Source organism: Phyllostomus hastatus, unplaced genomic scaffold (assembly GCF_019186645.2).
Source record: "Phyllostomus hastatus isolate PE091 unplaced genomic scaffold, TTU_PhHast_1.1 phas_contig_312, whole genome shotgun sequence".
Taxonomy (NCBI): Eukaryota; Metazoa; Chordata; class Mammalia; order Chiroptera; family Phyllostomidae; genus Phyllostomus; species Phyllostomus hastatus.
The window spans coordinates 3,250,652-3,539,009 of NW_025333849.1; the positions used below are offsets into that span (position 1 = coordinate 3,250,652).

The window sequence follows — 288,358 nt, forward strand, 5'->3', positions numbered from 1 at the left end:
CAGTCTATAACACATAGACCCAGCATAGGGTCTGAGGGCTTGCATTTCTAACAAGTTCTACACTTTGAGAACCCCTGGTGTAGACATATGAACCCCTGAGATATGATATATTTTAAAATAACTATCCCCCAATAACCACATATCATTCAAGAAATGTATTCTGAAACTGGATCGATTGCTTAGTCTCTTTGCATTTCACATTTTCTATGGCTACACCTGCAATTCTCTGCTCAAAGAAAAGAAGTGACCAGTGTAAGCCCCTCTGTCCTTCACTGCTATCTATAAAAACGTGAGAAGGTAGGAGCTGCAGACAAGACACCACTGCACACCTTAACTCTGAGGCTTCCATGAGTTGGGAGGATGGCAGCACCTCCTCCTGCTCTCACTCTGGTTGATGGGTGTGATTGATCACAGGTGTAACAGCAACCTATAAAGGTATTTCTGGGTTAGGAGGATGCATCTGACCACACCTATGGGGTACTACAGATTTTGAACATTTGGCCATGTTGGCTATTGACTGAATTCAGCAGACATTCACTGACCTTTTCAAAGATATTAAATATGACAGAGCTATGACTTAAGGAAATAGACAATTGTCCCTTTAGCAAACCATAGGGAAGATGGTGCTGAGTCTAGCTGTTCCCATCCTTTTGTTGGTAACAAATTACCAAAAAAATTACTAATTCAAACAACATGCACTTATTTTCTCATCATTTTGGAGATGTGAATTTGGTTTCAAGGTGTCAGCAGGGCTGGTTTCTTCTGTGGGAGAATTCATTTCCTTGCCTTTTCCAGCTTGTAGAGGAAAGAATCACTTCAACCTTTGCTTCCAGCATCACACCTGCTTCTGTGACTCTCCTGCCTCCATATTATAAGGACCTTTGGAATTACATTGCATCTATTTGGGTAATCCAGGAAAATCCCCATCTCAAGAACCTCGGCTCAACCACATCTGCAAAACCCTTTGTGCCGCATAAGGTAACATAGTCATAGGTTCTGATGATCAGGATGTGGACATGTTTGGGGGCAATTATTCTGTATACCATGCCCTGGAAGAATGCTGACCCAGTTGGATTGCAGAACCACAGAGCAGATGACCCTAAGATGGGTGCTGAAGGCTGAATGAGGAGCTACACAAAGAGGGTGCTGTAGGCACAGAGAACCTACAAGGATGAGGGGAAGAACTGTAGTGTCAGGAAATGTGGGTGGGGTCTTAACATCCCTTTCTCTTTTACTCCTCCAAATAACCCCATGAAATCCTCTTTCTGGAAGAGAAAACTGAACCTCTGAGATGCTAAATCACCTTCCAGAACTGAATACAGGTCCCTATGATTCCTAAACTTGTGTTATTTTTATGACACCATTATGGTAAACTGCATTGTAATCAGAATGTGGGTGACAAGTGGCATTAGGCTTGAAAGTGGGTTATACACAGACAAGAAAAAAGAGAGAAAGAAAAGGAAAGGAAGAGTATCATAGGCCGTCCTTAGGCTAGGGCCACACAGGGAACTGTCAAAGCCTTGTCTTCAGTGTTCATGTAACTCTGACCAGGGAGCAGTATCACTGCCCCTCGTCCGGCAAGGAGCTCAGGGATGATGAGAAACAAGCAGAACCAGCAGGTGAGGGCCCAGATTTATGTCAATCTAGTTGGCTGACACTGGGTAATGAGGTATTTCTTCCATGCCAAAGATTTGGGACTTCACCCTGGACCATTGCTGCTTCAATGCTTGGCTGTGTGTCAGAGAATGTGAGTATGAGAGGAGCTGGATTAGAATGGGGGGAGAAAGCTGGAAGGCCTAGGAGCAGCTCTAGAATTCATTCTGCATTCATGTCTGATGGTGGGTTTGGAAAAAGGGTCTGGTGTCAGATGGACTGGGAGGGGTAGGAATCAGCATAAGGAGGTCTCCAGGCTCTCACCCTACTGGTCCTAGGAGGGAATTGGGAGACACAGGTTCGTTTTATTTTAAGGATGATACCCATTCTTAGTTTACATTTCTTTTCAAGAGCATAGAGTCCAAGATAAAAAGCAAAAGCTGCCCCCTGCCTTCTGTTTCTTTCCAATTCCACAAGCAAACTTCCCAGATATACTCATATTAAAATACTTTATTCTGTGTCCTTTCAGAAAATTTTCTCTGAAAAACTAGGATTGAGGGGAAAGGCAGGAAGTTTAGCTTGGACCCTTGAGTCTGAGGTGTTATAGAACATCCAGGGGGAGAATGCTGGAGGCAATGGAGAAAAGGGGGTCTAGAACTTAATAGATGGATCTGGGCTAGAGATTTTTTGATATATCCTCAGGAAATTCAATCTCTCGAGGCTTGATATATCAGCAATAGCCATTATAATGATTTCCCCTGGATGTTAGTTTTATAACCATTGTTCCTAAGCACACCTACCACAGGTAACCACATAGTTTTCAACAAGGTATTTGCACATGCTTGAAATTGTTTTAGTTCAAGGATCCTGCTGCCTGGCTTCATTAAAGACTATATCCACCCCAGTTGTGGGGGGAAAATTCTGTCACATTTACTATCTCAGTGTTCAGGAAATAGAATTAGAATTGATTACAAAGAAGTTTTTAGTTGAGTAGATTTCACTACTGGGCACAACCTCTGCCTTCTCAGGCTAAAAAAAATATTACTAGAAAGAAATCAGGGTGAGTTTCATTTCCTTTCATGGTGGGCCAGCTTGTTTGAAACTAACCCTGCACCAAGAGCAACTAGAAAAATTGGACAAAGGCTAAATACAGGTCTTTCTGTTGAAAGCCCAGAGAGCAAAGCCCTACATCTGGTACATTTTCTTCTCAAGACATTTACCTCTCCTGCTGCAGAGGCTGAGAAGCTCAGCGAGGCTATTGGTGGTTCCATTAACTTGGGAACAATTGTCATTCAGAGTTTGCCAGGGAGGAGAGGCCTGCCAGACATCACAACTCTCAGCTGGGTCTCTGAAAGATTACACCCTAAGAGAAAGGGCAAACAGAAGGCAGACCAGCTCTCACAAGGACCAAAACCAGCTTTAAATCAGCAGTTTCTTTTTTGAATAAAGTGGTTTGTCCCTTACTAACTGCCTGCCAGAAGCAAAAATAAATCTCTCTGTACAAGGAGTCCAAAGTCTCAAATTATCTCCACAATTTTTAAACTACAGTGTTTGGCAACCAACCAAAGATAGGCAGACATACAAAAAGACAAGAACTGACCAAATTTAAGGGTAAAAAATTTGAAAACAGACCCACAGAAAGCCCAGCTTTGGGATTATAGATGTGGACATTAAGATAATTATGTTTTGTATTTCATATCTTCAATACATTCAATGAGAAAATGCAGATTTTTTTGGAGAACTGGAAACTATTAAAAACAATCAAATGGAAATTTTAGAATTGAAAACCATACTCACTGAAATTAAGAACTCAATGAATAACTCTTACTTTTGTCCATGAAAGATTACATGCTATAGGAATTGCCATCAGGCCCTAAATATTTAGAAAACTGGGCAAGATATCTGGAACAGTAGTTTCAGGCATTGTACAGGTCGCACAGGAGAAGCTGAAAGGAAAGTGAGCCCTATAATTGCTCTGCCTGGAGTTGAGTTCTGAGGAGTTGTGCAGGACAAGACAGAGAAACCCTATAGGACAAGGAAGTCTTCCTGAGTTGAAGAGACAGACACTGCATTCTGGAATGTTAAGGAGATTGGAAATTGCAGGACAGAATATGGAAGAGGGTGATGTTGCATTGAGCTTTCTGGAAACCTGCAGAAGGATCCCACTGAATCTTTGTCAGAGTACTTGTGCCTATTTGGGGGGAAACTCTAAAACACCAGGGAACAAAATCCCCAGAAATGAGTGGACAGAACAATTCCTGGATTTGGCTAAGGCTGGTAATACTTTGTATTCCCACAGGTCTCATAATGCCTAGGGCATTGGGTTGCAGGTTCACAGGGGCCATGCCAAATAGTAGAGCTAAGTTATCCCCAGAATAAGATTTGTTTTGAAAACCCTATAATTACTCTTAAAATCAAACCTCAAAAGGATCAAATTGATCTGTAAGTAACTACAGCCAGAACAAAGTGTAACACTCTTTAAAATAATATAACAGTATCCAGCACTGTACAAGACTATAAAACAATATTCAGCATTCAATCACAAACTACCAGGCATGTAGAGTAACAAAAAATATAACCCATGACCAGGAGAAAAATCAATCACTTTCAGGCTGAGAAATGGCAGTAATAATGGAATTAATAGACAAAGATACTAAAACAACTATAAAAAAATCTTACAACTCTGCTCAAGCCTGTAAAGGAAAATGTAACCACAATGAGGACAGAAATAGGAGATAAAAAAAAGAAAGAGGTGACTTTGCCTGAGCCCACCTGGAGCCACCGGCTCTCCATGCACCAGCATTCAGTGAGATGGTCGCCTACAGCTTGAGCTGACATGGGCAGAGCAATGGTAGCCAGGCTTGGACTGGTGCTGCTGCTTCTGGCGTTGCTTCTACCCATGCAGATTTATGCAAATCAAATAACTGCTGTAACCCCTCCCACAACAGTTCAACTATCCCAAGTCTAGCAAATTCCACCACCAAGGCAAGTGGTGGTTCTCTGAAGTCAACAGCCAATCTCTTTGTGATCTTGTTCTTCCTTCTATATCTCTATTAAGAGACCCTGGCCAAGAAAAATCTATCCTTCTCCACCTTCTAAACTCAATCCAAATGGCTTCTAGACATCCAATGTGGAAAAGGAAAAATAGGCCTTTATTGAATCTGCTAATTCCACACCTCATTTTATTGACACAGAAAATGAGGACCCTATATTTGATTGGTTTGAAGAGCATATGCAGAGTTTGACTAGATAATGAATGCCAATATTAAATCTGCTGGAGTTTAATGTACAAGATGAAGAGAGACACTCCCAATGTTAGTTCAGAGATGGTGTCCTTAAATGTGGCTTAAGATGTATGGACGCATAAAACTCTACCTTGAAAATGAATCAAGTTTATCTTATCTAGAGATAAGGGATGGAGTTTAGAACAGGGTCAGTTCTATGTGATTTATTAGTGTATGTATGTATGCATGTATGTATGTATGTAGTGTGTTCTATGTGATTCTATGTCAGTTTCATGTGATTTATTAAAGCTATAAGGCTACCAGCCCTGGCTGGTATGGCTCAGTGGGTTGAATGCTGGTCTGCAAACCAAAGGGCCATAGATTCAATTCCCAGTCAGGGCATATGTCTGGGTTGCAGGCCAGGTCAGGTCCCCAGTAGGGGGTGTGCGAGAGGCAACCACACATTGGTGTTTCTCTCCCTCTCTTTCTCCCTCCCTTCCCTTCTCTCTAAAATAAATAAATAAAATCTTTTTTAAAAAATCTGTAAGCCCATCAAACAGGTCATGCAAAAAGCTTTCATGGTTCTAGTTATATGTACATTAGAAGAAACTTCTAGGTGTTCCTGTAAATCTTCAATGTATTGTTTAAAAGTACTAATTTAATGCCATTGTAACTCTAGATAAGGTTTTACATTGTCAAGCTATCACTATTCTCTTGGGAACTAAACTCTTTTCTGTGAGTCCTTGGATTTGACATTGAATTTTACTATTTGTATAGCAATGATGGATTGGAATCTACCCCAAATCCAACCATAATAAAGAAATTTTATGTATCTGCTTATCATCTATTTAACAAGAACACCAGATTCATTTAGCAAAACTAATTCCAAAAAGCAGAAAAACACTGACCTCAACTAATTTCAAAATGTTTTTTTTATTTCTGCATATGTTGAACACTTTTTACAATTTTTAAAAATGATGTGTTTTGAAGGTAAAATAAACAAATCTTAAAATTGAAAAGGCAAATATATGAAAGAACCAAAACTGTAAATCAGGTTTTTGGGAAGTGAAGACTAGAAGCTTACTTACATTAAATTCAAAAAAACATTTACATTCTTTCTATACATACTTAAAAAAAACTATGGATCAGAACAGCCATATTTGGAGCACATTCTACTATTGGTCAATATTTTTAGATAGAACCTGATCCTAAGCCTAATGTGAGCTTGATTCTGGAAAGTAAATTTTTTCACAATTGCCTCAATGCACAGAAAACTTTTTGAAAATAGACATTCCCTAAAGTATTTTGTTTGCATGGTCACACATTGATGCTTAGATCCAGTATCTAATATAGTTACTCTAGACTTGATAACCAAAGTCATTTTTTTCCATCTTTAGAAACCTACCCACAAACACCACATCCAACAGATCTCAAGACACTGTGTATGAGTGAAGATTCCCTTTTATTTCATAACTAAATGTTGTGCATCTGTTTTTGACTATATGTTGTATATGTGTATTTATACTTTGATTCATAATAATTTCTCTTGTTATGGAATTGATTTGCACCAAACACAAACTGTAAGTAAAAAGAAATGGCTGAAAGAGAAATAAAGATCCAAATGAAAGTGTAGAGTTGAAGAATATGCTACCAAAATGAAAAATACACTGGGTGGTGTTAAAAGCAGATCAGATTCTGCAGAAGAAAAGTTCAGTGAATTTGTAGCTATAGCAACAGAAACTACCCAAAATAGAGCACACACACAAAAAAAGAACAGAACTTTAGTGATCTGCAGGACAAGATCAAGTGACCTAACAGACTTGTAATTGGAATCCCAGAAAGAAAGGAAGGGAAGAAAAATATTTGAAGAAGTAACACTTTAAAATTTTTAACTTTGAGAGAAATTGCAAACCCAGATATTCATGAAGCTCAACCAACCCCAAATAAAAGGAAACCATACCAAATTACAACATAATCAAATTTCTGGAAACCAAAGATAAAGAGAAATCTTATAAAGTGGCTAGAGAAGAAAAGGTAGAATACAAGAACAAAGGTAAGGATGACAATAGACCATGCAGGCCAGAAGACAATAAAACAGTATTTTTAAGTGCTGTAAGAAAAAAAAGTCAGCCCAGAATTTTATACTCAGTGAGAATATATCTGGAAAATTCCAGGCATTATGACAGTCCTGGGAAGTCTCCAGCAGAGGGTCCCTTGGCTCCTTTTTACTGGTGTATCTCATTATTCTGGAACCAGGATCCTCACCAAAAGATCTTGCCTTGGGTCCATCTCCATCTTCCTTTCTTCAGTCCATTCCTGTGTTTCCTAGCCAGTGTCTTTCCCCTCCTGTGTTTGATCCTACAATTCATGTTTTAGCAGTATTTTTTAAGGTTTGACCTATTTCTAACAGTTACAGTATCAACACTTGCTTTAACAAATAAACCTTAAGACTTCTGTGCCTTAACATACTAGCAGTTTCTGTTTCATTCTGCTGGAGATGTTTGCCCAACATGGGTGTTCCTGGTCTGTGGATGGTGTTTCTCCCAGCAGTAACTTGGGGATCTAGGCTTCTTCTGTCTCACAGCTTCTCCACCCTCTGGAGCCTCAGGATCCTCCATGTGTAGGTGGTGGGAGGATGTTATGACGTGAATTGTGTCCCTTGTGACATTTTATTTTTCTGCCCAGCCTTTAGTCTACCCTAATGAATGTTCCATGTTATAATGAACACAATATGTGTAATGTTGCTGTCAGGCAAGTATCAATGTTAATTTAGTCAAGTTGGTCAATAGTATTGTTCACTTGTTCAATATCCTTACTAATTTTTTTGGTCAATTTGTACTGTCATTCACTCTCAGAGATTAAATATTTTAAGGAGTTAACTTCTTTTAATTATAAATTGTCCTTCATTACCTCTGTTAACATTGCCTGTGATGAAATCTACTTTGATATCATTATAGCCACTCTAGATTTTGTTTGATTGAAGTTTGCACTGTGTACCTTTTCCATTTAAAATTTTTTAGTTTATCTTTGTTTTTTCACATTTTTTATTGTTGTTCAAGTACAGTTGTCTCCATTTTCTCCCCACCACTCTCCCCCAACCCCAGCCATCCCCACCTCCCACCCTTGATCCTACCCCCCTTTGGTTTTGTCCATGTGTCCTTTATACACGTTCCTGACAAACCTTCCCTGCTTCCCCTACATTATCCCTCCCCCTCTCCCCTCTGGTTACTGTCAGTTTGTCCTTAATTTCACTGTCTCTGGTTATATTTTGCTTGCTTGTTTTGTTAATTGGGTTCTTTAAGTTGAGTTGTAATTGACATATAACATATTAGTTTCAGGTGTACAGCATAATTTGATATATGCATATATTACAAAATGATCACCACAATTAATCTAGTTAATATCCCTCCCCACTTATAGTTACAAATTTTTTTCTTTTGATTGGAATTTTTAAGATCTATTCTCTTAGCAACTTTTAGATATAAAACACAGGACCTGGCTGGTGTGGCTCAGTAGATTTGGCCAGCCTCTGAACCAAAGGATCACTGGTTCAATTCCCAGTCAGGGCACAAGCCTGGGTTGTGGACTGGGTCCTCAATAGGGGATGTGCAAGAGGCAACCATACATTGATGTCTCCTTCTCTCTTTCGCCCTCTCTTCCCCTCTGTCTAAAAATAAATAAAATCTTTAAAAAAACAAAAAGATATAAAACACAGTTTTATCAGCTAGTCACCATGCTGTACATTACATACCCAGGACTTATTTTATAACTGGAAGTCGGTACCTTTTGACCCCCTTCACCCACCCCCACCCACTGTCTCTACCAACAATGATCTGTTCTCTCATTGAATTAGGAGTTTTTATTTGTTTTGCTTTTATAGATTCCACATATAAGTGAGATCATACTGTTTTGTCTTTCTCTACCTCACTTACTTCACTTAGCATAATGCCCACAATCTAAAGAATGCTGCAAGCAGAAGCTGGAAGAAAAGGGAAAGGATTCTCCTTGGCCTTCAGAGGGAGTATGCCCTTACCCACACCTTGATCTTGGACTTTCAGCCTCCTGAACTGAGGGACTAGATCTCTGTTGTTCTAAGTCACCTCATCTGCAGCGCTTTGTTACTGCAGCCCTAGGAAATTCACAGGGGCAGAATGGCCCTGTTCTAGAATCCTTCTTTTCAGTGCTGTTAGATATCAGAAATATAAAGTTCTCCCTAGGAAATATAAAGTTCTCAGTAGGGGGTGGAAGTACAGATTGTCAGTCTTGCTCTCAAAGATCTTAAAGACCTGGTGGCAGAGATTAAAAAACAAATAAACACATAATACATAAATAAACACTTCCTTCTCTGTGAGTTCTGCCCACCAGCATGGCTGGCTGGAAAAAAACAGACAGGCTGGAGCTCAGCTGTTGCTCCAAGAGAGCCCAGCAGAGGACAGGCGGCCCATTTGGTCATCACACACCCACCCTGTGCTCATTTATAGGCCTGGTGACTGGTAGGCCTCCTAGGAGTTTCTGTTGGGTGAGCTGAGAGTCTGAGCTCAGCCAGGGATATGGACCACTTTCATAGGCCCTTCTTCCTCTCCTCAGAAGATTTCACTCACCCACTTAGTGGTCCCAGGGCCACTGCAGGTCAATCACTCCCTCTAGGAAGGTGCTTACACCCAAGGGCTCCCTCCCAAAATCTACGACTCATTCATTCCCCAGGGGAGAAGCTGAGGTTCAAGGCAGAGAGGAAAGGAGGGAAGGAGGGATTCACTCTGAGTCTTTTCTCCAGTCCAAGCACTTCCTCTTTCCAGCCCATCCTGGGAAGATTCCTGGAATCACTCAAAAATCTCAAACCCAAGGCTGAGCCTGTACAAGACAGAACTGGAGTCTGTGAGCATGTGACAGGAGGCAGCCAGGGACCCCAGGCAGTAAGGGAGAGCTTCCACATACCTGGCTTCAGTGGCCAGTCTCCCTGGCCTGCTGCGTGACTCTGGGCCTGGAAGCCCCTTATACAAGAAAACTGTCTGCGGAAAGGGGGCTGTGAAGTGGAAGGAGGCCATGTCAACATCTACCTAGAATCACTGATAGCGTCTCTGCACCCAGTTTTCCAAGGCTGCTCTGAAATACACATCTGAGCACCAGCATCTGCTTCCAGACCTCTCAGGCCTTCACTCTATACCTCTTTTTCTGAGTATTAGTATATATGGGTTTTATCCCTGCCATTTCCACCAGAGCTGGGTCCCCACAGATCTTCTACTATATGGTTTGAGTCTTTTAAATAATTTATTTATTTATTTCTTAGAGAAGGGGGAAGGGAGGGAGAGAAACATCGATGTGAGAGAGAAACATGAATTGGTTGCCTCTCATATGTGCCCTGACCAGGAACCGAACACACAACCCAGACATGTGCCCTGATCAGGAATCAAACCAGAGACCTTTCGCTTTGGGGGATGATGACAAACCAACTGACCCACACTGGTCAGGGCTAGAGTTTGGATCTTGACTGTGCTCTTACTAACTGCCCCAGGCAATTTCTTTAATGCTTCCAAGCTTCAGTGTCCTCATCAGAATGGTGAGGCAGTACTATCTAATGCCACAGGGCTTCCGCGTGTACCACCAGATACTCATTCAAACAGTAGCAAGAATTTTCTGTGCACCTAGAAGCATCTGGGTAGTGTTGGTTGTAGGTCCTTGCTTTTCATTACTGTGTATATTTTGTGCCAATATCCCTTTCTGGCCTGAATATTTCTGTTGAGAAATCAGCTAAAAATCTTATGGAAGTTCCCTTGTAGGTAACTAACTGTCTTTCTCTTGCTGCTTTTAAGATACTCTCTGTCTTTAACCTTTTCCATTTTAATTATGATGTGTCTTGGTCCTGGCTTCTTTGTGTCCATCTGGTTTGAGACTCTCTGTGCTTCCTGGACTGGTGTTTTCTTTTCCTTTACCAGGTTAGTGAAGTTTTCCGTCGTTATTTCTTCAGATAGGTTTTTAATCCTTTGCTCTCTCTCTTTTTCTTCTCATACCCCTATCATGTAGATGTTTTTTATGTTTGTTCTCCCAAAAGTCCCTTAAACCACTCTCACTTTTCAAAATATTTTTTCTTTTTTCTGCTCTGATTGGGCATTCTCTGCTACCTTCTCTTTCAAATTTTTGATTTGTTGCTCTGCTTCATCTAGCCTGTTATTGATTCCTTCTGGCACATTCTTCATTTTAGATACTGTATTCTTCATTTCTGACTGGTTCATTTTTTTGTGGTTTCTTTTTGTGTGTGTGTTTAGTGTTTCTTTGTTTAAGTTCTCACTGAATTTACCCATTCTTTCCCTAAGTTCCTGGAGTATCCTTATAATCATTGTTTTGAGCTCTGTATCTGATAGCTTTCTTGCCTTCATTTCATTTAGTTCTATTTCTGGGGACTTATCCTATTCTTTCATTTGGAGCATCTTGCATTGTTTTTCCATTTTGGCTGTCTCTCTGTATTTGTTTATGTGTGTTAGGTAGACCTGCTATGCCTCCTAGTCTTGGTATGGTGACTTTATGTAGTAGGTATCTTGTGAGGTTCAGTGGCACAGTCTCCCTGATCACCTGAGCTAGGTGCTCCAGCAATGTCCTTTGTGTGGGTTTTGTGAACCCTCCTATTATAGTTGAATCTTGATTGCTGTTGGCACATTTGTAGGTGTGGTTAACCCCTGGGCTGGCTGAGTATGAGGATCAACTTCAATCAGTGTACAAGCTGCTGAGTGGGGGCTGACCCAAGAATCAGAATTTCCCCCAGCAGGGTCTGATGGCTGCCAAGATCTCCCTTTGAGTGTGCCACTTGGGGAGCTAATTGTGCTGTGTTCTGATGTGTTCTGAATCCTGCCACTGGGTGCTGGTTAATGTCAGGTTTTACCTGTAACTGGCCCTGTGCTGTCTGTCTGAAGCTATGAAACTATCTAAAGCTTATGGCTGCCTCTGTGGATCTTGGATGTACATGGGAGGGGCCAGAGAGAACAAGCAGTGCACCAAGGCTGGCTGGCTTCCACCAGCACTGCAGGGTTGGGTTGTAAATAAAAGGCTGAAGACACCTTGCAATCCTCCTCTGCTTGCTGTCTGTTAGGCTCAGTCACTGAAAGAGCCTCTGGTGGTAAGCAAATTGCATTAGTTAGGTTGTCAGTGAGCCACCAGGCATTCAGGGTTGTCACCAGGGCAAGTGGTAGTGCAGTGCCTGTTGATATAAAATCAAACTCAGTGCCAATGTTGGAATGAAGTCACTCAGAAAAAGTCTCAGGGTACACCAAAATCAGCCACCACCATGGACCTTTATGGTGGGACAGGCTCTCAGGGAGTTGTCAGCATGAGGCCAGCAGTTTATTAGGCCCAAAGAGACCAAGAGTTAGCTATGGGAAGGGAGGGCTCTCCACAGGAATGGTGGTGCTGGTCAAGCCTGTGAGGGAAAAATGGTATGGACCCTGCACTAACTCCACAAAACTCACTCTCTCCCCAAGCCTGACCAGACCTCCTGGAGAGCTATCCAAGAGAGACTGCCCAAGGGCCCAGGCTGGCTATAGCCAGCTGACTCCTATGCAAGTCAAAAGCTTGGCAGGGCAGGGCCACTGAGAGTCAGGAGGGTGGGTCTAGTGCATTCCCCCAGGCTGATGCAGTATGGATAGGAGTGCTTGACCCAGGAAAGATGGTGTCTATGGGTGGTGTAGGAAAGGGACTCTGCACAGGGACCCTGGCAGCTGTCCCTTCAGCTGTCTCCTCAGAGCCACACAACCCAGTCTGTCTGCACACAACTGCAGGCTGCTTCCATCCACCCTCCCTCTGTTGGAGCCCAGGGTGAGTGGCTGTGAATGAGATTTTTTTTCTGCTGGTCTTTTAAGACAGCACCTGGGTTTCTAGCAGACTTCTGTCTCTCCACGGTGACAGAATACTGATTTTCACTGCCAGCTGTTATGTGGGGCTGTGGTCCTTTAGCCTCCATGATGTCTTGTCTTGCCCCCAGAACTATAAATTTTCAAGAACAACACAGTTTCCTTGCTGCAGTCTCCCTCAGGCACTTCCCTCACCCACCCAGCACACCTCACATCTCACACTGCCCAGGTCAGTTCCTGGGGGTGGCGGTGGCCAGTCTCAGAAGTCCCCAGCCTTGTGTACCCATCACAGTGTTCCAGGCTGGCCAATGGCTGGCTGGCTACCACTGGCAGCCAGGTTCACTTCGCTGCCTATTAGGAAGCATGTGGGCATTGAGTTAGGCCCTTATGTTGGATAGTCTCTTTGGCACAGGCTTGGGACCCTGCTGTCTCACTCTGTTGCAGGGCTCCTTCCAAGGGGTCATATTCAGCTAGATTTGGGTGGCCCCCTGCCAGAGGCTGGCCCATGTCTCCCACCCCCAGGAGCTCAGGGCTCTTTCCATAGCAAGCACATCGAGATAGCTACATGGCCAGGGCATGGTTTGGAGCCTTCTTGGTGCTTCATTTGTTCACTTTATTTGTTCACATTCACTGGATGGGTGAAGCCCCCTGTCAGTCACTGCTGTGCCAGTCACTTCCTCCAACCACGAGCTAAGAGTACAATTGCGGAACAAGAAAAGCAAGTGGCAGAGGGAAATTAGGCTGTGGATCACAGTGCTGGGGCAGGCCCCCTCACACAGGTCCACCAGCAGTATCTGTAAGGGTGAGGTGATCTCTGCTGGGAGGCATCTGTCACCCTGTGGCTCAGAGGGTACTCTGTGCAGGTTTCCAAACTCCAGGGGTCAATTCTCTTTAACAAACACAATTCCATTTAGAGCACTGGCTGAGGGCTTTGTGAATATCCTTCAAATATTTATTCTCCTTTCTTAGCTGAAGAAACTGAAGCACAAAGAAGGCCGGTGCCCCTGATCATGAGGGCAAGCACCGATCTAAGCTGTCCCACTTGCTCTACCTCTATAATCGTGCTGTTTCCATATGAACCACCTGGGCTATTATTGATCTGAGGTTTTTTCTTTTAAATGAACATGTTTTTCTTAATAAATAAATGCATTTAAAATGTACCCGCATTTTAAGTAATAAAAAAAAAAACAACAACCCAGCATCACTTACCAAAGATGGGAAGTAGTTAACTATTAAGATGAATCCAGTTACAACAACACTGTCTGCATCCGTGGTCACTGCTGCCTGCCTGGCTGCCTGCCAGCCATGGGGCTGAGACAGGACTTGTCCACTGAGAGTGGCCAGCCCATGAGCACAGTGAAGCCACCCCAGTGGCAAATGGAGACAGGACTTAATCAGAAAGATAAAAAAAAAAATAACAATCCACACTGTGATGCAATGTGTTAGTGCTATGTTCACTCCAGCTGTTCACAGTCTGTAATTCACTCTGATAGAGATTAGCCAAGGTCTGCCACTCATCCACAGGCCACCCTGCTTTCCCTCAAATGTTTTGGGCATGAGAAGAGGACAGTGAGAGCTAGAGCAGAGCCAGCTGGGTATCAAAGCCACACTGACCAGGGCCCAGGCCCAGCCAGCAGGAAGGAAGGTCCCGTCACACAAGCCACATTGGGCACGTGGTGGGAGTCTAGATCCAGATGTAGTAGGCAGAGAATGGGACCCACAACTTAAGTGTGTCATTGGGAGGGAGGGGAGGAGAGGCCTCCTGTGGGCAGCGTATTTGGCATGAGAATAGGGCTGGGGGTGAGAGGCTAAAACCTGGCTGCAGAGCAAACACTAGATGTGGTAGCAGAGCAGGGCCCCAGCGCATCAGACCTGGAGTCTGAGAGTGAGGTTAACTTCCATTTGCTATTTTGTCCTCTATCCCAGAGCCCAGGAGAGTTAACTGGGATGGGGAGGGGTGGTATAAAGAGGAGCTGGACATTACTCCTCCCCCCATGTCCGTGTCCACCACTGGCCAGCTCTGTAGCCTCAAGAATGCTAGGGACAGCCATCCCTCTCTCGATGGAGGCTTCCTTGGGTTTACTCTTACTCATAGCAAGATGGCAGTTGCAAGACATGAGGACACAGGACAGTTAGAATTAACCCTCTTGTTCTCCACCCCAGACAAGGAAGCACCACATAGGTCCTGCCCATGCTGCGGCCAGCTTCCTGCCAAAGGGGCCTCCTCAGACAGCAGCAGGCACACACATTGGGGATAAAGGTGCATCATAGTCCTTCAGCAGGGAGACTTCCAGCTTTGCCCTGGGTCATGGTAGAGAGCAAAGGTCCCTAAAGTGGTGTCCTGTTCTCTTGTATTTTCCCTGCTGAGGCTGAAGTCAGGTTTTGCCCACACATAGCCCTTACTAAATTACTTTCTGTTGTGGCAAAACAAATCACTATAAGTGTAGTGACTTAAAACAGCATACACTTGTTATCTCAGGCTATCTGTGGGTCTGGAGTTCAGGCAGGGCTTAGCTGGGTGCTCTGCTCTGGATCTCACAGACTGGCAGTCAGGGCTGGGCTGTGGTCTTATCTGGAGGCCCAGTGGAGGATGGGCTCACTTCGAGGGTCACTCAGATTGTCAGTAGAATCTGTTTCCTTGCTCTCTACTCCTGAAGGCTACCTGTGGTCCTGGCCCTGTGGACCAATTCAACAGCAACCCATTAGGTCCTGGCCCTGTGGATTAATTCAACAGCAACCCATTAGGGACCTTAATTACATTAGCTCCACCCCCCCCCCCCCCCCCGAGTTAAGGTAACTGGATCAGGGCAGTGATAACCTATCACAGGATAGGACAGCCCACATTCCAGGGGAGGGAATTCCTGGGGATGGCTAGGGGGCTGGGGTAATACAGGGCATGTACACCAGGAGGCAGTCATAGAATTTGGCCTGCCACACTTTCCTCACTCAAAACTCCCAGACATAAATTTTGCTCTAATCTGCAACAGCAAGTCACTAGATTTCTAAGGTAGATTTTTTAACATGAAGTATGTGCATAGGATATGTTGTCCTCCCTTGTTTCAACATGTAGCTTATCATCAGGAAAGGGGCATACAGAATGTTCTAGAACAATGATAACAGTTTCTACAGCCCCATTTTGATCTATGAGAACAGAAGGAAGCAAATAATTGGCAGGACTGCTGTGGGTTGTATACTGCACAACCAGGAGCGCCCTGCACATGACAGTTAATGTCAACCCTGTGAGTTATATGGTGACAACAGAGGTCTCCAGACCTTTTCCAGGGTCTCTGATAGCTGCCTCTAGGCACCAGGAGGGTCTGCAATTATACCTCCCTGGCTGAGAGCAAGCTGCTGTGGGCACCATAGAATGCAAAACTATTTGGGAACAACCTTGTTTCTGGGATAAGCCTTTCAGCCTCAAAGTGGTTGGTGTCCAGACTTCCTAGGACTTTGACACCCCCTCTGAACTCAGTGTTCCAGAGGGCTTCCCAGCCCTGGCAAATGGTGCTCTTCTGCCTCCTTGTGCTGACCTGCCATACTAGGACAGACACTTCCTCAGCTGCCTCCTCCCCTGCCTTTTCCTGACTCCTCTTTGGGTTCTCAGAGCGGCCTGTCTTCCCCAAAGCCACCACCTTATGTCACCCTCTGTTGTGGGAAGTCAGCTGCTCTCCTAGACAGCTGGGATGGGCCTGGGTTGGGGCCAGCATGGGGGCCATCCTGTGGAAGGGCCTGTGTACCCTGGCTCCTCTGCCCTCCCACTAGGGATGCCCTGCCTGCTGTTTGCTCTGGTAGGAGCAGGCCCTGCACCCCAGGGATCTCCCTGGTCAATAGTCAGTGAGGTGTGTCCACACCTATGGCATCTTTGGCTGCTCTTCCGTACCCAGCCCAGGCACTGGGAGCAGGAACGCCTGGGAGAGGCAAGTGGTGAGGAGCCCATGTTTGGACACAGTAAGTGTGGTGGACCTGTGGACACTGGCTAGAACTAAACTTTGGCCACTAAAGCTACCAGTCTGAACCTCAGAAGCAATAAGGGTTGGAGAGAAAATGGGGGAGGACCCCAAAAGGCCACAGTGTTTCTATGGAGGGAGGGCTGCCTCAAACCCTGGCTCTGCCACTTGGGCAAATTAGGTTGCCTCTCTTCCCTTGCTTGTAAATTAAGGGCCAAGTGTTCTCTTCCTAGACCTGAGATGAAATGAGATACTTATAAGGGAGAGGCACAATGTGTGCACAGGTTATGTGCTCCTCGGGCAGCTCCTGGGACTATTATGGGTTTAGTAGTACATGTGGAGCCAATAAATGAACTGAGAGACTCCTCAGCAGTAGGAAACTTCCCCATGGACCTTTGGCTGGCACTAAAACTATCCAAACATTTAACAACAGACACACGTAGCCAGCTCACTACTAGAATGTTACCCTCCAGAAGCAGTGAGTGCCTGTCTGTGCCTGCCACCCATCTACCGGCTCATCCTACAGCTTTCCTGTCATTTGTAAGCACATCTGTCTCACTTCTGGAGAACAGATGAAATACCTTTTATTCTTTGTGTCCTCGCATCCTGCAGGTGTTTGGTACATAAAGGGGAAGAAAGTCCTTTCCCACCCCATAAGGGTGGGTTTTCCTTTCAAAGAGGAAAAGAGGGTCCTAGCGAGCCTGGTTGGGACTCAATTTGGCCAGCAGAGGGCGCAAGAGCCTTTGAGGCTGCAGAAGAGGGTGAGGTATCCAATAAGCAAGCTTTCCTGAAAACACTTTTAGTAATGCATTTGTAATAGCTATTTTTCTGTCGTATTCTTTCCCTTTGCTTATTCCTTGCAACGTTTATCCCTTGGCAGCTGCAAAGGCCTGTAGAGGCTCAGGGCTTGGGAAACTCCCAGAAAATCAAGGCCATGGCCCTCTGGTCCATCCACATTTCACCAGCTGGAGAGGATTTAGATGGAATTGAGAGGAAATGGGAAGGACTGGACCAGAGGGAGTACACACATCCATGGTGGCCTTCACCCTCTGGGGATTGCTGGCCAGATCACTGGGCTATCAGCAGCCCTCAGAGTCTATTAGGGCTGCCATTTAAAGGAGTGAACACCCTGTCACTGGGGTGTGCAAGGAGCTGGAAAGTGGAGTGAGTAATCTGTACTCCAAGAACTATTGTGGGATTAAATGAGATGACAGTAAAGCATCCAGCCCAGGGTATAGGTATATTAGTATCAGAAGATATTACATTGTTGAGAATTCAGGCATGGGAGTAAGAAATGTACCAGATGATTTGTTTCTAAAGCCCCAATACTATGAAAAAAAACTTTAATATTTTTAGATAATGCTTCTGATATGTGAGTGGATACATTTATACAATTAAAAAAAGTAAGTCTAGATCAGGAAACTATAGCCCACTGACTATTTTATATTCCTGTAAACTGAGAATGGTTTTTATATTTTTAAATGGTTAAAATAAATCAAAATCAGACTTTTTCATGACGTGAAAATTATATGAAATTCAAGTTATACTGTATATAAATGAAGTTTGATGGGAACATAGCCACACTCATCATTTACCTACCACCTACGGCTGCTTTCACACTAACAGCAGAGTGGCATTGCTGCAACAGAACTGTATGGCTGGCAGAACCTAAACTGTTTAATTATCTGGCCCTTTACAGAAAAAATTTTGTGACTCCTGATCTAGTATCTTAAAATTGGTAAGGAGGATTCACCTTATCCATTCCCTGTCATCTTTTCATATGGGGAAACTGAGGCTTGATCAGGGAATGGGGTTTGCTCGAGGCCTGTAGCAGGAAAGAACCTGAAGCCAGAGGTCCTGGGCTCATTGTTGAATCCCCTGTGTGCTGTGCATGGCATTTGGGCATTTATGAGCAGGACCTCTGAGCCCGTTCTGGCACCCTGGCACAAGAGGGTGCAGAAAGCACAGGTGTGGTGGGGGGGAGGAGGGCAGGAAAGCTTAGTAACTCTGGATGGGGCACCAGGCTCCTGGCTCATTCCTCTTGCTCAGACCAGCAGGAGAGAGGAGGGCTGGCCTGGAGCCCAGGAACCAGAGGTCAGCCCTGGCCTGGCTTCTGAGGAGATTGGGCAGCTGTGGCCTCTTTCTGTTTCTCAGGTGGAGAAGGAACTTCTGTGCCAGGTGGAGAGATACCAGTGTGAGTCCCTGCTGGAACAGGCAATGTGATCTGGCCTCCCACCTGCTTCTAGAAGACATCCTAGAGGAGGTGTAGTGCCCCCCCTTCACCTGGCTGGGAGGCAGGGCTAGGATGTCTTGCTTAAATGGGGCTTGGCACCCCCCCCCCCTCCCAGGGTGCCCTCCTGGGAGGGATCCCTGGCCCAAGTAAACAGGTCATCAAATCCTTCAAGGGATCTTCATTTAACACCTGGGGGAGCGGAGTGACAGTAAGTTCGGGGCCTCCTCTTTATTATTAGGGAAAAGACCGTGGCTTGGCCCTTTTTCTGACAGAAGGAAATTGGGAAAGGGAGAGGAGAACAGTAAGGAAGGAGAGTGAGAGCAAAAGAATGTGATGCTGGTAGAGAAGGGAGAGTTAATAAAAGAAGAAAGGGATTAAATGGAGGCAGGGAAGAGGGAAGGGAGAGAGCAAAGGAGTAAGGAAAAAGAAAAAAGAAGAAAAGGAAAATCTCTAGCCATTTTCACGCTTGTCTAGTCTTTGCGGCTGCAGAGACACGGCCCTCCTGAGGGGGCCTTCTCTTTGCATCGCGAAGGCAGTCCCCCGCGTCTTCAGGTTCGAGGAGCTCCGGGGAGAGCTGGCGACCCGGCACCTGTTGGAATGGAGTCATCCATATAACACTCACTCTCTCCAGAAGGCCAGAACGCTTCGAGCCAGGGCGGGAGTCAGACCCAGCGTCCCGACCTTGGCACCCTCGTCTCTGATGCACAGCCCCCACAGCTCAGGCAGGACAAGTCCGGAAAGGTTCGCGCGCGCTGCATAGAAGAGCCCACGCCGAGGCGCCGGCGGCCATAAGTTCCTTGCCCCGGGTGTGGCCTCCAGGACTCAGATCCAACGTAGCATTGACGGCCACGGTGGGGCCCGCGGAGCCGTGAGCACGAAATGGAGCCCGGCCCCTCCCAGGGAGGGGCCCTGGGGCTGCGCTGTGTCCCGCATAATTGCCCTGGCTCCCCCGAGGCACCGAGAACCGATTTTTAATGGGTCAAAGCAGTTATTGCCTACCTAAGGATATTTTAAAAAGCACACTTCTAAATAAAATAACATTTTAAAAAGTTAACAATTCCAAAAGGAAAAAAAAAAAACCTACTGGAAGAGGGAGAATTTGAACAGGCGAGGGAGGGGTGTGTCTTAAGACGCAGTCCCAAAACGCGATTCGAGCCCCGAGGTCACAGGAGTTTGAAATGATTCAAAACGAAAAGTCTACAGTTGACTCCAAACTTTCGTGCGGGAAGGCGTCGCAGACACCCGCTTTTACAACGGGAAGGCTACGGAGCGGTCCCGGGGAGCTTTGGCCTGCGAATGTGAGGAGTGGGTAGTTTTATAACCCAGAGAATTCCTGTTTTGCAAGCAAGACAAGTGTCTCCAATCTTAGTCGCAGGCTCTCAAGCAAGAACGGGGTGCGGGGTGCGGGCCGCGAGCCGGACAGCGCCCTCCGGGTCGGGTCAAGGCGGCTCCCGCCGCGCAAGGCTGGCGGAGACCGACCCGGGGGCCGGCCCTGGAGCCACTGTCTCCACCGCCGGCCTGCCTGGGCCGGAGGCAATCAGAGCCGAGGGCTAACGGAAAGAAAGGGAGAGGAGGACAAGCCTCGTTCCAGACGCTGATGCCGCCGCGGGGCGCGGGAGTGCAAGGGGGCCGGGTTGGCAGCGCCCGTCGGGCTCGGCTTCCCGGTCCATCCACTGGTGGTGGTGGAGGTGGTGGGACTCCCCGCAGGCAGCTGCTGGAGGGTTGGGGTTGGAGGTGAGCCCGTCGATGCTGAGGAAACCGCCCCTCCATTCCCGCCCCGGCTGCATTTTGGCGAGTAAAATACAAACCTGAGGCAACTAGGAGAGGAGGCTCTGGGAAACGGCGAGGGTCGGCGCGGGGACTGGAAGCAGCCAGAACCCTGCAGGCCGTGCAGAAGCGCCCAGGTCCAGGCCTCCACCTTGCCCCGCCTGCCTCCTGCCAGACTCAAATTCCCTGACCGTACCGGGGCTCAGGCTCCTCCGCATCCGCCCCCCACCCCACCGCCACGGTAGACTTCAGAACCTACTCGGCGGTGCTGGAGGAAGTGCAAGGCTGCCTGGAAGAGGGGAGGGTCTGGCACCTGCACCCCGGTAGGGAGAGGTGGGATCAGGGAGGGAGGTACCCCCTCCCTGTCGTCACCTTCTCTTTGAGGCTCTAGGGGAGAAGCTGAGAAACGGTGGAAACGAGCCCACCCGGCGTCCGGGCGGCGCCGGGCCTCCTGCTGCCCGAAGCCCCCCGTGGCTGGCAGCAAGAAAGGGTGGTTGGCCTCGGGCGCTGAAGTCACCTTTTCCACAGCGCCCGCTGCTAGCGGACGGTTTCCGGGATTTTCGCAGCGGCGGCAGGAGGCCCGGGGGGTCGCAGGCGTGGGGCGGGGTGGCTTTGCCTCTGGGATGAGTCTGCTTGGCTGGGATCGCCTGGGGCTCCGAGGCCGCCCGGACGGGGGGCTTCCCTTCTTTGGGCCTCTATTCTCGGCGGAATAGACCCCACTCTAAGAAAAGCCTACGCCAGCGCCAACGCGGCAATTCCCGGAGAAAAGGAGGCTGTCTGTGCGCATTTTTTCGTCCCAAAGGGGTTTGTTTCTTTGCGGGTGGGTCTGCTTTGGGAATGGCGCTGCGGAGAGACCGCGTCCGGAGGAGGTGATCGGAGGCCTATCCGCCGAGGGGGGGTGCCTGAGGGGCTGACAAGGTGGAGGCCGGGCTCTCTCAGTCCTAGGGGCCTGCCAAGGCCTGCCGGGCATTCCACCAGAGAACCCCGGGGCCTCATTCCCTGGGGCCGCCCCTGCACTCAGGATTCTCCTGGCCACCGGGAAGCCTCTGCGCCTGTGAAATGGAGTTGGGGGCTGGACTACGCTAGTCTTCGGATTCTCCCAAATGTAGAGGTGAGGCCTCGATTTTAAAAGTGACCTAACCCTAAATCTGAGTTACCGCAGGGACAAAATCGGTTTGGTAAGGGCTGATCGATGTGATCCCCAAGCCCTCTGATCTGGGACCTAAGCTGTCTCTTTGCCAGATCTGAGCCCCTGCATAGGGGCAGAGATGTTTCAGAGCTGGCAGCTTCAGGCAGTGGTCCAAATAAGAAGTGAAGGGATGGAGAGGAGTGTTTGGGCCTGACCCTCCAATGATGCTACCATCCTCAGGCGATTTCCTTGGGAAGATGTGTAAGCGAGAAGAGAAGGAGATATTGGGTAGGGTCTCCTGGGTGCAGTGGGCCGGGGTGGGGGGGGGGTGTGAAAAAAAAAAAAAACGAGTACCGTACTATATTTACAAGAAGGAAGAGAAAACCAACTCTACTCACTGTGGTCCTTGGGCCATTGCCTTCCCTCTGCTGGGCCTCAGTTTCCCCATCTGAGAAAGTAGGTTATAGAGGGTGACAAAAACACAGCATCCATCTAGGGAGGGTTCTCTGTGCCCACATGTGTAGAGGGGTCCCAGCTTGGCTACGCAGAGCTTTTCTGTTTGCCTGGCAGCTTCTGAACCAACCAAGACTGGCTCTGTCCTCTGTTTCCCTACCTCTCACTGGTAGGGAGACCTGCCTTCTGAGGGACACCATCACTCTTAGTGGGGTCCCACACCATCTCCTTCTGAAAAGCCCAGTGACTCACAGTACCACCCATGGGTGGAGCACCTAGAGGCCACCTTTCTGTGCTGATGACTGTGAGATTCAGGAAGGGGCAGCCCCAGTGAAAGTCTCTTAATGACTGTGCGGAGAGGCAGTTGGACTCTTGGGGTTCTAGTCTTGCCAGAGCCTCTGGTAAGATAGTCTCTTTGTCCCTATGGACAAAGAATCTTAGTCATTTCCTAATCCACACAAAGTCTGGGGCAGGTGCTAGGACCTGGGGCCAGACTGAGGATCTCCCTGCCAGCAGCTGGAGCTACAGAAACTGCATCACCTTGAGGTGTGGCAGGCCTTGGGTATGATAGGCTCTATTTCCCTCGAAGTGACCACTGAAGCCCCAGGCCAAGCTCACACAAGAAGTGACCCAGGACCCCAGGTGTGCAACTCCTCAGGGATGGCAGGCACCCTCCCTTAGCCTCCAGGAGCCCCATCCCCATCCACCTTCCCCTGACCCTCCTTGCCCTGATGAATGAACTATGTATCTCTCTCCAACAGACCCTGTGGGGGTCAGCATGTGCAGGACCCCCACTGAGTCCTCACAACCTGACTGGAGCTAAGTGTCAGCATCTCCTTCAGACAGGTCAGGACACTGAGGCCCAGAACAGGGCAGTGGCCTGTCCTGAGTTGCAGGGGCAAAGAGAGAAGCTTAGAGGAGAGGTGAGGTTTCAGGGGTTCTCCCCATGGGTAGAGCTTATATTCCTGCAATGATGAGAAGCAGCTTGAGTAGGCTACAGCCTTCCTCAACCTTAATAAGCGTCCAATGCTGAGAGAAGGTGGAATGTAGCCTTTCCTTTTCCTCTTCTCCATCCCTTCCTCTGTCTATGGGGATACAACCCATCCCACAGTTCCCTGGGATTTCCAAGGACAATGTGTCCAGGAACCACTGGGCCATATAAGCAGATTGAGGCTGCAGAAAGTTTTCCTCTCAGGGCAGCTGCGGGAGGGAAGGAGGGAAATGAAGTCGTGCCTGATAAACTGATGCGGGAGTATACAGGTACAGCCTCTGCTCTACCAGTTGCACCCCTGCCCACAGCGTCACCTTTGCCAGTAGGCGCCCTGACCAGGAGGTTGCACACCACCTCCGCTTTCCCAGCCAAGCCATGTGGCTTTTGCCTCTTTTCCTCCCGACCTCCCCTGGCTGCTTTAACCCTAGCCCAGGCTGCTCCCCTTCCTAGCTGTCCCCTCTCTTTCTTTAATGCCCCCTCTTTCTGCCCTGGCTTTGCCTCTGTGCCCGCCGGCACGTCACGGGCCGGTTGGCTCCAGCGCCTCTGTTGGTCTCTCTTTGCGCACGGCTGGACGTCCCTGGCACCCTCACATCTCAGTCTCGCATCTTGGGTGGCCCTTGCTGTCTCGCTTTGGCCCCTCTCTCACCTCTCTTGATCCCTTTGCTCCCTTCTTTGGGGGTCTCCTCTCCCGATCTCTCCCGCTCTCTCCTTCCAGGGTGTGCGCTCCGCTGGGTCTTCCTTGGTCTGGGTCCGCAGGCCCTTCTCCAGGCCCCCTCCCTCCCGCCTCCCGCTCTTCTCTGGCCCTCCCCCGGGCTCAGCGTAGGGTGGGGTGGGGTGGGGTGGGGTGGGGGTCGGCGGGCGGCGCTGGGCGGGGCGGCAGGGCGGGGCGGGGCGGTGACGCGGAGCCGGCCGCGCTAGAGGCAACGCGGCGCGGGGCGGGGGCGCAGTCCGGGGTCCGACCGGCCGAGCCCTGCGCGCCCCGCCCGCGCCCTGTGCCTCCGCCCGGCCGGCCAGCGGGGGAGGGGGCATGAGCCGGCACCCGCGCGCCCCCGGGAGCTGCGGGCCGGCCTAGAGCCCGGTGCGGGCCCTGCGCCCGAGCCACCGCTGCCTCTGAGCTGCGGGAGCCGCGATGCAGCGGCCCGGGGAACCAGGCGCTGCGCGCTTCGGGCCGCCCGAGGGCTGCGTCGACCACAGGCCCCACCGCTACCGCAGCTTCATGATAGAGGAGATCCTCACTGAGCCACCAGGGCCCAAGGGCGCCGCACCCGCCGCCGCCGCTGCCGCCGCGGGCGAGCTTCTCAAGTTCGGCGTCCAGGCACTGCTGGCCGCACGGCCCTTCCACAGCCACCTGGGTACGTGCGGGGCGTCGGGTGCCTGCGGCAGGGAGGGAGGGGGCAAGCCTCGCCGTTGTTAGCACGCACCTCTGGGAGCGTGGACTCCGGGTCGTTCCCTCTGGGCCCGGCCGGGCAGCGGAGAGGCAGGAGCCGGACGTTTCTAGAACCAGGCCTCGTGCCCCGGCCGGGCGGGCGGGGAGGGTGTTTGCTCTCTCCTTCCCTGCTACCCTGCGGCCTCCAGCCCCGCGCACCGAGCCGTGTTCCCAACGCGGGCATAGGTCTAGACTGCTAACCTCAGACTTCGAGTCAGAACGATCTCAGGCCGCGGGTGCATGGGCCTTCGCCGCAAAGGACTAGCCGGGAATGGCCGGGGTTGCCTGGTACTGCCCTAGGCAGGGAATCGGACCTTGGAGAAGAGCCCTGCATCTCCGAGTACTACGCAGGGGGCGGACTCAGGCCCAAGCCGCCCCGAAGCCTCCCGGAGCCCTTGGTTTCAGGCGGGCAACACACTGGCCTGTACTGCAGCAGACACCCCTTAGCCTTGCCTGGGAACAAGAGGCCTGGCTGTGAGCCGCTGCCCGACTGGCCCTTCTGCTTCCAGGTCTGCTGCGCCTCCGTGGAGCTTGAGCTGCTTACTGGGGCCTTTTCTGGTTCTCCGGACTCTCTTCCTTCCTTGGTGGGGCCTGCCTTGCCCGGCTCGTGCCCTCTCCATCGCACCCCGTGTTCTTCCGGCCTTTCCCCAGTTCTCTTCACCCTACATCCACCTCTCGTGGCCTCTCTCAGTGGGGTGGGCTTGCCTTCCCTGTCCCGTTTTCCCTCTGGGTCCCTCCGGCTCCCTTATCACACTGTTGAACCTCGGCCACCCCTCGCTGACTCCATGGGACAGCACCTGCCCGGCAATGAGATGATTGTGGCGAAGGGAGGCCTCCTTGTTCTAGAGGGACCCCGGTTCATCCAGCCACCTTCCTGGGCTCCGGTTACCCTCCAGCCTGTGCTCTGAACTCCCGTGGGGCAGCAGGGCCGGTTTATTCGTTTTAAATCCAACTTTGATGCAGCCTCACCGCTGCGTGTTGCCTCCGGCTGCCCTGTGGTTAATAATTCGTTTAAAGCGGGCAAAAAAAAATCATTTATAAGTAATGGAAATGGAAACATCTTTACAGGGTAAAGACTGCACAGAGAAAACAGGAAGAAGGATTTTGGGATTTGTGGGGTGCTTGGACATTTTTGGGAAGGGCTCAAACCTCCCCCTTGCTGTGGACCCACTGCCTGCCCATGGCCATTGTGCCCACGCTTGAGAATAGACCCTGCTTACTCCATCGATCCTCTTTTCCTGAACACAGCAATGCCGATTTGACTGGGCAAATGCTCATCTTCCTATCCCGCTGCCTTTTTTTCTTGGTTTCCGCTTTCAGTGAAACACACTGTGTGCACCTCGTAGGAGAATCCCGAAATCTCAAAGGTGGTATAGGCCAGAGGAACACCCACGCAGAGTCCGAGGTGGGGTAGGGCCCCATTCCGAGACTGAGGGACACTGGCTTTGGAGCCGCTCACCCTAGGCGTGGCTTAAATCTTAGGCTTTGCAGCTAGGGAGGAGAATTTTGTGCTGGGTGATGCTGGCTGGGCGCTAGCCCTTGGCCGACAGCAGGGGATGCTGGGGGTGTCTCCCCCCAGGAGGAGCAGGACCTGAGCTCATCTGGCCCCCTATTCTTCACCCCCCACCCCCAGCGGTATTGAAGGCCGAGCAAGCGGCGGTGTTTAAGTTCCCGCTGACGCCACTTGGCTGTTCCGGGCTGGGCTCGGCGCTCCTGGCCACTGGGCCTGGGCTACCCAGCGTTGCAGGCACACCACACCTGCCTCTGGAGCTGCAGCTCCGTGGGAAGCTAGAGGCACCCGGCACCGGGGAGCCGGGCACCAAGGCCAAGAAGGGGCGTCGGAGCCGCACCGTGTTTACGGAGCTGCAGCTGATGGGCCTAGAGAAACGCTTCGAGAAGCAGAAGTACCTCTCCACCCCGGACAGGTAGCGTGGGGCCAGGCCTACCTAGCTCAGCGGGCAGTTGGGAGGGGTGCTGCTCGCCCTGCTGAGGGTGCACCCTGCTTTTTCCAGAATAGATCTCGCGGAGTCGCTGGGCCTGAGCCAGTTGCAAGTGAAGACTTGGTACCAGAATCGGAGGATGAAGTGGAAGAAAATAGTGAGTGTTTGGTGGCTTCTTCGCTTTTGCTCCTGGTTGCCGCCAAGCCCCTGAGCTCTTCAGGAGCTGCTTCCCGCCCTGCCCCACCCCCAAGCCTTTCGGGCCTGCTGCCTAAAGGGAGCCTCTCTGCTCTCTCTGTCCCTCTGGGTGCCCTCGCTCAACCTACATTTCTTTGTGCCCCACTGCACCCTCCACTTCCTGGCAGTCTTGAACCCCTGGCCTGGCCTCAGGTTGGTTTTCCCCAGCCGCGCTCAAATGGTCGCCATTTCCCTGGGTTAGGCGTGACCTCAGATGGCCTGTTGGCCCTTCAGGTTCTGCCCAGCACAGGGCATAGGGTACTGTGTCCCTGCTCACCCGTGCTGGTGTCCTTGCGCAGGTGTTGCAAGGCGGTGGCCTGGAGTCCCCCACCAAGCCCAAAGGGCGGCCCAAGAAGAACTCCATCCCCACCAGCGAGCAGCTCACTGAGCAGGAACGAGCCAAGGAGGCTGAGAAGCCAGCGGAGCCGCCTGGCGAGGCCAGCGACAAGGGCCGTGAGGACTGAGTGTGCAGTCCGGGGACCCCCTCAGTCTGGGAGAAACCTCGAGCCGGACCTTTTGCCTCCACTCTGTTTTGTAAACGTTTTATTATTACCTTGAATGTGGACAGTTAGGGGCCAAACAAGGAAGGACACAGACCCTGAAGCCAACCCAGGCCCCAGTGCGCCGGTAGCCTGGAGACTCACCCCAGCGGCCGAAAGTCGCCTGTGCCCAGAGCTCCGCACACCAGGCGCACCATGCACATTCACGCCCCTCTCCTTACCGCACCCCACCCGCCTCGGACGTCCCTCGGCCAGGAGACCTCAGGCACACACCAGCTTCTGAACATCTGGGACCCTGTGGCCACACAGGCCACCATGGCCAGAGACCCTGTATGGACAACCTGGCAGCTCAGCCCTGAAGCAGGGTACCTAACGTTGTTGGGGCCCCTACCCCTTTCTTGCGAAGACAGTGATTTTTTTCCCAATAAAATATTTTATGACACAACAGGTCTAAATTAGGGGTTTCTGAATACTCATGGAGGTGGGGTGGAGTTGAGAGAGATATCAGTGGCTTCTGAAATATTCTTTCCTGGATCACGTAGAAGCGACCCCTGACCTGCGTCACTGGGCCCACGCTGAGCACGGATGGCTGTGGCTCTGGCTGCAGGATCCTCAGAATTGCTTCCCTTTGGGCTGCAGGGTTAGTCTGAACTGCTCAGCCCAGAGCGCTCGGGTGTAGCAGCTAGGCTTTATAGGGGTCGGGTCGGTCAAAAGAACGGGAGCCCCAGGCTACCTCGGGGCTCACTCAGGAAGTGGCAGGGCCTGATAGCCTCTTCGGTTTGTTGTTCGGTGTCCTAACACTTTAAGGACCGATTGTGGTGCTCTTGGCCAGCCCTTCCTGAGGCCAATGGGGACCCGAGGACTTGAGGTTCGCACTGAGGACACCACCAGCGGCAGCTCCAGCCCATAAGCGACAGCCTCCGAGTTTTCACATTTTCCCAAGGCATACTCTGGGCAGCAGTGCCTGGCGGGAGAGTCTGGGGCAGTGAGGGTTGCTGCCTCGGGCTGAGGACTACAAGCTGCCGGAGCTCCAGCGAGGGCATGGTTTCCAGGGGCACATCTTCGTTGGGGCCTGGCCCTGAGTGACCCCTCCTTGCGGTAAGGCTTCAGATATCTTATTTTGGGTCTAAGCTGGCCTGGGACTCGTGTGTGGGTTGGGTCCTTGCTTTTCCTAAGATAATGGCCACAGTATGGGTTTGGGAGATGACCACTTTCCTGTTTAAAGCTGGGGGAGAAACCCCAACAAATTGGCCCTGTAGAGTTCCAAGCAGGATAAGGATTTGAAACCAGGTCCTTACAGGTGGCAAATACTCAGAAAAGAAGAACATCATGTTCAGATGCAGACTTTGCATTTCAGAAGAATGTAAGAACTATGGCCCCTACCTGTAGTGGCTGTGGCTTCCCTTTCTAATCATGGCTTGACTTACCCTTCCTGAAACCTGCACTTGAATTGCTGGTGCCCAAGCACCTCAGAGTTTGACTTAAAACCAGGTGGAGTGAAAACCAGCATGCTTCCTGCTGCCCTGGGTCCACTCAATATAGTGGTCCTCAGTCCTCAGGGAATCTTCCTGCTCAAGGCCCAGGCTAGCCAAGTAAGGCACACTGCTGCACTTAATCCTCTCTACTGTAAACAGGAGGGAAGTGAAGGTCCTAGAAGTTCTGTCTGGGCTGCACCTAGGGGACTGAGATTCCAGCTACAGCCTTTGTCAACCATGCAGGGTAGTAGAAGGAAGGAGGGTAAAAAAGGAGAGAGGAGGAATTCTGACCCACATTCCATGCAGACCTTCCAAGTCTCAGGTTTTACTAAATCTGAGGAAAGTGACCTTATGCAGATTACCCTGTGGTTTTACTGGTTTTCCCCCACAGAACTTCCTCACTGAACTGGACTAATCAGCTGCCAAGGACAAGGGCTTTAAGAGGGGCACGTCAAGCGAATCCCACAACAGAGCATAGGGGCTGCAATGTTCCATCGAGTACAGCCTGCCAGGCACAGATAGGAAACCTGAGGCAGGCACGGTTGTCCCCACACCAGCTGATCAGTGAGGGAGTTGGGCCCTCCACGAAAGGGCCTAGATTCTGGTGCTGGCGGAGTGGCAGAAATTTCTGTCACTGCCTACACTGCTGAACTCTGGGAACAGGGGACGAGGCAACCACTGGCAGACCAAGCCCATGAGACTCGACAGACGCTCTGACCCGATGCCAGGAGAGTGAAGGCTCAGAGGTAAACAATGTGCCACCGATGCCAAATTCCAAAACGAGGACCGCAGCCCTCACAGTCGCAACTCTAGGTATAGGATTGTCTCCCATCCACAGAGGTGAAGCGTTGCACCCGGCCTGAGTGTTACCTACCCCGGCCACCCTGCTCTGGCCACCCAAGCCACCAGCACATAAGGCCTCATTCCCGTCCTCCAGCAACCTCTCCCCTTAATCCAGGACCCGGGTTTAGGGGAGAGAAAGTCCCCTTGCCCCCTCTCCCCTCCTCCCACCGCTCACCTCTCTTCTACCCAATGTCCTGGGAAAGGAAACCCGGAGACTGCTCGAGTAAGCGAATGAGTTCACTGCAGCGCCTTGCCTCCAGAGCCCTGGGCCAGTGGCCTGTGGGGGTGTGGGGTGTGGGTGCGGGCTTGGGTGCTTTGCAAAAGTCTTGGACTTGGGGGCAGTGGAGGGCACGCAGGGGTGGCCAGGACCCTCCCGACGTTAAGAGTCCCGGCAGCAAGTGTGCTGAGCACCAGGATTAGCCTGGCAGCAGCGCCACGAACACGCGCAAAGTTTACACTTGGGGAAGGGGAGGAGGAGCCTTAGGGGAGATTTTAGGGGAGGATTGACTGGAGGGAGGGGATGGGGGATTGCATCCTGACCCGGTGCCCTCGAACCTGACCGAGGCAATGAAGTGGAAGCCTAGTTCTGGTGCCCTTTGGCTCGAGCCGGCACTCGGGAAGGTTTGGAGAGAGGCGGGCAGGAAGCGGTGGGCCTGGGATCTGAAGTTCATCTCAGTCTCCGACTTGCTACTGGTTCCACCGGGAGTGAGTACAGACAGAATGTGACAAGCGCAGCCAGATGCAGGGGCGGGGGGCGGGAGGGGCATCCCTCCCCCTACCTTCCCACTTTGTAAAAAATAAAGGTTGCTTTGGTTTCCCTTCCCCTGGTCTGGATTCTCCTGGAAGGTCAATGGTGGGAACCCATAAGGTGGGAGGAGAGAACCGTGGCCCCAGGGTACATTCATCGCATCTCCTGGGGCAGAGGGAGCTCTCTTACAAGCCTCTCAACCTGGCACCCTCCTGGAGCTCCAGGTTCTGGGGAGAAACTTGGCACCTCTTCCATTTTCGTTTGCCCGGCTGCCTGATTTTGTTTCTGCACTGGAGAGGAACCCCTGATCCAAAATGATATCCTTGATTGAGTTTCCTTGTCCGGAGAGAGGACCAGTTGATCCCCTGAGCCTCTGCCCTCAAGGCCTCTCCATGCCCAGGTTTCCAGGGGCCAAAGCCAGGCTAAGGAGGACCAGACACCCACCGGCCCTGCAGCTCAGCCTGGCCCAGGCTCTGGAGAGTTGAAGGAAACTTCTCAAACCACCTCTCCAGCTCCACTTTAAGGGTGTAAGGGAGGTGTAGATTCTCACTCCCTGCTGGTGGGCGGGCCAAAAAAGTGACTACAGTGACAAGGCCTTGCAAACTGAGTCAACCTTGCTCTGGGCCAAGCTCTCCACACTCAATGCAGGAGAAGGTGGGTCCACCTTCTGTTTGAAGTAAGTCCTGATGGAGGCACCTGACCTGGCAGGACCTTCCATTCTGACCGCTGCCTGACTTTGCAATAGACCTCTCACTTGTGTGACTTCAAAAGTTCCCCTTGTCCCAGTGTCCCGGTAATCCCAGTGTTCTCACACTGTATTACTGAGTATCACCAGCTTTAAGACCACATCTCCCGGTTTCTTAAATTTTGGTTCATGTGACAGTTTGTGAGGGAGGTCCCAGGCATTGTGGGTCCTGTGCCTGCAACATGTGACTATCCCTGAGGGAGGTGTTCCAGGCTGGACAAAGGTGGTCCTTTGCCACTCAGGCACCAAGCCTAGATGGAGAAAGCCAAGAAGTCTGCAAGGGAGACAGGATCATCCTCTAGGTGCAGAAAGACAAAGGGCAGCAGCATGGAGGGAACTTGGCTGGCCCACCTGTGAGGCAGTGGTCAACTGGGATGGTACTGTGGAACGCTGGAGGGGGTCCTTCCAGAGGCAACTGTGACCTCCAGGAAGTTTTAGGGACATCTTAGCCTACTGAGTTCCCTGATAGTTTCATTTTTATGTAAACTCAGCCGTGATCCATAATAAACATGTATGTCCAAATAGGCCAAAAAGAGATAGATAAGCATTGGGTCAGGGCTTTTCACTGGCAATGTTTTTAATTTTTTTCTTTTTTGTACTTCAGGGAATAATGATGTCCGACATCAGTGGCATCACAGACTCTAATATCAATCAAACATTTACTGGGACCATTCATTCACTTAACAAACACTTACTGAGTGTGGCAGGCAGTTCACAGTGCTGAGACACAGTCCCTGCCTTGTCTCCTTGATCCAATAATGGCCAGTAAGGTAGGTGCCCCACTCCCATTTCTCAGATGAAAATAAAACTCAGAGATGTGAGGCAACTTGCCTAGGAACACACAACTATTAATTAAAGAATTTGGATCTGATTTCTGCTCTAGGAGTCTCCACTGCCCCTTACCCAATAGCCTCAAGGTTCAGTTTGGGGTGTGGTGTCCCAGATGTCTCAGGGTTCCCCAGGGCCTCTTCCTGTCTGTAATCCATTTGTTCACCAAGTATTTATTAAATACCTTCTTTGTGCCAGGCACTGTGCTAAGCATGGGGGACACAGCCTCTGATCCAAGGTGCTCATGTTGGAGGTGAGGAGGCTTAGACAGATAGCAAAGAAGCCACAGTTAAATCCAAATGATGATTTCAGGAATCGACAAATGCCATGTAGAAAATAAAGCAGGTGATAGACAATGAGTGAATGGGGGCTTTAGTCAGGGTGCTCAGGAAGGGTCTTTTAGGAATTGATGCTTCAATTGAGACCTGAATGACTAGAAGAGTGTGTACCAGGTAGCTGGCAATGCATATGCAAAGGCCCTGAGGCAGTTAGGAGCTTGGCCTTAAATGTTTGAGGGGAATTTCAGAGTGAAGGGAGCAGTGTGGAGGGATAGGCAAGGGCAGAGGGTAAAGAGGTGAGACAGTGGACCTAAGCACTGTCTGGAAGGCAGTGGGGAGGAGGCTGCATCCTGGATGGAGCCCCAGGCAGACACCTCCACCAGCCCAGCCCCTCTGGATTTGGTGTGCACTGCCAGAGCCCTGGCAGCTCAGCCTCCAACAGGCAATTTGCTTCCCCCTCCCTTTTCATAAGGATGCAATTTTCTTTGTGCTTTAAGGACATTAGAAATGCCTTTGACTGACGAACCATGCGAAATGCATTAGCAAGGGCCAAGATACTAGAGGTCGTGCCTGCTGAGGAAGGGGCAGGTGGAGGTGGAACAGGCCCTGGGGGTTGTGGGGCCTGGGTGGGGGTGGCTATGGGTTGGGGGTTAGAAAGACAGAAACCCAAAAAGAGGAGAGAGAGAGAAAAGAGGAAGGAGAGAGAGGGTGAGAGGGAGAGAAGGAGAGAGAGAGAGAAAGAGAAGAAGAGAGAGGCATAAGGGGCTGGAGTCTGCAGAAGTGAAGAGACAGAAGACAAAGGGGCTGGAAGGAGAGGAAGGTGGAAAAAGGCAGGACTGGAGGGAAGTGATTGCAGAAATAGGCTTCTTTCTGGGGCACACTCTTCCCCAGACAATCATGTGACCTTGGGTAGGAGTGAGTATTGCCTGGTCGATGATGGGGGAGAATGGAAGCAGTCTAGGGTGCATTTGCCCATTACTCACTCATGTTTCAGCCTCTCAAAACACCAAAAACCCCTTTTCCTCAGGACCCTTGCATATTGTGTTCCCAGGCCTGTGGTGTCCTTCCTTGCACTCCTCTGCTGCCCCATCCTTCCTCCTTCTCCATCCTGGGCTACCACATCATTCCCAGGGCTGTCTACTTTGACTGCTTTTGCCTTGCTGCTGGCATTCATCTCTGCTATGATGCCCTGTGCATTTGCCTCAGGTCTGTCTTGGGGCATGGCTGTCTCCATTGGTCCTGGTCCAGCCCGAGGCCTCCAGCAGCAGCTCCTCTTCTCCACCTGGCATTTTCCTTTGCAACAAGGAACACTTGACTTGCAGACTCCTAGCTTCTGCTGTGTCCAGTGCCTATTGCAAATGCTCAGAAAACTTCCAGAGTTGGGAGGGTTCTTAATTGGGTTCTTTTTCTTCCAGGGTCTATGCAGGGTTCTTCCATCCTGACTTAATAGAGGCTGGTTGTGGGCACAGTGGGGTCTGGAGGGGTTTGGGCTGGACCTGGAGTCAGGTGCCTTCCAGGGTGCCTCATGGGGATGTAGTCCCCAGGTTTTTTTTTTCTCTTTTCATACTATTTATAGTATTTTTTTTAGAGAGTGGGATAGGGAGGAGGAGTGGAGGGGGAGAGAGAGAGAGAGAGAGAGAGAGAGAGAGAGAGAGAGAGAGAGAGAGAGATTGAGAGAGAGAGAGAGAGAGAGAGAGAGAGAGAGAGAGAGAGAGAGAGAGAGAGAGAGGGAGAATGTTCCAACCAACTGAGCCTGAGCCACAACAGTCAGGGCAATCCCCAAGTCTTAGAGCGCCACCACAACCCAGCGCCTTCCCTGAGATTTTAAGTGTGCCAACACCAGCTTTGCCATTTACAGAACATGAAAGCCAGGTGCTGGCTGCCTTGGTTAATCCTCCTCAGCTGACTACAGAGTCCACTTCTCAGAAGAGGAAACTAAAGCAGAGAAGAGGGGTGACTTGCCCATGTTCATCCAGGTAAAGCTGAGGTGTAAATTCAGGCCATAGCAACTTTCTGTCCTGGCTCTGTATCCTCAAGCCTGAGTAGATCCCCACAAAGGAGGTGGGAATAGTAGGGGTAGCTTGACTCAGGGGTTAAGATACTGGGATCTAAGTCAGGCTACGCTGCCTGAGGTTCAAATCCCAACTTCATCACTCGTTGGCTGTATGACCTCTGGCTAGTTACCTGTCCTCTCTGTACTTCAGTTTCCCTCTCTTTAAATTAAGGACTATTAACAAAACTCTCACGTCATCTTTGTAATTCCTGACTGCTTAGCAAGCAGGATTTCCTCATGAGGATTTTTAGAGTTAGTATGATTTACCACCATGTACAGTTTTTAAAGAGGTCATCAGTGGATAGATCTCTGGCCATGTTTCCCACTGATATGGCTCTCCTGGGAGGGTAACAACCCTGCTTATCCTGCTATCTTTGCCCCATCGTTCCTGGACCCTGCATATCTTTCCACTCCTGTCCCTTCATTCCTGGACACTGCCTGGGACATGTGGTGAGTACACAAGAAGCACCTGTGGGCCTCACAAGTGAAAACCATTACAGGAAGGGAGATCCTCAGTCAATACCCCACTCCCACCTGTGTGCCGAAGGTGTGTATGAAGATATCCTACAACAATAGCCTGTCCTTCCCTCCAGCAGGTTCTAGAATGAAGTTCTTTCTTCTCCTAGTGCCTTGTGGTGGTAGACTGAGGCTGGGACAGAATGATTGGCAGGTCTTTGTCAGACTGGGTATGGGCCTAGGATGGTTTCCACTCACTGAAGTGTGGGACTCGGGGCTGTGTCATTTCTACCTTGCTCTTCAATAGCTCCCATCCCCCTAGCCAACCCAGTACACAATCCCCCAAACTACCAATTCACCCTCTCCTGGTACCACCCTCTGCCTGGCATTTCCTGCCAATCCTGTGGGTTGTCCCAAGTCCAGACCCTCTCACCATCCAGAATGATGGCCCATTCCCCTGCCTGAGGCATCGTATCTGCTCTTCTTTGGTTGGCCATCCTCAGATATTTTTCAGGCACAGCCTCTCCAGAGGTTCTTCTGACTTCATCACTGTTTGGGTTGGGTATCTATGGATGCTTTCATGTTCATTGAGCCTGCCCAGGACCTGGACACTCACACATCCCCTTCAGGCTGTGTCACACAATGTCGGGCCTGCAATGAATGGATGAATGAATGAATGAATGAATGAATGAGTGAATGAGTGAATGATGAACCAGGACAACTTCTACCTGTAAGTGCTGGCTTCTCAGTGGCTGAGGACTTCTGCTACAAGGCCACCATTGTAGGGAGTCACACCCCATGCTCCCAATGAGCAACCCCCAACCAGTGGCTGCCAGGGAGTAGGTGGGCAAGCACAACACTTCACTACCAATTGATCCCAAGGGGAACTTACTAGACACTACACCCTTTGTCTCGTGTGTGGTGTTTTGTCCTCTGTAATGAGTGCATAGGGTGAACTCCATAAAGGTCATTAGGAGAAATAACAACAGAGCAGCTCCACTCACAGCTCTGAGTTATTGGGGATATGGTAGGATTTTATATGGACAAGAGAATAGCTATTAAATGAAGCTCAAGATTATTGGACAAAATGGATATTTTCTGACGACCCTTTCCAACTCACAGCTGATGGAATCCTCTGGAGCTATGTATCCACCTTCAAGCAGCTGGTGGCTTTGCTTCTACTGTGCAATAGCCACCCTAGTTTGTGAAAAGAAGGAGGATGGGGAAGGAAGGAAGCAGAGGACAGAATGAAGAAGAAAAGTTTTGTCTGTGTGACAAAACTTTTATCATGTTTTGTCTGTGTGATGCCAACTACTGCTGCTGAGAAAATTCTAGTTATCTGCCTGCACTTCCTGCTTGTCAAGGAGACCTTTAGAATTGCATGAAACAAATGAGTAAGAGCCCTTCTAAAGAAGGGGCAGTTTCTTTGCCTGTAGCCATAACCCTGCCCAGTGGCATAAGTGCAACCCATGGGGAGGGAGGGAGAATGCAGAAGCCACACCACAGGGTCTGTGGGAGAAATCCCAGGCCTAGGTGCTTTGAGCATGCACCATTCACTCACTCATTGAGTACTCACATACTCATTCCCTCATTTGATACTGCAATGAAAAGTTACTTGCACCCATGTTTATGGCATCATTATTCGGAACAACCAAAAGGTGGAAACAATCCAAGTTGTCTATCAATTGGTGAGTGGATAAACAAAATGTGGCCCATACATACAATGGATTATTTTCAGCCTTAAAAAAGGGAAATTTTGTTTTTTGGCAAGATGGTGGAGGGGTGAATGGAAGCCACACTAGCTTCCTCCCAGGACCAAGCTGGAATTACAACTAAATTGTGGAGAAATCACCCAGAATAAACAACTGAACAATAGTGAGAAAGAAGCCTTATAATCTTGCACAGACAGAAGAATCAGTTTCAGCACAACCTGACTGGTAAGGAGTATGGTGGAGACTTGAGAAGGGTGTCTGGGTGCCCACAGACAGCAGTGCCAGAGGGATAATTAAGCAGCTTTTTGTTCTCCCTGGGAAGAGTGGGGTCTAATCCCCAAGCCAGGATATCCAGACTAGAGCACCAGAGCCAAAAAAGTACACAGATAATAACCAGTGGTGAAGAGCGGCAGGGTTGCTCTCTGCCAGAGAGAGATGGCTAGAGATGCAAAGGGCTGTTTAAAAGCCAACTCACAAATTTTTATTTGGAGCCACTTACCCTGGGTTCCGGAGAAGGTGGGGGCAGAGTGGGCTAGAGACACCTGAGGAGAGACTGGAAACAGAAGCTCTGGGGAAAGAACTGAGAGAGTAGACACCAGGATCCTGGTGCTGAGTCATCCCTCATACAGCAACAGCCATAATGCTGAGGTAGACCACTCCCCTCCAAGTGGCAGCAGCCTGAGGGGAAACAATAACCCCAGCTCCAGGAGGGATTCTACCCCATCCTATGGAGCTTAAGCCTGACTGCTGAGTATAGAGTGACTAGATTAACAACTGACGGAGACAGCCAGAGACAGTAGATTCCTGGGAGTCTTTTTTTTAAATTTAGGATTTTAAATTTATTTTTAGAGAGGGAAGGGGAGAGATGGAGAAAAACAATGTGTGGTTGCTTCTCATATGCCCCCTACTGGGAACCTGGCCTGCAACCCAGGCATGTGCCCTGACTGGCAATCGAATCAGCGACCCTTTGGTTTGCAGGCTGGTGCTCAATCCACTGAGCCACTCCAGCCAGCACAGTTCCCTGGAAGTCTTGAACAGGCTGCCCAAGTTCAAACAGCTTCAACATCTGACATTGCCAGAGAAAGATCCAGAAAGAAAAAACAGTGGTGAACACTAGAGTCTCCAAGGCGAAATCCACTGTGGTCTTCTCCATGATTTGCAGTATTTTCTTCCCTGTATAGATTTTTAACATTCATTTTTTGTCCACCAGTTTTGTGCATATTCTGCCTTATTCATTTCCTGTTTTATTCATGATGTAAATTTTACTTTCTCTCTTCCCATTGCTCTGACTCACAATTCTTACTAGTGCTCCTCCCTCTATTCTCTCAAAATCATTTTTGTTTCAGAAGGTCATCTCATATTCATTCTCCTTTCCTATAATAGTCCTAATCTCTTTACACCTTTATTAATACTGGTTCACTTGCTGTTGATAGTGGGATTTGGGAGAGGGAGTTATTTTTGTGAGTGTGAGTTTGTTTCCTGGGCTTTGTTGTTTTGTTCTGGCAGCACCTGCACAACAGCACACAAGAAGTGGTGACCAGAGTGAACCTCAGTCAACCAGGTGGGGGGAAGGACCCACCAAGAAACAACCCAAAAACAATTTTAAAAAAAACAATTACATCTAGAAAGCCAACAGAAATGGCATAAAGGGCATCCCAAGAGCATCAAGTTCAGGAGATCGAGGAGACTGTACCACTGGATCTCACAAGTCTCCTACCATAGAAGATTACACCACAAAGTCAGGGAGTCAAAACAGATCAATTTAAGAAGCAGAAGCAAACAAGAAGTCTCACAAATAATAGGGAGACAAAGAATAACCCCCAATTTAAAAGAAAGGACTAATTCTCAGAAAGAATGCTAAAAGAAATAGAGGCAAGTAAACTATCAGATATTGGGTTCAAACAATGGTTATAAGGAAGCTCAATGAGCTCACTGAGAGTTACCAAAAACTACAGGAAGCTATGAGGAACTCACTGCAAACTATATCAGCATGAAAAAGGAAATAGAAACAATCAACAAGAGCCAAGAAGAAATGAAGAATACAATTTCTGAATTTAAGAACAGAATAGAAGGAATCAAAACCAGGCTAGATGAAGCCGAGGATAAAATCAGCAAGCTGGAGGGCAAGGCAGATAACAAACCTCTCAGAAAGAGCAAGAAAAGAAAAAAAGATCCAAAAAGAATGAAGAAATATTAAGGGAACTGCAGGATATCATGAAATGTAATAATATCTGTATAATAGGGGTACCAGAAGGAAAAGAAGAGGAACAAGGGATAGAAAACCTGTTTGAAAAAGTAATGATGGAAAACTTTCCTAATTTGATGAGAGAAAAAGTCTCATAAGTCCAGGAAAGAAAGAGGGTCCTAATCAAGAGTAACCCAGAGAGGTCCACTCCATGACCCTTCATAAATAAAATGACAGGAGTTTCCCAGACAAAAGGAGGCTAAAAAAATACACCTCCATCAAACCAACATTGCAAGATACACTAAAGTGACTGCTTTAAAAAGATGAAGAAAAAAAGTGAATAAGAGAGAGAGAGGAACACAGGCACAAAGAGGGTAAAAGGGTAATGACTAAGTACTTATTAATGATAACCTTAAAGGTAAATGGATTAAATGTTCTAATCAAAAGACACAGATTAGCTGAATGGATGAGAAAACATGACCCACACACACACTGCCTACAAGAGACCCACCTTAGAACAAAACACCTACATACACTGCCAGCGAAGTGTTGGAAAAAATATTATAAGGAAATGGACAAGAAAAACAAAAAGCTGGGTAGCAGTACTGATACCAGACAATATAGACTTCAAAACAAAGGCCATAAAAAGACACACGGAAGGACACTTCATAATATTCAAGGGGAGAATCCATCAAGAAGACATAAATATTGTAAACATATATGTACCCAACATAGGCGTACCAAAATATATAAGAAAAATCTTGGAGGACTTCAAGAGAGATATTGACAGCAAATCAATTATAGTAGGGGATGTAAACACCCCACCAGCAACAACACATAGATCTTTTAAACAAAATATTAACAAGGATATTGTGGAACTGAATGATGCATTAGACCAAAAAGACTTAACTGATATATATGGAAACTTTCATCCCGAGGAAGCAAAATACACATTCTATTCAAATGTACATGGAATATTTTCAAAGATAGACCACATGATAGGTCACAAAACAAGCCTCAACAAATTCAAGAAAATTGAAATCATATCAAATATTTTCTCAACCACTATGGCATGAAACTAGAAACCAACCTCAAGGAAAAAACTCCAAGACATTCAGATTCATGGAGACTGAATATCATGCTATCTAATAATTAATGTTAATAATGAGATTAAAGAGGAAATCAAAAAGTTTCTGGAAACAAATGAAAATGAACAAACAGCAGTCCAACACCTATGGGACACAATGAAGGCAGTCCTGGGAGGGAAGTTCAAAGCAATACAAGGCCTACCTAAAAAAGTTTAGGCCTATCTAAAAAAGATAGAAACATTTCAAATAAACAACTTAACCCTACATCTACAAGAACTGGAGGAACAACAACAAACAAAGCTCAGAGCAAGTAGAAGGAACACAATAATCAATTAAATGAAATGGAGGTTAAAAGCACAATTCACAGCATCAATAAATCCAGGAGCTGGTTCACTGAAAAGATAAACAGAATTGAGAAGACTTTAAACAGATTAATCAGGACACAAAGGGAGAGGATTGAAATAAATAAAATCAGAAATGAAAGAGGAGAAATTACAACTGATACCATAGAAATTCAAAGGATTGTAAGAAATTACTGTTAACAATTATATGTGAAGAGGTTTGAAAACCAGGGTGAAATGGACAAATTTCTAGAAAAATGTAATCTTCCAAAACTTAATGAAGAAGCAGAAAGCATGAACAGACCAATAACAGCAGATGAAATTGAAGCAGTAATCAAAAAACTCCCAGAACACAAAAGCCCTGGACAGGAAGGTTTCACAGGACAATTTTACAAAACATTTAAGGAAGAACAAACTCCTATCTTTCTGAGACTATTCCAAAAATTCCAAGAAGAGGGAAGACTCCAAGACACTTTTTTGAAGCCAGCATCCTCCTAATCCCCAAAACCAGATAAATACACAACAAAGAAAGAAAACTACAGGCCTATATTGCTGATGAACATAGACACTAAAATCCTCAACAAAATATTGGCAAACCACATCTAGCAATACATCAAAATGATCATATACCATGATCAAGTGGGATATATCCCAAAGATGCAAGGATGGTACAATATTCACAAATCAATAAATGTAATACATCACATAAAAAAAGAAAAGACAAAAATCACATGATCATATCAATAGATGTGGGGAAAGCATTTGATAAGGTACAGCACCATTTATGACAAAAACACTCAGCAAAGTGGGAGTAGAGGAAGTATACCTCAACATAATAAAGGCCATATATGAGAAGCCTACAGCCACAACATACTCAGTGGACAAAACCTAAAAGCTTTTCCCCTAAGACCAGGGAACAAGACAAGGATGTCTTCTTTCACTACTTCTATTCAACATAGTATTGGAAGTCTTAGCCATGGCGATTATCCAAGGGAAAAGAAAAAGGCATCCATATTGGAAAGGAGGAAGTCAAAATGTCATTGTTTGCAGATGACTTGATAGTGTATATAGAAAATCCTATAGACTCCACCAAAAAGCTGCTCTACCTAATAAGTGAATTTGGCAAAGCAGCAGGATACAAAGTCATATTTAGAAATCAAAGGAATTTTTGCACAGTGACAATGATGTATCAGAAACAGAAATCAGGGGGGAAATCCCATTTGATATAGCAACAAGAAAAATAAAGTACTTAAGAATAAACCTAACCTAGGAGGTAAAAGACCTGTACTCAGAAAAACTACACAACACTGAAGAAATAAATTAAGGAAGACACAAACAAATGGAACCATATATCATATTCCTGGATTGGAAGAATTAACATCATCAAAATGTCCATACTGCCCAAAGCAATTTATAGATTCAATGCAATACCTATTAAAATACCAATGACATATTTCACAGATATAGAACAAACATTTCAAAAATTTATATGGAACCAAAAATGACCCTGAAAGCTGCAGTAATTTTGGGAAAGAAGAACAAAGTAGGAGGGATCACAATGCCTGCTATCAAACTATATTACAAGGCCACGGTAATCAGAACAGTCTGGTACTGGTGTAAGAACAGATACATGTACCAATGGAATAGAATAGAGAGCCCAGAAATAAACCCAAATGTCTATGGTCAATTAATATTTGACAAAGTGGGAAGAAGAATAAAATGGAGTAAAAACAGCCTCTTCAACAAGTGGTGTTGGCAGAGCTGGACAGCTACATGCAAGAAAATGAAACTCAACTGCCAACTTATACCATACGTAGAAATAAACTCAAGGTGGACAAAAGACTTAAATGTATGTCATGACACAATAGACATCCTAGAGGAGAACATAGGTAGGAAAACCTCAGATATTCCATGCAGCAATATTTTCACTGATATGTCCCCTAGATCAAAGGGCATAAAGGAAAGAATAAACAAATGGGACTTCATCAAAATAAACAGCTTCTACATGGCTAAAGGAAATATCAGCAAAATGAAAAGAAAACCAATATTATGGGAAAATATATTTACCAACGATACCTCAGGCAAGGGCTTGGTATCCAAAATATATAAAAAACTCACACATCTTCACTCCAGGAAGACGAACAACCCAATTATAAAACAGGTAAAGGGCTTGAACAGATACTTCTCCAAGGAGGACATACAGAGGGCCCATAGATATGTGAAAGGATGTTCAACACCAATAGCTATCAGAGAGATGCAAATTAAAACCATAATCAAATACCACTTCACATTGATTAGAATGGCCATCATTAACAAATCAACAAACAACAAGTGCTGGTGAGGCTGTGGAGAAAAGGGAACCTTAGCACTCTGTTGGTGAGAGTGCAGACTGGTACAGCCACTGTGGGAAACAGTATGGAATTCCCTGAAAACACTAAAAATTAAACTGCCTTTTGACCCAGCAACTCCACTGCTGGGATTATACCCTAAGAACCCTGAAACACCAATTCAAAAGAACCTATCACACCAATATTCATTGCAGCACAATTTAAAATAGCCAAGAATTGGAAGAAACCCAAGTGTCCATCAGTAAATTATTGGATCAAAAACTTGTGGTACATTTACACAATGGAATACTATGCAGCAGAAAGAAATAAGTAATTCCTACCCTTTGCGACATCAGGGATGGAACTGGAGAGCATTGTGCTGAGTGAAATAAGCTAGGTGGTGAAACACAAATACCATATGATCTCACCTGTAAGTGAAACCTACTCACAAAACAAACAAGCAAGCAAAATATAACCAGAGACATTGAAATAAACAACAAACTGACAGTAACCAGAGGGGGGTGAGGAGGGGGGTAGCTGGGGAAAGATGGTGAAGGGTCATCAAGGAGCATGTATAAAGGACCCATGGACAAAGCCAAAGGGTGGTGGGATTGAGGATGGGAAGTATGGGTGGGTGGGCTGAGGGCAGGTGGTGGGGGGAAAATGGAGGCAACTGTATGTGAACAACAATAAAAAAAAAAAAGGAAATTCTGACACATTCTACAACAATGATTAACCTTGAAGACATTATGTTAAGTGAAAGAAGTCAGTCCGAAAAAGACAAATATTGTATCATTCCACTTATATAAGGCTTTTAGAATAGCTAAACACGTATAGACAGAAAGTAGAATGGTGGTTGCTAGGGGCTGGGCAAGGAGAAAATGGGGAGGTAATGTTTAATGAGAACAGTTTTCTAAAAGGAAAAGCATTATAGGAATGGGTGGTGATGATGGCTCTATAACAATGTGAAATGTATCTAATTCCACTGAACTCTATACTTAAAAATGAGTAATGATAAATTTTATGTTATATGTATTTTAGCACAATAAAAATTGTTAAAAATACATATGTTCTCACTTTATTCACTGAATATTCATATATACAATACATACAGTCACAAGAGTACACCTAGTACCCTCACTGTAGACTATAAATATCATTTCTACTAAAAGGAATCAGAGATCCATAAAGGAATGGCTGGTCTATGTCTGGGGTAGGAAATATATAAATTGAGCCTGGATCTTTTTGTCATCATTGGCAGCAAGGAAGTGACAAGGACTAATGGGTGCAGTGCCCAGAAAGCAAGGGCCACTAAAAGGGCCTCTCATGGCTAAACATGGGACAATTTGACCAACTATAATAACCACAATGGATTGAAACATTTCAACTATTTGAAAACTGGAGATTTTATGATACCAAGAAAAAGTCATTACACTCACGCACCACTTAACAACTGGGATATGTTCTGAGAAATGTGTTATTAGGCAATTTCATTATCGGTGATCATGGAGTATATTTACACAAACCTAGACAGTCTAGCCTACTATGCACCTAGTACAGCCTATTGCTCATGGTTACAAAGCTGTATGGCCCGTTACTGTACAAAATAATATGAGATTAAATTAAGCACAGGAAAAAAATGGTGTGATCAAGAAACACAGTAAACAGGAGATATATGAATCTGTTGCCTGCACAATATGCTACTGTTTCACAGCAAATTATTTTTTAAAAGTTGTAAGAGTGCACTCTAAAAATAATGGTAAAAACTGTAGCATGGTAAATACATAAACCAATAACAGAGTCATTTATTATCATTATTAAGTGTTATGTACTGTACATAATCATATGTGCTATCCTTTTCTATGACTGGCAGCACAGTAGGTTTGTTTATACCACTATCACCACAAACATGTGAGTAATACATTGAGCTATGGCTAAAGCATCACTAGATGATAGGGATGTTTTGTATCTTCCATATAATGGACCACTGCCATCTATGCAGTCATTGTTGACAGAAACATCATTACTCAGCACATCACTGTGGTTGCATGTGTACAATGCTAGGTGTTATGGACTGAACCTGTGCCCCAACCCCAATTTATATGTTGAAACCCTAACCTCCAAAGTTATGGGTTGGTGAAGAGCTGGGACAGGCTGGGGGCTTCATTCTTCATGGAGCCCCATGTGCTCTCTTTTCTCCAGGAGGCTAGTGCCCACAAAGAGGTGCTTTCTCCCAATGTCAGCTGGCAAGGATGCCTCAGAGGAGTTGAGTTTTTCATCATGGGAGGTGTACAATGCAAAGGGGCTGTACATAGAAGGACTGCTGTAGCAGGTACATCTACATCTGAAGGCACTTCTAGCCCTTAGAGTCAGAGTTTGTCTTTCCAATCCATAAACAAGGAAACTGAAGCTAGATGAGTGGACAAGACCCAGGGTGTCATTTTTAGACCCCCTAATGCAAGGCCATCCTCCTTGTCTGTGGTGCTGTGCTGGTGACTGAAGTATGGAAAGTGAGGAGGACTTAGGCTCTGACCTAGGCAATACCATTTACTGCTTGGGTGCAAGCATGAACTCGGTATCCCTGTGTAAGGGAATGCTGAATTTTAGTGGGCACAGGGAAAAGAGTCCCATGCATGTTCCTGCCCTTTCCCTGCTGGTCCTTGTCTACAGGACAAGCCACAGTTCACTGCCATCTTCACTACAAAGTGCTATTTGTGAGTTTTTAAAAAACACACTCCCTTTGAGTGACTCACACATTTAAAATTATTTTAATATATTTTACACATTTGTGTATAAATGGGGCCATGTGTTTCTTTTTATTAAAGGTGTCTTATTTAGGCTGGTCATCATATGATCAGGAGGTTCTCTATGAGGCTGGGGTATCTATAGGGACCCAGAATGGTAAACAGTGTGGAGGGCAGCTCTGCTACATGGGATTCGGGTGGTGCTTGTGCCCAGTGGTTCTCTCTGGAGTGCTGCAGACCTCAGGGCATGAGCATGTACATTGCTGGCCTTCTGTACACAGCAGCATAAGATGTCCACCTGGGGACCCCAGGACCTGCAGTAAGGCCCCAGGGAAAGGGCTGGTCAGGTGAGAAATGTTGTCAGGTCCTGTGTACACACAGGAGTGGACCAGGCAGCCAAGTTTTGACCCTGTGGGGCCAACTTAACTTACTGCATTTTTGAGAACCTTCGAAGAGTCAGTTTAGCACTCCAGAGATGCAAAGGTGAATGAGAGCCAGCCCTGCCTCCATCAGCTCATGCTGATGGAAAGGTAGACAGGTGAATGAACCCCACCTTCCTTCTTGCTCTCATTAAGGCCCTTGGATCCTTCTGGCTCTCTTCATACCACTTCTGCTTCAAACCTCTAGTCACACTGGTCTCTGAGCCCTTTCCCCAACACCTGCCCCAGGGACTTTGCCTGAGCTGTTCCTTCTACCAGGAGTGCTGCCCCTGCAGACAAGTAAATAGACAGCTAACTCCCTCTGCCTCTCAGAAGCTGTCTTCTCTATAAGGCCCTCCACCCTTCCCTCACTCACATTATAGCTTTCAGTCAAGCACCCCAGCTCACTTCCTCCCTTCCCTGTTCCAGTGTTCTCTCTGTGGGACACATTATCCATTGTTTTTATTTCCTCTCGTTTATGACTGTCCCCCTTCTAGAATGAAATCTCCAAGCACTTGTGTCCTCAGCTTCGAGGACAATGCCTAGCACAAAGGCAGGTGTCTGATAAATACTTGGGGCTGACTGGACAAATGTGTTGATTGACTGAATCTCATCACTTGGTGGATATATTGCCCATGTTTTGTTTGAGAACTCCTGGGCCACAAATGTGCACAGATTCACCTCAGGTAGAAATTGCCAACAGCTCTCCAGAGCAGGCACCCTCATCTCTGCACGTGGTACTGTGAGTCTCTTTCATGCTACCTGTTCTGTGGCTGTAGTGGTGGCTCAGTGGGATTTTAATTTGCATTTAGTGGCTTTTCCTAAGTTTACTGCCATGTGTATATGCTCTTTGTAAAATGCTTACTCAAGACTTCTCTCCGGTTTATTGGGGCTATCTGGTTTCCTTTTTCTTATTAAATTGTAGAAGTCTGTACATATTCTGGATAAATGCTTTTGTCACTGCATGGGTTGCAAAGAGAACCTGGTCCCTGTGGCATGACCAGTGCCCATCATGCCCCACCTTCCAATCTGCTGGGAGCTGGTGTGCACTACTAGGCCATTCCTCAGACTGCCCCAGGGAAGGGGCTCCAAAATAACAGGGGAAAAATAGAAATGTGCCTCTCTGATTTGCTTTTATAAGCCCTCCTCTTTTTGTCATCTTTTTGCCATTATCTTAATGATGGTTTTTGTCAACACATCATCTTACAAATGTAGTTGAAAAGTTCCCTTTTTAGAAATTGTGCTAAGGGTCTCCCATCCCAGGCCACCCTCACCCTACCCTAGCCAGCTGCATCTTGACACTTTGCTGGAATGCTCACTTGACCACTTGTTTGGGGGAACTCCTGCTTTCCTTCAGATTTGATTTAGAGGCTGCCTCCAGTAGTGTGGAGATGCTCTTCAGAGGCTGAAAGGAAGCCTCCTTGGTGTTCTCACAGGTCATTCTGTTGCACCATTGTTTGTCCAATTATCTGTTTCCCCAGCTGATTGGGGACCTAGGAGGGCAGGGCCAGTGCTATCTTGGACACTCAGGACCCAACACCTGGACACAGTAGGTCCAGTGCACAGTAGGTGCTCAGTGCATAATATTTGAGTGCTGAATGAAACAGTGAGTCTGAGCCTTGGAGCTGTGTCCTCACCTTGCAGCACAGACTCCAGAGTAAGGGCACTCTGGTCATCACATCCTCAGCCTCATACTTGTCCTACCTGCAGACCTGATCCACCTTGGTTTGACTCATGTTTCTCTTTACAGCTATTTGCTTTTGGAGTGTTCGGTGGATCTTTTAATTTATTTAAAAAGCAAGAATTTCTTACTTCTATATTTCAGAAATTTGTAATATCTTTTTAAAAATAAACTTTATATTTAAAGTAGTTTTGGGTTCTCAACAAAATTGAGGGGAAGATACAAAGATTTCCAACATACCTTCTCCCCAACCCCATGCACAGCCTTCCCCACTATAAATACCCCCCACCACAGTGATCCATCTGTTACAATTGATGAACTTACATTAATACATAATTATCACCCAGAGTTCATAGTTTACCTTAGAATCCTTTTGGTGTTGTACATCCTATGAGTTTGGACAAATGTATATTGACATGTATTCATCACTAGAGTATCACACAGAGTATTTTCACTGCCCTAAAAATCCACTGCCTAGTCATCTCTCTCTTCTCCCTTAATCCCTGAATCCACTGATCTTTTCACCTTCTCCATAGTTTTGCCTTTTCCAGAATGTCATATAGTTGGAATCATATAGCATGTAGCCTTTTCAGACCATCTTCTTTCACTTAGTGATATACATTTGAGATTCTTCCATGTGTTTTCATGGCTTCATAGCCCTTTTTTAAAAATCCTCACCCAAAGATGTTTATTATTTTTAGAGAGTGGGGAAGGGAGAGAGCAGGGAGGGAGAAATATTGATGTGAGAGAGAAACTTCTATCAGTTTCCTCCCATATGCTAACCAACCACATCCTGACCAGGGATGGAACCTGCAACCTAGGCATGTGTTCTGACTGGGAATCAAACCCAAGACCTTTTGGTAAACAGAACAATGCTCTGACCAACTGAGCCACACTGGCCAGGGCTTTTTTTAGTGCTTAATAATATTTCATTGTCTGGATGTACCACAGTTTATTTACCCAGTCACCTACTGAAGGATATCTTAGTTGCCTCCAAGTTTTGGTAGTGATGAATAAAACTGCTATAAACATTGTTTGGAGGGTTTTGTGTGGATGTAACTTTTCAATTCAATTCCTTTGGGTTAATATTAAGGAGTGTGATTGCTGGATCATTATAGTAGAAATGTGTTTAGTTCTAACCCCCAGGACCTCAGAATGTGACAGTATTTGGTGACCTAAAGAGGTAATTAAGGTAAAATGAGGTAATCAGAGTGAGCTTTAAGCCAATGTGGCTGGTGTCCTTATAAGAACAAGATACAGACCCACACACAGGGATGAACATGTGAACATAAGGAGAGAGGCCTCAGGGAAAACCAATCCTGCTGATACCTTGATCTCAAACTTCTAGCCTTCAGGAATGTGAGAAAATAAATTTGTTGCTGGAGCTGCCCAATTTGTGTATTTGTTATGCAGCCTGAGCTGACTGAAACCCAGGGCTCCCTTCTAGTGCTTTGTGTCAAGAGGCAGCATGATCAATGGTCATTTTCTGACCTTCCGCAACAGGTGGCCTCAACCCCTTCCTGAACTACCATCCCAATTCCATGACCCCTCTTGCCTAGTTCTCTCCCGTCCCAGTGCCTTATCCTCTCAGAATCCTCTTCCACCCCCTAGTCTGTCATGCAGGGCTCCTTGGGGGTCTACCTTTAACCCCTACTCCTCTCTTTCAAAACTACAAATATGTGCTGTCCAGTCCTGTCCCTGGTTCAATCTGCCAGACCTGATTTCTTCCTGGGATGTCCAAAAAGCAGCTCAGACTCATCATCTTCTTCTTCTAACCTTTCCTCCTCCAAGCCCGAGTCTCATCAAATTATCATCCACTGCCACTGCCTTCACCTGAGTTGCTATCACTTTTATAGAGATCCTGGCCTTCTGGAAGGTTTCCCCACAGCTCTCTTTTTACCTTCAGTCTGTTTCCTAAATGCTATTGGTAAAATCTCCTTTGTTCCCTGATCCTGCTTAGGAGCCTTTGGAGGTTCTGGTGGCCTTAAGCCTCCAGCTACTTCCTTATACCCCCACATGCTCTCTGTACTCACTGGCTTTGTTTTAGCCCCAGATCTATACATTATCCCACTCCAGGGCCTTTGAACAGGCCACACCTCTGACTGAAATGTTCTCCCCATTTCTTGCCTAGTTAGTTCCTCTGTATCCTTCCAAGTATTACTTGAAAGTCTTTTCTTTCAAGAGCCTCCATCAGCCACTGCCATTCATAGACACACCTTCCTGTCTGTATCCTCAAGGCACTGACTTATCAACACTGTTATAAGTTGACTCGTTACGTCGTAAGTTGTTTGGTGGCACTTCCCCACACAGTGTGCAGCGGCCATACTTCTATCACAATCCCAGAGATTGGCACAGAGCCTGGTGCACAGTAGGTGCTCAGGAAGGACCTGGGAGGCTGGTGAGGAAATGAGACTTCAACAATGAGGACTGGGTGAGAAGAGCAGGGTGGAGATGCCCAGGGTGGGGTGAGAACGAGTAGTGGCTGAAATTTATGCAGAAACTCTGGGGTACTGAAAGTTTCCCTGCTCTTTCTCCTGGTCTCCCCTCCTCCTCCCTGTGCCTGCTCTATACCTCTCCTTTCTCCACCTTCCAAGAATCCTGATAGGAGGCCCAGACTTTCCACCATAGACTTGCAGCATCTGAATGCCCCCCCCTCCCCCGCCAATGGTTTGGCCATTGTTCTCACAACCATGTCGGTATTGAACAAACAGATGTTTATAGTTAATCCTTAATTTTGCCATCAAAAAATATACAATCTTGGGTAGAAACTGAAGAGGAAAGAATTTTTTAATTTACAGTGTCTCCCTACCGTCCCACTCCTGAAATTTGAAATTGCTGAACAGCCTCCAAATTCAATATTCCAAGTCAAACAAATCTATGTGTTCTCCAAAAGGAAGTATTGAATGTCTGACCAAGATGGAGCAGGACAGGAAAGTCAGAAGGGTGGGGGGAAGCCACCCATTCCACCAGCCACGTGCTGTTTCCCAGAATGCCTCTTTCTTGCTGTTTGTTACTTCTTTCTTCTTATCATCTTTTAATGACCAGCATGCCTCTGTGAGTTGGCCTTCCGTAAGAGCTGCTGGGTCCCAGATGGTTGTCAGATGAACCAGATCCTGGCTTGTCATTTGCCATCAGAGCTGGACCTAAGGCCCAGTGAGCCTGTGCCCTCCTGCGGGGACAGAATCAGGAGGAGATTCATGACAATACTGTGGTGGATCAGGTTTGTCTTAGGGAAGGATGACTTCAAAAGTGTCAAGAAGTCTTGATGCAGGAGACCCTGGATCTGGGTGGGCTTGGAGCAAAAGCAGGAAGTCACCCAGCAAAGTCAGGACCAACATGTGTGAGGGGCCTGGGGATCAGGGCAGGGAAGAGGAGGGGTGTGCTTGCAGAAAGTAAGGAGGAGCTGAATGATGAGGTCACATTTTGAAATTCTACCCCAGAGTCTCCCCCACTCCTCAGCTGAAATTCACCTACCTCATCCTTCCCTCCCTGCCTCTACCCCCACTTCTGCAGTCTACTTTTTGGAATTCTTGGGCATAAGTTTCTGTGAGGGGACTAAGTAGTTTTTTCTGTTTCTTCTCCATCCTTTCCAAGGTTTACTGACTAGGTGACACAAACTGAACTCCTAGATGCTGTCCCTCCCCTCCACTTGGCAATTGACGCTTCTGTTGTTCAGTCCTATTTCTGGTCAGGTGTAGAGCTCCCAGCCATGGCTTTGACCTTACTGTCCATGAGCCAGCCACCCTTGCATTGAATTGTGTAGGTGGCAATGTTTGCCTCATAGAGAGTCTTGCAGAAGTTGGGCAGCCTCTGTTTTACAAATGGGAAGTTGGAATTAAGCCACCTGACACAGCACAGACTCTCCTGATTGAAAGTGACAGAAACCAATCCTCACTGCTTTGAAAACATAGAAAGGAATTGTTGGAAAAAAAAATAAAGAAAGGAATCATTGGCTCACATCACTGAGAAGCTCAGGAGCTTGGAGATCCAGAAAAGGGAACAAATGCTCTCAGCGGGTGTCCCTCCTCTATATCCTCCAGCTACCCCCCACCCTCTTTGCTGGCCCCTGTTGTACTGGGGGAAAGCTGGTAGGGGGACTCTAGGCTGTCCTCCCAGCCCAGAAGCCACCTTATGGGAAGAAATCTCACTTTTCAATAGCCCAAATAAAGGAGGGACTGACTGTCCTGGGGTCCTGTGCTCATCCCTATAGCAGTCACCATGGTGGGGTGGGGGGGCCAGGCTATGTGCTCATCCCATATCTCAGGGCCTGGTTAGCCCTGGTAATCACAAGAACTGAGGGAGGAGTCCCAAGGAAAATCATTGGATAGGCCTGAAGAAGGTGAGTGGAAGGAGGGGGACCACTAACAGTTTCTTCTACAGCTTCCAGGTCACACTGCTCACAGTAGGGGTGCTAAGATTTCAGGTTTTCATGCTGCCTCTTTTGAATGACTCCCACATTCCTTGTGGGAATCACCAGGAGTTCACTCTTGACTTCGACTTTGGAATGGAGGAGTAGCCAGCAGGTCTTGTGAGGAATTCACACTGATCGTATAGGATCATCACTCACTGTGTGCCCCCACAGGTCTTGGACAAGGAGGTAACACATTTGTCTTCTACCAGAAGGTGGTTATCAGGGCTATGCTACAGTGGTGGAGCTTTGCTAACAAAATATTTTTTGAAGTCCTGAGGTTGCATCTCACTTATTTAAAATTCAATCATCAAATATTTGCTGGGTACCACTGTGGATGCAAAATGTGTGCTAGGTTGGGGTGCAGCAGAGAATCAGTGACCAACTGAGGGCAAAGAAGCCTATAGAGTTGTCTCTTTCACTATTCTAAGAGTTCAGAGGTGGAAACATCAGCCTGTGCCATGAGTTGCATGGGTTAAAGCATTTGCTCCTTTTTTCTACAAACATAATTCCTCCAATATGTCTTGATTGAGCGTCATGACAAGAGTTAGGCATTAGGCCCAGGTCCTATTGGGTTTGAAATCAGAGGACATCCTCATGAGTGGAAGCACCTGGACTTTCAAGCTGAGCCATGCTGCCCAGATCCCCTTTTTCATGTTGGGCCACTCCCCTGTTAGTATTCCCAGTGTGGGCATACAAGCTCTGTCATGCATGGCCCTATTTAGAAAAGGCTGGAACATTCACATGCAGCTCTACTAAAGGCTGGAATAGTGTTGGCCAGAAGAACTTTCTCTGATGATGCAATATAGCTGGTGCCACACACCTGTCTCCCTTGGCTCAGCTGCCCAAATACAGTTGTGGGAGGGCCAGATGTGACAAAAGTCACCCAAGCCAGGAGCCACTACCACAACACACCAGGGACTTACCAGCCTGTGGCCCAAGCCCATGACTGCTCATCTTAGTTCTGGTGTCCATTCCTCTTGCAAATTTGACCAAAGGTCACATGTCAGGTGCAGATGCTTTATTAGTGGGTCTCCTTAGGCTGCAGTGTCAGATTTGGGAGACAAGACTGATGAGGGGTTGAGGCCAGCCTTGGGGTCACTGTGTGGCCTTGCAGAGGGACATGGACAGATTATCTAGAAAAATGGCTACTTCACAGAGTGGCTGGGTGTGGTGAGGATAGGCGAGGCTTATGCCCATGGAAATGGGTGGGAGCACCAGTGCCCTGAGATGAAGAGAAGCTGCCTGCCTTGGCTCTGTTCCCCGAGGTCTGCTGGGGGCCTGGTGAGCTCCACTGGGGACGTGGGGATTAGAAACCCCTGTGGTTCTCTCATTGGTATTACCATGTGCAGTGATGGCTCAAGGGATGGAGACCTCAAGGGCATCTTGTGTGTAAGGACATAGTAGAATCTGTCTATCTCCACCTGGCATAGGCCCAGGGACATAGTAGGAGTCTAGTCCAGACCCCTCATGTACAAAGATAAACTAGTGCACATCCAAAGGTACCCCTCCTCACACTGTGATCTCAAAACCCCTCTCCCCATCACCTGCCCCCCCCATCCCTGTTGTGTGGGCAACAGCCTGGCCTCCCTCACATACTCCCACAATGGACCTAATTACCATGAAACCTAATTCTTCCAGGCTGGTACTGTACTCTGGTCTGTGGAGACTCCTGAGTGTTTTCGTTGGCTCTCTTCTGGGAAGAGGATCAGGGAAGAGAAAAGCAGAGAAGTGCTGGGGACTGTGAGGGGCCCCGCCTGCCACTCCTCTCAGTAAACCCTTCTAGTACTCAGCTCTGGGGCTGGATCATCCTCTGCTGTGGGGCCACAGGGCCCTGCAGAGTTTCCTCCTTCCACCAGCACCTACCAGATGCCAGAAGCAACCTGTCCCCCAGTCTCTGTGTAGTCTAGTGTCCCCTGGGGCAAACACTATCCCAGCATGGAGGGGTTAGGGGAGACAGACCCAGCACAGACTCAAAGGAGAGTAGCATATGCCAAAGGACCAGGTGACCAGATCAAGAAGAATGACCTCTCATCTGATGGGAGGTAGGGACTGGCCAGGTGGGAGAGGTGGGCAGAGAGCTGCTCAGTACGTCTGGGAGGGGAGAAGGGGGATGAGGCAAGAGCAAGAAGACTGCTCACAAACATGTCTGTGGGCTTGGATCTCCATGGTGGTGTGTGTACAGCTCAGGGGCTGAGTGCAAACAGAACTACTGCACTTATTTATCTTTAATTCTCATTGCTTTTAGAGAGAGAAGAAGAAGAGAGAGAGAGAGAGAACCCTCGATGAGGGAAATGTTGATCAGTTGCCTCCCATATGTGCCCCAGTATGGGATCAAACCTGGAATTTGCCAGGTTTCAACCAGGGATGTGCCCTCATGGGAACTGAACCCACAGCCTCTCGATTTATGGTATGACACTCCAACCAATTGAGCCACACTGGCAGGGCAGAAACTACTGCACTTTTTAATCTAAAGATGGGAGAAAGAAAGCATGGCTCCCAAGAAAGGCTGCTTTCCTCTATGTCACTGTCATGCAGTTCCAGGCATCAGGGATTCCACATCTAGAAGGATGAGGGACTGCAGTCCTCTGTTTTGAGGGTGTCACAACACCATGACTTGGTTAATGATGTGTGAGTGGGGTTTTGGGTAGTGCTCTTTAGCATCAATAGAGACACCAGGTCAGTCTCCTAAAGGCCAGGCAAATCCCACAACTCAGGGCAGCACCCCACCCTGGGTTGGTGGTGTGCACTAGCTCGTTACCCTCATACCAGCCCGGGGGAGCAGTGTGGTCATCAACATCTGCCATACACATGGGAAACTGAGGCACAGAGTGGCAACAACTGGCATAGAGTCTGAAGGCTCCTTAGTGACAGCAGAATAGGCAAACCATTCCCACATAAGTAAACCTTCATACAGGGCCCCCTCCATCCCTTTCCTGACTGCTTACTGTGCAAAAGGAGTTGAAGAGGACTGCACTAAGTGAAGTGTCTATCAGGGAGCAGGTCTGATTTGGTCCTTAGGAAGGTCAAGGATGGGGGAGGTCTAGGGAGGGAGCAGTGAGCTCAGTGGGGTGGGGCTGAGTCAGGGGCTGTGGGTGGGTAGATGGATGTGGTCCTCATAGAAGTTTCCAAAAGGTGGGGTTGGGGTGGTGGAAGGAAGCCCAGTCCTGAGCCCTGTGGTGTAGCCTCCTTGGTGCCACCTTTCACAGAGGACGAGAGAGAGCCAGGCATCATCATCCACTCATGGCCATGGAATTCTCCCTGCTAAGGACCCAGGCCTTTGGGAACTGCTATGTGAAGGCTGCTCTTGAGAACCCAGCCCTCTGGGGTCTCCATTTGTTGGTGGGCAGAAGCTATGGGCTCCTCTGATAAGTCAAGGAGCATAAGGCTGGGAAGTAGACAGTGACTGCTCTGGCTCTGGGGTTGTGCTGCCTGCCAACCTGTTGGATAGTGCAGGGAACAGAGGCTTTTGTGCTTGTGGCAGCCCAGGCTGTCTCCTGGAATTGCCTACCTATATAACATATTCCCTGGCTTCCATCACCATCTGACACGTGATTGTGCCATCTTGGGTAGTGGGAAGCTGAGCATCTCCACTGGACTTCTGCCTCTGCCTTGGGAGTTCCTATCACAGTCACAATATACACATATACTCATACACACTTGCTTACACTCACACACATCTCTCAAATACAAATTACTCCAATATGACCTCATCTTAGTTGATTATCTCTGCAATACCCTTATTTCCAAATAAGGTCACCTTCTGAGGTACCATGGATTGGGACTTCAATGTATGCATTTGGAGGGGACACAATTCCACCCATAACAGCCCTCCAGTGTGAACATCAGTCCTGCGACTGCAGCCCTGGCTGGTTGTGGGCAGCTAGGGGAGCAGGGGTGCAAACTTGGTGGGAAATGCCCCCCAGGAAGTAGAGTAGCTCCTTCATCTACCAGCTGAGTTGGGGGTGTGGCCTTAGGGAGAAAAACAGAGACAAGGCTGTCTGTGTGTGTGTTTGTGGGTGGGGGGGAGTGCTGTTTACATATGTACCTTCTGTAATGGCCCTCTGAACTGTTGAAGACCCAGTCTGTGGGACAGGGATGGTATGGAGTGGTTAGCTGGCTCTGATTTTTCACCCACATGTTAATTTTGATTGTGGGCCACACAAAACTGTTTCTAAAAAATTCTCATTAAAAATAGCTTCGAACCTTTAAAAATAGGACCTACCTGAGAGGCAGTGTGAGGAACCAGTGGACTAATGGATGGAAACACTCAGCAGAGCTTCTATTATTAGCTCCTGGCCACACTGGTCTCTGAGGCAGCTCCAGACCCTCAACCTTGACTGAGCAGAGGTGATCAGATCTTCCAACCCTACCCAGGCAAGCCCTTGCCACCAGCCCAACCTGGCCTGACGTGGACGAACAGAGGGGATGGGCAGGCCCCACACCCACTTGGGGCTCCTGTCCCTCTGAACAGGTGTGAAAGCCCCAAGCCCTCCTGCCTTCACACTGCCTTTTCCGGCCCTGCTAGCCCCACTGCCAGGCCAGCCTACCCTCAGGCCTTGGCAGCCCCTCGAAGTCTCCAGCTGGGTGGATGATGGATGGGGCCCCGTCAGCGCTTGCCTGAGAGTGGATTTTGTGTGTGTTTGACATTTATTTACTGTCCATATAAACACTAACACCTATGAAGCATGCTCCCCGTGTGATAGCTTGGCTGAGGCAGCTCTTAAATACATAAATTATGCACACCTCACTAATGAACGCCTGACAGCCGGGAAGTTCTATTTACCGTTGCCCAAGTTTCCATATAAAACCCAGGCACCAGTGAGCTAGGATTTGTGCACCATCACAGTCCTGCCTGTTCAGACTCCGACTTGTTTCTTTCTTCTTTTTAAAAAATCTTTCCTCCATCTTCTTTTTTATTTCCCCTTTTAAAGATTTGACATAAAACTGAAGTCTATGTGTATGTAACTTCATTGCCTGGAGCACATGGGGGGAGCTGGCCCATCTGGCCCGAGCTTTGCTGACAGGCGTGTGCATGAACAATATGTGGTTTGACAAATTTCAAGGCAGGCTTATGGAAAAATAACAGTGTAGCCGTCGCAGTGAATGCCCGTCCACCTGTGGGCGCAAGCAGCGGTGCCAGGCTGCATGAGTCAGGGTGCCTGGCAGGGGATTAGGAGACCCATGTAAATCACCATATCCACGTCCTTTGACATAGCAGCATCACTGCTCCAAGCCTGGACTCCAGTGCTGGGGGGGCAGTCATCCTCAGGGGCGCCTTGGGACCTCACAGCAAGGTGTTCCTCTGGCCAGCGATCTCTGGGGGCTCAATCTTCTCATCTGAGAAAAGGGTGCATGTGGTGGGGCACTTGCTCCAGCTGAGCTCCAGCAGCAGAACTGGCCTGTGAGTCTGGTGGGGACGTGGGGGTCCAGCATCCAAGTAGTTTTGCCCTGAAGACCCCCAGCCACCTCAGTGCATCCCAGAGTTGCCATATGCTGTGAAGCCTCAGAGGAGTTTCCTACCCTCTCTGTGCCTGGGTTTTCCTACCTGAAAGGTGGAGGTAGTGACAGCACATCCCTCTCTGGGCACTGTGAGGGTTTCAGCACCATGCTCTCCAACCACTTGGCTAGACCTAGAGTAGCTGGAATATCTGTAAGGGGTTTTTGTGGGCTTCCTGAGGGGCCAGGCTCTTTGCCAGGAAGGAAACACCAGAGGACAGGGCTTGAGATATGACTGGCCTTTGTGGGGACCTTGTGTGCATGTAGAGAGGGGTGCCCTGGGGTGCTGACGAGGGCTGACCCTGTCTTTATGGGACAGTGTCTGCCATCATGGGCCTTCCCTGTTGTTAGGAAGGGAGACATAGGAAGGGCCCCCAGTGGGTGAGGAACAATACAGGTGAAGCTTCAGAGCCTGAGTGGCCTTGACTTCGGTGCCTGTGAGTTTGTGGTCAGGAACGTGGGGGAGCCTATAGCTCGACACTTGCCTGCGGGTTAGTTTGCAGCCAATGCTCAGAGGGCACATAAGCTGCCAAGGTCACAGAGCAAGTTGGTGGTGGAGTGGGACAGGAAACGGGCTGCCCAGCCCTGCTCTGAGGAGCCTGGACTTCTGTGACACTGGCTCACAAGGTCACATGCCGGCACCTTTATTAAATTCATATTTCTACCTCCATTCTGCACAAATATCTCTATTTACCATCAAGTTCAGCCGTATTTATTTTCTAAAGTAGTTCTGTTTAAATAAGGACTTTCTCTCTTAAATTCATCGGCTCTAATTTCCTGTGGACTCCAGGCCTCTATGGAGCTGACATTAATCATTTACATGACTGCAGGTTCTGTGGCTGCGAGGTCTTAGCAGGCAGCACTCTGGGCTCTGCCTTGACTTTCCCTAACTATTTCAGTTAGGGCAGGGGAATTAGGCACTGGACCTCCCCATCCTGTCCAGCTCCTTACTTTGCCTGTAACACACTAAGGTGACCAGAGGTGGAGTGTGGCCAGGAGGAATGGGATAGGATGGTGGGGCCAGCTCACCAGCATGGGGCTTCCACTTATAGCCAGCTGTCTGGACATAATACTGGCTCCACTGGAGATGCTCTTTAAACTTCAGTTTGCTTATCTATGAAATGGGACATTACATCTCTCCTGCCTACTGGGGACTGAGTTAATACTGAGGGTGGCTGTGGGCTCTGACTTCTATGTTATTGATATTTGGTGCTGTTTGGTGGCCAAGAGGACCCAGACACAGGGCTGGCCCACAGAAGATGCTCCATGGGAATCATTTGTACCACCTGCCCAATGGTCTTCTCTCAACAAGACTTCCCAAAGTGCATGTTCTGGCCTTGGTCTCCCTAAGGGAGAGGGTGGGTGCATGAATGCCAGGGCTCCTGTACTGCCTGCTGGGGGCTGAGCTGGAACCCTCTGAATTCTTAGAATGGCCTTTGGCCAGTCCTACTTCAGTGCGTGTATATGGGGCTGCTCATGTATTTCTTTCCCATTAGGAACCTCTGTGCAATGATACCAAGCTGGTGTGGGCTGTGACAACCAGGGAAGCTTTGCTGCCAGCATTAGCAGGGACATGAACTGGAAGCTGATAGGATGAGGAGTAGCCCAAGTGCAAGGTTTGGAAAGGGACAGTAACTCAACCAGTTCCAGGGGATCTTTAAACCTGGACTGATGGTAATAATGTCACTACAGCTGAATGATGGCTCATAGTGTGCTGGGCACCTGCCATTGGATTCTCTCAACATTCATAAATAGCCTATTGCACAGATGAGGAAATTGAGGCACAGACTAGGCAAGCAACTTGCTCAAGGTTGCACAGGTGGTGAGTAGGGGAGCTGGGATTATACAGCACCCTGACCTTGGTCCCAGGTAGCTAGCTCTGCTTCTCTGGGCTGCAAAGAACCCTTAGCTGAGGATGCCTTGGGAAAAGGGTCTCAGAGCTCTGCTCTGAGGTAAGACTTCAGGGGTCCTCCCTTAAATCTCTCCACAGCAGTAAGGACAGGAACAGGGACAACAGTCCAAGGTGATCATATCTAAGGGAACTGGGAATTGTGGAGAGGAAACCAGGTGCTATTTCTAGAAGTAGTTACTGTGGATTCTGGCTACTGAAAATTGCCTGTGTTCACTAGAAAAGCTAAATAATTTCTGAAAGTCAGGGGTCTGATCCAACACTGAGGTCCAGAGTAGGGATAGAAGTTGACCCACACTCCCAGAGCACTCTCCCTCACCTCCTGCTCACCATCCTGAAGCTTCTCTTTAAGGAATGAAGGGCAGCAGCTATGGCTCCATATATACTCCATTTCCCTGGTCACAGCCTCCAAAGGTGAGTGAAGATCTGTATCAGTTAATATTGTGTGACAGCCACCCTAAAACTTAGTATTTCCAACAACAATAATTTAATTGCTTCAGATTCTACAATTTGGGTGGAGCTGGGCAGGGACTGCTCATTCTTATTCCTTGTGGTGTCAGGTAGCCAACTCAATAGCTCCCTGGTGGTCCCACTTACAGACCTGGCACCTGGCTGGAGGCTGGGTCTCCATCTCTACCACTTTCAGTGGGGCATGACTTCTCATCTTGCTGGGGTCCAGGGAGGCTGCCAATTCTAGTGGCCTGGAAAGTCAGAATACTTTGAGAGGGAATGTCCCAGGAAGTGGTCCTGGGAGCTTCGAGGCCCTGAAAGACCCAGCCTGCAGACAACAAGGTCCCTCTTACCACCTTCCATTGGTCCAAGCGAGTCACTAGGCCAGTCCATACGTGAAGGGAGGGAAAAGGACTCCTCCCTCCAGGGAGGAGAAGATATGGATGAGGACAAAGGAGCAGAAAGTTCATGTGGCCCCAGGCCACATAGAAAGTCCTGCTGATGACAGGGTGGGGAAAGCCTTTCACAGAGGGTGGGAACAAGTCAGGTCTGAGTCTTTAGGGGCTAGTGGGGCAGGGGACAGGCTGAGTGGGGAGAAGCAGAGGGATAGCTGTGGACTGAGTTCTGCCCCAGCCCCCAATCTACAAGTTGAAGCCCCCATCTCCAGTTTGTCTGTGTTAGAAATGGGGCAGTGAGGAGGTGATTCAAGTTAAATAAGGTTGTAAGGGTGGGGCCCTAATCCTGTAAGACTGGTGTCCTTATAAGAAGAGGAAGAGACACAAGAATACAGCTCTCTCTTTGCCCTCTGAAAACACGGCAAGAAGGCTGCTATCTGCAACCTGGAAATGAACTGTCACCAGAACCTGAGCATATGGGTGCCTTGATCTCCGATGCCCAGCCTGTGGTAATTTGTTATGTTGCCCAAGATAAGGATCAAGAAGATGAGTTCTGTGTGGATCTCCTTCCTTGATAAGTGTCATCCCTGACACCGTTGTGTGAAAGATGTTTGTTGGTTTGTGGTACCCGCAGTGTGTGGGAAACCGCCCTCCTCCTCTTTGCCCTCTATATTCCTGCCCCAGGACTGTAGAAAGTGACCTGGTCCCACACTGTCAGTGGGTTACTTCCAGTCACAGTGGCTGGGCAGGTGGTTGAGTTCCTGGAAGGATCATGTGGCCTGACCCTGAGAGTCCTTGTCCTGACAGTTAAGAGAGCACCTGAGTACAGAGTTCCAGCAGAGAAGCAGTGTGTTATTTTCAGAGCCTGAGGGAAGAGAAATTGAGTCTTGATCCTGCCATTTGAACCCTGTGTCCAAATAAGCCTCTAACCACCCCATCTCTAACACAGCCTTAGTGACTGATCTGGTTTGCTCCATTGTCACCAGCTTCTGTTCAGGGTATCCTCACAATATGCCCTTTATTCAGTGAATATCACCTATGTTTATCTGAAGAACAGCCACATCTATAACATAGACACTGCTGTGGTCTTCATTTAAACCTAGGGTTAACATGACAAAGTGCCATCAGTTGGGGGTTTAAACAAGTTATTTATCCTCTCCCAGTTCTGGAGGCTGGAGTTCTGAGATCAAGATGTTGCACAGCTCCATGCCCTCTGAAGGGTCTAGGGGAGGCTCCTTTTATCCTCTCCCAGCTTCCAGGGGCTCCAGGTATATCTGGGCTTGTGGCTGCATCACCCTAATCTCTGCCTCTATCTTTATGTGGTCTCTCCTCTTGTATGCCTCTGTGTCTGCATCTCCTTTTCTTATAACAACACTAGTCATTGAGTTTGGGGCACACCCTACTCCAAGACAAGTATGATCTCCCTTACTAATCATGTCTACAAAGATTCTATTTCCAAATAGGGTCATGTTCTTGGATTCTAAGTGGATATACTTTTTTAGGAACACTATTGCATCCACTATGAAGATTGACCCCAGAAGTGGCTCTCCAGCTGCATCATTGGGCAACACACCTGGCATTCAAACTGGTCCTATGGACAGCCTGCCCCCAACTCCCCTCTGTCCAAGGAACTTCCCTCTTCCACTCTTGGGGTTACTGAAAACCAAATGGCTGGTGGGTACTCTACTCTTCACTCCATGTTTGTGCTTGCCTGTCCCTGGAGTTGTGGAAGTGGCATCAGGCAGTACTGGCAGACACTGAAGGGTCAGCTGCCTCTCAGGAACCTAGTGGCAGAGTGGGCAGGTCCATGGGGACACCTTGCTCTCAAGCCAGAGTGGAATCCTATAGCACCGGGTTTTTCTTTTTTTAAAAAAAATGACAAGTGAATATTATATATATTTAAGGTGTATAACATGATGTTTTGATATATGTATACATTATGAAATGACTACCACAATCAACCTAATTAACATTCTATCACCTTACATAGTTACCTTTTTATGTTGTTGTTGGTGGTGGTGAGAGTGTTTAAGATCTACCTTCCTGGTAATTTCAAATATACATTACAGCATTGTTAACTATAGTCACCATGCTGTACAGCAGGTGCAAAAACTAGTTCATTTTATAAGTGAACTTTTGTACCGTCAGTCTTTTCTCTTCTCTTAAATTATTCGGTTGGGACAGCAATCAAGTACATGAATAAAATCTCCTGCATGCTTTTTGTAAAAAATGTAAAAGCTCAAAAGTTAAGATTCACAGTTACATGGATAGCCAACCCTCCCAATCTGCCATACCACCTCCACAGGGGTCCACCTTTGCCTATTTGAAGCACATCTTTTCAGATATTAAAACATGCCTGGTTTTATCTGCATGTGTACCTGTAGAAAACATATAGTATTGTTTTATGGGGTTTAACTTTTTTGTTGAAATTTTCAAATAAACAAAACATGTGCCCATTTCAAAGCCTCATCCATCTCCTCTCAAGACCATTATGCCCCTGTCCCAAAGGATTATTTCAAGCAAATCCCAGGCATCACTGTCTCATTTGTAAGCATCTCCCTGAGGTAAGGCTCCTTCTTCCTTTAACACCATTCCATCAGCACACTTAACAAAATCAGCAGTTATTCCTTAATAACATCTAATGCCTCATCAGTCTTCACATTTCCCCGATTGTTTCAAAAATGTCTTCCTGGGATGGGTTTGTTTGACTCGGGATTTATGGGGCTGTCAAAGTCTCCCCAGGATCATGTTTTTGCACTTCACTGTGCAGGTCGTTTCCTCCACTTCCGCATGTGTCTTGGGGACCTGTCCTGTCCAAACCTGCAGAAAGCCTCTGAGGGCTTCCTAATTTATTTAGTCACACCTCTATTGACGAAGACACATTTAGGCTGGTCTGGGGTTTTGCTACAAAAACATGGCTGCAATTAACATTCTTGTCCTGCTCTTTCTGTACCCTCTGAGTGTTTTCTGGGGATAATGGCTGGCTCTTGGGCATCTCACTTTCCCTCTCTGAGCCTCGATTTCTCTTTAGTTAGGAGCAGGAATGTCTGAGTTCTGTTGGACTCCCTGAGGTCATACACCTGAGCCTTCATTTTTCTCTGTGGAGGGAGAGAAGGTGCTTTGCATCCAAGAGACAGGGTCTCAGAGACAAGAATCTGCATATCCAACTGGGCTCCCTTCTGTGGCCTGGACTGTTTGCTGTCTGGCCTCACCCAGTCTTGCTTGGTAGACTCCTCCAGGAGGGCAGACTATGGAGACAGAGGAGGTGCTGACTGATGAGACCTCAGGGTCTATACTGGTTTCTGTGGCTGCCATGGGAAAGCTACAAATCTAGGGGCTTAAAACAGAAATGTGTCTTCCCCCAGGTCTGGAGGCCAGATTTTGAAATAGTGCTGTCAGCAAGGCAGTGCTCTCCCAGAGGAAGTGCTCTCAGGAAGGTCCATACTGCCTCTTCCAGCTTGTGGTGTCCCCAGAGCCCACCCATGTGGCTGCTTGGCCCCCAGAAACAGTTTAAATCATTACTGTCTGTGCCCTCCCAGGCTGTTAGGAGTGCATCTCTCTGACAATTCACCTTCTTTTAAAGTTTCCCATCCCTGATTAGGTCAGGTCTACCCAGGACTGACTGATTGATAATTACAATTGCAGTCAGGGGAGAAGGCCTCTGGGGTGGACCCTGGCCCATCTCAGGATCCTGTCCACAACACTGGACAATGAAACCGTCCAGTGGAGGTTTTTCTCTGTGGAGGGAGAGAAGGTGCTTTGCATCCAAGAGACAGGGTCTCAGAGACAAGAATCTGTATATTCTTGCAGCTGAGGGGAGAGCTGAGGGGAGCTGAGAGGAGAAGAGCTGAGGGGAGAAGATGGGGGAGTCAGGGAAAGAGGCAACATTGCCTGTGCCAGAGAAGTCACAGAAAGAGGGCAGCAAGAGCATCTCCCAAACATCCACAGATATGCTCTGAGAGTTGACTTCACTCACAGCCAGGTTCAGAGGAGTGAGACCAATTGCAGAAGAACTCACAGCACCCACCCCCCACTTTTCCTCCCCTCAGGTATGCTCAGACTGGGCAACTGGGGGCCAGGAAGGAAATCCACCCTGGCTCCTGGGGAGGAGAGATGGTTTTTTATCATCTCTTGGTGATTGCAGAGGACCCAACTGAGAATGCTGAGACCCAGTGAAATGATGGAGTCCCCATGTGGAAGGGGGCTGGATGACTAGTAATCACATGACTGAGGGAAGGAAACCTCAGCAGGGACATGAGGAGGGTCCCAAAAGCCCCTGGAGAAGAGTCCTGAGGGGCCAGTAGAGGAGAAGTCCTTAGGACAGGGAACAGAGCACCTGCACCTGAGCATGGGAAGTGTCCTCTCCCGTTCTCTTTGGGAGCCAGTCCCACCCCTACAGGGGGTAAGGTATATTGCAAGAATAAGATGACCAAGAATGACCAGAGGAGATTAAGGAAACTGACCAGGATTTCCTGGGCTGGTGGGATAGCAACAGGAGACTTCAAAGTTGCTTCAGAAATGGGGTAACTGAGGTTCAGGGAGGGCCTACACAGCTGCTGCTTTGATCTCACAAGATGACAGGCTCCCACTTCCTTGGGAATCCCATGGAGCCAACACCATACTCCTTTAGAAAATGCCCACAAGGTTCTGCATCCAACTCAGGGCTGACAGAGCCCTGGAAACAGACAGCCCTGCTGTTCAGTGTCATGCACCTATTTGTAACCATGAACTGGCAGCTTATGGCCTAAGGCTCTGGAAGTTTCTGTGACTGTTGAGTCCTTGGCCTCTTGGAGACCTTGCCACCTGCAGGACAGGATTACACCCAAGGCCCCTGGAGTGCAAAGGGGTATTCTGAGTTGCTACATTGTCTCCAAAAGCCCACTGCCTGCCTGAAGTGGGAAACTGGCACCTCTCCAGGAGTTCCCCTCATTTGCCCCCACCCACCACATTCTTTCCCTGTGACATCACCTGACTCAGGCAGGTGGCAGCCCAAAGCCCCTTTGGCAGGCAGACAAAGGGCAGGGATTAGGCCTGAATGACAGGCCCGACAGCAACACAGTGCGTTGGGTGAATCCTTGCTGGGACTGCCTCTGCCCCCAATGAGTGAGAAGGCCCTAGCTCCAGACACTGTAATAGCTGGGCATCTGTCATCACCCCTTCTTAGGGTGGCTCCCTGGTCTATGGTATACTCACACCATCCTGTGCCCAATGGCCTTATTTCTCTGACTGTCATGCAAAAGTCACCTAACTGGAGACAGGCAAGACTAGAGTCCAAACCTTAGGCTCTAACCCTGAGTACACACCATCCTGGCATCAATCTGGTGTCCCTGATTTCTTCTGGAAGTCCCCTAAGCAGGCACTGCCATTCTTCATTTGCAGATGAGCAAACTGAGGTAGCCCGGCTGTTAGGTGCTCATGATGTCTATTGAATAGATTAGGATGTAATTTCGAAGTAGGCAGGCAGCAGCTTTGGTTAGGGAAGAGTTTGGAATGTGCCACTGGGTAATGCTCCCAAATGTATCCATTTAGCCATGGAGGATGTGTCTTCTTGAGGGGACTAGGTCACAGCAGGGAAGCCCAGGTGGCCCTTTCAGCATCTGAATCTTGCCTGTGATGGGGAGAGAAGTTTCCCCGACTCCAGTGGTCTAGGGGGAAAAGTCAGCCTCTGAGACCCGATGCCACACATGAAGGGCCTCAAAGCTCACCTGTGATACAGGGATGCTCCTGCCCATCTCTGCCCTGGCCCAAGAGCTTCCTGAGCCTGTGCCCCTCTGTGGTAGAAATGGCAGTGGCTTGTGGACCCCGGTTCCTGAGGCAAATGCATGCTTGGCAAAGTGACACCTTCCTGCTGTGGCCCATTCCTTTTGCTGCTTCTCTTCTCTCTATGTGTTCTTCATTCCCCCCAACCTCCACTCCTTCTTTTTCTCCTCTTTCCTATTCCCTCTCCATATACTCCCAGAGCTAGTTTTCTGAAATGACCCCAGTCTTGTACTCAGAATCCCTCATGCCTGAACAGCATTCCTGGTTTGCTTCACTGTATATGGTGAAGCTCCCTTGTGGATCTCCAGGGGCCTCAAGTTAGTTTGACCCATGAGGAGTGGTTGAGCTTGGGCCCAGGAGTAGGCATGGTAGGCACAGGCATGTCTTTCCAGGAGCCATACTCTAGCTTGAGCTAGTTCTGCCCCACATAGTCAGCGTGACCCCTGCTCCTTTCCCACTGAGGCTTGGCCTAACTCTAATCTGTCTACCCCCCTACCTCTCTGCTTAGCTGGCAGATGAGACAGAAGGGAGTGTGGTAGAGCCGTGGAATACCTGGGGTGGTACCTTTCAGGCATGTTGCTAGCCTCTCTCCTACTGGGTACCAGGGACAAAGAGGCCGTATTACCAGTGATGAACATCCTTTGTGTGGTCCCAGCAATTATGGCAGGGACTTTAATGCCCTTGGGGCTGCTGACTGGGCATGATTCCCAGTTGCCTTCTGCCCTGGAGGGCCATGAGGGGAGGCTGGAGGGGGCCAGAGAATCTTGTGGCTTGACTGCCTTGAGGGCGATACGTGCCCAGCCCCATGGCCCCTTGATCTCATTAGCAGTCTTCCCAATGCATGTAGAGGACACAGAAACAGGTCACTCTAGTGTGCAGAGATGGCAGTAATAAATACCCACCCCAGGGGCCACTAAGTTCCTCCTACCAAGATGTGGAGTCTAGTTCTCGGCCTTTTGGTTTAGCTGCCTGGGACTTGCTTGTGGCAGCAGATGTCCCACTTATAAAAACTCTAGGGCCATAGTCTCAAGGAGTTCAGTTCTGCCAGCAAAAAGGATGAGGTTGGAGGTGAGTTTATCTTAGAGCCTTTGATGAGAATGCAGCTGGACAGCACTTCAATTTTAGCCCTGTGAGACAGTGGATGGAGGACTCAGCCAAGCTGGATGCTGGACTTCCACACTGCAGAAGTGAGCTGATGAATGGGTGCTGTTTTAAGCCAGTAAGTGTGGGGTGATTCTTTATGCAGCATAGAAAGTGGGTACGGAGATTGTCCTAAACAAGCCGTTCCCAGCCAAACTGCCAGCTGACCACACATGTCTCCATGGTTCAGCCAAGATCAGTAGAAATTGAGAGAACTAGATGGCCAGTAGACCCATGAGCAAAAATAAACACTTGTAGATTTGGACTGTCAAGTTCTGAGTACTTGGTTACACAAAAGGAGCTAACTGATACGGCTTGTCAACACCTACAAGCCAGGAAGAAAGGCTGGAGAGACACAGTACAGGGAGCTCTGAGGACTTTGAGAGTGGTAGGGCTGGGTTTTGGAAGATTCGGGGGTGTGCCTGAGTTGAGCAGGTAATGAGGGAAGAAAAGGAGGAGGGGAGGGAGAGAGGGAGGAAAGGAGTAAGGGAAGGTAGGAGGAAGAAAAGGAGAGGAAGGAAGGGTATTTCTGGCAGAGGGATAGTGTATAGAGGACAGGTTTTCAGGATCAGGGGTGAGGGAGATGAGGCTGCTGGGTGGGCAGGGGCAGGACCTCAAGGGCCTTGGATGATTTGTCCTGAGGGCAGCAGTTTTTGAAGCACAAGAACAAAGCCATCCTAGAAGTTTGGCCATTGGTGTGAAGTTGTAGGGGACACAGTGGGATGAGGGAACAGTCAGAAGACTTGGGGTACTCTCCCTGAGAACCTTCTCTCCAGGAACCCTGGGGACATCAGTGGTAAACTGAAGGCAAGTGCTAGGAGCAGCACTTCACTGGGGGTGAAGAGGGAGGGGAGACAGTGACTCTGGGCCCCTCAGAAGGAGAGCTGGGCAACAAGGGCACACCCTGGCTCTCCAGCCTGGGCCATCGGGACCCGTGCTCAGGGTGGGCTGAGCTTCCTTGGAAGGAGTGGGTTGCTTTAGGGATCCTGGTTTATAGGAAAGCCAGTCAAACTCTAGCCAGAACAGTTCAAGCCCAGGTGAGCTATAAAGTAGAATTGTAACATATCACTATTACTCCTAGGCAGTGAGGATCTCACATCCTAGACAGCTTAAATGATAGTTGGTAGACTAAGGCGCAAGGAGGTTGGATAACCTCCCCAATTCAAACAGATGGCCCAGAGGGGTTGGACTGGAGAATGCCTGTCACTGATGGCCAGGTTGAGACTGTTGTGGCTGTCCCTGGAGGTGGCTTTTTATGAAGATGGGGAGTTAGAGCCCACCACCCACCCATCCTCTTCCATCCAGACTCCATCCAGAATGGCAGGAGCTGGGAGTGATGTGATGACTTGGAAGGCATAAGACCACATAAGAAACCAATTTTTGTCTCCACTTATGTAAAATAAAATAAAATAACCCCAAAGCATTTGAAGTTCTGCCGGCCTTGGCTGCCTTCCCTGTGGGCTGGACTGGAACAGGCTCAGACTCAGGTCCCCAGCCTGGCTCTACCCAGTCCTCAGCTCTGCCCCAGGGAACCCAGCTCCAGATCTGGAAACAGGAACACCTGAGAATAGACTTGTACTCTCAGGTTATTAGAGCGACAGACATTTAGAGCCTCAGGAAGTTCTTAGACCTTCAGGATTTCAGGTCCCTCCTTTGTAAGAGAGCCTCTTTCCTGGGGTTCCTAGTGAGTATGTCCTGTTGGCAACAGCCATGTCAGGGCCCTACACCAAGTGGGGAGCATGGTACCCTGAGCAGGTCCTACTTCTGCTCTTTGGACAGAGTTGCCTTTTCCTCTGGGTGCTCTGGGCCCTAACCCTTTGCCCAAGGAGATTCTGTTCTGCCAATTGGCCTTACTGGATTTCTTTGGCTGCTTTGTAGAACCCTGCAGGCCTCCTTCCAGTCTAGGGAAGGTTAGGAGCCCAGGGCTTGTCTTGTGACTTTGGCGGTGCAGGTGGCACCCATGCAGGCAGCTATGATCACAGCTCTTTTTGAGGCACAATTCTCAGCTCTCTGCTGTATGTCTTTGCTTTCTGGCCCTCAGACTTACCCCTCCTCCCCTGCTGTCCCCTTTCTGCCGTGGGCTGAATTGTGTCCCCCAGCACCTCAGAATATGACTGTTCAGAGATGGGGTCTTTATAGAGGTGATTAAGGTAAAATGAGGTCATTGGGGTGTGCCCTAATCCAACATGGATGGTGTCCATAAAAAAGGAGAATATTAGGACACAGACATACATACAGAGGCGTGAACATGTAAAGACACAAAGAGAAGACAGCCATCTACATGCCAAGGAGGGAAGACTCAGAAGAAACCAACCCTGCGGATACCTTGATACAAGACTTCCAGCCTCCAGATTGTGAAAGAATAAATGTCTGTTGTTTAAACCACCCAGGTTGTAATGCTTTATTATTTAGCCCCAGGAAATAATTTGTCTGTGCTATCAGGATTTTGTGGGGATAGAGCTTCCCTGGATGGATGCACTTTTACCCTGATCTTGCCTGAGGAAATTTGATGGATTACACAATGTTTCTAGGCATGGTCCCTCAAACACCTCTCAGGCTCACCTTGTATTGTGAGTTCAGAAGCAGTTTGTCTTTTATTTCTTCCAGGCCAGACATTCTGGAAACTCTCTACTTTCTTTCTGTTCTATTAGCAATCCAACCAGTTCTCTCCCGAGTTCGTGTCCTTCCTGTAACCACTGAACACAGTGCCAATGTCTGCTTTTCTCACCTTTTCTCCTAGAGCTGCTCATTCTAAGTTTTATGTGTCACTGTAATCATGTGGGCCATTGTTTTTCCAATTTCTGATATAGATTTTACCCCACCTCCTGCTCAAGCCCTTCACCACTGCCAGCACCCCAGTGCCACACATTGTAGTTGTTTTCCATTACCTTTCCATTTCTGATACTAACCCAATCCTTAGTATGAGTTAGGATAAGTCAGGTTCTGCTACAAAAACAAATGACTTGATTTTCAAGCTTAACACCCTGAAGGCCATTTCTTACACACACAATCCATCTTGCAAAAGTTGGCTGGGACTCTGCACCCTACAGAAAAAATCAAGGCCCCAGGCTTCTAGCAAATCCACTATCCTGCAGTGACACCTGTGGCCCCAGTGGGGAGTGGAACCTGGCTCTTTGCTTCTGCCTAGTAATGAGACCCTTCGCTCTGCCCACAGACCTTCTGTCAAAACTACTCCTACAGCCCTGCTTGGTTTCAAGGAGCCTGGGAATGCAGAGTGTTTACTGAGCTAAGCCATTTTGTGTGAAAAACCAGAGAGATGTCCACAGATACTGGAGCCTGGAGGACAGTGGGGTGACTGCCTCCCCTCTGCACCTGCTCAGTGTATATCAGGCCTGGGTTGCATTTTTCTCACCCTGTCAGCCCACCTCAGCTTCTGGGCATCACCTCTAGCTATTGGGAGCTTCTGCTCTGGATCTCGTTCAGGACAAAGGCCCCCACTAGGTCTGCTTTCTGAAGCCTGGGCTGCCCACCACTGCTAACTTCACCAGGCTTCCCCCTTAGACTAGGAGACAATAACCTCCATTGGGGCAGAGGCACAAGGCTCTGCCGGGACAGGGTGTGGACCAGTGTTGCACTTCTGGAGAAACTCCCATGGGGCTGGCACTGGGGTCCATTTTTCCCTTCTGCTGCTACTTATAGAGGGACTAGGAACCTGTTCTGCAGAAACAAAGCATCCCTCAGGAGGTGCTCCAGTAACCTAGCCAGGCTCTGATCATGTTCTCACTGCTTCCAGTCTTTGAGGTTGACTATGAGCACCCCTCTGATAGATAAGGACTCAGGAGAGGCTGAGGGGCTGGGGACAGAGCCTGCTCCCTGCTGTCTACCTGGGAGAAGGCACCCCAGCCTGGAGCCCTCCCCCTCCCATTAAGAGGAACCATCCAGTCCCCTCTTCCCTCTCTGTACCTCAGCTTCTCCCTCCCAGATCCAGTGTTGAGTCAGGTCTGCCCTGGTTCTGCCATGAGGGCAGAAGTGGGAACTTTTGAATGGGCCCCTGGAATGCTTGCTGGAGGAGGTAATGATGGGATTAACCAAAGAATGAGGAGATGGGCCACTGTACAGGGATGGGGTAGATGAGACCGAATCCTTAGATGAGGATAGAGCATGGGTAAAGTGCTTCCTGGAAGAGGGACCTGGCATACTAGCACATGGCTCCTCCCACCCATGGCCCTGACAACACCTCCCACCAAGTCCCATAGAACCCCTGGCCACCCCCACCATAGGTGGCCTTTTTGGCCCTAGACTCACCTGCTGTTTGTTCCTTTGCCTCCTGCCCCTGTGGGCCTGGTGCCCTCCACCCAAAGGAGGTTCATACTCCCCTTCCAGCCCTTTGGGCACCTATCAGGACAGAGACTTCAGCCCAGCAGTCCCCCTATTCTGCCCCCCTCTGTAAAGGAGATATGAACCTACCCCTTGCCTCCACAGGCCTCCCCCAGGCTACGGAAACAGCCCATTACACCCGGTGCTGATAATGGCCCCTCAATTGAATTAAGAGAGTTCATGGGAAGCCCAGGCATGGAATCCGTTTCCGTATAAGTCCAAATTTGGGACAGCGGTAGGAGTGGGGGGTGGGGAGTGGACTATGGATCCACCAAAGAAAACACCCATGCATTTGTTTCCAATTCCCCTTCCAGCACGCTCCCTCCTTCCCTGCTTGCCCAAGGACCTTGGGCGTGGGGCCAGATGCTGCGTTTGTAATTCTCTCTTATTAATGGGTAATTTCCCCTCCAGTGGAAGGAGGAAAGAGAAGAGAGCCTTGCTGGGAAAGCAGGCAGCATGAGGCCTTCCCATCTGGAGCCTTTCAGCCCCTTCCCACCAGGATCTCCATGGACAGATGGGGAAACTGAGGCCTAAGCAAGCTGTGGCATGCCCAAACACACCCAATGAGTGGCCAGGGCCCAGCATTGTCTGAGTCTGAGCTGTCAACAGTGCCACCAAACAAGAGGGCATGGTATAGAAGGACCAAGAGGGCCACAAGGCCTGCAAAATCATTTCACTGGTGGGTGAAAAACAGAGTGGAGGCTAGGGTAGATTACTGGCTCACCTCCAGGGGCTTTGGGCAGCTGGCTTGCCTACATTGAGCCTCAGTTTTTCTTTTTTTTTCTTTTTTTTAAGATTTTGTTTATTTATTTTTAGAGAGGGAAGGGAAGGAGAGAGAGAGACAGAGAAAGAGAGAGAGAGAGAGAGACAGACAGAGAGAGAAACATCAATGTGCAATTGCTGGGGGCCGTGGCCTACAACCCAGGTATGGGCCCTGACTGGGAATTGAACCTGCAACACTTTGATTCGCAGCCTGCGCTCCATCCACTGAGCTACACCAGCCAGGGCAAACCTCAGTTTTTCCACCTGCACAAAGATGTGTTTCACAGAGAGGACCTGGGCCTTGTTGGGGTGAATTAGACCACCATGAGGTTCCCACTACTTTAGGACATCAAGGTTTTAGTTCTGGGATATCTTTCCCTGCCTGCTTTCTCACTACCCCTGAACCCTGCTCACAGCTTGCAGAGTATCACCTCCAAAGATGCTTGGGAAATGACCATGGACAGTCTGCATGCAGCCCTTGGGAGAGTGCTGTGTGACAAAAACAGGACCAGGGTCTGGAACTGAAGAGATGGCACCTGAGGTGGGAGCAGGCCAAAGGAAGCTCCATGTTAAAGGCAGGAAGGGCATGGGGTTTCAAGCTCATGTCCTTTCTATCCCTGCCATGTGACTGTTGTGACCATGGGGGTGAGGGAAGGACCAGGCAGAGCCCAGGGCCCTTTCATTCCCTCCCCAGCAAGGGGTAAGGAGTGTGGTCTCCCATCCTGGGCAAGACCATTTTAGAAATGGGCCAAGTTGGTGTGTTCAACCTTTTGCCCAGAGACAAGATTGCCACCTGCCCATCTCTAGTCTGGAATCCCCTTGGGCCCCAGGTAGATATCTGATCAGAGGCACATGGAACATGTCCAGGAAGCTATTAAAACCAGACTCTGGCCCAGTTCAAGTCAACTCCCATGATGGCTGGGTGTGACTCCAGGCAGAGGTAGGCTCAGAGCTCTAAGTGTGGGGTCCCAGGAAGAGCCACACTCACAGCTCAGTGGGATGGTGGGGACCAGCCAGGACACATTGAGGGACACTGAGACCTGCGGCACTGCCCCATAGTGGCTGGCTGTCAGGGAGTAGGCTCCTCCCCACTAGCCTTGATAGACAGAGTGTGACTAACGGGCAAAAAGTGAGGCTAATTGAAAGCTAACATTGAGGGATGTGGAGCTGCATGGTGTTTTCTCAGCAGCTTGCTGAATGGCTGTGTGGCTGGGAGAAGGGCTGTGGTGGTGTCAATCACTCCCCCTGTTTGTCTAACCTTGCCGAGTGTGTTACTCTTTATTAGCAGAACACAGAAAGGAAAGGCGATCTCCCCACAGATGCGGATGTAGGAATGCACCCTCCCAGTAGAGCAGAGGTTGGTGAGAGGGGCCTACAGCTTAAAGAACTCCAGCCCTAGATGCCCTGGAGACCCTGGTGGTCTGCACTCTGCTGAGCACTTACCTGGCTAGGTTCTGGGGAGAGTGCTTTACAGGTTCTCCTTCTGAAGCCCAAAGATGCCCAGATGCTGAGCTCGGATTGGTCAGGTGGCCCACCCATAGTCACAGCCAAGAAAGAGTGGGGGCAATTGAGTTGGAATTGCCACTGATTTCTGCCTCTTACCCAGACTCAGCATTTCCTTCCCAGTGTGGTGAGGCTAACCCTGGCCTGGTTCAGCTGCCTCCTGTGCCATTCTAGATGCATCCCACAGGCCTCTGTGCCTTTGGTCCTTCTCTCCTTGTGCTGTAGCAAGGCCAGCAAACTTTTGTGAAGTGCTTTGTGGGTTATAATCTCTGTCACAAGTACTCTACCTGCTATATAGTAGCATGAAGGTATCCAGAGATGGCTGTAAACAGAGGGGTATGACTGTGTCTTGATAAAACTTTTTTTAAAAAATAAGTTTATAGTGTGTAGTCTCACTTGGTGTGTAGTCTTACCAAGTTCAGTGCAAGATTGATTACAGAAACATGTGTTAGGCCTTCCTGCATCCATGCCCATTTTAGTGTGACTTTCAGCTCCTCCCATGGAAGGGTGGTTATTGTCCTGCCCTGTGAATCTGAGCTAACTAGCCTCACTATTTGTTTGGTCGGCCGAATGAAATGTCAAAAGTGTATTGGATCCAAGTTTCAGAGTCTGGCATGCTGCACCCCTCTCAGCACTGATCACCACGTGCAAACATCTTGTACTAGCCAGCTGGACTGTGACAGTCACATGGAGTAGAGAGTTGTCACCCCAGTTGAGGCTACCTGAGATCAGCTTCCAGCCAGTCAGACACTGGGTATGTGAAATACCAAGATGGGCAGAGCTGCCTGCCCCAACAACACTTTTTTCCCAACATCTAGTTAGTCCAGCCAAGATCAAACTACCCAACTGACTCATAGCATTGTGAGCAATGACGAATGCTTTCTGAGTTATGGAGTGGTTTGTTATACAGCATTAGCTAACTGATATCTCTTCTAATTCATTTCCCTGATTGTGGCCAGATTCACATGTCCCACCAGTTCCTTTATTGGGTAGTCAAATTTCCCTGCATGAGTTACCATTTCCTTGCTCTTGTCACCCTAGGCCAAAGTACCAGACAACTTGGGACAGCTCTGTGACTAAGAGCTCACCAAAATGATTCAAATGGGCCAACCCCAAGCCCATTCACTCTGTCTTGTCTTTCCTGCAGAAACCACAACACAGAGAGATCTGTCTTTCTCCTCTTATAAAAGCACTAGTATAATCATGAGGAACCCACCCTCATGAGCTCATCTAAACTTAATTAGTTCCCAAAGGCTCCAGTATTACATTGTTGGTGTAGTGGTTCCATATATGAATGGGGAGGCACACACAAACATTCATGTCCATAGCAAGTAACAAACTAAGTCCAACAGAATAGTAAAAAGGCTATATACTATGATAAATTGGGCTTTATCCTGGGAATGCAAATTGGTTCAAACATAAAAAAATCAATCCATGTAATAGATCACATTTCTTTTAAAAAACAATTTATTTATTTATTTATTTATTTATTTAGAGAATGGGGAAGGGAGGGAGAAAGAGAAGGAAAGAAACCTCAATATAAGTGGGAAACATCAAATGGCTGACCCTTGTATGCACTCCAACTGGAAACTGAACCCAAAACCCAGGCATTTGCCCTGACCAGGAATCAAACTGGTGACGTTTCACATTGTGGGATTATGCCCAACTGAGTCCTGTGGTCAGGGCTCTTTTTTCCTTTTTATTGAATTTATTGGGGTAACACTGCTTAACAAAATTGTACAGGTTTAAGGTGCACAATTTCATGACACATCATCTGTATTGTGTGTTCATCACCCCAAGTCAAGTCTCCCTCCATCACCATTTATCCTCCCTGTACCCTTCTTCACCTTCCCTCACATCCCTCCCCCTATCAATCACCACACTGTTGTCAGTGTCTCTGAGTTTTTTTCTTTCTCTTTTTTCTTTTTTTTCTCAATCCCTCCACAACATCTTCCACCCAGCCCCTTAACCCCCCTGACAGCTGATAGTCTACCCTTAATCTACGAGTCTGTCTCTGTTTTGCTTATTTATTTTGTTCATTAGGTTCAACCTATGAGTGAAATCACATGATATTTATCTTTCTTTGATGGGCTTATTTCACTTAGCAAGATGCTGTCCAAGTCCATCTATGCTGTCAAGAGGTAAGATTTTTTTTTGTTGTTTATGGCTGAGTAGTATTCTATTATGTAAATGTACCAAGGATTTTTTGTATTGTTCAATACAGTTGTCCCCATTTTCCCCCCCATTACTTTCCCCTGCCTCCACCGATCTGCTGGACACTTGGCTGCCTCCAAATCTTGGCTATTGTAAATAATGCTGCAGTGAACAAAGGGGTGTATATATTCTTTCCAATAAGTGTTTTGTAGTTTTTAAGATATGACTTATTACTGAGTCATAAGGCAGTTTAATTTTTAATTTTTAAAGAAACTTCCCTACTATTTTCCACGGTGGTTGCACCAATCTTCATTCCTATCAACAGCACACAAGGGTTCCCTTTTCTCCATATTCTCACCAACACTTGTTGTTTGTTGATTTATAGATGATGGCCATTCTGACAGGTGTAAGATGATGTCTCATTGTGGTTTTAACTTGCATCTCTCTGATAACTAGCAATGTTGAGCATCTTTTCATATGTCTATTGGCCATCTCTATGTCCTTTTTGGGGAAGTGTCTATTAAAGTCCTTTGCTAATTATAAAAAATGAATTGTTTCTTTTTTTGGTATTGAGTTGTATAAGTTCTTTACAAATTTTGGATATTAACCCCTTATTAGATGTATCATTAGTGAATATGCTCTACCATTCAGTGGGTTCTTTGCATTTTGTTGATGGCTTCCTTTGCTGTGCAAAAACTTTTTAGTTTGATGTAGCCCCATTTGTTTATTTTTCCTTTTGTTGCCCTTGCTTGAGAAGATATATCAGAAAAAATATTGCTAAGAGAAATGTCTGAGATTTTACTGGCTAGGTTTTTTATTGACTATGTTATTACAGTTGTCCCATTTTCCCCCTTCACTCCTGTCCACCCTGCCCACCTCCCACCCACATTCCCCCCTTTAGTTCATGTCCATGTGTCATACTTATAAGTTCTTTTGCTTCTACATTTCCCATACTATTCTTACCCTCCTCATGTCTATTGCCTACCTACCATCTATGTTACTTATTCTATGTACCTTTTTCCCCTCTCTCCTCCTCCCACTCCCCTGTTACTAACCCTCCATGTGATCTCCATTTCTGTGGTTCTGTTCCTATTCTAGTTGTTTGCTTAGTTGGTTTTGTTTTTGTTTGAGGTGTGGTTGTTAATAATTGTGAGTTTGCTGTCATTTTACTGTACATGTTTTTTATCTTCTTTTATCTTCTTAGATAAATCCCTGTAACGTTTCATATAATAAGGGCTTGGTGATGATGAACTCCTTTAACTTGACCTTATCCAAGAAGTGCTTTATCTGCCCTTCCATTCTACATGAAAGCTTTGCTGGATAGAGCAATCTGGGATGTAGGTCCTTGCCTTTCATGACGCGGAATACTTTTTTCCAGTCCCTTCATGCCTGCAAGGTCTCTTTTGAGAAATCAGCTGACAGTCTTATGGGCACTCCTTTGTAACTAACTGTCTCTTCTCTTGCTGCTTTTAAGATCCTTTCCTTATCTTTCATTTTGGCTAATGTAATTATGATGTGCCCTAGTGTGTTCCTCCTTGGGTCCAACTTGTTTGGGACTCTCTGAGCTTCCTGGACTTCCTGGAAGTGTATTTCCTTTGCCAGAATGGGGAAGTCCTCTTTTATTATTTGTTCAAATAAGTTTTCAATTTGTTGCTCTTCCTTTTCCCCTTCTGGTACCCCTATAATTTGGATGTTGGAATGTTTAAAGATGTCCTAGAGGTTCCTAAGCCTTTCCTCCTTTTTTTGAACTCTCATTTCTTCATTCTTTTCTGATTGGATGTTTCTTTCTTCTTTCTGGTCCACTCCATTGATGTGAGTTCCAGTTTCCTTCCCATCACTATTGGTTCCCTGTACATTTTTCTTCATTTCACTTAACATAGCCTTCATTTTTTCATCTAATTACCAGTGATTACCAGTGTTTTGACCTGGGCATCTGATAGGTTGGCTATCTCTTCATTGTTTAGTTGTATTTCTTCTGGAGCTTTGACCTATTCTTTCGTTTTGGCCACTTTTCTGTCTTGACATGCCTGTTACGTAGTGAGGGGCAGAACCTTAGGTATTCTCCACTGTGGGGCAACCCAGTTGCTGGGTTGTGACACTATATGTGGAGTAGGGGTCCAAGAGGGAACAATAGCACTTGCTCTGCTCTCTGCCAAATTTCAGTCACTTCCCTCACTTCCCACAAGCAAATTGGGCCCTTTTGCTGTTGATTCCCAGGTGGGTTGGCTTGTGTCCAGCTTGGGGTATAGACCCCAGTCTTGGGGACTGTAAACCCCAGGAAACTCTGCAGCTGAGCTAACCCTACAGAATCTCAGGCACTGCTCTTGGGAGTGGGGCCAGCCCTTTTCACATCTCTACCCTTCCTACTAGTCCTAATTCAGCTTCCTCTGTAAATCCTTGGTTATAAGACTTCTCTTCAGCTAGTCTTCAGTTGGTTATTCAGGATGTTTGTTCTATAAGTTAGTTGTAATTCCAGTTTGGTCCTGGGAGGGGGTGAGTGCCTACTTCTGACTTACTCTGCTGCCATCTAGAAAGTCCTCTTAATGAAGCAACTTGAACTTTATCACTGGACAGGAAAATCATTTGTTGAGAGAGAACAATAAAGGAAACAGAGGCTCGTGGCTTGACCCAAACACAGGCCTGTGGTTACTCTTTTTTTGAAATTTATTTATTTTAAACAGATTAGAAGGGAATGAGAAAGAGGAGAGAAACATCAATGTGTGGTAGCCTCTGGAATGACCCCTACTGGACACCTGACCTGGCCTGAAACCCAGGCATGTGCACTGACTGGGAATTGAACTGGCAACCTTTTGGTTTCCAGGCTGGTGCTCAATCCACTGAGCCTCACCAACAAGGGCTGTGGTTACTCTTGAGGAAAACAACCTTGGCCCCCAAATGCTTTGTCTACCTAGCAATGAAGTTTTTTCCTGTGGAGTCTTGGCTCTGGTAACTTCAGTGGTGAAAGACTGAAAATATTCCCCCTCTAAGATCAGGGACAAAACAAAAATGCTCACTTTTACCACTACTATGCAACTTTGCACTTGGTCTAGCCAACCAATTAGACAAGAAAAGGAAATAGTCTTTATTCTGTGCGCTTGCTCCTCTTTTTACAAGGACACTAGCCCTCTGTTATTAAGGCCCACACTTATGACCTCATTTAACATAAATTACCTTTTGAAAGGCCCTACTGCCACATGCAGTCAGAACAGGGTTAAGGCTTCAACATAAGAAATTTGGGGAGGGCATAATTCATTTCATAGCAACCAACTTTTGTTTTCATTTATTTTTCTCTATTGTCTGTCTACCCTTTTTCATTGATCCCTGCTTGAAATTTATCTTTTCTTTTTTTTTTCTATTAGCTTTGGTTTGCTCTCTTTTCCTAGCTCCTTAAGGTGTAAACTTAGGTTATTGATTTTTGATCCTTCTTATCTTTTAATATATGCATTTACAGGCCTACCTCAAGAAACAAGAAAAATCTCATATAAAAAAGTAACCCTTTTCCCTAAAGGAACTAGAAAAAGAACAACAAACAAATCCCAAAGTGAGTAGAAGTGAGGAAATAATAAAGATTAGAGCAGAAATAAATGATATAGAGACTAAAAAAAAATACAAAAGATCAATGAAACCAAAAGCTGGATCTTTGAAAATCTAAACAAGACTGAGAAACCTGCAATCAGACTTGAAAGAGAGAAAGAAAGAAAGAAAGAAAGAAAGACCCAAATAAATAAAGTCAGAAATGAAATAGAAGTAAAAACTGACACCAACAAAGGATTGTAAGAAAATATCATGAACAACTATGTGATATGCCAACAAATGGGAAAACCTGGATGAAACGAATAAATTCCTATGAACATACAATCTTCCAAAACTGAATCAGGAAAAATCAGAAAATCTGAACAGACCAATTACAATTAATGATATTAAAGCATTAATAAAAAAAATCTCCCAGAAAACTAAAGTCCTAGACAGGATGGCTTCACAGGCGAATTTTTACCAAACATTAAGAGAAGAACTAACACCTATTCTAAACCTAGTCCAAAAAATTCAAGAGGAGGCAAGACTCTCAAACTCATTTTATGAGGTCAGCATTATCCTAATTTGAAAACCAGATAAAGACACTAACACAAAAGAAAATTATAAGCCAATATCCCCTATTAACATAGATGCAAAAATCCTCAACAAAATACTAGCAAACTGGATCTAGGAATACCTTAAGTAGATCATACACCATGATCAAATGGGATTTATTTTGGGCATGCAAGATTGGTACAATATCTGTGAATCAATAACTGTGATATACTGCATAACAAAAATGAAGAATGAAAGCCACATGATCATATCAATAGATGTAGAAAAAGCAGTTTATAAAGTCCAGCACCCATTTATGATAATTTTCAGCAAAGCAGGCATAGAAGGAACAAACCTAACATAAAGAAAGCCATATATAACAAACACATAGCTAACATTTTACTCAATGGGAAAAACTAAAAATTGAAAATTAAAATCCTTTAAGATGAGAAACAAGATACGGATGCTCACTTTCACCTCTCTTATTCAACATAGTACTGGAAATCCTATCCACAGGTATCAGACAAGAGGAAGAAATAAAAGACATCCAAATTGGAAAGAAGTAAAGCTGTCATTACTTGCAGATAACATAATACTGTGTATAGAGAACACTAAAGATTCCACCAAAACAACTGCTAGTACTGATAAATGAGTTTAGTAAAGCAGCAGGATACAAAATAAATACCCATAAGTAAGTTAAATTTTAACTATTATTTTAAATATATTTTTATTTATTATGCTATCACAGTTGTCCCATTTTTTCTACCCTTTACTGTCCTCCACCTAGCACCACCCCTCCCACCAGCATGCCCCCTCTTAGTTCATGTCCATGGGTCATACATATAAGTTCTTTGGCTTCTCCCATTCCTATACTATTCTCAACCTCCCCCGTCCATTTTGTACCTATCATTTATGCTTCTTATTCTCTGTACCTTCTCCCCCATTCTCCACCCTCCCCCTCCCCACTGATAACCCTCCATGTGATCTCCATTTCTCTGATTCTGTTACTGTTCTAGTTGTTTGCTTAGTGTGCTTTTGTTTTTGTTTTCTTTAGGTTCAGTTGTTGATAGTTGTGAGTTTGTTGTCATTTTACCAGTCATAGTTTTGATCTTCTTTTTCTTAGATAAGTCCCTTTAACATTTCATATAATAAAGGCTTGGTGATAATGAATTCCTTGAACTTTACCTTATCTGGGAAGCACTTTATCTGCCCTTCCATTCTAAATGACAGTTTTTCTGGATAGAGTAATCTTGGATGTAGGTCTTTGTCTTTCATGACTTGGAATACTTCTTTTGAGCCCCTTCTTGCTTGCAAGGTTTCTTTTGAGAAATCAGCTGAAAGTTGTATGGAAACTCCTTGGTAGGTAACTGTATCCTTTTCTCTTACTGCTTTTAAGATTCTCTCCTTGTCTTTAATCTTGGGTAATTCAATTATGATGTGTCTTGGTGTGTGCTTCCTTGGATCCAACTTTGTTGGGACTGTCTGAACTTCCTGGACTTCTTGGAAGTCTATTTCCTTTACCAGATTGGGGAAGTTCTCCTTCATTATATTTTCAAATAAGTTTTCTATTTCTTGCTGTTCCTCTTCTCCTTCTGGCATCCCTATGATTTGGATGTTGGCATGTTTAAAGTTATCCCCAAGGTTCCTAAGCCTCTCCTCATTTTTTTGAATTATTATTTCTTCCCTCTGTTCTGGTTGAACATTTATTTTTCTTCTGCCTCAAGTCATTGATTTGAGTCCCAATTTCCTACCCTTCACTTTGGTTCCCTGTATATTTTTCTTTATTTTACTTTGCACAGCACTCACTTCTTCCTCTATTTTGGGACCATACTCCACCATTTCTGTGAGCATCGTGATTACCAGTGTTTTGAACTCTATATGTGATAGGTTCTTTATGTCTTCATTGTTTAGTTTTATTTTTGGAGATTTTACCTATTCTTTCATTTGGGCCATATTTCTCTGTCTGGGTGCACCTGTTACATTGTAAGGCATGGAGCCTTTGGTATTCACTAGGGTGGGGCAACCCATGTTACTTCATTGTGGCACTGTATGTAGGGGAAGGGTCAGAAAGGGAACAATGCCACTTGCTCAGCTCTCAGCTGACTTTCAGTCACTTTCCCTGCTATCTAGAAGCAAATTGGGTCATTCTGGTGCTGATTTCTGGGTGAGTGGGCTTGTGTACATTCCAGAACCCTGTGGGTCTCGCCAACAAACTCTCCTGTGAGGCTGCAAGTTTTTCCTACTGCCGCAATTCCCACAGGATTTTACAACCAGAGGTTTTGAGGCTTCTTTTTTCCATGCTGGAACCCTAGGTTACAGGGTCTGTCTTGATCCCCACCTGTTCCTCCCGGTTTATCTTCATGCAAATGTGGAACTGCCCAATCTGCCAGCTGCTAGCTTGCCGCATGTTCTCTCTGCCTCTCCTGTGGAGTGAATGAATGTTTATTCTTTAACTCCTTGGTTGTCAGACTCCTATACAGTTCAATTTTCTGGCAGTTCTAGTTTTTTTTTTTTGCTTTTAAATGTGTTGTTGTCCTTTTTTTGATTTTGTGAGGAGGCACAGTGTATCTACCTATGCCTCCATCTTGGCCCGAAGTCCAGGAATCAGTTACATTTTTATATGTGTACACCAATAATGAATTATCAGAAACAGAATCTAAGAAAACAATCCCATTCACAACTGTTTTAAAATAAATAAAATACCTAGTAATAAATTTAACCAAGGATGTAAAAGATCTGTACTTTGAAAACTATTAGGCACTGAAGAAAAAAATTAAAAAATATACAAATAAATTGAAGCATATACTGTGTTCATGGATAGGAAGAATAAATATTATTAAAATATCCATACTACTCAAAGCAAGCTAGGAATTCAACACAATCTCTGTCAAAATACCAATGGAATATTTTGAAGAACTAGGACAAAAAATCCAAAAATTTCTGTGGTACCACAAAAAATCCTGAAGCTTTAGCAATATTGAGGAAGAAGAACAAAGTTGGAGGACTTATGCTGCCTGATACGACACTATACTACAAGGCCATAGTAATCAAAACAGCATGGTACTGGCATAAAACCAGACATATAGATGAATATAACAGAATAGGGAAGACAGAAATAAACCCAAGTTTAATAGTCAATTAATATTTGACAAAGAAAGCAAGAACATAGAATGGAGTAAAGACAGTCTATTGAAAGTGAGGGGAAGTGACTGAAATCGGGCTGGGAACGCAGAAAGTGGCATTGTTCTCTCTCTGACCCCTTCTCCCATACACAGCACCACAAGGTAGTGAAATGGGTCTCCCTGCCCTGGCCAATACCTAAGGCTCCACCACTTGCAATGTAACAGGTGTGCTGAGACAAAGAAATATGACCAACAGAAAGAACATATCAGAACTCCAGAAAAAGAACTAAGCAAGAAGGAGATAGACAATCTATTACACAGGGGTCAAACACAAGGCTGGCGGGCTGAATCCAGCCCTCCACCTTATTTTATCCAGCCTGGCACCTTGTTTCTACCTGGTGGCAGCACCGAGCTCTCGCTTAACTGTTAAGGAGTAGTAACATTATACAGTCCTTAAATTACATTCAGCCCTTTGAAGGCAACTGCAAGGCTGATGTGGTCCCCAGTGAAAATGAGTTTGACACCCCTGACCTATCAGATGCAGAGTTCAAAATACTGGTAATCAGGATGCTCACAGAAGTGAATGTGTACGGTTGCAAAATAAAGGCAGAAGTGAAGGCTATGCAAAGTGAAATAAAATAATATATATAGGAAATCAAAACTCAAATGAACAATTTGGAACAGAAGGAGGAAATAAACATCCAATTGAAAAAGAATGAAGAAACAAGAATTCAAAAAAGAAATTAGGAGATGCTTAGGAACCTCTGGGACCACCTCATTTTTTAAAAATATATTTTACTGATTATGCTATTACAGTTGTCCCATTTCCCCGCCTTCACTCCCCTCCACCCTGCACACCCTCTCCCACCCACATTCCCCCCTTTAGCTCATGTTTATGTGTCATAAGTTCTTTAGCTTCTGCATTTCCCATACTATTTTTACCCTCCTCATGTCTATTGCCTACCTACCATCTATGTTACTTATTCTCTGTACCTTTTCCCCCTCTCTCCTCCTCCCACTCCCCTGTTACTAACCCTCCATGTGCTCTCCATTTCTGTGGTTCTGTTCCTATTCTAGCTGTTTGCTTAGCTGGTTTTTGTTTTTGTTTGAGGTGTGGTTGTTAATAATTGTGAGTTTGCTTTCATTTTACTGTATATGTTTTTTATCTTCTTTTTCTTAGATAAATCTCTGTAACATTTCATATAATAAGGGCTTGGTGATGATGAACTCCTTTAACTTGACCTTATCCAAGAAGTGCTTTATCTGCCCTTCCATTCTACATGAAAGCTTTGCTGGATAGAGCAATCTGGGATGTAGGTCCTTACCTTTCATGACTTGGAATACTTCTTTCCAGCCCATTCTAGCCTACAAAGTCTCTTTTGAGAAATCAGCTGACAGTCTGATGGGAACTCCTTTCTAGGTTACTGTCCCCTTATCTCTTGATGCTTCTAGAATTCTCTCCTTAATTTTAATCTTGGTTAATGGAATTATGATGTGCCTTGGTGTGTTCCTCCTTGGGTCCAATTTGTTTGGGACTCTCTGAGCTTCCTGGACTTCCTGGAAGTCTATTTCCTTTGCCAGATTGGGGAAGTTCTCCTTTATTATTTGTTCAAATAACTTTTCCGCTTGTTGCTCTTCCTCTTCCCCTTCTGGTACCCCTATAATTCGGATGTTGGGACATTTCAAGATGTCCTGGAGATTCCTAAGCCTCTCCTCCTTTTTTTTAACTCTTATTTCTTCATTCTTTTCTGATTATGTTTTTTTCTTCCTTCTGGTCCACTCCATTGATGTGAGTTCCAGTTTCCTTCCCATTACTATTGATTCCCTGTACATTTTCCTTCATTTCATTTAGCGTAGCCTTCATTTTTTCATCTAATTTGCGACCAAAATCAACCAATTCTGTGAGCATCCTGATCACCAGTGTTTTGAACTGTGTGTCTGATAGGTTGGCTATCTCTTAGTCGCTTAAAAATATTGGCTCTGGGGCTTTCATTTTTTCTTCTGTTTGAGTCATCTCTCTCTCTCTTTTTTTTTTTTTTTGGTCTGGTCATGCCTGTTACATATGAGGGATGAAGCCTTAGGTGTTCACCAGGGCGGGGCAACCCAGTTGTTGGGGTATGACACTGTATATGGGGGCGGGGTCTGAGAGGGAATAATGGTGTTTGCTCTGCTCTCTGTCGGATTTCAGTCCCCTCTGCCATTTCCCACAAGCAAACTGGGCCTTTCTGGTGCTGGTTCCCAGGTGGGTGGGCTTGTGTAAGTTCTACAACCTTGTCAGTCTCTCCAACGAACTCTTCTGTGAGGTTTGGAGTCTCTTCCAGCACCTCAACCCCCACAGGTGTTTTCAGTCGGTGCTTTTAGGCTTTATTTCTCAGTGCTGGGTCTCTGGGTTGTGAGATCTATCTCGCTGCCCATTTTCACCTGGTTTCTCTGCACACGAATGTGTGACTGTGGACAGCCAGCTGCCTTGTGCACCTCACTGGGTCTGCTCATTGTTTCCCCATGCCCAGGGTCTGCTAGCCACCACCTGCACATCTGGGGTCTGCCAGCCACCACTTTTCCCACTGCAACCCCTCTCCACAGGCCTCCGACTCCACCCCTCTTAGCACTCTGGATGAATGATTGTCAGACTTCCATACAGTTCAATTTTCTGTCTGTTCCGGTTGTTTTTTTGTTTCTAATTTTTTTTGTCTTTAATTTTGGTTGTGCGAGGAGGCACAGTGTGTCCATCTATGCCTCCATCTTGGCCAGAAGCTCATTGTGGCTTTTATTTGCATTTCCTTGATCATTCATAACACTGAGCACATTTAATGTACCTGTTGGCCATTTGCATATCTTCTTTGGGAAAAAAACTTTTATTCAGGTCCTTTGTCCATGTTTTAATCAAATTGTTTGGGTGTTTTTCTTACTGAATTGTATTAGTTTATTGTATATTTTGTATACATGGTTTGCTAATTATCCCATTCTATAAGCTGTGTTTTCATTTTGTTGATCATTTCTTTTGCTGTGCATGAGCGTTTCAGTTCAATGTATTCTCACTTGTTTATTTTTGCTGCCTTTATTTTAGTGTCAAATCCAAAAAAAATCATTGCCAAGACCAATATCAAGGAGCTTTCCCCTCATGTTTTCTTCTAGAATTTTTAGTTTCAAGTCTTATATTTGGGTCTTCAATCCACTTTGAGTTAATTTTTGTAAGACAAAGGTCCAATTTCATTCTTTGGAATGGAGATATATGGTTTTTCCCATACCATTTATTGAAGACCCTATATCTTTTCCACATTGAGCATTTTTGTCCCCTTGTCAAACATTAATTGGCCATATATGCATGGGTTTACTTCTGGGCTGTTGATTCTGTTCTGTTGGCCCATGTGTCTTTTTATGCCAGCACTATACTGCTTTGTAACATAGTTTGAAATTAAGGAAGTATGATGCTCCAGCTTCTCTCCCCTTTCTTTTCTCAAGATTGCTTTGGCTATTTGAGGTCTTCTGTAGTTCCATACAGATTTTAGAGTATTTTTTCAATTTCTGTAAATAACACCACTTAAATCTTGATAGGGATTCATCAAATATATAGCTGGATTTGAGTAGAATGAACAATTTAACAAATTAACAATGTTAAGTCTTCTGATTCATGAACACAGGATATTTATGTCTTCTATTTCTTTCATCAATGTCTTATAGTTTCTAGTGTACAGATCTTTCACTTCCATGGTTATATTTATCCCAAAATACTTTATTGTTTTTGGTGTTATTGGGAACAGCATTTTTTTCTTTCTTTTTCAGATATTTCATTGTTAGTGTATAGAAATGAAACTGATTTTCATATGTTGATTCTGTATCCTGCAACTTTACTGAATTTATTTATTAAGTCTAACATTATGTAAGTTCAAGATGTACAATGTGATAATTTGATATACGTTTGTTTTTTGCTAGAGCCTTTACTGTTTTCTATATATAAGATCATGTCATCTACATACGGGGACAATTTTGCTTCTTCTCTGATTTAAATCTCTCTCTCTCTCTCTCTTTCTCTGTGTCTCTTCCTACCTGATTGCATTTTTAGTACTATGTTGAATACAAGCAATGGAAGTGGGTACTATAGTCTTGTTTCTGCTCTCACAGGAAGAGATTTCAAACTTTCACCACTGAGCACGTGGTGAAAATTATCTGTGGGCTTGTCAAATTTAGCCTTTAATCTTTCTATTCCCAATTTGTTGACAGTCTTTTTATCATGAAAATATGTTAGATTTTGTCAAATGTTATTTTTCCTAGACCTATTGAGATGATTATATTATTTTTAGTATTTATTTTTTTAATGTGATGTGTCACATTTATTGATTTGCATATGTTGAATCATCCTTGCATCCCAAGGATGAATCCTATTTGATCATTGCGTATGATCTTCTTAATGTGCTTTTGAATCAGTTTGTTAATATTTTGTTGAGAATTTTAAAAAATATTTTATTTATTTATTTTAGAGAGGGAAGAGAGAGAGAGAAAGAGAGAGAGAAACATCAATGTACAGTTGCTGGGGGCCATGGCCCGCAACCCAGGCATGTACCCTGACTGGAAATCGAACCTGCGACACTTTGGTTCGCAGCCTGCACTCAATCCACTGAGCTATGCCAGCCAGGGCTTTTTTTTTTAAGATTTTGAGAATTTTTTATATTTATATTCATCAGAGATACTGGCCTTTAGTTTTCTTGCATTTTTCTTGTCTGGCTTTGATATGAGGGTATGCTGAACTCATTAAATGAGTTTGAAAGTGTTCTTTTTTAATTTTCTGAAGTATGGGCATGAATTCTTGAAATGTTTGGTAGAATACACCAGTGAATCTGTCTAATCCTGGGCATTTTGTTGTTATTGTTGTTGTGAAGTTTTTGCTCCCTGATTAAATCTCCTTACTTGTTATTGGACTGTTCAAATTTTTCTCTGTCTTCATAATTCAGAGTTGGCAAATTGTATATTTCTAAACATTCATTCTTTTCTTCAAAAAAGTTATCTAATTTTTTGGTGTATACTGTTTATAGTAACCCCATAGTCTTTTGCATTTCTGTGGTATCAATGTGATGTCTTTTTTTCATTTATAATTTTATTTGGGTCCTCTTTTTCCCTTGGTTAGTCTAGCTAAAAGCTTGTAAATTTTTACCTTTGCAAAGAACCAACTCAGTTTTGTTAGTCTTTTCCATGTCTCTATTTCATTTGTTTCTGCTCTCTTCTTTATTATTTCCTTCCTTCTGCTAACTTTGGGCTCAGTTTGTTCTTCTTCTAGTTTCCTGATGTATAATGTCAGGCTATTTACTTGAGGTCTTTTTTGTTTTGATGCATACACTTACAAATTTTCCTTTTAGGCTACTTTAGCTCATCCCATAAGTTTGTACAATGTTATGTTTCCATTTTCATATGTCATATTTTTATTTCCCTTTTAATTTCTTCTTTAAAACATTGGTTGTTCAGGAGTGTGTTATTTTCATGTATTTATGAATTTTTCAGCTTTTTCCCTCTTAATTTCTAGTTTTATACCATTGTACTCAGAAAAAAATATTTGATATAATTTCTATCTTTCTGAATTTGTTGAGACTTGTTTTGTGTCCTAACATATGATATATCCTAGAAAGTGTTCTGTGTGTGCTTGAGAAGAATGTGTACTCTGTTGCTGTTGTATGGAATGTTCTGTGTATGCTCTGGTAGTGTTATTTGGACTATAGTTTTGTTCAAATTTGCTGTTTCCTTATTGAGTCTCTATCTAGATGATCTATTCATTGTTGAGAGTGGGGTATTAAAGTCCCCAACTACTATTGTATGGTTGTTTATATTTTAGTCCTTTTAATTCTGTTAGTATTTGCTTTATGTATTTAGGTGCTCTAAAGATGGATGCATAATTTTTACAACCATTATATCTTAATGAATTGACACCTTTATCATTATATAATAACCTTATTTGTCTCTTATGACCATTTTTTAACTTAAAGTCTATTTTGTCTCCTGTAAGTATAGCTACCCCTGCTTGCTTTTGGTTAGCATTTGCTTGTAATATCTTTTTCCATTCCTTCACTTTCAGCCTACATTTGTCCTTAAAGCTAACCTCCTCTCTCTGGATCTCAGTGTCTGCAACTGTAAAAGGAGGGTGTTGGTCTAGTTAAAGTAGCAGGTCAGAGACTTCTGGGCTCAGTGACGGGGGTAGGAAGGACCACTGCATGACCATGACCTTGGTCAAGTGTCCCAAACCTGAGGTGCCTGCCATGGAGCCTGAGGGTGGATGTGAGGTTTCCACCTGCAGTACCCAGTGCACAGGGAACCCAGGTCATGCTTTGGATTTGGGTTATTTTCCCCCTGCAAATGCAATCACACTACTGGTCTGAAAGGCCTGCACTGGTTCCAAAGCACCACGCTACTGCAAAGATCAAATCCACCCCCATAACAATCAAGTGGGAAACTTTCAAAAGTCTCAAGAAACTCTGGACTTGGGTGATACCCTCATGCCTCACTTTGACAGTGTTTCTCAGGTTTGTGCCTTTTGTGAGTAAATTGTGATGACTAGCATTACCTGGGCAAGTGAACTGGGGCCCTCAGCTCCTTGGAACTTGTTGCATGGGCTCATTCTTACTTTTCCTTTTCTGAACTGCTGCCCATGAGGCCCACTCTGATGTGTCGGTGTTGCTTTTTGTCTGGGATTTGTTCATTGAACACACATTGTTTTGTGTCTGAGAGTTTTTAATTTGGATTTTTTACTTTTTCCATTCAGCCCCATATTTTTAAGGCTCATCTGTGCCCCTTATTGTCACCTGGTCCTCTGAGCAATGTGTTCACTGAATGTCACTGTCTACTCCCCTGGTGTCTATAGCTCCTTTTTGTCTCAACAAGACTGTCCTCATATCCCCTATCTGCCCCCTCTGGGGCCTTTGTGAAATAGGAACACTCTTAAAAGTAACAGAGACTCTTAGCATCCTGGCCAGCTCAGAACAAATGCCCAGGGCACAGACTCCAATGTCCTTTAGCTAATGACTCCCAGGTCCCCAAGAAAGTGACACAAATATGGGTCTGGAAATGAAAACCCATGATGTTGGTGTAAAAAAGCACATAATGAGAAAACATAAATATAGGTATACATATACACTCATACTACAATCATACACACATGCATATACAAACATGTATGCAACAAGCACACATACAATACACACATGTATGAACACACACACACACACTGATTGCTTTCTTCACCATCACCATTGTCTTCCCCACCCCACACCCACTGCACACACCTATGCCAGGCATGTCAGCAGCTTCAGCTCTCCAAGTTCCGCCAACAAGTCTGGGAGAATTTATGACCACCTTCCAGACAAAAAAGCTGAGTTATTTTAAGGACTGATGATGCTCGGGGCAGATGGCCCATACTGAGTATTCCATCTAGGAAGATGAGCAGCAGGAACTGGGCATGGACTCTTTAAAGCAATAAGTGGTGGTTTCAGGCTTGTTTGTGGAATTGGAAAAACAAGTACTGAGACACCCATAATGATGCATGGGTCACCGGTCAGCAGTGATCACAGAACACTGTGGATGGCTCGTTGAAATGCGAGAAAAAACATACACAGAGACAGACTAGTTTCTGTGGAGAAGTAGGGATGGAATGGCCACCCCCTCTAGTGGGGAGCATGCCGATTTACCGTCCAAACCTGCTTTTATTGGGCTTGTTTTGCATAAGAATTCAGGTAAAGTACAGTACTCATTACGATGAAGTAAGGAACAATAGATAACAAGGAACTCTGCGGGTCTATTTTGAGTCAGGGTCAAAGAGCTGTAAGACTTTGAGGAACAAACTAACTTCCTCCTTGGACCCTTCTCATTCAACTGAGAGCATTCTAAACAAAGAAGTTTTCACAGTAACTTACATGTTCTTTCTTAGGCCTGATCACCAGGGGGAATCCGCCCTTTTCAGCACAGAGCTGCACCACCCTGCCATTGTTTCAGGCTTAGGTGGAGCAAGGGAACTAAGGCAACCAAGAGATAAGAAGATTTTCTCCCAGACGATAATTCAGGCTATGTCAAAGCCAAGGAGCGAGGGTCCATCACCCTGTTTTCCTGTAGCCCCCAAAGTCCTTCTTTGGAGGGCCTCCCATGTGATCGTGCCTGTCTTAGGTCATTCCCCCCTTGGGGAATCTTACCCATCTTTGGCTAACCGACCAAGCTTTGGGGTTCAGTTATGAATGAAGCAGCAAAAGCAGCACTCCTGCCAGGGAGATAAGCTTTTGTCTCCTTGCTGGCTTACGGTTCCAAAGGCGTTCCCTTAGCCTTAGCCTAGGTGGGGGGTTACAGCTTCTAATACCAGGCAGGGTGGTTCCCAACACCATAACGCACAAAGAAGAGGGTGATTTGAGACCCAGATTGGAGGTCTGAGGTCTGGGTAGAGAGATGTCCCTGGGGAACTGGTCTCTGGAAGGGAGGGAAGTGGACAAAAGCATTTTGGGGAGGCTGGAATCTCAGGAAGCCTGGGAAAGGTGGACACCAGACTCTGCTGACCTCTGCTCCAGGGAATAGGGACAAGGGGTGGGGGTATTCCTAGGTCTGGGGCCCTCAGGAAATCACTTTCAAGTCTGCCTCTGGTTCACTAAAGTAAGTGGTGAAAAAAGACAACCTTTTTAAATTGGATTGTTTGTCTTATAGCCTAAGTGCCCATCAGTAAATGAGTGGATCAAAAACTGTGGTACATTTACACAATGGAATTTTATGCAGCAGAAAGAAAGAAGGAACTCCTACCCTTTGCAACAGCATAGACGGAACTGGAGACTATTATGCTAAGTGAAATAAACCAATCAGAGAAAAACAAATAAACCATATGATCTCACCTATAAGAGGAATGTAATGAACAAAATAAACTAGTGAGCAAAATAGAACCAGAGGCATTGAAACATGGAACAGACTGACAGTGACTGGGATGGGGAGCAGAGAGGGGGATAATGGTAGAAAGAAGGAGAAGGGACTAGTTAAAAAACATGTATGAATGATTCATGGACACAACGGTGTGGGGATTGACTGGGATGGGGGTGGGCTGAGTGGAGGAGGGCAAAGGGGAAAAATTACGATACAATACAAAGTTAAAAAAAGAAAGACAGCCTTTTACATTAAATTGTCTCAATTTTTAATTTGCTTGACATTTGAGCAGTGGAGGTTTACTGAGGGCTCTGGCTCCCTTTCTGGAGCAGCCTGGGGCTGGACAACTCTAGAGCCCAGCAAGCAGGGTACAGCTCTGTAAGGGGCACAGGACCAGAGGTGTCTCAGGAGCCAGAGGTGTCCGTGTGAAAGGGCCTCTGGTGAAGGTACAGATGGCCAGCTCCCCCTCTGCCTCAATAGCCTCCCACTCCTGTATGGAATCCAGGTCTGTATCCTCAGCCCAACCTCCAACTGCCCGCCCTTGGGGAGCTTCAGGGTTGGCATCACATACACAGGCAGACCCCTCCCATCCTACCATGATCACCCAACCCTGCCAGCTCACCTGAAGCACCCCCAGCCTGCTTCTGTCTCCCTATCCAGGCTCCTGCTCCTTCACATGTGCAGTCCTGTGTCCAAGGTTGGGGTCAGTGTGGGAATGGGGCCTACAAACTCATTTGTTCCACAGACACATGCTGAGCCCCATCAGGAGAGCCCCTTACCCTCCAGAGCCATGTCTAGGGTGGGACAGAGAATAATCTGAGAAGTTGATTACATAACATGTGAAGAGGGGAAGTGCTGTGAAGAAAACACAGAGGGGGCTGGTGAGAAAGTGACATTCCAGGACAAATGGTGGGTTGGTGAAGGAGGGGCTAGGCAGTGTCTCAGAGGTCAGAGCAGGTAGGGGACTTGGGGAACCTTTGAGGTGTTGGCCTCTCTCTGAGAGATCCAGGTGGCTGAGGGGAGTGGGCTGAGGGGCCACCCATCATCTAAGGTGGGCTGAGGAGAGGAGGCAAGGGATTGACAGGCAAGGGCTGAGGACATGTGCTGGATGGCAGGTGTAGAGATGGTGGAGGACAACTGTGGCTTATGGCCCAAAGGGGCAGGGCTGCGAGGGGCAAGTCTGGGGGGAAATGATGGACTTTTAATATAGCCCTGTGGCATTTCACAGGGTCCCCAATGCCTCTCCCTGCCGCCGCTCCTGCAGCTCAGCTCCCAGTCCCAAGGCTACAGAGGGGCAGGCATCCAGGTTGTTCCCTGTGGAGACAAGAGTCTGCATGACAAGGAAAGTCCAGGCTATGTGCCAGGGAAGAAGCATTGTGTGTTTCTGAGGAGCCAAAGCCTTTGAAGCAGAAAAAAATTTTAACAATGAAATATTATCTTTCATTAGCGATTCTTAAATGTCAGACATTCCTAGGACCAGGTCTTGGCTGGCGGTCCCTGCTGGGTCTAGATGTCCATCCACTCAGGATAGGGGGTGGTCAGTGAGCTCTAGGTCTGAGAACCAGGGCAGATTCTGGTCTTCACCCAGATAGTTCCAGTCTTCTCTGCTCCTTTTGCTACCTGCCTCTCCCAACCTGTTGCGGGCCCAACTCCTTGGATGTCTCCTCAGTACACATGTGCTCTCTCAGGGGTTGGGCAAGGGGACAGTTGTCTACCTGGTGAGCTACTATGGGAATTATTTGGGATAGGAAGCATGATGCCTGGGGGGTCAGGCAGCATGTTGGGTCCAGCTCTACCCCACTCGTTCCAATTGCCATGAGAACCATGGAAAAGAAGTGGGACCCTCTGGTCTGGACTCTGTGCCCCACTCAGGACCACACTTACAGCACTGCAGTGACAGGGGTATAGGCTCCAGGATGGCACTCCAGTCTTGTCCCTGTGCCTTCTGACTGCACAGCACTGGGCCAGTTGCTGAACCTCTGTGTACATCAGTTTCCAAGCCTATTAAAATGGGGATACAGCAGCCATCCTCTGGTTGTCACATGACTGCAGGGAGCAAGTATGTATCTGAGATGCATGCCAGCTACTGGGGTGATGAGGTGTCCAGAGACAGGCTGATGCATGATGTCTCTGAACCCTCTCAGTTCATCCACACAAGCATCTTCACTTGTGGAAGAGAGATGAAGCCTGGAGTTTGAAGTCCATCATGTGAGGGTTCATGGCAGTGCTGGGCTCTGGTGTCCAGGCCTACAGTGACCCCTTCCCTGTCTGCCTCTCTCCTCAAGGCCCCCAGAACCCATGCCAGCTGTCCCACCCTTCCTGTCCAGCAATGGGGCTGCCCCAAATCCCACATCCTGAACTGACCCTCTCTTCTATGCCCTGCCCCTTACCCAGGGTCCTTGGGATGTCCTTTCTGCCCAAGATGCAGCACCCTTCTTAATCCCCAGATACCCAACCTTACATCCTGCCTTCACCAGCCACACCAATCAGCAAAGCCTCTCTTGACATTACCCTCTGTGCCCTTTACATAGTCCCTCTGTTCCTATCATCTTCATGAGGTCACTTTCCATTTTTCCTTCTAGACTCTTCTTGTATGTCACCACCTCCATGCAGTCAACCTTGATTTTGTCACCTCCCCACCAAAAGACAGTGATCTTTCTTGTGTCCCTCTGTATACTTTGTTCATCCTCCACTGCAACATCCCACCCCAGCCCATGGGTTATGTCCAAGTACCCTCTGAGTCCCAAGTGCTGAGAAGGGAGGGAATGGAGCAATGTGGTGGAGAGTTGTGTGAGAGGAAGGGGGCAGAGTTGGAGGGTGAGAGACAGGAGGAAAGCAAAGGTTTGAGGGGTGGGGTGGGGAGTCAGAAGTTAACTTTGGACAGCGAGAGACAAGGGGAGACAGGCAGTGAGGAAACAATGAGAGTGATAGAGACAGAATCTGACAAGGAGAGGGAGGGGGAGAGAGAGATTGAGAGAGAGAGGGAGAATGAGAGAAAAAGGGAGAGGGAGAGAGACTGAGGGAAATGAGACAAAGAGAGAGAAAGCGGGGAGAGAACTGGAGAAACTAAAGGGGAGGAGAGTGTTAGAGAGGGAAGGGATGGGGGAGGGAGAGGGGAGGGATAGGAGAGGGAGAGGTGCAGGGGGGCAGCCCTGGCGTTTGGGCTGTCTCCGGGGAAGCCTGACCCCACCCCCTGCGCCCCGCTGCTCACCTCCCAGCTGCTCAGGTTTCAGGGCTTGGAGCGCAGGCAGATTCGGTAACAAATGCATGTGCATCGCATTATGAAGAAAGCCTTAAAAAGCCCTCGTTTATCGCTGTTTACGTTACATGATTGAGGGGAGAATTTGCCAAGACCAAAGGTTACTGCTGGGGTTTCTGTGACGATATTACCTCAAACTCAAGCAATTAGGGTCAAGGAATCGTGCGTTGTCTTTTTGAGAGCTTTCTTGAGCATGATGTTTGGGGGTGGACTTCCAGGCCACACAGCATGACCAGAGGAACACGTACATCTTCTGCTTGCACAGATTTTCTGTGAACCTGTCCTGTCACCTGCCTCGCTGGGCCTTGTTTTCCCTTCTGCAGGTAGGGTGGGGTGTGAATGGACTCCTGACTCTAGGTCTCTCAGTTTTTGCTCTCTGAGTATATGCCTTTAGCTTTTCTTTTTCTCTCCAGCCTGTTTGATAAAAATACTTTCTTGAGACAATCGTGAAAATGGCTTTAGCAGTAATTAGTAAACACTCTTTTCTTCCAAGAAGGACACATGTAAGAAATCTGCCCTGCACCCCCTCCCCAACTTCATAGGCTGGATGTGGGGTGGGTGGCTGGGATGTGGGGAAGGGCCTTGTGCCTTCAGATGTGGCCAGGTGTGCCTCAGTGTCCTTATCTGTAAGCAGGGTGATAATAGCATCTGCATGGGACCATGAGGAGGGAATGGAAAGGATGCCAAGCACTTAGCAGTTTCAGGGACACAGGTGACATACATGAGTGTCATTGTCACTGTTGTATCCAGCAATCTTGAGGGACTACCCACTAGAGCCACAGGGGAGAAGGGAGTAGCAGACTCTCAGAGAGGCCAGAAGGGCAGACACTCTGAGAAGGGAGGGCAACTAGAACCTACTCAGGGTGAGGGGTGGGAGTAGGGCTTTCTGCCACTTGTTTCCCATTGTAAATACCAAGGAGCCTTGGAAACCAACCAGCTGAAATCAATAGGTTCTGCCACCTCTTTCCACATTCAGTACATCTCCAGACTACCAGTCAGCAGAGATACCAGCCCCAAGGGGGCACCAAGCTGGACTGATGTTAACCTGGAAGATGGCAGCCAGGCCACAGGGCCCAACTCCACTCTGCCCCTTATTCTCTGTTGGTACCAAGCTGGGTTCCTCATCTGAAGACAGGACTAATCATATCCCTCCCTCAGGGTTGTCGAAAGCTGTAGTAAATTATACAGGGAGCACACCCAGGAGCATAGAATTGACCCTGTGCCAAATGAAGCCCATGAATACTAACTCCAGGGACAGCACCAGACGAAGCCCAGGGGCCTCACAGAGGACAGAACCACCTGGGTTTCCATGATGTCAGGGATGACCCCAAGCAAGTGCTCTATCATTGAAATATTTGGGAAAAAACAGCATCCATGAGGTATCAGTGTGGCTGGGCTTGCCTCCTCTCCCTCCAGAAGGTCTCCTCCCTGCAAAGGCCCCAGTACAGCCCAATGGTTACATTCTTACACTTTACACAATTTCTGGTCCTCACATGGGTCAGTGGCCTGATTCAGCAGCCTGTGAGGAGAGGACAGAGGTCACTGGGAGAGAGGAGTCCTGGTGGCTGTATCCCAGCATGCATCCTCAGAGACTCAGCAATGTGGAAAGTGCCCATCCAGAGTGAGGATCCTATTGGATGGAGGATAGAACCATGAGCCAAACTGCCAGAGCTCAACCTGCCAGAGAGACACACACTGAAAGTCTTAATAATGAGGGTTCACTAGGCCTCCCCAAGCTGACTGCTTGTCATTCCCTCCTCCTGTTATTATGCCATTTTACAGATGAGCAACCTGAGGCTCAGAGGGGATATTGTACCATTCCAGACTTGAATCAACATTCACAGAGTTGCTGGATGGAACTGGGCCTTGTTGTTTCCATCCTGAGCCCCCAGTACCTAGTAAGGAGTAGGGTGCATCCTGGAACAACAGTCAGCACCTTCCTGCCCTCTCCACCTCAGCTCCATCAGACCAGACTTGGGTACAGGATCACTCCAGTCTGCACTATTCCCAACCTCTCTGCTTTGACATTTTCTGCCGCTGTAGATATCACCCAGCAGGCTCCCACTTCCCACCAGGCAATTTCAGATGGACCTAGCAAGTGCTCTTGGGCCCTGCCTGTCGTCAGCTGCTCCTTGATACACTCCCAGCCCAGGACAGCCTTAGAGTTCCCAGCCCCTCCTTGGTCGTTCACTGTAACCCTGTAACTCAAGGAGGCCCAGAGGGACTCCACAACCCATCATACCACTCCACATCCACCTCCAGAGAGACCAGCTAATCCCTTAAGGTCTCTGCTCACCCTCAGCATAAAGCGCCCATTCTTCTCTAGCATGGGGCTGGGGTGGGAAAATATTTTCCGAAGGTCAGTTTTCCAATTATACTTAAAGTTTGAAAGTTCTTTTTTTTTTTTTTTTTGCCTCCCCTCAGTGCAGCCTAGCTCTGTTAATTTCATAAAGATACCATTTAGCTGAGGTAGGTGGGATTCTGGGCATCAGAACAGCTTCCCAACGTCAACAGCTAGCCGTAACTGTAACCACCAACTTCCCATCATTTGTGGAGAAAAAAATGTCTCTTTCCCCAGAAATTATGGCCTGTAGGAATCAGACAACATCCCCTTGCCTGGCAGGATTTTCTTATGTACTTTACTGTAAGCTACATTTGTAAAATCCTGCTCATGGGCTGTTGAGGATGCAGGATGTTGAGGTGAGCACGTCAGTGTGGGGTGTTGCAGTTGAGCTCCCACTTTACTGGACAGTGGCCCCAGGATCTGGCATGTAGCTTCCAGGCTGGGATCCCTGGGATCTGGAGGGATGGATCTCTACTCAGCCCCTTGGGTATGAGTGAGAGCAGGCCAGATAGGACCACCTTGTCTATGTCTTTTGGGTGGAAACAGAATGTGGGTACACAGGCAACAAACCAGTGACTTGGCTCAGATGCTCTTTCCCTCCTCTGCCACAGTTGATACCAAAGGGAACTGGAAATCTAATACATTTCTCTACCCACCTGTCTGTTTCTCACACTTCATTATCCACCCTGACCAGACTATGCCCTTCTCTGGTCAAAGATGGACAGGGCTCCTCCTGGGCATAACATTGCCCATCAAGGGTCCTCAGCCCCTTCTCTCTAAGAAGGAGTGCCAAAGTCTGTCTGAGGATGAAATGAGGGATATGGTAGGGACAGCTTCAGAAACTACTTGAGGGGGAGGGCAGCTGAAGGGAGCAGAAGGGCTGCATCCAATCAAAGAAGGGAGGCCATGCTTTTCCTGGGGTAGGAAGAGGCCAGACTTCAGGGCAGGATGGAGTCCCCTCTGCCCCTGGGCTTTCACCCTCTGTTCCAGGCTGCCCAGGGTACCTTCAGGAGTGAGGAGTCCACAGACCTGGCACAGCCGAGCTGAACTGAGGAGAAGGCAGCCAGCAAGAAGGCAGAAGCATGGAACCCTTTCAGGGCATGGTCAGGCTCCAGCCCAGAGTTGGGGTGTGGGAACATGAGAAGCCTCTGTCCTCTGAGGCCTGGGGAGGATGCAGCACAGGTGCATTGAGGGGCAGGAGTGTAAATGTGGGGTCTGGGTGTACAGATGTGACCCCTTACTATGGGACTGAGAGCCTCACTGGACCTTGGTGGGGGCAAAGGGGAGACTTATGCCCAGCCTGGGAAGGAGGGGACAGTACCTTGTAGCTCCAGCTAATGAGCCTGGTGGCACTAGCAATGACAAATTTCAGGATAAGCTGGCTTTTGATATGAAATACCCCAATATTCCAAGTTTGGCACCTATTTCATATCCATTCTCTTGCCTCCCATCTTTCTCCTCACCCCACATTCCAGTTATCTCTGTGGTTCCCTGCTCTTGTCTCAGGGCCTTTGCACATGTTCTTTCCTCTGCCTAGGACAACCTTGATCCAACAATTGCACAACTGATTCGTTCTCCATTCTTAGGGCCCTGACCATCCATTACTCCAGTTCATTGCTCTGTTTTGTTTTCTTCCCAGCCCTTATTTTATATTACATACTTATTGATTCATCTGCCTCTTATTTGTCTCCCCACAAAGAATGGAGGATTCTGAAGCAAAAACCTGTCTGATAGGTTCACTGCTTTGCCCTCAGTGCCTAGAACAGTGTCTGGTACATAGTAGGTGCTTAATAAAAGACTGGTGATTGAATGAATGAATGAATGGGTGTACGTCATTCCCCATTCCCCATTCCTCCTGGGCCACTGGGCACCTCCATCACTGAGTCCTGAGCTGGGTCCCACAGGGAAGTTTCCCTCATTCCAGAGGGAGGAAGGGGCCCAGCTTGGGGATGATGTTGCTGGAAGTCTTTCTGCCCTACCACTCTGACCAATTACCCTGTCTTGTTTTGCTTACAGGACTGTTCACCATATGAAGCCTGTTTGATCAGCTGTCTCAAAGTGGAACTGGGCTTAGTATATCTGTGGGATGGTGAGGAGGTTCACCTGTCTGGGCATGGGCATGAGGGCTCCAGTGTGGTGATGAGGTCATTAGGACTGTGGGCAAGATAAAGAGCTGGAAATTTATTTTAGGGAGTTATTGAAGGGTCTTTAGCAGATCCTGAGGGTGGGGGACAGAGAGAAATCTGATGGACAAAACATGTCCTCAGCTTCCAGATGGTAAGGACATGTAAGTAGAAGGGTCATTCCTTGTTCAAGGGTTCTAGATGTACAAGATGCAGGGGGTATAGTCCTACCTTCAAAGAGCTAAGTTTCTAGAAAAGGAGATAGAAAGGTAAATAGGATAAATGTTAACTTATTCTCCTATTTATGCATCTAGTCATTCACCCACCATCTCTCCACCCATCCCTACAACAACCCACACATTTATCCATCCACTCATCCATCTAATTACCCATTCATCCATCCATGCAGGGTTGTCCTGCAGGGCTTGGGTCCACTGGCCTCATGAATACACAGACAATTTCTTGCACTCACTCAGCCAAGATGAAAATTGTAAAGGCAGAAAGATAAAGTTTGAGGCTCTGGACCAATTTTCTATTACTGAAGCACTAAATGGGGAGGATGAAAAGAAAGAAGACTTCTGGAGCATCTACATTATAGCATGGACTATGATATGCACTTTAGAGGATCAGTTTTATCTGTTTCTCAAAGCTACCTGATGAGGGAGGGATTATCATCTTTATTTTGCTTACAAGAACGAGAGAGAATAAGTAGCTTACCCAAGTTCACAGAACTAGTAAGTGGCTGAGCCATTACTCCAGATTTAGCTTATTCTGAATTCTTATACCCACGGTGAGAGGAGGGATTCAAAGCAGCCTACATGGATGACTGTGTTAGCCAAGCAGAGTGTTTAAGCCTGCATTAGGATTTTTTTACACCAGTATTAAAAATTAATATAAAGATAATACAAGCACAAGGTTAAACATTTTAAAAAGATGAGAAGTAAGGAGTGGGTTGCAACTTCCAGCTGCAGTCATGATGAAGTATTGAGTGTCAGATTCACCCTATCCCCACAAGTAACTATAAAACTAAACAAAGTATAAAAACCCTTTTCAACATTGAGCATCAGACAAAATAGAGCTGTGATTACTGAGAGAATGAAAACACATGAGGAACTTTCTACATTCTGGCTTTGTGGGTGGGGCCACTCACCAAAGTGTGGCACAGGGATATAGAACCTAAACAGAGAACCCACTGGGAATAGGAAATGACTAGAGCTCAGGACTGCTGAGGTAGATAGAATATTGGGGCAAGGTACTGAAAAAGAGGAAGATGTGCAGAGATGTATCATAATTCTGCATTAGAACCTCAGGTTCTTAGAAGAATATGGAGTTTTAAGTGTACAGGGCAGGACTCTGCCAAGTTTAGCAGTGAAAAACTATTGGGTGGTTGATTTCTAAATGGAGATTCTGAAGGTTGTTTAATGGTCAGAGACATTGGAGGTCTGCCTACTGTAGAGCCATCCTAAAACTCCTAAAGCCAAACTTCAGCAGGATCAAGTTCATCTGCCAGTTTTAACTGCCTGTCAGAAGAACAGTAAAGAGTCTTTAAAGAGAAACAACACCTAGGCTCATAATAGAATAGCATCCATCCACAATGTTTGAAACATGATAAAAAAAACTACGAGACATGCAAAGAAGCAGTAATAGAGGACTCACAATCAGGAGCAAAATGTGAATCAATGTGAACAGACACAGACATAAAACATACTAGATTGGCAGACAGAAACTTCAAATGATTATTATATTATGCTACATTATATATTATAAAATGGTCAAGAATTTAAAGTACATGATGGGGAGAAGAAAAAATAGAATTTTATCAGAAAAACAAAACAATGTAAAAGAATCAACTGGACATTTTAGCGCTGATACATAAAATATTTGCAAAGTGAAATTCTCTAGATGGGTTTAATAACAATTTGGAAACTACAGGAGAAAAGATTAGTAAATTTGAAAGCAATAGAAAGTATTCAACAAAGCATGCAGAGAAAAAAGACCTGAAAAATAAATAAACAGAGCCTCAGGATTGTGTGGAAAAATATCAATTAGTCTAATATATATGCAGTTGAAGTCTTAACAGGAGAGAGAGGTGGGGATTGGGACAGAAAATTATTTGAAGAAATAGTGGCAGAAATTTTTTGAATTTGGATCAAAACTAAAGTCCTACAGATGCAAGAAGTATAATGACACTCAAGTGGCATAAACAGAAAGAAAACCACACCAAGGCTCATCATATTCAAATGGTTAAGAAGCAAAGGTAGGTAGAAAAATCTTAAACTAAGCCAGACAAAAGATATACATATATCTTTGTGTGTGTGTGTGTGTGTGTACACACACACACACACACACAGAAAGATAAAAATACCACTGAATTATCATCAGAAACAAGGCAAAAGACAGTAGAGTTACATCTTTGAAATTCTGAAAGAAAAAAAAAACCTGTCAATCTAGAATTCTATAGACAGCAAAACACGCCTTAAAAATAAATGAAAAATAAAGACATTTTCATACAAACAGAAGCTGAGAGAATTCAACACTAGGAGATTTGAAATGAAGTTCTTTGGACTAAAAAGAAATGATATTAGATGGAACTACATTTATATTTATAAATGAAGAGTGCCAGTAATGGTAAATATGTGGGAAAATATAAAAACAAGAAATATTACTTGACAAATGAAGTTTCTTTATGATGATGAGTGGATTCTTCAGGATAATATAGTTATTCTAAACATTAATGTACCTTGTAACAGAGACTCAAAATGCATAGAAGTAAAAACTGAGAGAACCAAAAAGAAAAATAGACACATTAAAGAATATAGTTGTAGGTTTGACCTTCCTTTTCAAGTAACTGATTAAAAAAATACACAATTCAATTCAGGATATAGGACATCTAAACAACATGATAAACCAAATTAACCTAACTGACATTTACAAAGCACAGTACTGGAGAATATATTCAATACATTTTTAAAGTCAGCAAAGCACATTTTAATTAAGAATCATTGAAATTATACAGCATATGTTCTTTGGCTACTATAGAATTAAGTAGAAATACATAATTGTGGGAGACTGTTCTGCGTGGCATGGGCCCAGCTCCCACCAGGAGATGCACAGGACCCACGCCCACAGATAGGTTTTCCCATGGGGAATCAGGCCTGCAATGTACCTGGGCCACTGTGAATCTTGCTTTTCGCTAAAACTCCCTCACCCTGAATTGAGGACATTTACTGCAAAGCATCTTCCTAAAAACCATGCTAAACCTTCCAAGGATGAGTGTAACTGGTCCAACTACTTTTGCTTTTTCATTTGCAAATATCCATCTTCTGTGATGTGATTAGCAGCACTGGCTCCTTTGTTGTCTGTAAAAAGCAACCACCTAAAGCGAGCCTGTGCATAGGTAATGAGGACCTTCTTGTAATGTGCCCAATAAGACAATAAAAGCTCATTGGAGCAAGGGCTGAGGCTTTTGCTCCCCTTGAGAGAAAAGCCATGCTGTCCCTTTTCCTCTACTGGACTCAGTAGTCTGTGTGAATGTCTCATTTCATCCATAATGACATGGACCCCACAAGCCAGGGTCCGCATCACATAGTTGTAAAGAAGTAAGAAAATCCTCAAAATTTTAAAACCAACACACTTTCAAATAACCCACTGGTCAAAGAGAAAATCACAAGGGAAATAAGAGAATTTATTAAACATTTATAGCTTTAAAGATTTATATTAGCAAAGAAGGGTCTAAAATCAATTATCTAAATATCCACCTTAAAATTTTTGAAAAAGAACAAGTTAAACTCAAAATGGAAAGAAGAAAATAATAAACATAGTAACAGAAATCAATAAAATATAAAATGAACATACACTCAATAAAATAAAAGTTGGTTATTTTAAACAATCAATAAAATTGTAAAAACCCTTAGGTAGGTCAATTAAAGTAAAAAGATAGAAAACACAAATTATCATTACTTTCAATGAAAGAGGAGATGCAATTATAAGTCCTGAAGACAATAAAAGAATAATAAAGGAATAATGTGGACAAATTTATACCAGTAGATTAGATAATCTTGATGAAGTTAACAAATAACTTGAGCCAAAATTATCTTTCTCTATCCCTCTCCCCCCTCACACACACCACACACACACAGAGTAAACATCAAAAGCCCCACACTTAAAAATTTAGAATTTTCCCACAAAGAAAACTCTAGACTTAGTTCACATAATTCTATGTAACTAACAAAATCTCAGTAACAAAACCATTGAAGACCATTATCAAAAAACAAAATTAAAGACCAATATCCTTTAAGAATGTGAACACAAAAAATCCTTAACAAATATTAGCAAACCAATTCCAGAAAAAAATGTGTGTGTGTGTGTGTGTGTGTGTGTGTGTGTGTGTACATGTGCCATGCATGTGTTAATACTAGGAATTCAAGGTTGGTTTAATGTTCAAAAATCAATATAATGTTATGGTTAAAAACTCTAAGCAAAGTGGGAATAGAGGGAACATACCTCAACATAATAAAGGCCATATGTGATAAGCCCATAGCTAACACCATTCTAAATGGAGAAAAGCTGAAAGTGTTTCTTTAAGATTGGGAGCAAGGCAGAGTTGTCCACTTTCACCAATTTTAACATAGTATTGGAAGTCCTAGCCACAGCAATCAGACAAGCAAAATAAATAAAAAGCACCCAAATTAAAAAGGAAGTAAAACTGTCATTATTTGCAGATGATATTATACTATATAGAAATAACCCTAAAGATTCCACCAAAAAACTACTAGAATTTATGATTGCATTAAAAAATAAAATACCACCCTGGCTGGCATAGCTCAGTGGATTGAGCTTGAGCTGTGAATCAAAGTGTCGCAGGTTCGATTCCCAGTCAGGGCACATGCCTGGGTTTCAGGCCATGGCCCCCAGCAACCACACATTGATGTTTCTTTTTTTCTCTCTCTCTCTTTCTCCCTCACTTCCCTCTCTAAAAATAAAATAAATAAAATCCTTTAAAAAAAATAAAATACCTAGGAATGAATTTAAAACCAAGGAGGTAAAAGACCTTCACTCAGAAAATTATGACATTGAAGAAAGAAATTGAAAAATATACAAATACATGTAAGCATATACTATACTCATGGATAGAAAGAATTAACATCATTAAAATGGTTATATGTAGCGAAGCAATCTATAGATTCAATGCAATCCCTATCAAAATACCAATGTCATTTTTTTCACAGAAGTAGAAAAATTTTAAAATTTATAGGGAACCACAAAAGACCCCAAATAGCCACAGCAATCTTGAAAAAGAAGAGCAAAGTTAGAAATATTATGCTTCCTGATATCAAACTATACTACAAGGCTATAGTAACCATAATAGCATGGTACAGGTATAATAACAGACACATAGATCAATGGAACAGAATAGAGATCCCAGAAATAAACCTATGCTTATATGGTCCATTAACATATGACAATGGAGACAAGAGCATAGAATGGGGTAAAGATAGTCTATTCAATAAACAGTGTCAGAAAAATTGGAGAGATACATGCAAAAAAAGAAAAAAGAAAACTAGACCACCTTCTGATATCATATAAAGAATAAACTCAAAATGGTTTAAAGACTTAATTAAATGTAAGATTAGATCATAACAATCCTAGAACAAAACATAGGCAGTAAACTCTCGGACATTGCTCTTAGCAATTGTTTTCGACATATCTCCTTGGACAAAGGAAACAAAAGAAAAAATAAATAAATAGGACTACATCAAACTGAAAAGGTTTTGTACAGCAAAGTAAACCATCAGCCAAACAAAAAGACAACATACCAAATAGAATATATTTGCCAAAGATACATCCAACTAAAAATTAATATCCAAAATTTATAAAGAACTCTTACAACTCAAAACCAAAATAAATAAATAAATAAATAAATAAATAAATAAATAAATAAGTAAATAAGGCAATCCAGCCAGCTTCTGGCCAAGATGGAGGTGTAAGTAGATACACTTTGTGCCCTCGCACAACCAAAAGAAGAACAATAAATTTCAAAAACAAAAAATAACCAGTCTGTCAGAAAAATCAAACTGTGTGGAAGTCCTACAACCAAGGAGTTAAAAAAGAAACATTCATTCAGACTAGTAGGAGGGCAGAGACTGGGAATCTTTGTGGAGAGGACTTGTGGGAAGGCAGTGGCTGGAGGACCAGGTTGGGTGAGCTCTGGGTCAGGCAGGCAAGGGGGTTGCTGGTGAACCAGGCAGTTCCACATTTGCATGCAGATGAACCAGGAGTAACAACTGGGGAGTAAGACAGACCACTCAATCCAGGGTTCCAGCACAGGGAAATAAAGCCTCAAAGCCTCTGAATGTAAAAACCTGTGGGAATTGTGGCAGTGGGCAATACTCCCAGCCTCACAGGAGAGTTCATTGGAGAGAACCATAGGGTCCTAGAATATATACAAACCCGCCCACCCAGCAATCAGCACCAGAAGGGCCCAATTTGCTTATAGGTAGCCAGGACAGTAACTAAAATACAGCTGAGAACTAAGCAAGTGGCATTGTTACCTCTCTGAGCCCTCCCCCACACAAATTGCCACAACACAGGATTACCTCACCCTGGAGAATATCTAAGGTTCCACCCCTTGCAATGTAATAGGCATGTCAAAACAAAAAAAAAATGTGGCCCAAATGAAAGAACAGATCAAAACTCCAAAAACAGAACTAAGCAATGAAGAAATAGCCAACATATCAGATGCAGAGTTCAAAACACTGGTATTCAGGATGCTCACAGCATTGGGTGAGTATGGTCACAAAATGGAGAAAAAAGTGAAGGCTATGCAAAGTGAAATAAAGAAAAATATACAGAAAATCAAAAAGGAATGGAAGGAAACCAGGACTCAACTCAATAATTTGGAACAAAAGGAAGAAATAAGCATCCAACTGGAACAGAATGAAGAAACAAGAATTCAAAAAAAAATGAGGAGAGGCTTAGGAACCTCTAGGAACATTTTCAACATTCTAATATGCAAATCATAGGGGTGCCAAAAGGAGAAGAGGAAGAGCAAGAAATAGAAAACTTATTTGAAGCAATAATGAAGGAAACTTATTTCCTTCAATAATGAAGGAAAACATCCCTAATCTGGCAAAGGAACTAGACATGCAAGTCCAGGAAGCTCAGAGAGTCCCAAAGAAGTTGGACCTAATGAAGCACACACCAAGGAACATCATAATTACATTACCCAAGATTAAAAGGAAGGAGAGAATCTTAAAAGCAACAAGAGAAAAGGAGACAGTTATCTACAAAGGAGTTCCCACAAGACTATCAACTGATTTCTCAAAAGGACCTCACAGGCAAGAAAGGGCTAGAAAGAAATATTCAAAGTCACAAAAGGCAAGGACCTACATCCAAGATTACTCTATCCAGCAAAGCTATCATTTAGAACGGAAGGGCAGATAAAGTGCTTCTCAGATAAGGTCAACTTCAAAGAGTTCATCATCACCAAGCCCTTAGTATATGAAATGTTAAAGGGACTTATCTAAGAAAAAGATCAAAACTATGAACAGTAAAATGACAAACTCACAACTGTCAACAATTGACCCTAAAAAGCAAAAGCAAAGTAAGCAAGCAACTATAACAGAAACAGAATCACAGAAATGGAGATCACATGGAGGGTTATCAGTGGGGGGTGGAAAATGTGGGGGGAACTACAGGGAATAAGAAGCATAATTGGTAGGCATAAAATAGGCAGGGGGAGGTAAAATAGTACAGGAATGGAGAAGTCAAAGAACTTATATGTACAACCCATGGACATGAACTAAGGGGAGTAATGCAGGATGGAGGGGGATGCAGGATGAGTGGGAAGATAAAGAGGAGAAAAAAATTGGACAACTGTAATAGCATAATCAATAAAATGTACTTTAAAAAAGATAAAAGTTCTGGAAATTGTTCTAAGGGCATAAAACAAATGAAGAAACATTATTCAAGGCAATATTCTAAAATTTGGTAAAAACAGTAAGAATCTGTGGCATTTGAGCCATGACTCATTCCTTCTCTCCTTCCCTGCCCTCAGCTTAATAGAAGTTTCCTGGGTGAGTGTGACCAAGAAGATGATGCTTCCTTTCCCTTCAGCACCAAATCAAACCTTATTATATCTCACTGAGAAGGGCAGGCCACCAGCATTTTTAATCCTCTCTAAGTCCCAGTTAAAGAATTCCTGGTGATTGTGGCCAAGTGGTCAGGAGCTCCCTTCCTCTACTAAGTCCTCACCTATAAGACAGAGGTTCTACACTAGCACAGAAGACCAAGAATATAAGGGCCCTAAGCACCCTTGCCCTTGCTTAAGGCAGAGTTGCCACACCAAGAAAAGCAAATCCTAAAGACCAGAGGTTACTGCTCCATCCAGGGCCCAGAATAGTGGATCAGAGACTTTGTCAAGAGAAGAGGCAGCCCATAAGAAAAGAGAGCCCCAAAGAAACTGACATTATTTGAAAAAGAACATGAAGAAGTTTGATCCTAAGTGTGCTCTCAAAAACAATAGCTCCTCTGTATTAAGACAAACAATGTACCTGTTAATGGTGAGATCATACGGTATTTGTCTTTCATTGCCTAGCTTATTTTACTTAGCATAATGCTCTCCAGTTCCATTCATGCTGCCACAAAGGATAGGAACTCCTTCTTTCTCTCTGCTGCATAGAATTCCATTGTGTAGATGTACCATAGTTTTTTTTTTTTGATCCATTTACAACAAAACAAACAAGCAAGCAAAGTATATCCAAAGACATTGAAATTGAGAACAGGCTGACAGTGATCAGAAGGGAAAGGGGAGGGGATAATGGGGGGAAAGGGTGAAGGGTTTACAGGAACAATTATAAAGGACATATTGACAACAACAAGGAGGGTGGAAATCAGGGAGGGAGGTGGGGAGGGCTGGTGTGGTGGGGAGGGAGGGGGGAAAAGGCAGAAAACTGTACTTAAACAACAATAAAAAAGATAAACAAGGTAACCATAGGCCATCTAATTTACCAGAAAGAACCAGGGAAAGAGATAGCTAAGAAGACACCACTTACCCCAACCCAAGGACAAAGTAAACATCAAAGACTGGCCTCAAAATCTACTCTTGTCCAAATGTAATTGTATCACATAGTTGAGAAATGCATGCCCAGGGCACTGTCAAAAACTATAAAGCAATTGCTTGGTAACTGGTGCTGCCTAAAGTATGAAGAGTAATACCAAATGAAGAAGACAGCCCAACAGAGAAGTCAGAAAGAGACTGTCAAGGAGAACCCTGCTGAAACCATTGTCACCCCAGGGTGAGAGTGTATATATTCAAGTCTTTGTCCCTAGAGGAGAAACAGCAATGGCTTCATGCTGTGGGGAAAGTAGACATCACTATAATTCTCTAGCCAAGTCACCAAAAAAACAACAAAACAAAAACAAGCCCCTGGGAGGGGAAGGACAATCCAAAGTTGCTACAATATGTTACCTAAAATGTGTAGTTTTCAACAAGAAGTATGACATGCAAAGAAACAGGAATATTTTTACTAAGGAAAAAAGAAAGTGTTTCCCAGAGGGTCCATATGTCATATTTAACAGACAAAGACTGATTCAAAGTTACCATTATAAATGTTCAAAGAACTAAAGCAAATCATGCTTCAAGAAATTAAGGAACTTCCAGTCAAGATGGTGACATAGGTAAACACAGCTTGCCTCCTTGCACAGCCACATCAAAATTACAGCTAAATTACAGAGCAACCATCATTCACAAATGCCAGAAATTGAGCTAAAAGGAAGTCCTACAACTGCGGAATTAAAGAAGAAACCACATTGAGGTGGTTAGAGGGGTGGAGGCATGGAACAAGTTAGTCCCATGTGTGCTGTATCCATGTGTGCTGGATAAAAATAAGAAGGGATATCTCAGGAGTGAGGTGTCCCAGGCCCACACAAGGCCCCCCTTCCCAGGGTTCCAGTGCCAGGAAGAAAAGTCTCCACAACTTCTGGACATAAAAACCAACAGGTATTGAGATTGTGGGACAGAAACTTCTGGAGTACAAGGCAGTTCCTGTTAAAGGTCCCACACATGGACATATATGGACTCACACTCTTAGAGCTCCAGCACAGGGGCAGCAGACTGAAAGCCACCAGAGACATACAGGGAGAAACTAAACTGTCCAGCATCAAGGTAAGAGTTGAGGGGCAGGTTTCTCCCAGACAGAAGTGCCGGCAGAGGCCACTGTTCCTTTTCTGAGCCCTTCCCCACAGAGATGGCAGGCAGGAACTATATCTGAGACTCTATCAATCTGGCTCACACTGCTTGCCCCACCCTGATGAATCAATGAGGCCCCACCGCACCCAACTTTCAGGCCCACCCAAGCTGTTTCCAGTGTCTTCTCCATATGAATGGCTTATCTTGCCCTTTGCTTCAGATTTTCCAAAATTCTCTCAAACAAGAAGCACCTGGCTTCAGTGGTCCCTGTACCTCTTTCCCCAGGCCCAACACTAGCAGCAGCTGGCCTTGCCTGGACACCTCCAAGCCCAGTACAAATGGTTATCTGCAGATTGCTTTGTAGCTTATGCCAGGTGGCCCTGGACAGAACACATGTGGTGGCTAACTTTGGATGTGTCAACAGCAGTCAAGGCTCAACTACAAGAGGATGATGTACATAGCCCACATAGTGGGCACACCTGGAGTACCTGATGTGGGTGATCAGGGAGGCTGTGCTATTGGACCCTATAGAACACTTACTACATTAGGTAACTCTGCCAAGCCTGGGAGACATAGCGGTTCTATGTAATACACAGAAACAAACACAGAGAATCTGCCAAAATGAGGTGACAAAGAAACATAGCCCAAATGAAAGAACAGAACACAACTCCAAAAAAACAACTAAACAAATGGAGGCAAGCAATCGGATTAATGCAGAGTTCAAAACACTGGTTATAAGAATGCTCAATGAGGGACTTTCAGCCAAGATGGAGGTGTAGGCAGATACACTGTGCCTCTTCCCACAACCAAGAGAAGGACAACAACAAATTTAAAAGCAAAAAAAAAAAAAAAAAAAGAAGGAACAGAATTGCCAGAATATCAAACTGTATGGAAGCCTGAAAACAAGGAGTTAAAGAAGAAACATTCATCCAGACCAGTCAGTAGGGGGGACAGAGATGGGCAGCCTGGCTGGAGAGGACTCCACACAAAGCAGTGGCTGGAGGATGGGGGTGGGCAAGGCAGTAGCTTGCAGGCTGAGTGAGGTGGTAGATGGCAGAGCAGGTGGTCCCACGTTTGCATATGAATAAACCAAGAGGAAAAACTAGAGAGCAAGACAGGCTGTGCAACCCAAGGTTCCAGTACAGGGAAATAAAGCTTCAAAACCTGACTGAAAAAACATGTGGGGGTTGCAGTGGGGGGAGAAACTCCCAGCCTCACAGGACAGTTTGTTGAAGAGACCCACAGGCCACTCAAATGTATACAAAACCACCCACGTGGGAATCAGCACCAGAAGGGCCCAATTTGCTTGTGGGTAGAGGAGAAAGTGATTGAATGCTAGCCAAAAGCCCAGCAAGGGGCATGTTCTCTTTTGGACTCCTTGCCCACATACAATGTCACAACACAGCATCATGGGTTGCCCCGCTGTGGCAAATACCTAAGGCTCTGCCCCTTACTAAGTAACAGGTCCGCCAAGACAAAAAAAAATATGGCCCAAATGAAAAAACAAATCAAAGCTCTTGAAAAAATACAAGTGATGAAGACACAGCCAATCAGATGCACAGTTCAAAACACTGGTATTCAGGATGCTCACAGAAATAGTAGAGTATGGTCACAAAATAGAGGAAAGAATGAAGGCTATGAAAAGTAAATTAAAGGAAAATGTACAGGAAACCAACAGTGATGGGAAGAAAACTGGGACTCAAATCTATGGTTTGGAGCAGGAGGAAGAAATAAACATTCAGCTGGAATAGAATGAAGAAACAAGAATTCAAAAAAAAAAATGAGGAGAGGCTTAGGAACCTCCAGGACCATTTTAAATGTTCCAACATCCAAATCATAAGGGTGCCAGAAGAAGAGGAAGAGCAAGGAATTGAAAACTTATTTGAAAACATAATGAAGGAAAACTTCCCCAATATGGCAAAGGAAATAGACATCCAAGAAGTCCAGGAAGCTCAGAGAGTCCCAAAGAAGTTGGACCCAAGGAAGGACACACCAAGGTGCATCATAATTACATTACCCAAGATTAAATATAAGGGGAAAATCTTAAAGGCAGCAAGAGAAAAGGAGACAGTTACCTGCAAAGGAGTTCCCACAAGACTATCAGCTGATTTCTCAAAAGAGACCTTGCAGGAAAGAGGGGGCTGAAAAGAAGAAGTCAAAGTCGTGAGAGGTAAAGACCTACATCCAAGATTACTCTATCCAGCAAAGCTATCATTTAGAATGGAAGGGCAGATAAAGTGATTCCCAGGTAAGGTCAAGTTAAAGGAGTACAGCATCACCAAACCCTCATTATATGAAATGTTAAAGGGACTTATCTTAAAAAAAGAAGATAAAAAACTATGACCAGTAAAATGACAACAAACTCACAACTATCAACAACTGAACCTAAAACAAAACAAAAGCAGACTAAGCAAGCAACTACAATATGAACAGAATCACAGAAATGGAGATCACTTCGAGGGTTATCAGTGGGGAGGGGCAGGGAGAATGGGGCAAAAGGTACAGGGAATAAGAAGCATAAATAGTAGATACAAAATAGACGGGGGAGGTTAAGAATAGTATGGGAAATGTAGAAGCCAAAGAACTTATATGTACAACCCATGGAAATTAACTAAGGTGGAGGAATGCAGATGGGAGTAGGGGTGCAAAGCGGAGGAGAATAATGGGGGGCAGGAAATAGGACAATTGTAATAGCATAATCAATAAAAATATTTTAATGTTTAAAAAATAAATATTACCAAGATACATTTTGTGAAAGTATATGTAATGTGTAAATTAAAATTATTAAAAATTATTGAAGAGAAAAAAATAAAATAAACACATCTCTAAAAAAAAGAGTGGTCAATGAATTTAGTGAGAACCTCAACAGCAAAAAAATTATCCAATCATAAACAAAGCATACAGTAATTGAAATAAAGAAGAACTTACAGGGAATCAACAGCAGAGTGGATGAAGTGAGAATCAAATCAGCAGATTTGAATATGAGGAAGCAAAAAAACACCCAAACAGAATAGCAAGAAGAAAAAATAAAGAAAACAAGTATAGTGTAAAGAGCCCCTGGGACAACTTCAACTGACCAACATTCACATTATGGGTGTTCCAAAAAGAGAAGTGTGAGAGAGGGAGAGAGAAAAAAAAATTGAAAATCTACTTAAAAAATATATAACATAAAACTTCCCTAACCTGGTGAAGGAAATAGATATACAAGTCTAGGAAGTACAGACAGTCCTAAACAAGATGAACACAAAGAGGCCCACACCAAGACACATCATAATGAAAATTCCAAAAGTTAAAGACAAAGAGAGAATCTTATAGCCAGCAAGAGAAAAAGCAGTTAGTTACCTACAAGGAAACTCCCATAAGACTGTCAGCTGATTTCTCAAAAGAAACATTGCAAGCTAGAAGGGATTAGCAATAAATATTTGAAGTGACAAAAAGCAAGGACCTACAACCAAGATTACTCTACCAAACAAAGCTATCATTTAGTATTGAAGGAGAGAGATAAAGTGCTTCCCAGAGAAGAAGCTAAAGGAGTTCATCACCACCAAACCAGTTATTTTTAAAATTTATTTTAATTGTTGTTCAAGTACAGTTTTCTGTCTTTTACTCCCATCCCAGCCCACCCAAACCAGTATTAAATGAAGTGTTAAAAGGTTTTCTTTAACCTTTAGGTTAGGAGGGGAAAGGGAGAGGAGAAGGAGAAGGAAAAGGAGAAAAGGAGAAAGAAGAAGAAAGAAGAAGGAGGAGGAGGAGAAGGAGAAGAGAGGGAGAGAGAAAAGGAGGAGGAGGGGGGAAGGAGAAAAAGAAGAAGGAGGAGGAGAGGGGAAGAAGGAGAGGAAGAAGGAGGAGGAGAGGGGAAGGAGGAGGAGGGGGGAAGGGGGGGAAGGAGGAGAGGAAGAAGCAGAAGCAGAAGAAGAAGATGAAGAAGAGGGAGAAGAAGAAGAGAAAGAGGAAGAAGAAAAGAATATGAACAATAAAATGGCAATAAGTACGTATCTATCAATAATTGAATCTAAAAAAAATAAGCAGAACAGAAACAGAATCATACATAGAGAGAACATTTTGACAGTTGCCAGATGGAAGGGGGTTGAGAGTATTGGCAGTAAAGTTGAAGGGATTAAGAAGTACAAATTGGTAGTTACAGAATAGTCATGGGGATGCAAAGTACAGCAGAGGGAATATAATAGCCAAAGAACATATATGGACATGGACAATAGTATGGCAATTGCCTAAGGGAGTAGGGTGGAGCTCTGTGGAGTGAGGCAAAGGGGGAAAAATTGGGACAACTGTAATAGCATGAACAATAAAATATAATTAAAAAAGAAGTTAGGGAAGATATGTAGACAATGTTTCATCAAATAGAGACTATCAATAGACATAGAAACTACTAAAATAATCAAATAAAAATTCTGGAATTAAAAGTATAACAATGAAATAAAAATTTTATTAGAGTGGTTCAAATAGTACATTTCAACTAGGAAATAATGGGTGAACTTAAAGACAGATCAATAGACCCTGTTCTTTGTAATTCAAAGAACAGAGGGAAAATAGAATGAAGAAAATTGAGGAGAGCCACAGAGAAATGTGAGACACTTTTAAGCACATGAACATATATATAATGAAAATACTAGAATGAGAGGAGAAAAAGGAATTAATATTAGAAGAAATAATGGTTGAAAACTTTCAATTGGTGAAAAGCATTAATCTATATATCCATAGAGCTCGACAAAGTCCAATTGTGACAAATAGGAAGAAATCTACACCCAGACACATCATAGTAAAGGTGCTGAAAGCCAAAGAGAAAATCTTGACAGCATTGAGAAAATGACTTGTCATGTACAATGGAACCCAAATACAATTATCAGCTGACTTCTTATCAGAAACAGTGGAGGCCAGAAGGCAGCAGTATAATATATTCAAAGTGGTAAAAAAAAAAAAGAAAATGCCCTGAGTGTGGCTCAGTGGCTTGAGAACCGGCCTGTGGACCAAAGTGTTCCTGGTTTGATTCACAGTCAGGGCATATGCCTGGGTTGCAGGCCAGGTCCCCAGTAGTGGGTGTGTGAGAAGCAACCACACATTGATGTTTCTCTCCTTCTCTTTCTCCCTCCCTCCCCCTAAAATAAATAAATAAATACTCTTTTTAAAAAAGGGGGTAAAAGAAAAATAGTTGTGTGTTGCTCAATAACAGGTATACTTTCTTTTTTTAAGATTTTATTTATTTATTTTTAGAGAGAGAAGGGAGGGAGAAAGAGAGTGAGAGAGAAACATCAATGTGCAGTTGCTGTGGGCGGTGGCCTGCAACTCAGGCATGTGCCCTGACTGGGAATGGAACCTGCAATGCTTTGGTTCGCAGACAGGTATACTTTCCAAAAAAGTACATCATTAGTTGATTTCATCATTGTGTGAACATCATAGAGTATACTTACACAAACCTAGATGTTATAGTCTACTACATGCCTACATGCCTAGGCTATATGGTATAGCCTATTGTTTCCAGGCTGTAAGCCTGTATATCATGTTACTGTACTCAATCCTGTAGGTAACTGTAACACAGTGGCAAGTATTTGTGTGTCTAAACACAGTTAAACATGGAAAAAGTATTATAAAAATGTGATATAAAAGATAAAGGGTGTGCTGTTGTACACATTGGGGGAGGCAGGAGAAGGGCTGTGAAGGGAGATTAGATGTCAGGAGGAAGGCAGGAGGAAAGGAGAGAGGGAAGAGAGACAAGGGGAAAGAAAGGGAGAGCAGAGATCAAAAGAGACCTAGAGAGATAAAGCTTGAGATGAGAAATAATAAAAGGAAGAGGGTGAGGGGAGAGGGAGAAAGGGAGGGAGGAGAAACATGACTGGGAAGAAAGAGAAGAGAAAGGAAGGGAAGTAGGTTTGCAAATGAGTATGTGTGTGTGTCATGCAAGGGTAGGTGGGCTTCTGGGATCCACTCCTCCTAGGTCCACTCTGTTTTCTTCCTTGCCAATTTTGGGCCCCAGCTGTGAGCAGGAGCAAAGGCAAATAGGTACATGGTGAGTGGAGAGCATGCTGAGCTTCCTCCTTCCTCGTCTACTTAACACCCCCAGAACTAGCAGTAAATTCAACATTATAGTCAGGTCCAGCCTTTTCTTGCAACATTGCAGACAAGCTTTTGTTTATAATCCATTGTAATCTTATGGGACAGACAAAGATGGAGATTGCCAAAGTGAAGATGAGTGTCCCTATGACCACACACTTCTCAAAGTACCTTTGGCAAATGTTGGACTCTGTCCCCCCAAGTAACTAAAAACAGGCCCCCTGCTATTAATTAGTACTGTATTTCAACCCCATCCCATGAGGGATGTAGGGGTCGGGGAGCTCAGCATCCTCACCTGGAAAAGGCAGTGGGAGCTACCTGCCAAGATGATGAGTAGGACGAAGGCACTCACACTGCACCTAACTCACCCTTATCCTCAGTTTCCCCTTGAAATGGTGCTCTGGGGTATTCTAACCCCCACCCTCCGAGGAACCCAGCCCACACCCCCTGCTGCCCTCTCAGATCTGTCCATTTGGCCAGGCCAGAACCCCCAGGGCCTAAGTTGGACAGCCTGGCCAGGCTATGAATAGCACACAGCCCTTTTCCTTTCCAAATATAAAATGTTTGCTTTCAATCAGGGGCGTCTGGGGAAATGGAAATTATAGGATTGGAGAGTGTCCTTGGGTAAAGAAATACCTCGAATGCCGAAACCTAGCAGGGCCTCTGATTAGGGCTGGAATAATTCTTGCTGTAATATAAACAAGCCTCGCTCAGCTAATGGGGGTTGGGGAGCGGGGCCGGGAAATGGGGGCACATGCTGCTCTTTGTTCTCTCCCCTCCCACATGCTTGTGCAGCATGGTGTGGCCTGAGCTCCAGAGCACTCAGGACACTAAAGCCTAGGCTTCTGGGTGCTGAGTGACCACAGAAAAGACCCTGCCCCTCAAGGCCTCACATTCCTGCCCTAGTAGGTAGGACAGATGGGTTTGTGGGTGTCCAGGCTCTCCGTGAAGAACAGCCAGCCCTGGCTCCTTGGACTTTTCCAGGCTTCAGAGCCCTGGGCCTGCTCTGGGGGCTGATGGGGTACAGGAGAGGAGGTCAGCTGGCCAGACAACCAGGGGAAAAGGGTAGGAGCCTAGGGAAGCTACTGTCAACAAAAGTTTCCCAAATTGTTGATCAGTCGGTCAGCTAACACTTGTTAGTGTCTCTTTGTGGCACCAGAATATGAAGGTGGTAAGGACACTGTCCCCACTCTTGGGGGTACAGAGTCTACTGAAGACATCACACACACACAGAAACCATATGTCCAGCAACCATGTGTCAGAGCAGGTCTAGGATGGAACTTCAGATGCCCCATGATGCCCTGGTCAGGGATGGGCGGGATGGTTCCTCATTGCTTAGGGCTCAGAGCCTAGCTTTGAAGGCTATGACCATGTCTTTGGGGCCCGTGCCATTGGCCTTCTCATGGGCGGAGGTGAGTGGTGGGCTTTCATTCTGTCAGGTGCCCTGGTGCCCTGGTTTTCTCTATTATCCAGAGAAAAAATGTCCTTGAGAACACCAAGACCAGCAGGGTAACAACTGGTACCAAAGCCAATTTTTTTTCTTTTTGCAGAGAACCCTCTTAGGCTAATGATTTTTTTTGACACCCAGTTCTCAGATGTGTATTTATCTCAATTCAGGTGCTCCGCAGGAACCAGGAAGAATATCTTACAAAACAGAGAAATTAGGAAAGTCTAGGAAGCATTTATAAAAACTCAAAAACCACAGAAATATGTAGTCACATAGGTTAAGGTCAAACCACACTTTGATTTTCCCTGAATACATGGCCACATGGGCTTGGGTGGGGCCAGGAAGTGGCAGTGGTCCTGGTTCACTGTGTTTCTGTGGCCAGAGTCTCTCTTCTGTAAAATGGGTTCAATGGCAAATAAAAACCAACTGAGGCAATATTGAGGAAGGATTGTGGGTGCTTAGTGTGTGATGAGGTCTTACCCCAATGAGGCTGGGGGCTTCTTTAGTCCACATGCAAGCCCTGGCCTGTGGTGCTCAGCTCAGTATGCAGCTCTGAGAGAAGTCAGTCCAGCTTGTCTGGAAGTACACTGGAGGCCCAGAGTGTGAGTGTGAGAGGAGGTGACAGTGCTGGCTGGCATCTCTGAAGAGAAGTAAAGGTATGAATGAGGTGAGGGGACAAGGTAGGGTAACTGGATGGCATGGAGGTTTAGCTATTCCCCAAGCCTGAGAGCTGGGCCTGCACTGAGGGGTGGGGTTAGGAATACCAACCATTCTCTCCCACACTTGCACCTCCTGCTGCTGTATCCAAGGATCCAGACTCAGGGCCTGGACACTGTTGGTAGGTCCAGAGCAGGGGGTGGAGGGCAAAAGAATATGGAACAACTTCATGACCTGTCCAGTGCTCCCCACAGGTGGAGACACACCCAGTCAAAGGGGCCAGGGGCTGCTGCTCAACCTCTGCCAAGTGACTGAGTGATGGGGACTCAACGCTTATGATACTGTTCAGCATTTTAAGTGAGTACCTGCTGAAAACTCTGTGAAATGGGACTGGCAGGGCTACCATACATCTTGGGGCCATCAAGAGGAAGCTGTCACCTGCAGCAGGGGCTCCTGGTGGTGAGGGTGGGGGCCCTGCCCAGGAGGGTAGGGAGGGAACAGGCCCCAGGAATGTGATGGCATTGTTCTAGCAGATGGCCCCCACCAGACTGCCCACCCTGGGCCGCCAGCAGTTCTGTATTTATACTACATTAATAATGGTTTAAACGTTCTCATAAATAGATGCTGATTAATTGGCAATCCATTTGCTGAATCCGGGCCTGCCAGACGGTTTCCTGGAGGCCTGTCCACATCCCAATAAACACCATCAGGGAGCAGGGCAGGCGCTAATGTAGCAACCCCATGGCCCCATGCCCCACTGAGAGCAATTTCTCAGGCCTGAAAGGGCCCGACCTGAAGCCCAGCCCTGCCTGGAACTCATGCATAGCAGGGGCCCCTGGTGGTCCCAGGCTGTGGCTGTCACCGCTCACCCCTGAGTTGGTTCTGGTAGACAGTCTGTACTCAATTCCCACCCCAGCAGTGGCCTGGTCCTGGTACCTGGAAAGAAATGGGTTGTCCAGGAGCATGTGCTGCAAGGACAGGGACCATGTCCTGATGTTTCTCCTTCACTCACTCATACATTCAGGCTGCTGTTGGTCATTTCTTCATTTAGTGGAGCTTGCCCATGGACAAGCCCTGAAATAGTAAGGGAAGGATCTTGCAGCCCTTTGATAGGTCCTTGAACTCAGGAGAGCATTTTTGGAGGAGTTCTGTTGAAGGGAGACCTTCAGTGCATATTGAACCAAGGACAGGAACTCTGTGCCCAGCAAGTGGGGCCTTAGCTGAGTGTCACTACCCCGGACAGCCCCCTGAAGAAGTGTTTGCTTCTGCCCTCTCTCAGGTTTCCCAGCTCTACCTCCCCAGACTGCACAGTTCCTCTTCCTGTTCTCATGGCAGACTGTGTGGTACTCACCATGCAAGCTGCAGACCCCTTCTCTGTAGAATGGGTACCACATTGTGCCTTACACACAGGAGCCTCCTTCCTGGTAGAGGGAAGAGGGAGGTACTGGTCTGCTGCCCACAGTGCTATAGCCCCCAGTCTTGTATCATTCTTGGGACCCCACATCACACTCCCTAGCATTTACTAAGCACTATCCTCATCGTGCCACATGTGCCCATTTAACAGATGAAAACACTGAGTCTCTGACAGCCAACAGTCCAAGGTCTCCTGGCTGATAAGTGCCATAGTCAGGACTCAAACACTGAGTCCATTCCAGAGGGCCCTAACTGCTGGGCAATGCTGTCTCATGCTGGACTATTGAAAAAATGAAGTTGGGAGGTATGTATGAATGAATTCTGCCAGCCCAGATCCAGTGAGCACAGGGAGAGGGGGAGGAGCCCCTGTGATTGTGATTGGTTTTTAAAGCTCCTGCAGACCCCAGCCCCAGACGAGGGAGGGGGAGGTCAAAGGTGGCCACTGATGGTTGTCACTCAAGCAAAATAGGCCCGTTTTCATTTTTCACTTGGGCCTAGACCCCTCCAAACAGACAGTGATTAGGCCCTGATTGAGCCTTTCCTCTGCCTGATGACTCCCACATGTGACCTGCTCCCAAATTACATGCAAATGTTCCGCCGACAAGCTGCTGAAAGCCCTGGATGCCTGGCCAGCTCCCGCCGCACAGGCGCCCACTGTGCAGGTGTGTGCAGGGGCCAGGTCAGTGGCCAGACACACCTGTGGGCCACTGCACTCCATAGCACTCTCCCCCCACTGGGATGTGCCAGAGCCTTAGTCTGCTCCTCTGTGGACAGGGCATAATGATAGAGTGAGAAATGCCACCACAACTAGCAATATTACACGTGAGGTTATACATAAGAAACCTGAGTGCCTGGGCTTAGACAATGGGTGATGAGTCATTCCACATCTGTCTCCCAGTCTCATCTATAGAATTGTGACATGAGAATTTCTGCCTCCCAGAGGTGCTGGGGGCAGAATAAATACATATATCTACTTGCTTGGAACAGTGCTGGGCAGTGGCATGCACACTTGTCACTGTCACCATGCTGCCTAGAGACACTGTACAAAAAGAAGGCACTGTGTGGGAACCTACCTGGGGAAACTTGGAGACCATCCACATACATTTCATGTCTTCTTAGATAGGCCAGCAGCTACAGTCATTGGAGACTTTCGCACCAGTCATTCCTGTAGGTGCCCCCCACACCTGTCCCATGAGGTTGGTGACACCCTAAGTCTCATTTTCAGAAAACCTAGAGAGGCCTATAATAGCCACGGCTGATCAATTGTGGGGGTGTCCTGAGGCTCCAGCCCCCATCTGCAATTTCAGAGCTGAGCCCGTGGCCTGTAGATGGAGGGGAGGGATGTTCAAGGGACACTGCTGTGGGTGTTTGAGGTCAGCCCAGGGGCCTCAGCTCAGTCTTAGCCAGCATCCCCCACAGATCATTCAACCTAGCGCCTCACAAAGCAGGACTCCACTCTGCAATTTCCAAGCTCTGTCCAAATGAATTCTGAGATAGGGAGTTCAACCCTATGCCTGGTAGAATACTGCAGCCCTGAGCCAGGTAAAGGATCCTCCTACTGAATGAAGCCACCTCCCTGGTGACCTTAAGTCTATGCTTTAAGGTCTCCCAGTGGGATCTTAGATCTCCCCCTCTCAATCACTCATTCATTTAATCATTCAGTCATTCATTCAGAGAAGTCTGACCTTGTTGTCTCCCCACCCTTGGACATGTTTAATTGTGTGCTAATTCCTCTCTGAGATGATCTAGTTCAAAGGCTGGTCAACTCTCATCTCAGTCCTCTTAGAACATAAGCTTCAGCAGGGCAGTAAACATGCTCATCTCCCTCTCCTGGGTCATAGTCACTGTGAAATGGAGAGAGACAAGAGAGAAAGGAAAGGAAGAAAGAGAGAGAGCAAGAGAGAGAAAGGGAAGGGAGAAATGGTGATGAGGACTGTGCTTTGGATTGGGGAAGTGGGAGTGAGGACAGGGTATAGAGAGTGGCCAGGCCTTTGGAAAAAGAGTGGGAAGGCAGATGGAATGGAGGTGGGGCTTTTGGGTTGAGCCATGGGAAGTGATCAGATCCTTTCTGGGTTTAAACTGAGTGGGAGGAGTGGGGAGGTGGGTGGGGAGGTGGGTGGTGAAAGGCTGTAGAGGGACTGCACACAGGGGCTCACTCTGGACACCCTCAGTGCTCTGGAAGGAGGCTGCACCCACCAGAGGGGATTTCCTTGAATCCCACAAAGATGACCTAAGGCAAGCAGAGGTCTTGGGTGGGCTTTGCGGGGAAGGGAGACATGGACAACTGGGCAGTCTGCCCCTGTATTGGTCTGTCTGTAGGTTTTAGGGTGGGAAGGACTGGACCCTGTTAATGGGGGAAGCAAGTCTGGAGGGAGGGGTGGGGCCCACAAACCTTTGGCTTACTGTGCTGGGGGCTCAGCCCTCATTGCCTCCATCTTTCCTCTGCTGTCAGACCCACAACTGTCCTTCACACAGGGTATTATCCTCAGCCCCACTGGTGAGGAACTGAGGCCCTGAACTGCCAGGAACTTGCCCAGGTTGATGGGTGGGCACTGACACAGGTGGAAACACCTCCCTCCTCCCTCTAACCCTCATGAGTCTCCTCTGTTCTTTGGCAGGAAGCAGCTTACAGCTCAGCCCCTCCCTCAGTGGCAGGTGGGTGGCCCCTCATCAGCCTGATGTGGAAAGTGAAATAACTTCTCTCAATTACCCTTGAATCTGGAAACTTTTTGTGCCTCTGACATTTCCTCCAGCCCAGGAATTAATCAGCCCCTTGGCCATCCCTGCACTGAGGCTGGGACATGGGGGCACCAGGGGCAGTTGTGCCCCAGAAAATTATTTCTCATCGCCAATTATTGCCCATTAGAGCTAATGGTTGCACTTAATCACCACACACTTATCTGGGGTTTTTTAAGCCACTGGAATGGCTCCCCTCTACTCCTCCCCCACTGTGCTCTCTTGAGCCAAGCTCAAGCCATTGCCAGAAATATACTTTTTTTAAACCAAATCCCACATCTGATACCGTTTTGTTTGAAAAATGAGCTGCCCTCCCCTTTCTCATGTCTGCCGGTCCCACAGCCAGTTAAGTTTAGGGACAGAGATGGGACCTCCATGGGGCTCATTCCTAGGACTGCGGGGAGGTGGAAGTAATCCTGCAAGGGGGAGGAGACTTACCCGTTACCGATAAGGAATTGAGTATGGTGAGGGGGGAGAGCAGGGAGTGCCAAAGGTCATACTGAGCGTGGTAGCAAAGCAAGGACCAAAACCCAGGCAGGTGGGAGTGAGGCCCAATGAGGGCCAGAGGGCAGCCCTAGGAGACTGTTAGCACTTGGGATTGAGACAGGTGAGTCAGATGGAGGGGCACTCCCACAGCTGCCACCAGAAGAGGATTAAAGGCATCAGATGGTACCAAAGGTGCTGCTGCCTCACTGCACAGACAAGACCCCTGGCCCAAAGGGTAGTAGATCCATCTGGACTGAAGCACTTGGGCAGCTCCATTCCACAACCTCTTTCCAGAGAAGTGACAGAGCCTCTCTGAACCTTGGTTTCCTAGTCTGAAAAATGAGCCTCTGGTTCTTCAAAGGACAGGGCCACTGTGATGAGTCAGCCATCCCCAGGTGGCTTACCTTCTGGGGAAAGGGTGGCTGAGAGGCAGGTACCAGGGCCTGAGACCACTCCATCTAGCCAGCTGGCTTGTTCTGTGAACCCTTTCTCCAAACCCCATAAATTCAGACCAATCCTTACAAGGTCTACAGAGGTGCATCCACTCAGAGAGTTCTCAAGACCACCTCTTCTCTGGTGACACTGTGAAGGACAAGGCAGGCCAATCACTGCTTCAGTGATCTTGTGGATGGAAAAAATGGACTGATAAACAGGAAAAAATTAAAAAAACAGATCATTCCAAAGCTTCCTATGGAAACCATGTTGGGGTGATACAATGGAACATGATGTGGTATATGTATGTATATGTGAAGATTTTGCAGTAAAATTGGTATAAAAGTTTATATATATCTCAGGTATTCAACATTATAATTCCATGTTTATATATAGTACAGTGTTTATCACTGTAAGTTTAGTTACTATCCATCACAATACAATTGATCCCCTTCACCCATTTTACTCTCCCCACAATTCCCTTACCCTTTGGTAACCACAAATCTGTTCTACAAGTTTGTTTTTGTTTTTGTTTTGCTGTGTTTGTTGGTTTTGTTTTGTTTTAGATTCCACATATAGGTGAACTCATATGGAATTGGTCTCTCTCCATCTGACTTATTTCACTTAGCATGATATCCTCAAGGTTCATTCATTTTATCACAAATGACAAGATTTCATCCCTTTTTATTGCAGAGTAATATTCATGTATATATTCATATATATGAGGTCTGTGCATAAGTTGTCCAGCCATGTAATGTGAAAAATAGAGACACTTATTGAAGAATATACCAGAACCATTGCACATAGGAAGAGGATGTCTCAGTCCCCTTCAAAGTGGGCACCTTGGGACCTTACACAGTTCTCCCAGTTGCCATCAGCTGCCCCATCATATTTTCCTGAATCTCATGAACGGTTTGAAATCTCTTCCCTTTTGAAGGTGATTTACGTTTTGGGAAAAGCTGGAGGTCACAGAGCACCAAATCTGGGTTACAGAGGGGCTGAGTCACCTGGGTGATTTGATGTTTTGCCAAAAAACTCCATGAGACATGATGCATGAGTGGGTGCATTGTCATGACGAAGCTGCTAATCACCAGTTGTCCATAGCTGCAGCCTTCTGAATCATGTGAATCGTTTCTGCTGAGAAATGTTCAAGCTTAATGCAAAATATAATGCCAATTTGTTGTTCTACTCACCTGGTCATTTTGAATGTGATGGCCACACAGTGCACATGCTCACTCAAAGGCATCTACCGCCCCCACTGACTAGTACAATAAAGTTGTCATTGTTCACACATGCACATACCAGTCCACTCTCCTTGGCTGCCAGGTTACACCAATGCTGTACAAACTGTTCTTGTTATATTAACTGTATCTGGACTTTCTCCAGGTAGAATGAATACACACACACACACACACACACACACACACATATCTCACATCTTTTTTATCTATTGATAGACACTTAAGTTGCTCCCATATCTTGGTTAGTGTAAATAGTGCTCTAATAAAAATGGAAGTTTCAAAATATTTTTGAATTTGTGGTTTTTTATTCTTTGGAAATTTGTCCAGAAATGGAATGATTGGATCATGTAGTTCTATTTTTAATTATTTGAGGAATCTCCATACTGTTTTCCATAGTGGCTGCACCATTTTGTATCACTACCAGGAGTGTACGAGGGTCCCCTTTTCTCCACATCCTCACAAAGACTTGTTTTTAATTAATTGATGATAGCCATTCTGGCAGGTGTGAGATGATATCTCATTGTGGCTTTGATTTTCATATCCCTGATGATTATTGCCATTGAGCATCTTTTCATATGTCTGTTGGCCATCAGTATGCCTTCAGAAAAAATCTATTCAGATCATCTGCTCATTTTTAAACAATGTTGTTTGTTTTTATGTTGTTGAGTTGTGTGATTTTGTTATATATTTTGGATATTAATCTTCATTGGACATATAGTTTGCAAATATCTTCTTCTTTTCAGCAGATTGTCAATAGATGCTTTTATTCACTCTGCAGAAGTTTTTTAGTTTGATGCAGTACCATTTATTCAGCTTTGTTTTTGTTTCCCTTGCCTTTGGAATCATATCCAGAAAAAACATTGCTAGGAAAAACATTAAGACTGATGTTAAGTAACTTACCACCTATATTTTCTTTTAGGAACTTTAAGGTTTCAGGTGTTATATTGAAGTCTTTAATCGTTTTTGCATTAATTTTTGTGTGTGGTATAATTTCATTGTGTTCCATGTACCTATTCAGTTTTCCCAGTACCACTTACTGTGGAGACTCTTCTTCTCTCATTGTATGTTGCTGGCCCCTTTGTCATAAATTGTTCATATACAGACAGGTTTATTTGTGGGTTCTCTATTATGTCTCATTTTTCTGTGTGATTGTTTTAAAGCCAGTACAATACTATCTTGATAATTATAACTTTGTAGTATAGTTTGAAGTTGGGGAGTGTGATACCAAGAGTACCTTCAGTCTTTTGTGGTTCCATATGAATTTTAGAATTATTTGTTCTAGTTCTGTGAAAAAATTCATATCAATTGAATAAAATGTGTAGATTGCTTTGGTGTAGTTTGGACATTTTAACAATATTAAGTATTTCAATGCATAAGTACAGTAATCCTTCCATTTATTTGTGTTTTCAATTTTCTTTCAACAGTGTTTTTTTAGTTTTTATTGTATAGGTCTTTCACCTTCTTGGTTAAATTTATTCCTAAGGTATTCTATTCTTTTTGATGCAATTGTAAATGGGATTATTTTCTTAGTTTCTCTTTGTGATAGTTTGACATTTATATATAGAAATTCCACAATTTTCTGTATACTAATTTTATATCCTGCAACTTTACCAAGTTCATATATTAGTTCTAACAGGATTGTGTGTGTGTGTGTGTGTGTGTGTGTGTGTGTGTGCAGGCTTTAGGGTTTTCTAAATATAGTGTCATGTCATCGGCAAATAGAGTTGGCTTTATTTCTTCATTTCCATTTGGGATGCTTTTTGTTATTTTTAATCTTGCCTTATTGCTGTAGCTAGCACTTCCATTACTATGTTGGATAACAGTGATGAAAATTGGTGTCCTTGCATTGTTCCTGATCTTAGAGGGAAACCTTTTAAGCTTTTCAACATTGAGTATAATGTTACCTGTGTGTTTGTCATATATGGCCTTTATACCAACTTTGGTGAGAGTTTTTAATCATAGATGATGTTGTATTGTGTTAAATGCTTTTTCTACAATCATTGAGGTGATGATATGATTTTTATTCTTCATTTTGTTGATGTGAGCTAGCACATTGATGGATTTATGAATGTTAAACTACTATTTTATCTCCAAGACAAATCCCACTTAAATATGGTGTATGATCCTTTTAATATATTGTTGAATTTTGTTTGCTATTATTTTGTTTAGTTTTTTTTCCATCTATGTTCATCAGGGATATTGCTCTTTAATATTCTCTCTGTGTGGTGTCCTTGCTTGGTTTTGGTATCAGGATAATGTTGGCCTCAAAAAAAATAAGATTAGAAGCATTCTCTCTTACTCAGTGCTCCAGGAGAGTTTGAGGATAGATCTTTAATCTTCTTGGAATATTTGTTTTAATTCACCAATGAAGACTTCTTGTCCTGGACTTTTGTTTACTGGGAGTTTTTTGTTTTTAATTATATTTTATTGATTATGCTATTACAGTTTTCCAAACTTTCCCCCTTTGCCCCCCTCCATCCAGCACCCTCTACTCCCTCAGGTAATCCCCACACAATTGTTCATGTCCATTGGTCATGTGTATAAGTTCTTTGGCTACTCCATCTCCTATACTGTACTTTACATCCCCATGGTTATTCTGTACTTACCTATTTTTACTTCTTAATCCCCTCACTTCTTCACCCATTCTATCACACCCCACCTTACACAGACAACTATCAAAATGCTCTCTACATCCATGATTCTGTCTCTGTTCTTGTTTGCTTAGTTTATTTTTAGATTCAATTTTTGATAGATATGTAGTTATTGTCATTTTATTGTTAATAGTTTTGATATTTTTCTTAAATATCAAACATTTCAAATTAACATTTTATACATTATTTATATATTTATATAAATAGATAATTTTTATATATTATTTATATATTTTAACATATTAACATTTCATATAATAATGGTTTGGTGATGATGAACTCCTTTATTTTTTTTCTTCTCTGGGAAACTCTTTATCCATCTTTTGATTATAAATTATAGCTTTCCTGGGTAAAGCAATCTTGGCTGTAGGTGCCTGATTTTCATGACTTTGAATATTTCTTGCCAATCCCTTCTAGCCTGCCAAGTTTCTTTTGAGAAATCAGCTGACAGCCTTATGGGAACTCCCAGGTAGGTAACTAACTGCTTTTCCATTACTGATTCTAAGATTCTTTCTTTATCTTTAACCTTTGGCATTTTAACTGTGATGTTCTTGGAGTGGGCCTCTTTGCATCTATCTTGTTTAGGACTCTCTGTGCTTCCTGGACTTGCATGTCTATTTCATTCAATGAGTTAAGGAAGTTTTCTTTCATTATTATTTTAAAATAGATTTCCAATTTCCTGATCTTCCTCTTCTCCTCCTGGCGCCCCTATGATGCAAATGTTGGTCATTGGAAGTTGTCCTAGAGGTTGCTTACACTGTCCTCATTTTTGTGGATTCTTTTTTCTTCTTGTTGTTCTGATTAGTTGTTCTTTGTTTATTAATGTTCCAAATCATTGATTTGATTCTCACCTTCATCCTCTCTACTGTTGTTGCCATGTAAATTGTTCTTTATTTCAATTAGTGTATCCTTCATTTCTGACTTGATCTTTTTTATGCTGTTGAGGTCCTCACTAGGTTCCTTGAGCATCCTTTTAACCAGTGTTTTGAACTTTGCATCTGATAGATTGCTCATGTCTATTGTGTTTAGTTTATTTGCAGGCATTTTGATCTGTTCTTTCATTTGAGCCATGTTTCTTTGTCTTCTCATTTTGGCAGCCTCCTTGTGTTTGATTCTATGTATCAGGCAGAGCTGCTTTGACTTTCTGTCTTGGTACTGTGGCCTAATGTAGTAGGTGTTCTGTGGGGTCTAATGTCACAGCCTCCCCTATCACTTAATCTCTGTACTCAAGGTCTGCCTTTTGTGTGGGCTGAGTACATCCTACTCTTGTAGTTGAGCCTTCATTGCTGCTGGCAGGTCAATGGGAAGGATTTACCTAGGCAGTCAGCTGCAAGGACTGGCTGGCCATGACCACTGGTCACCAACCTCTGCCCTCAGTGAAGGATCAGCTATACAGGGGTAGTATAGTGGTCCTCTGATGTGGGCTGTAGCTGTCCACTGAGTGCACAGGCTCTGGGGTTTCCTGGGTAGTTCAGGCCAAAGTCAGACCCTATCTAAGGTCTGCCTGGGGCCACTCTGCATGAGCTATAAAGCAATCTAAGATGATTGCTACTTTTGCGGGGCTTGGAGGTTCACAGGGAATGCCAAGCTGTGAATCTATGCTGGTTGCTGCTAGTGCTGATCTTGGGGCAACTTAGAACAGGTATGGAGGCTGTGGGCTTACTGAGGCTGTGTTTGTTTGATAGGATTTAGGAAGTCATGAAATATGAACAAGTTCAGCCATTCATATGGAAAAGTCACAGTTAGCAGTTTGGGTGGGCCCTTAAATTGGGTGGGATGGAGTCTCAGGGGATCTCCAGGACTGAACAAGCAGTGTTAATCAGTTTGATGACATTTCAGATGAGGCACTCACCTGCAGCTCTATATGGGGAGGACTCAGAAAAGGGACCATGGCCTCTGCCCTCCTTTCTGTCTTGGAGAAAACTGTCTCCTAATTCCTGCCTTGATGTTGGACACTTCAGTTCCTCCCTGTATGCCACTAGTGACTACCCAGGTGTTGGAGCTCAGAGGGAGTGAATCTCAGTAAGTCTATATGTGGTTCTTTAAGGAGAACTGCTTAGGATTCCAGAAGTTTCTTCCACTGACTCAGTATCCGCTGGTTTTTGCAGACATAAGTTATGAGGACTTATCTTCCTGGCACAGGAACCCTGGGCTGAGTGGCATGGTATGGGGCTGGGACACCTTGCTCCCAAGATGTCCCTCCAAAATTTTTATCCACCACATGTGGATGTGGGACCAGCCTGTTTTGCATCTCTGCCCCTCCTACCAGTCTGGATGGATGTGGTTTCTTTAATCCCATAGTTATCAGACTCCCATTTAATTTGATTTCTGACAGTTCTGAGTGATGGTTGTTCTATATTTTAGTTGTAGTTTTGATGTGGTTGTGCTAGGAAGCAAGCTGTGTTTACCTGTGCTGCCATATTGATTGGAAGTCTGGGATTTTTTTAAACTACTGATTGTTTTTTTTTCTAGTTATCTGTCTATTCAGATTTACTATTTTTTCATGGTTCAATCTTAGAAGACTGTTTCTAGGAACTGCTCTGTTTCTTTGAGGTTGTCCAATTTGTTGATATATGTAATTGTTCACAAAATTATTTTATAATTTTTTGGATTTTTGTGGTATCAGTTGTAATGTCATCTTTTTCATTTTAGTTTTATTTGTTTGGGCCCTCCCTCATTTTTCCTTGGGGATTGTAGCTAAAGATTTGCTGATTTCATTTATCTTTTCAAAGACCCAGCTCTTTATTTCATTGATCTTTTCTTTTTTTTTAGTTTCTATTTTATTTGTTTCTGTCCTTATATTTATTTTCTTCCTTTCAATAACTTTAGGCTTCATTTGTTCTTCTTGTTATAGGTCCTATGTTAGATTTTTTATTTGAAAATATTCTTCTTTCATGAGATAGGTTTGTAACTCTATGACTATCCCTCTTAGAACTGTGTTCACTACATCCCATAGATTTTGAAATGTTGTATTTCCATTTTCATTTCTCTCAAGATATGTTTTGATCCTGCCTTTAATTTATTCATTGATCTATTGGTTGTCCATAACATGGTGTTTAGTCTCCACATATTTGTAATCTTCCAGTTTTCTTTTTGTGACTTATTTCCAGTTTCAAACCATTGTGGTCTGAAAAGATATTTGATAGGATATTAATTTTCTTAAATTTATTGAGACTTTTTTGTGGCTGAACATTCTATCTATTCTGGAGAATGTTTGATGTGCACTTCAGAATAATGCATATTCTGCTGCTTTTGGATGGTATGTTCTGTATACAAGGTCTGTCCAGAATATCCAACCATTGTTAATATAACAAGAATGGTTTGGGCAACATCGATGTAACCTGGCAGCCAAGGAGAGTGGACTGGTATGTGCATGTGTGAACAATGACAACTTTACTGTACTAGTCAGTGGGGGCGGTAGATGCCTTTGAGTGAGCATGTGCACTGTGTGGCCATCACATTCAAAATGACCAGGTGAGTAGAACAACAAATTGGCATTATATTTTGCATTAAGCTTGAACATTTCTCAGCAGAAACGATTCACATGATTCAGAAGGCTGCAGCTATGGACAACTGGTGATTAGCAGCTTCGTCATGACAATGCACCCACTCATGCATCATGTCTCATGGAGTTTTTTGGCAAAACATCAAATCACCCAGGTGACTCAGCCCCTCTGTAACCCAGATTTGGTGCTCTGTGACCTCCAGCTTTTCCCAAAACGTAAATCACCTTCAAAAAGGGAAGAGATTTCAAACCGTTCATGAGATTCAGGAAAATATGATGGGGCAGCTGATGGCAACTGGGAGAACTGTGTAAGGTCCCAAGGTGCCCACTTTGAAGGGGACTGAGACATCCTCTTCCTATGTGCAATGGTTCTGGTATATTCTTCAATAAGTGTCTCTATTTTTCACATTACATGGCTGGATAACTTATGCACAGACCTCATATATCTGTTTTAGTTCCATATGATATAGTGTGTCATTGATTTTCTGTTTAGATGATTTATTCATGAATAGAAGTGGAGTGTTAAAGTCTGCTACTATTATTCTATTACTGTCAATTTCTCCCTTTACATATGCTTTATGTATTTTGGTTCTCCTATGTTAAGTATATTTATATTTACAAATCTTATATCTTCTTGTTGGATTGACTATCATTATGTAATGCCCTTCTTTGTCTTTTGCTAGTCTTTTTTTTAAAAGTATTTTGTCTGATATGAGTGGAGATACCCTAGCTCTCTTTTCATTCCATTTGCATGAAATATCATACTCAATTCCTTCACTCTTGGTCTGTGTGAACCCTTACTTATGAATTGAGTCTTTTGAAGATAGCATAGAGATTGCTTTTTAAAAAAAAATTCATTCAACCATTCTACATTTTGATTGGAGAATTTAGTTCATTTATATTTAAAGTAAGTATTTTAGGTAAGTACTTAATTGCCATTTTCATTGTTTTCTGGCTGTTTTGTTGTTCCTTTCTTCCTCTGTTTCTCTCTTCCAATGTGGTTTAATAACTTTCTTTAGTGTTATATTTAGATTCCCTTTTAAATTTCCTTTTTTTGTATCAACTATAAATTGTTGCTTTGTGGTTACTTTGAGGTTCACATGTAACATCTTATATATAACAGTGTATTTTAAGTTGACAGCAACTTAAATTTGAACACATTCCTAAGCTTTACATTTTTACATCCCCTGGTTTTATGTTATTAATGTCACATTTTGCCTCTTTTATTTTATGCATTCTTTAACTAATTGTTGTAGTTTTAATTTTACTATTTTTATCTTTTAACCTTTATACTACCTTTATAAGTGATTAATCCACTACATATACTGTATATTTACCCTTACCGGTGAGATTTTTAATTCAATATGTTTCATTCAGGTTAAAGAAGTTCCTTTCACATTTCTTGTATGGTTAGTTTAGTGATGATGAACTCCTTTAGCTTTTGCTTGCCTGCAAAACATTTTTATCTCTCCTTTAAATGTCAATGATAACCTTGCTGGATAGAGCATTCTTGTTTGGAAGATTTTTCCTTTCAGCATTTTAAATATATCAGGTCACTCCCTTCTGGCTGCAAATTTCTTCTAAAACTCTGCTGATAGCTTTATGGAGTTTCCCTTGTATGTAACAATTTGTTTTCTCTTGATGCTTTTAAGATTCTGTCTTTATTTTTAACTTTTGACATTTTAATTATAATGTGTCTTGATGTGGCTCTTTTTGTGTTCATCTTATTTGGGACTGTCTTGGCTTACTGGACCTGGATGTCTGTTTCCTTTCCCAGGTTAGAAAAGTTTTCAGCCATTATTTTTTCAGATAAATGTTCCACTCCTTTCTCTTTCTATCCTCCTTCTGAGACCCTTATAACATGAATGTTATTCTACTATTCCCATAGGGCCCTTTAGCCATTTTCACCTTTTAAAAAATTCTTTTTTGCTTTTAACTGTTCTGGGTGAGTTCTGTTGTTTTGTCTTCCAGTTTGCAGGCTGTTATTTTGCTTCATCCAGTTTGCTGATAAAGTCTTCTAATATTTTTTGGATTAATTATTGTACTCTTCATCTCTGTGACTTATGTTTAAGATTTTCCTATATTTTCTATCTTTCTGTTAAAGTTCTCTGTATTTATCTATTCCTCTCCCAAGACTGGTATTTATGACAGTTACTTTATTTTTTAATATATTTTATTGATTATGCTATTATAGTTGTCCTATTTTCCCCCTTTATTCCCCTCCACCCTGCACATCCCTTCCCACCCACATTCCCTCCCTTTAGGGGAATGGGTCCTACATATACGTTCTTTGGCTTCTACATTTTCTATACTATTCTTAACCTCCCCATCTATTTTCTACCTACCATTTATACTACTTATTCCCTGTACCATTTCTACCCTTCCTCCCCTCCCCTTCCCTACTGATAACCCTCCAGATGATCTCCATTTCTGTGATTCTGTTCCTGTTCTACTTGTTTGCTTAGTTCATTTTTATTTGTTTTGTTTTTTTTAGATTCAGTTGTTGACAGTTGTGAGTTTGTTGTCATTTATAAAGTGTTGATATTCTTTTTCTTAAGTAAGTCCCTTTAACATTCCATATAATAATGCCTTGGTAATGATGAATACCTTGAACTTTACCTTATCTAGGAAGCATTTTATCTGCTCTTCCATTCTAAATGATAGTTTTGCTGGAGAGAGTAATCTTGGATATAGATCCTTGCCTTTCATGACTTTGAATGCTTCTCCCAGCCCCTTCTTGCCTGTAAGGTTTCTTTTCAGAAATCAGCAGATTGTCTTATGGGAACTCCTTGGTAGTTAACTGTTCCCTTTTCTCTTGCTGCTTATCTTTAATCTTGGGTAATGTAATTATGATACACTTTGTTGTGTGCTTCTTTGGGTCCAACTTCTTTGGGACTCTCTGAACTTCCCAGACTTCCTGGACTTCCTGAAAGTCTATTTCCTTTGCCAGATTGGAGAATTATTTTTTCAAATAAGTTTTCCATTTCTTGCTCTTCCTTTTTTCCTTCTGGCACATCTGTGATTCGCATGTTGGAATGTTTAAGATTGTCCCAGAGGTTCCTAACCCTCTCCTTATTTTTTTGAATTCTTATTTCTTAATTCTGTTGAGGTTGAATGTTTATTTCTTCCTTCTGGTCCAAACCATTGGTTTGAGTCCCAGTTTCCTTTCCATCATTGTAGGCTCCCTGTACACTTTCCTTTATTTCACTTTTCATAGCCTTCATTTTTTCCTCTATTTTGTAACCATACTCAACCAATTCTGTGAGCATCCCAATTACCAGTGTTTAGAACTGTGCATCTGATAGGTTAGCTAGCTCTTTGTCCCTTAGTTGTATTTTTTCTGGAACTTTGATTTGTTCTTTCATTTAGCCCATATTTTTTTTTTTTGTCTCAGTGGGCCTGTTACATAGTAGGGGGTGGAGCCTTAGGTTTCACCAGAGCGGGGCAACCCGCATCACTGAGTTGTGGCACTGTATGTTGGAGAGGGGTCCAAGAGGGAACAATGCTGCTTGTTCAGCTCTCTACCAGCTTTCAGTCACTTCCTTCACTACCCACAAGCACAAATTGGGCCCTTCTGATACTGACTCCTGGGTAGATGGTTTTGTGTATGTTCTAGGACCCTGTGGGTCTCTACAGCAAACTCTCCTGTGAGGTTAAGAGTTACTCCCGCTGCCTCAACCCCCACAGGTTCTTATAGTCAAAGGTTTTGAGGCTTTATTTCCCTGTACTGGAACCCTGGGTTGTGTGGCCTGTCTTGCTCCCCAGTTGTTTCTCCCGGTTTATCTGCATGCAAATGTGGGCCTGCCTACTCCTCCAGCCCCCACCTCACAAGGTCTGTAAGCAGCCACCTTGCCTATACAGGTCTTCCAGCCTTTACCTTGCCATGAGTCCTCTCCACCTGGCTGCCTGCCTCCGCCCCTCCTACTAGTCTGGATGAATGTTTCTTTTTTAATTCCTTGGTTGTTATGACAACTACTTTAATTTTTTATCAGGAAGATTTCTTATGTGCATTCATTAGTGTTTGTTTTTGTTGTTGTTGTTGTTGTTCAAGTACAGTTGTCTCCATTTTTATCCCACCATGCCCCCTGCCCCACCCATTCCCACCTCCCACCTTTGAACCTACCCCCTTTGGCTTTGTCCACCCAGGAAGAGGATCATTAGTATTTTTTAATGAGGCTTTATTTTGTTCTTTCATTTGAAGCATATTCCTTGGTTTCTTCATTTTCTTGACTGTCTGTTTCTATGTATTAGGTGAAACAGCTGTTTCTTATTCTTGAATGTATGGTGACTGGAAGACTGTTGGTATGTTTTAATCTGTTACCTCTGCAGTGTCCTGGGGTTGGTATCCTGCCAAGAACTGTCTCTTCATTTTCTTTATTCCTGTGCGACCCAGAAATACAAACCCCACTGGTTATCAGCATCAGGTATTCAAAAGGTGTCTCCTGTGTGAAGGGCATGTACTCTCTGGTGCTGGTGGGGAAGGGACCATGGTAGAGGTGCATTGTGGTTAGCAGAGCTCACCTTCTAGGCATGGTGGGATGGGGGCTATAGTGGAGGGGTACTAGGAAGGCTACTGCCATGGAGGAGTGCTGGCTGGGGTGGGGCCACAGGGTTATGCCAATGTTGGGAGAGTTAACAAGATAGATGGAGAGCGACAAAAGAAATGGTCCCTACCAGTGCTGGGCTAGCAAGGTAGAAGGAGTATAAAAAATGGTGATAGAGATACCCACAGTATCTCTATCCCTGGAGATAGTTTCAACAAACACTTGCACCTCCAGCACACATTCTAAGATTCATCAATGAACCTCTTTCATACGTGGCCCAGGAACTTTTCAAACTGCTGCCTCTGTGCTGAAACTCTGAGTGAGTGAGTCTGTGCACAAGCACTTTAAGTATGGAGTTGGCTCAGTTTCCCTATAGCCCTTTGGTTCTCCAGGATGTAAGCCCTGCTGATAATTTTCAAAACCTGACATTATGAGAGGTCATCTTTCTAGTACAAGTCAGGGCTGGGGTGCCTGAGGTGAAGTTCAAACCCCTCACTCCTCAGGGAGGAACTATGTGTTTGCAATACCCTGTTTGCTTCCTGGTCATTATGCCAGGGGTGTGAGTCATGACATGACCCTCCTACCCATTTAGTGTGACTTTTTCTCTTTGTCCTTAGTTGTGGATCAGCTGTCCTTCCAGTCTTCAGGTCTTTTTCATAGAGTTTTTCTATATTTAGTTGTATAGTATTGGTATGTCTGTGGGAGCAAGTGTGTTCAGAATTTTCCTATGTTGCCATATTGAACCTACTTTTTGTCAGTTTTTAAATATATTCCCCATAATGTGTGTCCAGTTCTGTCTGATGAGACAACTTTGAATCAATGACTTCTGGAGCTGTAAGCACATCCAGCACCCAGACTGTGGTCTCTAAGACCTCGGCCTGGGTAAAGGAACCTGGTTTTTATGATATAGCTCATTCCAAAGTTGGGCCAGGGTTAATACAATACAAACATGCACCACAAATTACAGGATAAAGAAAGTACTAAAACAAAATGATGGTGGCATGTCAAAGGTTACAGGAGCCAGTTTGCTCCCACTGGCTGAATCTGAGATAATTTGAGCACCAAAATAAGCAGAGCAATGATTATGAGGCTTGGAAAAACAGGAATTCATGATCTATACTTATAATAATAGCTAAATAAACAAGGGAGCAGGGAGGGTTCTTTTTAACAGGAGAATGCCAAGGATTCTGTCATCAGCTGGCAAGTGTAGAGGCGGGGCTTGGGTTGAAAATCAGCATTTTTCAGACTGTGTAACAAAGATCATCTCAGGCAGGTAATATCCATGGAAGCTAAATATGGAAAGTTTTATGAGGAGAGGATGTTTGCATGCTCTTGCAGAGTTCTCTCACAGACTGTGATTAGACGCAAGGAGGAAAATTACAGAGCAGAGAAACCAAGCAGCTTGTTAGCAGGTGACAAGATTTACCATCACCACAGAGAGCAGATGGGTCCATGGGCTTATACATGGTGCCCCAAGAAGGACATGTTCATATCCAGCTGGGAAGACACAACCCAAACCCAAACAGGAAGAAATTCAAATACATTCATGTGAGGAACATTCCATTAAATAGAATGCATTTTTAAAAAGGCTACTGCAGTAAAAGACAAAAAGGCCTGAACATAGTTTCAGATTAAAGGGGACCAAAAAGTCATAATGGCCAGGTGCAATGTCTGAACTTGGATCTGATCTGTGGATGAAGGGGAAAGAGATGCTATGAGGGACATTACAAGGTTAGTTGAAAAAATTGGCATATGAATGGCAAATCAGAGAGAAGTATGGTATCAATGTTAAATGTACTAAAGTGAGGATTGAACTGTGCTCATGTAAGAGTGTGCCCTATTCTTAGGAAATACACCTGGAAGTATTTAGGGGCAAAGAGCCCCAATGCTTGTGGCTCACCTTCAAATTGTGTACGTGAGAGAGACAAAAAGAACAAGAGCCAACAATAAAAGTTAACAGTAGGTGAGGATTATGCCAGTATTCTTTCTCCCATTCTCATTCCTGCAACTTTCTGCAAATTTTAAATGGTTTCCAAATAAAAAGTAAAAAAAAAATATGATGTGGGTAAGGTGCAACTTGAAATGGGATTGGGGTGGATGATTTGAGATGGGTATTGGGCAGCAGCCTGAAGTGTGAAAAGAGACAACTGAGAGACAGTGTTTGGTGGGAGGAAGCAGTATTTGAAGGCCCTCTGTGGGGGGAATGGCTAGGTGCACTGGGGCTGGGTAACTCAGTAGTAGGTCATGAGTTGATGTTAGCAGGAACCCAGCAGGTTCAGGTGGGGGGCTTGGAATTGTCTTAGTGCCATAGGTACAATGGGGGCTGATCATAGCCCTGGTGACATTGAGTAAAGAGAGATTTGCTCTTTCATTTATTCAACAAGCATTTTTGGCCCAATTTGCTATCCCAGACAGTGTGGGAAAAGTGATGGGATCGAGGAAGAGGGTTTCTCATGTATTGGCAATGGCCCATGGCAGTGCCAGGAAGATGTTACTATAAAGAAGGGCAAGAGTTTGCCCTAAAGGTAGTTTTGTGGATCCATTTCTGCTCATGTTTCACTAGCCAAGCAGGTCATGTGCCATGCCCAGCTGAGAAGGGAGTGGGGAGTGCCAGGAGTCAGCACTTAGGAGTAGCCCTGAGGACAACCACAGGGAGAAAGGACACTCAATCTGCACAGCTGTCCACTGATAGTGGCTGATAACGTGCAATAAAGGCTTAAAGTGGCATTTTGGGCCAACATTTAATAGGTCTGTGGATAAGCAAGACTTTCTACCCCAAAGTGAGTTTGATGAGCATGTGTGGGAGAAGAACTGTCTGGGGTGTAGACCTGGGGAGGGACATGAGCGTTCCCACTGGAGGCAGCCAAGGTGAGGGGGAGGGTGGAGACTCCAACCCCTGGAGAGTTGGGACCACCAGATCCACAGAAGAGCTGGAGAGAGATGTAATCACTGTCCCCAACCTTCTGCATGGCTGGTCCTGGGGCAGGGGGAGCTGAGAGAGTCCTAGGGTCTGAAGAGCAAAGCAAGAACCATGGATGAGATAGGGCAGGAACAGGGATGGAAAGGGGAAGATGCAGATGCCAGAAGTAAGGAAACAAGGATAGGGACGGTTGTCTACCAGATAATGAGCTCTCTGTCACTCGAGGTATGTAAGCAGGGACAGATTCCCCAAATCTAGGGTAGCTATACAGATAATTCTGGATACCAAGGTCCCTTCTGTTCCCCAAAGCCTAAATTTCTAGCTAAGCATGGTATAGAATAGCCTGGGCTATAAGGAGGACATGTTTGAAGGAAGCAGGATGTGGGGAGGGCAACAAAACTGAGGCAATTAGGGGAAAATAGGGGAAGATCTCAGCACTTTTCACCATCCCCTGCCTCCCCAGGCTCAGTCCCAGATGTCTGCAGTCAGGGTCAGTCCCTCTGCATTCTCCTCCCAGCTCCTATTGGAGACTCTGAGGCATGATGCAGCAGTGAAAATGTGAGCAGAAGAGATAATTGCTGGAACTGTCCATTCTCACATTGTGATGTTCCGTATCTGACTGGCTCATGAGGTCAGGCCATAGTACCACCAAGAGGGTATGAAGCTTCAGTGAGCATGTGGCCAACTGTTTGGCCTGGTAGGAACTCCAGGTGAGTTTGCTCTCTCTCAGACCTCAGCCCTGATTCCAACATCACAAAATGCAAGGAGGAAGAACTAGCCAGTTGTCTGTGGCTAGAACTACACATTTAAGAAGAATAACTGTGTTTGAGTCATTTAGGAGGTTCCTGGAAGAAGCAGAAGACATGGCTGTTCTAGATCCAGACTTCTGAGTGGCCTGGATGACTTGTGTCCTGGTTGCCCCACCAGTCCCTACTATCCCCCAATAGAGACCCCATGCCAGCCATTTCCCACCAGGTTGGGGCTGGTGTTCCCTCTGTGGCCAAAGAGAACCCAGAAGAGAACCCTACTGCCTGGCCTCAACAGTAGGGGGGTGAAGAGATGGTAGCATTTTGGAAACTTAGAGGGTCTACTGTGTAAGTGTTACTGAGCTAGAGGCTTCCTTCATGGACCCCAAGGCATTGGCTTCTCAACCTGCTCTCAGGGTTCAAGACTGTGGTCCAGCAGGACAGATGTTTTTCACACAGATTTCTCCTGCTAAAGACCCTGATGTCTCTTGGGCCTGGGGGATGTGGCACCTCTGTAGGGAGGAACCCATCCATCAGGGAGCTGTCATTGGTCAGGCACAACCTGCACCCCACCCAGAGAGGCCAAAGCGGCATCAACATGGGCCACAAAAGACAGCCAGTTGTGGCCTCAGGTGTGATGGATGGGTGTCACCCTGAGCTATAAGTCCATGTTTATGGGTCACCCAAACAGCAGGTCACTTCCCAGGGACCATCACTCACCCAGGCTACCAGTTATCCCTGACAAGCTCCTGGGTGGTTTTGCTGCTCTCACTCAGGCAGCACACAGAGTTTCAACCTGTCAGGCCCCGGGGTCCTATTCAGCTGCTATCATGTGACAGATGGGACATGGAGCCTCACAAGGGCACACAGCTTTGAAGATCATTGGTTGGCCGCCCTGCCCTGGTGCCTTGAACTCAGCCACCCCAAGTAACATCTGGGCTATCTGCTTATCCTTGAAGACTTGGCAATCAGACTCTGTGGATGTGGACTGAGGGGTCTCCCAAGAGACAAACTAGTGTGTGGTTTAACTCACGTTCTCCTGTTGTCATGGTCTATTAGGGCAGGAAAGCTCAGTGACTGCTTTAAGGAAGTAACCTACTATCTTTCCTTTCCTTTCCTTTCCTTTCCTTTCCTTTCCTTTCCTTTCCTTTCCTTTCCTTTCCTTTCTTTTCCTTTTCCTTCCTTCCTTTTGCCCTCAGTCACCATCTGCTCCTCAACAAACCTTAGTAGTCAGTTGACTGGGGTTTCTGAAGAGGAAAACTGGTGGGTTAAGAGGTCATTCCACTCCATAGCAGACGGATTTTGCTGACTGTGGGAAGAAAGAGTTGTGGAAAGAACATGGGCCTACCTCACTCTGTTTCTCTGGGCAGGTGACTTTTCCTCTCATGAGCCTCAGTTTCTCCCTGTGAAGTGAGGTCACTAACATGCTCACGTGGTGCTGTGGTGGGAGGGTAAGAGATAATGCATATGATGCTGTGTTCCTTAAAGTGAGGTATATTGTGACTGATGGAAAAATGAACACCTGGCCTCACCCACAATCCTCATGAAGTTCCACCTCCAGTGAGAGGGTGGGAAAAGGTAACTGTTCCAAGACCATTGTATAGACCCACATATGCAACTCAAAATGGATCAAGGATCCATGTGTAAGAGATAAAACTATAAAGCTCCTAGAAGAAAATGTAGGAGCAAGCCTTTGTGACCTCGGATTTGACAGCAGTGCCTTAGATATGACACAGAAAGCATGGAAAACAACAACAACAAAAAAACAGCTGAACTAGACTTCATTGAAATCAAAGACCTTTGTGCTTCAAGGACCCCATCAAAAAAGTAAAAAGACAACCACAGAATGGGAGAAAATATTTGCAAGCCATGTATCTGATAAGGGCCATAAATCCAGAATACACAAAGAACTCTCACAACTAAAATTAAAAGGCAGAACATCATTAGTCATGAGGGACAGGCAAATCAAAGCCACAAGGAGAGACCACTTCATACCTACCAGGATGGCTAAACTCAAAAGGACAAATAATGACAAGTATTTGCAAGGATACAGATATTGGAACTCTCATATACTGCTGGTAGGATGGGAAGTGATGCAACTGCTGTGGCAATCTGATGTTTACTCACAGTGTTAAACAGAGTTACCACATGTCCCAGCAGCTCACACCTATTCATATACCTAAGGGAACTGAAAATGTGTGTCATACAAAAACTTGTACAAAAATGTTCATAGCAACATACTTCACAATGGCCCCAAAGTAGAAACCACTCACATGCATATCAGCTGATGAGTTGATAAACAAATTTGGTCTATCCACAAAATGGAATATTACTCAGTCATAAAAGGGAATGAAGCACTAATTAATGGGTAAACCTTAAAAACCTTATTATGTGGAATGAAAGAAGCCAGTCACAAAAGACCATATATTGTATGATTCCATTTATATGTAATGATCAGAATAGAAAAAGCCATAGAGGCAGGAAGAAGATTACTGGATGCCAGGGGCTGGGGTGGGAGGGTGGTAAATTGGGAATAACTGCTATGGGGTATAGGGTCTCCCTTTGGGATGATAAAAATGTTCCAGAATTACTGGTGATGTTTGCACAACTTTAAATATTAAAAGCCACTGTATTGGACACTTAAAAGGGGTAAATTTTATGACATGTGAATTATATCTCAATGCAGCTGTTATATAAAAAATAGCAATTGTCTGAGTTGGCACTGATTGGTGTCTCAAATCTGTTTCTGACATTCTTATTCTGCCCCAAGTTTTCATCAGGCAGGTGAGGGGTTAACAGATTTAATAGAGGAGTAGGGATCCCTGCCATTTGACTCTAAATCTCCTGCAAACCCCTAAAATCTTTGGGAATAACTGCTTGGAATCTTGTAACAGAGAGACCAGCCCTCCTGTGGTTGATAAATAAAGGAAAAAATTGCCCATCAGACCCAAGATGATAAATGGGCTTAGCATGTTTAACTATTTGCAACTGAGACCTTAAAAGCATTGGAATCAATCTCCCAAATACTCATATCCTTTGGCAAAGTAATCCTGCTCTTGAGAAAATTTCTTCTGCAGAAATTATTTTAAGAGCCAAGAGCTGTGTACACGTGGATGGTTCTGGCACATATTTCACCAGGTGACCTGTCTCAAGGTTAGAAGGAGAGCAGTCCTTCCCCAGGTTACAAATGGAGAGTGAGGTGTAGAACAAGGCATCACAGGCTCAGGGTGTCAAAGATAAATGACTTTGCTGGGTCTGACTGTGGTTTCATGATATTTCCATGCTTTGTTCACATTTTGTATCAAACAAGCACCCTGAGAAATCAAAGGATGCCCACAGGTCAGGTGGAAGGTATAGAGTCCAAACCTGAGGATAGGACAGCCGATCAAGTGGGCAATGCCTTCGGACCTGCTGGGGAGACACCTGTACCTGTGTTCACTCCAAGTTTTCCCAGAGGGTAGAGGCCAGCAGAGCTGGGGAGAAATGTGTATCTCAGCTCACAGATTAAGTGCACCTGGATAGCAGGAAACTCTTTGTGTGTTTAGAAGAGAAGCAAGCAACCCAATTAAAAAATGGGCAAAGGACTTGAACAGACACTTCTCCAAGGAGAACATAGAGGATCCAGAGACACATGAAGAGATGCTCAGTATCACTAGCTATCAGAAATATGCAAATTAAAACAACATTGAGACACCACTTCATACTGGTCAGAATGGCCATCATAAACAAAGCAACAAACAGCAAGTGTTGGAGAGGTTGTGGAGAAAAGGGAACCCTCTTGCACTGTTGGTGGGATTGCAGACTGGTACAACCACTATGAAAAACAGTATGGAACTTCCTCAGAAAACTAAAAATGGATCTGCCTTTTGACCTGGCAATTCCACTGCTAGGATTATATCCTAAGAACCCTGAAACACCTATCCAAAATAACCTATGCACCCAATGTTCATAGCAGCACAATTTATAATAGCCAAGTTCTAGAAGCAACTTAGGTGCCCATCAGTAAATGAATGGATCAAAAAACTATGGTACAACTACACAATGGAATTCTATGTAGCAGAAAGAAAGAAGGAGCTCCTACCCTTCGCAACAGCATGGATGGAACTGGAAAACATTATGCTAAATGAAATAAGCCAGGCGGTGAAAGACAAATAGCATATCATCTCAACTTTAATAGGAACCTAATCAACAAAACAAAGAAACAAGCAAAATATAACCAAAGACACTGAAATAGAGAACAGGCTGACAGTGACCATAGGGGAGAGGGGATGGAATTTCAGGGGAGAATGGGAAGGGTTTGCAGGAACAAGTATAAAGGACACATGGACAATAATAACAGGGGGTGGAAATAGGAGAGATGAGGAGGGCTGGCGGGGGTAGGCTGGGATGGGGGTAAAATGGAGAAAACTGTACTTGAACAACAATTAAAAGAAAAAATAATATACAAAAAAGAAGAGAGGGTCTCTCATGCAGAGATCTAGTTGTGCAGGTGCTGGAGGAGGTACTGGTGCCTGTGGGCAGCCCCAGCACATGGCCTCAGCACCTGCAAGATGGTGCTGAGCAGAGATGGAAAGGGACTGTTCCTTTCCTCACCCGCCATCTACTACCAGCACCCCATACCCTAAGGTAGTTTTTGGAATACCAAATGAGGCAGGGGAGGGAAAGGGACAGATGGTGGGGCCAGTGCCCACAGCCAGCACAAAGGTGAGGGGCCAGCTTCTGCTGGGTTTCTAGGCAAAACAGGACCCCAAGCCAGTGTAGACCTATGCCTGCTGGCTGGTATCTTACATGCCACCTTTAGGCTGGGCCAAGGCTTGGGTCACCTACTGTGGCACACCTATTTTCCCATCTATGGATTTGCTTCTTTTTCCTGTAATTAATTTACTTCAAAGGAGACTTACCACCACCATAAAACCCATAAAGGGAACCCTAATTTGGAAAATGGAGACAGTAGGAGCCAAACAGTAATATTAAATCCTAACCAGATCTGCTCTCTGATATGGCTCAGAGCCTGGGCAGACAGGGACTTGCTCCAAGAGTCAGTGGAGGTTCCTGGAGGACAGAAAAGGCGGTACTTCCCACTGTTCTCATGAGGACAATCCATATCTGTGCTCCTAAGCTGATGTGTTATGACCCAGGACCCACCCAGGGCCACCTATTACTGGTAGTGCAGGGGTCGAACCACCTGGCCAAGTCTTTGTTCAAGCATGTGACTTCAGCATCTTCTCAGAATATCAGAGGCTGTAGCTGGAGCTCCCTTTCCTGGGAACATTGCTGGGAACTTTGGGAGGAGAACCTGATGCCTGCAACCTGCTCCTCCTTCATCTACTAGTGTTTTGTCCTTGAAGCTCCTTTGTGTGAGTCTCCACCTACTGCCCCCTGCTATGAGCCAGAGATTACACCCAAATGTCAAAAGCTTTCCCTAAAGCATCTCACAGCTGTCAGGGGCCCCTTTACAGGGCAGGCGGTCCATTAGTGGAGGCAGGTGATTTGTATTGCTGGCTGCTACTATATAAACAGAGGGCTCGGGGAGCTAAAGGGTGGGGACAGCAGGGGTGCACCTGGCACACCTGAGCCAGAGGCAGGGCCTGGGCCCCATCCACAGGGGCATGCCAGGGCCTGTCTTCCCCACATGGGCATTCAACATCTTGGGTGTCTCTGCACACAAGGGAAGAGAGGTGAAGATGCACCCACTGTGCTCTCACCAGACACTCAGGGGCCCAATACCATGCCCCTCCTGCCTCCGGACTTGGTACCTGGTGGTGCCCTGGCCTCTGTGTGGAGCTGGCATAGAGTCTGTTTCAGTTCACTAGGATTCACGTGGCAGACTCTCTGCCAAACCCTCCCCACCACCCCCACCCCACCCCAGCACTTACCACAGGATTCTGATGGTCTGTTTACAAGGCTGTCTTCCGTACCAGACAGAGGGCTCTTGAGGGATTTTAATGACCTCCACCTCCCTTGTCAGTGCTAATCAGTGTTTCCTGAATGAATGGACAAAGGAATAAATGAATTCTTGAGCACCTACCACGTGCCAGGCAGCATGTCAGGGGAAGATTGTGGTCTGTGCTATGGGAGATCCTGGAGGAATACTGAAATCAAGTGGGGAGGAGTATTGCTGAGAAAGGGGCTTTGAACAAAGACCTGAGGAGGTGAGGGAGGGAGCTAAGTGGACAGACATGTGGAGACGAGTTCTTCAGGGAACAGCATGTGCAAGGGCCCTGGGGAAAGACCAGCCTAGCGGGGTGAGAGTTCAAGGAACAGTAAAAAGGCTGGCATGTAGAGTCCAGTAAGGGGTAGGAGTGGATGAGTAGAGGGAGAGAGAGATGGGGGTTAGAGAGAGAGAGGAGTATGACAGGAGCTAGCTGGCCCCCACCCATGCCTCCACTCTCACTGAGAGGATGAAAGAGCTAGACTTTGCAGCAAAGCAGGGCAGAAGAGGGGCAGGCAGTTTCAGCCCAAGATTCATAGTGAAAACTCCAAGGGAAGAGGCATCTGAGAGAAAATATTTTTCCTGAGAAGATGAGAGGTACCTGTCCTGGGTACCACTTCCAGTCTCCCCCATTTCTCCAGTGCACATCCTGCTTTTGGTTGTGGTCCCATGTGCACGTGATGTCTGGAGTAATGTCAGCTACTTGTGCTCATAAGGTACAACATAGGTCCTAGCCCAGCACCCACATGGGGAAAATAGCCATACCCCCTAGGCCTGTGTGAATCTGGCTCCAGCTCACATCACACACCTCTGACACACGTGACTACCCCAAGAAACCCTCCTGAGCCAATGAGCTAGAGCTCCCCATCCCCAGTACATGACCTGTGTTACTTTATTCATAGCTCTTCTCTCTCTCTCCAAAATGACTGTCTCTGTCTAGATATTCCTCTTGGCCTTCCTCATAGGAACATTAGCTCAGAACATGGGGCTTGGGCTTGCTTTGCTCACATATGTGTCTGCTGCCTGGAGCAAAGCCTGTGAAGAGTACATGCCCCCAAATGTTGTTTGGGACATGAATGAGCACTCAGCATGTAGTAACATCCAAAGGCTGCATTATTCTGCAGCTTTAGATTCCATTTCCTCTTTCCCTGCTGGAGTACCAATAGGCTTCATTATGGGTGATGGAACTCAGTGAGGTGACCTGATGGAAGTTGCAAATAGGTAAGTGTGGGCTGGGACCACAGTTGGACCAGCAACCTCAGGATGCACAGGCTAGGTGTGTGGGCACCACCACAGCCATCCTCCTCCAAGTCTCAGGAACCATCCTGGAACCATAGCCATGGGGAGAGGGCTGTGGGCCCTCCACTGGCCCCACCTGCCAGGCCAGAACCAGCACCCCAGCTCCTGATGTATCCTGTGACATTGGTGACTCTCCCAGGGTAAAATCAGTAAACTACAGAACCTCCCATGCACATCATTTCAAACCTCCACATTATGCCTCAACTGCAACAGGAGACATACAGGAATTAACCCGATGGTTTTAAATGTGTGTTTCAATATACACAAATGCAGGAGGCTTGGCCACATTACTCATATATGGAGACACGCAGATGTGTGCATGGTGCAGCAGGTATTAACCCTACGAGAGATGGTATTCAGCTGTAGACTATCAACACCATTGTTACCAATGTGAAATCTGGAAGTAGCAGCTCAGTTATGAGTGTGCACCTGTATGATACAGCCATGATGGGTGCCAGGCAGTGCTGAGTGGAGCCAGGTGGACCCTCAGCACCAGGCATACTCAGGTCTCAGTTTCCTGCAACGGTTGAATAGCACTTAGGAATGCTTTCCAAATGTGGAGTCATTGTCTCTTGTGTCACACTGGTATTGTGTTCCTGAAAAATTCCGAGTATATCAGAGCCATAGAAAAGAAACTTACATTTTTGTGTAAAACAGAGCTGGGGCACTGAGGGGACTCTCACCTGTGAGTGTGTGTAGGACCCTGAAAAGTGTTCTGGCCCATGGACCTGGGCAAAACCCGGCTCTCAGAATCCTGCATGCTTACTACAACCTCCAAATGTCCCCCACAGGTGTTCAGCCTGATCCTGCTCTGGACCCCTTCTCCCCTGGCCTTTCCTTAGCCAAGCTGAGTGGGCAAAGCCCCAGACCCCACTTCTGTGGCCTGCTCAGCTCTAATGACCCTGCTCCCAGGAGGCAGGCCTGGCCTAAGGCTGACTCAGGCAGGAGGGAGTCCCTGGTATCAGGCTGCATGAACCCCAAACTAGCCAGGAGGGCCCCCAGCAGGCCTCTACCATCACCTCTCAGGCTGGTGTCCTCCAGGCCTCACCACTGCTCCACACAGCGAGAGGCTCTCAAGCAGGCTGTGATGGATGGTGGGGCAAGGTCCATTCTGCTCTGCTCCCCTGTCTTACAGACATTCCTGAAGCAGATAAACTGCCTTGAGTGGCCACCCCCACAGCAGCCTGCCAGAGGGGCTCTCTTGAAAGGCAGGAGATGAGGGGCCTCTGTATATAATAAAGGTGAAAGAGTGTCATCCAGACACTTTTATGCTCTTTTTGAGGCTCCAGCTGCCATGCAGCCGGAAGGACCAGGGGCTTTTAGCAAGTGGCCTGAGGAAGTAGCTGGTTCCAGGCCCGAGAGGGAACATGGGGTCAGGAGCTGGGGCTCTTTCCAACCCAGTCAGCCTGAGCTCCAGACTTTGGGACTTGCTAGCCTGCTGTAGGCTGAGTCTTTGGAGGGTACATGGTAAGTGGCTGGGGCTGACAGCTGGGTCAGTGGGAGTGAGGGCACACAGTATCTCACAGGGCCTCTGATTTGAAGAATGTCCCATTTGTCTTCAGGGTACCTAATCAAGCAGTACTATAGCCCACAATACAGAGGTTTAGAGGCATAGGGGGCTCTGCCTATGACTGTAGCATCTGTTGCAGTTTGAGGGTCTGTGGGAGAGGACTGGCACCTGGGAGGTGCTCCCTGAGCTTTCCTTCCATTTCTCCTCCTCACTCATTCTCCCAGGTCTGCAGCGTGGCCAGGACAGAGCCCTCTGACTCATAACAGACTCTCCAACATCTGAGGGCATAAAGTGGGTGGGGGGAGCCAATAGGGAACCCACCCTCTAAGCCCCAGGCCACCTGTGTGTCCACGGCCATGGTGCACAGCATTCAGCATCACAGGCCTGGTGCCATCTCTCCAGCCTATACCCCAGGTCTGCTCATCCCATCTACCATCCTCATTCCTTAAAATACCCCCAGTACATCAGCCTATGACTCTGAAGCTCCAGGCAACCCCCAGCTCTCAAATATAAGGGCTAGGTGATATGCAACAGGCTGCAGGGATGGGAGTGAGTGGACCCACAGAAGGGCGCCCCCAGGCCTAGGGCTCCTGGAGGCCCTACAGGGAAAGCCTGAGGCCTGTGGGAGGCTAATGGACCCAGCACCCCTACAACACTAGTATCAACATTCTCATTTTCCTAGAGGGATAAACTGACCCATAGGATGTAAACAGAGTTGCTCAAGGATTTTGGATTTAAATCATGTGCATCTGGCTCCAGGTATAGAATTCTTTGCATTCCCTCATCTGCCCCTTGGCTGGCACACATGAAGGACCTATAAAATGGATGACTTAAGAAGTAAAGAAGCCCTCCAGAAAGGTCAAATAGAAATTATCTAATATTTGATCAATAGCACTGATATGTCCCTTTCAATGTCAGGTATCAGCCCACATGGAGCTCAAGTTTTTGGAAAAGCAGATGAAGAGAGATTGGTTATGAGCCACACTGAAGAGGAAAAAACAGTCCATTTCTCATCTTTTTCATATCAACCCAAGCCTGGCACTAAGCCCCAGACCCTGGGCTGGACTCAGCATGGGATTTCCTGCTGCAGCGGTGCCTGGCCCCTCTGGTCCCAGTGTGGGGAGGGCACTGGTCCTCTCTTGACCTCTGAGAAGCCCATGGTTTCCCCTGCTTGGTCATCTGGGTGAGGGCACTGGTTTCAGGGTGCCTGCAAGAGTGGATAGGCCATCTATAAGCCTATCTCCTGGACTTTTCTGCCTTCCCTCTTTGCCCCCAAAGACCCCAGGACACCCAACTCTGTATTTTCCATTAGCCTAACTTTTTCCAAATATAGGAGGAAGCTGGGAGGCAGTGGAGGTCCTGCCTAAATGAGATATGCCCATGAAATGGAGCTGGGAAGTGGAGGGTAGTCTTCCCCGGGATGTCAAGGGACCTGTTAGGCATTCCCCTCCTTAAGGAGGAGCAGGACTATGAGACTTGCTCCTCCTTTGTCCTTAAGTCTTGGGAGTGAGGTTCCTCTAGAAGTCCCCAAAGCCATTACCCCATCTTTATCCTGTCCTTTAAAAGAATGGTCCTGGATGCTGAGACCTTTGTTATACCAAGTGGCAGAGGTTCTTTGCCTGATGGCCCAGTGTGTGACCATGGGCAGGTTTTCCCCTCACTCTTTAAAGGTTCTAGACCCATGAAATCCCAAGACCAGGGGCTCCTGGGCTTATTGATCCTCACAGCCTTCTGAGGGAGGGTCAGACATCATAGTTATGTACCTTCCCTGAGGTCTCAAGTCACCAGATGCCTGTCCTCTAGATGCTAAATTAGCAGGTGTCTCTGACCTGTATGCCAGGTCACCAGGTGTCTCCAACCTTTAGGAAACATGTAAGCAAGAGGTGAAGAGTAGCTGTCTTGTTTATTTTAAAATTTTAATGTATGATGCCATACTGGTTCAGATTTCAAAATATGCCCAGACACCCACCCTATTATCTTTCAGGTCTTCCCCAAAGCAGCCTCTGTCCTAGAACTTGTGAGTCCCCTGCCATGTGTGGTCAGGAAGAGCAGGAGAGGGAATGTGTCTACCTGGGAAGGGGGGCACTGTCCACATGGCATCTGAGCCCTAAGGATTGAGGTGCAGCTGCTCACGGTGACTGACAGACAGAATGAGCCTCATTGTCATCATTCCCTGCCTATTACTCTTTTCTAACCAACTGATGCTTCCTAGAATGCTAGAATGCTTCCTAGAATTAGCCCCTCAATAAAGGCCTACTGGGACCCTTGTCCCAGGGTCAGCTTCTCCAGAACACTGACCAAATGAGGAACTAGAGGTCCCACCGTCACAGTGGAAAACTTGGAAGGTGTAAGTGGGGACAGGTGCAAGAGTGGAGTAGTCCTGAGATCTGAACACCTGCCTTCCCATAGCCCCCAACCCCAGTTTAAGGCCCCAACCTTCTTGCTCCTCGCTCTTTGCAGAAGAGCAGCTTATCAGGTTTTCTGAAATGCTCAATGAATCACAGCAAGACCCTGATTTACAAAAAAGTCACAAACAAAGCCTCCTAAGGGCCTGACCTACTACTACCTTTCATGATTAGATGCTTCCCTCCCTGCTTTCTTCTCTCCAGCTTCCAACTGCTCATCCATCTGCCCTTTAATGCATCCTCTCTCCTCTCCCTCTGCTGGACTTTCTTCAGCCAGGCTCTGTTCACCCTCCAGTTCACCTGTTCCTGGAAGACACTCCTACAGTTCTCACAATGCACCAGAGCTCTGGGCCCCTTCTCACTCCACTGGTCCACACAGGGTCCCATAATGCCCTCTGACTCTAGCTCCCCTCCTCTCTCTCCAATTCTTATAAAGGAAACTTCAAGGGCAAGGATGCATCCACTTTTAGGAGGAAAGGAGAGTGTGTGCCCCCATGGGCTCACAACTGCATTATCTGCACTTCTAGATCCTTCCAAGAAAGTTGTCCCTGGAGCCTGTGAGCTGGGCCTCTGCACATAGCAGGTGCTCAATGGGCATTTGTTGACTGGCTGTGGTCCTGAGATAAATCTTCATTCTCTTGAGATTAAGTGGGCTCTCCCTTCTCAAAGCTGAGAGGTCCAAGCCAGGTGTTGCTCCCATCACACAAGGCCAGCCCTGGGAGATTGGCTATCCCAACACACTGGACCTGCACGCTGCCTGGGTCAGGTTTCCATCCGCAGTCATCAGGCAGATGTCAATCTTGAAGCGGCAGCAGTAATTTGGACAATTACGGCTGTTATTATTGCTTCCTTTCCTTAAACAGGGGCCTGAATTACTCAGACACAACCACTAGCCACGCTCTACAGTCAAGGGGTTATGTGGGGGTGGGGAAGGGGCTCTGGGTTGGGAGAGGGAACACAGAAGGAAGTGTACAACCCATCTGCTGGTGATTGTCCAGTGTGAGCACCTACAGTGTGGTGTCGGTGGTCACTCTGTCCTGGGATTGACAGTGCCATTGTTAGAGGAAGATGTGTTCAACAGAAAGGCTAGCCAAGCTTACCTAGCTGGTCACTGCAGGATGGGTGGAAGTAGATCTGTTTCGAGCCCAAAGTCCAGAGTGAGGTCTCCTCTTTGGAAACCCAGAGCAGATGTAGTCCCAGGGCTGAGTGGTGGGTGAATGGAGGGCCCCCTTGGGAACATGATGTAGCTTCATTCAGATAGACAGACAGATAAATGATAAGTAGAGGTACATAAATAGATAGTAAATAGAAAGACATATTAATAGAAAGGAAAATAGATACGTGATAGAAAAATTATAGATGCATACATATTGTACATACATACATAGATAAAGGATAGGTAGTGATAGGTAAATGGACAAATAGATGACAGATAAGTAGATAGATGTGTACACAGAGTATGTACATATATACACACACATATACATAACATACATATATATGTGTGTGTTTCCATTCATATGATGTTCAAGAACAGGCAACAGTTACCAATAATAATAGAAGGCAGATATTGGTTACCTCTGTGGGGGAGGGTGTTGGCTGAGAAGAGGCATGAGGGGGATTCTCAGGGTGCTGGAAATAGTCCATGATCTAGTTACATGGATGTACACTTAAGGGAAAAATCATTTAGTTGGATACTCTTGTAATTCTCATTTTTTTAATGCTAAACTATTTTGATACAAAAACACAATGTACAAGACTTAGCCTTTATGCCAACTAAGTTTTCATCTCACAGTTTCAAACCATACAACCATTGTTTCAAGCCACTAAAAGAATTTTGAATCTGATTCTATCATCACTGGTATTAGTCATATATGACTTAAATAGAATAGGACTGAACCAAGAACATACCTTTTGGCACTCGAGAATTCCCACAAACTCTTTGAAATCCTCCTGATTTTATACTCATATTCATACTATATAATTTATCCTGTTATCACAGGTTCTCACAAAAAGCATTGTCAAATGATTCACCAAAATAAGGATAAACCATACATCATTGCTCTTTTAAGTAACACTACAGTAGTCCCCCTTACTCACAGTTTCACCTTCTGCAGTTTCAGTTACCCACAGTCTGAAATATTAAATGAAACATTCTAGAAATACATAATTTGTAGGTTTTAAATTGTATACCATGCTGAGTACCTCACTTCATCTCATCACATCTGCATCATATTATCTATACATCATTACAGGAAGAGGAAGGGAAAGTACAGTACAATAGAATATTTTGAGAGAGACAGCCTACATTTACATAACTTTTATTACAGCATATTGTTACACTTGTTCTATTTTATTATGAGGTATTGTTATGAATTTTTACTATGTCTAATTTATTGAAATTCATCTAGGTATGCATGTATATACAGGTAAAAGTATAGTATAAAAGGATTCAGTTCTATCTGTAGTTTCATCCATTGATTGTGTCTTGGAACATATCCCTGCAGGTATTATATTTTACTCATATTGTTCCAATCTTTTATAAACTTACAGATATGTTTATGCTAGCAGTTACCAAGAAGTCAAAATCTGTTACTATGATTGTAGACTTATCTCTTTTTCTTTTTGTCACTTGTGGCTGTATATATTTCATGGCTCTATTATAAAATGTTTGCAAACTTAAAACAATAAAATTAAATCATATTATGAGATGTCTCCCTTCATTTTTAATTATATTTATTGTGCTTTTTGCCTGGCATTGGCTTATATTTGGATAGTTTGATATATATGTTTTTTTAATGGAATATTTCTTTCCATATCTTCACTTTCAGTCTGTGTATATCTTTTGTTCTGAGGTAGGTTTCTTGTAGACAGCATATATGTGGGTTGTGTTTTCTTATAAATTCAGCTAACCTATGTATTTTTTAAATTTTAATTATTTTATTGTTCAATTAGTTGTCTGAATTTTGAGAGATATTTTTATATCCTTTTATTTTTAACCTTATAATCAAGAGGCATTTCTTATAAAAAAATCTGTAATTGGTTTTTATCCATTCTGGCTATCTTTATTTTTTAATTAAGGGTATTTAGTCCATTTACAATTGATGTCATTGCTGATTTATTTGTGTTTAAATCTACTATATACTATTTTTAAAATTGGTCTCACTTGTTCTAAGTTCCTTTTTCTCTGCTTTCTTGCTTTATTCTGGATTTTACTTTTCCATCTTTCCATTCTATCAGCTTCTTAGTTATACAGTACCTTTGTTTACTATTTTTTCATAGTAACCATAGAGATTGTAATATGTAACCCTCTCATTAAAATATAATTTAAATTTCTATTTTTACCAATTGCTGAACCAGTGCAAAGATCTTAGAACACATTATTCTACTTACCCCCTTTTGTCTCTTGTACTATTGTTGCCAACCATTAATTCTGTTTTTTATTTAAACTCTTTATTTATTTTTTAAATTTTTGAAACAGAATTTTATTACAGAATCAGCATAGTATGTTGGATAAAAATAAAAAATACAGACAAGCTAAAATAAAAAATAAAGACATCATATTCCCACCACCTATGTTAATACTTTAATGCATATCCTTCTTTGTATGACAACATATTGTTTTTCAGAGTGAGATCACACAATACAGAAATCTACTTTATTTGGTGAACAACATCTAGATTCACCTGAAGTTATATAAAATAACATAGAGACCCAGAGCACCCTTTATGAAGTTTCTGTCACTGATAATGTGTTGCAAGACTACATAGTACAATATCACAACCAGGAGACTGATAGGGACATTTCCATTACAAGGATACATTGTATTATCTTTTTAGAATCACACCCAGTCTCCTATTGCTCCATACTCTAGTTTCCTTTTTAAAGCACATTTGTTTAGATAAAAATTGCATAGGTTTAAATACAATATTAAAAAATGGTAGTATAAGCAGTACGCTGATAGAACAAAAATCAGAAAGAAATTTCACAAATGGGTGAAGTTTGGGAAACAGCAACTGAAGAGTTTTAGAAGTGGCACTAGCTAGGATGAGTTATGACTGAGGGGCAGAACCAGGGTCAAAGTGGTGGCAGGAATATAGCATTTCAAAGGTTCCTGAAGCCAGAGCAAGCTTTGCCAGTGTAGCTGGAGGGCAGTGTGAAGATTAAAAAGGCAACTCCAATCAAAATTGGAGTTGGAGAGACCTGTAGAGGGAGCTCTCAGGCCCTAACACTCCCTTGTTCATTACCCCAAAGAGAAGGATGTGGGTTACAGACCCCAACAGAAGGAAACCTACATTACACTCCCAAACAGGAAGCACTGCTACTTACTGCCCCAGCAAGAAGGAAGGAAAACTTTCCTCTTGCCCAACAACAAGCCCAGCCAATTGAAACACTGTAGCTCAGCCAATGAGAAGCCATCATCACCTGAGCTTTTAACTTTGCTCCAATGAACTTTCATTTTTCTCTTACTGGGTACTTCCTGTCTCATCCTTCCTTATATAAATGCCTTCTATCTTGTTTAAATTCTGCGAGTATCTCTCTGCTTGCTGCCCAACTCAGGAATCCTATAATAGAGCCAATTAGATTTTCAAATTTATTCATTTATATTTTATTTATTAACAGCAGTGAGTAGGATAAGGGAGGAAGGAGAAGTTAGAGTTTTGAGGTCAGAAGTCATCAGAGACCCTAAAAGCTATAGAAGTGTGTGAGTTTTCTTCTAAGTGAAACAAGAAGTTGCTGTGGGGATTTAAACAGAGGAATTACAAGATTTGATTTATGTTTATAAAGATCCATCTGGCTACTCTGGAGTAAGGAAGAACCCTCTGGGTTCTTCACAGTAGAGGGTTCCCCTGAGGTGACAAATTCAATTGTCCAGACAAGAGTCCAAAGTGGCAGTGTGGGATGGCAATAGGAAATAGATACTGTATATTATTTTTAAAATCTGTTTTATTAACATATAACTTACATCAATAAAATGTAACCATTTTAAATGTAAAGTTTGATGAGTTTAAATGAATATACTCAATCATGTAACTATCACCACATTCATGATATAGAATATTTTTATCACCCCAATATATTCCCTTATGTCCCTTTTCAGTGAATCTACTCTCATTTTCTGGCAATCACTATCTGTTTTCTGTTACTGTAGTTTTGCCTTTTCCAGAATCTCATATAAATAATCTTAAGCATTCTTCTGGGGTGGCTTCTTTCACTCAGAAAAATGCTTTTGAGATTCAACCATGTTGTTGTATGTCTAGTCAATTCTTCCTTTTGGTTGCTAGGTAGTGTTTCATTGTATAGATGTACCATAATATTGTTTATCCTTTCATCAGTTGATGAACATTTGGATTATTTCCAGTTTGTGTCCAGTATAAATAATAGTAATATGAATATTAAAGTACAAGTCTTTGTGTAGATATCTGTTAGTCTTTGAATTTCTTTTGGGTATATACCTAGAAGGGTAATAGTTGGGTCACATTACATATATGTTTAAATTTATAAGAAATCAGAAAATTGTTTCCACAGTGTCTTTACAGGTCCGTATGCTTACCAGCATGAGAGTTCTAGCTCATTGACATTTTTAGCTGCACTTGGTATTGTCACTTTTTTAAACAGTTTGTTTTCACCCATTGTAGAGAATGTAATGTGGTATCTCAATGTGATTTTTTTCTTTTTTAACCATTTTTTAAAGATATTACTTAGTTATTATTTTTAGAGAGAATGGAAGGAAGGGAGAAAGAGAGGGAGAGAAACATCAGTGTGTGGTTGGCACTCATGTGGACCCCACTGGGGACCAGGTCTGCAACCCAGACATGTGGCCCGACTGGGAATTGAACCAGCAACACTTTGGTTCACAGCCTGTACTCAATCCACTGAGCTACACCAGCCAGGGCTTATTGTGATTTTAACTTGCCTTTCCCTAATGACCCTAATGACTGATGATGTTGAACAACTTTTACATGCTTGTTGGTCATTTGTAAATCTTCTTTGAAGAAATGTCTGTTCAAGTCCTTTGCCTACTAAATTTTTTTTTGTCTTTTGTTGAATTGTTGGAATTCTTTACTTATCTGATCACTAAGGCTTCTGTCATACGTGACTTACTTTTTTTTTTTTTTTCATTTATTCTGTAGGTTGTCTTTATGTTTCCTGGAAAATATCTTTGGATACACAAAGTTTTTAATATTGGTAAAACCCAATGTATCTAATTTTTATTTTGTTGTTATGATTAAGAATCTGTTGGTGAGGGCCTCCAGCCGGCATGACCGGGGCAGCCTGGAAGAGCACCCGCACCCCTAGCCTGGTGGAAGTGCGGATCGGTGGAAAACCCAGAGCCGGGAAGGGCTTGGGCGTTTTCAGGTCTCAGGAGCCAGCAGTTCTGATCTGGGAAAGTGCATGCCCCATCAGGAATCTTGACTCATGCACTGTGATCCTGGAAGGGACGCGGCGCTTAGTGCCTTCCTATAGCCCGAAACTCAAAAATTTCCAGCCAGCCTGACCAGGGGCAGCTGGGAAATGCGCCTGTACCCCTAGCCCAGTGGGAGTGCAGATCAGAGGAAAACCCAGAGCCGGGAAGGACTCGGGCATCCTCAGGTCTCAGGAGCCTGCAGTTCTGATTTGTGGAAGCGCTCGCCCCATTGGGAATACTGACTCCTGTGCTGTGAACCTGGAAAAGTTGCAGGGCTTAGAGTGTTCCTAGAGCCCAAATCTCAAAAGTTTTGTGAAGGGGCATGCCCTTTTATGACTCTCAGGGAGGGTGCAGTGAATCCCAAAAGGTTGCGGGTGCCTTCTGAGATCATAGAGCTGAAACCCTGCAGGGACCCCAGAGTCCAGGAAGTATGTGGCAGTGAGCTCCAGAGAGCGAGTGTGCTCGGGAGCACCCAGGGTTCCTGAGAGACTTGCTGAGATCTGGCTGGGAAGAGAGAGAAGCATTTCAAAGGTCCCTCAGCCAGATGAAGCCAATAAGGTCAGAACAACTGGTCTGGCCACTTAGAAACCAACAAGAGGTTTATTTAATTTTATTTTATTTTGTTTTGTTTTGTTTTGTTTTTGTGGCTGTTGGTTGATTGATTTTATCTTGTGTTTTAAGTGACATTTTATTTTTCAATTCTTACTATTTTTATATCTCGCAATCCCTTATGTTTCTCTTCCATCATCCTAATAATATTCTTTCCAATCCAAATTCATCTCTCCTGAATGCCATCTTCTGCTTTTCTTTCCTTTTTTTTATCTTGCAAGTTACTGTAAATTTGTATTATCTTTTTCTCACCTTTCTGACATTTTTTATTTTAATAATATTTTGGTATTCTTTTTCTTTTTGTATAATCTTTTTTGCTTGGCTGGTTATACTGTCATTTGATAGGTTCCCCCTGGTATCTCAGTCACAAGGTGTTGATAAGTTACTATCCTTCATCTGTGTTCCATTAATACACCTCTCAAGGTTCTATACTCCTTATTCTTGTTATCTAGATCTCATCAATTCTGCCACAAAACTGTCACTTTACTACTACTGTTAGTAAGACCTAGTCCATACAATTGTAAATACTACTCAATACCCCTACCAGATCCCAGCCCACTTTGCAATTTCCTGAACTATACTATTGTGGGGGTTGTCTCTATTCTTTTACACACTACTCCTATATACTAATCTTTAATCCAACCCTACCTTAGAATCTGACCCCCCACAGCCTCAGAGCTTTCTAGATCCAATTATCAATCCTCTCGTCCCCAATAAGAGTCTTACCCTCTTTCCATCCTTTCTAAAACGTGGATAGTGGGGTGGAGGATCATGGTTAACACTATAAGGAGCCAAAGGATAACCCATCTCTTCTCTACTGGCTGCTAATGTAAATATCATAGTACACTGTCTTGCTGTCTTAAACCATTTCGCCTTACTCCTCCAACTGACACAAAAAAAGAGTAGGGGGAAGCTGTGAACACTAGGATACATGAAGGAGATTGCACCACTGAATCCCACAAGTATTCTACCACAAAAGTTCACACCATAATTGCAGGGAACCAGAACAGATCAATTTAAGAAACAGAGGCTAACAAGAAGAAACCCACGAACAATGAGAAAACAAAGAAACAACCCCCAATTGAAGGGAAAAGAGGAAGCCTCAGGAAAAATGCTAAATGAAATAGAGGCAACTCAACTATAAGACAGTGAGTTCAAAACAATGACTATCAGGAAGTTCAATGAACTCACAATGAGCTATCAGAAATTAGAGGAAAACTACATAAATCTCACTGAAAACTACATAAACATGAAAAAAGAAATAAAAACTCTCAACAAGGGCCAAGAGGAAATGAAGGATACCATTTCTGAACTGAAGAAAACAGTAGAAGGAATGAAAACCAGGATCAATGAAGCAGAAGATCGGATTAGCGAGCTAGAGGACAAAGTAGAAAAGAACACCAAGAAAGAGCAAGAAAAGGAAAAGAGGTTCAGAAAGAATGAAGAGGGATTAAGAGATATGCAAGAAAATATGAAACATAATAATATCCATATAATAGGGATACCAGAAGGAGAAGAAGAAGAGCAAGGGATAGAAAACTTATTTGAAAAAGTAATGATGGAAAACTTCCCTAATTTGATGACAGAAAAAGTCACACAAATCCAGGAAACACAGAGAGTCCCAATCAAGAGGAACCCAAAGGGGCCCACCTCAAGACACATCATAATTAAAATGGCAAAATTTCAAGACAAAGAGACAATCTTAAAGAAAGAAAGGGAGAAAAAAAGTAACATACAAGGGAGCCGCAATAAGGCTAACAGCTGACTTCTCAATGAAAACACTTCAAGCCAGAAGAGAATGGCAAGAAATACTCCAGGTAATGAGAACCAGAGGTCTGCAACCAAAGTAGCTAGAGGCTACTTTATCCAGCAAGGCTCTCAATCAAGATAGAAGGCCAAATAAGAAGCTTCCCAGACAAAAGAAGTCTAAAAGAATACACCTCCACCAAACCAGCTCTGCAAGAGATTCTAAAGGGACTGCTTTAAGGAAGGGAATAAAAAAAGAGAGAGAGGAACACAAGTACATAAAAGACAATGAATAAGTACCTATCAATAATAACCTTAAATGTAAATGGATTAAATGCTCCAATCAAAAGACATAGAATAGATGAATGAATAAGAAAAAATGACCCACAATCTGCTGTCTACAAGAGACCCACCTCAGGATAAAAGACCTACACAGGCTGCAAGTGAAGGGCTGGAAACAAATCTTCCAAGCAAATGGAGAGGAAAAAAAAAAGCCGGGTTAGCAATACTCATATCAGACAAAATAGACTTCCAAAAAAGGTCCATAAAGAGAGACCCAAAAGGTCACTTCATAATACTCAAGGGAAGAATCCATCAAGAAGACATAAATATTGTAAATATATATGCAACCAACATAGGAGCACCCAAATACATAAAGAATATCTTAGAGGACTTCAAGAAAGATATGGACAGCAACACAATTATAGTGGGAGATATTAACACCCCACTATAAAAAATGGACAGATCTTCCAAACAAAATATCAACAAAAATATTGTGGCATTGAAAAATACCCTTTATGTAATGGACTTTACTGATATATACAGAGCCCTCCATCCAAAAAGAAGCTAAATATACATTCTTTTCAAATGTACACGGAACATTTTCAAACATAGACCACATGATAGGATACAAAACAAGCCTCTACAATTTCAAGAAAATTGAAATCATACCGAGCATTTTCTCGGATCACAAGGGACTGAAGCTAGAAACCAGCCCCATGGAAAAAAAACCCAAACACTCAAAATCATGGAGATTAAACAGCACACTATTAAACAATGAATGGGTTAAGAATGATATTAGGGAAGAAATCAAAAGGTTTCTGGAAACAAATGAAAATGAACTCACAACAACCCAAATTTATGGGACACAGCCAAGGCAGTCCTGAGAGGGAAGTTTATAGCGATACAGGCCCACCTAAAAAAGTTAGAAGCATTCCAAACAAACAACCTAACCCTACGTCTACAAGAACTTGAGGAACAACAACAAAGACAGCTCAGAGCAAGTAGAAGGAAGGAAATAACCAAGATCAGAGCAGAATTAAATGACACAGAGACTAAAAGCACAATTCTAAGGATCAATGAATCCAGGAGCTGGTTCTTTGAAAAGATAAACAAAATTGACAAGCCTTTAAGGAGACTCATCAAGAAAAAAAGAGAAAAGACCCAAATAAACACAATCAGAAATGAAAGAGGAGAGATTACAACAGATACCACAAAAATACAAAGGATTGTAAGAAATTACTACAATGAACTGTATGCCAAGAAATTTGAAAACCTAGGTGAAATGGACAACTTTCTAGAAAAACATAATCTTCCAAAACTCAATGAAAAAGAAGCAGAAAGCCTGAATAGACCAATAACAACAAAAGAAATTGAAGCAGTAATAAAAAAACTCCCAACACACAAAAGCCCTGGACCAGATGGTTTCACAGGAGAATTCTAAACAGCATTTAAGGAAGAGCTAACCCTTCTCCTTCACAGACTATTCCAAAAAATCCAAAAAATGGAAGACTCCCAAACTCTTTTTATGAGGCCAACATCATCCTAATCCCAAAACCAAATAAACACACAACAAAGAGAGAAATCTTCAGGCCAATATCACTGATGAACATAGATGCTAAAATCCTCAACAAAATACTGGCAAACCGCATCCAACAATACATTGAAAAGATCATACACCATGACCAAGTGGGATTCATTCCAGGGATGCAAGGATGGTTCAATATTCGCAAATCAGTAAATGTAATACATCACATAAACAAAAGCAAAGACAAAAACCACATGATCGTATCAATTGGTGCAGAAAAAGCATTTCATAAGGTACAGCACCCATTCATGATAAAAACACTTGGCAAAGTGGGAATAGAGGGAGCATTCCTCAACATAATAAAGGCCATATATGAGAGTCCTACAGCCAACATCATTCTCAATGGGCAAATATTAAAATCTTTTCCACTAAAATCAGGAACAAGACAGGGCTGTCCACTTTCACCATTTCTATTCAATATAGTACTGGAAGTTTTAGCCACAGCAATCAGACAAGAAAAAGAAATAAAAGGCATCCAAATCAGAAAGGAGGAAACAAAACTGTCACTGTTTGCAGATGACATGATAGTATATATAGAAAATCCTATAGACTCCACCAAAAAACTGCCTGACCGAATAAATGAATTTGGCAAAACAGCAGGATACAAAGTCAATATCCAGAAATAAAAGGCATTTCTGTGCACAAACAATGAAACAGCAGAAGCAGAAATCAAGAAAAAAAAATCCCATTTGAAATAGCAAAAAGAAAAATAAAATATCTAGGAATAAACCTAACCAAAGAGGTAAAAGACCTGTACTCAAAAAATTACAGAACACTGAGGAAAGAAATCAAGGATGACATAAACAAATGGAAACATATACTGTGTTCATGGATTGGAATAATTAATATCATCAAAATGTCCATACTACCCAAAGCAATTTACACATTCAGTGCAATTCTTATTAAAATACCAATGGCATATTTCACAGACATAGAACAAACATTTCAAAAATTTATATGGAATCATAAACGACCCCGAATAGCTGCTGCAATTTTGAGAAAGAAGAGTAAAGTAGGAGGGATCACAATACCTGATACTAAACTATACTACAAGGCCACTGTAATCAAAACAGCCTGGTACTGGCATAAAAACAGGCACATAGACCAAAGGAACAGAACAGAGAGCTCAGAAATAAACCCAAGTCTCTACGGTCAATTAATATTTGACAAAGGAGGAAGCAACATAAAATGAAGTAAAAATAGCCTCTTCAAAAAATGGTGTTGGGAGAACTGGACAGCCACGTGCAAAAAAAAATGAAACTTGAGCACCAACTTACACCATATACAAAAATAAATTCAAGGTGTATAAAAGACTTAAATATAAAACGTGACACCATTAAAGTCCTAGAGGAGAATGTAGGTCAGAAAATCTCAGATATTTCACGCAGAAACTTTTTTACTGACATGTCCCCTAAGCAAGGGACATAAAGGAAAGAATAAACAAATGGGACCTCATCAAAATAAAAAGCTTTTGCACAGCTAAAGAAAACAGTATCAAAATAAAAAGAGAACCAACTGTATGGGAAAACATTTGCCAATGATACCTCAGACAAGGGTTTAATCTCCAAAATATAGAAAGAACTTACACGACACCACTCTAAGAAGACAAGGAATCCAATTAAAAAGTGGGCAAAGGACTTGAACAGACACTTCTCCAAGGAGGACATACAGAAGATCCAAAGACACATGAAACAATGTTCAATGTCGCTAACTATCAGAGAGATGCAACTTAAAACCACAATGAGATACCACTTCACACCAGTCAGAATGGCCATCATAAGCAAGACAACAAATAACAAGTGTTGGAGAGGTTGTGGAGAAAAGGGGTCCCTAGTGCACTGTTGGTGGGACTGCAGACTGGTACAACCACTATGGAAAGCAGTATGGAACTTCCTCAGAAAACTCAAAATGGATCTGCCTTTTGACCCTGCGATTCCACTGCTGGGACTCTATCCTAAGAATACTAAAACACCAATCCAAAAGAACCTGTGCATCCCAATGTTCATAGCAGCACAATTTACAATAGCTAGATGCTGGAAGCAGCCAAGATGCCCATCAGTAAATGAATGGATCAAAAAACTATGGTACATTTACACAATGGAATTCTATGCAGCAGAAAGAAAGAAGGAGCTCCTACCCTTTGCAACAGCATGGATGGAGCTGGAAAACATTATGCTAAGCGAAACAAGCCAGGCAGTGAAAGACAAATACCATATGATCTCACCTGTAACAGGAACCTAAACAACAAAACAAAGAAGCAAGCAAAATATAACCAAAGACACTGAAATAGAGGACAGGCTGACAGTGACCACAGGGTAGAGTAGAGGGAATTTCAGGGGACATTGGGAAGGGTTCAGGGGAACAAACTTAAAGGACACATGGTCAAAAACTAGGGGGAGGGTGGTAATGGGAGGGAAGTGCGGTGGGGTGGGAGGGGGGCCTGGACTGGGAGTAAAAAGGAGAAAACTGTATTTGAACAATGATTAAAATAAAATTAAAAAAAAGAATTCTAGAGGAAACACTACTAGGGTAATCATATGCTCCATTTTTAAATAAAGCATGTAATCTGAGAAAAAAAAAAGAATCTGTTGCCAAGTCCATGGTTATGAAAATTCTCCCTGTTTTCTTCTAAAATTGTTATCACTTTGGTTCTAATGTTTTGGTCATTGACCCATTTTGAATTAATTTTATGCAAATAATGAAATAGGGGTACAGTTTTATTCTTTTGCACGTGAAAATCCAGTTGCCCCAGTAGCATTTGTTGAAGAATTTATTCTTTCAACCTTTGGATGTTCTTGGCACCCTCATTACGAATCAATTGACCCTAGATGTATAGGTTTATTTATGAACTTCCAATTTGATTCCAGTAGTCTATATGACTATTCCGATATCAGTACTACTCTGTTGTGATTACCATGACTTTGTAGTGAGTTTTGAAACTGAGAGGTGTGACTCGTTCAATTTTCAATAGTTTTCTTTTTTAGTATTATTTTGACTATTCAGGGCCTCTTTCAATTCCACATAAATTTGAGTGTTGTTGCTTTTATTTCTGTAAAAAAAACACTATTGAAAAATTAATATGAATTCCATTGATCTGTAGATCACTTTGGGTAGTATTGACATCTAACACTATTAAGTCTTCCAATCCATGAACAAGGGATGTCTTCCATTCATTTAGGTGTTACGTAATTTCTTTTAGCAATAGTTTGTGGTTTTCAGTAAACAGGTTTTTTTTTCTTACCTCCATAGTTAAATTCATTACTAGATGTTTTAGTCTTTTGAGTATTACAAATGGAATTATATCCTTAATTTCCTTTTCAGGTTATTCATTTCTGGTCTATGAAAATAGAACTAATTTTTAAATATAATTTTTGATTATGCTATTACAGTTGTCCCATTTTTTTCTCCCCTTACTCCCCTCTGCCCTCCCCCACTCCCACCACCATTCTTTCACCTTAGTTCATGTCCAAGGGTCATACATGTAAATCCTTTGCCTTCTCTACTTCCCATATTATTCTTAACCTCCCCCTGTCTATTTTGTACCTACAATTTATGCTTCTTTTTTTAAAAAAATATTTTATTTATTTATTTTTTAGAGAGGGAAGTGGGGGGGGAGGGGGAGAGAGAGAGAGAGAGAGAGAGAGAGAGAGAGAGAGAGAGAGAGAGAGAGAAAGAGAGGGAGAGAGAGGGAGAGAGAGAGAAATATTAATGTGCAGTTGCTGGGGGTCATGGCCTGCAACCCAGGATTGTATCCTGACTGAGAATCGAACCTGTGATACTTTGGTTTGCAGCCCGCGCTCAATCCACTGAGCTATGCCAGCCAGGGCCAATTTATGCTTCTTACTCCCTATACCTTTTCCCCCATCATCCCCCTTCTCCTTCTCTACTGATAACCGTCCATGTGATCTCCATTTCTGTGATTCTGTTCCTGTTATAGTTGTTTGCTTAGTTTGTTTTTAATTTTTTTAGGTTCAGTTGTTGATAGTTGTGAGTTTGTTGTCATTTTAATGTTCATATTTTTATCTTTTTCTCAGATAAGTCCCTTTAACACTTCATACAATAAGGGCTTAGTGATGATGAACTCCTTGAACTTGACTTTATCTGGGAAGCACATTCTCTGCCCTTCCATTCTAAATGGTAGCTTTGCTAGATAGGGTAATCTTGGATGTAGGTCCTTGCCTTTCATGACTTTAAATACTTGTTTCCAGCCCCTTATGCTTATAAAGTTTCTTCTGAGAAATCAGCTGATAGTCTGATGGGAACTCCTTGGTAGGTAACTGTTTCCTGTTCTCTTGTTGCTTTTAAGATTTTCTCCTTATCTTGAATCTTGGGTAATGTAATTATAATGTGTCTTGGTGTGTTCCACCTTATGTACAACTTCTTTGGGACTCTCTGAGCTCCCTGGACTTCCTGGAAGTCTACTTCCTTTGCAAGACTGGGGAAGTTCTCCATTATTTTTTCAAATAAGGTTTTTATTTTTTGCTGTTCCTTTTCTCCTTCTGACACCCCTATTATTCTGATGCTGGAACATTTAAAGTTGTCCCAGAGCCTCTCCTCATTTTTTTGAATTCTTGTTCTTCATTCTGTTTTGGTTGAATGTTTTTTTCCTTCTGCCCCAAACCGTTGATTTCAGTCCTCTTCCCATCACTGTTAGTTCCCTGTACATTTTCCTTTACTTCACTTTGCATAGCCTTCACTTCTTCCTCTATTGTGACCATAGTCCACCATGTCTGTTAGCATCCTGAGTACCAGTTTTGAACTGTGCATCTGATAGGTTGGTTATGACTTCATCGCTGAGTTCTATTTCTGGAGCTTTGATCTGTTCTTTCATTTGGGTCATTTTTTTTTTTTTTTGTCTTGGAGTGCCTGTTATGTAACAAGGGGCAGACCCTTAGGTATTCACCAGGGGAGGGCAACCCGAGGTACTGTGTTGTGATGCTGCATGTAGGGGAGCAGTCTGAGAGGGAACAGTGTCACTTGCTTCATTTTCACCACACTTTCAGTCATTGCCTCCACTACCCACAAGCAAATGGGCCCTTCTGGTGCTGATTCCTGGGTGGGTGGATTTGTGTGCATTCTAAGACCCTATGAGTCTCCTCAACAATCTCTCCTGTGTGACTAGGAGTTTCTCCCACTGCCATAACTCCCACAGGTCTTTACAGTAAAAGGTTTTGAGCCTTTATTTCTCTACACTGAACTCTGCATTGTGTGCCCTGTTTCAGTCCCTAGTTGTTCCTCCCAGTTTATTTGCACACAAATATTAGATGTCCCAGTCCACCAGCAGCCACCTCGCCCAACCTGCCAGCTGCTGTCTTGCTCATTCCAGTCCTCCAGCCACTGCCTTGCCACAACTCCTCTGCCTCAGCTTCCAATCTCTGCCCCTCCTTCCAGTCTGGATGAATGCTTCTTTTTTAATTCCTTGGTTGTTGGACTTCCACACAGTTCAACTTTTTGGCAGTTCCAGTTGTTTCTTCTTTTTAAATTTGTTTTTATCCTTCTTTAGGTTGTGTGAGGAGGCAAAGTGTATCTACCTATCTCTTCATCTTGTACAGAAGTGGAAATACAACAAATTGTTTAGTGTTGATCTTCTATCCTGAAATTTGGTGAACTTTTTCACTCAGTATAGTAATATTTTTCTGGATTCTTTTGCATTCCCTATTGGCGATATCATGTCATTTGCAAATGTAGTTTTACTTCTTCATTTCCAAGTTGGATGACTTTATTTACTTTTCTTGCTTAATTGTTATAGCCGGAACTTCCAGTACTGTGTTGAATACAACTGGTGAAGGCAAGTATTCTTATCTTATTCCTAATTTTAGGGGAAATCTTTTATTTTCATTTTATTTTATTTTATTTATTTATTTATTTTTATTTTATTTTATTGTTAAAGTACAGTTATCTGCATTTTCCCATCACTTATACCCCCACCACAGCCATCACCACATCCTTCACCTGATCCAAACCCCCACTCTTGGATTTGTCCAGGTGTCCTTTATACTTGTTTTTGAAAATCCCCTTCCCCTTTTCCCCACTCATTATCCCTTCCCACCTTCCCTCTGGTTACTGTTGGTCTGTTCTTAATTTCAATGTCTCTTGTTATATTTTGCTTCCTTGTTTGTTTTGTTGATTAGATTCCACTTAAAGGTGAGATCATATCATATTTTTTTTTCACCACCTGGCTTATTTCACTTAGCATAATGCTTTTCAGTTCAATCCATGCTGTTACAAAAGGGTAGGAGCTCCTTTTTTCATTCTGCTGCTTAGTATTCCATCATGTAAAGGTAACATAGTCTTTTGATCCACTCATTTACTGATGGGCACTTAGGTTGCTTCCAGCACTTGGCTATTATAAATTGTGCTGCTATGAACATGGGGGTGCATAGGTTCTTTTGGATGGGTGTTTCAGGGTTCTTAGGACATAATTCTAGCAGTGGAATTGCCAGGTCAAAAGGAAGTTCCATTTTTAGTTTCCTGAGAAAATGTCATACTGTTTTCCACAGTGGCTGCACCAGTCTGCATTCCCACCAACAGTGTACTAGGGTTCCCTTTTCTCCACAACATCTCCAACACATGTTGTTTGTTGATTTGTTTGATGGCCATTCTGATGGGTGTGAGGTGGTATCTCATTGTGGTTCTAATTTGCATCTTTCTGATGGCTAATGATGCTGAGCATGTTTTCATATGTCTTTGGGCCCTCTGCATGTCCTTCTTGGAGAAGTGTGTGTTCAGGTCTTTTGCCCATTTTTAGTTGGGTTTTTTGTCTTCCTGGAGTGGGGTTGTATGATTTCTCTATATATTTTGGAGATCAAACCCACCATTATGTCCCTTGCTCTAGGGGACATATGAGTGAAAATATCGCTGCATGGAATATCTGAGATTTTCCTGCCTATGTTCTCATCTAGAACTTTAATGGTGTCATGACTTATATTTAAGTCTTTTATCCACCTTGTATTTATTTTTGTGTATGGTGTAAGTTTGTGGTAAAGTTTCTTTCTTTTCTTTTCTTTTCTTTTTCTTTTTCTTTTTTTCTTTCTTTCTTTCTTTCTTTCTTTCTTTCTTTCTTTCTTTCTTTCTTTCTTTCTTTCTTTCTTTCTTTCTTTCTTTCTTTCTTTCTTTCTTTCTTTCTTTCTTTCTTTCTTTCTTTCTTTCTTTCTTTCTTTCTTTCTTTCTTTCTTTCTTTCTTTCTTTCTTTCTTTCTTTTCTTTCTTTCTTTCTTTCTTTGCATGTAGCTGTCCAGATCTCCCAACACCATTTATTTAAGAGGCTATTTTTACTCCATTTTATGCTTCTTTCACCTTTATCAAACACTAATTGACCAGAGATACTTGAATTTATTTCTGGGCTCTTTATTTTATTTCATTGGTACACGTGTCTGTTCTTATGCCAGTACCAGGCTGTTTTGATTTTAGTGGCCTTGTAATACAGTTTGATATCAGGTATTGTGATTCCTCCTACTTAGTCCTTCCTTTTCAGAATTGCTGCAGCTATATGGGATGACTTATGGTTCCATATAAATGTCTGAAGTGTTTGGTCTATATCTGTGAAATATGTCATTGGTACTGTAGTAGGAATTGTATTGAATCTATAAATTGTTTGGGGTAATAAGGACATTTTGATGATGTTAATTCTTCCAATCCATAAACATTGTGTATGTTTCCATTTGTTCGTGTCTTCCTTAATTTCTTTCTTCAGTATTGTGTAGTTTTCTAATTACACATCTTTTACCTCCTTGGTTAAGTTTATTCCTAGGTACTTTATTTTTCTTGTTGCTATATCAAATGGGATTTTTTCCTGATTTCTGTTTCTGACATTTGATTGTTGGTATAAAAAATGCCTTTGATTTCTGAATATTGACTTTGTATCCTGCTGTTTTAACAAATTCACTAATTAGGTTTAATAGTTCCTTTTTGGTGGAATCTATAGTATTTTCTCTGTATGCTATTATCACAACTGCAAACAATGACAGTTTTGCTTCCTCCTTTTCAATTTGGATGCTTTTTATTTCTTTTTCTGTTTTGATTGCTGTGGCTAGGACTTTCAATACTATGTTGAATAGGAATGGTGAAAGCAGACATCTTGTCTTGTTCATGATCTTAGTGGGAAAGATTTAAGTTTTTGCCTATAATTGTTGTTGTCAATATCTTTTTTGAAGTCCTCCAAGATTTTGTTTATGTATTTGGGTGCTCCTATGTTGGGTGCATATATAATTACAATGTCTATGTCTTCTTGATGGATTCTTCCCTTGAGTATTATCAAGTGACCTCTGGGTCTCTTTTTATGGCTCCTTTTTGAAGTCAATTTTGTCTGATGTGACTTTGCTACCCTGGCTTTCTTTTCCTGTACATTTGTTTGGAATATTTGTTTTCAGCCCTTCACTTTCAGTCTGTGTAGGTCTCTTGTAGGCAATGTATATGTGGGCCATGATTTCGTATCTGTTCAGCTATTCTATGTCTTCTGATTGGGGCATTTACTCCATTTACATTTACATTTACATTTACATTTAAGGTTATTATTGATAGGTACTTATTCATTGCCATTTTTCATACCTGTGTTCCTCTCTCTCACTGTTTTTCTTTCTATTCTTTTTAAATTATTTATTTATTTTTTAGAGAGAGGGGAAGAGAAGGAGAAAAAGAAGGAGAGAAATATCAGTGTGTGGTTGCCCCTCACGTGCCCCCAACTAGGGACCTGGCCTGCAACCCAGGCATGTGCCCTGACTGGGAATCAAACCAGCAACCTGTTGGTTTGCAGGATTGGGCTCAATCCAGTGAGCTACACCACCAGGGCTTTCTTCCTATTCTTAAAGCAGACCCTTTAGCATCTCCTGTAGAGCTGGTTTGGAGGAGGTATATACTCTGAGGCTTCTTTTGTCTGGGAAGCTCCTTATTTGGCCCTACATTTTATTTGAGAGCCTTGCTGGGTAGAGTAGCCTTGGTTGCAGGCCTCTGGTTCTCATTACTTGGACTACTTTTTCCCATTCTTTCTGGCTTGGAGCATTTCCATTGAGAGGTCAACTGCTAGTCTTATCCAGGCTCCCTGTATGTTACTTCTTGTTTTTCCTTGCTGCCTTTAAGATTCTATCTTTATCTGGAATTTTGCCATTTTAATTATGATGTGTCTTGAAGTGGGCCTCTTTGGGTTTCTCTTGATTCAGACTCTTTGTGTTTCCTGGATCTGTGTGACTATCTCTCGTCAAATTAGGGAAGTTTTCCATCTTTTTTTTTTTCAAACAAGTTTTCGATCTCTTTCTCTTCTTCTCCTTCTGATATCCCTATTATATGGATTTATTATGTTTCATGTTGTCCTGCTTTTCCCGTAACACCTCTTCATGCTTTCTGAGTCTCTCTTCCTTTTCTTGCTCTTTCTGGATGTTTTTCCGCTTTGTCCTCCAACTCGCTGATGCGATCATCCGCCTCATGTACCCTGCTTTCAATTCCTTCTACTGTGTTCTTTAGTCCAGAAATTCTATTCTTCATTTCCTCTTGGTCCTTGTTGATAGTTTCTATTTCCTTTTTCATGTCAATATAGTTTGCAGTGAGTTCATTGTAGTTTCCCTGTAGTTTTTGGTAATTCTCTGTGAGCTCATTGAGCTTCCTTATAATCATTGTTTTGAACTCAACATCTGATAGTTGACTTGCCTCTGTTTCATTTAGCATTCTTTCTGGTGTTTCCTCCTTTTTATCATTTGGGGATTGTTTCTTTGTCTTCCCATTGTTTCTGAGACTCTTCTTGTTAGCCTCTACTTCTTAAATTGATGTGTTCTGCTTCCCTGGGTTTACAGTGTGAACTACTACAGTAGGAGACCTGTGAGATTCAGTGGTGCAATCTCCTTAATCTCCTGATATCACTGGTCTTGTACAGTCATTTATGTTAGCTCCCTGTATGTCTTTGTTTTTTTTTAAATATATTTTATTGATTATGTTATTACAGTTGTCCCATTTCCCCCCCTTCATTCCCCTCCACCCTGCACACCCTCTCCCACCCACATTCCCCCTTTAGTTCATGTTCATGTGTCATAAGTTCTTTAGCTTCTACATTTCCCATACTATTCTTGCCCTCCCCCTGTCTATTTTCTACCTACTATCTATGCTACTTAATCTCTGTACCTTTTCCCCCTCTCTCCTTCTCCCACTCTCCTGTTGCTAACCCTCCATGTGATCTCCATTTCTGTGGTTCTGTTCCTGTTCTAGTTGTTTGTTTTTGTTCTAGGTGTGGTTGTTAATAATTGTGAGTTTGCTGACTTTTTACTGTTTATATTTTTCATCTTCTTAGGTAAGTCCCTTTAACATTTCTTATAATAAGGGCTTGGTGATGATGAACTCCTTTAACTTGACCTTATCTGAGAAGCACTTTATCTGCCCTTCCATTCTAAATGAAGGCTTTTCTAGATAGAGCAATCTTGGATATAGGTCCTTGCCTTCCATGACTTGGAAAACTCTTTTCCAGTCCCTTCTTGTCTGAAAGGTCTCTTTTGAGAAATCAGCTGACAGTATAATAGAAACACTTTTGTAGGTTACTGTCCTCTTATCTCTTGCTGCCTCTAGGATTCTCTCCTTCATTTTTATCTTGGGTATTGGAATTATGATGTGCCTTGGTGTGTTCCTCCTTGGGTCCAACTTCTTTGGGACTCTCTGAGCTTCCTGGACTTCCTGGAAGTCTATTTCCTTTGCCAGATTGGGGAAGTTCTCCTCTACTATTTGTTCAAATAATTTTTCAATTTGTTGCTCTTCCTCTTCCCCTTCTGGTACTCCTATAATTCACATAGCGGAACATTTAAACATGTTCTGGAGGTTTCTAAGCCTTTCCTCATTTTTTAAAATTTTATTTTAATCATTGTTCAAGTACATTTTTCTGTCCTTTACTCCCATTCCACCCACCCACCCATCCCTCCCCACCTTTCACCCATTTCCACACCCCTAGTTTGTCCATGTGTCCTTTATATTTGTTCCTGTAAACCCTACCCATCCTCCCCTGAAATTCCATCCCCTCTCCCCTATGGTCACTGTCAGCCTGTCCTCTATTTCAGTGTCTCTGACTATATTTTGCTGGTTTCTTTGTTTTGTTGTTTAGGTTTCTAATAAAGTTGAGATGATATGCTATTTGTCTTTCACTGCCTGCCTTGCTTATTTTGCTTACATAATGCTATCCAGCTCCATGCATGCTGTTGCAAAGGGTAGGAGCTCCTTCTTTCTTTCTGCTGCATAGAATTCCATTGGGTAAATGTACCATAGCTTTCTGATCCATTCATTTACTGATGGGCACCTAGGTTGCTTCCAGCACTTAGCTATTATAAATTGTGCTGCTATGAACATTGGGATACATAGGTTCTTTTGGATTGGTGTTTCAGGGCTCTTAGGGTATAATCCCAGCAGTGGAATTGCTGGGTCAAAAGGCAGATCCATTTTTAGTTTTCGGAGAAAATTCCATACTGTTTTCCATAGTGGTTGTACCAGTCTGCAATCCCACCAACAGTGCAAGAGGGTCCCTTTTCTCCACAGCCTCTCCAACACTTGATTGTTGCTTTGTTTATGATGGCCAATCTGACCAGTGTGAAGTGGTATCTCATTGTGGTTTTAATTTGTATCTCTCTGATAGCTAGTGATATTGAACATCTTTTCATGTGTCTCTGGAACCTCAGTATGTCCTCCTTGGAGAATTGTTTGCTCAAGTCCCTTGCTCATTTTTTAATTGGGTTGCTTGTCTTCTTAGAGTGGAGATGTGTAAGTTCTTTATATCTTTTGGAAATTAAACCCTTGTCTGAGGTATCATTGGCAAATGTTTTCCCATACAGTTGGTTCTTTTTTTTATTTTGATACTGTTTTCTTTAGCCATGCAGAAGTTTTTTATTTTGATGAGATCCCATTTGTTTATTCTTTCCTTTATGTCCCTTGCTCTAGGGGACATGTCAGTAGAAATGTTTCTGCGTGAAATATCTGAAATATTCTTGCCTATGTTCTCCTCTAGGACTTTAATGGTGTCACGTTTTATATTTGAGTCTTTTATCCAGCTTGAACTTATTTTTGTGTAAGGTGTAAGTTGGTGCTCAAGTTTCATTTTTGTGCATGTAGCTGACCAGTTCTCCCAACACCATTTTTTGAAGAGGCTATTTTTACTTCATTTTATGTTGCTTCCTCCTTTGTCAAATATTAATTGACCGTAGAGACTTGGGTTTATTTCTGGGCTCTCTGTTCTGTTCCATTGGTCCATGTGCCTATTTTTATGCCAGTACCAGGCTGTTTTGATTACAGTGGCCTTGCAATATAGTTTAGTATCAGGTATTGTGATCTCTCCTACTTTACTCTTCTTTCTCAAAATTGCAGCAGCTATTCAGAGTTGTTTATGGTTCCATATAAATTTTTGAAGTGTTTGTTCTATGTCTTTGAAATATGCACTTGGTATATTAATAGGTATTCCATTGAATGTGTAAATTGCTTTGAGTAGTATGGACATTTTGATAATGTTAATTCTTCCAATCCATGAACACAGTATATGTTTCCATTTGTTTGTGTCTTCCTTGATTTCTTTCCTCAGTGTTATGTAGTTTTCTGAATACAGGTCTTTTACCTCTTTGGTTAGGTTTATTCCTAGGTACTTTATTTTTCTTTTTGCTATTTCAAATGGGATTTTTTTCTTGATTTCTGCTTCCACTGTTTCATTGTTTGTGTACAGAAATGCCTTTCATTTCTCGATATTGACTTTGTATCCTGCTGTTTTGCCAGATTCATATATTAGGTTGAGTAGTGTTTTGGCGGAGTTTATAGGATTTTCTATGTACACTATCATGTCATCTGCAAACAGTGACAGTTGTGTTTCCTCCTTTCTGATTTGGATGCCTTTTATTTCTTTTTCTTGTCTGATTGCTGTGGCTAAAACTTCCAGTACTATATTGAATAGAAATGGTGAAAGTGGACAGCCTTGTCTTGTTCCTGATCTTAGTGGAAAAGATTTTAGTTTTTGCCCATTGAGAATGATGTTCGCTGTAGGTATCTCATATATGTCCTTCATTATGTTGAGGAATGCTCCCTCTATTCCCACTTTGCTGAGTGTTTTTATCATAAATCAGTGCTGCACCTTATCAAATGCTTTTTCTGCATCTATTGATATGATCATGTGGTTTTTGTCTTTGCGTTTGTTTATGTGGTGTATTACATTTACTGGTTTCCAAATATTGTACCATCCTTGCATCCCTGAAATGAATTTCACTTGATCATGGTGTATGGTCTTTTTAATATATTGTTGGATATGGTTTACCAATATTTCCTGAGGATTTTAGCATCTATGTTCATCAGTGATATTGGCCTGAAGATTTCTCTCTTTGTTGTGTGTTTATTTGGTTTTGGGATTAGGATGATGCTGGCTTCATAAAAACAGTTTGGGAGTCTTCCATCATTTTGGTTTTTTTGGAATTGTCTGTGAAAAATAGGTATTAGCTCTTCCTTAAATGCTTTGTAGAATTCTCCTGTGAAACCATCTGGTCCAGGGCTCTTGTGTGTCAGGAGTTTTTTGATTACTGCTTCAATTTCATCTGCTGGTTTTGGTCTGTTCAGGTTTTATGCTTCTTCTTCTTTGAGTTTTGGAAGACTATGTTTTTTAGAAATTTGTCCATTTCACCTAGGTTTTGAAATTTCTTGGTATACAGTTCTTGATAGTAATTCCTTACAATCCTTTGTATTTTAGTGGTATCTGTTGTAATCTCTCCTCTTTCATTTCTGAATGTGTTTATTTGGGTCTTCTCTCTTTTCTTTCTTCATGAGTCTGCTTAAAAGCTTCGTGAGTTTTTTTCTCTTTTCAAAGAAAGAACCAGCTCCTGGATTCCTTGATCCTTAGAATTGTGCTTTTAGTTTCTATGTCATTCAGTTCTGCTCTGATCTTGGTTATTTCCTTCCTTCTACTTGCTGTGGGCTGTCTTTGTTGTTGTTCCTCGAGTTCTTGTAGACATAGTGTTTGATTGTTTGTTTGAAATGTTTCTATCTTTTTTAGGTATGCCTGTATTGCTATAAACTTTCCTCTCAGAACTGCCTTGGCTGTGTCGCATAAGTTTTGGGTTGTCGTGAATTCACTTTCATTTGTTTCCAGAAACTTTTTATTTCTTCCCTAATTTCATTCTTGACCCATTCATTGTTTAATAGCATGCTCTTCAATTTCCATGATTTTGAGCGTTTTGGATTTTTTCCTGTGGTTGGTTTCTAGTTTCAGTCCTTTGTGATCCAAGAAAATACTTGGTATGATTGCAGTTTTCTTGAATTTGTTGAGGCTTATTTTGTGTCCCATCATGTGGTCTATCTTTGAAAATATTCCATGTACATTTGAAAAGAATGTGTATTTGACTTCCTTGGGATGGAAGGTTCTCTATATACAGTTAAGTCCATTTCATCTAGGGCATTGTTCAATGCCACAATATCTTTGTTGATATTTTGTTTGGAAGATCTGTCCATTTTTGACAGCAGGGTGTTGAAATCCCCTACTTTAATTGTGTTGCTTTCAGTATCTTTCTTGAAGTTCTCTATGATTTTTCTCTATGTACTTGGGTGCTCTTCTGTTGGGTGCATATATATTTACAATGTTTATGTCTTCTTGGCGGATTCTTCCCTTGAGTATTATGAAGTGGCCTTTTGGGTCTCTCTTTATGAACCTTTTTTGGAAGTCTATTTTGTCTGATATGAGTATTGCTACCCTGGCTTGTTTATTCCTGTCCGTTTGCTTGGAAAATTTGTTTCCAGCTCTTCACTTTTACCCTGTGTAGATCTTTTATCCTCAGGTGGGTCTCTTGTAGGCAGCATATGTGTGGGGCATGATTTCTTATTTATTCATTTATTCAATGTCTTTTGATTGGAGCATTTAATCCATTTACATTTAAGGTTTTTATTGATAGGTACTTATTCACTGCCATTTATATGCCTGTGTTCCTCTCTCTGTCTCTTTTGCTTCCTTTCCTTAAAGCAGTCCCCTTAGCATCTCTTGCAGAGCTGGTTTGGTGGAGGTGTATTCTTTTAGACTTCTATTTCCTGGGAAGCTTCTTATTTGGCCTTCTATCTTGATTGAGAGCTTTCCTGGATAAAGTAGCCTCTGGTTCTCATTATTTGGAATATTTCTTGCCATTCTGTTCTGTCTTGGAGCATTTCCATTGAGAAGTCAGCTGTTAGCCTTATTGGGGTTCCCTTGTATATTACTTCTTGTTTTTCCCTTGCTGCCTTTAAGATTCTCTCTTTGTCTTGAAATTTTGCCACTTTAATTATGATGTGTCTTGAGGTGGGCCTCTTTGGGTTCCTCTTGATTGGGACTCTGTGTTTCCTAGATCTGTGTGACTTTTTCTTTCATCAAATTAGGGAAGTTTTCCATCGTTACTTTTTCAAATAGGTTTTCTATCCCTTTCTCTTCTTCTCCTTCTGCTATCCCTATTATACGAATATTATTACGTTTTATATTGTGTTGCATTCCTCTTAATTCCTCTGTATTCTTTCTGAGCCTCTTTTCCTTTTCTTGCTTTTTATGGATGTTTTTTCCTACTTTGTCTTCCAGCTCACTGATCCGATCTTCTGCTTCATCGATCCTGCTTTTCATTCCTTGTACTCTGTTCTTCAGTTCAGAAATTGTATTCATTTCCTCTTGGCCCTTGTTGATAGTTTCTATTTCCTTTTTCATATTGTTATCGTTTTCAGTGAGTTCATTGTAGTTTCCCTGTAATTTCTCGTAGCTCATTGGGAGCTCATTGAGCTTCCTGATAATCATTTCTTTGAACTCAATATTTGATAGTTCAGTTGCCTCTATTTCATTTATCATTCTTTCTGAGGCTTCCTCCTTTCCCTTCATTTGTGGATTGTTTCTTTGTCTTCCCATTGTTTGTGAGATTCTTCTTGTTAGCCTCTGTTCTTAAATTGATCTGTTCTAGTTCCCTGGGTTTATGGTGTAAACTTCTGTGGTAGAATACCTGTGAGATTCAGTGGTGCAGTCTCCTTCAGGTATCCTGGTGTTCAGAGCTTCCCCCTAGTCTTTTTTGTGATTAGTTGGAGGGGTAAAGCAAAATGGTTTAGGACAGCAAGAGAGTATTCTGTGATATTTACAGTAGCAGCCAGGAGAGAAGAGATAGGAGATCCTTTGGATATGCATTGTGTTAACTGTGATCTTCCACCCAACTAGCCACTTTTTAGAAAGGATGGAAAGAAGATAAAACTCTTGTTGGGGAGGAAAGGATTGTGAGTTGAATCTAGAAAGCAGTGAGGCTGTGAGAGGTCAGATTCTGAGGTAGGGTGAGGGTAAATAATAGTAGATAGGTGTAGTGTGTGAGAGAATAGAGTTAACCACTACAGTAATAGAGCTAGGGAAACTATGAAGTGGGCTGAGATCTGGGTGGGGTGTTTTGTAGTATTTACAATTATGTGGAATCGGTCTTATTTACAATACTATTAGAGCAACAATCATATGACAAAATCTATGAGATCTAGATAATAAGAATAGGGAGTTTAGAAACTTGAGTAGTGTACTAATGGACCACAAATGAAGGACAGTAAATTAGCAATACACCATAAATGAGATAACAGGGGAAATCTATCAAATGATACAGTATAACCAGCCAAGGAAAGAAGACTATACAGAAAGAAGAGGAATACCAAAATACTATTAAAATAAAAAATGTAGGAATAATGAAAAAAAGGGTAATACAAATATGCAATAACTTACAGATAAAAAAAAAACAGGAAAAAGGCAGAAATAATACTAGAGTAAAAGAAAGGAAAGCATGAGGAATTGAGAGGTATAAAAATAATAAGAATTCAAAAGTAAAAAGTTACTTTAAAAAGGTAAAATCAAACAATCTAAAAACAACAACAACAAAACAAAACAAAACAAAACAAAAACCTCTTTGTTGGTTTCTAACTGGCCAAACCAGTTTTTTCTGGTCTTGCTGGCTTCAGCAGGCTGAGTGGTGACTGGAGTGGCTTTTCTGCCTTCCCAGTCTAAACTCAGTCTCTCACATACTGTCCCCAGGGCTAGCCATGTGGTCTCCCCAGAGCTGGTCCAGTGCCTCTCTGCAGGGTCTTGTGTGTGGGTCTGGGCACTCTTAAGCACGCTCTCCAGAGTTCACCGCTGTGGCTCTGGTATCCCGCGGAGCACCTACACCTTTTCCGGATTCAAGATGTGAGCTCTGGGGATCCCGAGGGGCACACACTTCCCCCAAGTTCATGGCCTGAGCACTGGGGATCCCATGTAGCGCCCATGCCTTTTGCATGTTCAGGGCTGTGGGGTCTGGGTCTTCCACAAAACCACACTATCTCTGGGTTGGGGGCGCAGGCGCATGACCAGGCTGCCCTTGGTCTCACAGGCTGGGGCGCACACTCTTCCCGGGGCTATGCATGGGTGCTCGCAGCCCTTGTGTGATTGTTTCTCAGTCCTCACTCCCCTCTCTGTGCCTTCAAGCAAGGAGGCCTCCCCCCAACCCCTGCGCTTCTCAATCCTTGTTTGACTGGGGAGGGAGTGGTTGACCCAGCTCTCCGGACAGACCTGGGAGCACTGGGCCTGGGGGCTGCAACCTCCCTGGTCCTCGCGCCTGATCTCTGGGTTCTTATTATCCTGAAGCAGTCTTCTTACCATCTGGTTTTTCAGTATCCGCTATAATTTTTTATTTCCAGTTTCCATAAATGTTGTGATATTGTTGGCCTTTTGCTCTGTTTCTCCATAGATCGGTCAGTTTTTCTCCCATGTGTAGGGGGAAGAGAAGTCTGCTCCCTCCTACCATGCTGCCATATTCCAAGTGCTTCTCATTTTTTTTTTTTTTTGAATTCTTGTTTCTTCATTCTTTTCTGCCTGGTTGTTTCTTTGTTCCTTCTGGTCCACTCCACTGATTTGAGTCCGAGTTTTCTTCTCATCACTACTGGTTCCCTGTGCATTTTCTTTCATTACACTTAGGGTAGCCTTTATTTTTTCATCTAATTTTTGACCAAATTCAACCAATTCTGTGAGCATCCTGATCACCAGTGCTTTGAACTGTGCATCTGATAAGTTGGCTATCTCTTCATGGCTCAGTGGTATTTGCTCTGGAACTTTGATCTGTTTTTTTATTTGGGCCTTTTTTTTCTTTTTTGTCTTGTGGCACCTGTTACGTATGAGGGGCGGAGCCTTAGGTGTTCACCAGTGTGGGGCAACCCAGTCTCTGGGTTGTGACTTTATATGTGGAGGCGGGGTCTGAGAAGGAACAGTGTCGCTTGCTCCTCTCTCTGTTGAATTTCAATCCCTTCTACCACTTCCCCCAAGCAAACTGGGCCTTTCTGGTGCAGATTTCCATTTGGATGGGCTTGTGTACACTCTAGTACCCCATGGGTCTCTCCAATGAACTCTCCCATCAGGCTGGGATTCTCTCCCTGCACCTCAACCTCCACAGGTGTCCCCAGTTGGTGTCTTGAGTCTTTATTTCCCAGTGCTGGGACCCTGGGTTGTGCAATCTGTCTTGCTCCCCAGCCTCACCTGGTTTATCTATGCGCAAATGTGGGACTGCCTGGTCAGCCAGCCACCTTGCTCAGTGCCTCGCTTCACAATCGCTCGCTGCCTCACTGGGTCTGCCCATTGCCATCCTGCGCCTGGGGTCTTCCAGCCACTGCCTGCGTGCTCAGGGTCTGCCTGCTTCCATCTTGTGCACCTGGTGCCACTGTTTTTTGTGCTGTGCCCCTCTCCACCTGGTTGCCTGACTCTGCCCCGCCTACTGGTCCGGATGAATGTGTCTGTTTTAACTCCTTGGTTGTCAGACTTCCATACAGTTCAATTTTCTATTAGTTCTGATTGTTATTTTGTTTCTAAATTGTTGTTGTCCTTATTTTGGTTGTGCAAGGAGGCACAGTGTGTCTACCAGCACCTCCATCTTGGCCAGAAATCTCCATGTCTTTCATTTTTGATTGTCATTGGGTCTTTCTTTGGTGGGTCCTTCCCTCCTGCTGATTAACTTGGGTCACTCCACCCACCACATGTTGTATTCTTTAGTGCAGGTGTGGACAGGTTGTATCAAAGCTGGTTTTTTGTCTGTACGAGGTTTTGAGGCTTCTCTGTTGCTATTGTTCAGTTGTTTATTCTGGGTAATTTCTCCACCATTTAGTTGTATTTCCAGATTGGTCCTGGGTGGAGGTTAGTGTGACTTCCACTGCTTCCTTCACCTTCTTCTATTGTTATCTGTTAGTGGTTCCTTTGTTGGTTGGTTTCCTCTTCCAGCAGAGATACTGGTGTTCACAGCTCCCACCTACTCTTTTTTTTGTGATCAGTTGGAGGGGGAAGGCAAAATGGTTTGAGATAGTAGGAGTGTAGTTTTCAGGATTTAAAGTACCAACTTGTGGAGAAGAGATAGGAGATATTTTGGATATGTATAGTTTTGACCATGATATTTCACTCAACTAGCCACTTTTTAGAAAGGGTGGAAAAAAGGTAAGACTCTCGTTGTGGGGGCAGAAGGATTGTAAGTTGGATCTAGAAAGTAGTAAGCTTGTGCGATGTCAGATTAGGAGGTAAAGTAATAGTAAAGGATAGAAAATAGATGTAGCGTGTGAGAGAATAGAGTTAATCACATCAGTAAAAAAGTTCCAGAAACAATGTGCTGTGTAGTATTTACAATTGTATGGAACAGAAATTATTTACAATAGTAAAGGAACAACAATCATATGACAGAATCTATGTGGTCTAAATACCAAGAATAGGAAGTACAGGACCTAGAGTAGTGTGCTAATGGAACACAAGTGAAGTAAATGACAGAAAATTAAAAATACGCTGTGAAAGAGAAAACAAGGAAAGTCAGTCAAACAATACAATTTAACAAACCAAGTGAAGAAGACTAAACAGAAAGAAGAGATATGAAAAAAATACTAATAAAATAAAAAGTGTAAAAAATAACAATACAAATATACAATAACTTGCAAGTTCTCTGGAGTAGCAAAGTGAAATTTATCTCACATGCTCAGGAGACCCTCTTAGGGTCTAACTCTAGTCCTTTCACAGCTCCAGGTTGTATTGTCTCACTTGTGGGAATACAGGGAGAAAAAAGGAAGGAAGGAAAGAAGAAGGAATTAAAAAAAGAAGAAAGGAAAAAGGAATTTTTTTTTAAAAAAGACCTCCTACTGGCTTTATACAAGCCAAGCCAATTCTACTGGTCTTCCTGCCTGCAGCAGGCTGAGGGGGGATTGGTTTCCCTTTTCTCCCTTCCTGTGCTTTTGTGGGGTCTGAGTCACACTGTTTACAGTTGCCCAGCCTCCAGCCCATTTCCTCAGTTCACTGTCCAGACCTGTAGTGTCTACACCTTCAGCCCTCCAGTTTTGCTGTCCTTGAGATGCACCAGTTAGGGGCAACTCACACACCACCTTCTCACTCTCTGCTGTCCTAGATGCTAGGCGACAGACCTAGGTAGGCCTAGGAGGAATGGAAAATCACCAGGCGGAAAACTGTACCCTGGAAAACTGCCTGCCAACCCTACCCAGGACAATCAGGTGCCCAGCTAAGATGGGGGTCTGGGGTCAGCCTATCCAGCATAACAGCATGCAGCTTTAACTTGAGCTTGACAAGGTGTATCAAGAACAATGGTCAGCAGAAATGGCACTCAGCAACCAGCTCTAGCCAATCAGACTCTGACACCCTAACCAGTTACCCTCAGTGGGTTTTTGTGCCTAAAAACCCCTCCCTAAGAACAACTGAGAGTCCTAACCTCACTTGGTTGGCTCCCCAACCTCCCTTGGTTGGTCCCACTTTCCCTCTTATTCCCCACTAACAAACCCTGCTCCTTAGCTCGCTGCATTTGTCTGGTTTCTTGAGCGACTCCAACCTAACACTAGGGACTCTCAGGGTTTCGTCAGGGGAGTTCAGTACCCCCGCACTGAGTTAAGTCTTTCTGGGGATTGCTGACTCCCTGAGCCCTGCTGCTCTCCTCTGCAGTGGCATCTCCACCTTTCTCTTAGAGAGCCAGTCAGCCCTTTATGGAGGGGCATAGGCATGGCTGCTGTGGAAGATGCAGGTGTGAGCCTCCTCTGTTGCTGTGCCCAGGGCAGTAGGGTTGGGTGCTAGGTGCCTCTGGGCAGCGGAGTCAGGCATGCTCCTTCCCGGGTGCGCACTGTCCCTGTGGCTTCAGGGTGAGCTCCTGGCCTCCCCTGCTGCCTCTGAGACAGCTCGGGGACGGGGTCAGGCACCTTCAGGTCCGCCGCGCCCCCATGCCCCCCCACTGTGGGAGCAGGCATGTGGTGGCCTCCAATGCTTCGATGGCAGCTGTGGCAGGGTGGGGGTCAGCTGGGTAGGTAGTGTGCCACTGGGGTCACAGACATGGCCAGGTGCCCTCTGCCACTGTGGCTTGGGGTAGGGGTGCAGTTGCAGTCCTGGCAGCAGAGGTGGGCTCATGGCTAAGGCTCTGGAAGGCTGCACGTGCTGGGGGAGTTGGGGGTGGTGCTGCAGGAGAGTTCCCTAAACAGCCACTAAATGCCTTTTTTTCTTTTTCTTTTTGAAAAATCCCTCCTATACAAGCCTGCTCCTCGAAACCAGCTTCTGGCCTCTCACACAACCCAACCCTCCAACCAGCTAGGGACTATCCAGGTCAGGGTCCATCACTGTCCAGCTCTTCCCTGTCAGCCTCCACAGTCTTAGCAGGTGCACACTGCCCCTGTGTGTTTGCCACTTTGTTCTTATTCCTCCCTGTGACTTCAAGCATCCAGGTCCATCCTGGGGCTGCTCAAACCTTGTTTGGCAAGGGAGGGAGCCGTTGACTTGGTTCTCTCCCAAGAATCCTGGGGCAGACCAGGTGGGCACTGGGCCTGGGGCTGCAGCTGCCCTGGTCTCCGTCACAGGGACCTTATTGTCTTGAAGCACTCTCCTTACCATCTGATTTATCAATATCTTCTACAGTTTTGGCCTCCAACCTTCATCTATGTTGGGATACCATTGACTGTTCACTCTGTTCCTCAGAAGATCAGCAAGGTGTTCCACCTGTGTTCAAGGGGAAGTGGACTCTGCTCCCATTCATCTGGCTGCCATCTTCCTATTTCTAAGTGAAATTTTATTAACTGGCAGTAAAAATAAGTAGAATGGCTGAATGGATTAGAAAACAAAAAGCAACTATATACTCCCTGAAGAGACTAACTTCAGATTTAAAGACACTCATAGGCTCAAAGTAAGGGAATGAAAATAGATGTTCCATGTAAATGGAAAACAACAGAAAATAGGGGTGGCTATACTTATATCAGATAAAAATACTTTAAGTCAAACACTATAACAAGAGGCAAATAAGATTATATAATGAAAAAGGAGTCAATTCATCAAGAAGATATAACAGTTGTAAATATATTTGCACTCAGTATCAGAGCATCTAAATATATTAAGCAAATACTAACAGATCTGAAAAAAGAAACATAAAAAATATAGTAATAGTAATGGACTTCAATACCTTACTTTCAGCAGTGGATAGATCTTTCAGATAGAGAATCACTAAGAAAACATTGAATTTGACTATACCTTAGACCAAATGGACCAAATACATATACAGAATATTCCACCCAAGAACAGTAAAATACACATTTTTCTCAAGCACACACTGAAAATTCTCCAGTATGTATTATATGTTAAGTTACAAAACGAATCTTAGTAAATGTAAAAAAGACTGAAATCATACCATGTATCTTTTATGACCACAATGGTAGAAAACTAGGAGGAAATAATAGGAGGAAAATCAGAAAGTTAAAAAAATGTGTGTAAATTTGAACAACCACAAGGTCACAGAAGAAATCAAGAGGGAAATCAAAAATATTTGAGCTTTGGCCAGTGTGGCTCAGTTGGTTGGAGTGTCATATGTAAACTGAAAGGTTGAGGGTTCCATTTTCAGTCAGGGCACATGCCTAGATTGTGAGTTTGGTCCTAGGTGGGCCACATGCAAGGCAACTGATCAATGTTTCTCTCACATATTGATGTTTCTCTCCCACATTGATGTTTCCCTCCATCTTTTTTCCCCTCCCTTCGCCTCTCTCTAAAAATAGATAAATATAATTGTTTAACAAATAAGCATGTACTTGGGTGAGTATTTAAAAAAACATCTTGAAATAAACAAAAATTAAAACACAACATGTCAAAACTTATAGGATGCAGCAATGGCAATTCTACAAGTAAAGTTTATGGAAATAAACTACCTTTCAGAAAGAAGAAGGTCACAATGTACAACCTAACTTCACACCTCAAGGAACCAGGAAAAAAAGACCAAACTAACCCCAAGTTAGTCAAAGAAGGGCAATAACAATTATCAGAACAGAAATAAATAAAATAGAGGCTAGAAAAACAATAAAAAATATCAACAAAACTAATAGCTATTTTTTTAAATAAAATGGACAAACTCTTAGCTAGAATAAGAAAAAAGAAAGCTCAAACAAATAAAATCATAAATCAAAGAGGAGACAGTAACTGACACAACAGAAATACAAGGCCTATTAGAGACTACTGTGAACAACTATAAACCAATAAATTGGGTAAACTAAAAGAAATTGAAAAATTCCTAGAAAGATGCAACCTCATGAAACTGAATTATGAAGGGTTACAAAATTTGAACAGGCCATAACAAGCGAGGTAATTGAAGGTTATCAAAAACCTCCCAACATAGAAAAGCCCAGAACAAGATGGTTTCCTGGTGACTTCTACTATGTATTCAAGGAATTAACACTAATCCTCTCAAGCTTTTCCAAAAAAAAATTAAAGAAGAGAGAATGCTCCCAAACTGATTATATGAGACCAACATTACCCTGATGTCAAAGCAAGATAAAAACACCACAAGCAATGGAAAGCACAAGTTAATACCCCTGATAAATATAGATGCAAAAATCCTCAATGAAATACTAGCAAACCAAATTCAACAGTACAGTAAATGAATTATATACCACGTTCAAGTAAGATTTATCCCCAGGATGAAAGAATGGTTCAATATATGTAAATCAATAAATGCCATATACACCACATTAATAGAGTGAAAGATCAAAATCATATGATCATCTCAATAGATGCAGAGAAAGCATTTTCTAAATATTTTCTTGACTATGCTATTACAGTTGTCCCATTTTCTTCTCCCTATCACTTGTACCCCCCTCCCACCAGCATTCCCCCATGTTAGTTCATGTCCATGAGTAATATATATAAGTTATTTGGCTTCTCCATTTCCCATACTATTCTTAACCTGCCCCTGTCTATTTTGTACTTATCATTTTTGCTTCTTATTCCCTGTAACTTTCCCCCATTCTTCTCCCCCCTCCCTGCTCATAACCCTCCAGGTAATCTCCATTTCTGCAAATCTGTTCCTGTTCTAGTTGTTTGTTTAGTTCATTTTTGTTTTTGTTTTTCTTAATTTTTTTAGGTTCAGTTGTTGATAGTTGTGAGTTTGTTGTTTTACTGTTCATATTTTTATCTTCTTTTTTCTTAGACAAGCCCTTTAATGTTTCACATAATAAGGGTTTGGATGATGAACTCCTTGAACTTTACTTTATCTTGGAAGCACTTTATCTGCCTTTCCATTCTAAATGATAGCTTTGCTGGATAGAATATAATCTTGGATATAGGTCCTTGCTTTCCATGATTTCAAATACTTCTTTCCAACCCCTCCTTGCCTTTCTCTTTTTTGAGAAATCTGCTGATAGTCTTATGGGAACTCCTTTGTAGGTAACTGTCTCCTTTTCTCTTTCTGCCTTTAAGATTTTCCCCTTATATTTAATTTTGGGTAATTCAATTATGATGTGCCTTAGTGTGTTCCTCCTTGGGTCCAACTTCTTTGGGACTCTCTGCATTTCCTGGACTTTCTGGAAGTCTATTTCCTTCACCAGATTGGGGAAGTTCTCCTTCATTATATTTCCAAATAAGTTTTCTATTTCTTGCTGTTCCTCTTCTCCTTCTGGCACCCCTATGATTTGCATGTTGGAACATATACATTTGTCCCAGAGGTTCCTAAGCCTCTCCTCATTTTTTTTTTAATTCTGGTTTCTGCATTCTGTTGTGGTTGAATGTTTATTTCTTCCTTCTGGTGCAAACCACTGATTTGAGTCCCAGTTTCCTTCCCATCACTGTTGGTTCCCTATGCATTTCCGTTTATTTCACTTTTCACAGCCTTCACTTTTTCCTTTATTTTGTGACCATACTCCACCATTTCTGTGAGCATCCTGATTATCAGTGTTTTGAACTCTGTATCTGATAGGCTAGCTATCTCTTTATCACTTAGTTCTCTTTTTTTCTGGATCTTTGATCTGCTCTTTCATTTGGGCCATATTTTTTTTGTCTCAGTGTGCCTGTTACATTGTAAGGGGAAGACCCTTAGGTTTTGCCAGAGTGGGGGCAACCCACATTGATATGTTGTGATGCTGTGTGTGGGGAGGGATTAGAGAGGGAATAATACAGCTTGCTTGGCTCTTGGCCAGCTTTTGGTCACTTCCTCTGCCCTTCACAAAGGAATTGGGACCTTCTGGTGCTGATTAGTAGGTGGGTGGGTTTGTGTACATTCTAGGACCCTTTGAATCTAACAAACTCTCCTGTGAGGCTGGGAGTTTTCCCTGCCGCTGCAACCCCCATAGGTTTTTTCAGTCAGAAGTTTTGAAGCTTTATTTCCCTGCACTGGAGCCCTGGGTTGTGCCATCTGTCTCCCCAGCTGTTTCTCCCCATTTATCCACATGCAAATGTGGGACTACCCAGTCCACTAGCCACTGCCTCACCCACATGGTCCTCCAGGTGCCACCTTGCTGCAAGTCCTCTCCACCGCAGCTGCTCCTCTCTGCCCCTCTTACTGGTCTGCATGAATGTTTCTCCTTTAACTCATGTCAGACTTCCATACAATTCAATTTTCTGGCAGCTCTGGTTATTTCTTCTTTTTAAATTTACTGTTGTCCTTCATTTGGTTGTTCAAGGAAGCAAAGTGTATCTACCTATGCCTCCATCTTGACCAGAAGTCCAGAGAAAGCATTTGACAAAATTTAACATCATTTTATGATTAAATAAACTCTCAACAAGTTGAGTGTAGAAGAAATGTAACTTAACACAATAAAGGCCACAGCAAACATCATACTTAATGGTGAAAGACTGAAAGTCTTGTTACCATGATCATGAAGAAGACACCACTCCTATTTAACATAGTGTCAGAAATCCTAGTCAGAACAATTAAGTAAAAACAAAACATCCAAATTAGAAAGGAAGAAATGAAACTGTCTTTGTTTGCAGATGATAGGTTTTTATATATTAAAAAACACTGAAGATTCCACCAAAAACTATTATAAGTAATAAACAAATTCAATAAATCTGCAGGATATAAAAGTCAATATTCAGAAGTTAGTTGTGTTTTTATATACTAAGAATGAATTATATGAACAAAAGTTAAAGGAAACAATTCCATTTGCAGTAGCATCAGAAATAGTTAGGAATAAATTTAACCAACAAGATTAATGATCTGTACATTAAAAATTACAAGAAATGAAACAAATTAAAGAAGACACAAATAAATGGAAAGATATCCTGTGTTAATGGATCAGAATTAATATTGTTAAAATGTCCATAGTGTTCAAAGCCATCTATAGATTCCACACAATCCTCATCAAAATTCCAATTATATTTTTTAAAAATATAGAAGAAATATATTAAAATTTGTATGGAACAACAAAAATCTTAGAATAGTCAAAGCAATCCTTAGAAAGAACAAAATCTGAGGCTTTACAATGAACTATTTCAAACTTTATTGCAAAACCATAGTGATCAAAAGTATGGTACTGACATAAATAGACCCATTTACCAATGGAACAGAATTAAAGGCCCCCAAATAAACCCACACATGTACAGTCAACTAATGTATAACAGCAAAGCCAAGAAGACTTAAACGGGAAAAGAGAGCCTCTTCAATAAGAGGTGATGGGGAAAATGGATAACTACAGGTACAAAAATGAAATTGGAACTCTGTCTTGAAGCCCTCATCAAAATTAACTTGAAATGGATAAAGACTTAAATGTAACACTCAAAAGTTAAAACAACTTGAAAAATATATAGGAAAAAAGCTCTTTAACATTGGTATTTGCAAAGATTTTTTTAGATATAACATTAAAAGTGAAAGCAACAAAAGCAAAAATAAACAAAAGGTACTACATCAAGCTGAAAATCTTCTGTATCACAAAAGACACAATTATTAAAATGAAAACTGTCTTTGTTTGTAGGCATCCTACAGAATGGGAGAAAATATTTCAAAACTATCTATCTGATGAGGGTTAATAGTCAAAATATATGAGGAACTCATACAGCTCAATATAGAAAACAATCTGCACTGTTGGTGAGAATGCAGACTGGTGCAGCCACTGTGGAACACAGTATGGAATTTCCTCAAAAAATTAGAAATGGAACTTCGTTTTGATCTAGTGATTCTACTGCTGGGATTATACCCTAAGAATCCTGAAACGCCAATCCAAAAGAACTTATGTACCCCAATGTTCATAGCAGCACTGTTTACAATAGCCAAGTACTGGAGAAAGCTTAAGTGCCTATTGGTAAGTGACTGGATAAAAAAAATGTGGTACATTTACACAATGGAATATTATACAACAGAAAGAAAAAAGGAACTCCTACCTTTCATGAGAGCATGGATGGAACTGGAGAGTATTTTGCTAAATGAAATAAACCAGGCCCAAAAGACAAATACCATATGATCTCACCTATAAAAGGAACCTAATGAACAAAACAAACAAATAAGCAAAATAGAACCACAGGCATGGAAACAAGGAACAGACTGACAGTGACCAGAGGAGAGGGGGAGAGGGATAAGCAGGGAAATAAGGGGAAGGACCTAGTGAAGGAACAGGTGTAAATGACCCATGGACATGAACAATGGGGTGTGGATTGACTGTGGGAGCAGGGGAGAGCAACTGGGAAAAATTTGAACAATTGTAACAGAACAACAATAAAAAAAGTAAATAAATAAAAATGAGAAAAGGACTTGAATAAATATTTCTTCAAAAAAGACATACAACTGGCTGGTGTGGCTAAGTAGATTGAGCACCAGCCTGCAGACCAAAAGGTCACCAGTTCATTTCCCAGTCAGGCCATATTCCTGAGTTGCAGGCCAGGTCGGACTCCCAGTAGGGGGTGTGTGAGATGCAACCACACACTGATGTTTCTCTTCCTCTCTTTCTCCTCCCCATCCCCTCTCTCTAAAAATAAATAAATAAAATATTTTTTAAAAGATATACAAATGACCAACATGTACATGAAAAGATGTTCAACATCACTAATAATGAGGAAAATGCATATGAAAACAACAGTGAGAAATCACCTCACATCTGTTTGAATGGCAATTATCAAAAAGACAAGAGAAGTGTTGGTGAGGCTATGGAGAAAATTCATGTTGGTGGGAATATAAACTGGTACAGTAACCATGAAAAACAGCATGGATTTCCCCTCCCCCTCCGAAATTAAAAAATAAAACAACCATATGATCCAGCAAGTTAACTTCTGGATATATATTGGAAGGAAATGACAACACTATTTTGAAGAGAGATATCTGCATGCCCCCATATTTGTTGCAACATTGTTTACAATAGCCAAGACTTGGAAACAACATAAATGTCCATTAATGGATAAATGAATATAGAAATGCGATATACCTATAATTCAGCCATAAAAAAGGAGAAAATTCTGTCTTATGAAACAACATGGATGGACCTTGAGGGCATTATACTAAATGAAATGTCACACTGAATAGTTGTTGCCAGGGCCTGAAGGATGGGATAAATGGGGAGATATTGCTCAAAGGGTACAAACTTCCATGTTTAAAATGACTAAGTTCTTGGGATTTGGTGTACAGCATAGTAACTATTATTAACAATACCATTATATTCTTCAATTTTATTAAGGGATTAAATCTTAAATATTATCACCACACACACAAACGTAACTATGTGAGGGGATAGAGGTGTTAACTAACCTTATTGTGGAGATTACTTTGTAATGTGTACATGTATTCAATCATCACATTGTACATCTTACACTTAGATATGTTATATTTCAATAATATCTCAATAAAGCTGGTGGGAAAGGTACAAGGAACATAGTTGCTGGACTGTATGGCAAGATGATGTTTAACTTTCTAAGAAACTACCAAACTGTCTTCCAAAGTGGTTGTACCATTTTACATTCCCATAAGCAATGAATGAGAATTCTTATTGCTCCACATGTTTGTATTTGGTATGGTCAGTGTTTTGGATTTTAGCCATTCTTAAAGGTGTGTAGTAGAATATAATTTTTAATGTGCAATTCATTAATTATGTATGATTTTGACCATCTTGTCACGTACTTACTTGCCACCTGTATGTCTTTTTTGGTGTATTGTCAATTCAGATCTTTTCCCACTTCTTAAATGGATTGTTTGTTTTCTTATTGTTGAGTTATAAGGAATCTTTGTGTATTTTAAATGCAATCCCTTATTAGATTTTCTTTCCAAATATCCTCTCCAAGCCTGTGGCATGTCTTTTCATTCCATGAACAGTGTCATTCACTGATCAAAAGTTTTTAAATTTAATGAAATCTAACTTACAAAATTTTTTCATGGATCACCTGTTTAGTGTTTTGTCTAAAGAATCTTTACCAAACTCAAAGTCATTTAGATTTTCTCTTATCTTATTTTCTACAAGTTTTATTATTTTCAATTTTGTATATGCCTATCTTTATTTTGAGTTAATGGTTGTGAGAGGTGTGAGGTCTGTGCTTAGATTAATTTTTTTGTATGTGGACATCCATTTGTAACCTTTGTTGAAGATGGTCCTTTCTCCACTGAATTGCCTTTATTCATTTATCAAAGATCTGCCTTATGATTTTTGCAGAGCTTCTTCCAGCCTTTCAAGTTCCCTTCTGTCAGATTCTCCAACTTATCTCACAGCTTGGTTCCCAAATGCCAGTCTTCACTCCCACCCCTAACAAAGAAACCGAGACCTCCTCCTGCCCCCAAGCCAGAGAAGAAGTCAACTTCTCTGGATTTGCCAACAGAAGAAAAAGAAGAGCAAGAAACAATTGAACATATTGATGAAGTACAAAATGAAATAGACAGACTTAATGAAAAAGCCGCTGAGGATATTTCAAAAGTAGAACAGAAATATAACAAACTCCACCAAGCATTTTTTCAGAAGAGGTCATAATTGATCACCAAAATCCCAAATTTTGGTGAAACAACATTTGTCAACCATCCACAAGTGTCTGCACTGCTTGGGGAAGAGGATGAAGAGGCACTGCATTATTTGATAAGAGTTGAAGTGACAGAATTGAAGATATTAAATCAGGTTACACAATAGATTTTTATTGTGATGAAAATCCTTAATTTGAAAATAAAGTTATCTCCAAAGAATTTCATCTGAATAAAAATGGTGATCCATCTTCAAAGTCCACTGAAATCAAATAGAAATTTCAAAAGGATTTGATGAAACATTAAAGTGAAACACAATAAAGCCAGCAGGAAAAGTCAGCATGAGTAACTAGAGAGCTTTTTTACCTGGTTTACTGACCATTCTGATGCAGGTCCAGATGAGTTAGGAGAAGTCATCAAAGATGATATTTAGCCAAATCCATTACACTATTACTTGGTCCCCTGATATGGATGATGAATAACAGGAAGAAGAAGAAGAAGAGGAAGAAGAAGAGGAAGAAGAAGAAGAAGAAGAAGAAGAAGAGGAAGAGGAAGAAGAAGAAGAAGAAGAAGAAGAAGAAGAAGAAGAAGAAGAAGAAGAAGAAGAAGAAGAAGAAGAAGAAGAAGAAGAAGAAGAAGAAGAGGAAGAAGAAGAAGGAGAGGAGGAGGAGAGGGAGGAGGGGGGAGAAGGGGAGGAGAAGGAGAAGAAGAGGAGGAGGGAGGAGGAGGGGGGAAGAGGGGAAGGAGAGGGTGGAGGGGAAGGAGGGGGAGGAGAAGGAGGTTGGAAGATATTGATAAAGAAGGTGATTGGAATGAAGGTGAAGAAGATGAAGACAATAATGAGGGGAGGAAGAAGGGGAAGATGAAGGAGATGACTAGTTGAACACTAATGAATTCCAACCTTCTTTTTTAATTTTCTCCAGTTCCTGGGAGCAAATTGTAGTCTTTTTTTCAGGCAGGAAAATATAAGATATTTTATGCAGCAATATTTTCACTGATATGTCCCCTAGAGCAAAACACATAAAGAAAACAATAAACAAATGGGACCTCATCAAAATAAAAAGCTTCTACGCAGCTAAAGAAAACATCAGCAAAGTGAAAAGGGAACCAACTGTATGGAAAAATATATTTGCCAATGATAATCTCAGACAAGGATTTGACTTCCAAAATATAAAAAACTCACAGGACTCCACACCAGGAAGACAAACGATCCAATTAAAACGTGGGCAAAGGACCTCAATAGACAGCTCTCCAAAGAGGACATACAGAGGATCCAGAGACAGATGAAAAGATGCTTAGCATCACTAGCTTTCAGAGAAAACCACAATGAGATACCACTTCACATCAGTCAGAATGGCCATCAAACAAATCAACAAACAGGTGTTGGAGAGATTGTGGAGAAGAGGGAATCCTAGTGCACTGCTGGTGGAATTGCAGACTGGTACAACCACTATGGAAAACAATATGAAATTTTTCTCAGAAAACTAAAAAAGGAACTTCCTTTTGACCCAGCAATTCCACTGCTGGGATTATACCCTAAGAGCCCTGAAACACCAATCCAAAAGAACCTATTCACTCCAGTGTGCATAGCAGCACAATTTACAATAGCCAAGTGCTGAAAGCAACCTAGGTGCCTATCAGTAAATGAATGGATCCTTTGAGTCTTTGATTAAACTTTTGTAGTTTTCATGTAAGAATATGTTGTATTTCTCATATAGAAATATCTTGGGCACTTTTATTAGACTTATACCTAAATGTTTAATTTTATAGTGCTAATATGAATGATGTGCTTTTAATTTTAAATTTGAATTATTCATTGCTGGTATAAAATAATACAATTGAATTTTACATGTTAACTTTGTGTCTTGAAAACTTGGTATTATTGCTTATTACATCCAGGAGTATTTTTGTTCACTCTTTGGAATTTTCTACATAGATAATCATGTTATCTGTAAACAGACAGTTATAGTTGTTCCTTCAAAATCTGTATGTCTTTTTTTCTTGTTTTATTGCATTAGTTAAGACTCTAGTATGACGGAATAGTGAGAGGGTGTATCCTTCCTTGTTCCTGATCTTATAGGAAAAATCTAGTTCTTCACTTTTAAGTATAATGTTAGCTAAAGGTTTTATTCAGATGTTCTTTAACAAGTTGAGAAAGTCCCCCCCTCTTTCCCAGTTTGCTGAGAGGTTTTGTCAGGAAGGGAATTTGATTTTATTAAATTGTTTTTTTATATCTATTGACACAATCATATGATTTTTATTCTTTGGCCTGGATTACATTAATTAATTTTCAAATGTTGAACCAATCTTTTTATTCCTGGAATAAAATACATTTAGTCATGGTATATAACTCTTTTTATACATTGTTAGATTTGATTTGTAAATATTTTATTGGGGATTTTTGCATCTACATGAGAGATATTGGTTTGTAGTTTTCCTTTCTGGTAATGTCTTTGTCTGGTTTTGGTATTAGGGTAATTCTGGCTTCATAAAATAATTACAAAGTGTCCCCTTTGCTTGTGTTTTCTGGAACAGATTGTAGAGAAGTGGAATTACTTATCCCTTAAATGTTTGGTACAATTCACCAGCAAATCCATCTGAACCTAGTGCTTTCTGTTTGGGAGGTTATTATTGATACATTTATTTATTTATTTATTTTAAAGATTTTATTTATTTGTTTTTAGAGAGGGAAAGGGGAGGAGAAGGGAGGGAGAAAGAGAGGGAGAGAAACATCAATGTGTGGTTGCCTCTCATATGACCCCTACTGGGGACCTGGCTTGCACATGGCCTACATTGGGAACTGAACCTAGGACCCTTTGGTTTGCAGGCCAGTACTCAATCCACTTAGCCACACCAGCCAGGGCTGATAAATTTTTTCAATAGGTTATCTATTTCCCTCTGTGTAGGTTTTGGTAAATTGTGTATTTCAAGAAATAGGCCTCTTTCATCTAAGTTAACAAATTTGTGGGCATGGAAGTGTTTGTGGTGTTTCCTTATTACCCTTTTAATATCCGTGCAACCAGTGGTGATGGCCCCTTTTTCACTGCATATTTTTAAATTTTTTTTTATTTTATTTTAATTGTTGTTCAGGGTTTTTTAAATTGTTTTTCAATTACAGTTGTCCCCATTTCCTCCCACCCCCATTACTCTCCCCTGTCCTACCCACCTCCCACCTTCCACATTCAATCCTCCCTCACAGCCCCCTCCCCCAATGCATTGTTTTTGTCCATGGGTTCTTTATACATGTTCCTTCACTTGACTTGACCCTTCCTCCTCCCTCCCTTCTGGTCAGTGTCAGTTTGTTCTTTACTTCCATGTCTCTGGTTCCATTTCGCTCATTTGTTTGATTTACTGATTAGGTTTCACTTGCAGATGTGATCATATGATATTAGTAATTTGTGTCTTTTCTCTTGTTTTCTTTAGCCTGGCTACACAATTACCCATTTCATCGATTTTTTAAAACCAGCTTTTTGTTTTGATTTTTCTTTATCGTTTCCCTTTTTTTTAATTTCATTGATTTCTACACTAATATTTATTATTCTTTTCTTCTGATAACTTTGAATATAATTTGATTCTCTTCTTCTACTTTCCTAGAATGGAAGTTTAGATTACTGAGTTTAGATTTTTTAAATTACTTTATTGTTCAATTACAGTTGGCTGCATTTTCGTCCCACCATGTGCCCCCACCCTAGCCAATCCCACCTTTCTCCCTTGCTTCCACCCTCCCCCTTGGTTTTGTTGATGTGTCCTTTATAGTTGTTCCTGAAAACCCTTCTCCCCACTGCCCCTCTCCCCTCTGGCTATTGTTAGATTGTTTTTAATTTCAATGTCTCTGGTTATATTTTGTTTGCTTTTTCTTTTGTTGATTATGTTCCAGTTAAAGGTGAGATCATATGGTATTTGTGCCTCACCACCTTGCTTATTTCACTTAGCATAATGTTCTCCAGTTCCATCCATTGTGAAATGAAGGGTAAGAGCTCCTTCTTTCTCTCTGCTGCATAGAATTCCATTGTGTATATGTACGATAGTTTTTTGATCCACTCATTTACTGATGGGCACTTAGGTTGCTTCCAGCACTTGGCTATTGTAAATTGTGCTGCTATGAACATTGGGGTGCATAGGTTCTTTTGGATTGGTGTTTCAGGGCTCTTAGGGTATAATCTCAGTACTGGAATTGCTGGGTCAAAAAAGGCAGTTCTGTTTTTAGTTTTCTGAGAAAATTCTTTACTGTTTTTCACAGTGGATGAACCAGTCTGCAATTCCACCAACAGTGCACCTTTCCTCTGCATCCTCTCCAACACCTGTTTGTTGATTTGTTTGATGGCCATTCTATGGGTGTGAGGTGGTATCTCATTGTAGTTCTAATTTGCATCTTTCTGATGGCTAGTGATGCTGAGCATGTTTTCATGTCTCTGGGCCTTCTGTATGTCCTCCTTGGAGACATACATTCTGTATGTCCTCCTTGGTCTGTTCAAGTTTTTTGCCTATTTTTTAACTGGATTTTTTGTGTTTCCAAGTGAGGTCATGTGAGTTCTTTATATATTTTAAACATCAAACCCTTGTCCAAGGTATCATTGGCAAATATGTTTTTCCATATAGTTGATTCTCTTTTCATTTTAATGCTGTTTTCTTTAGCCATGCAGAAGCTTTTTTATTTTGATGAGGTCTCATTTGTTTATTCTTTCCTTTATATCCCTTGCTTTAGGGCACATATCAGTGAAGATGTTGCTGCATGGAATGTCTGAGATTTTCCTGCCAATGTTTTCCTCTAGGACTTTTATGTTGTCATAACTTATATTTAAGTCTTTTATCCACAAAATTGTATTTATTTTTGTGTATGGTATAAGTTAGTGATAGAGTTTCTTTTCTTTTCTTTTCTTTATTTTTATTTTTTTTTTGCATGTAGCTGTCCAGATCTCCCAACACCATATGTTGAAGTGGTTATTTTTACTCCATTTTATGCTTCTTCCCCCTTTGTCAAATAGTAATTGACCATAGAGACCTGGGCTCTCTATTCTGTTCCATTGGTCTGTGTATCTGTTCTTATGCCAGTACCAGGCTGTTTTGATTTTAGTGGCCTTGTAATACAGTTTGATATCAGGTATTGTGATTCCTCCTACTTAGTTCTTCTTTCTCAAAATTGCTGCAGCTATTCGAGGTCACTTATGCTTCCATATAAATTTCTGAAATGTTTGTTCTATATCTGTGAAATATGTAATTGGTACTTTAATAGGCATTGCATTGAATCTGTAAATTGCTTTGGGTAGTATGGACATTTTGATGATGTTAATTCTTCCAATTCATGAGCATGGTACATGCTTCCATCTGTTTGGGTCTTCCTTAATTTCTTTCTTTAGTGTTGTGCAGTTTCTGAGTACAGACAGGTCTTTTACATCTTTGGTTAGGTTTATTCCTAGGTACTTTACTTTCACTGTTGCTATATTAAATGGGATTTTTTTTTCCTGATTTCTGCTTCTGATATTTCACTGTTGGTGTACAAAATTGCCTTTGATTTCTGAATATGGACTTGGTATCCTGTTGTTTTGCCAAATTCAGTTATTAGGTCAAGTAGATTTTTGGTGGAGTCTATGGGATTTTCTATGTACACTATCATGTCATCTGCAAACAATGACAGTTTTACTTCCTCCTTTCCAATTTGGATGCCTTTTATTAATTTTTCTTGTCTACTTGCTGTGACTAGGACTTCCAATACTATGTTGAATAGGAGTGGTAAAAGCGGGCATCTTTGTCTTGTTCCTGATCTTAGTGGGAAAGCTCTAAGTTTTTACCCATTGAGAATGATGTTGGCTGTAGGTCTCTCACATATGGCCTTTATTACATTGAGGAATGCTCCCTCTATTCCCACTTTGCTGAGTGTTTTTATCATAAATGGGTGCTGTTCCTTATCAAATGCTTTTTCCACATCTATTGAGATGATCATGTGATTTTTGTCTTTTCTTTTGTTTATGTGGTGTATTATGTTTATTGATTTGCAAATATTGTACTATCCTTGCACCCCTGGTATAAATATGACTTGGTCATGGTGTATGATCTTTGTAACATATTGCTGGATGAGGTTTGCCAATATTTTGTTGAGTATTTTAGTGTCTATGTTCATCAGCAATATTGGCCTGAAGTTTTCTTTTTTTGTTGTGTCTTTATTTGGTTTTGGCATTAGGATAATGTTGACCTCATAAAAAGAGTTTGGGAGTCTTTCATCTTCTTGATTTTTTGTTTGGTTTTTAAATTATTTTATTCTTGTTCAATTGCAATTGTCCACATTTACCCCCCACCACTCCCCACCATCCAAGCCATCCCCACCTCCTTCCCCTGCTTCCATCCCTCCCTATGGTTTTGTCCATCTGTCCTTTATAGTTGTTCCTGAAAGCCCTCCCTACCTTCCCTCCATTATCCTCTCCTGCCTTCCCTCTGATTATTGTCATGTTATTTTTACTTTCAATGTCTCTGGTTGATTTTTTGGAATAGTCTGTGAAGGAGAGAGATTAGAACATTCTTAAATGCTTTTTGAAATTCTCCTTTGAAGCTGTCTGGTCCAGGGCTTTTGTGTGTCAGAAGGTTTTTGATTACTGGTTCAATTTCATCAGCTGTTATTGGTCTTCAGACTTTCAGCTTCTTCTACGTTCAGTTTTGGAAGATTATATTTTTCTGGAAATTTGTCCATTTCACCTAGGTTTTCAAATTTCTTGGTATACAGTTCTTCATAGTAAGTTCTTACAATCCTTTGTATTTCTGTGGTGTCAGTTGTAATCTCTCCTCTTTCATTTCTGATTGTGATTATTGGGGTCATCTCTCTTTTTCTCTTGATGAGCCTGCTTAAAGGCTTGTTGATTTTGTTTATCTTTTCAAAGAACCAGCTCCTGGATTTATTGATCCTTAGAATTGTGATTTTAGTCTCTATGTCATTTAATTCTGCTCTGATTTTGGTTATTTCCTTCCTTCTACTTGCTGTGGGCTGTCTTTGTTGTTGTTCCTTAATTTCTTGTAGGAGTAGGGATAGGTTGTTTATTTGAAATGTTTCTATCATTTTAGGTAGGCTTGTATTGCTGTGAACTTCCTTCTCAGGACTGCCTTCACTGTGTCCTGTAAGTTTTAGGTTGTGAGTTCATTTACATTTTTTCCAGAATTTTTTAAATTTCTTCCTTAATCCCAAACTTGAACCATTCATTGTTTAATACCATGCTATTCAATCTCCATGAGTCTGGTTGTTTTTTTAGTTTTTTTCTTGAGGTTGGTTTCTAGTTTCAGTCCCTTGTAGTGAGAGAAAATGCTTGATATACTTCGAATTTTCTTGAATTTGTTAAGGTTTGATTTGTGTCCTATCAGGTGGTCTATCTTTGAAAATATTACATGTGCATTTGAAAAGAAGACGTCTTTTGCTTCTTTGGAATGACAGGTTTTATATATATCAGTTAAGTCCTTTTCATCTAGGGCCATTGTTCAATGCCACATATCTTTGTTGATATTTTGTTTGGAAAATCTGTCCATTTTTGACAGTAGAGTGTCAAAATCCTTTAGTGTAATTTTGTTGCTGTCAATATCTTTTTTGAAGTCCTCTAAGATTTTCCTTATATATTTGGGTGCTCTTCTGTTGGGTGCACTTATATTAGCAATGTTTATATCTTCTTGATGGATAGGACACATGAGTATTCACTTGAGTATTATGAAGTGGCCTTCTGGGTCTCTCTTTATAGACCTTTTTATGAAGTCTATTTTGTTTGATATGAGTCCATTATCAAACAAAATAATTTTTTCCTGTCCATTTGCTTGGAATATTTGTTTCCAGCCCTTCACTTTTAGTCTGTGTAGGTCTTTTGTTCTGAGGTGCATCTCTTGTAGGTAGCATATGTGTGGGTCATGGTTTCTTATCCATTCATTTATACTATGTCTTTTGATTGGGGCATTTAATCCATTTACATTTAAGGTTATTATGGATAAATACTTATTTCTTAACATTTTTTCATATCTGTGTTCCTCTCTCTCACACTCTTTATCCTTTCTTTAAAGTAAACCCTTTAGCATCTCTTGAAGAGCTGATTTGGAGGAGGTGTATTCTTTGAGGCTTCTTTTGTCTGGGACGCTCTTTATTTGGCCTTCCATTTCAATTCAGAGCTTGCTAGATTGAGTAGTCTTGGTTGCAGGCCTTTGTTTTCATTACTTGTAATATTCCCTGTCATTCCCTTCTGGCTTGGAGTGTTTCCATTGAGAACTCAGCTGCTAGTCTTATCGGGGCTCCCTTGTATGTTACTTCCTGTTTTTCTCTTGCTGCCTTTAAGATTCTCTCTTTGTCTTGGAATTTTGCCATTTTAATGATGATGTGTCTTAAAGTGGGCCTCTTCAGGTTCTTCTTGATGGGGACTCTTTGTGCTTCCTGTATTTGTGTGACTTTTTCTCTCAAGAAATCAGAAAAATTTTCCATCATTTTTTTTCAAACAGGTTTTCTATCCCTTGCCCTTCTTCTTCTCTTTCTGGTATCCCTATTATACTGATATTATTACATTTCATGTTGTCTTGCAGTTCCCTTGACTCTTCTTTATTCTTTCTGAGTCCATTTTCCTTTTCTTGCTCTTTCTGGGTGTTTTTTCTACTTTGTCCTCCAGCTCGCTGATCCAATCCTCTGCTTCATGTAGGCTACCTTTTATTCCTTCTACTGTGTTCTTCAATTCAGAAATTGTATTCTTAATTTTCTCTTGGCCCTTGTTGATAGTTTGTCTTTCCTTTTTCATGCTGATATAGTTTGTAGTGAGTTCATTGTAGTTTCCCTGTAGGTTTTGGTAATTCTGTGTGAGCTCATAGAGCTTCCTTATAATCATTGCTTTGAACTCAACATCTGATAGTTGACTTGCCTCTATTTCATTTAGCATTCTTTCTGAGGCTTCCTCCTTTCCCTTCATTTGGGGTTTGTTTCTTTGTCTTCCCATTGTTTGTGAGACTCTTCTTGTTAGCCTCTGCTGCTTAAATTGATGTGTTCTGACTCCCTGGGTTTATGGTGTGAACTTCTACAGTAGAAGACCTGTAATATTCAGTGGTGCAGTCTCCTTGATATCCTGAACTTGCTGCTCTTGGGATGTCGTTTATGTTGACTCTCTGGATATAATTGGGTTTTGATCATTGTTTGGTCTTCCTTTGGTGGGTCCTTCTTTCCAGCTGGTAACTGAGGGTCACTCTCCCCACCATGTGTTGTATGCTGTGTGCTCTTGTGGACAGGTTGTGTTGAAGTTGGTTCTTCTGTCTGTCTAAGGTTTTGAGGTTTCTCTTTCTCTATTGTTCAGTTTTTTGTTCTAGGTAATTTCTTCACTGTTTAGTTGTAATTCTAGATTGGTACTGGGTGGAGCTTAGTGTGGCTTCCACTGCCTCCTTCACATTCTTCTGTTGTTATCTGTTGGTGGTTATTTGTTAGTGGGTTCTCTCTTCCAGCAGGTGTACTGGTGTTCACAGCTCCCACCGTCCAATTTTTTTTCCTTGTCCTCTACAATTTTGGCCTCCAATCTTCATATATGCTGGGATACCATTGGCTATTCACTGTGTTCCTGAAAAGACTGGCTAGGTGTTCCACCTGTGCACAGGGGGAAGTGGACTCCAGTCCCATCTATGTTGTTGCCTTCTTTGGAAGAGCGGCGTTCTCTTTTAGTCTTAAATTTTCTGCTGTTTGAATGTGATATGCCTAGCTGTAGATTTTGTAGTATTTAACCTACTTGGTATTCTCTAGCTCCCTGAATCTGTGGTACAGTGCCTACCATTAAGTTTGGAATATTCTTAAGTTATTATTACTTTGAATATTTCTTTTGTTTCTTTTACTTTCTTCCTCTTCTGATATTCCTATTATGCATATGTTACAGTTTTTATAATTGTTCCACAGTTTTTGAATATTTTGTTCTATTTATTTCATTATTTTTTTCTCATTGATTTTCAGTTTGGGATACTTTCATTTACATATTTTGACACTAAGTAATATTTTTCCTGAGCCATGTCCAGTCTAATGAGCCCATCAAATATACTCTTTATTTTTGCTAGTGTTTTTAATTTCTAAAATTTTAGTTTGATTATTTTCTTAATTTGTTTATCTCTCTGCTTATATTACACTGCTGTTCTTGCATGTTATCAACTTTTCCATTAAATTCCTTAACCAATTAATCACATGTACTAAAATTCCTGATGTATAATTCCAAAATCTCTGCCACATTTAGTCTGGTCATTATGCTTCTTTCTTTTCATACTGTATTGTTTTATGTGTTTTGTAATGCTTTATTGAAAGCTGAACATTATGCTTCAGGTAAAAGAAACTGAGATAAGTATTGGGTATGAGACCTTAGGTTTATCTGTATAAAAATGGCGCTGTATTTACTGTTTGCACCAGCCATGGGTGTCAGAGGCTCAAATTTCTACTAGTTTACTTTTGTCTCCTCCATTGTTTTTTGGTTTCCCTAGATATTTACTTCTTAAGTAGGTCTAAGTCTTGCAGTTCTTTTGACTGTAATCCAATGTTACTATGCAAGGACCTTATTGATTAGTGATAAGGAAGTAGGGGAAGTATTCTGTGGTCCATTGATAGATAGTTATTTAGTGAGTCCATGTCCCTAGGCTGTGACCTTCACTAGAGCTTCTCAACTTCACTTTCTTATGTGAGACAAGAAACCTAAAAAATAAGCTGGAATTGGATATTTTCCTCACTTCAAGAATGTGAAGCTCTGAAAAAAACTCAAGTTGTTCAGGTTCTGGTAAATAGTTTTTTTTTCCTGTAAATATATTGTTTTAATTTAGTAATGTGCTTTTATTTTTTGTTATTGTTGTTGTTCAGTTACAGTTGTGATAAATAGTTTCTTTTGAGGGAAATCTTTTGTTAGGGGAAGAAAAGAATGCCCTGGGTTGCAATTACCCTTTTACTTCTGGGAATATGAAGGTATTTTTCTCTGATGTTCATCCTGTGAAACTGGTAACACTCCTAGAGATAGAATTCGTGAAAGTGGGGCTCCTTCTACATCTGGATCTCCAGGAGTTTTTTATGTCTCAAGCTAGTAAATGCTCAGTCTCTACTAATTAGTCATTTACCCCTAGTGGTCCTACCAGTTCCTGACTACAGCAGTGACACCAGCTCAAGGTAAGCTGTGATTCCATGTACCTGCCTCACTCTCCAGTTTTCAGGCCAGTCATTTTCCTTGTGACCACTGATCTTTTTTCCTGAATTCATTGTTTCACCTTTTCTAGGTGTCATATAGTTGCAATCATACAATAAGTTATCTTTTCAGATTTTTCACTTTTACTTAGCATTTTGCATTTAAGTTTCCTCCATGTCTTTGTGGGACTTAATACTGGGTTAACCAAAAAGTCAATTTAGTTTTTTTCTGTAAAATAAAAGGCACATTTTCATTTTCACCAATAACTTTATTGATTTGGATATTTTGAATATGTTGGTTATCTCCTGCATGGTATAATGTTGATTTTTTTTTCAGTTAATGTATTGATTTGATGGCTATCAACTTCAACTAGTCTACCTGACCATAGAGGACTGTCCAGTGAGAAATCTCCAGCACAAAACTTCACAAACCACTTTTGACATGTTCAATCAGTCACAGCACCTTATCCATATAATGCAAAATTTTTTATGTGTTTCAGTTGCATTTTTACCTTTCTTGAAATAATAATGCATAATATGCAAAAATATTGCATATTTTCTTCCATCTTCAATATTAAAAGAGTTACACAAAAGTTCACCAATTTTGATGTTTTTTAAATGCACACTGATATGACAGCTGTCACAATAAAATCTAACAAAATTTTTTCAAATGAAGTTAAAGACAACTAAGTGCTACTAGAGCTATCTTACGGAAAGCAACAAATGAACTTTTTAGCCAACCCAGTAGATCACTTTTTTCCGAACTGTATTACTTCAGATCACTTCAGATCACTTCAGAACTGTATTAATTTCCATTTTATGAAGGTGCCATAGTTTGTTTATCCATTTACCTATTGAAGGACTTCTTGGTGGCTCCCAGTTTTTGGCAATTATAAACAGAGCTGCTATAAACATTGGTGTGCAGGATTTAGTGTAAACATAAGTTTTACATTTGAGTAAGTACCTAGGGAAGTAATTGCTACTCATATGGAAGAGTATGTCTAATTTTGTAATAAACTGCTAAACTGACTTCAAAAGTAGCTGCAACATTTTGTATTTCCACCAATAATGAATGAGAGTTTCTGTTTCTTCACATCCTTGCCATCATTTGATATTGTCTTTGCCTTCATAATATTGTTTCCTTCATTTTCCACAATCTTTTTGCTAAGTTTAGAATTCTAGGTTAAGATTTTTTTTTCAGTCCTTAAAGATTCTCCATTATTTTCTGGCTTGCATAGATTTTGACAAAAAGTCAGCTGTTTTTCTTAGCTCTGATTTGCATGCAATTTTTCTTTTACTCTTAGGATTTTCCTTTTACAATCATTTTTCAGAAATAGGATTATAAATGTGAAGATATGTTTTGAAGTTACAGCTGACAGGTCATTGGTGATGAATTGGATGTGGAGAGTCAAGGAAAAAGCATCGAAGATGTTGCCAAGGGTTTGAGTTTGAACAACTGGAAGGATAAAATGTAATTTCTTGAAAAGGGGAAGATAGCTGGTGCAGGATATGAGAAATCAGAGTTTGATTGATTCAGAGATAAATAAAACGTGCCCTTTTGGCTATTTCAGAAGCAGAGCCATAGACAAGGCACAGTTCAAGTACTTTATTTGAGAAGTGGTCCTAGTTAGCACCAGAAAGTGAAAGGAACATGAGACAGGGAAGGGAAGCAAGACAAACAGAGGGTATATTGTCAAGAAATTTAGTGCTTTAGGCAACTGACACTTAATCCCACTGGAAAATTCTGGGAGCCAATTTAGAGATTGCTCCTCAGAAGTAGCCAATCCAAAGAAGACAGACAGTGAAGTATTGATCTCCTAGGCACTACCATTCATTGGTTGAGGGCTGGCCCTGAGAGGCAGTAGTCCTTAGAAACTTCTGGCCTGCCTCATACAGACAGAGCAAAGCTCTGGGGGAAGAAGGCCTCTGGTGGACATTCATGTGCTGGCAGTGGATATGAGCTGCAGAGGTCCGATGTTGCAGGGGCAAGGGCTTCATGGTAAACCAAAGGACAGGCACCTATCAACCACTCATGAGTCAGAGTTTTCCAAATTTTGGAATGAAAGAGATCACCTGTGATACCTTTTGATGGCTTGGCTGTTTGCCTGGAAACTTGTATACAATTTCATTTAACCCTTGGTAGGTACAGTGGCTCTTTGCAGAGATTTCAACAGCAACCCAGGATGACAAGGCTCTCAGCCTCCAGCTTCACTGCTATCTGACACAGAGGTCTGCATGCAGTATGACATTTCATCTTCACCATGCATCTGGGAGTTGGTGGCATTCCTATCTACATATCATAATTTTTTTTTCTGAGGCTCAGAGATGTACAGTGACTTAGGTAAGACCACACAGTGAAGAGGCTGGAGCCAGTACTGACATTGACCTGCCTTTCCCCTGCCTGTGTCACTACACCTCAGGAACCCAACCCCCAGCTTACACTGTCCAGAAATGAGTGTTAGACACAGAAGTGGCTTCTATTCATCACCACATCTTATGAATTAAAAACAATATTTATGAGGTCATTTCCATGGGCTTCAGAGTTGGCTTTGTAAATATTTGGTCTTTAGGGCTCTTCTCAGCCAATCTCCTCAAGGTGCTGATGTTAAACACACTCCTTCAGGAAAAATGAAATTGGTCTCAGGAAGCCCCTGGGGTCCTGCTCTCAGAGAGTGTCTGTTCAGGCTAATGTTTGACAACACAAAGCCCATTTTTCCTATGACTTTTTCTCATTTAAAACAAGAAAGATTGCCTTCTGTTTGCCAACACACGTAGTCACCAGTCATTAATACACAGGCATTTAAAAACATTTGTGATCATAAAGGTCTGTGTTTTCTCATTTCTTTACAGAGTCAGGGAGGTTGAGAGCAAGAGTGAGGGAGCAAGAAAGGAAGAGAGATACAGAGACAGAGGAAGGGCTAGAGACAGAAACACAGAGAAAGGAAGGGGAAGGAGAGATAAAGAAAGAGGGGAGATGGGGGCACGACAGATACACACAGAAAGATGAGGGGGAAGGGATAAAGAGGAGGGAGTGCTGAGATTAGAGAAAGCAACCCTAGTATCCACTAATGCGGGCTTTGCTAAAGTATGTTCTATCCATGCCTGGAATGCTGAAGTTATTTAATACAATGCTGCAGGTCCATGTTTTAATGTCCAGAATCTATCCTTGAGTGTCAAAGCAGGTCTCTAAATAGTCTAAGAAACTATATGTCAGTGTCCAACTGTGCACACAGAAACTGCCAGAAGAGGTTGTCATCAGAAGCTTAGTTATAATTTCTTCTGAATTTCAGGAGGATTTACCTTCATTCTGTGGTGATACCCCATGTGTTTATTTCCTATGGCTGCAATACCCAAGCACTACAGACAACAGACACTTTTTATCTCTCAGTTCTGAAAAACAGATGTTCAAAATCAATGTGTTAGCAGCTTGCATCCCCTCTGGAGGCCATGGGAGGACCCATCCTTGCCTCCCCCAGCTCAATGTCTACCTGCAATACTGGGGCTCTGTGGCTAACAGTTGCAGCACTCCAATCTCTGACTTCAATATCACTTTTCCTCTCCCCTCTGCATCTGCAGTTGTGCCCCTCTTCTTATAGAAACACCCATAATGTTCAGTTAGGGCCATCCCACTCCACTAGGACCTCATCTTAACTAATTGCACTTCTAATGACTCTATCTCTAAATAAGGTCACATTCTGAGATCCTGCAGATCAGGACTTAAACATAACTTTGGCTGACATGGCAGAGCACAGTGATTAGAAATGGCCATCAGTAGATCGTGGGTAGAGCCTGACTCATGAAACAAAGTTGCCCATCATTTGGACATGGACCCTCTGTATTTCAGGAAAGTCACAGCTTCCCCCAGTGCTGTGGGTAGCTCCTTAGACAGAGTGTCCCAATGGCAGAGCTGTCTCTCAAGGAAGATTGGACATGGAGCCTGGAAAAAGAAGTTATCTGTGCCCTAGGATGGAGGCTGGATCCCTGTCAAGATGCTTAAGAATGCCAGGGAAGGATCTGAAGGTGAGAGCAGCTTCTCCTCATCATTAACCTTGAGCCTCTGAGAGTTTTCTTAACAGATACACTTTGGTACACTGGGAGGGTTCTAGATGCATGCTAGAGTGAAAGATGCAGAGAGAGTTGGGACATCTATGATGAAATGATGTGACAGAGATGACACACTACAAATAGGAAACCAGAATATTTTATCATGAAATGCTTGTTTATTCTAAGGGTGGATCTAGAGGATGACATCACAGAAACTTCCCATGTGGGGGATGCAGAGGACTCTTCTGGTGAAAGGGCAGCAGAGCCCAGGGGCCTGTGAGAAGGAGAGAGACTGGGAAGCGAATGGGAAGGACGAGGGTGTCTGAAGAGCATGAGGGCCAGGGTGGGAGTAGGAGGGAGTGGAATCCTAAGTATGGAGAACTTTCATCTTCAAAAGCTCCTTCTTAATGACATTGAGTTCATAGAAGTGATTATTTATAACTCATGTGTGAGGCATAAGGCAGACCAAGAAATGAGCACTATACTTCCCTCAAGGCCTCCCAGCCCTACCTCCTGTTCTCCTGCCCAGACATGACCAGCCCCCAAGGCTATGTGACCCTCCTCTTGTTTGTTCAGACATAATCATGCTGCCTGTGTGTGCTACCCCTACCTGACATAGTGTGTCATCTCACACTCCATTAGACTTTATATAAATACAACCACATGATCTATATTATTTTGTGACTTGCCTCTTTTCATGGCTAAGTATGTAGCTGTGGTTAATTCTTCCACTAGGCTTTGTTGTTTTCATTGTACAAATATGCACCATTTGGCTACTCTCTTGCCAGGGGATGACTTTGCTTCTACTAAAAGTTTCCTGGGGATACTCCCATGCCTGTGTCCATGTGCCTGTGAACAGACACTTGCCCAGGAATGAATTTGCAGGGGCATAGGATGTGCACCTGTCAACCTGGCCAGCTGATGTCAAACTGGTTTTCTAAACACCAGGAAGCCCTACATGCCTGATGATAGGAAGGAGTCCATGCTCCATACCCTTGCCCACCCTGACACTGTCAGACTTTTGGTTTTGTTTCTCATACTTTTCAGAATTGTTAAAGTGTTGTTTGTAAAAGTTAAAAAAAAATAAGCAGAAAAAAGACAATAAAGCAATTTATAACTCAAGACAAATCAAAACTAAAAAGAAAGTGTGGAGGAGGGTGAAAAACAAGAGAAATATTTGTTTCAAGGCAAGCAAGATGAAATCTCAGCCCCCTGAAGCAGTGGGTATTGTAAATGGAACACCACGGGAGTGGCCCTATTGACTGATTTACTCAAGGGCTCTAAGGTGAAGAAACACGGTTATATTTTTGATGTTTGTTCTTTCCATAAAATCCATGGCCACAGCCTTTCTATGGTACTGTAACTTCATTCTCCGAGACTCCTGTGGTATCTCACTGCATAGCCACCTCCCCAGGCCTGGGCTTCCGTTGTTTGTGGTCGCTATGCTGCAAGTAGCTCAGTCATCCCCACAAGCCCATCTTGCAGTTGAGGAAGCTGAGGATTGGGGATACCAGACTGGGACCTAAGCAGCAGCTCTAGAGGCCTCAGGACTCCTGGCCCCAGGCACCTCATGCAGAGTTGGGGATTCAGTCTGGTCAGCTGGATTAGGGGTTCCATTTTTGTCCCCTGGATAAAACTGTGTTGCTCTCAGATTTGGGGGTGCACCTAGGACAGTGACTGGTATGGAATAGGGGCTCATTCAATATTTTATAGTCAGTTCAGCAGATTTCCCATGGTCCTTGCTTGGCAATAAGGAGCTGAAGGTTTCAGTGTCTGGGTCTGTCTGCGGGGAGCCCTTTGTTCACTGTGTCCTCAGATACCCCTTTATGAGCCTGAGGGTCATATTGAACCAGGAGGCAAAGTCCATGGGCCCCCAGACATTGGCACAGGTACTAAGATTGGGGCTTGACCCCACAATTTGGCTGAACCTTGCTGGCCTCAGTATCCATAACTGCTGGAAAGGGTTCAGTGACCCCAGTGGGGCCCAGGCCCCTCTGAGGCACAGAGGCCTGCTCCACATATAGCCCTAAAACAAGAAATCCTGTGTGAATCAAGTGGAGGCCCAAGAGTGGACACAGAAAAGGAGGACAACCCTGGACCTGGGGCAAGAAGGGCTGCAGTGAGATCTGGAGGCTGGAGAGGGAGGAACAGTAGAACAGCTGGAAGAAGGGAAGATGGGGAGACCTAGGGTCATACCTGTGAAAGGTAAGGGGAGGGAGCAGATGGGGGAGACCTCAAAGAATTTCACAGGCCTCTCAAGGTGTCAACCAAATGCTCACAGCACTCTGGGTCAGAGGGCTCCTTGTAGGAAACTGGTGGAACGGAGAGTCTGCACCCTGCACAGGTGAGGAAAGTTTAGAAAGTTTGAGAAGAGACCCCTGACAAGAAATCCTGGTACCAGGGTTACTATTATTCCCAGAATGGAATTTGGTGATCTCTGGAGCTGCCTCTTCTGAGAGCACAAAGGGGTTGATGTTACTCAACCCCATAGCAATGCTCCAAGACTCCAGTTGCTGCTGAAATCAACCTGTGTGTGCCCCATGGACAATGGGCACCAGGCAGCCAAGTAGCATAAAGGAGAAGGGTGAGAAGAAAGCAAAGGAGAGGAGGTAGTCTGGTGGGCTGGTTCCCTTCAAGTAAAGGAGCCACCTGTACTCAGAGGCAGCAAAAGGAGTGATAACACTGATTGATGGCTGATATGCCCACAGGCTTTAGAGACTTCTAGAGACTTCTCCTACCTGTTTAGCACCATGGCCCTGTGGGCCGGTGCAGACAGGATCAGAGAGCATGAGATGGCTAGCAGGGAGCCTGGTGCCTATAGAGACAAGACTTCTAGTCCCTACCTTAGCCCTGTGGGGGCATCTAGGAGATTTCTGGGGCCTGGCTGGCCCTTCGTCCCTAACCTGCCTCTAACCCCAGCCTCTAGCTGTTTCTCCTCAAGGGCATGAAGTAGTCATAAACTGTGGAGCCTGCCCAGGTATTTATTTTAGTTAGTAAAAATGCCTTGGACTTTGCCAAGAGCCATTTGACTTTAATTGGAAACTTTTGAGGCATTAAGAATGTGCTGAGGTTTAAGACGCCCGACCAAAGGCTGTGCAATCATCGATCATGTGAGCATTGCTTTGGACCAGGTGGAAGGAAGACAGCCTTTTAGCAAATTCACCTCCTTAATGGACTCATTTGTAACTTTCTGCAACACTGGGCAGCCTCTCTCCCCAGCACTCCATGAACACCAGCCAGTGCATTTAAAAGCACTGAACATCTGGTGACTATAAATGAGGAACCCAGAGAAAACCAAAACACAACATAAACAAAAGGCAGCTGGGGAAAGGCCAGTAGGACACCCCCATTCCGTGGTCAGAGCAGACTATTCCCCCACAGTGTACAGGAAGCTAGAGGAGAGGTACCATCTGCATTTACTGGGAGAAATGTTATACCAGCAGCTTTGTTAACAGAGGATATACTGGGTGCCAGGCCTGGTCAGGAGGCCATGACCAACTGCTCAGACCTCATCTAATGGCATCTTCCCACTGGCCTTTCTCAGCCTTCCCCCTCCCTATTGCAGGACCTTTGCTCAAGCTTTTCCCTGTGGGTAGAGTACTTCCCCTCCTTTTCCTAATTTGTAGTTAGCTATGGCTGTGTAACAAATTACCCACAAATTTAACAACTTAGAAACCACAAACTCTTATTATTGCACAGTTTCCAACAGTGAAAAAAACAGAAGCAGCTTAGCTGGGTAGCTTTGATTTAGGGTCTCTTGTGAGGCTCCAAACTGATTCAGTCTCATATGAAAGCTGAACTAGGCTGGGGGATCCATTTCTGAGCCGATTCATGTGGCCATGTCCAGAGGCTCAGCTCCTCACCATATGGACATGTCCCAGGGCTACTTTAGTGTCTCAAAATATGGTGACTGGCTCTCTCAGAGCAGGTGATTCAAGAGAGAGTTGGTGCACAAGGCCCAGTCTTTTCATGACCTGATTTTGGAAGCAATGCAGTATCATCTCTGCTGAATTCTGTTACACACTTGTTTGAATGATGTCCTCAAAATTCACATGTACCCAGAATCTTGTCATGTGAACTTATTTGGAAATAGGGTCTTTTCAGATGTAATTAGTTAAGATAAAGTCATTCTGAGCATGGAGGGCCCTAAATCCAATGATTAATGTCTTTATAAGGCCATACAAAGGCAATGTGAGACAGAGACACAGAGGAAACAGAGAGGAAGGCCATGTGACAATTCAGGCAGAGATTAGTCATGTGTCTACACACCAAGGATTTCTGGTAGCCACCAGAAGCCAGGGATGAGCCATGGAATGAATTCTCCCATGAACACTCCAGAAGGAGCCAACCCTGCCAACAACTTTACTCCAGACTTCCAGCCTCCAGAACTGTGACAGAATAAATTTCTGTTGTTTTAAGCCCCTCTGTTTGCAGCACTTTGTTACTGTAGCCCTAGAAGACTAATACATGTTGGTCACACACAATCCAGGTCCATGTAGAAGGGACCATGAGACTGTGGGTAATAGGAGGTGAGGACTCCAGGGCTGCTTAATATATTGCCTAAGTTACTCCATTTATTCTTCAGGCCTCAGCAACTATGGCTTTTCCCAGGAAGGGTACCTTGACCCTATGTACCCTGGGCAGGTTCCTGTAGGATCCAACCTCCTTGGTAACACACTCCCACTTTGATTGTTTCCAAACTTTCTGTCTTACTGGATTGTAAAGTCCACGGTAAGGGACTTGATCACTCATGCTCTATCCTATACCTGGTGACAGGGCATGTCTAGCACACAGTAGGTGCTCAATGAGTGTGACTGTTAGACATGCTGTTTACCTGCTATTCCTATGACTCTTCCATCATCAGTGACCCTCCCCTAAGGCTCAAAAATGATAGAACTCACCCAGACTACTCAGTGTATCAGTGAGGAGCTCAGATTCAAACTAGGTTTGTATGTCCCAGTTCTGGGCTTTTCCCACTGTACTGACACCACCTCATGTCATCGTCAGTGGTGGGTGGGGGCTTCAGAATTGAATAGGGCACTGAGGAAAGGCACCAGTCTCAGGGCAGCTCTGGAAAGATAATCACCTATTACAGGGGTGGCCAGCTATGGGCCTTTCCCTGGAAATCACTCACTGATCACTACTGCCAGCATCTACTCACCATGAGGGCCTGCTCCCAATGACAGGCTGCCCATCAGGGACTCACAACCCACCCTTTTCCTCCTCAGAACACAGATTCCTCCACAGAACACAGTGTAACAGGTTCACTAATGAGTTGGGAATAATGACAGGGAAACAGACACAGAGGCCAAAAAGACTTGGAGCCCACCCAGGCTTCAGGAACAGCAGGTGGCTATCTCTCATGACCCATTCTCCCTCTCATTCTTACTCACCAAGAATCATGTATCTGGAGGAAGGCACAGACATTCCTAACCTTCCTGTAGCTAGGCCTGGCCATATCTCTATCTAATTACAACCAATGGATGATAGCAGAAGTGTTACATGGGACCTGTGGAAGTGATGTAAATTGAGGATAGTGAGCTCTTCTTTGCCCCTTGTAGTACTTTCAACTTCCTGGAATGGCAGATGTAATGGCTGTCACTCAAGCAACCATATTTGACCATGAGATAGAAGCTGTGTGTTGAAGATAGCTGTGGAGGAAGGTAGAAGAGCCAGAGTCCTTGACATTTACCTCTGTGCTTTTTATATGAGAAAGGAATAAACTTTCATCTGTCTTAAGCTACTGTAATATGGGCTTTTCTGTCACTTATAGCCCAACTTAATCCCATTTTTTTGGAGGAGATTGTGTCTTCTTTGCCTTTAACCAAGGTTCTACATGGTTAATCATTCAGTCTCTACTAAGGCTCAGTAGCAGGCCAATAACTGCTTCTGAAAAGGAGAGTAGTTGTCAGGGTATGATGGCAGGGCTTTGTTTTAAAATCCTAAAGGCCCACACTGCAGTTCACCTATAAGGGCTGCCAGTGGCTCTAACAACATCTTCAACTGCCACTGGCACTTCAGGCACCATTGAATCTGTAGGTCAGGTGGACCAAGTGGCAGATCAGCTTCCACAGCAGTTTGGACTTGGTGCAGAGCTTTCTTCTATTCTGGAACCCACTCAAAGCTAGCAATTTTTGAAGTCATGCAATAAGTGGACCAGACTAATACACCCACATGAGGAGTATACTGCCTCCAAAATCCATAGAAGCCTGCTAGGCTTCATGCCTTTTTTTTTTTAATGTAGCAGGGATCAGATGCAACAACTAATCCTTTGCCTTAAAAGGAGTATCTGCACATGAGCCTGTACCACTTGGCCCCTAGGAATTTCACTGCAGTGGGAGACCCCTAAATTTTTGTCTATTGATTTCCCACCCCCTGACATTCAAACATCTTACCAATAATTCTAGAGTGGTTGCTACTTCCTGCTCACTAGACCCAACCTGCATAATATCATCAATGCAACAGACCAGTACACTATTTGTAGAAGACAAAGGTGATCAAGATCCCTACAAACTATTGTGTCTAGGGATGGAGAGTTGACGCTCCCCTAAGAGAGGATAGTGCAAGTGTACTGTGGGCCTTCCCAGCTGAAAGCACACTGCTCTGATGGGCCTTATCAAAAGAGATGACGAAAGAGGCATTTGCCAGATCAATAGCTAAATACCAGGTACCAGGATAAATGTTAATTTGCTCAAGCAATGAAACCACATCTGGTTCACCTATTACAATTGGAGTTATACCTGATTAAGCTTATGAAAATCCACTGTCATTCTCCAAGATTTAGCTGCCTTCCCATAGGCCAAATAAGAGACTTGAATGGGGATGTGTGGAAGTCTCCATCCCTGCATCTTTCAAGACCTTGATGGTAGCACTATTCTCTGCAATCTCTCAAAGATTGCTTTTGGTTTACCATTTTATGAGTAGGGACAATTCTAGTGGCTTCCACTTGGCCCTTTCCACCATAATAGCTCTCACTTTATAAACCAGGGAACTAATATGTGGATTCTGTTAGCTATTAGGTGTTTCTATTGCCACTAAGCACTCTGGCACTGGAGAAATAACCACAGGATGGGTCCAAGGAACCACTGTCTTCACTGTAAGACTGATCTGAATTCAAACCCCATTGATCACCTGACTTCCATAAGCCCCCACTCAGACTGGTGAGTCACAGTCATATTTAGGATCTCCTGGAATTAGTGTCAGTTCAGAACTACTATCCAGAATTTCCTCAAAAGTCTGATTATTCCCTTTTCCTTGGTGGCACAGTCATTCTGGTGAATGACCATAGGTTTCTTTCAAGAAGGTTGATAAAAAGAACAGTATAAGCTTTCCACTACGTACTGGGATTCTTTCTGAAGGGGACAGTCTAAACATACAGAGAATTTTCGTAGTAATTTATTTGAGCCAAACTGACAGTAATTGCTGGGAAACAAGATCTCAAATGCTTCAAGGGTATAACAGTTTCTGCAGTTCCTTTTATGCATTTGAAATTAAGGAGATAATATAAGGAAGATTATACGAGGGAGTGAGAAAGCAAGGCAGGAAATGGATTACAGAATAGTTAACAAGATTATGTGCTTTCTTCAGTATGATTACACTTATTTCATATGTGTGTTAACCTGGATGCACCAAAAAAATGTATGGTGACAGAAGATTTGCCTTTGGGTGGTGGTCACACAATGCAATATAAAAATGAGGTATCATAGAATTATAGTACACACAAAACCTATATAATCTTGTTAACCAATACCCCAATAAATTTAATTTAAAAATAAAATAATAAAAAATGAAAAGAAACAATAGACAGAGCTTGCTTAAGGCAAAGATAAATTTTTACTAAGAAGTTGTATGCCTGGGTCATAACTATCCACCATTGCCTACCCAGTTAGGAATTTATGATCAGATCACCCTATGAGGTTACTTTCCATAGAACACCCCCACTTATTTTTTCTCCACAGAACCCAGTCTCTCTTTTATTGAAAGAGTCTAGGTCTGCAACCTGACTCAAGTCTTTGAATTGAAAGGTGTGACTTTGCTTTGTTCATCCATGTCAGACTTCAGTACACTTTTCTGCTCATACAGATCAAGTACGAATTTAGTAAACTACCCATTTGTTTCACTTCCAAGGAACACTGTGATCAATAGATAGATCTCTGCAAGTCAGACTGTTTTGATCACTGCTTCAATCACGCTGATGTCCTTTATGGTAACCACACTGACCTTGCCTTTGGCAATTAGAAGTTGCCACTTGGGCTTTGCCACCCTAGGCTTCATTATTCCCATTGCATTTTGGTTTTCCAATTTTGTAACAGCAATTCCCACTAATTTCTAGCCTACAGAGAAGAAGGATCACAGAACTCTTTAAAGATGCTGTGGTTCTTTACACAAGTTTATTTCTCACAGTCATGCTGAAGGAATATCCTTCCAGGGTGGTGAGTAGATCTTACATGATAAATTCACTCTAACATGCTGTTCTCCCTAAGGCAGGGGTGTCAACCTCATTTTCACCAGGGGCCACATCAGCCTCGGGGTTGCCTTCAAAGGGCTGAATGTAATTTTAGGACTATATGGACGTAACTACTCCTTAACTAGGGACAAGGAGCTCAGCACTGCCGCCTGGTAGAAACAAGGTCCTGGGCCAGATAAAACAAGGTGGAGGGCTGGATTCAGTCTGTGCCCTAAGCTTTTGGATTATTTTCTTTATAGTAAACCAAGGCAGTTCTGGCATTTCAACCTCATTTACTGTGGGCCACCTTTTGGTCCATGTTTCAGCCAAGCCACCAAACACTGTCAGAGCCATTTCCTCCCCACACCATCCCACAAACTGCAACATTAAATCCAGAGTATCTGTTTAGTGGAACCATATCTTCCGGATCCAACTTGGTGTTCCTTCCATCATTACTCCACATCCTTAATATACATTCCTACATATGTTCCTTGGATTTCTGTTTGTATAAACTAGAAAAAAATCATGTAATTTTGGGGGGTGCATTGGACCTCCTAATGGGTCACACTTTGTACCTCATCTCTTGGGGCCTGTTGGGACTTGAGTCCATAAATAAATCTAGAAGTAAAGAGAGGTGAGTTTCATTATAGGCTGTTCAGGTAAAGGAGGGATAACTTCTCAGTCAGGGGTAGGAAGACTCTTCTGCTAGCAAAGGTGGCCCAGCAGTATGTAGAGTTTCCATGTTTCCAACTTCATTGGCATATTTCCATTAGTTCTTCCAACTTTCAGGATTCCATTCCTTCCCAGTTAATGCTTTCACTTAATACAAATGCCACACAGGTTGGGACTTCAATTTGCTTTGCTATTCAGCCACACATAGGCTGAGGTTCTGTGTTTGGTTTACAGATATCTCAGCCCTGTGGCTACAGGAAATAAGAGTTTCAGGGCAGCTGTAGAAGATTTCAGGTCATTAATGCAAAGTCTGAGCTGGGGTTTGAAGCCCTGAGCTTATCCTCTTATTTCTCCACTTTCTTCAGCTCATTTAGGAGCAACCATTCAATGACATTATACCACTTATTTTGACTAAAATGTCCTAAGATTGCAAATATGTGGCTACTGAGACATTTGCCATATGTAAATGTTTGATTACAAATGTCTAATAGCAATCAACTAAGTAACCTGCTGCCACATCTTGACATAGATTTCCATTACCACTAGAAGTAGGGTCGTTGGTGTCTTTAAGTCTAGCAAGTTGTATGCTAGACTTAAGTTCTATGCATTGGCTTCAGATACTCAGAGCCAATGCATAGAACCCATTCTTAAGAGTCAGTTTCTCTGGAGCTATTCACAGTACAGACACCTGTGTTAGTCATGATTGAAACAGAGTAGAAAGCCCAGTAATACACATATGGAGTGGTTATGAAACTCTGAATCTCAATCCAAAGTCAGATGAGTCACAATGAAAATTACACAGTGAAAGCAAACAACAAAAAGACTAGCACACCAACAGGGTGGCATGCAATACAGACATGGTGCTGCATAATTAGACCCTCAACTTTCAACCTCCTCTTAATGTGGGGCCTACCAGGCACTGCCAAGGAGCCTTCAAATCTTCAGCCTGCAGAATCAAGTATCAGGTGGCACAGTGGAGCCCAGAGGGGTCAAGGAAGGTGCCTAAGGATGCACCTCTGAGGAGTGGGGTGAGGGTTGTCAAGTCCCAAACCTGGGCTTGGCAAGGTAATTGGATGGGTATGATCTTCTGAGAGCAATGAAAACAGAGAAGTTTTTTCCACAATTCTCATAGGGGATCAGGTAGCTTGCCAGCTTGAGCATGTAGGCCAGGTCTTATTCCTCCCTGTACCTGTCTCTTTACCTGCTAGGTGCAGGATCATGCCCTCCCTCCTGGGGTTCTGAAAGGCCACAGGAGGTCTTGTGCAGGCACCCTTGGATGGACTGAGACTCACAGTGTGGTTGCCATGGGCAGAACAGAAACTGTCAGTTCTACCTTGAGTCAGGCTGGACTCCTTTCCAATTTATTTCCCTCATCTCCTCCTGCTATGTCCAGCTCCACCCTGAAAGGAAAAGGAGCCCAGCATCTTAGGAGGACTCTGGGCCCACCTAGAGCTCTCAGGGTCTCAGGTGGGTGACAGGGCTTCTGGGGTTTTGTCCTTGGCCTTGTCTTCCAAAGACTCCAAGCCAAGAGTGAGGAGGGAGGAGGAAAGAGGATGAGAGCAAGTCTTCTAAGGAAGAACAAGGGCATACTTTGTGCTCATGAGGACTCTCTCTAAGAGGTACTAGTAAGGGGAAAAAACCAAGACACAGTGGTTTGTACAACTAGACAGTATTTGATAAAAATGAAATAATATATAGATAAAATGCTGTCTGTGCATAGACATTCTGGAAGCACATGCAGAAAATGGGCAGGATGGGGTAGTTGGCCCAGAGTGGGAAGGTGGGGTATTCTTGTGTGACCTTCTGTGCCTATGGAATTTTGAACCATAGAAAAGAGATGGTTAAGCCACATTGGAAAGTAGTTCCAAAAAAGTCTTCCTGCATCACTTCCCTTAGTGTCTTAAACATTAGTAAACAGTTAACTGCTATGTAACTTCCAGGCTGAGACCTTTATATAAGGAGATGGTTTAATGCCTGGCTATGAAGTATGTGGTTCTCTGATAGTTCCAATTGGTTTATTGAAAGTGAGATTGTTGGTCTCTATACAAAAAATGCCACTGTACTATGTCCTAACTTTTCATGACACTGGAAATCAGGAGGTAAGCTCTCAGTAGTTTTGTGTCTAAAACACAGCAGAGCTCCACAGCGTGGCTCTCTTGGTTCCAACTCTGGCTCTACCATGAACCAGAAGAATGGTTTTGACAAACCACTTGGCCTCCCTGGACTTCAGTTGTCTCCTATACAAATGAGAATACTTGTAATGTCAACCTCAAATGGTCATCAATGAGTATAAAAAAGTATGTTTCACACAGATAACAAATAAAAAATAATAGGTAAATTGGATCAAAATCAAAAACTTTTTGCATTAAAAAACACTATCAAGAAAGTAAAAAGACAGCCAACAAAATGAGTGAAAATATTTGCAAATCATATACTTAATAAGGGTCAAATATCCATAATAATCAAAGAACTCTTAAACTCAACAACAACAACAAAAACAATTTAAAATTGAGCAAAAGACTTGAGTAGATGTGTCTCTGGGGAAGATATTCAAATTGCCAAGAAGCACATGAAAATATGATCAATATCATTATTCATAATGGAAATGCAAATCAAAACTGCAATGAGATACTACTGCACACCTATGCACACCCACCAGTGTGGCTAGAATTTAAAGAAAGAAACAGAAAATACAAGTGTTGTCAAGGATGTAGATAAATTAGAACTCTTATACATTGCTGGCAGAATGTAAAATGATGTAGTCAATGTGGAAAACAGTATGGTGTTTCAATACATTAAACATATGACTCAGCAATTCCACTACTGGGTATGTACCCAAAAGAACTGAAAAGAGGTGTTAACTAAAACTTGTAGACAAATATTTATAACATCATTTTTCTCAAAAGCCAAATAGTGAAAACAACTCAAATGAATAGATGAATGGATCAACAAAATGTGTTCTATTCATGCATTGAAATGTTATTCGGCCATAATAAAGGACTAAAGCATAGAAACATGCTGCAGTGTATGAGTAGATGAACCTCAAGAACACTATACTAAGCGAAAGAAGCCAGACATAAAATGTTACATATTGTAGGATTCCATTTATATAAAATGTCCAGAAAAGGCAAATCCATAGAGACAGAAGGCTAACTAGCAGTTGCCAAAGCTGAGGGCATGGGTGAATGTGGGAAGCACAATTTAATGGGTGCAGGGTTTCTTTTCGGGGTGATGAAATGTTCTAACATGTTCCAAATGTTCTTGGTAGTTGCAATGGTTGCACAACATTGTGAATGTACTAAATGTCACCAATGGAAAATTTTATGGTGTATGTATTTTACCACAATGGGAAAATACAATATAAAAATTTCAAAGTCTTTTTCCCCATCCACCCAACCTCCATCAAATTAGGTGACCTTTGTGGCAATACCTACCCTACTCCAGCCAAAGAGAAAGGAAAGCCTGAACCCACTCCACCTCTGTGATTTCAGTGGGGCTGAGCAGGAAGTTAATCTTCCATTGTCCACTTAGTGGAAACAGAAGCTGTGATTCCATTCTCCTACCATGGTAGTTTGGGCAGGATGGAGTGGGCTGCTCACCTTCTACCCTCTGCCCAACAGAAGCAGGTGATGTTTTGATTCCCCTTCCAGGGTAATATTACTGAGGTCCAGCAGCAAGTTGAGACTCCATCACCTCCAGTGGATTTAACAAGTCAGAACTAATAAACACTTCATTTACTGCTCCCTGGAATTAGTAGGCCCAGCAGAAAGCTGATCTTACAGCCCCACTCACAGATTATGAGGTGGCTTATGTTGGTTCCACACTTCTTGGCTAAAGTGTTTAGCCAACAGGACCAAAAGTGTAGAACCAACAGGACCAAAAAGTGAGCCAAACATATACCCCCACCTAGCTTTTGTGCTACAAATAAATAGGGAGACTCAAAAAAAAAGGGGGGGGGCAGTAGAAGAAAATGAAGAGGAGGAAAAGAAGGAGGAGAAGGAGGAGGGGGAGAAGGAGAAGAAGAAAGAAGAAATAAAATCCAGAGTTTTATTTTATTTTTAAGTATATTTTATTGATTATTATATTACAGTTTTCCCAATTTCCCCCCTTTATCCTCCCTCCACCCTGCATCCCCCAACCCTTCAGCATACCCCCCCTTAGTTCATGTCCATGGGTTGTACATATAAGTTCTTTGAGTTCTCTGTTTCTTATACCATTTTTTACCTTTCCCCATCTATTTAATGCCTAGCAATTATGCTTCTTCTTCCCTGTACCTTTTCCCCCTATTCCTCCTCTCCCTCTCCCTACTGAAAACCCTCCATGTGATGTCCATTTCTCTGATTCTGTCACTGTTCTAGTTGTTTGCTTATTTTTGTTTACATTGTTTTTCTTGATTTTTTTAGGTTCTATTGTTGACAGTTGTGAGTTTGTTTTCATTTTACTGTTCATATTTTTGATCTTCCTCTTCTTAGATAAGTCTCTTTAACAGTTCATATAATAATGACTTGGTGATGATGAACTCCTTTAACTCGACCTTATCTGGGAAGCACTTTATGTGCCCTTCCATTCTAAATGATAGCTTTGATGGATAGCTTGGATGTAGGTCCTTGCCTTTCATGACTTCAAATACTTTCCAGCCCCTTCTTGCCTGTAAGGTTTCTTTTGAGAAATCAGCTGATAGCCTTATGGGAATTCCTTTGTAGGTATCTGTCTCCTTTTCTCTTGCAGCTTTTAAGATTCTCTCTTTGTCTTTAATCTTGGGTAACTTCATGAATGTGTGACTTGGTGTGTTCCTTTTTAGGTCCAACTTCTTTGGGACTCTCTGGGCTTCCTGGACTTCCTGAGGATCTATTTCCTTCTCCAGATTGGAGAAGTTTTCCTTCATTATTTGTTCAAATAAGTTTTCAATTTCTTGCTGCTGTTCTTCTTCTGGGACCTCTATAATTTGGATATTAGAATGTTTTAGGTGGTCCCAGAAGTTTGTAAGTCTCTCTTCAGTTTTTTGAATTCTTGTTTCTTCATTCTGTTCCAGTTGGATGTTTATTTCTTCCTTTTGTTTCAAATTGTTGATTTGAGATCTGGTTTCCTCCTGTCACTGTTGGTTTCCTGAGTATTTTGCTTTATTTCATTTTGGGTACCTTCCATTTGTTCTTTCATTTTTTGACCAAGCTCAATCAGTTCTGTTAGCATTTTGATTACCAGGGCTTTAAATTCTCCATCAGATAGGTTGGTTATAACCTCATCACTTAGCTTTCTTTTGAAGTTTTGCTCTGTTCTTTCCTTTGGGCCCTATTACTTTGTTTGGGGCCCCTGTTAAGTTATAGAGGCCCAAGGCCTCAGGTATTCACCCAGGAAGGGCAATTCTCCTTGCTGTGCTGCAGCACTGCCTGTGGGGGAGGGACCAAGGAGGGAACAATGCACCTTACCTGCTGGTCTCTAGTCCACTTTTCAATGAACTCTCATGTGAGACTGGGAGTTTCTCCCAATACAGCAGCCACTTCTGAGTCTCAGTTTCCCTTTATGTCAATCCTTCTTGCATAGTCTGCCACCATGCTGCCATTAGTCTCACCCCCACAGTCCACCACCTCACCTCGGTTTCTCTCCATCCACTGCCTTACTGGTCTGGTTGTTCTGTTTGACTATTTCTTTAATTCTGTGGTTGTCAGAGTTCCATGCAGTTTGATTTTCTGGCACTTCTGGTTGTATATTGATTTTAGATTGGTCGTTATCCTCCTTTCGGTTGTGCGAGAAGGGTTTCTACCTACACCTCCATCTTGGTCAGAGCTCCCCCAGAGTTTTATAATATAATATCAAAAATGTCTACTATACAATAAAAATTAACTTGCCGCATGATAAGAAAAAACAATCAACATACATCAACGCTGAGTTAAATCAGATGTTGAAATTACCTGATGAGGTGAATACTGAAGCCCACATTACCCTGACACCTTAACCAGACAAAGACATCACAGAAAAGAAACTACAAACCAATATCTCTCATTAACTCACATGCAAAAATCTCCAACAAAATATGAGCAAAATAAACCCAATAGTATAAAATAAAAATTATACACCAAAACCAAGTAGGATTTATTCCAAAAATGCAAGCCTAGTTCAATTTTTAAAGATTAATCAATATAATCTACCATACCAACAAGTTTAAAATTTTATAGTCACATCAATTGATGCAAAAAACATCGACAAAACCCAAAATCCATTCAAGATAGAAACTTCAGCAAACTAGGAACAGTGGAGAACTCCCTCAGCTTTATAAAGAATGTCTACAGAAATCCTACAGGTAACATCTAACTTGATGGGGAAGGATTCACTGCTTTTCCTCTGGATGCCCACTCCTATCACTCTTATTCCACATAGGAATGGAAGTTCTAGCAACTGCAATAAGACTGGGCTGTAGGGGAGAATACAAATTATAGAGGGAGAAATTAAACTGCTCTATTTACAGATATGATGATTGTCTATGTAGAACATCCAAAAGAAACTATGCCTACTCCCCACCCCCACCCCCCCAAAAAAAACAACTCCTCTTGGAGTTCAGCAAGGTTGGAAGCATACAACAATTGATCACATTTATATACTTATAATGAAAATGTAAAAATTAAAATTCAAAACAATACTATTTACATTCTCTCCAAAGAAAATAAAATATGTAGGTATAGACATAACACAGTATGGATAGGATCTGAAATGCTGACAATTACAAAACTGTTGTATGAAGAAAAATCAGTGAAACCTAAACAAATGGAGTCATACCATGTTCATGAATTATAACTCACAACATGATGAAATCAGTTCTCTCCAAACTGATCTATAGGTTCAATTCAAGTCCTACCCTAATCCAAGAAAGTTTTTGTTACACTTAGACAAGCTCATTTCTAAATCTGTATGGGAAAGCACAGGCAAGGGTAGGTAAAGCAACTCTGACAAAAAAAAATGAATGAAGAGGGAGGAATGACTCTCCTGATATTAAGACTTTCTCAGTAGCCACAGCAGAAAAGACTTGCAGTTACAGTGGGAAAGAGACCCAGAGATCAATTGGACAGAAGAGGGAACCCAGGAGACCTACCAATTACAGCCCCCTGGTTTTGGACAAAGGTGCAGAAGCAATTCAAGGGAGAAAGGACAGCCAGCATTTCAATGGATGGTGGTGAAGTGATCAGACATCCATAGACAAAACAATTAGCCTTGCTCTAAATCTCATAACTTATACAAAAATTAACTCCAGTGGATCACTGACTTAAATATAAAATGTAAAAGGAACAAGAAACACTTCTAAAAAAGATAAGAGAAAATCTTCAGGATGTAGGTCTAGGTAAAATATGCTCACACTTGACATTAAAAAAAATGATATCATACGGTATTTGTCTTTCACCTATAACTGGAACCTAACCAACAAAACAAACAAGCAAGCAAAATACAACCAGAAACATTGAATTAAAGACCAAACTGACAGTAACCAGAGGAGAGGGGGAAGAAGGATAATGGGGAAAAATAGGTGAAGGCCCATCAAGGAACATATATAAAGGACACATGGACAAAGCCAAAGGGGGTAAATTTGAGAGTAGGAGGCGGGGATGGGTGGGACAGGGACCCAAGGTGGGGTGAAAATGGAGACAACTGTACTTGAACAACAACAATTAAAAAAATGATCCGTGAAAGCTAAATTGATAAATTGGACCCATTAGATTAAAATCTTTTGCTCTGTGTAAGTTTCAGTTAAGATGACAAAAAGACAAAGACTGGAAGAAAATATTTACAAACTACATATCAAAAAAATTACTACTATCTAGAATGTATATAGAGTTCTCAACACTCAATAGAAAAATCCCAACAAAGCAATTATAAAATGCACAAAATATATGAACAGACATTTCACTGAAGATACTAGTTGGCAAATAAATGTATGAAAAGATATTTGACCCCACTGGCCATTAGGGAAATGCAAAATAAAATAACAATTGACTACACCTACATATCTATCAGCACTAACTACCAGGAGGTAGCGGAGAAACCAGATCCCTCATAGATTTCTGGTGGGTATTTGAAATGGTACAGCTGCTCTGCAAAGTACTTTGACAGTTCTTTTAAATTTAAAAATGAAATTACCAGAAGATTCAGCAATTTCATTCTTGTGCATTTATCGCAGAAAAATGGAGATAACATTCACATGAAAACTGGTACCTGAATATTCATATAAGCTTTATTTGCAATAGCTAAAAACTGGAAATGGCCCAGATATTTTTTGATGAGTGTATGGATAAACTGTGGTACATCTCTACCATTAAATCTTACTTATAAATAAAAAGAAATGAACTGCAGATGAACACAAAATCGTGATGAATCTCCAGGGAATTATGCAGAGTAAGGAGAAAAACTGATCATAAAAGGTTTCATCCTGTGTGATTTTATTTAAATGACACTTTTGAAATGAGAGAAGTATTGAAATGAAGAAGAAACTAGTTATTAGGTGCAGGAACTGGATGGAAGGAGATGGGTGTAGCTGTGAGTGTTTAACATTCCTATGGTGATGGATGTTCTGTGTTTGGAGTGTATCCATGCATTATCCTGGCTGTGAAACTGTGCTTCACTTTTGCAAGATATTACCATTAGGGGAAACTGGATGAAGGACATGTGGGATTTCTCATTTTTTTCTCTCACAATTGCTTGTGAACATACAATTATCTCAAAATAAATTTTAATTAAAAATATCCTAAAATATAGCAATAAGACAATTTCACTGGCCAATCAGTTCCAAATCCTTCTCTCATCCCAGTACCTGGGGCTCCACTCCATGGTACCAATTCCAGACCCCAGAGTTAGTGGCTCCAATTAGAAAATGATGAGACATTAGCCTCAAATATGCAAGGAACCCTTGTGTACTATTGGCAAGAATGTAAATTGGTAGAACCACTATGGAAAATGGTATGGAGGGTCTTAAAAAAATTAAAAACAGACCTATCAAATGATCCAGAAATTTCACTTCTGGTTATATATTAAAAGAAGATGAAAACAGAATATTGAAGAAATATCTGCACACCCACGTTCCTTGCAGCATTATTCACAAGTGCCAAGATGTGGAAGTATAAAGTATAGTATCTATCAAAGGTTGAAAAATATATATATATATATTTCAGCCATGAGAGAGAAGAAAATTCTTCCATTTGTGACAATGTGTGGATGGACCTCAAGGACATTAGGCTAAGTGAGATAAGTCACACAGAGAAAGACAAATACCATATGATCTCATTTAAATGTGGAATCTAAAAAACCCAAACATGAAAAAACAATGGTTGCCAGGGGCTGGGAGGTAGTTACCAGGACAGATGTTGTTTAAGGGTACAAACTTGCAACTAGTAGCAAATAAGCTCTACAGATTTAACATACAGTATAGTGAATATAGGTAACAATATTATATTATAATTATCAAAGTTGCAAAGAGACCAGAAATAATTATTTCAACCACTGAAAAGAAGTGATAATTATGTGACATGATGGAGGTCATAATTATTACTACAGTAACAATCTTATTACAATGTATAAAGGTATAAAATCAACCTGTTGTACACCTTAAATTTTCATAATGTTATATGTCAAATGTATTTCAATTTTAAAAATGCCTGTTAGGAAGTTGGCCCCAGGAAAGCTGCTGACAGCATAGCACTCCTGGACTCAGGGAAGGTGGTCGTTTAGGAGATCTGGGATAAAAAGGAGGTTTTGCCCCCAGGTCAGTGTTCTTTATGGAAGTAAAGAACTTCCTACCTCTGTCTGCTGGTTCATTGGGTCTGAGGAGGAAGTTGCCAAGAACACATGTCTCTGGGGGAAAGGAGATAAAATGGTTGCAACAGGCAGTGGTCAGAACAAGCACCTGCCTGACCTTGATGCCCTCTCCTGAAGCAGCTGGGGTTTGCGCCAGTCACCAGTGGTATTACTCTACAAAGCCCTGTCCCCTAGGGATATTGTCCACTGAGGTGCTAACCCTTTGGAATGTGCCCTGAGAATGGAACAGCAAGGATTCGGGAAAGTTTCCACCAGGAAAGGTTGTCCTGAGAGAGATCTGGAACCTGCCAGAAAGTTGACCTCTAGCCTTGCTCACACATCATACCCATCATGCCCCTTAGACACAACCATGCTTAACACTCATTTCCTTTTTTTTATTATTCATTCAACAAACATGGGTTGAGCTTGAAGGGTATGTGTCCATGGAAATCCTACTTAGAGTTGCATCAAAAACAACTGGACTCCAGTGCTACCTGTACCACTTCAGAACTGTCTCCCTAAGTAAGAATTCTCCTTGCTGCATGACAACTTTCCCACCTGTCAAGTGGGGATAATGAGGCCCCCCATATGGCTGAGCGGCAGTTAGAAGTGATTTATGGGAAGCACCTGACTCCATGCCCAGCTCAATGCTTCCTTCACCAGTTCTGGTTGTTGGTTATTAGTTGTTGTCAGCCTTTGGTCTTAGCCTCTCCACATCCACTCCTGCCTTGTGTACCATCTTCTTTGATCAGCATTTGGGGAGCCCTCCCCTTTGCTCTCCTCCCACTTGATCCATGGGTCAGGGAGGGGCTCCATCCTACCTGGAACATGTGAAAAGGCTTTGTCAATCAGTAGTTGTATGACTGCCTTTTCGATTGGCACGCTAGCAGAGTCTCACACCTGTCTGCAGCTCTTTATTCAGGAAAGGTGCAATGTAAGAGCTGCTGGTGGCCTTCTGTGACTGCCAGGGACAGGTATGTCTGTGATTCAAGTCAAAAACAGGAAGTGGAGCCCAGAGATGGAGAAGAAATCAGAAACCTACCTGAATTACTTAGGCACCTGTATTGAGCCAGTCCTGAGTCCAGATAAATCTCTATTTCATCATATGAAGCAATTGGATTCCAGAATCTGTTTAAACAGTCAGGTTGAGGTTCTGTTATTTGGGAGACAATGATGGACAAGAGTGATCACTTGCCTTCATGCCTCTAACAGCCCCCACAACAGTGTGATGGCCACAGGAATCAAAGCTGCTTACAGTGTGAGTCCCAGGGAAGGGAGGTCGGGCTGCTCTGAGCCTGAACCCTGATAGAATAAGAGCTAAATGCTCAGATGTCACAGATCTTTATGAGAGCATGATAGAGCTCTGAGTCCACATGATAGAATAATGCACATTTGTGAGCACATACACACATACACTGCCACTCACAATGTCAGGCCCACACATTGGGACCAAGAATAACTTCATGGACAAGGCAGTGGTGAGCAGAGCAATCAACTGGGAGAGGCACCCAGTCAGGAAGGGAGTTCTGGACACCTATGAGAGCTGTTTCAGCCCAAAATGTGCAGGCAATACCTGCGGCTATCTGTGGAGTAAAATGGGCAATAGGGATGATGCTGCCTAGGCATTTGGGACCCCAGGCCAGGAAGCCCAGGCCTGAGCTGTCCTCTACTCTGAGCCTGCAGTCAGAACCATGTGGCCAGGAAACAAGGAAACCACAAGGAGAATCCAGGCCAATCCACTGGGCCATGTCTATATTATACCCCATGAAGCAAGGGTTCTTTTATTGAGATTGTGTCTATGCCTCTCTCTTCTTAAAAAGAAAGAAGGCATGGCTTAGCTAAGGGTAGAAACCACCCTGAAATCTATAAGAGCTGCAGTGTTATTCTCAACCCTGCATGCACACAGTTACCAGGATCTTAGGAGAATGAACACAAAAAAAAATGCACACCAGGCCCACCCAAACTTATTGAATCAAAGCATTGGGGTGGAGCCCAGTCACAATGAGATAAATGACAGTTAAATCATAGATGAAAAATAGATTGATGATAGACAGATAGAAAATCGATAGGCTGATAGATAACAAGTAGATGGTGGATTAGATAACTAGATGATAGATAGATGAAAATAAAATAGGTCAATTGATGGTCATTGGTGTCAGTTTAGTATCAACAGGAATTCCCAATTTGGGGTGCTGTGATAAAGGAAAATTTATCTAGTGCAAACACCTCAATAGTGATACAGCATGGGTGTGAAAAAAGCATGGCTGTTAGGTGCTGGGGTAATGCAGCCTTGGGGCAAGGTGGCTTTAGGTTGAGGCCCTTCTAGCTAGACAGTTCTCTGTGTTGCCCAACTGGTCTGCTTCACTCTGCACTGGTGGTTTGTTCCCTGCTGGTCTGCTCTGCTCCAGTGTTTTAACTCCAGCCAAGAAAATGTACTCTTCAGTCTCCAGTGCAAAGGGAAAGAGGTTTCCAGAGCCAGTGGGGAGCTGACTTATATAGACAGGAGTCTATGCCCCTGATCCCTGACTGCTTCTGTCTTTATGTAAATGAAGACTCCAAACCTTTATAGTTTGATTGGTCCAAAAGGCACTGTCCTGGTTGGTCAGAAAAGAGCTGCTCTGATTGGTTGGTGAAAGAGATGAAGGGAATGTCGTTGTGCAGCTCGATTGGATGGGGAAAGCCTCAATTCTACTGGTTGAAATAAGACTCCAAGAACTCCTTTCTAAGGGCTGGCTCAGATGTTAGGAACACAGTGCAGGCATTTAGTTCAGTGCAGGCTTTTCCCTGAAGTGCAATTTGCATGAGAGGTCTGTGTGTAGAAATCAATGCTAGGTTCTGTGTTTCTTTTTGTTTTGCTTATTCGTTTTAAATTTTAGCCCAGTTAGCCACTGGGAGCCCTTCTGAGTTTGTATCTTTTTGCTCAGAGTCTACAGATAGTGTGAGGAGGAGGAACCAGGTAGGACATAAATAGTGAAACTAGAGAGGGACAGAGACATCAAAATTCAGAAAGCAAGACCCAGGCCAGTTCCCTGTCACAGAGCAGGGTTTCCACCTTTGCAACCTCCTCCATGGTCCCTGTTCTGAGCCTTGGGGTCAAGGGGCAACAGTAGGCACAGACACTTCTGTTCCTATCCTTGATGGACCCTAAACCATCCTCCTTGGGGCCCCTTGATTCTCAGTCAGAAAGAGTATTGAAGGCAGTGGCTAAGAGGCAGGCCTGGGCAGGAGTGAAAGTGACAATCATGCACTGTGTGTTCTGGCCTCTGTCCCATTCCAGTCTGTTGGGTATAGCCAGGAGGTTCTTGGTTGTGATTGTACCCAGTTTCAGGCCTGCTGCAACTACAGCTTGGCTGGATTCTATGCTTAGACTTCCCAGCAAGCCACATTGCAAGGACATGGACAGAAAAATTCCAAAATGACCACCCAGCACTGTCCTGCAGGCTGGCAGAGGTTTTGGGGGATGTGGGGGTGGCAGGGGTGGTGGTGGTGGGGGCAGTATCTGGTTTATGACTGGAAGGCATGTGGAAACTGCACATTTCCAGGCTCAGCAACAGAGCAAGGGCAGGGTTGCCTGCTCTCCCAGCAGTCCCCCAGGATCCAGAGGCAACCTGGTCATAGGTAGCCAGAGTTGGCAGGGCCAACAGCCAGGGAAACTGAGACCCCAGAGAGGAGCTAGAGAAGCCAGAGGAGATCATCACAGCAATTGGCCTATAAGAATTGATGCAGTGGCCTTAATGTGCTCAGAAGAAGTGGGGTAGTGGGAACATGGCACCCCCTAAATGTCTGGACCATAGCCTTTGTTTTCTCTCTTTGGAAGACATTTACAGTGAAATGCAATTCACAGAACCTTCCTTGGGAAAGATGAAGAAAGAATGATATTACCACTAAAAATGAGCATTCCTGTATCCCAGACTCTGTCCTACTCCTGTTATACTGTCCCATGATACCCTCTAGGGTTGTTATAAGGTGTTTGGCACATAGAAGGTGCTTAATATCTAAGAGTTCCATCTCCCTCTTCCCCTATGATGACGGTTTGCTCAGAAAAACTTCACAACCACTGGCTCAGGGTCATTAGTTTTATGATTATCTCTTAGGAGGGTGTTTCCAGCATAAGGCAAAACAGTGTCCCCAAAGCACAGAGTGGGGCCACTGTAGACTTTCCTGTGTGGTAGCTGGGTAACCCCATCAGGAAGCTGGTCCCAGTACGAAGAATGCAACTTCTGTTTTAAGATATGGCTGTATACTCTTTTACACTCCTGCATCAAGAGGAGGGTCTCCTCCTTGGGTCTGGGTGATCTGTGGCTGCTTTAACCAAGGAGAAAGGCCAGTGACACTGCATGACTTACAAGGCTGGGTCACAGAAAAGAGTGCTTCATCACCTTAATTGCTGGAATACTCATTCTTGGACCCCCGGCCTTCCATGTAAGAGGTCTCATTACTCTGAGGCCACCAGGCTTGGCCTCCAGGCACCCAAGCATGTTAACAGAGCAAAAATGTCCTCTTTAAGTGGACCCCCCACCACAGCTATTCCAGCTCCTAACCGTCTGAGTCACATAAAACCCTTTAAATTTTCCAAGCTGAAGCTCTAGACATTGCAAAATATAGACAAGCTATCACCACTGTGCTGTTTGAATTTCTGACCCACAGAACCTGTGAGAATCATAAAATTATTATTGTTTCAAATCAAAAAGTTTTGGGGTGTTTTCCTATATGACAATGGATAATCAGAATATAGGATCATTGGGCATTGGGCTCTAGGTTCAGGGCTTAACTCTGCCATGAATAGAATATGTGAGTCTCTTAGTTTCATTCCCCCAGATACAAAATAATTTTAGTTGATTATAAAACTTAGATGACAAATATAAAATCTTATGCCCCTTCCCCAGTCCTTCCTGGGAAAACATTAGAAATATATTGAATATAGCATTGCTCCCCATACTCATCTTCTGTATCTTCAAGGTAGCCCTCTTGAAAAGCACAGAAATCATTTGGACTTGCCATCAGTTGGTGGCCATGACACTCACTTCCAGAGTTTCCGTGGTGACCAAGTGCACTTACTATACTTCCTGAGCCTGGTACATGGGTGCTGTGAAGAGAGGGTCCCTTTCTGCCTCTCTGTTGATCTGGGACATCTCATCTCATGTTCTCCAGTTCTCAGACTGGGATTACTCTCTCAGTTCCCTTGGTTCTCAGGTCTCACACACAAATTGAATTATACCAAGGCTTTCTTGGGTCTCCAGCTTACAAAGGGCATATGGTGGAGTTTCTCAGTCTCCATAGTCACATAAGCCAATTCCTCACAATTTCTCTCTCTCTCTCTCTCTCTCCCTTCTCCCTTCCCTGAAATGAAATTTTTTTTAAGTTATCAGAGGAGTTCAACAACAGATCTGAGTAGGTAGAACAAAGAATCAGTGAGTGAACTTGAAGATAGGGCAAATGAAACTATTGTGTCTAGATGAATTCCAAGAGGGCAGCAGAGTAGCTGAAATCTCTGTCCACTTGCTCCCAGCCCCAGACCAGTCTTGCAGCTAAACCACAGAGCAATCAATTTGAAAATCCAGTTGAGTATGTGTGAGAACATGTGAGTGAGCAAGTATACAGGCATGTGTGCAAGTGTACAAGTGCCTGTCCATCTGTGAGGACACTTGGGAGTGGGTTGCCTGGGCTCTCCTGGTGGAGTGGCTGCCACCACCACCACCCAGCCTGGTGATTCTGGTTGCACAGGTTTGGAGCAGTAGCCATTTGGGGGCATTTACAAAATCCTCCTCAGGAAGAATCTGCTAGAATGACTGCACCTTGGCACACAGCATTGCTTTTGTGCCCTCCATGTTGGGCTGGGTCACCTGCCCCACCTCTGCCAGGAGCAAAGGTCAGGGGACTGCAGTATTTGCCAAAGAAGGGCTATCACCTCTGCAGCCTAGGCACTGCTGAAACTGAACTAGACAGAATCTGACTGAGGAAGCTATAGATCAGCCAGGAGCTAGGAGCACCAGGGTGGAGAGAGGAGGCTGGGGTAACACTAGCTGCAGAGGTTGTGGCAGCAGCACAGAGACTACAAGCCCAAGGCTGTGACTCACTAGGGGGAGTGGTGCAAGTGCCCTGCCACCATCTTATGTTATAGTTTTCCTGCTGGACTCTCCCCTTCCTTCCCCCACCCCATCAGGATGATATGAGACTTAAAAAAGAAGACAATTCATACAGGATATACAAGGTCTCTCTGGAAAAAGTCCAGCGATCATCAATATAATGAGAATAGTTTGTGTGAAATCAGTGGAACCTGGCAATCAAGGAGAGTGGACAGGGATGTGCATGAGTGAACAATGATGTCTTCACTGTACTAGGCAGTGGGGCAGTAGATCCATTGAATGAGCATGTGTACTGTGTGGCTGTCACACTCAAAATGACTGAGTGAGTAGAGCAATGAATCTGCATTAAATTTTGCATTAAGTTTGAACATTCCTCTGCGGATATTATTCAGACGGTTCAGAAGGCCACAGCTATGGGAAACTGGTGATTGGCAGCTTCGTCATGACAATGGCAATGCACCCACTCATGTATCACATCTTGTACTGCATTTTTTGTTTTTTTTTGTCAAAACATCAAATTAACCGGGTGGCTCAGAACCCCCTACAGCCCAGATTTGGTGCCCTGTGACTTCTGGCCTTTCCCAAAACTAAGATCACCTTTGAAAGGGAAGAGATTTCAGACCATCAATGAGATTCAGGAAAATATGACAAGGCAGCTGATAGGAATTGGGAGAACTATGTGAGGTCCCAAGGTGCCTACTTTGAGGGGGACTAAGGCATAATTGTCCTATGTAAAATGTTTCTTATATCTTGTATATTCTTCAATAATGGTCTCTATTTTCAGATTACATGGCTGGATAGCTTCTGGACAGACCTATTATATTGATTTGAGAGAGACAGAGAGAAGTGTCAGTGTGAGAGAGAAATGCCAATATGTTGTCTCCTGTACATGCCCCAGCTGGGGATGTAACCCACACCTAGAAGCCCTCTCAAGGCAGAGGCAGGCATGGTAAATGACAAGCCTCTCAGTCAACCAGATGGAGGAAAGTTCCCACCAACAAAGGGACCAATAACAATCAGGACCCCAATACAACAGGAGATACACATAACCCACACAAAAGGACACTCCTAGAGCATCTATATCGGGAGATCAAGGAGTCTACACTGTGGGAGCTCTCTGCACTGGGGACAGACAAAAACCACTGGAGACAAATGCATTATCTTTTATTTTCCTTAAAGGGGCAAAGTACAGATTTTGTGTTTGCAGCTACCCACCTTGGGCCCAAGTGAAGGGAGGGCAGTGTGGACTGGAATCATGAGGAAAGTCTGGAGTTGGAGCCACTGGGGAGAGACTTGGTGGAGCAACTGTGGAAATTTTAGGGCCTGGATATACCTGGGCTTCATAGCAGCCATCTTTCTTAAGAAGAGCTAGCCCCTCCCAAAGGAAAAGAAATTACTTTACCCTTCTTTCTTTCTGCTGCATAGAATTCCATTGTGTAAATGTACCATAGTTGTTGTTGTTTTTTATCCATTCATTTACTGATGGACACCTAGGTTGCTTCTAGCACTTGGTTATTGTAAATTGTGCAGGTATGAACATTTGGGTGCATAGGTTCTTTTGGATTGGTGTTTTAGGGTTCTTAAGATATAATCCTAGCAGTGGAATTGCTGGATCAAACAGCAGTGACCAGAGGAGAGAAGGGAGGGAATTTCATGAAAAAAGGGTGAAGGGTTTGCAGGAACAAGTATAAAGGACACATGGACAATAATAAGGGGTGGGTGTGGAAACAGGAGGGAGGTGGGGAGGGCTGTGAGGTTGGGCTGGGATGGAGGAAAAAGGCAGAAAACTGTACTTAAACAACTAAAATGTTTTTTAAAAAGAAAGAAATTACCTTACCCTGTGGAATACCACTATCCCCGTCTTGCCATACTCTCTGAAATTCTGTTCACTCCACATAGCAACTTTTTTCTTCTTTTTTCAGTTTTGCTCTGTCTTAATGTTATGTTTTTTAAAATTTCTTTTCTCCCATCCTGCATCTTAATCCTTCCTGAGTAGACAGCAACACAAAAAGAATCAGTGATCATCAGATACTGGGAAACAGACTGATGCTTCTGTCTCATGAAAGAGCCACAGGAACACCCTACTATCATCTGGCAGACACAAAATCTGGGCTCTTGAAGCTTAGTAGGGCTCCCATGATGCCAAATGCAGGAGAATAATCCCAGACAGACTCAGATTGGTGGCTTGGAGAAGGAGGAACACACCCACTATCTTTCCTAAAGTCTGAAAGGCATCTGCCATGGGAAATCCAGGAACCACAGCCTCCTGTTTTCACCAGAAGCCCTCTCAGAAATAGTTGAGTCTGTGAGTAGTCTAAGATTAACAACAAGCCAGCAGGTGGAGACAGGCAGAGGCAGATCCTGTGGTGCTATGAGACATTTCCTGACACACCCCTGGACCCAGTGCTGACCAAAGCCAGCTTTGCAGAGCAGCTTGGTCCACGCCAGGAACAACCAAGCCCATGCAAATCAGCCAGGAACTGTGGATTATTTGTAGCTTCTAAAAGGCAGCCAACCACCAAGGGCCAGATGTAGACAACACCTGACAATGATTTCCACCAGACTCAGACATCAGAGTGGTATCCAAAGGGAGAAACCAGAAGACAAGATCTAAGCTGTGCTGTGACAAATCCACTTGGTACTTTTTTCATTATTTTCACTATTTTTTTCTTTTTCATAGCCTTTTTATTATTTTATCTACTTTTTCATTTTCTTTTATTTTTGGTGCTCTAATTTTTCTTTCACATCTTCTATTCTACTCTTATCTTTTATCACTCCATTGTTCCCTTCTTCTCTCCTTTTATTATTTTTGTTACTTTTTCTGTATTCCTTTTCCTTGTTTTCCTCTTTCAATTCATTACGAGTATTCTCTTCCCTTTCCCCTTTGGACTTTTCCTATTCCTTTTCCTTTCTCCCTTTCTCTACTATTCCATTTTTCTTTTTGCTTTTATTATTCTTTGCTCTCATCATTGATATTGCTGCAGTGCTTGAGGAAGGGGTTTCTTGTTTTGGTGTTATTTTTGTGTTGATTTGCTTTGTTCTGCCAGCACTTGTGCAACAACATACAACACATAGTGGAGATTTAGCCTCTTAGTCAGCCAGCCAGAGGGGATTTCACACTAATGAATAAGCCAATAACAATCAGGATCCAAATACAACAGAAGAGTTCACAAAACCCACACAGAGCACAATCCTAGAGCATGCAGCTCAGGAGATCAAGGAGTCTGCATCACTGGGTCCCATAGGACTCCTAACACATAAGGTGACTACACAAGACAGGGAGTCCAAGCAAATCAATCTAATACATAGAAACAAACACAACTAAAATGGGGGAACAAAGGAACAACACCAAAAAGAAAAGAAGGAGGAATCTCCAGAAAAAGAGCTAAATGAGTTGGGAGCAAGTCATTTATAAAACCTAGAGTTAAAACTACTGGTAATACAGATGCTTAAGGAAGTTAGTGAGAACTAAATGGAACTTAGTGGAACTACATAAGCAAGGAAAGGGACATACAGAATTTCAGTAAGAACCAGTTGGAAATAAAGAAGGCAGTAGGTGAAATGAAGAACTCACTAGAAGGAATTAAAAGCAGGCTAGATGAAGCAGAGGATCAAATCAGTGAGTTGGAAGACAAGGTAGAAAAAAATACCCAGTTAGAGCAACAAAAGGGAAAAAAAGGCTCAGAAAGCATAAGGATAGTTTAAGGGAAGTTTGGGACAACAAAAAAAAATGTAACAATGTTCACATCATAAGCTTTCCATAAGAAGAAGAATAGGAGCAAGGGATAGAAAACCTGTTTGAAAAAATAATAACAGAAAACTTTGCTAACTTGGTGAGGAATGAAGTCATGAAAGTCCAGAAAGGCCTGAGGGTCCCAAATAAGATGAACCCAAAATGGCACACTCCAAGGCACATTACAATCTAAATGGCAAAATTTAACTACAAAGAAAGAACCTTAAAGCAGCAAGGGAGAAACTGCTAGTAGCAAACAAGGGAGCTCCAATAAGGCTATCAGCTGATTTTTCAATAGAAACACTACAAGCCAAAAGAGATTGGCATGAAATATTCCAAGTAATGAAGAGCAAGGATCTCCGACCTTAACTACTCTATCCAGCAAAGCTCTCATTTGAAATAGAAGGTAAAATACAGAGCTTCCCAGACAAAAGAAGGCTGAAAGTGTACACCTCTACCAAGCTAGCATTGCAAGAGATGGTAAAGGGACTGTACGAAGAAGAAAAAGAAGGAGGAGGAGGAGAAAGGAGGGAGGGAAGGAGGGAAGAAGGGAGGGAGGGAAGGGGGGGGAGAGAGAGAGAGAGAGAGAGGGAGAGAGAGAGAAACACAGGTGCAAAGGGAAAAAAATGGCAATGAATAAGTGCCTATCAATAACAACCTTAAATGTAAATGGATTAAATCCTCCAACCCAAAGAAATAGGCTTTAGTTCTTTTTCTTGTCTTGTAAGATGGCGGGTGAAAAAAAAAATGAGAAACTGGATACTAAGAAGAAACCTGAAGCCAAGAAGACTGATGCTGGTGGCAAGGTTAAGAAGGGTAACCTCAAGACCAAGATGCTTAAGAAGGGGAAGCCCCACTGCAACTGAAACCTTGTCCTAGTCAGAGGAATTGGCAGGTGTTCCCAGTCAGCTATGTATTCCCAAAAGTCCATGTACAAGAGGGAGTATTCTGCAGCTAAATCTAGGATTGGAAAGAAAAAGAAGGAGGAAGTTATGGCTACTGTCACTAAACAAGTTGGTGGAGACAAGAATGGTTGTACCCAAGTGGTTAAACTTCACAAAATGCCTACATACTATCCTACTGAAGATGTGCCTTGAAAGCTGTTGAGCCATGGCAAGAAACACTTCAGTCAGCATGTGAGAAACCTGTGGGCCAGCATCACTCCAAGGACCATTCTGATCATTCTCACTGGGTGCCACAGAGGCAAGAGGGTGGCTTTCCTGAAGCAGCTGGGCAGTGGCTTGTTACTTGTGACTTGTTACTTGTTAATTGAGTTCCTCTGCATAGAACACACCAGAAATTTGCCATCACCTCCTCCACCAAAATTGATATCAGAGGTATGAAAACCCCCAAGCATCTCACTGATGCTTACTTCAAGAGAAAGAAGCTGTGCAAGCCCAGACACCAGGAGGGGGAGATCTTCAACACCCAGAAAGAGAAATACAAGATTACAGAGCAACACAAGGTTGATTAGAAAGCTGTGGACTCACAAATTCTGCCAAAAATCAAGCTGTTCCTCAGTTCCAGGGCTATTTCTACTCTGTGTTTGCTCTCACAAGTGTGCTTCATGCTCATAAAATAAAGTTCTAAATTTCTTTTGAAAAACCTAATTAAATAACTGATCTGTTTTTTAAAAAAATAGGGTAGCTGAATGGATAAGAAAACATGACCTTCATATATGCTGTCTATAAAAGACCCACTTAGAACAAAAGATGCACACAGGCTGAAAGTGAAATGATGGAAAAAATATTCCATGCAAATGGACACACAAAAAAGCTGGGGTAGCCATACTTACATCAGAAAAGGTACACTTCAAAATAAAGTCCATAACAAGAGGCAAAGAAGGTCAGTACATAATATTTAAGGGAGTAGTCCAATAAGAGGAAATAACTCTTGTAACATATATACACCTAATATAGGATCCCATAAATATATTAAAAAATATTGGAGAACTTTAAGAAAGAGATGGACAGTAACACAGTCATTGTAGTGGATTTCAACACCCCACTGTCAACAATGGGTAGGTCTTCCAAACAAAAAATCAACAAAAACATTGCAGCATTGAATGATACTCTAGGTCAAATGGACTTAACTGATATTTACAGAACATTTCACCACAAAGAAGCACAATATACGTTCTTTTCAAATGCACATGGATCAATCTCAAAGACAGACCACATGGTAGGACACCAAATAAGCCTCAACAAATTCAAGAAAATAAAATCATATCAAGCATCTTCTCAAATCATAATAGCTTGAAACTGGAGACTGACCTCAAGAAAAAAATTTCAAAAGCATTCAAATACATGGAGGCTGAGTAACATGTTATTAAATAATCAGTGGGTTAGCAATGAGATCAAGGAAGAAATAAAAAAATTATCTGGAAAAAAATTAAAATGAACATACAACCCAAAACCTATGAACACAACAAAGGTTATCCTGAAAGGGAAGCTCATAGCAATTCAGGCCTACCTACAGAAAATAGATATACCTCAAATAAACAAACTAACCCTCTATCTGAAACAACTAGAGGAACAACAACAAAGCCCAGAGCAAGGAAAAGGAAGAAAATAAACAAGATCAAAGCAGAATTAAATGACATAGAAAATAAAATTATAACTCAAAGGATCACCAGGAACTGTTTCTTTGAAAAGGTGAACAAAATTGACAAACTATTAAGCAGACTCGTCAAGAAAAAAAAGAGAGAGGATCCAAATAAATAAAATCAGAAATGAAAGAGGAGAGATTACAACTGATACCACAGAAATACAAAGAATTGTTAAGAAATTACTATGAACAACTCTATGCCAAGAAATTGGAAAATCTGGGGGAAATGGATACATTTCTAGAGAAATGCAATCTTCCAAATCTGAATCAGGAAGAAACAGAACACCTGAATAGACCAGTAACAACTAGTGAAATTGAAGCAGTAATCGAAAAACTATTGCCACACAAAGGCCCTGGAGCAGATGGCTTCAAAGGAGAATTTTACCAAACACTCAAAGAACTAATACCTATCCTCAAACTATTCTAAAAAATTCAGGAAGAGGGGAGACTCCCAAACTCTTTTTATAAGGCCAGTATTATCCTAATCCCAAAACCAGGTAAAGACACAACCAAGAAAGAAAATTATAAGCCAATATCTCTGATGAAAATAGATGCTAAAATCCTCAAGAAAATACTAGTAAACTAGATCCAGCAGTAGATTAAAAAGATCGTACAACATAATCAGGTGGGATTTTCCAGGGATACAAGGATGTTACAATATTTGTAAATTAACATATGTGATATATCACATAAACAAAATGCAAGACAAAAATTACATGACCATATCAATACATGCGGAAAAAGCATTTAATAAAATCCAGAACCCATTCATCACATAAAAAATTCAGCAAAGTAAGCATTGAGGGAGCATATCTTAACATAATAAAGGCCATATACTAAGAACCTACTGCCAACATCATACTCAATGGGAAAAAACTAAAAGTATGTTCCTTAAAATCAGGAGCAAGACAAGGGTGTTCACTTTCACTACTCTTATTCAAGGTAGTAATGGAGGTTCCAGCCATAGATGGGCATCCAAATTGGAATGGAGGAAATAAAACTGTCATTATTTGCAGACAACATGATAGTGTACATAGAAAACCCTATGGGCTCCACCAAAAAAACAACTCAACCTAATAAGTGAATTCAGCAAAGTAAAAGATACAAAGTCAATATTCAGAAATTAATGGCATTTTTATATCAACAATGACTATCAGAAAGAGAAACTGAGAAAAATCCCACTTACTATAGCAACAAAAATATAAAATACCTAGGAATAAATTTAACCAAGGAGGTAAAAGTTCTGTAGTCAGAAAAGTATAGAACACTGAATAAAGAAATCGAGAAAGATACAAAGAAATGGAAGCCTACAGTGTGTTCATAGACAGGAAGAATTAACATCATTAAAATGCCTATACTACCCAAAACAATTTATAAATTCAATGCACTCCCTAGTAAAATACCAGTAGCATACTTCACAGATCTAGAACAAACATTTCAAAAATTGATATGGAACCAAAAAAGACCCTGCAGCCTTTAGAAAGAAGAACAAAGTTGGAGGGATCACCATACCTGGCATCAAAATATATTACAAGCCATGGTAATCAAAAGAGTCTGGAACTGGCATAAGAACAGAGACATAGATCAATGGAACAGAATAGAGAGCCCAGAAATAAACCCAAGTCTCTACGGTCAATTAATATTCTGTATAGGGGTGAAAACAAAAATGGGGGTAAAAATAACCTATTCAACAAATGGTATTGGGAGATCTGGATTGGTACATGCAAAAAAAACAAAAACAAAAAAAGAAAGAAACTAGACTACCAATTTGTACCATACACCAGAAAAAAAAAACTCAAAATGAATAAAAGAGTTCAATATAAATCATGATACCATAAAAGTCCTGGCAGAAAACATAGGCAGTAAAATTTCATATATCCCTCATAGCAATATTTTTGCTAGGATATCTCCTAGGGCAGGGAAATAAAGGAAAAAAACAACATATGGGACTTAATTAAAAAAAAAAGCTTGGGCACAGCTCAAAAATCCATCAAAATCCATCAAAAATCATCAAAATGAAAAGGGATTATCTCCCTCCTGCTCTCTTGGGAAAACTGTAGATTTACAATTGTCAAGGTCTGTAAACCTTGATCTTCCCATACAGTTAACCAACTCTATGGGAAAATATACTTGCCAATGATATCTCAGACAAGGGTTTGTTATCCAAAATATATAAAGAACTCCATGGCTCTACTCCAGGAACACAAACAATCCAATTAAAAAATGGGCAAGGACCTGAACAGATTCTTCTCCAAGGAGGACATACAGAAGACCCAGAGACATATGAAAGGATGCTCAGCACCATTAGCCATCAGAGAGATGCAAATGAAAACCACAATGAGATATCACTTCACACCAGTCAGAATGGCCATCATAAACAAATCAACAAACAAGTCCTGGTGAGGCTGTGGAAAAAAGGGAACCCTGGTACGCTGTTGGTGGGAATGCAGACTGGTACAGCAAATGTGGAAAACAGTATGGACTTCCTTCAAAAAAAGCAAACATGGAACTGCTTTTGACCAAGCAATTCCACTGCTGGGAGTATACCCTAAGAATCCTGACACATTAATTAAAAAGAACCTACCCCAATGTTCATAGCAGCACAATTTACAATAGCCAAGTGCTGGAAGAAACCTAGGTGCCCATCAGTAGATGAATGACTTAAAGAACTGTGGTACATTTACACAATGGAATACTACACTGCAGAAAGAAAAAAGGAGCTCCTATCTTTCATTTCATAATGGATGGAACTGGAGAGCATTATGCTAAGTGCAGTAAGCCAGGTGGTAAAAGACAAATACCATATGATCTCACCTATAAGTGGAACCTGATCAATAAAACAAACAAGCAAGCAAAATATAACCAGAGACACTGAAATTAAGAACAAACTGACAGTAACCAGAAGAGAGGAGGGAGAGGGATAACGGAGGAAAGAAGGGAAATGGTCATCAAGGGACATGTATAAAGGACCCATGGACAAAGCCAAAGGGGGGAAGAATTAAAGGTGGGAGATGGGGGTGGGTGGTGAGGGGAAAAATGGTGGTGGGAAAAAGGAGACAACTGTACTTGAACAACAACAGAAATAAATAAAGAAAAGAAAAGAAAAAATTAGGGCAAAGAACCTAAATAGACATTTCTCTAAGGAGGCTATACAGATACTCCATAAACATATGAAAAAATGCTCAACACTAGCCACCAGAGAGATGCAAATTAAAACCACAATAAGATATCACCTCATACCTGTCAGAATGGCTATTTTTAATAAATCAACAAACAACAAGTGCTGGTAAGGATGTGGGGGAAAGGGAACCCTAGTGCACTGTTAGTGGAAATGCAGCCTGGTGCAGCCACTGTGAGAAACAGTATGGAATTTCCTTAAAAAAACTGAAAGTGGAACTGCCTTTTGACCCAGCAATGCCATTTCTGGAATACCTGAATAATCCCAAAACAGCAACTCAAATGAATTTATGCACCTCCATGTTGAAAGCAGCACTATTTACAATAGGCAAGGGTTGGAAACAGCCTAATTGCCCATCAACAGATGAATGGATTAAAAAACTGGTACATTTACAAAATGGAATAGTATGGAGCAGAAACAAAGAAGAAGGAATTCCTACCTTTTGGGACAGCATGAATGGAACTGAGACTATTTTGCTAAGTGAAATTAGCCAGGTCATGAAAGACAAATACCATATAATCTCACTTATAAGTGGAATCTAACAAAAATAAACTAATGAGCAAAACAGAACCAGAGACATGGAAACATGTAACAGACTGACAGCTGCCAGAGGGGAGGGGAGAGCGGGGAATGGTGGAAAGAAGGGGAAGGGATTAGTCAGAGAACATGTATGAATCACCTATGGACATGGACAATGGTGTAAAGATAGACTGTGGGAAAGGGGTGGGCTAGCAGAGTAGTGCAAATGGGGAAAAATTATTTCAATTGTAATATAATAAGCAAGAATAAAGAAAGAGAAACTCTTGTATCTGATAGCAGAAAGAAAATTCAAAGACAAAAAGTAAACAGAGCTTAAATGACCTATGGGACATCATCAGCTAGATCAATATATGTGTGTGGGTGTTGCAATATTTTATAGGAACACTTAAAGACATCCACACCAAAGCATTTTATTAAAACTGTCAAAAGCTAAAGACAAAGAAAAAAATGGAAATTTGCTGGAAAGCAGCAAGAGAGAAGTAATTTGTCATGTACAACAGATTCAAAATAAAATTATCAACTGGTTTCTCATAAGAAAACTTGGAGGCCAGAAGATAGTGGGATGACATACATATTAAATACTGAATAAAAGAAAATTGTCAACTGAGGTATCCGGGTTCAGCAAAATTGGCCTTCCAAATGAGAAAGAATGTAATATACTCCCAAGTAAACAAAGGCTGACAGAGTTTGCTATCATTAGATTAGCTCTCTAAGAAATGTTAAAACAAGTCCCTCAGGTTGAAAATGCAAACAGTAACTCAAAGCCATATAAACAAAGATCTCTGGTAAAGGAAAATACAAGGAAATATATAAATACCAGTCTTATTCTAATTTTAGTTTGCAACTCCACATTCAATTTTCTAAAGGATTTAAAGAAAATGCATGAAATTATGACTCTATGCTATTGGGGTCAAAATGTATAAATAAAGATGTAATTCATGGCATCAATAGCATAAAAGAAGTAACAAAATTGTGCAGAACCAGATAATTGTATACTATGGAAGTTAATTTGGTATCAATTCAAAAGGCATTGTTATAACTTTATAAGCATAAAGACAATGTGTATAGAATATGCACAGAAGGAAATAATAAAGAATTAAAATGCTTCACTTAAAAAAAGTCAACTAAAACCAAAGAAGGCAGTAATGAGAGTATGAAAGACAAAAAGCTATGAGACACACAGAAAACAAATAGAAAAGTGGCAAAAGAAAGTCCTTTTTTATTAAGTAATTATTTCAAATGTAAATGTATTTAACTCTCCAATCAAGGGCAAAATAACAAAAAAGTCTTTAACAACATAATCCAACTATATATGGTGTATAAGAGACTCACTTTGGATCTCTATATACAAATATATCAAAATTAGAATGAAAACCTATTCACTGAAAATAATAACCAAAAGAGATCTGGGGTAGATATACTAATATCATATACATAGACTTCAAGTCAAAAACTGTTACCAGGGAGAAGGACATTTTATATTGATGAAATGGTCATCAAGAATATATAACAATTATAAACAGATGCAACAAATAACAGAACCACCCCCAAATAAAAAGCAAACATTGACAGAATTAAGGGAAAAATAGACAGTTTGACAATAATAGCTGGAGACTTCAATACCCAACTATTCGACTATTCAATAATGAATAGAACAATAAGACAGATTAATAAGGAAATAGAGGACTTAAACAACATCAAAAATCAATTTGACATAACAAATATACAGAATACTCCACCCAACAACAGCAGAATATATTTCTTCTCAAGTTCACATGGAACATTCTCCTGGATAGAGCACATTTTAGAACACATATTTTAGGCCACAAGACAAGTCTTAATATATTTAGAAAGACTGACACCATACAAAATTTCTTTTCTGGTCACAAGGAATGAAATTAAAAATCAATAACAAAAGAAAAACTGGGAAATTCACAAATATGTGAAAAATAAACAGTCCTAAGCAATAAGTGCATCAAGTAAAAAATAACTAGGGAATTGAGAAAACATCTTAAGATAAATGAAAACAAATATACAATATACCAAAACTTATGGGACACAGAAAGCAGTCCTGAGAGGAAACATGATGGCAGTAACACATACATTTAAAAAACTCAAATTAATAACCTAACTGTATGAAGTCTATCCAGAAAAAGTCCAGCCGTTGTTAATATAATGAGAATAGTTTGCCTGACATCAATGTAACTTGGCTGCCAAAGAGAATGGACTGGAATGTGCGTGTGTGAACAACGATGACTTCAAGTGTATTAGTGGGAGTGCTGATGTGCCATTGAGTGAGCATATGTACTGCATGGCCATTGTGTTCAAAATGACTGAGCAAGTAGAGCAATGAATCTACATGAAATTTTGCATTAAATTTGAACATTCCTCTGAAGAAACTATTGGAATAATTCAGAAGGCTGCAGCTATGGGCAACTGGTGATTGGCATTTTCATCACAACACACCCTCCATCATGCCTCATGCAGAGTTTTTTGGTGAGACATTAAATCACCGTGGTGACTCAGTCCCCCTGCAGCCCAGATTTGGTTCCCTGTGACCTCTGGATTTTCCCAAAACTAAAATCACCTTTGAAAGGGAAGAGATTTCAGATTGTGGATGAGATCCAGGAAAATGAGACAGGGAAGCTAATGGTGATTGGGAAAACTATGTGAGGTCTCAAGGTGCCTACTTTGAAGGGGACTGAGGCATCATTGTCCTATGTACAATGTTTCTTATATCTTATATTTTCTTCAACAAATGTTTCTATTTTTCAAATCATGTGGCTGGATACTCTCTGGACAGACTTCATATATCTTAAGAACTAGAAAAAAGGCATAAATTACACTGAATGCTAATAATAATTATAGAAAAACAATAGAGAAAAATTAATAAAACTGAAAGTTGGCTTTTGAAAAGATTAGCAATATTGGCAAAACATTAGCTAGACTGACAAAGAAAATAAGAGTGAAGATGCAAATTATAAATTTGGAAATGAAAGTGAGGGCATATCTACAGATTTTACAGAAATAAAAAAAAAGATTATAAAAGAATACTATGAATAGTCACACACCAAGAACAATCAAGGAAAAAGGGACAAATTCCTAGAAATACACAATACACTAAAATTGAATCATGAATAAGTGGAGAATGTAAAGAGACCTAAAATAGTAAGGAAATTGAACCAGTAATTTAAAACCTCCAAACAAATATATGTTCAGGACCAGGTAGCTTCCCTGGTGAATTCTAACACACATTTAAAAGGAATTAATATCCACCTATTCAAACTCCTCTAAAAATTTAAGGAGAGAACACTTCCTAAAGTGTTTCTTTACTTCCTAAAAACACTTCCAAAAACACTTCCTAACTTATTCTATGAGGCCATGATTTTCCTGATTCCAAATCCAGACAGAGACTACAAGAAAAGAAAACTATTGCCAATATCCCTTATAAGTATAGATGCAAAAATCTGCAACATGAAACTGGCAAATCAAATTTATCAGTATATTAAAATAATTATTACTATGACCACGTAGACTTTATTCAGGTAAGATAAGGGTAATTGAACATATGAAATCAATCAATGAATACACCACCTTAATAGGAAGAAGGGAGAAAAAAGAACACATGATCATCTCATTCAATACAGAAAAATCCAATACTCTTTCAAGGCAAAAACATTTACTAAATTAGGAGGAAAATAGAATTTCCTCAACATGATAAATTTAGTATATGAAAAACCCACAGCTAACATTATACTCAAAAGTGAAATACTGAAAGTTTTTCTTATAAGATTAGGAACAAAACAAGAATACTCAACTATTCAACACAGTACTGTCAATTCTAGCCAGAGCAATTAGGCAAGAAAAATAAATAAAGATATCCAAATAGGAAAGTAAGAAATAAAATTATTCTGTTAAATTATGACATGATCTTATATGTAGAAAGCACTAAAGAACCCACACACTAAAAAAGCTCTCAAAGCTAATAAATGAATTCAGCAAAGCAAGGATACCAAATCCACAATCCAAAATGAGTTGCATTTCTATACACTAACAATGAAAGGAAATTAAGAAAACAATTTTATTTATAATAGAATAAAATATTTAAGAATAAATTTAACAAAAGATACTAAAGACTTGTACATGAAAACTTACAAAATGTTGTGAGATGAAATTAAAGAAGACATAAATGTAAAGACATTTCATGTTCATGAATTGAAAGACTTAATGTTGAGATAACAATACAACCAAAAAAGATCTACAAATTAATGCAATCTCTATAAAAATCTCTACAATGATTTTTTCAGAAATAGAAAAACCCACCCTAAAATTCATATAGAGATTCAAGTAAGCCCAAACAGCCAAAACAATCTTGAAAAGGAAGAGCAAAGCTGGAGGACTAACAGTTCCTAATTTTAAAACTTACTAATAATATGGTATTTAAAACAGTGTGGTCTGCCTAGTTGGTGTGGCTCAGGAGATTGAGTGCTGGTCTTTGAACCAAATGGGTGATGGTTCCATTTCCAGTCAGAGCATATGGCTGGGTTGCAGGCCAGACCCCCATTTGTGGGCAAGTGAGAGGCAAACATACATTGATGTTTCTCTCCCTCTCTTTCTCCCTCCCTGCCCTCTCTCTAAAAATAAATAAATAAAATCTTTTTAAAAAATAAAATCGCTATATTAAAAAAAAAAACAACAGTGTGGATTTGAGGAAGATGGAAGTGAGGTAGGAGGGAGCAGATTCCACTTCCCCCTACACACAGGAGAGAAACCTAGCCAATCTACAGAGGAACGGAGCAGATAGCCAACCGTACCCCAGCATATATGAAGATAGGAGACCAAAAATAGTAGCAGACACTGAAAAACCAGACAGTAAGGAGAGTGCTTCAGGACAGTAAGGTCCGAGGGACCAGCGTGGGGACCATGGAGGCTGCAGCCCCAGGTCCAGCGACTGCCAGGTCTGCCACAGGGTTGTTGGGAAAGAGCCAGGTCAACTGCTCCTTCCCTGGCCAAACAAGGTTTGAGCAGCACCAGGAGAGACCTGGCTGCTTGAAGTCGTAGAGAGGGGAGTGAGGACTAAGTGGCAAACATACAGGGGCTGTGAGCACCCACAGAGTCTGTGGACACCTGCTGGGGAGAGTTGAGAGTTGGGTCTTAACGGGCCCTGACCAGGATAGTCCCCAGTCTGGTTGGAGAATTGGGCTGTGTGAGAGGCCAGACCACTGTGTAGAGGGGCACGTTTGAGTAGGAGGAATTTCTCAAAAATAAAAAATGAAAAAAGAGATACTGTTTGGGGAATTTTCCTGCAGCAGTAGCTACAACCTCCTCCCAACCCAGCTGGGCAGTGCTCCGGAGGTGGTGGGGTGCCCTGCACACCCAAACCTGAGAGACCTGAGGCAGTGCTCTTTGGAGGGCTGAGATCCCACACCCAAAGCCTTGGGGAGAGGTGCCCTGTTAGCCCTACTAGTGCACTCTCCCTGGGGAGAGTGTGTGCCTGAGGTGGATCAGGAAGGGAGAAAAGCAAAACCAATCTACCTTCAGCTTGCTGCAGCCACCAAGACCAGCAAAACCCATTTAGCCAGTTTGAAACCAGCAAGAAGCTTTTTTGTTTTAAAGTAATTCTTTATTTTTTATTTTTATTATTTTTTATCTGTCAGTTCCTTTTTCCTCTCTTCTTTCTTGTTTTATTTCTTCTTCCTTTCCTTCCAAATTTATCTCTTCTTCCTTCCTTCTTCTTCTTCATTTTTTAATTTTTTTTAAATACCCACAAGTAAGACAAAAACACCTGGAACTGTGAAAAGACCAGAGTTGGACCCCAAGAGGGGACATCCCAACAGCTGAGACAGTGAGACAAATTTTACTTTGCTATTACACAGAACCTGCAAGCTATTGCATATTAGTATTGTTTTTTATTATTCTTACACCTTTTATTTTAATAGTATTTTTATATTCCTCTTATTTCTGTTTAGTCTTCTTTACTTGGCTGGTTAAATTATATCATTTGACAGGTTTCCCTTGTTCTCTCTTTCATAGTGTATTGCTAATTTACTGTCCTTCACTTCACTTATGTTCCTTTAGCACACTACTCAAGGTCCTATACTCCCTATTCTTGTTATCCAGATCACATAGATTCTGTCATATGATTGTGGCTCTAATATTACTGTAAATAATAGCTGTTCCATACAATTGTAAATACTACACAACACCCCTCCAGATCTTAGCCCACTTCACAGTTTCCTGAATTCTATTACTGTAGTGGTTAACTCTATTCTCTCACACACTACACTTATTTATTATCCTTTACTCTCACCTTACCTCAGAATCTGCCCTCCTGTTACAGAACACACACAGGGCCAACAGGGCTATGATATACTATTACCGAAAGGACTGCCCACTAGGTTCAATTGTCCACCGCCTTAGGAAAGACATCTCTTAATGCCAGAGATTTATGAAAAGGAAAGCAAATGTTTATTTAAAACTATACAGACTTAAAGTAGTGACCTAATGTCTTAATTAAAATATCAAAGTCCTTTTGGATACCCACAGATGCCCACAGTGCTTCCTTCTCTCCCTACCCTAATCTGGGGTACCATATAATAGGAAAAGAACTAGACATCCGTGATGCAGGCTGCCGGCACCATCAGCTGTGTTGCCATCCAGGCAGGATCTCCAATGAATCCAAAGCCATGTGGCACCTTCTCATGGCCTACTCACAAGAGTTCTTTGTACCCATTTTCTACCAGGCAAAATCTCTCCTGCTTCCTAAACCATGCATCAAAGGAGTACACCCCAAAGCTATGGGGTCCTCACTCTTGCCAAAGCCACATGGTTCTCTTTTCACCAAAGCTGCAGGGGGTCTGCACTCTGGCAAAATCATGTGGTTCTTCTCCCCAGTCGCTGCCATGTCTGGGTTTAAATCCCCATGCCAGTCTTACTCTGTGCCCCCATTTCTGACTCCTCCTACAACCAGTTACACCTGCCAGCATTCCTATATTATTCCAAGTTTACTAGGATGCCATCATGAGTCTGCAGAGGGTTGGCCCATGTCATGGAGTCAATCTTGTCCAAGATCTCATGCAGGCATTGTAACCCCAGGGACTTGCACCACAGTTGTATCTTGGGGGTAAGTCCCTTCCATCCCCCTGGCTCAGAGCATGGCAACAGCTATGTAACACATCTATGAAATCAGCTAAAGGTCTAGATATGTTAAATTACCATACCATGGATTAGATACTCCATGTATTAGCTTTACCATGCCAAAGCTGTGGCTGTACAAAACAGCTCTGCATGTTACTGCTCCATGTGTCCCTTCCCCCTATAACGCCTTCTTTGGGGGAAGGGATGAGGATATGTTATATGTCCTTCTAATATTTCCTAGACACCTTGAGTTCTGGACCCTATTCTGAACCCCTATTTGGGGACTCCCCTCTTGGCTGCTCACTGTTACACTCCCATGACCTCACTACATTCTAGATCCAGCTCAAAATCCTTCCCTTCACAACAAGAGTCTTATCTTCTTTCTATCCTTTCAAAAAAGTGGCTAGTTTGGTGGAATATCATGGTTATCACTATACATAGCCAAAGGATCTCCTATCTCTGCTCTACCAGCTGCTATTGTAAATATCATCGAATACACTCTTGCTGTCTTAAATCATTTTGCCTTCGCCCTCCAACTGATCACAAAAAAGACTACATGGAAGTTGTGAACACCAGGATACCCACTGGAAGAGGAAACCCGACAACAAAGGAATAACCAGCAGATAACAGAAGAAGGTGAAGGAGGGAGTGGAAGACACACTAACCTCCACCCAGGCCCAATCTGGAATTACACAATAGTGCATCAATTACCCACAAAAAACAACTGAACAACAGCAAGAGAGAATCCTCAAAATCTTGTACATGAGGAAAAACCAGCTGCAAAACAACCTACCCACACCAGCACAACAAAATACAAGAGGTGGTGGACAGAGTGACCCTCAGTTTACCAGCTTGCAAGAAGGACCTACCAAAGGAAGACCCAACAACAACCAAAACCCAAAGACAAACACAGAGCCAACTTAAACAACAGTCCAAGACCAATGAGCTCGGGAGATCAAGAAGACTGCACCACTGAATCTCACAGGTAGTCTACCACAGAAATTCACACCATAAACCCACAGAGCCAGAAGACATCAATTTAAGAAGCTGAGGCTAACAAGAAGAGTCTCACAAACAATGGGAAGACAAAGAAACAAACCCCAAATGAAAGGAAAGGAAGAAGCCCCAGAAAGAATGCTAAATGAAATAGAGGCAATTCAACTATCAGATATTGAGTTCAAAGCAATGATTACCAGGAAACTCACAAGCTCACAGTGAATTATCAGAAACTAAACAGAAACTACAATGAACTCACTGTGAACTATATCAGCATAAAAAAAGGAAAAAACAAACTATCAACAAGGGCCAAGAGGAAATGAAGAATACAATTTCTGAACTGAAGAACACAGTAGAAGGAATGAAAAGCAGGATCAATGAAGCAGAAGATCAGATCAGTCAGCTGGAGGACAAAGTAGAAAAAAAAACACCCAGAAAGAGCAAGAAAAGGAAGAGGCGCAGAAAGAACGAAGAGGGAGTAAGAGAAATGCAGCACAATATGAAAAGTAATGATATCCGTATAATAGGGATACCAGAAGGAGAAGAAGAAGACCAAGGGATAGAAAACTTATTTGAAAAAGTAATGATGGAAAACTTCCCTAATCTGATGACAGAAAAGGTCACACAAATCCAGGAAACACAGAGAGTCCCAATCAAGAGGAACCCAAAGAGGCCCACCTCAAGACACATCATAATTAAAATGGCAAAATTTCAAGACAAAGAGAGAATCTTAAAGGCAGCAAGGGGGAAACAGGAAGCAACATACAAGGGAGCCCCAATAAGGTTAGCTGCTGACTTCTCAATGAAAACAACCCAAGCCAGAAGAGAATGGCAAGAAATGTTCCAAGTAATCAGAACCAGAAGCCTGAAACCAAGGCTATTGTACCCAGCAAGGCTCTCAATCAAGATAGAAAGCCAAATAAGGAGCTTCCCAGACAAAAGAAGTCTAAAAGAATACACCTCCACCAAACCAGCTCTGCAAGAGATGCTAAAGGGACTGCTTTAAGGAAAGGAAAGCAGAGAGAGAGAGAGAGGAACACAAGTACAAAAATGGCAATGAATAAGTACCTATTGATAATAACCTTAAACGTATATGGATTAAATGCTCCAATCAAAAGAAATTGAATAAATGAATAAGGAAGAAAGCATGCCCCACACATATGCTGCCTACAAGAGACCCACCTCAGGACAAAAGACTTACACAGACTGAAAGGGAAGGGCTGGAAACAAATTTTCCAAACAAACAGGCAGGAAAAAGAAGCTGGGGCAGCAACACTCATATCAGACAAAATAGACTTCATAAAAAGGTCCATAAAGAGAGACCCAGAAGGTCACTTCATAATACTCAAGGGAAGAATCCACCAAGAAGAAATAAACATTGTAAATATACATGCACGCAACAGAAGAGCACCCAAGTACATAAAGAAAAATCTTAGAGGACTTTAAGAAAGATGTTGACAGCACACAATCAAAGTACGGGATTTCAACACCCTGCTGTCAAAAAAGGACAGATCTTCCAAACAAAATATCAACAAAGATATTGTGGCATTGCACAATGCCCTAGATGAAATGGACTTAACTGATATATAGCGAGCCCTTTATTCCAAAGAAGCTAAATACACATTCTTTTCAAATGCACATGGAACATTTTCAAAGATAGACCACATGATAAGACACAAAACAAGACTCAACTAATTTAAGAAAATTGAAATCATATCAAGCATTTTCTCCGACCATAACAGACTGAAAGTAGAAAACAATCCCAAGGGGAAAAACCCAAAACACTCAAAATCGTGGAGATTGAATAGCATGCTATTAAACAATGAATGGGTTAAGAATGAAAGTAGGGAAGAAATCAAAAAGTTTCTGGAAACAAATGAAAATGAACTCACAACAACCCAAAACTTATGGGACACAGCGAAGGCAGTCCTGAGAGGGAAGTTCATGGTGATACAGGCCTTTGAAAAAAAGATAGAAACATTTCAACAAACAACCTAACCCTAGGCCTACAAGAACTTGAGGAACAACAAGAAAGACAGCCCACAGCAAGCAGAAGGAAGGAAATAACCAAGATCAGAGCAGAACTGAATGACATAGAAACTAAAAGCACAATTCTAAGGATCAAGGAATCCAGGAGCTGGTTCTTTGAAAAGATAAACAAAATCAACAAGCCTTTAAGCAGACTCATCAAGAAAAAAAGAGAGAAGACTGAAATAAACACAATCAGAAATGAAAGAGGAGAGATTACAACTGATACCACAGAATTACAAAGGATTGTAAGGAATTACTATGAAGAACCATATACCAAGAAATTCCAAAACCTAGGTGAAATGGACAAATTTCTAAAAATATATAATCTTCCAAAACTCAATGAAGAAGAAGCATAAAGCCTGAACCAACCAAAAACAGCAGATGAAATTGAAACAGTAATCAAAAAACTCCTGACACACAAGACCTGGACCAGATGGTTTCACAGGAGAATTCTACAAGGCATTAAAGGAAGAGTTAACCCCTATCCTTCACAGACTGTTCCAAAAATTCCAAAAAGATGGAAGACTCCCAAACTGTTTTTATTAAGCCAGCACCATCCTAATCCCAAAACCAAATAAAGACACAACAAAGAGAGAAAACTTCAGGCCAATATCACTGATGAACATAGATGCTGAAATCCTCAACAAATTATTGCCAAACCGCATCCAACAATATATTACAAAGATCATAGGCCATGATCAAGTCGGATTCATCCCAGGGATACAAGGGTGGTACAATATTCAGAAATCAATCAATGTAATACATCACATAAACAAAAGCAAAGACAAAAAATCATATGATCATATCAATAGATGTGGAAAAAGCTTTTGATAAGGTACAGCACCCATTTATGATAAAAACACTCAGCAAAGTGGGAACAGAGAGAGAATTCCTCAACATAATAAAAGCCATATATGAGAGACCTACAGCCAACATCATACTCAATGGGCAAATATTAAAATCTTTTCCACTAAGATCAGGAACAAGACAAGTCTGTCCACTTTCACCACTTCTATTCAATATAGTACTGCAAGTTTTACCACAGCAATCAGACAAGAAAAAAAATAAAAGGCATCAAAATTGGAAAGGAGGAAACAAAACTGTCACTGTTTGCAGATGACATGACATAGAAAATCCTATAGACTCTGCCAAAAAACTGCTCGACCTAATAAATGAATTTAACAAAACAGCAGGATACAAAGTCAATATCCAGAAATCAAAGCCATTTCTGTATACCAACAATGAAACAGCAGAAGCAGAAATCAAGAAAAAAAAATCCCATTTGAAATAGCAAAAAGAAAAAATAAAATACCTAGGAATAAACCTAACCAAAGAGGTAAAAGACCTGTATTCAGAAAACTACATAACACTGAGGAAAGAAATCAAGGAAGATACAAACAAATGGAAACATATACCATGTTCATGGATCGGAAGAATTAATATCATCAAAATGTCCATACTACCCAAAGCAATTTACACATTCAATGCAATACCTATTAAAGTACCAATGGCATATTTCACAGACATAGAACAAACACTTCAAAAACTTATATGGAACCATAAACCACCCCAAATAGCTGCTGCAATTCCAAGAAAGAAGAACAAAGTAGGAGGGATCACAATAGTTTTCACCAAACTATACTACAAGGCCACTGTAATCAAAACAGCCTGGTACTGGCATAAAAACAGGCACATAGACCAATGGAACAGAACAGAGAGCCCAGAAATAAACCCAGGTCTCTATAGTTGATTAATATTCAACAAAGGAGGCAGCAACATAAAATGGAGTAAAAATAGCCTTTTCAACAATTGGTGTTGGGATAGCTGGACAGCTGAGCGAAAAAAAAAGAAACTCGAGCACCAACTTACACCATACACAAAAATAAATTCAAGGTGGATGGAAGATTTAAATGTAAGTCGTGACACCATTAAAGTCCTAGAGGACAACATAGGCAGGAAAATCTCAGATATTTCATGCAGCAACCTTTTCACTGATATGTCTCCTAGAGCAAGGGACATAAAGGAAAGAATAAACAAATGGGATCTCATCAAAATAAAAAGGTCCTGCACAGCTAAAGAAAACAGTAACCAAATAAAAAGAGAACCAACTGTATGGGAAACATTTGCCAATGGTAATCAGACAAGGGTTTTATGTCCAAAATATATAAAGAACTCACATGACTCCACTCTAAGAAGACAAGCAACCCAATTTAAAAATGGGAAAAGTACTTGAACAGATACTTCTCCAAAGAGGACATACAGAGGATGCAGAGACACATGAAAAGATGCTCAGTATTGCTAGCTATCAGAGAGATGCAAATTAAAACCACAATGAGATACCACTTCACACCAGTCAGAATGGCCATCATAAACAAAGCAACAAACAACAAGTGTTAGAGAGGTTGTGGAGAAAAGAGAACCCTAGTGTGTTGTTGGTGGGATTGCAGACTGGTACAACCACTTTGGAAAACAGTATGGAATTTTGTCAGAGGACTGAAAATGAGTCTGCCTTTGACCAAGCAATTCCACTGCTAGGATTATATCCTAAGAACCCTGAAACACCAATCCAAAAGAACCTATGCACCCCAATGTTGATAGCAGCACAATTTATAATAGCCAAGTGTTGGAAGCAACCTAAGTGCCCATCAGTAAATGAATGGATGAAAAAACTATGACACATTTATGCAATGGAATTCTACACACCAGAAAGAAAGAAAGAACTCCTACCCTTTGCAACAGCATAAATGGAACTTTAAAGAATTATGCTGGCCCTGGCTGGCGTAGCTCAGTGGATTGAGCGCGGGCTGGGAACCAAAGTGTCCCAGGTTCGATTCCCAGCCAGGGTACATTCCTGGGTTGCAGGCCATAACCCCCAGCAACTGCACATTGATGTTTCTCTCTCTCTTTCTCTCTCTCTCTCTCTCTTTCTCTCCCTCTCTTTCTCTCTCCCTTCCCTCCCTAAAAATAAATAAATAAAATATTTAAAAAAAATTATGCTAAGCAAAATAAGCCAGGTGGTGAAAGACAAATACCATATGATCTCACCTTGAACAGGAACCTAATCAACAGAACAAATGGACAAGCAACTATAACCAAAGACACTGAAATAGAGAATAGGCTGACAGTGACCAGAGAGGACAGGGGAGGGAATTTTAGAGGAAAAGGGGAAGGGTTTGCAGGAATAAGTATGGTGGACACATGGATGGAAACAAGGGGGAGGGGAAATGGAGAGGGCTGAGGGGTGAGCTGGGATGAAAGTAAAAGGCAGAAAACTGTACTTGAACAATAATTAAAATAAAAATTAAAAATTAAGTAAAAAAAAAACTTATGGTCTGGCATAAGGATAGTCACATAGACCAATGGGATAGAATAAGGACCATAGGAAAAAAACCCTTGGTCAAATGATTTTGAATAATGCCAAGACATTTAAATGAAGTAAAAACTAGGGAAACTGCATACCCAAATGCAAAAGAATGATGTTAAACTCTTACTCTATCCCATATACAAAAATTAACTCACATATATAAAAAATTAAATATAAGGAGTTCTGTCCAAGATGGAGGCATAAGTAGAAACCCTTCACTTCCTTACACAACCAAAAGGAGGATAACGACCAATCTAAAATCAATAAACAACCAGAAGTGCTAGAAAATCAAACTGCATGGAACTCTGACAACCACGGAATTAAAGAAACAGTCAAACAGAACAATCAGACCCATAAGGCAGTGCATGCAGAGAAACTGAGGTGAGGCAATGGACCATGGGGGTGGGGCTGACTGTGCAAAGGTGGCAGGCTGCGCATGAGGGTCTGACTTAAAGGGAATGTGAGACTCAGAGGTAGTTGTGCACTGCAGAGGTTGCTGCAGTGGGAGAAACTCCCAGTCTCACATGAGAGTTCATTGAAAAATTCATAGAGAATAGCAGGCAAGGTGCATTGTTCCCTTTCTGGCCACTCCTCCACAGGCAGCTCTGCTGCACAGCAAGGAGAATTGCCCTTCCTGGGTGAATACCTGAGGCCTGGGACCCCTATAACTTAACAGGGGCCCCAAACAAAGTAATAGGGCCCAAAGGAAAGAACAGAGCAAAACTTCAAAAGAAAGCTAAGTGATGAGGTTATAACCAACCTATCTGATGGAGAATTTAAAGCCCTGGTAATCAAAATGCTCACAGAACTGATAGAGCTTGGTCAAAAAATGAAAGAACAAATGGAAGGTACCCAAAATAAAGCAAAATACTCAGGAAACCAACAGTGACAGGAGGAAACCAGATCTCAAATCAACAATTTGAAACAAAAGGAAGAAATAAACATCCAACTGGAACAGAATGAAGAAACAAGAATTCAAAAAACTGAAGAGAGACTTACAAACTTCTGGGACCACCTAAAACATTCTAATATCCAAATTATAGAGGTCCCAGAAGAAGAACAGCAGCAAGAAATTGAAAACTTATTTGAACAAATAATGAAGGAAAACTTCCCCAATCTGGAGAAGGAAATAGACCTTCAGGAAGTCCAGGAAGCCCAGAGAGTCCCAAAGAAGTTGGACCTAAAAAGGAACACACCAAGTCACACATTCATGAAGTTACCCAAGATTAAAGACAAAGAGAGAATCTTAAAAGCTGCAAGAGAAAAGGAGACAGATACCTACAAAGGAATTCCCATAAGGCTATCAGCTGATTTCTCAAAAGAAACCTTATAGGCAAAAAGGGGCTGGAAAGTATTTGAAGTCATGAAAGGCAAGGACCTCCATCCAAGATTACTCTATCACCCCTATGATTCAGATGTTGGAATGTTTAAAGTTGTCCTGGACGTTCCTAAGCCTCTCTTCATTTTTTTTTAATTCTTCATTCTGTTGTGGTTGAACATTTATTTCTTCCTTCAGCTCCAAATCATTGATGTGAGTCCCAGTTATCTTCCCTTCACTGTTGGTTTCCTGTATATTTTTCTTTATTTCACTTTGCATAATCTTCACTCTTCCTCTATTTTGTGACTATAGTCAATCATTTTTGTAAGCATCCTCATTGCCAGTGTTTTGAACTCTGCATCTGATGGGTTCATTATCTCTACATACCTTGCTTATTTATTTATTCATTTAAATTTATTTATTTATTTTGGAGTTTTGATCTGTTCTTTCATTTGGTCCATATTTCTTTGTCTCAGTGAAACTGTTACATTGCAAGGGGTGGTGTCTTAGGTACTCACCAAGGCGGGGCAACTTATGTTGCTGCATTGTGGTGCTGTATGTGGGGGAGGGATCAGAGAGGGAATAATGACACTTGCTCTACTCTTACCCTGCTTTCTGTCACTTCCCCTGCTACCCATAAGCAAATTGGGCCATTTGGTGCTGATTCCCAGAAAAGTGGGTTTGTGTACATTCTAGGACCCTGGTGGTCTCCCCAATGAACTCTTCTGTGAGGTTTGGAGTTTCTCCCACTGCTGCAACCCCCACAAGTTCTTACAGTCAGAGGTTTTGAGACTTTTTTTCCAGTGCTGGAACTATGGGTTGCTTGGTCTATCTCAATCTCCAGTTGTTTCTCCCGGTTTATCTGCATACAAATGTGGGACTTCCTAGTCCACCAGCTGCCACCTTGCTATCAATCTTCTCCACCTCAGCTGCCCATCTCTGCCCCTCTTACCAGTCTGAATGAATGTTCCTTCTTTAACTCCTTGGCTGTCGAACTTCCATACAGTTTGATTTTCTGGCAGTTCTGGTTATTTTTTGTTTTTAAATTTGTGTCTTTCTTTTGGTTGTGTGAGGAGGCAAAGGGTATTTACCCACACCTCTGTCTTGGCCAGAAATTCTCTCCTTGAAAGTAGTAATACTTACTGTTCTTTGAAGATCTTAGGAAGCCTGATGGCCTTTGAATAATGTAGGTAGAAAAGCAAGGAAGCTTTATTTCCCTCTGAGAAACCACATGAGAAAGTCTTGTGAGCAAAAGTTGGCATGGGCTTTGGGCCAGCCACATCCTTCCCTCACTAGCTGTGACTTTCATCAGGTTACCCCTCTCTCTGAGCTTAACTGGCTTTTTAAAAAATTATTTTTATTGTTGTTCATTTACAGTTTTTCCCATCTCTCCCCTACCTGACCCACCTTCCACTTTCAACCCTCCCCCCCTCATTGTCTGTCCATGGGTCCTTTATAATGTTCCTTGACTTGACCCTTCACTGGCTTACTCCAGGTCTCTGCCACCTTCTCCTGAGCCTTTAGAATAAAATCTTCCCAGTCTGGCAGACAGAAGTGGAATAGGTGGCCCTGAGTGTGACCAGACTTCCATGTGGGGACAGCTCTTACCCACTCATAAGTCATTCCTTGGCGTTTCTCCCTCACAGTCAAATGCTTAATACCAGAAGGGACATGGCACCTCTGCTCATTTCATTGGTCAGAGCTGTCCACAAGGCCCATGTGGCCACATGCAGCCCTAGATGTGAGCCAACCATGGCCTCGAGAGGAAGGACATCCACACAGCTCACCATCCCATCTCCTGATTAGTCAATGTTAGCAACAGATGTTAAACCATTGTAATCGTGTGCAGGACACACAGAACCTTTCTATAGGTTGGATGTGACCTAGGTTTCAGAGTTGTGTCCTAGGACTGTGAGCCAGATAATGAGAGGTGCTGGAGGTTAGATGTGATGGAAACAAGCAAGCTCTACTCAAGCATGTATGCTGTCTGCCACCTCATTCCTGCTCTTTTTATAAATTGTGTTTTTACTCTCACATGATTTTTTGTGTTTTTTTAAAGATTTTATTATTTATTTTTAGAGAGCAGGAAAGGGAGGGAGAAAGAGAGGGAAAGAAACATCAGTGTATGGTTGCCTCTCGCATGACCCTTACTAGGGACCTGGCCCACAACCCAGGCATGTGCCCTAGACTGGGAATCAAACCAGCAACCCTTTGGTTCACAGGCTCATGCTCTATCCACTGAGCTATATCATCCAGGGTGTTCTTTGACTTTTCTGTCTATGATGTTTCATTGCCATTGTTCCCCCACCCAACCTGCAACCCCCAGGAAAGTCTGGAGCCGTCCCAGGTCCAGGCTCACCCAAAAGACAGGTAGTCGGTAGATTATTTTTAAAGAAACAGATGAAGACATGGGATACCCCTTTTCCAGATAAAAATTATTTCAGCCATCATGGCTGCCTACTTGCATATATCAGGTACTGCAACAAGCACTGGCTTAATGAGAAGTGTCCAGGTACAGGGAGCTTCCTGTGTTGCAGAAACTGCTGTCATTCAGTCCTCCTGGCAGCCTGTGAGGTTGGCACTCAGATATTATTGCCCCATTTACAGATGGGGAAACTGAGGCATGGAAGAGTTTGGAGCTTACCCTTGCTTGCTTGTCCACCACTAGGGGCCGTGTCCCTCCTACCTCCATGCTCAGATTGCCACCTGCAGTTCAGACTCTTTCACCCCCTCTTAAAAGCTCTCAGTGCCCTGGGTGTATACAGGGAGAACCTGGCTCCAGAAGCCAGATTGGTCCAGAAAAGGCATCTATCCAGCTTGGCCCCTTGCTGTCCCTTTCAATTTCTGTAATGGCTACCATGCCTTGGGTACCTGTTGGTGGACACATTTTCCTCACGCTGGGGAGAGGCAGCATCCCCTTCCACAGATGAGAAAGCCAAGGCCACGGGGACAGGAAATATGGAGCCACATTCCAGCCAGATCTGCCTGGGTCACGGCAAGGAGGGAACAAGTATCTCTTAGGTGTTTTTTAATTGTAGTAAAGTACACAGAACATAAAATTCATCATTGTAACCCTTTGTAAGTGTATAGCTCAGTGGCACTAAGTACATTCACATTGTTGTGCAAACATCACCCCCCTTCATCTTCAGAATTCTTTTCATCTCACAAAACTGAAACTGCACCCATTAAAAGTAACTCCCCATTTGTCCTCCCCCAGCTCCTGGTACCCACCATTCTACTCTCTGTCTCTCTCAATTTGACTGCTCCAGGGACTTCAGGTAAGTGGAATCATACAGTATTTGTCTTTTTGTGACTGGCTTATTTCATTTAGCATAGTGCTCTCAGCTTCATTCGTGTTGTAGCATATGTCAGGATTTCCTTTGTAAAGATTGAGTAATATTCCATTGTATAAATATACCACATTTTTGTTTATTCGCTCATGCACTGATGGACACTTGGGTTGCATTTATGTTTAGCTATTGTGAATAATGCTGCTATGAACATGGGTATACAAATATCTCTTCAAGCACCTGCTTGCAATTTTGAAGGGTATATACCCACAAATGGAGTTATTAGATCATATGGTAATTCTATTTTTGAGGAAAATAGAGATATGTTTTAAAATGCTATTTTAGTAACTTATATTGATCATAAAAAAGTAAAAAAAAAGAAGAAGAAGAAAAAAAGAAAACCAAAAATGACTCTTTTCAACACTGAGGAAGAAACCTACTATTAACATATGTGTGGTTCCATTGTGAGGTGTGAACATGCTTTTACCCCATCCTTCAGGTTTCCTCTCCTGTGCACTGTCCTATTCCCAAGCTATGCACCCCAGACTCAGCTGGACTGCATGGGTGGACATTGAGAAGAGCACCCCCCTGGCTGTATGTAGGGTGCCAAACCAGGTCTCCCTTAGACAGAGACCAGAGCTCCATTGACATGCCCACAGGGCCCAGGGTCCCAGTGCCCCACACCAGCTTTCTCCTCCCCCTTCACTACCCCCACCCCAGCGCAGTGAAGCACCAGGCCAGGGTGCCTCACAGGTGCTGGAGGCCCAGCAGTTCGGCTCCAGAGTCATCTAGAAAATGTATTTGAGCTTCGTGTGGAGTTGAGTTTCTTTTGGCAAATGCTGGAGACTGACAAAAATACTCACGTCAAAACATTTCTGGGGCAAAATTTATGAAACCATTTGAATTTGGCCTGGGCATTTTTTTTTCTTTTTCCCTTTCCCCCTCCCCTTTGTCCTGAGTGGGAGGCAGGGGGGAGAGATAGAGTCCAGATGTTGGTGGGAATTACTCTCTCCCTCCCCCAAACCCCTCTGGCCAGAGGGACGTTGGAATCAATGGCCACTGTGTGTCCACCAAGCACAGAGGTCTTTCACCAAGCCTGGAGCTCTCCCGTGTGAGCATCGAGGAAGTGTTCTAGCCTGGAGTTTGCCCCCTAACCCCAGGGTCTGGGGTAATTGTCTGCAGAGGCAGCCTGGGGCTGGGCGGGCTATAATGATTTAGGCAGGATCTATTTCACTTCAAGCCTTTTCTACTCCAAAGAGGCCTAATCGAAAGTAATCTGAAAATTAGAGAAAATAAAAACCATGCCCACCGTTACATAAATACCCATTTCCTTGCATCGGCTGCTCGAAATCACCTCATTCCAGAGCAATGTGATGTTTCCCTGATGGCAAAGCCAATTCTCGGGGGTGGGGGGGGGGCCTTTTGATCCATACCGCTGGCCCACTGCTCCCTGACAGGACTGGAGCAGAAGGTGGGCAACCCAGAGCAAAGAGTGGGAGCAGGAGGAGAGGACAGCACTGCCACCAGGGCTGCCCTTGACATTCATTGGGCCAAGCCTTGCACACCTTGAATATGGCCTGAGGGTGGGAACAGAGGGACAGTTGGGTTTGAAGTGCCCTCATGGGACTTTCATTTACTCCCAGTGACCTCTCCACTCACACCCTTTCTCTCAGCCACCAGACACCCCCCTCCCAGCTCAGTCCCACCACAAGGAGTTTGCACAACTCTTCCTACTGCCAGGAGGCCCTTTCCCAGGTCTGCACTCATCTCAGGTCTTCTTACCATGGCCATCTCTGATGAAAAGTCAATTTCTCATAGTGGCCTTCCTTGATTCTTCTTGTTACAGGACCCCTCCTCACTGCACCTTCACTTCTCCTTCCCTGAGACTGACAGATCTTTATTGTTTTTGTTTTGTTTTGTTTTGTTTTTTACTCTCAAGCCCCATCCTGGAGCTCCAGGAAACAGGGCTATATCCAGCTTGGTCACCATGACTCAATAAACATTTGTTGACAGAATGAAGTTTTTCATGAAGTTCAGTGGTTTAGAAAAGAGGAGGGGAGCTGTGGAGTCAGGGAGGAAACCAGGTCAAACCCTGTCTGCACCACCCGTCAGCCTCTTCATGAGCCAGCGGTAGCAGTGTCATTGTGAGAAGGTGGCAGGTGGGGAGGTGAGGGAAAGGGGAGGAGGTGGACCAATAAAGCTCCCAGGCCTCTGTTTAGCACAGTAAAAGGTAGTATTTAGCATGGCTGTGAATCCTTTGGAATTCCATCAAAAAGTGGAATCTACTTGCATGTGCTGGGCCTATGATGAAAGAAGTTTCTGGATGGCTCTGAAAGTCCCCAACCATTCAAGCCTCCAAGCAAGGCTCCACTTAGAATCTGTGGACACCCTCTCTGAAGCAAGCCAAATGTTGGGCACAGAGATGTGCCAGAGTACCAGATTCTGTGTGTTCTTAAGAGATTGACTCTCCCTGTGTCCTTGTTGGGCCTCTGCCTTTACCAGACAGGTAGAACTTGCCAGGAGGAAGTGCCCTTGGGAGCAGTCCTTAACCAACTGCCGACAGGAGTGGTAGGTAGACACCTCAGCTCACTCACACAGGGAAACCAAAGTTTGAGCCCTACACAGGTACCTCCAAAAGTGTCTGGTTGGGTAATACATGCTTTGCTTGACTCTTTCCTTCCGTGCCTCACTTTTGTCCACCCACAACCTCCCAGCATTTCCTGGAGCTCTTCCCAAACACACTGCTGCACTTGAGCTCCTGTCTTGCAACTGCTTAGGGGGCAGGAAACCTTTCTGGGCTCCACACTAGAACAAGGGGCAATTATTGATTGTTACAGATGATGGGACTTTCATTGGCCAAGGTGAAGGACAGGGACTGCCACAGCCACTCTCCTCCATGCAGCAAGAAGATCATCTATTTGTCAATAGCCCAGAAGTCTAGCTGGCTTGCATTTTCTCTCAGTAACATTAAGAATGGGGTGATTGGGATCCCCTGTGGGGGAACCAAGGCTGCTCCCCAAGCTGTATGCACTCCAGGCTGCAGAGACTCCAGAACACTAGGGGCCTCTGTCAAGAGCTGAATCACCCAGGGACTCCAGGCAAGTCACTCTCTGAGTGAAGAGTAGCAGAGAGCTCCCACATCTCAGAATGGGTGCCTCCCAGAACAATGCTCACAGCTGGCTGTGTCCCTGGTTTTTCAGGCCATGCCCAGGGCTGACCTGAGGGGCAGGGTCCTGGCTGAAGAGTACAGAGGGCATTGATAGCACCACAATTGTGTGGTGCTAACTCATGTCCAACAGAGGAGTTAAGAGTTTCATGAACATTACTATGCTTAACATTCACTGCAGGTCTGCAAGTTCTAGAACAGCCCCCATCTTTGTACGGATGAGGAGACTGAAGAACCAAATCGAGTGACTGTCTGGAGCCATCACCTGCCTGAGTATGGTTGCACGATGCTCCATGCTGGCAGCTCCTTTTCTGCCCTACAGGACCTGTCTCTGCATCACCATACCACCTGCCCAGTCCAGACCCCTGGTGACACAGTGTGAGGCCTTTTCCCATGGTGGGTGCTCAGCAGGGCATAAAGATACCTGGGAGGAGGAAGGGCCCATCACAGGCATGTGAACAAGGGGAGGTAGAAGCTTCTAGTCTTGGATGGACACTGGACTAGGGGGGCCTTCAAGTTCTCTGAGCCCTGGGTTCTATGGGCCTGTGTGCCTCAAGGAGGGTGGAACTCATTCAGAGGCCTCTGCCTGGGCCACTCAGAGCCTCCCCCGCCCGTGCAACTGTCACATTCAGGCTTTTGTATTCAACCCACCAGGAACACAATCTCACCCATTCCAACATCTCCCTTCTGACCATCTTGCTTCCCAAGCCTTCTGAAGCTTGGCCAAGACCTAGTCTCCTAGCAACCCATGTGGTTGTGTGTGCCTTCCTGTTAGTTTCCCCATTGGCATGTGGCCCCTAGGGACTCACCACTGGGTCATAGTGATGCTCGGTATTGGGCCTGGCACAGCAGCTGCTGATGAGTGACAAATGAATGAACAAATGAAGGAGTACATGACACGAGCTGCATACTCCTCTTCTGAGTCTTGGCCTCCAGCTCTTCACAGCATGTATGGGATGTGAACACATTGCTCCTGAGAGGCCATTCAACCAGCGCACTCTTGTTCCCCTTGACAATTTTCATGTGTTCAGTAGTTCCTGTGCCTATCTGTGATGGACACCAACTCATCCATGCTTCTCCACATCCATCTTATAGTCAGTCCTGCTTTTGCTTAGGAAATTGATGTTGCATTCAGCTCCAAGTGCAAGGTCTGTGGCAAGGCAGCATGGGCTCTGGAAAACCAAGTAGAGTGCTTATGCTAGTCGCTACCCTAGACTTGGAGATGAGGCTCTGTCCAGAGGCCCCTGCTGATGCCCCCTCTGCTACTCCTGTCAAGAGACCTCCCAGCAGCAGAACAAGCCTCTGAGGGTCCTACAGAATTTCCAACCCCATCCCCTAGACCTTGCTGAGCTGAGTTGTATGAGTTAAGAATCCCTCTTCATAATGTCCTGCCTACTGTGTCTGGGAGCTTAGGCTAAAATGTCCATTTAAATGTTCTGCCTCAAGCTAGTGCTTTTCAGGCTTGCACAGACTCCAATCCAGAGCTCAGATCCAGTCTAGTCTGGTGAGGCCAAGAGGTATACATATCCCCCTCTGAAGATCCAGAAGGTTGTGAAGCCAGAGAAAGTCATCCTTCTGGGAGCTTTAGGAAGACTGCTGTGAGATGTGGCAGGAGCATCAAATAGGAATGCAAGTGAAAGGCCCAGGTAAAGGCCTCCCAGGAAAAGGGACAGGTGTGTAGAAAGGGACTGGGGGTGGGTATCATAGGAAAAAAGCTGGCCCATGTGGCAGGATGGGTGGGTCCAGCTGGGTGGACCAGCCTGTGTGGGGCTGCAGGCTGGACACCATCAGGGAGGCAGGAGTGACAGGAGCTGCTCAGACTTGAGCAAAGTCAGGGAAGGCTTCTCAGGACTAGACCTCAGGGATCAGAGCTAATCAGGAAAGACATTGAACTCAAAGGCCAGAAGCCCCAGGAAGCTGAGAGCTCCCTTTCCCCACAGAGAAAACCTTGCCACAATCCCTGCCTCTCTGTCTGGAATGGGGGCCCAACTATCATATTTTAGACCCTTGTAGCTTTGGGGGATGGGTGCTGTGGGCAGGAGGGGCTCCCAAGGGCAACGTGTGTTTACCCGCAGTAGTCAGAGAGGGAAGGCCATGTGAAGGCTCCCAAACAGGACTGGTGTTCTGTTGCAATTACCCCTAAGCCTGGTGTTTACACGGGGGTTTTACAGAGAATTCAAAGCATATCTTCCTGTTGCTTTGGCAGTGAAGGCATATCAAGTGAGTGTTCAAAAGGGCCGAACCACATTTGCAAAAATAAAAACCAAATGGCTGAGTAATTTCCACCAGAGGAGGACTTACTCTTGCAATTGCACGGTCTATTTAGCATGTTTTTATAAAACCTTTAACGAATCAGCCCTGAACCCTGAGCCAGGCCCATCCCACCTGTCAAGCTTGCATTTCCTGATGTGCCCAGGTACAGCTGCTGGAGAGATTGGATACAACTTTCTGCCCTGCACTGAGCAGAAGTCCCCAGCATCCTTCAGGACATGCCCTGGGAGGTGACAAGCCCCTGTGCACGGCAGCCATGGTGCTGTGCTAGCCTCAGATGGAGGTTTCCCCAGAGGAAATCTCAGGAGAGCAAAGGACAAAGCAACCAGTCAGCTCTGTGACACCATGGGAGTACCAAAGGACCCACAGGAGACTCAATTTAGTCTGGGAATCAGGGTGAGCTTTCTGGAGAAGAAATTACCTAAACTGGAGACTGGAAGGTAAAGGTAGCAGTGGGTAGACCAGGTGAAGGAAGGCCCTAAGAGAAGTCACACTTGATCCAATAACAGTCTGTGGGTTGCCCAAAGGAGACAAGAGGAACAATTTTTTTCACATAGATTTCATTCAGGAAGCAAATTGTGAGCCATTCAGACAAACGGGACTGTTGGTGAGTATTAAAGGGCAGGACTTAGCCTTAGATGAGGGAGACACATGGAAGATATTTTTAAGTCAACCGTACTGATTTCCATACTATGAAACTCACCTGTTTTTCATGTAGAGCTGGATGCATTTTGACCTGCACCTCAGCAGAACATTTCCATCATCCTGTCAAGTTCCCTCCTGCCCCTTGGTCCCTGCTCTACCTCACATTAGCCTCAGATAGCCAAGCCTTTGGTCACTGTTAGGCTACCTTTGCCTGCTGGAGAACTTTACACCTCATGTACTTTATCTGTTGCATTTTGATTCAGCAAAATGGCTTTGACATCTGGGCCTGGGGTTACCTGTGTTCGTGCTTCACTCCACTTGTTGCTGAGAGGGATTCCATGGCATGGGTATATCAGAGTTCATGTGTTCATTCACCTGTTTCTGGATAGTTGGACAATTTAATAAAATCATACCTAAAGCTGCTGTGGCCAAGTCTGTCTGCAGCTGTAGGTTTTCATTTCTCCTAGATACGTGCTAAGAACTAAGAATCTTGGTTGGGTCTTATGGTAACTGTGTTTAGCTTAATTAAGAAAGTACCAAAATGTGTCACCCAGTAGAGTTCATTTTATTTTATTTTAAATTACAATTTACATTCAATATTATTTTGTATCAGTTTCAGACATACAGCATAGTGGTTACACAGTCACATGCTTTGCAAAGTGATTCTCCTGATATTTCAAGTACCCACCTGACAACACACATAGTCATTACAATATTATTGCCTGTATTTACTGTGCTGTAGTTTATGTCCCTGTGACTATTTTGTGACTACATAACTGTACTTCTTAATCCTTTTACCTTTTCAGCCCAGCCCCCAAACCCCCTTCTGTCTGGCAACTATCAGCCTGATATCTATAGCAATGAGTCTCTTTCTATTTTGTTTGCTTATTTTGCTTTTTAGAGTCCACATGTAAGTAAAATCATGTGATATTCGTCTTTCTCTGACTGACTTATTTCACTTAGAATAATACCCTCTAGGCTCATCTATGCTGTCATAAATGGTAAGTATTCATTTTTATGGCTAATATTTCATCATACATATGTACCACCACTTTATCTATTCATCTATTGATGGACAGTTGGGTTGCTTCTGTTTTTGTTTTTGTTTTTTTGGTAATTGTACATAATGTTGCAATGAATATAGGAATGCATGTACTCTTTTGAATTAGTGTTTTGGATGTATACGCAGAAGTTGAATTGCTGGGTAATAAGGCAGTTCATTTTTTATTTTTAAAGGAAACTCTATACTGTTTTCCACAGTGGCTGTACCAGTCTGCATTCCCACCAACAGTGCAAAAGAGTTCTCCTTTCTTCATATCCTTGCCAACACTTATTGTTTGTTGATTTATTAAAGATGGCCATTCTGAAAGGTGTGAGATGATATCTTAGTATGCTTTTCATTTGCATTTCTCTGATGATTAATGATGTTGAACACCTTCTCATATGTCTGTTGGCCCTCTATATGACTTCTTTGGTTAAGTGTCTATTCAGGTCTTCTGCCTGGTTTTTAATTGGATTGTTTGTTTTTTTCTTGGTGTTGAGTTATTTAATTACTTTATAAACTTTGGAACAATTAACCCCATATCAGATGTATCATTGGTGAATATCTTCTTCCATTTAGTAAGTTGTCTTTTTCATTTTATTGATGGTTTCCTTTGCTGTGCAAAAACTTTTTAGTTTGATGTCATCCAATTTGCTTATTTTTTAAATTGTTTCCCTTGTCTGAGGAGATAGGTAAGAAAAATATTGGTAAGAAAAATGTCAGAGATTTTACTGACTACATTTTTTTCTAGGATTTTTATAGTTTCAAGTATTAAATTAAAATCTGGATTTTTTTCAATCTGCACCCAAAGACATTTTTCATTGCTTTAGAGAGAGGAAGGGAGAGAGAGAAACATCAATGTGAGAAACATGGATTGGCTTCCTCGCATACAGACCCGAAGAGGGTACAGTGTGTACCAGACCAGGGATCAAAATGCAACCTAGGTATATGCCTTGACCAGAAATTGAACCCACAGCCTTTTGGTTATGGAACAATTCTCCAACCAACTGAGACATACCAGCCAGTACTTTCTTTAAAGTATTTAATATATTTTGAGTTTGTTCTTGCATATGGTGTAAGAAGGTGTTCTAGTTTCATTTTTTTGCATGTATCTGTCCAATTTTCCTAATGTCATTTATTGAATAGATAGTCTTGACTACACTGTATGTTCTTGCCTTCATTGTCATATATTAATTGACCATATAGTGTGAGTTTATTTCTGGGCTCTCTATTCTGTTCCATTGATCTGCGTCTGTTTTTATGCCAGTACTATGCTATTTTGATTACTTGGCATTGTAGTATAGTTTGATATCCAGTAGCATAATACTACCAACTTTGAATCTACAGATTGCTATAACTAAGTATAGACATTTTTTATGATCTCCCAAGAACATGCTTATTGATTTTTTTTAAAAGAGAGGGGAAGGGAGGCACAGAGAGAGGGAAAGAAACATTGACGTGAGAGAGAAACATTGATCTGTTGCTTCTGACATGCAGCCTGACTGAGGACTGACCGAGCAATCCAGACATGTGCCCACGACCTTTGGTTTACAGGATGACACTCTAATCAACTGAGCCATACTGGCCAGGGAAGGTATGGACATTTTAATGATGTTAATTTTTACCATCCATGAGTATGGTATATGCTTCTATTTTTTGTATCTTGTTCAATTTCTTTCTTCATTGTCTTACAATATTTTGAGTGCAGACCTTATATCTCCATGGTTAAATCTATTTCTAGGTATTTTTTATGCAATAGTAAATGTCAATGTTCTCTTAATTTTCCTTTCTGATACCTTCTTATTGGTGTATAAACTGTAACTGCTTTGTGAATATTTATTTTGTATCCTACTATTTTACTGAATTTATTTACCAGTTCTAGTAGTATTTTGTGGAATCTTTAGGGTTGTTGATATTCAATATCATGTCATCTGCAAATGACAGCTTTTCTTCCTTTCCAACTTCAATGCCTTTTATTTCTTCTTGTCTAATCACTGTGACTAAGATTTCCAGTACTATGTTGAATAAGGGTGTTGAAAGTGAACATCTCTGTCTTGTTCCTGATCTTAAGGAAACACTTTTAGATTTTCCCCACTGAGTATGAAGAGCTGTGGGTTTGCCATATATGGCCTGCATTATGTTGATACATGTTCCCTGTATTTACAGTTTCTTGAGAATTGTTTAACATTGTAAATGGTGTTTAGGTTTTGCCAAATGCTTTTACTGCATCTGTTTATTTGATCATATAATTTTTATCTTTTATTTTGTGTACCTGGTGCATCACATTAATTGATTAATGGGTGTTGTACCAACCATGCACCACAGAAATAAGTCCTACTTGATCATGGTGTGTGATTTTTTAAATTTATTGCTAATTTTGATTTGCTAGTATTTTGTTGAAGATTTTAGCATCTATATTCATCAGGGACATTGACCTATTATTTTCTTTCTTTATAGTATGTTTTTCTGGTTTTGGAATTAGGATAATGCTGACCTAATAAAATGAGTTTGAGAGTCTTCCCTCTTGAATTTTTTGGAATAGTATGAGAATGATAAATGTTAGTTCTTCTTTGACTGGAAATTCACCTGTGAAGCCAGGTTGTCCAGGGCACTTGTTTGCTGGGAGTTTTTCTTCTATTGTTACTGCTTTGATTTTGTTACTTGTAAGCAGTCTGTTCAGCTTTCCTGTTGCTTCTTGATTATATCTTAGAGAATTATATATTTCTAGGCATTTATCCATTTCTGCCAGATTTTCCAATTTGTTGGCATATAGTTGTTCATAATATTTTCTTATAATTCTATGTATTCCTGTGATGTCATTTGTTACTTCTCTTTTTATTTCTGATTGTATTTATTTGGGCCCTCTCCTTTTTTTCTTTGATGAGCCTGGATAAATGTTTATCAATCTTGTTCATCTTTGCAAAGAACCAGCTTAATTTCATTAATCTTTCATATCGTGTTTTATACTCTATTTTATTTCTGCTGTGATTTTTTTTACTTCCTTCCTTCTATTCACTTTGGGCTTTGTTTGTTCTTCTTTTTATAGTTCTTCTAGGTGATAGTTAAGATTGTTAATTTGAGATTTTTCTTCTCTCTTGAAGTAGGCCTGCATTGCTATGAATTTTCCTCCTAGGACTGATTTAGCTATGTGTAGAATTTTAGATTGTTGTGTTTTAATTTTCCTTTGTCTCATGAAATCTTTTATTTTTTTTCTAATTTTTTTAATTTTAATCATTGTTCAAGTACAGTTTTCTCCCTTTTACTCCTATTCCAGCCCACTCACCCAACCCTCCCCACTTCCCTCCATTACCACCCTCCCCCTAGTTTTTGTCCATGTGTCCTTTAAATTTGTTCCTCTAAACCCTACCCATTCTCCACTGAAATTCCCTCTTCTCTCCCCTCTGGTCACTGTCAGTCTGTCCTCTATTTCAGTGTCTTTAACTATATTTTGCTTGTTTCTTTGTTTTGTTGTTTAGGTTCCTGTTAAAGGTGAGATCATGTGGTATTTGTCTTTCACTGCCTAGCTAGATTCGCTTACCATAATGCTTTCCACCTCCATCCACGCTGTTGCAAAGGGTAGGAGGTCCTTCTTTCTTTCTCTGCATAGAATTCCATTGTGTAAATGTACCATAGTTTTTTGATCCATTTATTTACTGATGGGCATCTCAGTTGCTTCCAGCATCTAGCTATTGTAAATTGTGCTGCTATGAACATTGGGATGCACAGGTTCTTTTGTATTGGTGTTTTCGTGTTCTTAGGATATAGTCCCAGGAATGAAATTGCAGGGTCAAAAGGCAGATCCCTTTTCAGTTTTCTGAGGAAGTTCCATACTGCTTTCCATAGTGGTTGTACCAGTCTGCAGTTCCACCAACAGTGCACTAGGGTCCACTTTTCTCCACAACCACTCCAACACTTGTTTGTTGCCTTCTTTATGATGGCCATTCTGACTAGTGTGAAGTGGTATCTCATTGTGGTTTTAATTTGCATCTCTCTGATAGCTAGCAATATTGAACATTGTTTCATGTGTCTTTGGATCTTCTGTATGTCCTCCTTGGAGAAGTGTCTGTTCAAGTCCTTTGCCCACTTTTTTAATTGGATTCCTTGTCTTCTTAGAGTGCAGTCTTGTAAGTTCTTTATATATTTTGGAGATTAAACCCTTGTCTGAGGTATCATTGGCAAATATGTTTTCCCATACAATTGGTTCTCTTTTAATTTTGATACTGTTTTCTTTAGCTGTGCAAAAGCTTTTTATTTTGATGAGGTCCCATTTGTTTATTCTTTCCTTTATGTCCCTTGCTCTAGGGGACATGTCAGTAAAAAAGTTTCTGCATGAAATATCTGAGATTTTCCTACCTACACTCTTCTATAGGACTTTAATGGTGTCACAGTTTATATTAAAATCTTTCATCCACCTTGAATTTATTTTTGTTTATGGTGTAAGTTAGTGCTCAAGTTTCATTTTTTTTCACTTACCTGTCCAGATATCCCAACACCATTTGTTGAAGAGGCTATTTTCACTTCATTTTATGTTGCTGCCTCCTTTATCAAATATTAATCAACTATAGAGACTTGGGTTTATTTCTGGGCTCTCTGTTCTGTTCCATTGGTCTATGTGCCTGTTTTTATGCCAGTACCAGGCTGTTTTGATTACAGTGGCCTTGTAGTATAGTTTAGTGTCGGGTATGGTGATCCCTCCTACTTTACTCTTCTTTTTCAAAATTGCAGCAGCTATTCAGGGTTCTTTATGGTTCCATATAAATTTTTGAAGTGTTTGTTCTATGTCTGTGAAATATGCCATTGGTAGTTTAATAGGTATTGCACTGAATGTTTAAAATGCTTTGGGTAGTATGGACATTTCGATGATATTAATTCTTCTGATCCATGAACACAGTATATGTTTCCATTTGTTTGTGTCTTCCTTGATTTCTTTCCTCAGTGTTATGTAGTTTTCTGAATACAGGTCTTTTACCTCTTTGGTTAGGTTTATTCCTAGGTATTTTATTTTTCTTTTTGCTATTTCAAATGGGATTTTTTTTCTTGATTTCTACTTCTGCTGTTTCATTGTTGGTATACAGAAATGGCTTTGATTTCTGGATATTGACTTTGTATCCTGCTGTTTTGCTAGATTCATTTATTAGGTCAAGCAGTTTTATTGTGGAGTCTATAGAATTTTCTATGCACACTATCATGTCATCTGCAAACAGTGACAGTTTTGTTTCCTCCTTTCCAATTTGGATGCCTTTTATTTCTTTTTCTTGTCTCATTGCTGTGGCTAAAACTTCCAGTACTATATTGAATAGAAGTGGTGGAAGTGGACAGCCTTGTCTTGTTCCTGATCTTAGTGGAAAAGATTTTAATTTTTTCCCATTGAGAATGATGTTGGCTGTAGATCTCTCATATATGTCCTTTATTATGTTGTGGAACGCTCCCTCTATTCCCATTTTGCTGAGTGTTTTTATCATAAATGAGTGCTGTACCTTATCAAATGGTTTTTCTGCATCTATTAATATGATCATGTGGTATTTGTCTTTGCTTTTGTTTATGTGATGTATTACATTTACTGATTTCCAAATATTGTACCATCCTTGCATCCCTGGAATGAATCCCACTTGGTCATGGTGTATGATCTTTCTAATGTACTGTTGGATGCGGTTTGCCAGTATTTTCTTGAGGATTTTAGTGTCAATGTTCATCAGTGATATTGGCCTGAAGTTTTCTCTCTTTGTTGTGTCTTTATCTGGTTTTGGAATTAGGATGATGTTGGCCTCATAAAAAGGGTTTGGGAGTATTCCATATTTTTGGATTTTTTGGAATAGTCTGTGAAGGATAGGGGTTAACTCTTCCTTAAATGCTTTGTAGAATTCTCCTGTGAATCCGTCTGGTCCAGGGCATTTGTGTGTTGGGAGTTTTTTTATTACTGCTTCAATTTCTTTTGTTGTTATTGGTTTGTTCAGGCTTTCTGCTTCTTTTCATTGAGTTTTGGAGGATTATAACTTTTTAGAAATTTGTCCATTTCATCTAGGTTTTCAAATTTCTTGGCATACAGTTCTTCATAGTAATTTCTTACAATCCTTTGTATTTCTGTGGTATCTGTTCTAATCTCTCCTCTTTCATTCCTGATTGTGTTTATTTGGGTTTTCTCTTTTTTTTTTCTTGATGAGTCTGCTTAAAGGCTTGTTGATTTTGTTTATCTTTTCAAAGAACCAGCTCCTGGATTCATTGATCCTTAGAATTGTGCTTTTAGTCTCTATGTCATTTAATTCTGCTCTGATCTTGGTTTTTTCCTTCCTTCTGCTTGCTTGGGCTGTCTTTGTTGTTGTTCCTCGAGTTCCTTTACACCTAGGGTTAGGTTGTTTGTTGAAATGTTTTTATCTTTTTTTCAAAGGCCTGTATCACCATGAACTTCCCTCTCAGGACTGCCTTTGTTGTGTCCCATAAATTTTGTGTTGTTGTGAGTTCATTTTCATTTGTTTCCAGAAACCTTTTGATTTCTTCCCTAATTTCATTCTTGACCCATTCGTTGTTTAATAGCATGCTATTTAATCTCCATGATTTTGAGTGTTTGGGGTTTTTTTTGGGGGGGGGGTTTCTAGCTTCAGTCCCTTGTGATCTGAGAAAATGGTTGGTATCACTTCAATTTCTTTGAAATTGTTGAGGCTTGTTTTGTGTCTTATCATGTGGTCTATCTTTTAAAATGTTCCATGTACATTTGAAAAGAATGTATATTTAGCTTCTTTGGGTTAGAGGGCTCTACATAAATCAGTTAAGCCCATTTCATCTAGGACATTGTTCAAGCCACAATATCTTTGTTGATATTTTGTTTGGCAGATCTGTCCATTTTTGATAGTGGGGTGTTAAAATCCCCCACAATAATTGTGTTGCTGTCCATATCTTTCTTGAAGTCCTCTAAGATTTTCTTTATGTATTTGGGTGCTCCTATGTTGGATGCATATATATTTACAATATTTATGTCTTCTTGGTGGATTATTCCCTTGAGTATTATGAAATGACCTTCTGGATCTCTCTTTATGGCCCTTTTTTGGAAGTCTCTTTTGTCTGATGTGAGTATTGTTATCCTGGCTTTCTTTTTCCTGTCCATTTACTTGGAAGATTTGTTTCCAGCCCTTCACTTCTAGTCTGTGTAGATTTTTTGTCCTGAGGTGGGTCTCTTGTAGGCAACATATGTGTGAGTCATGCTTTCTTATCCATTCAGCTATTCTATGTCTTTTTATTGGAGCATTTAATCCATTTACGTTTAAGGTTATTACTGATAGGTATTTATTCATTGCCATTTTCATACCTGTATTCCTCTCTCTGTCTCTCTCTTTTCCTTTCTTTCCTTAAAGCAGTCCCTTTAGCATCTCTTGCAGAGCTGGTTTGGTGGAGGTGTATTCTTTTAGACTTCTTTTGTCTGAGAAGCTTCTTATTTGGCCTTCTATCTTGATTGAGAGCTTTCCTGGATAAAGTAGCCTTGGTTGCAGACCTCTGGTTCTCATTACTTGGAATATTTTTTGCCATTCTCTTCTGGCTTGAAGTGTTTTCATTGAGAAGTCAGCTGTTAGCCTTATTGGTGCTCCCTTGTATGTTACTTCCTGTTTTTCCCTTGCTGCCTTTAAGATTCTCCCTTTGACTTGAAATTTTGCCCTTTTAATTATGATGTGTCTTGACGTGGGCCTCTTTGGGTTCCTCTTGATTGGGACTCTCTGTGTTTCCTGGGTTTGTGTGACTTTTTCTCTCATCAAATTGGGGAAGTTTTCCATCATTACTTTTTCAAATAGGTTTTCGATCCCTTGGTCTTCTTCTTCTCCTTCTGGTATCCCTATTGTACTGATATTATTACGTTTCATATTGTCTTGCATTTCTTTAATCCCTCTTCATTCTTTCTGAGCCTCTTTTCCTTTTCTTGCTCTTTCTGGGTGTTTTCTTCTACTTTGTCCTCTAGCTCGCTGATCTGATCTTCTGCTTCATGAATCCTGCTTTTCATTCCTTCTATTCTGTTCTTCATTCAGAAATTGTATTCTTCATTTCCTCTTGGCCCTTGTTGAGAGTTTCTATTTCCTGTTTCATGTTGATGTATTTTTCAGTGAGTTCATTGTATCTTCCCTGTAGTTTCTGGTAGCTCATTGTGAGCTCACTGAGCTTCCTGACGATCAATTCTTTGAACTCAATATCTGATAGTTGAGTTGCCTGTAGTTCATTTAGCATTCTTTCTGAGGCTTCTTCCTTTCCTTTTATTTGGGGATTGATTCTTTGTCTTCCCATTGTTTGTGAGACTCTTCTTTTTAGCCTCAGCTTCTTAAATTGATCTGTTCTGGCTCCCTGGGTTTATGGTGTGAACTTCTTTAGTAGAATAGTACTGAGTTTCAGTAGTGCAGTTTCCTTGATCTCTGAAGCTCACTGGTCTTGGGCTGTCATTTAAGTTGTCTTTGTGTTTGCCTTTGGGTTTTGGTTGTTGTTGGGTCTTTCTTTGGTGGTTCCTTCCCACCCGCTGGTTACATGAGGGTCACTGTGTCCACCACCTCTTGTATTTTGTTGTGCTGGTGAGGGCAGGGTGTGTTGAAGCTGGTTCTTCCATGTGCACAAGGCTTTGAGGATTCTCTCTTGCTCTTGTTCAGTTTTTTGTATTGGGTACTGTCTCTACTTTTTAGTTGTATTTCCAGATAGGTCCATTGAGGTTTGTGTGGTTTCCACTCCCTCCTTTACCTTCTTCTGTTGTTATCTCTTAGTGGTTCCTTTGTAGTTGGGTTTCCTCTTCCATTGGGTATCCTGGTGTTCACCGCCTCCACCTATTCTTTTTTGTCATCAGTTGGAGGAGGAAGGCAAAATGGTTTAAGATAGCAACTGAGTATTCTATGATACAGTAGCAGCAAGTAGAGAAGAGATAAGACATCCTTTGGCTATGTATAGTGTTTACCGTGATCTTCCACCCTTCTAGCTGATTTTTAGAAAGGATGGAAAGAAGATAAGACTCTTGTTGGGGAAGGAAGGATTGTGAGTTGGATCTATAAAGCAGGGAGGTCATGGGAGGTCAGATTCTGAGGTAAGGTGAGGGTAAAGGATAGTAAATAGGTGTAGTGTGTGAAAGATAGAGTTAACCACTACAGTAATAGAATTCAGGAAACTTGAAATGGGCTAAGATCTGGGAGGGGTGTTGTGAAGTAATTGCAATTGCATGGAAGAGCAATTATTTACAATAATATTAGGGCAACAATTATATGACAGAATCTATGAGATAGGTAACAAGAATAGGGAATACAGAACATCAAGTAGTGTGCTAATGGGACACAGGTGAGTTAAAGGACAGTAGATTAGCAATACACTATGGAAAGAGATATCAGGGGAAAGCTGTCAGGTCATACAATATATCCAGCCTAGCAAAGCAGACTATACAAAAAGAAGAGGGATACAAAAATACTATTAAAAAAAGATGTAAGAATACTGGAAAAATAATAATAATACAAATATGCAATAACTTGCAGGTTCTCCATAATAGCAGAATGAAATTTGTCTCACTGTCCCAGCTGTTGTGATGCCCCTTCTTTGGGTTCAACTTTGGTCTTTTCACAGATCCAGGATTTTGTCTCATTTGTAGGTATTTAGGAAAAATTTTAAAAAATAAAAATAGAAAAGGCAGAAGAAGGAAGGAAGAAGAGATAAAACTGGAGGAAAGGAAGGAGGAAGGAATAGAACAAGCAATCAGGAAAGAGAGAAAAAAGAAATCAAAAGAGAATAAAAACAATAAAAATTTAAAAATTAAGAATTGTTAAAAAAAATAGAATCAAATTAAAAAGTCTCTTGGTTTCAAAGTGGCCAAACCGGTTTTTCTGCTCTTGCTGGCTGCGGGAGGCTGAGGGGTGATTGGTATGGCTTTTCTTCCTGGGTCAGCAGCGCTGGCGCCCACACTGTCTGAGAAGCTAACGTGGCTCCTCAGCCTTGCGCCCTGGGTGTGGGAATCAGGCCTTTCCCCAGGGTTACTGCTGTGGACTGGGATGTAGGGATGCTCTCCCTGCACACGTGCTCCCTTGCCTGGGTGGCAGGGAAGCTGGAGCGATTGATCACTTTAGAATTCCCCAAACAGTGTCTGTCTATTCACACCTTCCTCTTGAGAAACTCCTCCTGTTCAAGCCTGCCACTGCACACAGTGGCCTGGCTTCTCCCGCTGCCAAACTCTCCAGCCAGACCACTGACTGTGGGGATCAGGGCCCACTGCATGACCCAGCCCCTCTGGTGTCCACAGGCTCCAAAGGTGCTCACAGCCCTTGTGTGTTTGCTAGCACCTGGATTCCTCCCACCGCTCAGACTTTGTTTGGTTGGGAAGGAAGCAGTTGTCCCGGCTGTCTCCCAAGGACTCTGTGGCAAAACCAGCAGTGGGCACTCAGCCTGGGGCTGCAGCCCCCCAGGCCACACACTGGTCCCTGGGACCCTACCTTGTTGCAGCACTCCTCTTAGGGTCCAGTTTTTCGATTCTGCCACAATCTTTGGTCCCCTATTTTCACATATGCTGAAGTATGTTGGTTGCTTGCTTCTCTACTCCATAGATTGGTCAGGATTTTCTCCCTTGAGCAGAGGGAAGCTGAATCTGCTCCTTCCTACTCTGACACCATCTTAGCCACAATCATGAAATCTTTTAATTTCTTCCTTGACCTCACTTTAAACCCACTCATTGTTTAGGAACATGTCATTTAGCTTCAATGTTTTTTGTGTTTTCAGTTCTTTTTCTTTTTTGTAATTGATTTCTAGTTTCATATCACTGTGGTTTGAGAAGATGTTTAATATAATTTCAATATTTATAATTTATTAAGACTTACTTTGTGGCCAAAAATGTTGTCTGTTCTAAAAAAAAGTTTCATGTGCACTTGAAAAGAATGTATACTCTGCTGTTTTGAGATAAAATTCTCTGAACATATAAACTAAATCTATCCGGTCTAATATATCATTTAAGGCTGCTGTTTCCTTGTTGATATTCTGCCTGGAATATCTATCAATTGATGTAATGGGGTGGTACAGTTTCCTACTGTGACTGTATTACTTTCAGTAGCTCCCTCTATGTTCTTGAATATTTGCGTTATATATTTAGGTGCTACAATATTGAGTACATAAATGTTTATAAGGGTTATACCCTCTTGTTGGATTGATCTCTTTATCATTATGTAAAGTTATTCTTTGTCTCTTATAATAGCTTTGATTTTCATGTATATTTTATCTGATATAAGCATTACTACTCCAGATAATTTTTCATTTCCACTTGCTTGAAATACTTTTCTCCATCCCTTTTCTTTCATTATGTGTGTGTCTTTCATTCTGAGGTGAGTCTCTTATAGACAGCATATGGGTCTTGTTTTCTTATCCATTTAGCTACCCTATGTCTTTTGATTGAAGCATTTAACCCACTTATATTTAAAGTGATTATTGATAGGTATGTACTTTTTGTCATTTTATTATACATATTTGTGCTTCTTTTCTTTCCTTCTTGTTCTCAAAGAAGTAACTTTATTACTTTTGCAATACTGGTTTGATGGTAATAAATTCCTTTAGCTTTTTTTTTTTTTTTTTGGCGGGGTGGGGGGACTAGGAAGCTCTTTATTTTTCCTTCATTTTAAACAATAGCTTTGCTGGGTAGGGCAGTCTTGGTTGTAGGTACCTGTTTTTCATCACTTTGAATATTGCATGGTTTACATTTTATATTGCTTCCAGTACTGTGTATGAATGCCAATTGCCCCACATTTTCTTCAACAAGTGGTATTGTCCTTAATTTTAATTTCAACATTCCAGTGGATACTTAGTGAGTAGTACCTCATTATAGCTTTAATTTGCATTGTCTTATATTGGGTTGTAGGAATTTTTCATGTATTTTGGATATACAAGTTCTATGTAGATTTTTTCCCTTCTGACTTTTGGCTTTCTTTTTAAACTTTAAAGAAAATAATTGTAGATTCAAAGTAATTTGAAAATAAGTGTGAGGAAGTCCTATATACCCTTCAAACACCACCCCTAAGGCTAATATTGTATGACAATAGTGTGATATCAAAATGAACACATTTAAATTGCTACAATCCATTAAGCTTATTCAGATTCATCCAGTATGATGTGCGCTCATATGTGTGTGTGCATGCAGCTCTATGAAATTTTATCATATGTAGTGCTGGGAACCACCCTGCTTGGTTTCAGAAGCTGTAACCCCCCTAAGGCTAAAGCTGAGGGAGCAACCTTTGGACCATAAACCACTAAGGAGACAAAGCTTATCTCCCTGGCAGGAGCACCACTTCTGCTCCTTTTACTTTATCCATAACTGGCCCCCAATGTTTGGTTGGTTAGCCAATGACAGGTAAGATTCCCCAAGGCGGGGAACAACCTAAGACAGGTGTGATCATGTGGGAGGCCCCCAGGGAAGGACCTTGGGGGGCTACAGCAAAAGGGGGTGATGGACCCTCGCCCCTCAGCTTTGACAATGCCTGAGTCCTCATTCTGTCTGTGAGAAGTCTCCTAATCTCTTGGCTTCCTTACTTCCCCTGCCTGACTTAAGCCTGAAACAATGACAAAGGGTGGTGTAACCTTGTGCTGGAAAGGGTGGGTTCCCTGGGCAATCAGGTCTAAGAAAGAACATGTAAAATCCTGTGAAATCTACTTTGTTTAGAATGCTCTCAATTAAATGATAAGGGCCCAAGCAAGAATTAAGTTTGTTCCTCAAAGTTTTACAGCTCTTTAGCTATCTGACCCTGACTCAGAATAGGCCCTCAGAGTTCTTTGTTATCTATTGTTTGATCCTTACTGCCTGACAATGATTAATGAGCTTTACCTGATTCTTGTGCAAACTAACCCAATAAAAGCCCACGAAGGCTCCTGGCCCTTCCCTTTTGAGAGATCATCGCCACCTTTCCTCCCCAAGTGGATCACATCTTGGTAGACTTATTCTCATCCGTGGTGGCCAGAGGGATCCTGCAGGTGGAGCCCCCCCACAGTGTAGCTTAACAACACTGTCACCAGGATCAGTGACAGTTATGATGATACATTTCATCTCTACCAGATTTCTTCACGTTTTCCCTTCACAACCACTCCTACCCTATCCCTAACCCCTGGCAGCCACTACTGTGTCCTCCATTTCTATGTTAATAATAAATGCTACATTAAAAAATCACAGATTATTTTCTTCTGAAATTGGCTTTTTTAAAAAAAAGCTCAGCATAGTTGACTGGAGACTCACCCATATTTCCATTTATATCAGTATTTATTCCTTTTCCTTGGTTAACAGCTTTCTGTGGTGTGTATGTACCAGTTTGTCCATATTCATTCACTGAAGGTCATTGGGCTCTTTTTTCATTTTAGCTGTTATAAATAAAGTTGATATAAACATAGTTGTCCAAATTTCTATGTGAAAATAAATTTTCACTTTCTGGGATAAAGGCCCAAGAGTGCAGTTGCTGGGTCTTCTAGTAATTCCATTAATAAATTTGAAAGAAACTGCCCAAATATTTTGCAAGGTGGCTGTATTTTTGTACATTCTGACCATGAATGTGTGAGGGATCTGATTTCCCTGCATCCTCACAGCATTTGGTGTTGTTACAGCATTTGTTTTTTAGCTGTTCTGACAGGCATGTAGTAATACTACTTTTCCTTGCTGGCTAAAGCTTGAGCATCTTTACATGAATTTATTTTCCATTTGTTTATTTCCCAAGAAATGTCTTTTTGTGTGTTTTGCCCATTTTCTAATGAAATTGTTTTCTACTGTTAAATTTTGAGAGGTATTTGTATATTGTAGATACTTTTGTCATACGTGTGGCTTGCAAACATTTTTTCCCAGTCTGTAGTTACCTTTTCAACTTCTTAATAGGGTCTTTCCCAGAGGAACTAAAGTTTTATTTTCAACTGATTGTCTTTTGATATCAACTTTAAGATCTCTTTAAGTAGTTTAGATCCTGAAGATTTTCTCCTATTTTTTTCCTGAAGTCATTAATGTTTACATTTAAGTCTGTAATAAATTTTGAGTTAATTTTTATATTAAGTGTGAGACTTAGATTAAGTTTCATTGGTTTGTTTATGGATGTCCTATCACTCCACCACCAACTATTGAAACGCTAATTGTCCTTCCTCCTTCGACTTTCTTTTGTACCTTTATCAAAAACAAGTTGCCTGTACTCAGATGGTCTCTCTCCAGGTTATTAGTGTCTCTTCCCCACAAGCACCACACTATCACTTTGCTTTGACTACAGAGGAATCTTTAATATCAAGAGAGTAAATCTTCCTTCTTCACCCACTACCAATATTTTTGCTATTGTTCTATCACATATGTCTCAATTTTCCCACATTGCTATCCTTACCCCACAGTCAATCCCCACCCTGTTGACCATGCCCATGTGTCATTTATACTTGTTCTTTAACTGGGCCCTTCTTCTCTCCTCACTTCTTCTGCTCTCCCTCCCTTCTGGTTCCTGTCAGTGTGTCCCTTGTTTCCATGCTTCTGGTTCTATTTTGCTCATTTGTTTGCTTTGTTGATTAGATTCCTCTTATAGGTGAGATCATATGGAATTTGTCTTTTGCTTCTGGGCTTATTTCACTTAGCATCATACTCTCCAGTTCCATTGATACTGTCATGAAGGGTAGGAGCTCCTTCTTTGTTTCTGCTGTGTAGTTTTCCATTGTGTAAATGTACCACATTTTTTTTTTAATCCACTCATTCACCGATAGGCACTTAGGCTATTTCCAGCACTTGGCTATTGTAAATATTGCTCCTATGGACATAGGGATGCATAGATTCTTTTGAAATGGTATTTCAGGATTCTTAGGCTATAATCTCATCAGTGGAATGGCTGTGTTAAAAGGCAGTTCCATTTTTAGTTTTTAGAGGGAATTCCATACTGTTTTTCACAGTGGTTGTACCAGTCTGCATTCCCACCAACAGTGTACTATGGTAGCCTTCTCTCTGCATCCTCAACAGCACTTGTTGTTTGTTGATTTGTTAATGATGGCCATTCTGACTGGTGTGAGGTGGTATTTCATCATGGTTTTAATTTTCATCACTCTGATGACCACTTATATTGAACATCCTTTCATATACCACTGGGCCCTCTGTGTGTCCTCCTTGGAGAAGTGTTTGTTCAGGTCCTTTTCCCATTTTTTAATTGGATTGTTTGTCTTCCTGGTATTGAGTCACATGAGTTTTTTATGTATTTTGAAGCTCAAACCCTTGTCCAAGGTATCATTGGCAAATGTTTTCTCATATGGTTGATTTCCTTTTTATTTTTATGATGTTCTTCTTTAGCTATGCAGAAGCTTTTTAATTTGATATTGTCCCATTTGTTTATTTTTTTTCCTTTATTTCCCTTGCCCTAGAGGATGTGTCACCAAAAAATTGCTGCATAGGAAATCTGAAATTTTATTACCTATGTTTTCCTGTAGGACTCTTATGGCGTTGTGACTTATGATTAAGTCTTTTATCCATTTTGAGTTTAATCTGGTATATGGTGTAAGTTTGTGGTCTAGTTTAATTTTTGGCATGTACCTGTCCAGACTCCCAGCACCATTTGTTGAACAGGCTATTATTTTACTCCATTTTATCCTTCTGTCCCTTTTGTCAAATATTAATTGATCATAGAGACATGGATTGATTACTGGGCTCTATACTCCATTGATCTATGTGTCTGTTCTTATGCCAGTAGCAGACTATTTTGATTTCAGTGGCCTTTTAATATAGTTTGATATGAGGTATTGTGATCCCTCATACTTTGTTCTTCTTTTTCAAGATTGCTGTGGAAATTTGGGATCATTTATGGTTCCACATAAATTTTTGAAATATTTGTCCTGGATCTGTGAAAAATGTCATTGGTATTTTAATAGGAATTGCACTGAATCTATAGATTGCTTGGGGTAGCCTGAACATTTTAATAATGTTGACTCTTCCAATCCATGAATACGATATATGCTTCCATTTCTTTGCATCTTCCAAATTTCTTTCTTCAGTGTTGTGCAGTTTTCTGAATATAGGTCTTTTAGCTCCTTGGTTAACCTTATTGCTAGGTACATAATTTTTGTTGTTGCTATAGCAATTAAAATTTTTCCTAGTTTCTGTTTCTGACATGTCATTGTTGGTATATAAAAATGCCTTTGATTTCTGAGTATTGATTGACTTTGTATCCTACTGTTTTGCTAAATTCACTTATTAGGTCAAGTAGCTTTTTGGTGGCGCCTATAGGATTTTCTATGTACACTACCATGTTGTCTGCAAATAACCACTGTTTTACTTCCTCTTTTCCAACTTCGATGCCTTTTATTTCTTTTTCTTCTCTGACTGCTCTGGCTAGGACTTCCAATACTATGTTGAATAGAACTGGTGAACGTGGACATCCTTGTCTTATTTCTGATCTGACTGGGAAAATTTTCAGTTTTTGCTCATTGAGTGTGATGTTAGCTGTAGGTTTCTCGGATATGGCCTTTATTATGTTGAAGTATGCTCCCTCTACTCCCACTTTGCTGATTGTTTTTACCATAAATGGGTGCTGTACATTATCAAATATTGTTTCCGCATCTATTGATGTGATCATGTGATTTTTGTCTTTCCTCTTGTTTACGTGATGTATTATGTTTATTTATTTGCAAATATTGAATCATGCTTGCATCCCTGAGATGAGTTCCACTTGATCATAGTGTATGATCTTTTTAATGTATTCCTGGATCTGAATTGCCAATATTTTGTTGAGGATTTTAGCAACCTAGGTGATATTGGCTTGTAGTTTTCTTTCTTTATTGTGTCTTTATCTGGTTTTGGGATGAGGATAATACTGGCCTCATAAAAAGAGTTTAAGTGTCTCCTCTTCTTGAATTTGTTGGAATAGCTTGAGAAGGGTAGGAGTTAGCTCTTCCCTAAATATTTGGTAAAATTCACATGTGAAGCTGTCTTGTCCAGGGCTTTTGTGTGCTAGGAGTTTTTTTTTAATACTGCTTCAATTTCACTTAATATTATCAGTGTATTCAGCTTCTGCTTATTCTTCATTCAGAAACACAAGATTGTGTTTCTAGAAGTTTGTTCATTTTACCAGGTTGTCAAATTTCTTGGCATGTGGTTGTTCATAGTAATTTCTTATAAACCTTTGTATTTCTGTGGTATTGATTATAATTTCTCCTCTTTTGTTTTTTGTTTCATTTTATTTGTGTCCTCTCTCTTTTTTACTTGATGAGTCTGGTAAATGGATTGTTGATTTTTTTTTACTTTTGCAAAAAAAATCAGCTCCTAGATTTATTGATCCTTTGAATTGTTCTTTTAGTCTCTATGTTGTTTAATTCTGCTCTTGATTATTTCCTTCTTCTACTTGCTCTGGGCATTGTTTGTTCTTGTTCCTCCAGTTCTTGTAGATGTACGGTTAAGATGTTGATTTTAAATGTTTCTTTTTAGGTAGGCCTGTATTGCTATGAACTTCCCTCTCAGGACTGTCTTCATTGTGTTCCATAGCTTTTAGACTGTTGTGTGTTCATTTTCATTTGTTTCCAGAAACTTTTAAATTTTCCCTTGATCCCATTGTTACCCATTCATCATTTAACAGCATGTTATTCAGTCTCTATGAATTTGACTGTTTTTGAATTTTTTTCCTTGAGGTTGGTTTCTAGTTTCAAGACACTGTGATCTGAGAAGATGCTTAATATGATTTCAATTTTTTTTGAGTTTGCTGAGGCTACCAAGTAATCTGTCTTTGAAATTGTTCCATGTGCATTTGAAGAGAATGTATGTTTTGCTTCTTTGAGGTGAAAGGTTCTGTGCATATAAATTAAGTCCATTTGATCTCCGGTGTTGTTCAATGCACAATATTCTTGCTGATTCTTTGCTTGGAAGATCTATCCATTCTTTAAAATAAGGTATTAAAGTCTCCTACTATGAGCTTGTTGCTGTTGATATTTTTCTTGAAGTTCTTCAAGATTTTCCTTATATATTTGGGTGCTCCTATGTTGGTTGCATATATGTTTTCAAGGGTTATATCTTCTTGATGGATTCTTCCCTTAAGTATTATATGGTGCCCTTCTGTGACTTTTTATGGCCTTTGTTTTGAAATCTATTTTTGTTTAATATAAGAATTGCTATCCCAATTTTTTAAAGGCCCATTTGCTTGGAATATTTTTTCCATCCCTTTACTTTCAGTCTGTGTGGATTTTTTTATTCTGAGGTTGGTCTCTTGTAGACAGCACATATGTGTCTCATGATTTCTTATCCATTCAGCACCCTATGTCTTTTGATTGGAGCATTTAGTCCATTTACATTTAAGGTTATTATTGATAGGTACTTATTAATTTTCACTCTTTGTACCTGTGTTCCTCCCTCTCTCTCTCTCTCTCTCTCTCTCTCTTCCCCTCCCTCTCTCTCTTTTCTTCATCTTCTTAAATCAATCTTTTTAGCAATTTTTGCAATGCTGGTTTGGTGGAGATGTGTTCTTGTAGCCTTTTTTTTTTTTTTTTTTTTTGGTCAAGGAAGCTCCTTATTTCTTCTTTCATTTTAAATGACAGCTGTGCTAGGTAGAATAGTCTTGGTTGCAGGCCTTTGTTTTTCATTATTTGGAATATTTCTTGCCATTCCCTTCTGGCTTGTAGTGTTTCTATTGAGTAATCTACTCATAGCCTTATTGTAGCTCCCTTGTATTTTACTAGCTGTTTCTCCCATGCTGCCTTTAAGATTCTCTCTTTGTCTTTGAATTTTTCAGTTTTTATTATGATATGTCTTGGAGTGTGCCTTTTTGGGTTCCTCTTGACTGGGACCCTCTGTGCTCCTTGGACTTGCATGACTTTTTCTCTCATCAAGTTAAGGGATTTTTTTGTCATTACTTTTTCAACAGATTCTTCATACCCTGCTCCACTTCTTCTTCTGGTATTTCTATGACATGGATATTATTACATTCCATGTTGTCCTGCAGCTCCCTTACACCCTCTTCATTCTTTTTCATTTTTCATTTTGTTGCTCTCTCTGGGGATTTTTTTTCTACCTTGTCCTTCAGCTCACTGATTCAGTCCTCTGCTTCATATAGCTTGATTTTAATTCCTTCTACTGTGTTCCTCAATTCATAAATTGTACTTTTGATTTCCTCCTCACTATTTTTGATAGTTTCTATGTCTCTTTTCATGCTGAGGTAGTTTGCAGTAAGTTCCTTGGAGCCATCCTGGAGTTCTTTGTAGTTCCACTGAGCTCATTGAGCTTCCTTTTAACCATTATTTTGAACTCAATTTCTGATAGTTTACTTGCCTCTTTTTCATTTAACACTCTTTCTGGGGATTCCTATTTTCTTTTCTATTGGGGATTGTTTCTTTGTCTCCTAATTTTAGTCACTCTTCTTGTTCATTTCTGCTTGTCAGATTGACCTGCTTTGACTCCCTGTTTTCATGGTGTGATCTTCTGCGGTAGGAGACCTGTGGGAGTCAGTGGTGCAATCTCTTTTAGCTCCTGAACTGGATGCTCATGAGTTGCTCTTTATGCCATTTATGTTAGCATTCTGGTTGTAATTGGGCTTTGATTGTTGTTTAGTAATTTTTGGTAGGTCCTTCCCTCTGGCTGATTGACTGAGAGTCACTCCATCCACCACATCTTGTATGCTGTTGTTCAGATGCTTCCAAAACAATACTACACAGTGCAGGAAACAAACCTATACCTGCAAAAATACCCCCACCCTCAATCACACTATCAACAGCGAATGAGCCAGATTTAATAAGGGTATGAAGAGATTAAGACTGTTGTAAGAAAGGAGAAATATGAGATGACTAAATAAAAGAAAAATGATTTGAGATGGTTGAGGGAACAGCAATAATAAGAGTAGAGAATTGGAGCAAGGCAAAGAGAGAAAGTAAAATTTGCATCATAAATAAAATAGGGAGTGAAGAAAATGAAATGGAGCAAGAGAAGGGAAAATATAGCATTAGATTTAAACAGAAAATTTCAAAAATATATAGTGAAAGGGAAAAAGATAAAAGAAAAAATAAGTAAATAATTTAAAAAAAAAAAACAGGAACCAGGGTGGGGAAAGGTAGTGGTGAGGTATGTGGAGATGAACCCACTTGCTTTTGTGCACCCAACTGGGACACATAGCCAATCTTCTGAGGAACAGAATTAACAGCCAACAGAATTCCAGCTGATATGAAGTTTGGAAGCAAAAGGATGCAGAGAACATTTAAAAACGGACAGTAAGAAAATTTTGCAGGCTGATGGGAGGGTTCCTGGGCCCTGTGTTAGAGACTGCAGCTGCTGTAGCAGCTTTAAAGGAGAGCTGGGTCAGTGATTGTGACTTAGTAGCCCCCTCCCTTCCCAGAGTGGCAAGTTTACAAACCCACGCCAGGAGAGACCTGGACTGGATGCTTGAAGTCACTGGGGGGATAAAGACACAGTAAGTGACACACAGCTGATGGCATGCATACCCCAGCTTGGACTGTTGTCACTGGCTGGAACAGTGCTAGAGAAATTGAGGAGCCAGGTAACACCTGGAGATGAGAGAAGAGATGGGCTGTGACTGGTTGTGACCTAGATAGGCTGTTGCCTGGCCAGAGAGTGGAACTGTGTGGAAATCCAGGTGCTTACCCAAAACAAGGGGAATTTGCTTAAGAAAGGCTCTCAGCCACTGTGCAAGTACTTCTCATGTGCAGTGGCAGGGCCAGTGAAGAGGGAGGCGGGGGAGGTATGATTTGCCCCACTCAGTGTATCTCACCAACTAATCAAAAGGTTGCATAATGAGGGGGGCTATAGGTGTCAGACTCACACATATAAGTAGTGGACAGTGTGAGCAGCACAACACTGATGGCATGAAATGGAAACTGGACACCTGAGTATATTGTAGCCCAGACTGAACCAGCATCCTAATGGAACCACAGAAAAGGGAAAAAAAATAGAACTGAGCCCCTCTCTGCCTGCAGCATCCAGGAAAACCAGCAAAACCCATTTGGAAGGTTTAAAGTCAGCAGGAGGCTTTTTTCCCCCTTCAAGTGTAAGACAATAAGACCTGGAGCTGTAAGAAAACCAAAGAGATTCAGAAAGAAGTCAGAAGGCTAACACCAATAGCTGTGACAAATGTCACCTTGATATCCTTCAGAACTTACATTTTATTTTTTTGTTGTTATTTTTATTTTATTTCTTTAAATTTTTTTATTTCTCTTCCTTCTGTTCAGTTTTTTTTGGGGGGGTTGATTTTGTTGTTTGATTGCTTTTCTTTATTCTGCCTTTCATACTGCATTCTAATTTTCCTTCTTTCACTTCAATTGTATTCCAATAACACAGTACTCTTGGTCTTTTACTTCTTAGTCTTTTTATTCAGATTATATATTTCTTATTATATTGTTATTCCAAATCCCACACAGCACCCTTCCCTGGTCTTAAGCCATTTCACCATCTTCTTGAGCTTTATTATTGTTGTGGTTAACTTTATTCTTTCTCATGCTATGCCAAGTTTCAATCCCTTTCTCTCACTATAACTCACCATCTAATCAAGCATAAATATTTTGCTGTCTAAAGTCCACACACATTCTTTGTCTCTACTAATAAGTTTTATCCCCTTTTCACATCTCATAAAAACTGGCTAGTTGGATGAAATACCACAGTTATTGCTGTACTTCTCCAAAGGACCTCCTCTCTGTTATCTAGTTGTTAGTACTTTAAATTCCATAGAATACTCTCCTGCTGTCTTACTCCATTTCACCTTCACCATGCCCCTGATCACACACAAGACAATGTGGGGGTTGTGAATACCAGTAAATGCACTGGAGGTTAGACCTCAGCAACAAAGGAGCCACCAACAGGCAAAGCCCAAGTACAAGACAGCCCAAACAAATGGAAGAAAGGGCAACCCTAGAGCATTCAGAGAAGAAGATCAAAGTGAACACACCACCGAGTCCCACAGAACTCTCACCACAGAAGCTCACCCTACAAAGATAGCTGGCAAAGCACAGCACTGGGAAACACAGAAACAAGCAAAAGAGTCACTTAAAGTGGGGTGACAAAGAAAGAACCTTCAACTAAAAGGAATGGAAGACTCCCCAGTAAAATAGCTAATTGAAATGGAGGCAAGCAAACTAGCAGTAATAGAATTTAAAAAATGATAATAAGGATGCTCAAGAAATTCACAGACAACTATGAGGAAGTGAGTGAGACTACAACAGTATGAGAAATGAAATAGAAACTATAAACAAGAACCAGGAATAAATAAAGAATATAATTTTTGAAATAACAAATACATGAGAAGGAATTACAAGCAGGTTGTATGAAACAGAGGACAGAATTAGTGAGATTGAAGACAAAGTAGAAAGAAATACCCAGGTAGAGCAGCTGCATGAAAAAAAGACTAAAAAAATATGAAGATATCTTAAGAGAATTGCAAGACAACATGAAATGCAATAACATTCAAATCATAGGAATACCAGAAGGAGAAGAAAAAGAGCAGGGGACAGAAACCCTGTTTGAAAAAATAATGAGAGAAAACTTCCTAAACCTGGAGAGAGGAAAAGCCACACAACTTCAGAAAGCACAGAGGACCCCAATCAAGATGAACCCAAAGAGGCCCACTAAAGACACATCATAATTAAAATTCCAAGTTGTAAAGACAAAGAGAGGATCTTAAAAGCAGCCAGGGAGAGACAAAAAGTAACATACAAGGTAGTCCCAATTAGGCTATCAGCTAATTTCTCAATAGAAACACTACAAGCCAGGCAGAATGGCAA

General features: G+C 42.7%; 1 protein-coding gene, 1 long non-coding RNA gene and 2 pseudogenes across 3 annotated transcripts; 3 read left to right on the forward strand and 1 right to left on the reverse strand.

Moving 5' to 3' along the window:
• Positions 1-19,053: 19,053 nt before the first annotated feature.
• On the reverse strand, positions 19,054-23,956 carry LOC123819430. The gene is made up of 3 exons (XR_006785806.1): positions 23,822-23,956; positions 22,130-22,179; positions 19,054-19,424 (listed from the first exon to the last, which is right to left on the reverse strand). It is a non-coding gene; the product is annotated as an uncharacterized LOC123819430 (long non-coding RNA).
• Positions 23,957-24,111: 155 nt separating this feature from the next.
• Positions 24,112-27,724, forward strand: BARX1 (BARX homeobox 1). 2 transcript variants are annotated; one of them, XM_045839831.1, is made up of 4 exons: positions 24,112-24,527; positions 26,235-26,526; positions 26,614-26,698; positions 27,075-27,724. In XM_045839831.1, exons 1-4 carry the CDS (start codon positions 24,305-24,307, stop codon positions 27,237-27,239), a joined length of 765 nt encoding a protein of 254 aa, XP_045695787.1. In that variant the 5' UTR covers positions 24,112-24,304; the 3' UTR covers positions 27,240-27,724. The 2 variants fall into 2 exon arrangements, with proteins under 2 accessions (XP_045695787.1, XP_045695788.1); XM_045839832.1 differs by having other exon boundaries at positions 26,619-26,698.
• LOC123819451 lies at positions 27,471-190,848 on the forward strand (annotated as a pseudogene).
• A 43,988-nt stretch (positions 190,849-234,836) lies between these two features.
• On the forward strand, positions 234,837-235,698 carry LOC123819474 (annotated as a pseudogene).
• Positions 235,699-288,358: the final 52,660 nt, after the last annotated feature.

Coding starts and splice junctions, on each gene's coding strand:
- BARX1 (XM_045839831.1), top strand. CDS start 24,305: ATGCAGCGGCCCGGGGAACCAGGCGCTGCGCGCTTCGGGCCGCCCGAG. Junction 24,528..26,234: donor GCCCTTCCACAGCCACCTGG/GTACGTGCGGGG, acceptor CCCCACCCCCAG/CGGTATTGAAGGCCGAGCAA. Junction 26,527..26,613: donor TACCTCTCCACCCCGGACAG/GTAGCGTGGGGC, acceptor TGCTTTTTCCAG/AATAGATCTCGCGGAGTCGC.